The sequence below is a fragment of the Sinohyriopsis cumingii genome, chromosome 12 (assembly GCF_028554795.1).
Source record: "Sinohyriopsis cumingii isolate HCF-2022 chromosome 12, ASM2855479v2, whole genome shotgun sequence".
In the NCBI taxonomy this organism is placed as follows: Eukaryota; Metazoa; Mollusca; class Bivalvia; order Unionida; family Unionidae; genus Sinohyriopsis; species Sinohyriopsis cumingii.
This window is the reverse complement of record NC_142972.1, coordinates 2,977,975-3,266,332: the sequence shown is the minus strand read 5'-3', so window position 1 is coordinate 3,266,332 and position 288,358 is coordinate 2,977,975. Positions and strand designations below refer to the sequence as shown.

The 288,358-nt window shown below is 37.2% G+C and overlaps 3 protein-coding genes across 8 annotated transcripts in view; 1 reads left to right on the top strand and 2 right to left on the bottom strand.

Moving 5' to 3' along the window:
* LOC149785924 (uncharacterized) overlaps window positions 1-2,716 on the top strand; it is a 12,935-nt gene extending 10,219 nt beyond the window's left edge. For both annotated transcript variants that reach the window (XM_089976160.1, XM_089976161.1), the window contains one exon: window positions 1-2,716. This exon is cut by the window's left edge and continues 1,096 nt beyond it. The gene's annotated coding sequence lies outside the window, so the exon portion shown is untranslated.
* Window positions 2,717-150,868: 148,152 nt separating this feature from the next.
* LOC149785923 (uncharacterized) lies at window positions 150,869-155,937 on the bottom strand. Its single transcript, XM_089978126.1, has 2 exons — window positions 155,425-155,937; window positions 150,869-154,819 (listed from the first exon to the last, which is right to left on the bottom strand). Exons 1-2 carry the CDS (start codon window positions 155,570-155,572, stop codon window positions 154,587-154,589), a joined length of 381 nt encoding a protein of 126 aa, XP_089834252.1. The 5' UTR covers window positions 155,573-155,937; the 3' UTR covers window positions 150,869-154,586.
* A 2,942-nt stretch (window positions 155,938-158,879) lies between these two features.
* Window positions 158,880-271,027, bottom strand: LOC149785922 (uncharacterized). 5 transcript variants are annotated; one of them, XR_016424836.1, is made up of 27 exons: window positions 270,948-271,027; window positions 261,079-261,311; window positions 259,944-260,035; window positions 253,167-253,233; window positions 252,128-252,210; window positions 246,719-246,764; window positions 243,418-243,502; window positions 242,304-242,458; window positions 233,354-233,504; window positions 220,158-220,222; window positions 214,595-214,720; window positions 212,964-213,021; window positions 212,249-212,309; window positions 197,196-197,265; window positions 193,095-193,210; window positions 191,727-192,682; window positions 189,527-189,578; window positions 185,105-185,160; window positions 182,167-182,329; window positions 180,886-181,015; window positions 174,717-174,773; window positions 172,396-172,481; window positions 167,641-167,718; window positions 165,925-166,021; window positions 164,212-164,275; window positions 162,932-163,104; window positions 158,880-159,187 (listed from the first exon to the last, which is right to left on the bottom strand). XR_016424836.1 is itself a non-coding variant. In XM_089976156.1 (26 exons), exons 2-26 carry the CDS (start codon window positions 261,265-261,267, stop codon window positions 163,022-163,024), a joined length of 3,186 nt encoding a protein of 1,061 aa, XP_089832282.1. In that variant the 5' UTR covers window positions 261,268-261,311; window positions 270,948-271,027; the 3' UTR covers window positions 160,189-163,021. The 5 variants fall into 5 exon arrangements, 3 of the variants coding, with proteins under 3 accessions (XP_089832282.1, XP_089832283.1, XP_089832284.1); XM_089976156.1 differs by lacking the exon at window positions 158,880-159,187 and having other exon boundaries at window positions 160,189-163,104; XM_089976157.1 differs by lacking the exons at window positions 158,880-159,187; window positions 270,948-271,027 and adding an exon at window positions 269,099-269,177 and having other exon boundaries at window positions 160,189-163,104.
* Between the last annotated feature and the right edge of the window lie 17,331 nt (window positions 271,028-288,358).

Sequence of the window (288,358 nt, the reverse complement as noted above, 5' to 3'; positions counted from 1 at the left end):
TCCCAAACCACGCAGTTAGGTAACGAATTCCATGCGGTAGCATATCTCCTACAAAAACGTCAGAATACTTATACAAAATTTCTCAAAATATCACATGGGACGAAGGAGTGGACAAAGCTACTTAAAAGGGCTAGTTTGCTGTAATTGCATATAAAAATGTCAGATAGGATATATTTTTCATGTTAATATAGCTCAGAAGCACCTCAGAGTCAAACGAAACATTAAATTGGGTTGTGTTCGATTTGTTTCAAAACACTAAATAGACATACTTGATTAAATGTAATGCATCCTTTGTTGGTTATTTGTCATTGCATTCTCTAATTTGACATCTTTTGACTAACTTTTCAACTTATACGAAGACCTGTTACAACTGGAAAATATCAACCCTTGTTGTTCAGTTTTTTTTAACTTGATACCAAATGTCACATTATGTTTTCTGGGAAATATGTATATGGATTGGAATATGAATTTCAATTTTTTTTATCGACCTATCCTCAGCGTTATGAACTTAATGAAGCTTAAAATTCCGGTCACAAACCATTGATATTCATAAGGAATTCATTGACGATACTCGCATGCAAATTAATTTGTTGCACGGTGGAAAAATATTTGCATTGAATGTGCAATGTATGTTTTCTTTAAATGTATAATTCCTGTTTATAAATTTGGCATTGACGTTTAGACGCGTAATGAGTGAGTATTACAAGCAGAGAGATGTGTGTTATATGTGCAAGCTAGAACGTCAAATTTATTGACGTTTTCGTTACATTTTTTCAAAAAGGAAAATTGTTTTCTGGTAATGAAAAACATTATGTCCAATTTTTCAGCACTTAAATAATACACCCTAACCACATTCAATTCCCCAGTGCACGTTTCGCAAATAGTTTTATTCAAATTTAGAGTATTTTTGTCACTAAATATTAGGGATGAAGTGTATTTTCTGAACTGTTCTTATCTTGTTAGTTAATTAAAACAAAATATACAAAGCTGCCAGGCACGAGAATTTTACGCATTTTCATCTGCTATGGTTGCAATAGAACTACAACTTTAGAATTTATATGATTCAAATTTCATTTGAAACTATGAATATATTCGGCTGGAAAGGATGGTTATCGACAAATATGCCAATATTGTATGTAAACCCCTGTATGTAGTCTTAAGTACTAATGTTGAAAACTACATCTGTCTCCATTTTTTTTACCTTTATGTAGTTTTGATGTAAAATAGAGACTGTATCAAATAAGGTTCAATCATTATGAAGACAATAATCTTAGAACTCGATTTAGGTATACTGTAAACACATACTTATTGAAGCTGTAACATTTTATTCTTATATTAATATTACTGTAGTACTTTCACACGTGTTGTTGTTTATGTTGTTTTCGCTTTGTTCATTCATTTGTATACTTTCTTACGCATAAATTGTAATGATCTAATTTTCTCTTCGATTGGGACAAAGTCTGACTGCAGAGATGATGAACTTTAAAATAGCTCATTACAACGCACAGAGGGAGCTGTTATCTTCATTCAGGAATGTCTGTAATAGTTCATTACACCGCATAGAGGGAGCTGTAGTCTCCATTCAGGAATGTCTGTAATAGCTGATTACACCGCATAGAGGGAGCTCTTATCTTCATTCAGGAATGTCTGTAATAGCTCATTACACAGCATAGAGGGAGCTGTAGTCTCCATTCAGGAATGTCTGTAATAGCTCATTACACCGCATAGAGGGATATCTTCATTCAGGAATGTCTGTAATAGCTCATTACACAGCATAGAGGGAGCTGTAGTCTCCATTCAGGAATGTCTGTAATAGCTCATTACACCGCATAGAGGGAGCTCTTATCTTCATTCAGGAATGTCTGTAATAGCTCATTACACAGCATAGAGGGAGCTGTAGTCTCCATTCAGGAATGTCTGTAATAGCTCATTACACAGCATAGAGGGAGCTCTTATCTTCATTCAGGAATGTCTGTAATAGGTCATTACACAGCATAGAGGGAACTGTAGTCTCCATTCAGGAATTGCTTGGTACTAAGTTATTAGTATTTCAAGGTCACTGCCTTCATTTTAAGATTAATACCAAACGTTCCAGAAAGAGAACAAAATGCAGCCTTTTGTCACGCTTCCGTTGTAAACTGTCAGTTGTTGTTAACTTAAGCATATGACTTTTAAGAAAGAAAGAAAGAAAAAATAACACACCTTAGAAATGAAATGCGAATTGCATTTGAAAAGCAGGTCACACGACGTTAAGACGCCTTATGATGAAACTCCTCGTTTGATAAAAGCATTGAGTTTTGCCAGCTAAAAAAGAAACCCAAAGTAAAGGACGTTTTGGTTTGCTTGAAGAAAAACATTTTCAGCATATTGTTTGGTGTTAATAATAATAATAATCATAATAATAATAAATAAATAAATAAATAAATAAATAAATAACTGTCTTTACCTCTGCTAATTAACACACATCTACTGTCTAAAAAAATGATATATTTGTACATTGATTTATTTGTTTTACATGCAAGTTTTTTTTATACTCTCATATTTGTTTATTGATATATTTGCATTAAATGAATATTTTTGCTCTTATTCTCTTATTCATATTTCCAATATAAGTGTAAAATACCCTTGTAGTTCTTTTAGGGATTAAAGCATTTCATATCTGAGTCTGATTTATGTTTACTTTCTATATGTTGTCTAAATAAAAACATTTTGCACATTTGTGTTTGCTTGTAATATGATAAATCCCTATCATGCATAGAATTATTCACTGCACACGGATATAAAGTAACTGTGCAGGAATATTGTAGGTTTGTGGTTTGAGAGGTAGGGTGGGGCAATTGAAAATTTGATTTTGAATATGGCCATTATACTCCTTCTTCCAAAAAATTATTTAATTTGCCGGTCCGTCCATTCACCAGTCAATTCTTCGTCTCCTATATGTATGTATGTATGTATGCTATGTATGTATGCAACAGCCGTACGTCCGCACATATGCATATTTATTTGCACGTCTGCACATCTATGTATCTATCTTCCTACATACCTATAATCCTAATTAGTTGGTGGCAGGAATCTATCTCTATAACAAAATACCCATCAGGAAAAATATAAAATTGGCTACTTTACCTGCTGTTGTAAAAGGTGAAGTATTTCTGGAAATTTAGCTCTGTTTATTAGACGTTGGAGCATGGATTGTTGCAATCATACATTCGTAGTAAGAACGCATAAATGTCAGTATAATACAAACCTCATGCCTGCTTTTGTTTAATATTATGTGTCTCAGCAACACATTGTCTGCTCTTTTAGATTCTCATCATTTTGCACGTGGTAACCAGTAAAATATAAATTAAACAAATGTCTCTTGCAAACCACAAAGATTGTTAACTGTAGATGGTAAGAGTTCTTCAATTATTGTGCTGAAAGGAAGCTGGTATGAGACTGAAATCATCATAGCATAAAACATTATGCATTCTGGTGGAAAGTTGATAATGTTGATAAACACGAGGTTGATAATGTTGATAAACAGAAGTTGATAATGTTGATAAACACGAAGATGATAATGTTGATAAATACGAAGTTGTTAATGTTGATAAGCACGAAGTTGATAATGTGGATAAACACGAAGTTGATACATTTTGATAAATACGAAGTTGTTAATGTTGATAAACACGAAGTTGTTAATGTTGATAAGCACGAAGTTGATAATATGGATAAACACGAAGTTGATAACGTTGATAAACACGAAGTTGTTAATGTTGATAAACTCGAAGTTGATAATGTGGATAAACACGAATTTGATAATGTTGATAAACACGAAGTTTATACATTTCGATAAACACGAAGTTAATTGTTACTGACTGCTAAATAAAACGACAGAATGCACATTTATATTGAGGCCCTTACATTATCCAAATTAGCATGCTGTATTCTTTGAATTACATATTGGTCCTGATTCCTTGGGAAGGCTATTCCTGAGTATTGGGCTCTGACAGTTAAAAGAAATCTTACCGTGCTGCGTGGTCCATAAGACGTCTTCATTACATTTAATTCGCAACATCGAGTATTTTATTTAATTAGCCAGATATGGTGTTATTATGTAGTTTTTTGTATACTTTAGAATTTAACAAAATAATACGACTTAATGAGTGTGGATAAGCTGTGCATTGCTTACTAAAGATCAACTGGCAATAATAAGCAACTTATATGCGATTCAGACAAGTTGCTCTCATTAATACTGCAGGTGTCCTCTCTCTCTCTCTCTCTCTTCAATCCACTTAGAGGAATGCTTATTTATCAACTAGAAGGTAATCTATTAACATATGAAATATTTATTTGAAGACAAAAATACCTGGACGCTGGCAACAGTCAAATGTCACCCGTAAACGGTTCACTAGTCTCTAGTTTGATGTGCCATCACATATGCACTGCATTTTTTACGAGGGCTTGGCGTGTATCCGTATTCCTTTGGAATGAAGCCACTACACACAGTAATTAGGTAAGGTGGGCCTGCGTTCAAATTACATACCATCTTAAATCATGAGAAACAAAGTATACAAAAACGACGTATTAAACTGCAAGTCACGTCCTGTCACCATCCCCAATCCGAAGAAAATAACAATCTTAAAGCCAGACTATACCTTTATAGTATGTGATTACACAGTATAATGTACAGGTTTTAACACTATATGACAAGGTATTTGCCGGAACGTGTTATGTGTCATATATGATCAAATATAAGCCAACCTATTAAAGGAACAAAAACTTCATCCAACTCACTCAAGGGACCTTGTTCATACAGGATATCGTCTTACCACAAGGATAGTTAGCTCACTACATGCAAGGTTAAATTACAAGTACGTGGTTTTATTAAACTGTTCGACTGGTAAACATATTACACGAGTTACACGCCAATTTTTAGTACGTGATAGACTACACATCGCGCATATAATATTTGGTGGAGGAAGAAAACGGGAAATCCCTAGACGAGTGACCGACCCACGGGAAGCCATTGGCAAACTTTTCCACGTATTAAAATGCAGAATGAAATAGACCTAAGTCATCATGAGTATACTCGCAAATAAAACCATTTGTTTGTGACTATAGTCTGGACACGAGCTGATTGCATGACTAAAAATCTTTGAGAACAAAGTGAGTACCAGTATACGCTGAGTAAGCGAATTTGTGTATGTGTCAAAGACAAAGAGACAGACAGACAAACACACTCCAGACTAAATAGTCGCGTGTCTACGATGACCGATAGCGGCCGCCAGAATACAACATCAAAGTGACATGAATTTGTACATGTACACATTTTATACGTCATTTTATACGTCACGGATCTACATATTAAAGTAATAGAGATTTGTGCATGTACACATTTTGCTCATAATGTGAACATGTACAAATTCATGTTACTTTGTTGTTGTATTCTGTAGGCCGCTATCGGCCATCGTATGTGACTCTGATTCTGACACGCTATTATTAAGTGTAGAAAGTCGGCAAATATGGAGGATGTTATATTCACCGTCACCATATGGAACACTGGACGTAGTAAGAAAGAGACCTCTGAGCATATTGGACACTGGACATTGACCTAGAGACGTATTGCACACAGTGGTCACTAGGCTTAGACAAGACCAACACTGTGGTATAGGTTTCTCGTGTCAGAAGCTAAATGCAGATTGCGAAAAGATGGTAATGACAAAATAATACAAAGCAGTTGTTTCATACATTGGAAAATGGCCAATTTCGCCGAACGCCCAACAAAAGCACAAACGCTCGCATAAACAGAAAATGTGGGAGAACCGAGAAAATCCTCCACGCTGTCCAACGCGAAAATACCGACTATATTACAGAAATATGCCCGTTAGTACAACCTAATGCAGACTGTAACCTTTACGTTACTGCTGTTAAGCGGTATATAGATCTTGCACCTCACGCCCAGGACAAACATGGTTTAAAATGTCAATCTAATGGAGTAAATAAACTAAACTCTCTTATAAAGAGATGTCGACAAATACTGATTTATAAAATGACTTAAGGTTATTCAAACAAACCATTCCTCTAAAAGATAAATATCCAAGAACTGGAATGCTATTTCTTTCGCCATATCCAATACTGCGTACGTGCTGTATGTCCATGGTGGAATCGACACACGTTTCAGCAACGTATCTGGCGCAACAACTTCTTCAAGCTGACCATCGCTCCGGTGGCCAAGTGGTTAGAGCATCCACCTCGGATGCGGGCGGTCGTGGGTTCGAACCCCGGCCGAGTCATACCAAAGACTTATAAAATTGTACTAACAGCTACCTCGCTAGGCGCTCAGCATTAAGAGGCTAGTGTTAGGGCTGGTCGGCCTGACATCAGGATAATGTGACTGGGTGGAACATGATGTTACATGTTGCGGAATGATGCCCCAGTGCTAGACATCACTATAAACTGCCGTACTGCAGACAAACATTGCGAAATTGTTAAACTTACGTTATAAATCCAAATCACACACACACACACACTATTATGCAATTTAGAGACAAATATGCCACGTTAGTATTTTTAAAAAGTTACCCTCAGGATATGTCTCATGGTACATTTCAATAAAGCTATCAGTTTGTTTACTGAACTTGTTATCTTATTTACTACCGATGCTGAATATATAATTTTGTCTTACTATCCCGGTACTGAATATTTCTTGTCATATTACTGGTGCAAAACATATCTTGTCCTTCTTCCTGAGTTCCACTACCTGTGCTGAACGTATCGTCGTGTCCTAGAACCTTTTCAAATTCCTTATACCATATTCTATTCTTGATGTTGCCTACAGTGTAAAAAACAAACCCAGACTTTATTAATTTGATTGTGTCCTGACACGAATCATCGAATGACTACATTAATCGGTATACTATTTCATGACATAAAATATAATAGCTATTTTGGTGCAGGTAGATTTAGAATGATATCAAATTTTATGACGATGACGTCAAACTTAATGTCAGGTAATAACCCATGGGAACATTATTCTGATAATATTGTGATGATTGTACGTGGGCGATCCCTAGATCAATATTCTATTGCTGTCGCTGAATATTGCTTTTGTACCTACCTAAGTAATAAAACGATACAGTTTATAGATTCAGACATAACACTTTCTTTATCTTGCTTATATAACAAAAAAGAAAACTGGTTTCACAGTAAGGTGAATGTGGGAGGGTACTGCTGTGCTATAATTAACGATACTCATTACTCGTCTTATATACTACTGCATTAATGGATAGATAGACTTAAATAAGAGTACTAAGATAGGTAGGGTGAGTTTTAGTAACTGTAGCTCAGAATCTCAAGTCCACGAACTTTATTTTTTATTCTTAGAACTTGATTTTTGGAAGATCTTTGGATGCAAACTTCATATTATGGTAGTATATCCTCAGAATGAAAGACCTAAAACAAAGATTACTTAACACCTATTTTTAATACCTATATTTCATATGTGGATAATTGTTCTCCATTGTTTTACTTAAATATGAATATGAATCGTAATTGTGAGAAAGGTGTACTTTGTATTTCTTAATTTCGCTGTAATCTCGATTCCAGAATATAGCTCTACATAGTGCCTTCTACAAAGAACTAATTTGTAATATATATATATATATATATATATATATATATATATATATATATATATATATATATATCAACTTGGTTCTAGAGTAGTGTATATTCACCTGATCCTGTTATATTACATTATAGTGATCAATGTGACATTAGCCATTTTGTGGAGCAATTGAGGGCATCTATTAATTAATATTACGCCATAAGGTTACATGGAAATGGGAAATGTCACTTTGGAGTCAATGGGATATGTGGCGTTAAAATTATCCACATGTTTAACATTGGTATGGTATGATGCTATCAAAAGTTTTCATAGGGTCAAGCGGGAGTAGTAATTTTAAACTTTGTATTAACGATCGGGTAATATATTAGGATCTATAATGTACGCTCAAAGTTCTTAATTATGATTGTGGCTCACACAGTATTGACAAATGGGAGTATTCCTTTAGTGACTGAACAAGATTTGACATTAGTACCTCTGGCGTTTCAGATTTAGGGTTCCGGTTGGCGATTGGACCATTATGTATGAACCGATTACTTTCTTGCCTGAGCAGGACTACTAAAGACGAGTGTGTGGGTCGATTCCCACTACTGTATTAATCGAGGTATAATATTAAACAAATTTCAATACAAGCACCGGTTAAAGCACCGGATTCTCATTGGCTAGGTCGCAGGAAGTTGAAAGACACGTTGGTTTAAATTTTCAAATATTTAATGTGTCTGTTTGCCAAAGGACATATTCAGAGATAAGTGTTTCAGAAATATATGTACAAATAAAAATTAAATTAAGATCACAAGCGGTGGATGTGTTGTATGTGACAGTATTTCAGAAATATTACTATGGAAACCCGGGACGCTAGGTTTTGGAGAGCTTTGGAGAAAAAGGTATAGTAGTATTTCTTCTCGATAATATGCTATAATATTTAGCATAAAATGGTTGCAGAAAACTTAGCTATAATTTTTTTATATATCTACATAATGCCATCTAAATGATTTAAATAACTAAAAAATGTTGTTTTTCGTTTTGCTTAACTTATTTCTTGTGTTTTTATGCCTGTCAGGGAGCATATGTATAGGTATCTGTCCAATGTATTGTTATTCCAGTTTTTCAGATAACTTGCCCGAGGGACATGTTCACAGGAAAATATGAATGGTTTCTTCACAGATCGCCACAGAACAGTGTTTTGCCTTGTATAATACAGGTTTAAGTATAAGATGCCAATGGTTGAATTTGTTTATATTAAATTGCTGTTAACTGATGCATCATTTTCTTGGCAAATTCGAGCCTTAAAGTCATTGTTATAGCTAGGATATTTGTGCACCTATGCAAATCATACTGATGGGCCCCTTCCTAATCTATAGCTTGAAATAATATTTCGTGGTCCCCAGAGTTTTTAATACTCGTTTTATCGTATAGTAAAAGTCACACAGGTCATGTATAGAGACATTTAAGACCGATTATTTCAGAAATGGGGGTCATTTTAAAGAATTTGATTCTACATATCTTTAAGTGGCAAGTGTTCACTTCATTTGGATTCTTATAGACCCACATTCCTTTTGATGGTCATTATTTAGACACCACCCTTAGAAGTGCATACGGCAAAATCGTTGTTCAAGTACATGTACATTTTACGACGAAATGAACCTAAAGGTGTGATCCAGTACAATCCGGATTGAATGTCACGTGCTGTGATGTCACAATGAACACTGCGCACATTGATAAACAAATTCGTACGACCCTACATTGTGACGATTTCACCCGAAGTGCTCTTTTCGTGACCCAAGTTTAGTACATGGCCACAATTGTAAAAATCCCATAGAGATCAATCATTTTCATCAGGAAGTTTCTTGATGACACTTAAGGTACAGATAATTCTAAAACCAGTATTAAAAAGACTTTGGTTAAAGAAAAGTAGTGTTCAAAAGAAGCAGCAGAGGGGGCGAACAGACCACTTGTCTGAAACCTAATTTGCTTAAAGTATAAGCTTCTTCCAAAATAAAAAAAAATAAGGTCACTACTAACCTGACCGAGAGTTGTGTTTACATACCGGAGGTCCCGCCTCCTCTGCTGCTATCAATTAAAAATTATCGTATTAATAATGCCACCAGCTAAGGAATCTCACACTGCTAAATTAGCTCGAGAGAGACTAAAAGCAATCAAAACATTTCTTCCTGTTCGTGATTCCATTAGACAAAAATTGCAAGAACGTCAAGAAGCCCAAGTTGAATTTGCAGAAGGCACAGAACAGTTATTTAAACCCATTACAACAATTACTGAAAGAGTTGCAGAGGCTGCTGAAGGTCTACTTCCATCAGTAAAACAAACCGCTGAGCAAACTGAAAAAATAGCGGCGAGAACTAAGAAAACAAAAAAGATTTTAAAGGATCTTCCAATTGATATAGCTGCAGCTCAACCCCCACCCGTCGGTGAAGAAATTGTTGAAGGCACTGAAATCGCCGACGTGAAAAAAGAATTTGCATATAAACCAATAACAGAAAACACTGAATTAATCAAAAAATTTAATGAAGAATTTATCAGAGAAATTAGAAATACTGAAGAAGATTATTTACCTGAAAAAATATTAACTAGTATTTTTAATAAACCTAGCATTTTAAAACCGGGTTATGAAAAAGCAAAAAATGATAATTTTATTAAATGGGTATACCGTATATATTACAACATAAAACAGGTAAGGCGTAATGATTATAGATACAATACACTTTTTGATAAAATAAAAAGACCTAGAGAGAGGCTGGAACAAATAGAACAACAGCAAGAGCCTTCGTATCAGCTTCCTGCACCTCTGCAACAGATAGAACAACAACAATCTTCTTCACCGCAGCAAAGGTTGACGTCGGAGTTTAAAAAGGCTGAGGAGTTGCTAAAAAAATCAAAAGGGAAAGAAGAAAGATCACCCTTAGGATTATTTGAGGAAAGAACGGAAACAACAGAAGAAGGAGCTACTGGAAGCGGTTTGGGGAGTGGTCTTATTGCCTGTCCTAACAATGTTCTTTCTGACGTAGAACGACTAGAAATACTGATTGGAGGAAAACGAGCTGGAAACAATTCTTCAGAAACTGTTAATGAAATATCTGATATTTGTCGAAGATTATTTCAAGGCGGTATTATCGATCGCAGTATTTATTGTTCTCTTATTGATGAAATTGCTGATGATTATCACAGCGACTAAACAGTTAATTTTTCAGTATATAAAAATGATTGTACACACTGCGCAACGTGGACCAATCATGGTCAGGGTAGTAAACTCACGACTGCCAAATTACAAAACAATTTACGGAGATGGACTTGGTGATGTTGTTCAGGGTCTATTTAGAAGGATGGTTCCAAAAGCAATATCGATTGCAAAACAATTAGGGATGAAGGCTATTGAGGCTGTTCGTGATAAACTTCCTGGTGCCATTGGTAATCTTGCCAGTAAAACGTTCTCGACAGTCAAGGACAGACTAGCTCGATTAGTACGAAGAAAACAGCAGGAACCAATGAAACTGGCCAGCACTGAAGTTATGCCCGCAAATGTCAGTAAAATAATAAATCAAGCCGCAAATCAAAAACTAGAGGAATTATCTGAAGAAGCAGAAAGAAATATAACTGCAAATTTAATGGCGGGAAGTGGTCTTCGGCGATAATTTAGATCACCATTTGGAAAATTGATAATTATAATAAAATGTTCAAGCGTATGTCCGACCCAGCATTTGACATGGATGCACCGGTTCTCAAAGATGAATCAGTACGTGATTATCAATTTTATTCCTATGACGCAAGACAACCAAATCAGCGGGGGAGAATCGAATTACAGGTTCAGGATACAAGTAGATATTTCTTGCCCACTGAGGCGTTTTTTGAAGTAGAAGGTGAACTTGTAAAGGCGGATGATACTAACTACGGCGTCAATGACCGAGTTGGTTTTGTCAATAATGGGATTATGTCATTGTTTAGTAGCGCCACATACATGATTGATGGAAAAAATATCGAATCGATTCAGAATGATGTTGATGTTGCTACAACAATAATTGGTCTAGCGAGATATTCTGATGATTACACAAGATCAGCTGGTCCAACAATGATGTTTGCCAAGGATATTACCAACAACGCCGATCATGTTCAATCTAATAAAATACGGACACCACGAAATACTGCAGTTGATCCACAACCAGTTGCTGATGGTCCTGAATATGCAGTTAGACCAGCTGATGTTTTTGATGTTATAGGAAGTGTTAATGTAACTCACAACTTAGGATTTGCAATACGCCGAGCAGCGTTGTCAGGAAATAATAGACATTTTTCACGTGCGATTCCATTATCCCATATCTTTGGATTTTGCAGAAATGTTAGAAAGGTCATCTTTGGAGCTAAACACACAGTTGTGCTCGCAAGAAAAGGTGATGATAATGATGCAATCTGGCGAGGTGCTGGTGTTGCTGATGCTGGTAAAGTAAATATAACGAAGCTTTGATTGTGGATGCCAGTAATGATTCCATCTATTGCTGAAGAACAAAAATTACTCTTTTACGGATCAAGGCGGTAAATCATTGCTATCATGGTTAACAGTAACCACAGATGCTACTCAAAGTTCTGTTAATGGTTTATTTACATGGAATATAGCATCACAGCAAGGTATTTCTGCGCCACGACATATTTTTATTGCGCTGCCAAATAATGATCGGATGAATAGTCAAGAACGCTCACATATGATATTTGACAGACTTGGAGTTGATGAAATTTCCCTGCGGGTAAACGGACATCAAGAACCAGCTGAAGATATATTGTTAAATTTTGGTCAAAATCACGTAGCGCGTGCATATCATCGTTTGATGTCATTTATGGGACGTGATTAAAACGTGGATACTGGGCAGCAAATATCACAGTTAGATTTTGCAAATCTGTATCCAATTTATTACTTTTCGCTGGAGCATCTTGATTTATCCAAGCAATCTGTCGTTGATATACACTTTCGAGCTCGTGTTACTGACCCTCCTCCTGATATAGCTGGTCCACCCCTTATTCGCGGCACCTACAGAGCAATCGCAGTTATACTTAGTGACAAAGCGATGCTACTTGAAGGTGGTAGTGGTCGAATGAGGGTTATTGATGCACCAGTCGAAAATCTTTAATCATGTTATTTAAAAACACGAGTATTATTATAAAATGCCATATCATCACGTTAGTGTCAGTCTGACTCCTGGTCAGATTAAAAACCTTCAGTCAAATTCAGCAAAAAACTGCGGAATGAAATTATCACTAAAACGAAATCAGATCACGGGCGGTCAAAATAAATTATCATTATCAGAACGTCAACTTAAGCATTTCAACAGCGCTAAACAATCAAAAACAGGCGTCAGACTTAATCTGTCTGCGGGTGCGGTTAAAGACTCAATTAAAACAGGCGGTATTTTTCCACTTCTCGCGACTATTCCAGTATTAATTTCCGCAGCGGCACCTGCCGTAACAAAAGCAGCCGCATTAGGTGCTGTTGGAACCGCTGCTGAAATGGCTCTAAAGAAAGCAACAGGGCGAGGATTAAAAAAAGAGTGACTGGATTAAGATTACCGGGATCTCGTTGGGGAAGAGGTCTGAGGCTTCTAGGATCACTTCGTTAATTATTGCAGCATCAAATCTTGATTTACTTGATGCTGCTAAACAACTAAAAATAAAAAAAACTTCAGAGGTGTTTTTATGCGAGATCAATTGCCGGACCGACCAAACAGCGCTGAAACAGGTATTATTAATCTCGATGATAATTCAGGACCTGGTACTCATTGGACCGCATACGCAATTGATCCACGTGGAATCGTTTATCTCGATTCGTACGGGTTAGCTCCACCTCGAGAGTTTATCAAGTATGTCGCGCCACTTCACGCAGCGGTTTGGTATTCAACGCTACCAACACAAGCAATGACGGATCCGCCAATATGCGGCAGTGAAGTAATTAATGTACTCGACGCTATATCAAAGTCCTCCGCGGCACCTCATAAAGTCGTGCATGATTATACAAGTTACCGCTTCGTTTTGAACAGATCTTAAATTATAATGGTTGATATTTACGGAAGATCTTCTTCTACCAGTAAGAAAAAAAATCCGACGTTAATTTGTCGAAGTACGCGACTAAAGATAAACTTGCTGATATTATGAACCGGGCTGGAGTTGACCCAGATGAAGTTGTTATTTTTCAGGACCGATACGGAAAACTAAAAACTAGCAATATCAAATGGAATGATATAGTTCGACCAGTACTCGGTGCGGTCACGGATAACATTCCTGTGTTTACTGACGGCGGTAGAATCAGGGATTAAAGTATATCGTTTATAACCATCAAAGATGAAATTGCAAAAAGTGTTGCTAATCGTGTAAGAAACACCGGCGACACAATGACAGGTGAACTCAGCATGAACGGAAACAAGATAGTAGTGTTAAGAGATCCAACATCCGACGAAGATGCCGCGACGAAAAAATATGTCGACGTCAACTACAATACCGTTGACGGTAAAATATCCACGTTGCGGGCCGAGCACAGCACCGAAGATGGTATATTATCGACGTTGCGGGCCGAGTATGGTGTGCACGTGGGCGCTTTTGGAAGATTTCGAAGAATTTTAAAAAAACCGACGAATCCATAGATAAATTCTTCGGCACTCCGCACGCCGTTGACATAAAACTTTCTGATATCAAAACTAACCTAGACGCAACTAAAAAACACTAGAAGATGTCGTCCGTGGAATTCCTGATATCGTTAACAAAATTAGTCTCATTAAAATTTCTGCAGGAATAACTCCCGGGCATATTACCAATATCGTATGCACGGTGTCATCTGGATTCGCAACATGGTCACAGCAAAATAAAACTATTAAATATACCGCAACAGTCACTGGCGTTACAGGCTGTCTGTATTTAGTGCTGCAAAATTCGAGATTTTCACAAAGTACCCATGGCGTCATTTCACCGACAAGTTTTCTGGAGTTGTGTCTATCATATGAAATAGCGGAAACGAAGAAATATTTCTTCTGGAAGCAGCTGATAAGAAATTAACAGCAACATCTTTCTGGTGGTGTCTAGAATTTGTAGCTGAAACACCTCAATTGGTTAATGTATAAAATATAATGAGTACCTCAGCATCGCAACATTACAGGTACAATCAAGCACGTGAATGGCAAACGAACTTAAAAGATCGAGTCGAACAATATACGGTAAAAATAAAGAAACATCGACGACGACGACTAGTTATCGTTGACGTAATCGTTTATTCAGTTTCCGCTGTTGTTGTGTCCACCGGCGTATTATCATCAACGATAACAATGATGGCGCCAGTAGCCGTAACAATTTGTATTTCAGCTACAACATCAATTGCAGGTGTGCTCAATATCATTGCAAAAAAGATAAGTACTTGCACGAATAAAAAATTATCCGATTACATGATAAGGTTGCAAACGGCGACGGTAGCATACTCGAAGTTATCTTCGCTGTTATCAACAGGTCTTAATGATGGAATTACATCTGATTTTGAGTTTACAGAAATGATTAAAATATCCAACTATGCTGGTATTAAAGTCACAAATATATTAAATAATGACATCACTAGAGCTACTCCAGCAGATCGTGACAAACACAACTCCGCTGAAAACAGCGATGATCTCAGTAAGTTTGATTAATCCTGAATTTAACGTTAGTTTTCCAACTGCGATTCCAATAAAAGAAATCGCACTTGCACAATTACGCGTATATCACAGCTGGCCAAATATCAGATCGAAATTATTTAATAGTACACCAGCAAATAATTCGCTTGTATTTGCTAATAAAAATAGAGATGAAGGAACACCTGACTGGGTCGTTGTTGGAATACTAACTGGCAGTTATGAGATTGAAGAGATCAATGAAGAATTTGCGCTCAGAATAAAATCAATAGCGGGAAAATAAACAAAAATATCAATTAACGTTCATGAGCCAACTTTATCAGCAACGATTGAAATACATTCACCTGATTGCGCCGTTGATATTTATGAATCATCGATAAGATCAGTACTAGTTTGGCCTGAAATCCCGCCAGAATATCAAAGACCACCAGAATCACGTCGGGATGATTTTATTACAGATGAAAATAAATTTATAACAGCTCCAAAATATCGAGGCAAATACCCGTGGAGACAGACTGGAATTATCAGAATTACTGTTGCCCCTGATGGTGAACATCTTCCCAAAATAATAGAACATTTGCATACCCATGATGATAAAATGAATCCAATCATCAATGAAGTATTTATTCAGTCATATTTCGATCCTGTTAATTCTGAATTTAGACAATCAATCAATAAACTACAGAATTTCTTTTCTGACATCACAAAATACTACAGTGATGATGTGAAACAACAAATCGTTGAGACTATAAAACATCTAAATCAGGTTATATCAGATCTTAGATACGTCAATAAAACTATCATTTGGAATATGATTAGCTACGGTGATTATGTTGATACAACACAACGTACAACAATAACCCTTAAACAGTTGTTTTTCAATCATTACAAAATAACTGAACAACAATTACCAACATTTGTAATACCAGGGATTAATGCCGACAAACTAGTAAAATCACTCAGCGATATTATCAACGAAAACTTTCCTAAAATCATCGAATCATGGAGTAAAATAGCCCCACCTCCGCTTGTTCTCAAACATGACAATGATCAATACGGCGGCGGCAGACATGTTTCACCATAAATTGTTAATATAACATCGACAATCGCGGTTAATTTCGTTTGTGGCGTGATCGATGGCAGCTATCAAATAGATCTTGGAAAATCAAATCAGGCTCAACAAGGATACATTTTATACACGTTCACACCGCAAGTACCCCCTGGAGATTTGATCGTGCAAGTACCAACCAATCCTGTTTATCTGCGGTGTCATAATAATATGTTAACAAGAATAAATTTTAAACTAACTGACCACTTGGACACTTAATTGACCTGAGGGGAGAGAAGTGGATTTTGAATCTGAATGTGAAATCTTAATGATTTTTCAGAAATATTTTATTTATTCAGAAATTGATGGGGTGGTTTGATATAAAATCGATCGGTTTGTTAATTCTGATGGGGTGGTTGGTACTCAAAATCATGTAAATCAATCAGTTTGTTGATTTTGATGGGGTAAATGATACTCAAGATTGTGCAAATCAATCAGTTTGCTGATTTTGATGGGGTGGTTGGTACTTAAAATTGTGCAAAATCAGTCAGTGCTGCAATAATTATTATAATCTGAAATATTTTATTCTGAAACAATTATTATGATCTGAAATATTTTATTCAGAAATATTTTATTATTGACGGAGTAAATGGTACTTAAAATCGGACAAATCAATCAGATTGTTAATTTTGACGTGTAAAATGGTACTCAAAATCTTGTAAATCAATCAGATTGTTTGTTTTGATGGGGTAAATGGTACTTAAAATTGTGCAAATTGCAATAATTATTGTAATCTGAAATATTTTATTCAGAAATATTTTATTTATTCAGAAATTGATGGGGTAAATGATACTCAAAATCATATAAATCAATCAGATTGTCAATTTTGACGGGTAAAAAGTTACTCAGGATCGTGCAAATCAGTCAGATTGTTGATTTTGATGGGGTGGTTGGTACATAAAATTGTGCAAATTGTAATAATTATTATAATCTGAAATATGGTATTCTGAAATAATTATTATAATATATTTTATTCAGAAATATTTTATTTATTCAGAAATTGATGGGGTAAATGGTACTTAAAATCATGTAAATCAATCAGTTTGTTAATTCTGATGGGGTGGTTGTACTCAAAATCATATAAATCAATCAGTTTGTTAATTCTGACGGGGTGGTTGGTACTCAAATCATATAAATCAATCAGTTTGTTAATTCTGATGGGGTGGTTAGTACTCAAAATCATATAAATCAATCAGTTTTGCAATAATTATTATAATCTGAAATATTCTGAAAGATTTTATTTATTCAGAAATTGACTGGGGTAAATTCGCCAACATTTTTATCATCGATGATCAAAATGTTGGCGAAAGTGCATTCAGAAATATTTTGAAATATTTTTTTATTCTGATATGTAGTCTATTATTCTATTTTTTAATATCATTGATATTAACAAAACAAAATAATCCCCATATAAACTTCTAGTTTGCCATCGCATTCTAGCAAGTTCAGGGATACACACGCACAGCACAACCCAGAACTCGTAGCGTGCCATCGCATTCTACGAGTTCAGTGGGCACACGAAACACAACCCCCTATGAGAGCCCCTAACCCGTCAAACAACAGCCTAGAGGCTCAAGAGGGTGTACTTGGTGAGCAACCCAGAACTCGTAGCTTGCCACCGCATTCTATGAGTTCAAGGGCACATATAAGGACAATACAACCCAGAACTCGTAGCTTGCCACCGCATTCTACGAGATCAAGGACATAAATCCCCATATAAACTCCTAGATTATCGCATTCTAGTAAGTTTAGAGGATACGTAACCCCTAGTCTGCCACCGCAGCCTACCAAGTTTAGAGGCCGCCCCATAACTTCTAGATTGCCAACGCAGCCTAGCAAGTTTAGAGGCGGCCCCATAACTCCTAGTCTGCCACCACACACTAGCAAGCTTAGAGGCAAAAACGCAAAGTATAAGGCCATTATATATAGTGGAGGAACCCGGAAAAACCCATAATTGGGGGGAGTTTTTCTGGCGTTTTTCCGTATCATCAAAATGATTAATGTATCCGGGAAAACCCATAATGGGTGAGTTTTTCCGCATCATCAAAATGATAAATTTATCCCTGCAGCAGATCTATTATTATACAATATAACTGCAGTTATTTTTTCTGTTTGTAAGTTAGAAACCATAAATATCTTTCTACGAGTATAAATTACGACGTAGATGGTTAAAATACATCGCAAATTTGAAATAGATGTATTGCAGCAATTTTCCGCTTATGATCGTAAACACGGTCAAAGGGAAATAACTCTATTACATGAGTATGCTCAACGGAGTTATCCCCTTCTTCAGGTACGTAGTATACGAGTACACTACAGACCCAAATATTAAATGAATACTTAATAAATATAATTCGTGGTATTCCATCATTGACTTTTACACAATTGCGGCAGCGTTATCTCCGTTATCTTTATCTAACACCAATGGAATGTAAGAGAACGAAATCCAGTTTCCAAACCGGTATGAAAACGATGATTTGTAATTTTTATCTGCGACTCTTTGTACTGAATTCGTGTGAATACCGAAGTATTTATCAGCCGCGAATATTGCCTGAAATATCATCTCTTCGCCGGTCTCTACATTGACAGATTTAATCGCTCTCTTTCCAATGCTCTTGAACCGACCAGTCCCTCCTCGTCCAGAATTCTGGCTTTGCGTGAAAGCTTGAAGGTTGTGCAGGGAATAGTTCTGAGGATCTCCGTCAGTATGATCGATCACAAGACCTCTTTAATCACCCCAAAGAAACATTGGAATACGAAACGATGACAAAGATACATTTTATTTTCAGCGCTGAACCTTAGATAACCAGAATTACTAACAACACCAACTGGTTTTTTAAACCTACAATTTCTAACTACACCATTACAATTTGATTCGTAATTCTGGATGATAGGATGCTTCACAAAGTCATTCATATTTTGCTCCATTTATATAATAATAGTATTTGTTTAAATCATAATTTTTCTGAGAATTTATTTAAATAATCCTCTTCACGCTTTATAGATCTGTCACTGTCATTATTTTTTTTTATCATAATATCTTTTAAGTTCCCTGTATCGCTTACCACCACAGCGAGCACATAACTGTGTCTTCCACCGGACTCCAACACCACATCGCAGACATGGTATTGGTCCTAAACTACCATTACGAACACATTGTGAATGTTGTCCGCAGAATTCGTTTTTACAGGATTTATTACAGTGAGTTAATGAACCGATCATCAACCATTTGCATCGAGACATTATACATAATATTTTGATTTAAATACTTGTTTGAAATATAATATGAACTAGTTCGATAGATTGTCCAGAATCAAGCCTTGGAGCGCAGATAAATTTAATCTCGACAGAATATCTCCCGACCTACCGATGCGAGATCTGGTTGATCGGAAAAATAAAAGCTTGATTAATAAAATTCACGGCGCCAAGAAAGAATTTCACACAGATGGTGCATCTCATGTATGGTCAACGTTCAAGATTATACGTAACGGTGTCATCGACGCTACGATGAATGACAAACGAGCAGCAACTATCATTAACTACATTGATAATCGCAAATATCTTTTCAGAATAAAATTTGTCGTGCTAACAGAAGCAGGTAAATGTATTATCCGTGACAAATATGATCCTGTACACAAGGGTGAAAAAACTGTCGTACTAAGTAAAGATTCCAAATCAGGTCTATTGACTGGTATTGACAAACCATATTATGAGCGAGCGTATCCTGTGACCGCAGTTATTTATGGAATCTATGTAATAAATGAAAAACCCAACGTTGATAAACTGGCGCCGATGAAATTTTCAAAAATAAACTGTGTGGCTGAATGAGTAACAGAACATTTTACCGTTTCGACTCGTGGAAACGGCTTAACGGATAAAAGACGTAAAATAATAAACAGGTGGGGATAAATGGTTAAAGATACCGGGGCGTCTATCAAAGATGTGGCTGAGTTAGGAAAAAAGCTAAAGTTCCCAATAACCGTAGCGACGATAACAGGAGAAATATTGTTTGAATCAAAATATAAATCAAAAGGTGCTTCGATCGAAATTATTGATCATAACGCACACGCGTGGACCACCGCAGTAACAGTGTTTCCACGAAATCGAACTGTTAAATACTATTGCGGAGATATGTTTGATTTTATTAACGAAATAAGTAAAGACGATCCTGTGTCAGTATGGTTATTTCAGGGTTCTAACGACGAATCATGCGTGGAAGAAAAAAATAAATTTGATTTGTTTGTACGACCTAATGGCGTTATTTATCGAAAGGATCTTCTCCACGAGAAAATGAAAAATCTTGCACTACAATATACTGATGATACTGACGAACTATTGAGCAACTGTTTTACTGTTCCGTCAGTTGCGGTTCATTTTGCTAGAAAGAAAAATTCCTTGAAACCAACTAGATTTGATTTTCTCAATCACATAATATCCAGTTGTGTCGAATACGGACACGGTGGATTATGGAATACTAAATACGATCACAGAGATGTTATTTCAGTTGATATGGTCGCGTGTTATCCCGGAAGTTTTCTCTGTGTACTTTGAGCGATTCGGTCATCCGACGCATGAAATGACACGAGTATCAATAAATGGACCATTACCGGATTTTGATCTGACTGGATTCGCTCGTATCGAGTCATTCGAGTTTGCTATGTTACTTCATCCAATTTGTTATGTTTGGTTTGGAAAAGATTTTTGAGGAAAAATGTTTGCACCAATAGTACTGTTACGGTATATGCTTGATTGTACGATGTTAATATCGTTGACGATCAGCGAAGCAATTATATCATATCGGAAACAAACCGAAGTTTGGTTACCACAACAAAAACAGTATTCTGATGATGAAAACCCGGATAAAACAGATTACGAGAATAAAATTACGAAAGATCTTGGCAGAAAAATAATTGGCAAGTTCACGCAAGGAGGATCATACGATCATAAACGACATTGTGCAAGACTGATCATGGACGATGCTGAGTTAGATTTTATAATCGCTGATACAACAAAAAAAAAACACGTTTATAAGTCGAGAAATAGCTTTCTTGTCAAATGGAACTAAACTAGGTACAATCGTGAGCTACATGGACGGCGAGTCACCTCAGTACACTCATTTAAGATCATCGATGCTCGCATATGTTTCGATAAATCTATTATCAATGATAAATAAGGTTCTACACTCGCTGTCAGAGTTGCCATGGACTCCTTTTATATCAATAAAAAATATTCAGAATTGTTAGAACAACTACATATCGATACTTGTGCACAGTGGGGTTCGTGGAGAATAAAAAAAGAAAACGTACTCGATTATTCCGAATCCGCTGATGTTACCATTAAAGATATTTATTGTAAAAAATATCAAACATTAAAGCTATCTTCTGCATCAGCGGTGTACAATCCAATAACCAAAAATAAAACGGTTTATCTGAACGGACCAGGGGTTCTGGTAAGACGACTCGAGCAATCGAATTATTTCAGAATTCAGATATGATTGTTTTAACTCCTACACATAGACTCGCGCGAGAGATGAAACAACGAGGAGTACAGTCATGTACTTATCACAGCTTCTTCCGATGGAAGGCTGATGCTTGGACTTCTTCAAGAATGGGTGAGAAATATATTCCGAGAATTATTGTTTGGAATGAAATATGTACAGTACCGTTAGAAACATTAAAAACGTTTCTTGATTGGCTATTAACAAGAAATAATGCTGTGATAATGTGTGGCGATCACGGTCAACCACCACCTTTTGTTGGACCATCTCCACATGGATGGCTGAAAGATTTTGTTGACCACTTCGAAGAAGTGACTGATGATCATAGAGCACTTGATCCAGAATTAAGGGAGTTTAAAAAATTAATCAGACTGGGACCGAATAAAATTTAATGTGAAGTAATGCGTGAAGTGATTTCAGAAACACCCATGAACGACTTTTTGCGCGCGTGGAGACCAAACGATCTGATAGTTGCAAGTAGAAAGATAGTCAGAGACACACTTCAGCAGTGTTTGTTTCAGTTACAACAAGAAAAGTTTCCAACGTTGCCAGTGCCGTTATGCTATCGACCAGCAGACACGCGATGACAAAATAATTATGTTAATATACCAGGACAGACCAAGAAACAGAATTTAGTGTTGAATGATATTGTCGCAGTTGATGTCAATGTTGTTGAAGATGCGCTAAAAACAAATAAATCCCCGTGGACGCTAGGATACGCGATGACGATTCATTTGTCTCAAGGATTAACTATTACTGACACAATTGTTTGGATCGTCGATGATCGTATCGAGTGTACAAATCTGGTTTATCTCGCAGTATCTAGAGTTAGAAGAATATCTCAACTACGAAGGATTATCATGAACGAGTCAGTGATCAATGATGATGATATTGACGGTGACATAATAAGAAAAAAATTAGCTGGTTATAAACAGTGTGATAAAAAATAAACGCGACTTTGATCTTGACGTTGAATTTATTAATACGCTGAAATAGCAGCAGAATAATCACTGAACGAGTTGTAATTGTATAATGTTATGGCGGTATCTGAAAAATGATCCAAGACAATTTACCGTAGATAGGAAAGATAACCATCTTGGTCATACACGAGAAAACACAATGTTGACTTGTCTTGAGTGTAATCGACGTAGGGGTGTTAGTTAAGTGATTGCGGTGGTAATTGAGTGTCCTCGGGAATTATTTGTAGTTGTTCACGTACAAATCCACGTTGAGGAGCAGTTGAATCTAGTCTGTAGATTGCTGGTCTACCAGTGGATCTCGTTATGTTAGATATCTTGTGTGTCGTAATACTCCAAATAGGATCAGTCGCTCTTTTTTTACCACCTTCAAGTTCACCTGGTTTATATAAATATCTCACAGTGGTATTATCCAGTACTGGCTGCGCTGAAAAATCACGTCGTCGTACAGGTATATTTTTTTTCTAATTGCGTTAATAGGTTTCATTTTGGTTGTTCGAGTAATCTCAGTATTTAACGCGGCACTTGGTAATCTTGCAACCCATTCGCGAGATCTTTTATCTTGAATAAATTCCTTCCCGTATTGATATCCAAATAACCGCTCAGCAAGTGTTCGATTAAATCGTTCAACAATTGCCTGATCACGATGAATTGCAGTGTGTCCTCGTCGTATTTTGACATTATGTTGCTTCATCAACGATGATACTGGACCAAGAAATTCTTTGCCAGGATCAACCTGTAATAGTTGTGGCCATCGTAATGGTCCTCGTTGATAAATTTGTTCAAACGTATCGGCTACTTCAGATGATGTTTTCGTTGATAATGGTTCCGCTTCTTTATATCGACTTGCAACGTCAATGACAGTTAACGCGTATTTGTATGTTATTTGACGTCTGCGTACTTTAATCGTATCATAAGGTAAAAACAGAATATCTGCTTGATGAACTTCAATTAGGAACACTAACATCGAAATACGCGTACTGAATTCGTTTCGGTGATGGTAGGTAAATTTGCCATATTGCTTGTTTGGATAACCACGCTTTAGCAGTAGACTGTTTAACCGCTGCTGCATCAGCGAGTTTACTAATTGCCGCTTTACTCCTCCATTATCCCCTTGGACTATAATAAATTGATTCCATTTATAATTAATTACCAGCTCCTAATACGAGTTTACCTTTCATCGCAGATTTTACTAACCAATTAGCTAATGATTCTCTGATATTTTTATTTTTTATGGAATCTAGCGAATGAATCAACTTCACATCTGCAATATGCCTATGTTGTAGATCTTTATTTTTATAAGCCACATCATGAACGTGACATGCTTTATCAATATCATTTATGGGATACTCATCTGGTTTTGGTTGATCCTGATTGTCAAGCTTGATATCAAGTCGAGTACCAGGACCACAATAATTATATCCTGGTAGATGTTTTTTCCAGGGTATTTTGCCCATGGGGTTCCTGGGAAATTTGACATTAATTTAGCAATATCACCATCTTTTCTGGGTAAAAACGAAAACTTTTATCTGTTACATACTGCACATCTTCCACCATATGCTATTCTCGCATTTATTGTTGTAACCGTAGATAGATCATTAGTTGGAGTTTTAACTCTACAACGTAAACAATATAGATTCATATTATTTATATATGGACATAATTGGTTTCTCAGCGACACGAAAATAAGAGCCAGTTGAACTCCATCCTGCGTTGCCAAATTCGATCAAAATGATAATAATAGGTCTATCTGGATCGGGTAAGACGCAATTATTACTTAATCTGATAATGAGATGGCTAAAATGGGATAAGTTGTATTTAGTAGCACCATCAGTTGATGATCAACGATGTTATGTACTTAAAAGATTTCAATGAAAACGCAAGATTACTGGACGAAGATAAGGATGTTATAGAGTTTATAACCGATATTGATGAAGCGCCGAGCGTTGATGTTTTAGACGGATTTATTAATAATTTAGTCGTATACGATGATGTGATGCTGGACAAGCAATCAAATCCTGCCAGAATTTTTTCACGTGGCAGTCATAAAAACACTGATGTGATTTATGTTACTCAGCGATACACACAAATACCAAAAGTGATCAGAGATAACTGTAATATTTTAGTTATGTTTAATGGAGTCGATACGCACACGTTGCGAAATATTCATCAAACTTGGTGCAGCGGTGACATGGATATAATTAAATTCAGAAATTTCTTTTCACAAGCACAATCAACCCAACACGGGTTTATAACAATAAATTGACATGATCCTAGAACAAGATATGGTATTGGACTTGATAAAATTTTTGGATAAATTGACAGCAGCAGATGGGGCGGAACCCCTGGTATGTAAACACAACTCTCGGTCAGGTTAGTAGTGACCTCATTTTTTTTATTTCGGAAGAAGCTTATATTTTAAGCAAATTAGGTTTCAGACAAGTGGTCTGTTCGCCCCCTCTGCTGCTAAAGAACAAATTATATTGAATTGAAAATGATTTTAATTTTATATTTTCAAATAGCAGAATGAGGTATGTTAATAATGTGCCTTTTATTTTTGCAGGCTAAGATTTTGATGGAAACTTCAAACGATTAACCTAGCTTTGTAATGTTTAATTTTCCCAGGCCAAGCAAGTAAAGACTATGCCACAAATTAACTTTTTGGTAAGTGGTTACATTAGGATTGTATTTAATGTCATATATTTAGTGGTCTAATATATGTCAGTTAGTTAAATCATCTTTTAAAATTTGCGTGTAAAACCCAAATTTCATGACAATTTAGTTTATAAGAGTGTCATGCCTGGCATTTTTGTTTTTTTTATATTATCAGCCTGCATCTTATTGAAGGGTCACAAAGTTTAGCATCTAAATGCAACAAAATTTCTAAACGAATTGCACTGAGTAACTTTGAGTATCCCCATCCTAAAAAAGCATGCACACAAGTATGGATATATTAAATTTAATATGTGATTTAGAGTGAAAATACAAATAAGTTATAATTATTGTAAGTTTTAATGTCTGTATTGTAGTTTTTACCGTTTACATATTTTGAACACTATGTTAATAGTAATAGTACTTCTAATTTTCATAGAGGGTAAGTCATTCAGTCAAGACTCTTCATCCTTAGAGTGAGGATAATACACAGAAAGTGTACATGATATTCATTTTTGTGTTGAGATATTCTACAAAAATTATATATACATTATATTCTATGAAAAGGATAAAAATACGCATGTTTGAGGAAAACATACATTCTATTATTATTGATGCTTACATGTGAGAAATTGCGTTGGAAATAACACAAATTATTAAACTGATTTTCTTTTTTAGTTATCTAAGGTATATCTTGGGCTAAAAATACCATCATATATATCAAACAAATACCCTATCAATTGCAATCAATTCTTTTAATTATATTAGCACCAGGTTTGAAAGTATTTATTTTTAATTAAAAAACTCAACAGCATATACAGTATCCTCAGGTTCATCCAACATAATGCAGTTCATAGACGATAAAATGGTACAAAGTAAGTTTGTTGAGGCCTGCAAAAAGCCCATTGAAGTTGAAGCACCTAAAAAGCTTAAAGGAAATGTGTCTTAAATAAATACCTTTCTAACTCTAGATTCTGTGCTAGACATATTAATTATTATGCTCATTAATGAAAGATAAATACAGTGCCCCCTCCACATATTCCACGCACCATCACCAGCAGCAACCTCCTTTACAAGGCCAGTTTTCTCAGCAGTGAAGATTTTGTGTACAACAATACCCTCTGATGTAGCATGTGGCCATCATTTTAGGCACAATTTATACCTGGCAGCCAAATTATATGTCAATGTGTCCAGAACCAATACTTAATTCATTAAGTAAGGTAAGTAATTTTATTATAGTTACTGATATCTATTTACCAATTTCAGGTTCTCAATAATGAAAGAAGTGTTGGTCATACTACGTTATAAAACGTACCAGTAATGGTTATTATTGTATAATTATATCATTATCCATTAACAGATACATTTACAGGAATTGGTTTAGCAATGCTGTGATAAAATATTTGGCTTCGCACAGCTATGGAGATTTTTGCTTTGGTGATTATAGCTGGACATAATTCTCAAGATCATAACATGGTCAGCTTAGGCTATGTAGATATTGTGGGTTCACGCAAGAAGTTAAATTAACCTTGAACAAAACAGGGTACCTAAGAAAACCAAAAACATCATGTGACAGTACATGTGTCGCTTCCTTTCTTAATATGGGATATCATCCACTCTACAAAAGTTCCATGTGTATGATTAAATTGTTGTACTGTACAATTAGCAACATAGGAATAAATCATCATTAAACCCTAACATTTTATCATATAAACATAAAATATATACTTTAAGAGAAAATGCTGAAGTTATTTGCCTCTACAACAATCGAGAGAGTTTTAAAGTTTTCGTTGAAGAATTATGAACAATATTGACGTTGGAAAGATTCAAATAAACAGTATTGTACCAGATAAACAGTATTGTACAAGATAAACAGTATTGTACCAGATAAACAGTATTGTACCAGATAAGATTATTAAGCAGTAATGAGTAAATGGAAAGAAGATGATTTTAAATGCTAGCTGATGTTTGTACCAAAATTTACATGGCATTTTTGAGTGGTTTTTGCAATGCAAATAATTCTCTATTTACATATCATGCTTAAAAATTAACAGTTATTAATGTATGTATGTTGAAATAAGTTTGTTCCTAATACAGTAAGAACCTTTTGATATTTAATTTTACTTTGAAACAAAGCTATTAAATACATTGAAGTGACATATATCAATTTCACCTGTGTCTGTGTGTGTTGAAGTCTCAAACTTGGCCTACGTGAGAAAGCCTGCCAGTAGCTTCTCGTGGATCGATGGTTCTTTCCGGGATTTTTCCGGGTTCTTGCTCCAAATATTATTACATGATAGTCACATGTGCATTTGTTCATTAAGTCATATATTTTATATGCCATTCAACATGTAATCTTATGCTGCAATTTCAGACCCATTTTCACTAAAATAATAGAATAACGTATGGCTGAAGACCAGAAATGCAAATATACAGTCCACACCTGCATAATGATCACCTGCCTTAAAGATAATCCATTCATCTTCAGACAGTTTCTGATTTGCCCTTCTCTCCATTCAGACTGGAACTTCACTGACGCAGCACCTGCCTTATCCAGCTAAATAAATTTCCCCAATGTTTACATTTGTTCAGGACAGATTGTACAGTATTTACTTAATGACCAAACATGTAACCATAACAATAGCACAGTTTTGGAAAATGGCAAACATTATCGCTGATAATATTATTTTTTCAATTGTTAAAATAAGTATCCTTACAAAAAACATGTTATAAATATATTAGAAAGTATCATCTCCATCTAATTTACAAATTGTTTTCATCACCCCACTGCTCTTTTAGTGAGGGATTTTACTCATCCTGCCTGACAATGCATTCTATACTGAATTCTTTACTGAAAGTCTCTCTTTCAAAACAAAGAAACTGTACTGCACTCCTAAGTTCTAGTATGTTAAAAACATTATACCCATACATATACTAACATATTTTTAAAAAAATCCCATGCAACAACTTTTGAACAATTAAATATGTTGCAAGGTTATGGAACACTTGTCTCCACTAGTAGACATTTTCAGGAATCTGACAAGGCATGTGTGTGTGTGATCAAATATTCTCAAAAAGTGATCCTCTTCTACTTAATCGTGACTGCAGTTGAGTTTGCACACCTAATACAATTTTAACACAAAATGCAAGTAAAGTTAGCTAAGAAATCTGAAACTATTGGCTGCTCTCAAAAATTATATTTATTTTATCTGTTTATAACATTATATCTTTTTTTAAAAAAAAAAATTATATGGATAAGGGCACATAGATAACATCGTACAATGTGAAAGACTTCTGTGTTAGAATGTTTTATATCAATTATGATGAAATGGTGCAGAGCGATTTCTGAGAAGTTGTGTATGAGTAGTTAAGTGGGGCGATTCAGCGTCAATGGGAATTTGCAGTACAGACCCCCCACCCGGGCCTGTTTAGCGTCTATGCAAATATAACATGGGAAAAAATCGTGGGCCTGTTGAGCGTCAAGGGAAAATGGAACAAGGTCGGGACCCTATTTTAATACGGTCCCGACCTTATGGGTCTATGGATATGGAACAGGGGAAAGGGATAGAACACACACACACACACACACACACACACACACACACACACACACAATAGACAACAGATAATTTTTAAAAAAAAGGGGTAGGCAATGAAAGTCAAGGTCTTTTCGAGGTCTATGATGGGGCCCTGAAAAGGGCCTATGGGTTTCTTCTTCTTCTTCTTCTTCTTCTTCTTCTTCTTCTTCTATTTCCTCCACTTCTTCCACCAAGTTCTAACGTTTTCCATTATTCCTTTCTTCTTTCTCTTTTCAGTCTCTGTCATCCAGTCAGGATGACCCATCGCTCTGAATTTCTGTTGGATCTTCATCCAGTTGTTATTCAATCTTTCAAACTCTAATTTCTTCTTCTTATTCTCTTCTTCCTTTCTCTCTTTGCTCCATTTTTCTTTTATCTTCATCACTTCTACTTTCATTACCTCTCTAATTAGTTCTTCTGCTTTAATCAACTGGTTAAAACCCCACTTTACGTACCACCAGTCAGTCCAATAAAAGCCTCTGTCAGGTTCAGGTTGCTGCTGCTGCTGCTCTTGTTGCTGTTGCTGCTCTCTCTGCTGTTTCTGAAGTATGTACTTCTCTGTCAATTCTTCTTTCACCTTGTTAATTTCTTCTCTGAAGACCTCTTCTATCAGGTCTTCAGTGACTTTTAACATTCTCACATTCTCTATCTCTTCTGGCTTCGGTATCAGACTGTGTCTGACCCTATGCAAATTCAAGTAGCTTAGCTAGTCTGGAGCACATCTTCGTAGGAGGATGAGTCGATAATGGATGGTTAGACTGGAGGCTACCCCTGTTTTAAAGTCAAAGCGCGGACGTGAAGGAAAACATCCCTACAGGGTTTTCGAGCCGGAACGTTCAATGAGTGTCATGAGAGGGATAGAGAGAAGTCAAAGAGCATGAATCAGGATACCTATAGTTAAACAAACCACAAAGGCATTTTTTTCTTCTTGAAGAGATTTTCCAGGTAGGTATGATACGGGTAAGTATCCATGCTGCTGCTGACCAGTTTGTTATTCAAGTACAAGTCCACTTTGCTGAAAAAGGAATGCATGAAATTGTTGACAGGAGCTACTCTTCCATCGCCTTCTGGATTGGTGTTGTCCGTTTTGATAACTTTGACTTTCAAATACAGGTAACTGCTATTCAGATCAATGTAATCTTCGGCTGACCTTTGATATCAAACTCGATGGGAGCTGAATCGGTCAAAGAGGAGACGGGGTGAAATTCCACCCATTGGGATTCTTGCATGGTCATCATGGTGGGGGGCATGTCAAACAGATCTAGTTCCGACTTGGAAGCGCAAGATTCTCGGTGCATCATTTTTATCTGTGTCTCAATAATTGAAAACGTCAAAGTCTCGGACGGGTCTTCTTTTCTTTGCTTTTCTAGGGTGAAAGGGTGTTTTCTTCGTCGTCTCTTTCTACCTTGTCCTTGCTCTGGTGTCAGTGAAGTAGGAATGCCTGACTCGGTAGCGTGCATGGCATTTATAGGTGTTTCTCGTCGGCCCAAAATGTCTTTACCCGTTTGCAGCAAGACATTTTTGCCAGCCCTCAAGAAGGCTTCTTTGGGATTTTGTTTGTCGATGATGACATTTTGGAGAAATTCTTTGCCTTGCGTCAGTGCGGCATCTTTCAAGGCGTGCAATCCGCGTGTTACCATCGGTTTCAACACGGGAGCCACCGAACGAAAAGCCTATTTTAGCATATCTCCTTAACCGTGTCCTCGCTGTCGAGCAACCCCTCGGTACACTGGATACATGACTTATAACTCGTGAGAGAACCGTTTTCGAAAATGGAGTTTCACCGTGACTTTTCCTTTGGTGAATGGAATATTTTGTCCCAGATCTCCTTTTATAGCAATGTTTACCGTGTCCAAATAGGACTTGCTGACAGGCAAATAATGAGGATGTACAAATTCGCGGTGAACGTGATAAGTGTTTCCACCTTCCTCGTCAGCGGCCGTGGTAGAATCCACTTTGAAAGGAATGACACGCAGCAGTGGCACAGCGGTGTGTCCCACCACGTTGTACTCCACCACATCGGAGTACACAAAGATCAAATTCAGTCCTAGGTTCAGTTCTACAGGGGCACGAAAAAACGTGGCAAAAGAATCGTTGTCGGAAATGACTGGTAATTCGTCTTTTTGTTGTTTTACTTTCTTCCTCAGCTCCATGTCCCCGCCCAACATGGCAAACAATTCAGGACAAAATAAAATAGACATGCTTTTACCCCCCTCAGGAAATTTCATCAGGAAGCGACGAGCTACTTTATGGTACTTCAGGGTGACACTTTTTTGACACTCTCCAAAGCTTTAAGAAACACGACATTAAACCTGGAGGATATGGTGCTCACCAAATGTTGACCACTAAAATAATAGCCTGGGGGAATGAACAAGTGACAGGTGGTCCACTTTTGATTTTTTGTGCCAGGGGTTTTCTTATCATATTTGCTATAGGTATCCAAGTACTGTTGCAATTGCTCGTCATGAACTTCCACCGTAAAAAAATTTTGATTGGGAAGGACATTGAGCACTTGGGTCGGTGAATGATTTCCACTAAAGCCACTTCCCAATTGGTTTCGTGATCTAATTGGCTGGCCTGAGGTAATTTGGCCGTGTAACAGCACAGCGTGTTGTTGCGTAACACCTCCATGGAACTGTTACTGGGTAAGGTTAAGTAAAATTGGTTGTTATTGCTCATAATTCCAGAGTTCTGTGGCTGTCCGAGGGGTTACTGGACGTCAAAGGCGTGTCTCCACCCAAAATGGGGTTGTTGTTGTTGTTCGAGTGGTGACTGGCACTGGCACTGGACACAAGGTTCCCGTTGTTGCCGTTGGAAGAGAATTTCAGGGAGGGATTGGGAAGCAGATAACCGATGCAGCTGCTTAGCAAAATGGTTCAGAATTGTTTGTCTCCTTGTTGCAAACTTAAATTGGCGATGGCTGCACCGATGACACAATACACCACGAAGATTTGGCAGAAAAAGACGATTTGCGTTTTAGGCACACGTTCTCCACACCACACCCACAAGGGTTGTTTTTGTAAATCTTGTAGAGAAGAACTGGGTGAAGGAGTGGTCGCCTTAGCTGAGTCCGTGTGAAAGGGCATGATGGTCACTTCTTTTTATAGTCGATGACTTGCGAAGCGTCGATCCAAGAATCAAAACTGGGTGGATATCCTTTCCAACGTACTTTGACTTCTCTGACACGTCGTTTGCCCACTTTACGGGTTCTGCGTTCGAGAATGCTTTCGATGTCGTACACGTCGTCTTCTTTTTTGGTGTCACGTTGCAATTCAGGCAAATAAAACGTTCCTTTGAGTACTTCTCCTTTCATGTCTTCCAATTTATACACGGCAGGATGACGGCCATGCAATCGTTCAGTGACACGAAATAATTCGGTCGTCCAGTTAGGTAAGTATCCTTTGTCGAAAGTGCGTTTGGTTTTGCCAATGCGCACCCAATCTCCTACGGCCAACACTCCACTTTTCTTGGGGACAGCCCTCGTCGGGGACGTACCAAACAGGCCATCAGACACCAGCACTTCGTCCTCGTGAGTCAACTCTTGTGGGGCACGTCCAATGCTTCGATGGTAAGATTGGCTGTACGCTTGAAACAGGTGCGGTAAGATGTCGATGTACTTCAGAGTGTGGTGATGCGTAAAATATTTCCACATGCGTTCTTTCAAAGTGCGTTGAAAACGTTCCACGATGCTGGCTTTGGTTTCAGGATTCTCGGTGGTAAAAAAATGAATGTCACGTTTCTTTAATTCTTTTTGGAAAACTTGGTTCAGAAATTCGGTGCCTTTGTCCGTTTGCCACCGAAGAGGGTGACGGCCGCTTTGTTTCAACACCCGTTGTAGGGCTCGCACTAACTCACTGCTCGATTTGGAAGTCAAGGGCACAACCCAGGCAAATTTGGAAAAGACGTCGATGACACAAAACAAATATTTGTAGCCACGATTGTAGCTGGCCAAATGTGAGACATCGGCTAAATCGGCTTGCCATTGATGATCGATGCCTTCCACTAAGGTGCGACTTCTGGAAAACTTGCGTCGAATGGGTTTGTGTAAAGTGTAGGTAGCTTGTTCTTGTAACCATCGTTGCACTTGAGGTAAGCGGAGACTTTTCAGTCGAGTTTTGGCAGCACGATACAATTTTTGAACTCCTGCGTAACCTGCAGGATGGAAGGGATCATAATAGAAGTAAGGTGGGGCACTAGAGCCTCAATGGGAATTAGCATTACAGAGACTCCTGGGCAAATATAGCCTCAATGGAAATTTAACATGGAGAAAAATCGTGGGCAAATATAGCCTCAAGGGGAATTTAACATGGGAAATAGTCTTGGGCCACTATAGCCTCAAGGGAATTGAATATGCGAAAAAAGTCTTGGGCCACTATAGCCTCAAGGGAATTGAACATGGGATTTTTTTTTTTTTTTTAAATTTTTTTAAATTTAAATTTAAATTTAAAAAAGGGGTAGGCAATTGAAAGGCTATCTCTTTTCGAGAAATATGGCTGGCCCTGAAAAGGGCCTTTGGGTTTATGTTAATATTAATATTAACATAGATGGCATCTGTCACATCTTCTTCTTCTTCTTCTTAAACTCCTTCTAACTGCCGGTCCATACAAAAGTATCCTCTTGAGACATCCTTGTCTTTCTATGTAAACTCTCCTCATCCATTGACTAGTATCTGTCCTATCAACAACAGTCCACTTGGACCTGACATACATGAGCATGTCCATCCTAAACATCATGGAAGACACAAGGGTGGATGACTCAACTGTGGTCCACATCTTGAAGCGACGAGAATAGGTGAATCAATGCAGTGAACTGCGCTTATTTATAGGTACAGGAAGGATTGAAACGGATTGAATTCATTCACCAATCCGAACACGCGTTACAAAATTCAGTCAGCTCGCATCCAATCCGAAGAGAGCAGTCTGTGACGTCATGTGGTCTATATAGATTCGTTAGCGCTTGTGTGCAGTCAATCTATGCGACAGTGATTCAACATGACGGAAACTCAGAAAACGGTCCATTGGGGTGCACCAGCAGGGGAGACTGCCCAAGGGAACCCGGACTTACTTTCAGAAGAGGTACATTGGGATTTTGTGGATTTTCTTACCTCGCAAGAATTTGTTCCGGAACCTTCGTTACCTTCTTCATTACCGCAAGTGGAGAATTTTAGACAGAGACAGAAAGAAGAATTGGAGAAATTTATGCAACGACATAAGGAAGCGGAACAAACTTTTCTCCTACAGCAACAGCAACAGCAACAAGAAGAGGTAAGAAAAAAACAACAGCAACAACAGCAAGAAGAAGTAGCAGCAAAGAAACAAGAGGGTGAAAATCAAACGGCTACGGTACTGTTGGACATTTTAGCGAAGTTAAGAAGTCTGAAACAAATGTATCAGACTTCTTTATCACGACCGAAGAGAATACAACCTTCCCGAGCTAAACACGCCAACCCTGTGACTAAGCCTATCGTACCACCCTTAGTGATTTCAACCCAATCATCAGAAGTAGGCCTCGGCCGTGGCAAAGGCTTAAGGCAGTTAAAGTTGATTGGTTAAACTCACCCCTACACCAAAATAAAAAGGCCCTTTTCAGGGCCTCCCATTTCTCTCGAAAAGAGATAGCCTTTCAATTTGCCAATAACTCAAAAATCAACAACAAAAAAAAACAAACCATTTTACCCTTATAGTACATGTCTGTGTATGAGTGCGTGAGTGTAGCTTCTTATTTTAAAATCAAAACTCAAAGACACTTACCTTATATCATTCATGTATTCTTTTCTCCATTTTTTACAATCCAATTCACAATTCACCACAGAACACTTTAATTAAAAGTTCATTGACTTCTTCTTTCTCCTTGTTTAGTCTCTCTGTTTTTTGAATTTCTTCACCGTTTTTTCCTCATTTTCTTCCCTTCTTCTTTTCTTCTCCTGTTTCTTTGCTTCTTTTAAATAGAATTGTCTTCTTTCTTCCTCTTTTTCCTCTGAAGAATCCCTCTCTTCTTTCGAAGAATCCCTCTCTTCTTCTGAAGAATCCTTCTTTTCTTCTGACTCCTCTTGTTTCTTTTTTGGGCAATCTGGAGACCAATGTCCTTTTTCTTTACAATAATAACAGGTATCTTGACTTTTGTCTTTTTTAGCCCCTGTTTTTTTTTCTTTTCTGACGGTCTGGACACTCTGAAGACCAGTGCCCTTTCTTCTTACAGATATAGCAAGTATCTTGACTTTTATCTCGAAAGGAAGGAGAGTAGTCCGTCGGCTGGTCTGAAGAGAATTTTCTAATGACCCCTCGCAAAGCTCTGACGAAACGTTCCATCTGGGTAGTCTCTTCCATCGTTGTGCTCGGCTTGAGAGTGAAATGAATAGTGAAAGAACAAGACACACACCCTTTTATATACGCTGGTCTGCCATGACTATAAATTAGTCTATGGTGTTTACACTTGAGTCATTTGACGTTTTGCACTCAAGATGAAACGATCCCATTCATTCGAGAAGAAAGAAGAAGAAGAAAGTAAGAGGCAGAAACGTGATCTATCGCCTCGTACCAGAGCTGAAATCTTGGCACAAATTCATGCCAGTGATTTTGAAGAGGACATGAGTGAACCAGAATTTGAAACCTCTAAACCAAGTTCGTCACCCTTAGTCAACCCTGAAAAATACTATTCCATTCGAGAGACGGAAAAGCGCTCCTCTAGAAAATTTAGAACCACGGCTTACACCTACACGGTGAAGTTTAAAGATTTCAAGGCCGACGTACCCTTGGAGAAAGCAGAAGGGTTTATCACCGAGATGTGGGATTCTTTGCTCACCGCACTCAAGCGACAATGTCAAGCCAAAGAAGACGATCGCTTGACACTATCCATAGATCACGACGGTTTGAAATCCCCTGTTTGGATCGAGTTTAGCAGACCCGCAGAACTAACCCCTTCCAAAATCATGGACAAGATTCAACACGTACAACAATCTAATGACCAGTTTGACATCACCGATGGTAAAGCCACACTGAAAATGGCTCACGTCTCTCTTCCTCAAGGGACTGGACGCAAAAAGATGTTATTGGTGAACGAGCTTCGCAGCATTAAGCGTAGAATTGTCCAAATTCACAATCATCAAGACCAGATGTATTTAGCTCGAGCCATCGTGGTGGGACGAACCTATGCCAACAAGAACGACACGGCAGAACGGAAAAGAGCCTGGAAAACTATTCGACAATCGGACCGAGACAAACAACGAAACGAAGCAGAACTCCTGTTGCAACAAGCCGGACTGTCCAAAGACACACCCTGTGGCATTCCTGAGATGCAAAAATTGCAAGATGCCCTAGCTCCACGATACACCTTGAAAGTGCACCCTCAAGAAATGCGCGGACCTCTGTTGTTTCGAGGCCAAGACTTTAAGGACGGAAAATACATTCATGTCTATTATCACGATGACCATTTCGATACCATTACCAGTATCACCGGATTCCTGGGATACAGTTATTACTGTGAGAAATGTGACTATGGCCATAATAATCGAGAGCAACACAAGCATTGTGGATGGAAATGCCCAGGATGTTTGGCCTCTCCACCCTGTCTGAGCGAAGGACCAGTGCCTTGTTCGACTTGTCTGCGCACGTTTGTCAGCCCTACCTGTTACCAACAACATTTGAAAACACAAGGTTCACAGAAGAAATGTGCTTGTCAACTGCTGAGATTGTGCCCTACCTGTGGACAAGGCATACTTACCAATAATGCCAAGGCACACGTATGTCGAGGAAAGAAAAAATGTCACATTTGTCACCACATCGTGGACTTGGAACACCAATGTTACGTACAAAAATACCAACCCCAACCAGAGAAAGAGGACGGTCACAAGAAGAAAGGCAATTTCATCTTTTTCGATTTCGAATGCATGCAAGAGACTGGCATTCACATTCCTAATTTCTGCGTGGCTCATCGAGCGTGCGAGAAGTGCATTCAAGAACCTATCTTCAGTCATTGCCCTCACTGCAGCAAGATTCCTGGAGGACGTGAAAAAATCTTTCGGGGACCAAACACGTTAGCCGATTTTGCCCAATGGGTCTTAGACCCCATCGACAAGACGTGGAGCCAAGAGGACATCGAACGTTACGGAGATTGTCATCGTCATGCCACGGTGATGGCTCACAATTTCTCCGGATACGATGGACAGTTTCTTCTCAGATACTATACGGAACAAGGCACCGAACGTCCTAAAGTCACTTTGAACGGAGCCAAAATCATTTTCATGCAAGTGGGACAAGTGCAGTTTAAAGATTCGATGAGCTATTTGGCCATGCCTTTGAGTCGAATGCCTAAAACGTTTGGAATGACAGAAATGGCTAAAGGGTACTTTCCACACTTTTTCAATACGGAAGCCAATCAACACGCCGTTCTACCCCATTTGCCTGAGGCTCACTATTACGACCCCGACAACATGCATACCGAACAACGAGAAGCTTTCTACGCTTGGTACCAGGCTCACGCCTCGGACGCTTTCGACTTTCAGGAAGAAATGCTAAAGTATTGTCGTTCCGACGTGGACATTTTACGACGTTGCTGTGGAAAATTTCGAGAACTGTTCATGGAACACGGAGGGGTCGATCCTTTGAAAGAAGCTTGCACCATTGCCAAAGCGTGTTCCTTAGTGTACCGACAACGATTCATGCCTGAAAACACCGTAGCTGTCATCAGCCCTCAAACGACCCACTATGTCAAGCGTCAATACTCGGTCAAAGCCCTACAAGGAGAAGTGCACACGACGTGCAAAGTGAAAGGACTGACTCTGAATCATCGTACCAGTCGAGTGGTCAACTTTGGGGTATTGAAAGAAGCCTTGCAATCGGGAGAGGATGGAAACTTTCAAGTGACCACCTATCAACCGAACAAGATCGTACGTTTACCCACTCACCACATCGTCAGTCGACCCTTGGAAAAAGTCTATCAAATTGTATACCAGAAGCGAGTGCCACTTCCCAATCACTTTACGTTGCCGTACGGTCACGTCGGTATTGGTCTGTATATAAAAAGGAACCATAGGCCAGATCGATAGTTCATTGTTCATTGAAGTAACTTACCATGTCGTTGACGAAGAAGAAACCAGATTGGTTTGGCTTGGACCCAAGAGGTGGCCCAGTATGCACGAGAGTTATTCAAGGAAAAAAGTTACTTTTCAACCCGTGTTAGTGACGGTGCCAGAAGAACCCGTCACCCAGGACGGGACTGTCGTGGATAGGCCTGAAAGACCCTTTCGGGAGGACACTTGTGTGACCTTACCCCCTACTATAGAACTGGTTAGAACTTTACCCAAAACATGTTGTACAGACACTTGTGTTTATTCCACGTTCATGGTTATCATGTGCCTTTTATTCTTGTACTTAAGCCTTTGGCTTTTATGTATTTTTGTCTTTCGTATTCATGTTTGAAAAAAAACATTCAATAAACGTGTTCTGAAAAAGTATATAAACTCTTGTCTTGTTTGTTTTTTCGTGTCACAAGTGACATTTCTCACACAATGGCTACCTCTGCTGTCTCTGCTCCCTCTTCCTCTACTGTCAAAGTCATCGACGAACACTTAGATCGTGCCAGTTGGGAGGCTTTGTATCTTCGCCATCCCTTTAACATGCTCATTGCTGGACCTAGCGGTTCAGGCAAAACCGAATTCGTCAAACGTTTGATCAAACATAAACATCATTTGATCGATCGGCCACCTCAACGGATCGTGTGGTGTTACAAAGAGTGGCAATCGGCGTACAACCTCTTGCGAGAAAGTCAAGGCGATTCCATCGTGTTTGTGGAAGATATTCCTAAAGAAGACGACGGAATCGTCTCTGACTCCCGTCAAACCCATTTGGTCATTTTCGACGACATGTTAGGAGAAGACGAAGAAGAAATTAAACTGTGGTTCACGCGCAAAGGGCATCACCGTAATGCCAGTGTCGTTTACATCACCCAAAATTTGTTTCAACAAAGTAAAGCCCATCGCACCATCAGTCTCAATGCGCATTACGTGGTCTTGTTTAAAAGCCCTCGAGATAAATCGCAAGTGCAAGTCTTAGCCAAACAGTTAGGAACGCCTTGGCTGACTCAGGCGTACGACGATGCCACTCAAACGCCACACGCCTATTTACTCGTCGATTTGAAACCTACGACTCCCGATGATTTGCGATTTCGTACCCACTTGTTTCACCACTGGTGCCAAGACGGAGGGCCTGTCCTGTACACGTCTCCGTCCTCGACTTCATTTCACTCCCCATCAAAAAATCTATAAAAACCTCAGACCCTTTTTCGTCTGTCTCACTCTCAGTGCGAACATGACGTCCCTTCAGTCGCATCTTCCCGTCAAATTGATTCGTGCCTTGTATGGCATCAGTCGAGAAAAAGATCGACAAACACGAGCTCGTGTCTTAGAAGCTAGTCTCAAAGAAGTCTTACGATGGTTCACGGTGACGGCACGTCAATTACTCCAAGGAATCATTCAGATTCCTCATCAAACCAAACGCTTTTTCGATCGAAACAAAGTCGCTTTGGTCCAACTGGCCGATCCCCGCATCGACACTCAAATCAAAAAACAAATCATTTTGAAACCTGGAGGGAGCAATACTCTAGGAGGGGTCATCATTCGATCACTTTTAAGATGGGATCCTAACGCCCCCAAAGTTATCCCCAAGACAAAAGTCCAACGAAGTCCCAAGAAGAAGAAAAAGACCAGGTCCCAAAGAGAAGAACATCTCCAGTGGCAGGACCCTCCTCTTACCAGACACCACCACCACCCCGGAAAAAGAAAAGAAGCCCCCAGAAAAAGAAACAGAGAAAAAGTCCCCAGAAAAAGAAAAGTCCACAGAAGAAAACTAGTCGCAAGAGAGGCACTTCGGCCAGGACGCAACCTTACACTCGCAAGCCACGATCTGCCACGGCAGTGACTGCGTCTCCGGCATCCTCACGTTCATCCACTTCTCCGTTAATGACACCCAGAACTGAAGAGTACTTGGAGACGTTGATTACACCAAGAACATCTCCGTTGATGACCCCCAAAAGAACTTCCCCAGGGCAGGACCCTTCAATTTAGTGGCAGTGGCTGCTGCTCACAAAGTACCTTCTCCCAAAATCAAAGTCCAAGAAAGATCGGGCATGTTACAAAGTTTACTGGATTTGTCCAAGCAAGAACTGGCTCGATTTAGTCCGTTGCGTACCCTGCACGACGTGTCATGCCTGTCATGAAGTTGATACGACGTAAAGACAATCAGTGGCGACGCGTTCCAGTATAAAAAAGGCCTGTCAACCAAGTCGGGGTATCAGTGTTTTGGTGCTCCTGAAGACTCAGAGATATCACCCTCCAGAAAACCCCAAGGAAAGAAAAGGAAAGGACTGCCACCACGTTTAGCCAAACATGGGGACATGTTATCTGTCCTGTTCAAAGCTTCTCCACCCCTACGAAAAAAACTCATTCAAACGGCCTCCAAAGAGGTCATCGATACCGTGTGCGAATGTTGTTTGAACGTTTTGAAAGGCACGATCCCTTTGTCCAAACACCAGAAACAATGCTTAGGCAAACATCGTCACGTTCTTCGCCAAATGGTTCAAAAGAAAATTCCCATTCGTCAAAAGAAGAAGATGTTGGTCCAACGTGGAGGCATTTTGCCTCTCTTGTTAGGCCCCTTACTGAAAGGAGTCTTGGGAACCATGTTGGGAGGACTGGTGGGAGCAAGATAAAAAGGCCTTCGGAAGTCCCAAGATCTCAGAATCGACCCCTGACAACCCCATGGAAGGACGAAAACTAGCTTTAGTGCCTTACAAACGATGGATGGAATACCATCGGTGGCAAGAACAACGCACCCCGCATTTACCTCCCAATCCCCATTTGAGCGAGATGTCCCAGTTACAACACGAATTGCAGTCCTTGATGGATCGCCAATATTTGTCCGAAACAGAAAAATCGCAAAAGTACGGTCAACTCTTGCAACGACTGCAACTCTTTCACCAGAAAGCTTTAGACGAAACAGCTCTACCCACTCTGAAAGATTTTAAGAGCTTGATGAAAAGTCCAGCACCATCACCAGTACCAGTACCACCAGTACCCGTGACCAAGACAGAAAAAGAAGAAGAAGAAGAAGGGTTTCAAACTCCACCCGAAAAAGTACGCAAGTTAACAACACCACCTACCTCCAGAATTGGATGGATTAAAAAGATGATGGACACCCCTTCTTCCTCACAAGAGAAAAAGAAAGTGAAAACAGAAGTGAAGACAGAAGTGAAACAAGAACCGATATCCCCCGCTCAGACATCCTCCTCCTCTTCAACACCTATTGCCGGTCGCACACGCAAAGCATTGCAATCCAAAAAAATACCCCAAGAGAAAAAGAGTAGCCTCTTCCAAGAGTGGGTGCCTTATTAACAAACCAATCAACACAAAAAAAAATGGAAAAAGTCTTAGCCAGCATTTACTACGATCCCTCGCATCCTGCAGGTTACCAGGAGTTCAAAAATTGTATCGTGCTGCCAAAACGCGACTGAAAAGTCTCCGTTTACCTCAAGTGCAACGATGGTTACAAGAACAAGCTACCTACACTTTACACAAACCCATTCGACGCAAGTTTGCCAGAAGTCGCACCCGAGTGGAAGGCATCGATCATCAATGGCAAGCCGATTTAGCCGATGTCTCTCATTTGGCAAGCTACAATCGCGGCTACAAATATTTGTTTTGTGTCATCGACGTCTTTTCGAAATTTGCTTGGGTCGTGCCCTTGACTTCCAAATCGAGCAGCGAGTTAGTGCGAGCCCTGCAACGAGTGTTGAAACAAAGCGGTCGTCACCCTCTTCGATGGCAAACGGACAAAGGCACCGAATTTCTGAACCAAGCTTTCCAAAAAGAATTAAAGAAACGTGACATTCATTTTTTACCACCGAGAATCCTGAAACCAAAGCCAGCATCGTGTAACGTTTTCAACGCACTTTGAAAGAACGCATGTGGAAATATTTTACGCATCACCACACTCTGAAGTACATCGACATCTTACCGGACCTGGTGCAAGCGTACAACCAATCTTACCATCGAAGCATCGGACGTGCCCCGCAAGACGTGACTCCCGACAACGAAGTGGTGGTGTTCGAGCGCCTGTTTGGTACGTCCCCGACGAGGGCTGTCCCCAAGAAAAGTGGAGAGTTGGCCGTAGGAGATTGGGTGCGCATTGGCAAAACCAAACGCACTTTCGACAAAGGTTACTTACCTAACTGGACGACCGAACTGTTTCGCTTCACTGGACGAGTGCATGGCCGTCATCCTGCCGTCTATAAATTGGAAGACATGAACGGAGAAGTGCTCAAAGGAACGTTTTATTTGCCCGAGTTACAACGTGTGACCAAAAAAGAAGACGACGTGTACGACATCGAAAGCATTCTCGAACGCAGAACCCGTAAAGTGGGCAAACGACGTGTCAAAGAAGTCAAAGTACGTTGGAAAGGATATCCACCCAGTTTTGATTCTTGGATCGACGCTTCGCAAGTCATCGACTATAAAAAGAAGTGACCATCATGCCCTTTCACACATCAGACGCAGATACGTCGACCACTCCTCCTTCACCCAGTTCTTCTGTGCAACATTTTCAAAAACAATCCTTGTGGGTGTGGTGTGGAGAACGTGTGCCTAAAACGCAAATCGTCTTTTTCTGCCAAATCTTCGTGGTGTATTGTGTCATCGGGGCAGCCATCGCCAATTTGACTTTGCAACAAGGAGACAAACAATTGTGGACCATTTTATTGAGCAGTTGCATCGGTTACCTGCTTCCTAATCCCTCCCTGAAATTCACCTCGAACGGGAACCCCGGGAACCTTGTGTCCAGTGCCAGTGCCAGTCACCACTTCAACCACAACCAGAACCCCATTTTGGGCGGAGACTCGCCTCTGACGTCCACTAACCCCTCGGACAGCCACAGAACTCTGGAATTATGTGTCACCAAAACCAATTTTACTTAACCTTACCCAGTGGCAGTTCCATGGAGGTGTTTCCCAAGAACACGTTGTGCTGTTACACGGCCAAATTACCTCAAGCCATCCAGTTAGATCACGAAGCCCATTGGGAAGTGGCTTTAGTAGAAATGATTCACCCGACCCAAGTCCTCAATGTCCTTCCCAATCAAAATTTTTTTGATGTGGAAGTTCATGACGAGCAAATGCAACAGTGGATGGATAGCAATGTCAAATATGACAAGAAAACCCGTACACAAAGTACACCACCTATCACTTGTTCATTCCCCCAGGCTATTATTTTAGTGGTCAACATTTGGTCAGCACCATAGCCTCCAGGTTTAATGTCGTGTTTCTGAAAGCTTTGGAGCATGTCAACAAACGTGTCACCATGGAGTACCACAAAGCAGCTCGTCGCTTCTTGATGCAATTTGAACGAAGTAAAATCGTGTCCATTTTATTTTGCCCTGAATTGTTTGACATGTTGGGCGGAGACATGGACATGAGAAAGGCCATGCTCAAGAAAAACGAATTACCCACCGTTTACGACAACGAGTCTTTTAGCAAGTTATTTCGTGCCCCGGTAGAACTGAACCAAGGACTGAATTTGATGTTCGTGTATTCTGGTGTGGTGGAGTACAACGTGGTGGGACACACCTCCGTACCGTTACTGCGTGTCATTCCTTTCAAAGTAGATTCTGCCACGGGCGATGACGAGGAAGGTGGAAACACTTACCACGTCCACCGCGAATTTGTCCATCCTCACTATTTGCCTGTCAGCAAGTCGTATTTGGACACGGTCAACATTGCTATAAAAGGAGATATGGGACAAAATAGTCCATTCACCAAAGGAAAAGTCACGGTGAAACTCCATTTTCGAAAACGGTTCTCTCACGACTCGTAAGTAAGTCATGTATCCAGTGTACCGAGGGGTTGCTCGACAGCGAGGACACGGCTTAGGAGACATGTTAAAATCGGCCTTTCGTTCGGTGGCCCCAGTGTTGAAACCGATGGTGACACGCGGATTGCACGCCTTGAAATATGCGGCACTGACGCAAGGCAAAGAATTTCTCCAAAATGTCATCATCGACAAACAAAACCCTAAAGAAGCCTTCATGAGGGCAGGCAAAAATATCTTGCTGCAAACGGGCAAAGACATTTTAGGCCAACGAGACACACCTATAAATGCCCTGCACGCTACCGAGTCAGGCATTCAGCAAGGACAAGGCAGAAAGAGACGACGAAGAAAAGACCCTTTCACCAGACTTCAAGCGAGAAAGGCCAAGAAAAGAAGAACCGTTCGAGACTTAGACGTTTTCGATTATTGAGAAAGAACAAAAAAATGATGCACCGAGAATCTTGCGCTTGTTCCAAGTCGGAACTGGATCTGTTTGCCATGTCCCCCACGATGATGACGATGCAAGAATCCCAATGGGTGGAATTTCACCCCGTCTCCTCACTGACGGATTCCGCTCCCATCGAGTTTGAAATCAAAGGACAGCCCGAAGATTACATCGATCTGAATAGCAGTTACTTGTACCTGAAAGTCAAAATTCTAGATAAGACTGGAGGTGCTATAGACGATGAAGCAGTAGCTCCCGTCAACAATTTCATGCATTCCTTGTTCAGTGGAGTGGACTTGTACTTGAATAACAAACTGGTCAGTAACAGCATGGATACTTACCCTTATCGTGCCTACCTGGAAAATCTCTTGACGTACGGAATAGATGCCAAGAACACTCATATCAATGCCTGTGTGGTATGGGAAGCTGACGAACCTACCAAGTTTGAAATATTGGAAACTGATGAAAAGAAAGACAACAATGATGGATTTGTAGAACGAAGAAAGAGAATCACGGGAGCCGACACAAGTTTAGAACTGATGGATCGTTTGCATTTGGACATGTGGTTGCAAGAAAAGTATTTGCTGAACGGGGTGGATGTCCGCCTGAGACTGAATCGTAGCAGTACCGCTTTCCATTTATTGGCTGATAGTGATGGTTACAAAACCAAAATCCAAGAAGCCAGACTCTACGTACGCCGTGTGGAAGTGTTACCTAAAGTGGGAAACGACATCAGTCAGACGTTGAGTAGAACGACCGCCAAGTATCCCATACGACGCGTGGAAGTGAAAACCTTCACCATTCCCAAGGGACAGCGATCCATGATCGAAGATCATCTGTTCCAAGGACAGTTACCCACCTTCAACGGAGCTGCCGAAAAAAATCCTTTCTACTTTCAACACTTTGGCGTGTCCAAAATCGAAGTCAGTCGCGATGGCAAGACCTTGTGTACCCGACCTTTCGAACCTGACTTTACCAAGAAGAATTACTTGAGATCGTACTTGTCCCTGTACGAAGCCACCGGACAGTTAGGAACCAATACCAGTCACGGTATTACGTACGAGGATTATGCAGGAGGCTACGGTTTGTGGGCTTTTGATTTCACTCCAGACCAAGGCAGCGACGAGGGACATTTCCACCCTATAAAATCCGGCCAGATTCGTGTGGAAATTCAGTTTAAAGACCGAGACCCTGATGAAACGGTGAACGTCATCCTGTATGCAGAATTCGATAATACCATAGAAATCAACAGTTTGAGAGAAGTCATCCTAGATTACTAGAAACCATGGAAGACTGTTATCCCTCTTTACCTAGTGGAGAAACTTTAAAGATGGAATGTGAGGAGACTGTGGAAAAAATGTTGTGTTTTGAAAAAAATTGTTTGATGTTATCATGTTGGATTATTGTTAAAAATGTTAGAGTTGTTGTTTAGTGTTAAGTGATTTTTGAATAAAAAATGTTGTGTTTTGAAAAAAATGCCTTTGTGGTTTGTTTAGCTATAAGAATGTTGGATTGATGCTCTTTCATTTCTTACTATCCCTCTCATGACACTCACTAAACGTTGCGACTCAAAAACCGTGTGGGGGATGTTTTCCTTCACGTCCGCGCTTTGACTTTAAGAACCGGGGTTGTTTCCAGTCTAACCATCCATTGTCGACTCATCCTCCTACGAAGATGTGCTCCAAACTAGCTAAACTCAACGAAGCCTACGTGAATTTGCATAGGGTCAGACACAGTCTGATACCGAAGCCAGAAGAAATAGAGAATGTGAGAATGTTAAAAATCACTGAAGACCTGATAGAAGAGCTCTTCAGAGAAGAAATGAACAGGCAAAAAGAAGAATGGACAGAGAAGTACAGACTTCAGAGACAGCAGCAACAACAACAACAACAGCAGCAGCAACCTGAAGCTGACAGAGGCTTTGTCGATTGTCGTATCGACACGAAAGAGTTCTTCTTCTCTTTCCGAAGAAGCAGACCTATCGCCAGAAAGTCTATCCTCAGAGGACATCGCATTCTTAGAAACTAAAAAAAGAATGCCATAGCAAACAAAAAAAACCCAGCCCTTTTCAGGGCTACCCCAATACTCTAGAAAAGAAATAACGATCGATTTGCCAATGTGTGTAGGTAGAGTAGTGTGAAAATAAACACTAACTCTTTTTTTTAAAAATGTGAGGGTATGTGTTTGTGTGTTTGTGTTGTAAGTGCTTAAGTAAGTTGGTATGGATAGTATATTAAAATGATGTCTTTTTCTTTTGGTGTTTGAGGTGTAGATTTGGGGTTAGATTGGATTGCTTTGCGTATGTAAATAGTCTATTGAAGTGATTTATAAAACATTTTAAAATAGTGATGGGTAGCATAAAAAAAGTGAGTGAGTGTTTCTTTTAGGTCCGCGCGTTGTTTCTTTTGGTCATGATCTAGGTAAGATCAATTTTATGTTTCTTAGGGGGATGTTTTCCTTCACGTCCGCGCTTTCACTATAAATTGAAACTCGCTCGGCAGTCTAGCTACCCTTGTTGATTGATCAACACCAAAAATGAACACGAGACTGTCTAAACTGTTGGAACTTCATGTGCATCTGGAATATGCCAGGCGCCTGTTGATGAACTGGCCGCGGAAGCCATTGTGGAAGACGGAAGGATGAGAGAGGAGGAGGAAAGAAGAAACAAAGAAGAGGAGAGAAGATATAAAGAAGAAGAGGAAAGAAGATACAAAGAGGAGGAGAGAAGATACAAAGAAGAGGAGGAGGAAAAGGAGAGAAGAAGAAAAAATTTCAGAATCCCAGAAACCGAAAATTGGGATTCTGAAGCCACATATCCTGCCTCTGCTCTTTCCCCCAAAAAGGTAAAAAGTAACTGGGGGACAGGATGTGTATGTGGCGCCAGGCCTGGAAGGTGTCACCATTAACCAGGTGTCCATGAAGTTCAAATAAAAAAAACAGCCCTTTTCAGGGCTACCCAATACTCTAGAAAAGAAATAACGATCGATTTGCCAATGTGTGTAGGTAGAGTAGTGTGAATATAAACACTAACTCTTTATTAATAGTGGGAGTGTATGTGTTTGTGTGTTTGTGTTAGTAACTGTTCACGTAAGTTTGTGTGAATAGTAGATTATGGGTTTCTTAGAGTAGGTGGAGAGTGTAGTTTGGGTTTTATTATATGAAATGAGAAAAGTAGGGGGATGTTTTCCTTCACGTCAGCGCGTTGCTGTTTCTTTGGTCATGATCTAGGTAAGATCAATTTTATGTTTTAGGGGGATGTTTTCCTTCACGTCCGCGCTTTCACTATAAGAACCCACAGTATTCGTCGTTGAAACCATTCTACAAAGAAGATGGCTTCTAACCAAATGGACAAAATACAAACATTGCAAGTCGTTTTAGACAACTTAGGAATGATGGAACAGATGTTAATAAGTCTCGTTGAAGACCATTATTCCTATAGTCTTCATCGTGTAAAGATGGAAATTAATAACTTAAAAAAGGTAAAGGACAAGATTAGTGGTGTCATGAAAGAGATAAAGGAGGAGAAGGAGGATGAAGAGAAAAGAATAAGAATAAGCAAATGGAACGAAAAAATTGAAAAAGAAGAAGAAAATGAGAAGAGGAAGAAAGAAGAGGAGGAAGAGAAGAAAAAAGAAGAGCAGGAGAAAAAAAAGAAAGAGAAGAAGAGAAAGAGTGTAGGAGATAAAATAAGAACTTGGTGGAGAAAAAGAAGAAATTAGAAGCAGAAGAAGAAGAAGAAAACCCAAAGGCCCTTTTCAGGGCCAGCCATATTTCTCGAAAAGAGATAGCCTTTCAATTGCCTACCCCTTTTTTAAATTTAAATTTAAATTTAAACAAATTTTTAAAAAAATAAAAAAATCCCATGTTCAATTCCCTTGAGGCTATAGTGGCCCAAGACTTTTTTCCCATATTCAATTCCCCTTGAGGCTATAGTGGCCCAAGACTATTTCCCATGTTAAATTCCCCTTGAGGCTATATTTGCCCACGATTTTTCTCCATGTTAAATTTCCATTGAGGCTATATTTGCCCAGGGGTCTCTGTAATGCTAATTCCCATTGAGGCTCTAGTGTCCTACCTTACTACTCATAATAAATGCTGGCTAACACTTTTTCCATTTTTGTTTTGTTAATAAGGCACCCACTTTTGGAGGATGCTACTCTTTTTCTCTTGGGGTATTTTCTTAGATTGTAATGCTTTGCGTGTGCGACAGGCAATAGGTGTCGAGGAGGAGGATGCTTGAACAGGTGATATTTTTTCTTGTTTCACTTCTGTCTTCACCTTCTTTTTCTCTTCTGATGAAGAAGGGGTGGTCATCATCTTTTTAATCAATCCAGTTCTAGTGGTAGGTGGTGTTAACTTGCGTTCTTTTCCTGGTGGAGTTTGAAACCCTTCTTCTTCTTCTTCTTTTTCTGTCTTGGTCACTGGTAGTGGTGATGGTGATGGACTTTTCATCAAGGTCTTAAAATCTTTCAGAGTGGGAACAGCTGTTTCGTCTGAGGCTTTCTGGTGAAAGAGTTCCAGTCGTTGCACGAGTTGACTGTACCTTTGCGAATTTTTTGCTTCGGACAAATCTTGGCGATCCAAGAAGGTTTGCAATTCGTGTTGTAACTGGGACATCTCGCTCAAATTGGGATTGGGAGGTAAATGCGGGGTGCGTTGTTCTTGCCAACGATGGTATTCCATCCATCGTTTGTAAGGCACTAAAGCTAGTTTTCGTCCTTTCAAGGGAAGCCAGAGGCCGATTCTAAGATCTTGGGTCTCCAGAGGGTCTTTTTATCTTGCTCCCACCAGTCCTCCCAACACGGTTCTCAAGACACCTTTCAGTAATGGGCCTAACAAGAGGGGTAAAATTCCTCCACGTTGGACCAACATCTTCTTCTTTTGACGAATGGGGATTTTCTTTTGAACGATTTGGCGCAGAACGTAACGATGTTTGCCTAAGCATTGTCTCTGGTGTTTCGACAAAGGGATCGTGCCTTTCAAGACGTTCAAACAACATTCGCACACGATATCGATGACCTCTTTGGAGGCCGTTTGAATGAGTTTTTTTCGCCGGGGTGGAGAAGCTTTGGACAGGACAGATAACATGTCCCCATGTTTGACTAAACGTGGAGGCAGTCCTTTTCTTTTCTTTTCTTGGGGTTTAGAAGAGGAATGTTTTCTGGAAGGTGACATCTTTGCTTGTGGGTTCCGGGACATTCACAAAACATACACTAACGTCGATGACTTAACACACGCCCTTTTATCTTTTTCGGGGGACTATCGCTTTGTCATAAAGGTGACAATGTTTTTTCCAAACTCGCCAAGGAATCCTCCCCTTTGTTGACGCCTCTTTTTCTTGGAACGACTGTATCTTTTCTTAGGGTAACGTCGATGCTTGGCTAAGCGCTTTGTCGGATGACGAGTCTGCCTTTGTCTCTTTCTTTTTTGTCGATAGTGACGGTGCGCACTTCTTGGAGGTGACATCTTTTTGGAAGTTCACTGATACGTCTGCTTGGTCGCAGGCATTTTTTATACTGGAACGCGTCGCCATCGATTGTCTTTACAGCGTATCAACTTGAGGTACTTTGTGAGCAGCGGCCACTGCCGCTAAATTGGAGGCTTCTGCCACTGGGGAAGTTCTTGAGGTCATCAACGGAGAAGTTCTTGGTGTGATCAACGTCTCCAAGTACTTTTCAGTTCTTGGTGTCATCATCGGAGAAGTAAATGAACCTGAGGCTACCGGAGACGCGGTCACCGCTGTTGCAGGTCGTGGTTTGCGAGTGTAAGGCTGCGTCCTGGCCGAATTGCCTCTCTTGCGACTAGTTTTCTGTGGGCTTTTCTTTTTCTAGGGACTTTTTCTCTGCTTCTTTTTCTGGGGGCTTTTCTTTTTCCGGGGTGGTGACTGGTAAGAGGAGGGTCCCGCCACTGGAGAAGTTCATGCAGACACGGGTCTCCTTGGGGACCTGGTCTAGACACCGTGGCTCTTTTTCTTCTTCTTGGAGCTTCGTTTGACTTTTTTCTTGGGGAGAAGTTTGGGAGCATTAGGATCGCATCTTATGAGACAGCGAATGATGACCCCTCCTAGAGTACCGCTCCCCCAGGTTTCAAAATGATTTGTTTTTTTATTTGAGTGGCGATGCAGCGATCGGCCAGTTGGGTCAATGCGACTTTGTTTCGATCAGAAAAGCGTTTGGTTTGATGAGGAATCTGAATGATCCCTTGTAGTAATTGACGTGCTGTCACCGTGAACCATCGTAAGACTTCTTTGAGACTAGCTTCTAAGACACAAGCCCGTAATTGTGGATTTTTTCTCGACTGATGCCATACAAGGCACGAATCAATTTGACGGGAAGATGCGACTGAAGGGACATCATGTTCAAACTGTGTGAGACAGAAGAAAAGTGTCTGAGGTTTTTATAGATTTTTTATTAGAGTGAAATTAAGTCGAGGACGGAGACGTGTACAGGACAGGCCCCCTGTCTTGACACCAGTGGTGAAACAATTGGGTACGAAATCGCGAATCATCAGGGGTAGTAGGTTTCAAATCGACGAGCAAATAGGCGTGTGGAGATTGAGTGGCATCGTCGTACGCCTGAGTCAGCCAAGGCGTTCCTAACTGTTTGGCTAAGACTTGCACTTGCGATTTATCTCGAGGGCTTTTAAACAAGACCACGTAATGAGCATTGAGACTGATGGTGCGACGGGCTTTACTTTGTTGAAACAAATTTTGAGTGATGTAAACGACACTGGCATTACGATGATGCCCTTTGCGTGTAAACCACAGGTTAATTTCTTCTTCGTCTTCTCCTAACATGTCATCGAAAATGACCAAATGGGTTTGGCGGGAGTCAGAGACGATTCCGTCGTCTTCTTTAGGAATATCTTCCACAAACACGATGGAATCGCCTTGACTTTCTCGCAAGAGGCTGTACGCCGATTGCCACTCTTTGTAACATCACACGATTCGTTGAGGTGGTCGATCGATCAAATGATGTTTATGTTCGATCAAACGTTTGACGAATTCGGTTTTGCCTGAACCGCTAGATCCAGCAATGAGCATGTTAAAGGGATGGCGAAGATACAAAGCCTCCCAACTGGCACGATCTAAGTGTTCGTCGATGACTTTGACAGTAGAGGAAGAGGGAGCAGAGGCAGCAGAGGTAGCCATAGTGTTGGGAATGTCACTTGTGACACGAAAACAGACAAGAAAAGAGTTTATATACTTTTTTTCAGAACACGTTTATTGAGTGTTTCAAACATGAACACGAAAGAGAAAAATGCATAAAAGCCAAAAGCTTAAGAACAATGATAAAAGGCACATGAAAACCATCAACGTGGAATAAAAACAAGTGTCTATGAAACATGTTTTGGGTAATGTTCTGACCAGTTCTATAGGGGGTAAGGTCACACAAGTGTCCTCCCGAAAGGGTCTTTCAGGCATGTCCACGACAGTCCTGTCCTGAGTGACGAATTCTTCTTCTGGTACTGTCATTAACACAGGTTTTAAAGTGACTTTTTTCTTTGGACGTTGAAAGGAAGGATCACAACTCTCATGCATACTGGGCCACTTCTTGGGTCCAAGCCTCAAAATCCCATTTTTTCCAGGCACGGACATCTGTCCAATCGGGGTGTAAGTCACAAGCTACACACACATCGTCATACACGTTTTGGGTAGCTAAAAGTTGACGAATATTTATTTCCCGTAGAGGTCGAGAAGTATCCAGATGAAAACGCAAGGCCTTGAGCAAAATGAGTCTCTCGTGAACATTTAAAGGCACCACTTTCATGTTGAATGGGGTAGTAAATACTGTTCGTAAAGAGTCCACAAGGAATCGGCTGGTAAACGAAATCCCAGAAAACAAGTCACTAAGACACACACTATGCTTAGTCCCAAATTGATTGGATACAGTTCTTGTAATAATTGATGGTAATGATCCACGGTTTGAATATAGTCATTGAGTTCCTTCCACGGAGTCTGTTCAATCACTTGTGACATAAGCCGTGGCATGGATTCCTGTTTTTATAGTCTCTTTATTTCGGAAGCAATAAAGGTACTTTCTAACTAGAGATCTTCGTTCTGAACTTGGGAATCTAAATCTTGCATACTGTAACCTACACTTCAGAGTTCGTTTAGAAGCTTCCTCTTCCGCTAAGCAGATTCCACGTAAAATATGTTGATAATCCTTTAACTCGTCTTCCTCAATGCGTTGCTCTAGGTGAATCTCGAAGTAACCAAAATGATGAACATTTCGTTCATTCACTAACTCAAAGTGCTGAACAAGGTCTGACCACTGAAACAATTTCTGACGAATCAGTTCTTTCATACCATTCAGGTACCAGTGGTTAAACATCTGGTGACGTAACGGATGCAACTGTTCTTTACGTTTGACTTGCATTTTGACCAGCTCTCGGTAAATGCGTTCTCTCAACTCCACATTCAAAGCACGAATGTTCTCTTGTAAAGTATCCATGAATAGGTCAGTCAGTACAATTCACAATCTTCTCCTAGAGCAAAAGTAATCCACATAGTAAGTAATTTCTGACCACTGCCACTCAGGGTAACGTCCAAGAATCTGATTGAACTCTTTTGATGTAAACGGTCTAGAGTGATATAATAGGATGAATGCACACTTGACCCAGAGAAATCTAACACATTGATTAATTTTTTCACTTTCCTGTTGTGAATTTCTCGGCACAAAAGTTCTACAGTTACCAATTGAGATTTCACTCTGGCAAGTCCCTGCCAAACTTCCTTGCAAATTTTCTCTTGCAATTCTTTATAAAATGATTCAATATCGTTTTTGAAATGAAGTTTAAATACTGGTTTCGGTGATGTCCAACATTTGACTCCTAACCAATCTGGTTTCTTCTTCAACGACATGGTAAGTTATTTCAATGTCTCGGTCCCACTAAGGGTAAGTAATGACAGTTCGGTGACCAACGAGCATGTTCTAGGTAGGCCGAATCTTGTGGTTCCCAGTGGTGAAGTGACACACCGCAACTGAAGCATTTGACTTTATCCCCTTCGCCCAAGTAGACAAATCCGGCTCTGGCTAATTCTTCAGGGGTCGGTCCTCCCAGATACTTAGGCCATTTTCCTTTGAACGATTGAACACGATTTTCAAAGTCGCAGTATTCCGACAAACGCACAGAGAACGAATATTCGTCTTTCACAGGTTCGTTTCGATGAAGGAAGGGTGGTGACATGGACAGTAGTTTGCTCAGGGCTGGATGACATCCGTAGGGTGGTAGACGTGAAGGTTGACATCCACCTTTAAAATGAAACCCAATAAAGTGTCCACGATGACCAGGGACATCGCTTTCGCATCCCTCAGGTTTGACACGCACAGCATCACTTTCCATAATAGGGGTAGTGAGAACAAAGTTCCCATGATGCTTTACGGCATCGCTAAGGTCACAACGTACAGCATCGTTCCCATCGCAAGGCTCACAGTCGCACTCGTCTGCAAACTCCGTTACGCAATTACAATGGTAACCGCATGAACACTTGCAGTTTCCTTCCGGACATTTTCTGTCGCAATGCATGGGTCTTATCCATCCAATATTAGTCACACTAGAGGAAGGTAAAACTTTTTTACAATCCCCAAACTGAAATGTTGTCTCTTTCAAAGGATTCATCTTAGTAGCTTGGTCTTGGTAGTCACAATGAACGATCGATCTTGGACATTGTCCCTTTTTATACTAGTCGCAATGAAGTCTCAAGCTTGTACATCGTTCCTTTTATATGCCTTGTTTTGGAAGGTACCGTCTCTAAGGTGCCGTCATAATTGTACCGTAGTGTAATGGGTGGAAAGGCCATAGAAAGGTAAGGACAGTGCGGAGACCATCGAGTATGTTCCAGAATAGCTGAATCTTTATAGATACATAGATCCATTTGTAACTTCAGTCCGCAAGCGAAACGCTGTACTTCGTATCCCAATCCTGACTCAGGTCCCAAGTAGACAAATCCTGTTCTAGCTAAAACATTCGAAGAAGGTAATCCTTCCCTATCCGTAGGTCATTTTTGAAACGTGTCGAATCGACTGGCACAATCACAATAGTCAGGTAAGAAGACTTGAAAATGGTAGGGTTTGAACTTAGAGTTCTCATCGGGTTTCTCACTCGATTCTTGTTGTGGCGAAGTCATACTTCTGGTGAGTGGCTATCCACTTGCAACCAATGTTTTATACCGACATGTCCATACGTAAAGTGAAGTGATTGGGAAGTCGCACTCGCTTCTGGTACACGATTTGATAGAGTTTTTCCAAGGGTCGACTGACGATGTGGTGAGTGGGTAAACGTACAATCTTGTTCGGTTGATAGGTGGTCACTTTAAAGTGGTCATCTTTTCCAGAGTGTAAGGCTTCTTTCAATACGCTAAAGTTCATCACTCGACTGGTACGATAATTCAGAGTCAATCCTTTCACTTTACTCTCCGTGTGAACTTGTCCTTGTTTGTCCCGGTATTGGTAGCCGTAATTTTTAGGACCACCACTTGCGAAACTTAGAATCTTGTCATCGGGATGCTCGTCTGTCCAGGCTCCTAAACGGTCTCCTTCGATATCAGGGTGCTGTTGACTCGGGTGATCAATGTAAATGCAACTGTCCGTGGCAAAGTACAGGACACGTTCTCCTAACAGTTGTAAAGCTTCGTACAGTTTTAAGCGAGCATGAGCTGTCACGTAAGCCGCAATGATAACATTTGCAAAGAGGTCGTCTTGTACAAAGTCCAGATCTTCTTCGTAATTGACTAAGGACAAATCCTCACGAACGACGTCCAAGTGTTTCATGAGTTTGGTTTTGTCGTGAATCATCTGAAAGTAGCTGGAAGGTTCGGTCAAATATTCCGTCTTCGGTAAACACGGTCGTTGTGTCATTTTACCCCACAAGCAATTCAACATCACTTTGGCAAACGATCGCCTGCCTTCGTTTTTCTCGATGTGATCTAAAGTAATGCCTTCTTGTGCCCAGTATTTCTCTTTGAATATCTTTTGGTCTTCGGGAGTGTGACACCAGGAAGGATAGCCACTGGCTTCTTGCTTTAGTTTTAAAAAGGCATCCACGTAGTCTGCGAAAATGCCTTTCTGCTTGGGGTCACCCTTGTGGTATTGTTGTGTCTTCGGAAAGTGGCAAATTTCGTACACTTCTAACAGTTGGTATCCCATGTCCAGAGCTTTGAACAACTCTACGTTAACCCAGGTTCCCGTCAAGGCCCGTTCTTCCTGGGTGTGCTGACAAGGTTGGTCTTGGTTGCACGTTTCGGCACAAGTACGACACAAAGGAAACATCAATTTGTCTTGGCAATGGTGAGGTAAGAAGGGATGGTATAAGTCGGTGGGAGGCAAAACTTTGCACCTGATCAAGCCTTTGTATTGTCGAATGTTTTTCAGGTCGATGTGTTCCGTCAACAACTGCAGGAAAGCGACAATATTTGCACACGTAGGGATACAGCGAACACACGTCCAAGTATTTAATTTCTTCTCCTTTCTCTTCGTCGGCTTGGTACAGCAAACAGGTGGCACTGGTCCTTCCTCCGTACAAACTATCCCTCGGGTACAGGGGGTCCATGAACTGGTAACTTTCCACGATGCGTTTAAACTCGGGATCGGTTTTCAAACGGCGATCGTACTCGTGTTCTCACATTTCCACCACTTGGTATCCTTCCTGTTCTAACTTTAGGCATCGCTGACAAGTGTCCTGGTACAAGTCTTCCATGGTTCGTTGTAAAAACTGATTTTTAGTGCTACGATCAGGTTTACAGACAGAGCATCCGTGAAATAAGCAACCGTTAAACTCGTACACGATCTTGGGGTTTTCTAAGTCGTAGCCATCGACCGAATGCGTTACGATGGTCTTTTCGCCCCCTCCAATGCGGGCATGCTTAATCCATTTGTCTTCCTTGTCGCACAAGTAATGTAACCAGCGTAGGGCTTTGACCGAGTATTGACGTTTGACATTGTTGGTCGTTTGGGAACTGATGACAGCCACGGTATTTTCAGGCATGAATCGTTGCCGTTACACTAAGGAACACACTTTGGCAATGGTGCAAACTTCTTTCAAAGGATCGACCCCTCAGTGTTCCATGAACAGTTCTCGAAATGTTCCACATCATCGCCGTAAAATGTCCACGTCGGAACGAAAATACTTTAACATTTCTTCCTGAAAGTCGAAAGGGTCGGAGGCATGGACCTGGTACCAATCGTAGAAAGCGTCTCGTTGTTCGGTACGCATGTTGTCGGGATCGTAATAGTGAGCCTCAGGTAAATGGGGTAGAACGACATGTTGATTGGCTTCCGTATTGAAAAAGTGTGGAAAGTACCCTTTAGCCATTTTTGTCATTCCAAACGTTTAAGCCATTCGACTCAAAGGCATGGCCAAGTAACTCATCGAATCTTTAAACTGCACTTGTCCCACTTGCATGAAAATGATTTTGGCTCCGTTCAAAGTCACTTTAGGACGTTCGGTACCATGTTCTGTATAGTATCTGAGAAGAAACTGTCCATCGTATCCGGAGAAATTGTGAATCATCACCGTGGCATGACGATGACAATCTCCGTAACGTTCGATGTCCTTATGGCTCCATGTCTTGTCGATTGGGTCTAAGACCCATTGAGCGAAATCAGCTAGCGTGTTCGTTCCTCGAAAGATTTTTTCACGTCCTCCAGGAATCTTACTGCAGTTAGGGCAATGACTGAAAATAGGTTCTTGAATGCACTTCTCGCACGCTCGATGAGCCACGCAGAAATTAGGAATGTGAATGCCGGTCTCTTGCATGCATTCGAAATCGAAAAAGATGAAATTGCCTTTCTTCTTGTGAGCTGACAAGCACATTTCTTCTGTGAACCTTGCGTCTTCAGATGTTGTTGGTAACAGGCAGGGCTGACAAACGTGCGCAGACAAGCAGGACAATGCACTCATTCTTGCCCTTCGTTCAGACAGGGTTGAGAGGCCAAACATCCTGAGAATTTCAATCCGCAATGCTTGTGTTGCTCGCGATTGTTATAGCCATAGTCACATTTCTCACAGTAATATCTGTATCCTAGAATGCGGTGATACTGGTAATGGTATCGAAATGTTCATCGTGATGATAGACATGAATGTATTTTCCATCCTTAAAGTCTTGACCTCGAAACAGCAGAGGTCCGCGCACTTCTTGAGGGTGCACTTTCAATGTGTAGAGTGGAGCAAGGATATCTTGCAATTTTTGCATTTCAGGAATGCCACAGGGTTTGTCTTTGGGCAAGCCGGCTTGTTGTAACAGGAGTTCTGCTTCGTTTCTTGTCTGGCTCGGTCCGATTGTTGAATAATTTTCCAGGCTCTTTTCCATTCTGCCGTGTCGTTTTTGTCGGCATAGGTTCGTCCCACCAAGATGGCACGGGCTAAACACATCTGGTCTTGAGAATTGTGAATTAGGACGAGGCTCTTTTTGGTGCTGCGAAGGTCGTTCACCAATAACACCTTTTGCGTTGTCTGGTCCCTTGAGGAGGAGAGACGTGGGTCATGGACAGTGTGGCTTTTCCATCGGCGATGTCAAACTGGTCATTGGATTTTTGCACGTGTTGAATCTTGTCCATGACTTTGGAAGCGGTCAATTCTGCAGGTCTGCTAAGCTCGATCCAAACAGGGGATTTCAAACCGTCTTGTTGTATGGAAAGTCTCAAGAGATCGTCTTCTTTGGGTTGAAATTGTCGCTTGAGTGAGGTGAGCAAAGAATCCCACACCTCGGTGATGAACCCTTCTGCTTTCTCTAACGGTACGTCGGACTTGAAATCTTTAAACTTCACCGTGTATTTGTAAGCCGTGGTTCAAAGTTTTCTAGAGGAATGCTTTTCCGTCTCTCGAATGGAATAGTATTTTTCAGGGTTGACTTAGGGTGGTGAACTTTGTTTGGAAGAAAACTCTCTGGGTTTGGATTCTGGTTCACTCATGTCCTCTTCAAAATCACTGGCATGAATTTGTGCCAAGACTTCAGCCCTGGTACGAGGCGATAGATCACGTTTCTGCCTCTTACTTTCTTCTTCTTTCTTCTTGAATGAATTGGATCGTTTCATCTTGATAGCAAAACGTCAAATGACTAAAATTTAAACACCATGGGCTACTTTATAGTCATGGCAGACGAACGTATATAAAGGGTATGTGTCTTGTCCTTTCACTATTCATTTCACTCTCAAACCGAGCACAACCATGGACGAGACTACACAAATCGAACATTTCTTGAGAGCTTTGCGAGGGGTCATCCGAAAATTTTCTTCAGACCAGTCCAGGGACAACTCTCCTTCCTTTCGAGATGAAAGTCAAGATACTTGCTATATCTGTCAGAAGAAAGGGCATTGGTCTTCAGAGTGTCCAGACCGTCAAAAAAAGAAAAACAGGGGCTAAAAGAGACAAAAGTCAAGATACCTGTTATCATTGTCAAGAAAAAGGGCATTGGTCTCCAGATTGCCCTAAGAAACAACAGGAGCAAGAAGAGGGGAGTGATGGAGAGGAAGAAGAGGAGGAGGAAAGCAGACAGGTGAAGAAAAAGAAACAGGAGAAGAAAAGAAGTAGGGAAGAAAGTGAGGAGGAAGAGGAAGAAAAGACTGTGACGGTGAAGAAATTAAAAAAAACAGAGAGAGTGAACAATGAGACAAGAAGTCTATGAACTTTTTAAAGTGCTATGTTGTGAATTGTGAATTGGGTTGTAAACATTTATAAAAGAATAAATTAGGTATAAAAGGTAAGTGTCTTTGGTTTTTTATTTTAAAATAAGAACCTACACTCACGCACTCCTACACAGACACGTACTATAGGGTAAAATGGGGCTATTTTTAGTTTGAATGGATGTTGGCAATTGAAAGACTATCTCTTTTCGAGAGACATGGGTGGCCCTGAAAAGGGCCTTTGGGGGTAGGGGTGAGTTTAAACAATCAACTTTAACTGCCTTAAGCCTTTGCCACGGCCAAGGTCTAGTTCTGGACTGCGTACTGTTGATAACGATGATGATTTGGTTGAAATCACTAAGGGTGGTACGGTAGGCTTAGTCAAAGAGTTGGAGTGTTTAGCTCGGGAAGGTCGTATTCTCTTCGGTCGTAATAAAGAAGTCTGTTACATTAGTTTCAGACTTCTTAACTCCGCTAAAATGTCTAACAGTACCGTGACCGTTTGACTTTCACATCCTTGTTTCTTTGCTGCTTCTTCTTGTTGTTGTTTTTTTCTTACCTCTTCTTCTTGCTGCTGTTGCTGTAGGAGAAAAGCTTGTTCCGCTTACTTTTGCTGTTGCATAAATTTCTCCAATTCTTCTTTCTGTCTCTGTCTAAAATTCTCCACGTGCGATAATGAAGGAGAAGGTGGCGAAAGTTCCGGAACAAATTCTTGCGAGGTAAGAAAATCCACAAAATCCCAATTCACCTCTTCTGAAAGTAAGTCCGGGTTCCCTTGCGTAGTCTCCACGACCGGTGCACCCCAATTTATCGTTTTCTGAGTTTTCGTCATGTTGAAAACTGTTGCATGGATTGACTGCACACAGGCGCTAGCGAATCTATATAGGACATGTGACGTCACAGACTACTCTCTTCGGATTGGACGTGGGCTGACTGAATTTTGTAACGCGTATTTGGATTGGTCAATGAACTCAATCCGTTTCGATCCTTCCTCTCCCTATAAATAAGCGCAGTTCACTGCATTAGTTCACCTGTTCTCGGCACACCCAACATGTGGAACGACGTGCAATCATCAACTCTTTTGTCTTCCATGATGTTCCGGACGGACATACCGATGTATGTCCGATCCAAGTGGACAGTTGTCCACAGGACAGACACCAGCCTGTGGATAAGAAGAATATATGTGGAGAGGCAAGGATGCCTAAAGAGAGTACTAGTATATGGCCCTGCAGTCAGGCGCAGCTTGAGAAGAAGAAGATCTCACATATGCCCTTTATGTTAATATTAAGGGTATATTAACATAAGACCAAAGGCCCTTTTCAGGGCCACTCATAGGTCTCGAAAAGACCTTGACTTTCATTGCCTACCCCTTTTTTTGTAAAAAAATAGTCTTTTGACTAGTGTGTGTGTGTGTGTGTGTGTGTGTGTGTGTGTGTGTGTGTTCTATACCTCTCCCCTGTTCCATTTCCATAGACCCATAAGGTCGGGACCTTATTAAAATAGGGTCCCGACCCTGTTCCATTTCCCCTTGACGCCCAACAGACCCACCCTGTTCAATTTCCCTTGACGCTCAACAGGCCCAATATTATTTTTTTCCCATGTTAAATTCCCTTGACGCTAAACAGGCCCACGATTTTTTTCCCATGTTAAATTTACATAGACGCTGAACAGGCCCGGGTGGGGGGGGTCTGTACTGCTAATTCCCATTGACGCTGAATCGCCCCACTTAACTACTTGTATGCATTATATTTTATGTGGATGAGCATCACATTTCTTAATTTTTTTATTGCAAAATTTATATTGGGCATGTATGCCCTCAACGCCGATTATTTCAGTAATGTATATCATTTATTAGAATTTGGTTATACTTACATTTAAAGTGAAGTTATTAACTTTATTGAATCCTAAATATATCTATCTCCCTCTCAGATGTCATTATTTACATGCGCCAAGAATTACACATGGCAAAATATATGTTAAAGTATATGTGTGGACGATATCAACCTAAAGGTGTGATACAGTTCAATCCGAATTGAATGTTGTATGCTGTAATGTCACAATGAAAGCTATGCATGTGATAAAACAAATTCATACTACCCTATATTGCAATGATAAATAGAACACGCTCTATTTCTGCCACAATTGTTACAGTCGACAGCCAAAGATAAGTTTCATCTGGAAGTTTCCTTGATGACAGTTAAGGTGAAGATCAGTTAATAAGCAACTATAACTACATAAGTAGTAAATGGGGCCACATTAGGGACAATGGGACTTAACATTAAAAACACCCCTGGGCCACTTTAGGGACAATGGAAATTTAACATGGAGAAAAACGCTGGGCCACTTTAGGGACAATGGGAATTTAACATAGAGTTTGGGTCTGTCTAGGGACAAGGGAAATTAACATGGGAATAGAGTTTGGGTTTGTCTAGAGACAAGGGGAATTGAATATGGGATTTTTTTTTTTTTAAAGTTTTTTTAAATTTAAATTTAAATTTAAATTTAAAAAGGGTAGGCAATGGAAAGGCTATCTCTTTTCGAGAAATATGGCTGGCCCTGAAAAGGGCCTTTGGGTTTATGTTAATATTAATATTAACATAGATGACATCTGTCACATCTTCTTCTTCTTCTTCTTAAAGTCCTTCTAACTGCTGGTCCATACACAAGTACCCTCTTAAGACATCCTTGTCTTTCTATGTAAACTCTCCTCATCCATTGACTAGTATCTGTCCTATCAACAACAGTCCACTTGGACCTGACATACATGAGCATGTCCGTCCTAAACATCATGGAAGACACAAGGGTGGGTGACTCAACTGTGGTCCACATCTTGAAGCGACGAGAATAGGTGAATCAATGCAGTGAAATGCGCTTATTTATAGGTACAGGAAGGATTGAAACGGATTGAATTCATTCACCAATCCGAACACGCGTTACAAAATTCAGTCAGCTCGCATCCAATCCGAAGAGAGCAGTCTGTGACGTCACGTGGTCTATATAGATTCGTTAGCGCTTATGTGCAGTCAATCTATGCGACAGTGATTCAACATGACGGAAACTCAGAAAACGATCCATTGGGGTGCACCAGAAGGGGAGACTGCCCAAGGGAACCCGGACTTACTTTCAGAAGAGGTACATTGGGATTTTGTGGATTTTCTTACCTCGCAAGAATTTGTTCCGGAACCTTCGTTACCTTCTTCATTACCGCAAGTGGAGAATTTTCGACAGAGACAGAAAGAAGAATTGGAGAAATTTATGCAACGACAAAAGGAAGCGGAACAAGCTTTTCTCCTACAGCAACAGCAACAGCAACAAGAAGAGGTAAGAAAAAAACAACAGCAACAACAGCAAGAAGAAGTAGCAGCAAAGAAACAAGAGGGTGAAAATCAAACGGCTACGGTACTGTTGGACATTTTAGCGGAGTTAAGAAGTCTGAAACAAATGTATCAGACTTCTTTATCACGACCGAAGAGAATACGACCTTCCCGAGCTAAACACGATAACCCTGGGACTAAGCCTATCGTACCACCCTTAGTGATTTCAACCCAATCATCAGAAGTAGGCCTCGGCCGTGGCAAAGGCTTAAGGCAGTTAAAGTTGATTGGTTAAACTCACCCCTACACCAAAATAAAAAGGCCCTTTTCAGGGCCACCCACATTTCTCGAAAAGAAATACAATTTCAATTGCCAATAACTCAAAAAACAAAAAACAAATCAACAACCCATTTTTACCCTGATAGTACGTGTCTGTGTATGAGTGCGTGAGTGTAGCTTCTTATTTTAAAATCAAAACTCAAAGACACTTACCTTATATCATTCATGTATTCTTTTATCCATTTTTTACAATCCAATTCACAATTCACCACAGAACACTTTAATTAAAAGTTCATTGACTTCTTCTTTCTCCTTGTTTAGTCTCTCTGTTTTTTGAATTTCTTCACCGTTTTTTCCTCATTTTCTTCCCTTCTTCTTTTCTTCTCCTGTTTCTTTGCTTCTTTTAAATAGAATTGTCTTCTTTCTTCCTCTGAAGAATCCCTCTCTTCTTTCGAAGAATCCCTCTCTTCTTTCGAAGAATCCCTCTCTTCTTCTGAAGAATCCTTCTTTTCTTCTGACTCCTCTTGTTTCTTTTTTGGGCAATCTGGAGACCAATGTCCTTTTTCTTTACAATAATAACAGGTATCTTGACTTTTGTCTTTTTTAGCCCCTGTTTTTTTTTTCTTTTCTGACGGTCTGGACACTATGAAGACCAATGCCCTTTCTTCTTACAGATATAGCAAGTATCTTGACTTTTATCTCGAAAGGAAGGAGAGTAGTCCATCGGCTGGTCTGAAAAGAATTTTCTAATGACCCCTCGCAAAGCTCTGACGAAACGTTCCATCTGGGTAGTCTCTTCCATCGTTGTGCTCGGCTTGAGAGTGAAATGAATAGTGAAAGGACAAGACACACACCCTTTTATATACGCTGGTCTGCCATGACTATAAATTAGTCTATGGTGTTTAAACTTGAGTCATTTGACGTTTTGCACTCAAGATGAAACGATCCCATTCATTCGAGAAGAAAGAAGAAGAAGAAGAAAGTAAGAGGCAGAAACGTGATCTATCGCCTCGTACCAGGGCTGAAATCTTGGCACAAATTCATGCCAGTGATTTTGAAGAGGACATGAGTGAACCAGAATCCGAACCCTCTAAACCAAGTTCACCACCCTTAGTCAACCCTGAAAAGTACTATTCCATTCAAGAGACGGAAAAGCGCTCCTCTAGAAAATTTAGAACCACGGCTTACACCTACACGGTGAAGATTAAAGACTTCAAGGCCGACGTACCCTTGGAGAAAGCAGAAGGGTTTATCACCGAGATGTGGGATTCTTTGCTCACCTCACTCAAGCGACAATGTCAACCCAAAGAAGACGATCGCTTGACACTATCCATAGATCACGACGGTTTGAAATCCCCTGTTTGGATCGAGTTTAGCAGACCCGCAGAACTAACCGCTTCCAAAGTCATGGACAAGATTCAACACGTACAACAATCTAATGACCAGTTTGACATCACCGATGGTAAAGCCACACTGAAAATGGCTCACGTCTCTCTTCCTCAAGGGACAGGACGCAAAAGATGTTATTGGTGGACGACCTTCGCAACACCAAAAAGAGTCTCGTCCGAATTAACAACCCTCAAGACCAGATGTGCTTAGCCCGTGCCATCGTGGTGGGACGAACCTATGCCAACAAGAACGACACGGTAGAATGGAAAAGAGCCTGGGAGAACATTCGAAAATCGAACCGAACCAAACAACGAAACGAAGCAGAACTCCTGTTGCAACAAGCTGGCCTGTCCAAAGACACACCCTGTGGCATTTCTGAGATGCAAAAATTGCAAGATGCCCTAGCTCCACGCTACACCTTGAAAGTGCACCCTCAAGAAATGCGCGGACCTCTGTTGTTTCGAGGCCAAGACTTTAAGGACGGAAAATACATTCATGTTTATTATCACGATGACCATTTCGATACCATTACCACTATCACCGGATTCCTGGGATACAGATATTACTGTGAGAAATGTGATTATGGTTATAACAATCGAGAGCAACACAAGCATTGTGGATGGAAATGCCCAGGATGTTTGGCCTCTCCACCCTGTCTGAGCGAAGAACCAGTGCCTTGTTCGACTTGTCTGCGCACGTTTGTCAGCCCTACCTGTTACCAACAACATCTGAAAACACAAGGTTCACAGAAGAAATGTGCTTGTCAACTCCTGAGATTGTGCCCTACGTGTAGACAAAGCATACGTACCAACAGTACCAAGGCAAACGTATGTCGAGGAAAGAAAAAATGTCACATTTGTCACCATATCGTCGACTTGGAACACCAATGCTACGTGCAAAAATACCAACCCCCACCAGAGAAAGAGGACGGTCACAAGAAGAAAAGCAATTTCATCTTTTTCGATTTCGAATGCATGCAAGAGACCGGCATTCACATTCCTAATTTCTGCGTGGCTCATCGAGCGTGCGAGAAGTGCATTCAAGAACCTATCTTCAGTCATTGCCCTCACTGCAGCAAGATTCCTGGAGGACGTGAAAAAATCTTTCGGGGACCGAACACGATAGCCGATTTCGCTCGATGGGTCTTAGACCCCATCGACAAGACGTGGAGCCAAGAGGACATCGAACGTTACGGAGATTGTCATCGTCATGCCACGGTGATGGCTCACAATTTCTCCGGATACGATGGACAGTTTCTTCTCAGATACTATACGGAACAAGGCACCGAACGTCCTAAAGTCACTTTGAACGGAGCCAAAATCATTTTCATGCAAGTGGGACAAGTGCAGTTTAAAGATTCGATGAGTTACTTGGCCATGCCTTTGAGCCGAATGCCTAAAACGTTTGGAATGACAGAAATGGCTAAAGGGTACTTTCCACACTTTTTCAATACGGAAGCCAATCAACATGCCGTTCTACCCCATTTGCCTGAGGTTCACTATTACGACCCCGACAACATGCGTACCGAACAACGAGAAGCTTTCTACGCTTGCTACCAGGCTCATGCCTCTGACCCCTTCGACTTTCAGGAAGAAATGTTAAAGTATTGTCGTTCCGACGTGGACATTTTACGACGTTGCTGTGGAAAATTTCGAGAACTGTTCATGGAACACGGAGGGGTCGATCCTTTGAAAGAAGCTTGCACCATTGCCAAAGCGTGTTCCTTAGTGTACCGACAACGATTCATGCCTGAAAACACCGTGGCTGTCATCAGTCCTCAAACGACCCACTTTGTCAAACGTCAATACTCGGTCAAAGCCCTACGCTGGTTACATTACTTGTGCGACAAGGAAGACAAATGGATTCAGCATGCCCGCAACGGAGGAGGCGAAAAGACCATCGGAACGTATTCGGTCGATGGCTGGGACTTAGAAAACCCCAAGATCGTGTACGAGTTTAACGGTTGCTTATTTCATGGATGTCCCGTCTGTTACCCTGTCCGTGACACTAAAAATCAGTTTTTGCAACGAACCATGGAAGACTTGTACCAGGACACTTGTCAGCGACGCCTAAAGTTAGAACAGGAAGGATACCAAGTGGTGGAAATGTGGGAACACGAGTACGATCACCGTTTGAAAACTGATCCCGAGTTTAAACGCCTCGTGGAAAGTTACCAGTTCATGGACCCGTTGAACCCGAGGGATAGTTTGTACGGAGGAAGGACCAATGCCACCTGTTTGCTGTACCAAGCCTACGAAGAGAAAGGAGAAGAAATCAAATACTTGGACGTGTGTTCGCTGTATGCCTACGTGTGCAAATATTGTCGCTTTCCCGTAGGGCACCCGCAATTGCTGACGGAACACATCGACCTGAAAAACATTCGACAATACGAAGGCTTGATCAAGTGTAAAGTTTTGCCTCCCACGAACCTATACCATCCCGTCTTACCTCACCATTGTCAAGGCAAACTGATGTTTCCCTTGTGCCGTACTTGTGCCGAAACGTGCAGCCAGGACCAACCTTGCCATCACAGAAAGGAAGAACGTGCCTTGACGGGAACCTGGGTCAGCGTGGAATTGTTCAAAGCTCTGGACATGGGATACCAACTGTTAGAAGTGTACGAAATTTGCCACTTTCCCAAGACACAACAGTACCACAAGGGTGACCCTACTCAGAAAGGCATTTTCGCCGACTACGTGGATGCCTTTTTGAAACTGAAACAAGAAGCCAGCGGCTATCCTTCCTGGTGTCACACTCCCGAAGACCAAATACAATTCAAAGAGAAGTACTACGAACAAGAAGGCATCTCTTTAGACCACATCGAAAAAAACGAAGGCAGGCGATCGTTTGCCAAAGTGATGTTAAATTGCTTGTGGGGTAAAATGGCACAACGACCGTGTTTACCCAAGACGGAATATTTGACAGAACCTTCCCGCTATTTCCAGATGATTCACGACAAAACCAAAGACATGAAACACGTGGACGTCGTTCGCGAGGATTTCATCTTGGTCAATTACGAAGAAGATCTGGACTTTGTACAAGACGACCCTTTTGGAAATGTCATCATTGCGGCTTACGTGACAGCTCATGCTCGTTTAAAATTGTACGAAGCTTTAGAACTGTTAGAAGAACGCGTCCTGTACTTTGACACGGACAGTTGCATTTACATCCATCACTCGATTCAACATCACCCTGACATCGAAGGAGACCGTTTAGGAGCCTGGACAGACGAGCATCCCGACGACAAGATTCTAAGTTTCGTCAGTGGTGGTCCCAAAAATTACGGCTACGAATACCGGGACAAACAAGGAGAAGTGCACACGACGTTCAAAGTGAAAGGACTGACTCTGAATCATCGTACCAGTCGAGTGGTCAACTTTGGGGTATTGAAAGAAGCCTTGCAATCGGGAGAGGATGGAAACTTTAAAGTGACCACCTATCAACCGAACAAGATTGTACGTTTACCCACTCACCACATCGTCAGTCGACCCTTGGAAAAAGTCTATCAAATTGTATACCAGAAGCGAGTGCGACTTCCCAATCACTTTACGTTACCGTACGGTCACGTCGGTATTGGTCTGTATATAAAAAGGAACCCTAGGCAAGATCGATAGTTCATTGTTCATTGAAGTAACTTACCATGTCGTTGACGAAGAAGAAACCAGATTGGTTTGGCTTGGACCCAAGAGGTGGCCCAGTATGCACGAGAGTTATTCAAGGAAAAAAGTTACTTTTCAACCGTGTTAGTGACGGTGCCAGAAGAACCCGTCACCCAGGACGGGACTGTCGTGGACAGGCCTGAAAGACCCTTTCGGGAGGACACTTATGTGACCTTACCCCCTATTATAGAACTGGTTAGAACTTTACCCAAAACATGTTGTACAGACACTTGTGTTTATTCCACGTTCATGGTTATCATGTGCCTTTTAATCTTGTACTTAAGCCTTTGGCTTTTATGTATTTTTGTCTTTCGTATTCATGTTTGAAAAAAAACATTCAATAAACGTGTTCTGAGAAAAGTATATAAACTCTTGTCTTGTTTGTTTTCGTGTCACAAGTGACATTTCTCACACTATGGCTACCTCTGCTGTCTCTGCTCCCTCTTCCTCTACTGTCAAAGTCATCGACGAACACTTAGATCGTGCCAGTTGGGAGGCTTTGTATCTTCGCCATCCCTTTAACATGCTCATTGCTGGACCTAGCGGTTCAGGCAAAACAGAATTCGTCAAACGTTTGATCGAACATAAACATCATTTGATCGATCGACCCCCTCAACGAATCGTTTGGTCATTTTTGACGACATGTTAGGAGAAGACGAAGAAGAAATTAAACTGTGGTTGACGCGCAAAGGGCATCACCGTAATGCCAGTGTCGTTTACATCACCCAAACTTTGTTTCAACAAAGTAAAGCCCATCGCACCATCAGTCTCAATGCGCATTACGTGGTCTTGTTTAAAAGCCCTAGAGATAAATCGCAAGTGCAAGTCTTAGCCAAACAGTTAGGAACGCCTTGGCTGACTCAGGCGTACGACGATGCCACTCAAACTCCACACGCCTATTTACTCGTCGATTTGAAACCTACGATTCCCGAGGATTTGCGATTTCGTACCCACTTGTTTCACCACTGGTGCCAAGACGGAGGGCCTGTCCTGTACACGTCTCCGTCCTCGACTTCATTTCACTCCCCATCAAAAAATCTATAAAAACCTCAGACCCTTTTTCGTCTGTCTCACTCTCAGTGCGAACATGACGTCCCTTCAGTCGCATCTTCCCGTCAAATTGATTCGTGCCTTGTATGGCATCAGTCGAGAAAAAGATCCACAAACACGAGCTCGTGTCTTAGAAGCTAGTCTCAAAGAAGTCTTACGATGGTTCACGGTGACGGCACGTCAATTACTCCAAGGAATCATTCAGATTCCTCATCAAACCAAACGCTTTTTTGATCGAAACAAAGTCGCTTTGGTCCAACTGGCCGATCCCCGCATCGACACTCAAACCAAAAAACAAATCATTTTGAAACCTGGAGGGAGCGGTACTCTAGGAGGGGTCATCATTCGCTCACTCTTAAGATGGGATCCTAATGCCCCCAAAGTTATACCCAAGACAAAAGTCCAGCGAAGCTCTAAGAAGAAAAAGACCAGGTCCCCAAGGAGAACTTCTCCAGTGGCAGAACCCTCCTCTGACCAGACACCACCACCCCGGAAAAAGAAACGAAGCCCCCAGAAAAAGAAACAGAGAAAAAGTCCCCAGAAAAAGAAAAGTCCACAGAAAACTAGTCGCAAGAGAGGCACTTCGGCCAGGACGCAACCTTACACTCGCAAACCACGACCTGCCACGGCGGTGACTGCGTCTCCGGCAGCCTCACGTTTGTCTACTTCTCCGTTAATGACACCCAGAACTGAAGAGTACTTGGAGACGTTGATCACACCAAGATCTTCTCCGTTGATGACCCCCAAAAGAACTTCCCCAGTGGCAGGACCTTCCAATTTAGTGGCAGTGGCTGCTGCTCACAAAGTACCTTCTCCCAAAATCAAAGTTCAAGAAAGATCGGGCATGTTACAAAGTTTACTGGATTTGTCCAAGCAAGAACTGGCTCGATTTAGTCCGTTACGTACCCCTGCACGACGTGTCATGCCTGTCCTCAAACTAATACGACGTCAAGACAATCAGTGGCGACGCGTTCCAGTATAAAAAAGGCCTGTGACCAAGTCGGGGTATCAGTGTTTTTTGGTGCTTCTGAAGACTCAAAGATGTCACCCTCCAGAAAACCCCAAGGAAAGAAAAGGAAAGGACTGCCACCACGTTTAGCCAAACATGGGGACATGTTATCTGTCCTGTCCAAAGCTTCTCCACCCCTACGAAAAAAACTCATTCAAACAGCCTCCAAAGAGGTCATCGATACCGTGTGCGAATGTTGTTTGAACGTTTTGAAAGGCACGATCCCTTTGTCCAAACACCAGAAACAATGCTTAGGCAAACATCGTCACGTTCTTCGCCAAATGGTTCAAAAGAAAATTCCCATTCGTCAAAAAAAGATGTTAGTGCAACGTGGAGGTATTTTACCTCTCTTGTTAGGCCCCATACTGAAAGGAGTCTTGGGAACCATGTTGGGAGGACTGGTGGGAGCAAGATAAAAAGGCCTCGGAAGTTCCAAGATCTCAGAATCGACCCCTGACATCCCCATGGAAGGACGAAAACTAGCTTTAGTGCCTTACAAACGATGGATGGAATACCATCGGTGGCAAGAACAACACACCCCGCATTTACCTCCCAATCCCAATTTGAGCGAGATGTCCCAGTTACAACACGAATTGCAGTCCTTGATGGATCGACAAGATTTGTCCGAAACAGAAAAATCGCAAAAGTACGGTCAACTCTTGCAACGACTGCAACTCTTTCACCAGAAAGCTTTAGACGAAACAGCTCTACCCACTCTGAAAGATTTTAAGAGCTTGATGAAAAGTCCAGCACCATCACCAGTACCAGTACCAGTACCAGTGACCAAGACAGAAAAAGGAAAAGAAGAAGAAGAAGAAGGGTTTCAAACTCCACCAGAAAAAGTACGCAAGTTAACAACACCACCTACCTCCAGAATTGGATGGATTAAAAAGATGATGGCCACCCCTTCTTCCTCACAAGAGAAAAAGAAAGTGAAGACAGAAGTGAAGACAGAAGTGAAACAAGAACCGATATCCCCCGCTCAGACATCCTCCTCCTCTTCAACACCTATTGCCGGTCGCACACGCAAAGCATTGCAATCCAAGAAAATACCCCAAGAGAAAAAGAGTAGCATCCTCCAAGAGTGGGTGCCTTATTAACACACCAACCAACACAAAAAATGGAAAAAGTCTTAGCCAGCATTTACTACGATCCCTCCCATCCTGCAGGTTATGCAGGAGTTCAAAAATTGTATCGTGCTGCCAAAACGCGACTGAAAAGTCTCCGTTTACCTCAAGTGCAACGATGGTTACAAGAACAAGCTACCTACACTTTACACAAACCCATTCGACGCAAGTTTGCCAGAAGTCGCACCTTAGTGGAAGGCATCGATCATCAATGGCAAGCCGATTTAGCCGATGTCTCTCATTTGGCCAGCTACAATCATTGCTACAAATATTTGTTTTGTGTCATCGACGTCTTTTCCAAATTTGCCTGGGTCGTGCCCTTGACTTCCAAATCGAGCAGCGAGTTAGTGCGAGCCCTGCAACGAGTGTTGAAACAAAGCGGTCGTCACCCTCTTCGATGGCAAACGGACAAAGGCACCGAATTTCTGAACCAAGCTTTCCAAAAAGAATTAAAGAAACGTGACATTCATTTTTTTTACCACCGAGAATCCCGAAACCAAAGCCAGCATCGTGGAACGTTTTCAACGCACTTTGAAAGAACGCATGTGGAAATATTTTACGCATCACCACACTCTGAAGTACATCGACATCTTACCGCACCTGGTGCAAGCGTACAACCAATCTTACCATCGAAGCATTGGACGTGCCCCGCAAGACGTGACTCCCGACAACGAAGTGTTGGTGTTTCAGCGCCTGTTTGGTACGTCCCCGACGAGGACTGTCCCCAAGAAAAGTGGAATGTTCGCCGTAGGAGATTGGGTGCGCATTGGCAAAACCAAACGCACTTTCGACAAAGGTTACTTACCTAACTGGACGACCGAATTGTTTCGCGTCACTGGACGAGTGCATGGCCGTCATCCTGCCGTCTATAAATTGGAAGACATGAACGGAGAAGTGCTCAAAGGAACGTTTTATTTACCCGAGTTACAACGTGTCACCAAAAAAGAAGACGACGTGTACGACATCGAAAGCATTCTCGAACGCAGAACCCGTAAAGTGGGCAAACGACGTGTCAAAGAAGTCAAAGTACGTTGGAAAGGATATCCACCCAGTTTTGATTCTTGGATCGACGCTTCGCAAGTCATCGACTATAAAAAGAAGTGACCATCATGCCCTTTCACACATCAGACGCAGATACGTCGACCACTCCTCCTTCACCCAGTTCTTCTGTGCAAGATTTACAAAAACAACCCTTGTGGGTGTGGTGTGGAGAACGTGTGCCTAAAACGCAAATCGTCTTTTTCTGCCAAATCTTCGTGGTGTATTGTGTCATCGGGGCAGCCATCGCCAATTTGAGTTTGCAACAAGGAGACAAACAATTGTGGACCATTTTATTGAGCAGTTGCATCGGTTACCTGCTTCCTAATCCCTCCCTGAAATTCACCTCGAACGGGATCCCCGGGAACCTTGTGTCCAGTGCCAGTGCCAGTCACCACTTCAACCACAACCAGAACCCCATTTTAGACGGAGACACGCCTCTGACGTCCACTAACCCCTCGGACAGCCACAGAACTCTGGAATTATGAGTCACCAAAGCCAATTTTACTTAACTTTACCCAGTGACAGTTCCATGGAGGTGTTTCCCAAGAACACGTTGTGCTGTTACACGGCCAAATTATCTCAGGCCATCCAGTTAGATCACGAAGCCCATTGGGAAGTGGCTTTAGTAGAAATGATTCACCCGACCCAAGTCCTCAATGTCCTTCCCAATCAAAATTTTTTTGATGTGGAAGTTCATGACGAGCAAATGCAACAGTGGATGGATAGCAATGTCAAATATGACAAGAAAACCCGTACACAAAAGTACACCACCTATCACTTGTTCATTTCCCCAGGCTATTATTTTAGTGGTCAACATTTGGTCAGCACCATAGCCTCCAGGTTTAATGCCGTGTTTCTGAAAGCTTTGGAGCATGTTAACAAAAGTGTCACCATGGAGTACCACAAAACAACTCGTCGCTTCTTGATGAAATTTGAACGGAGTAAAATCCTGTCCATTTTATTTTGTCCTGAATTGTTTGACATGTTGGGCGGAGACATGAACCTGAGAATGAGCATGATGAAGAAAAACGAATTACCCATCGTTTACGACAACGAGTCTTTTAGCAAGTTATTTCGTGCCCCGGTAGAACTGAACCAAGGACTGAATTTGATGTTTGTGTACTCCGATGTGGTGGAGTATAACGTGGTGGGACACACCTCCGTACCGTTACTGCGTGTCATTCCTTTCAAAGTGGATTCTGCCACGAACACTGACGAGGAAGGTGGAAACACTTACCACGTCCACCGCGAATTTGTCCATCCTCACTATTTGCCTGTCAGCAAGTCGTGTTTGGACACGGTCAACATTACTATAAAAGGAGATTTGGGACAAAATATTTCATTCACCAAAGGAAAAGTCACGGTGAAACTCCATTTTCGAAAACGGTTTTCTCACGATTCGTAAGTCATGTATCCAGTGTACCGAGGGGTTGCTCGACAGCGAGGACACGGCTTACTAGATATGTTAAAATCGGCCTTTCGTTCGGTGGCCCCGGTGTTGAAACCGATGGTGACACGCGGATTGCACGCCTTGAAAGATGCGGCACTGACGCAAGGCAAAGAATTTCTCCAAAATGTCATCATCGACAAACAAAACCCTAAAGAAGCCTTCATGAGGGCAGGCAAAAATGTCTTGCTGCAAACGGGCAAAGACATTTTAGGCCAACGAGAAACACCTATAAATGCCCTGCACGCTACCGAGTCAGGCATTCAGCAAGGACAAGGCAGAAAGAGACGACGAAGAAAACACCCTTTCACCAGACTTCAAGCGAGAAAGGCCAAGAAAAGAAGAACCGTTCGAGACTTAGACGTTTTCGATTATTGAGAAAAGAGATAAAAAAATGATGCACCGAGAATCTTGCGCTTGTTCCAAGACGGAACTGGATCTGTTTGCCATGCCCCCCACGATGATGACGATGCAAGAATCCCAGTGGGTGGAATTTCACCCCGTCTCCTCACTGACCGATTCCGCTCCCATCGAGTTTGAAATCAAAGGACAGCCCGAAGATTACATCGATCTGAATAGCAGTTACTTGTACCTGAAAGTCAAAATTCTAGATAAGACTGGAGGTGCTATAGACGATGAAGCAGTAGCTCCCGTCAACAATTTCATGCATTCCTTGTTCAGTGGAGTGGACTTGTACTTGAATAACAAACTGGTCAGTAACAGCATGGATACTTACCCTTATCGTGCCTACCTGGAAAATCTCTTGACGTACGGAATAGATGCCAAGAACACTCATATCAATGCCTGTGTGGTATGGGAAGCTGACGAACCTACCAAGTTTGAAATATTGGAAACTGATGAAAAGAAAGACAACAATGATGGATTTGTAGAACGAAGAAAGAGAATCACGGGAGCCGACACAAGTTTAGAACTGATGGATCGTTTGCATTTGGACATGTGGTTGCAAGAAAAGTATTTGCTGAACGGGGTGGATGTCCGCCTGAGACTGAATCGTAGCAGTACCGCTTTCCATTTATTGGCTGATAGTGATGGTTACAAAACCAAAATCCAAGAAGCCAGACTCTACGTACGCCGTGTGGAAGTGTTACCTAAAGTGGGAAACGACATCAGTCAGACGTTGAGTAGAACGACCGCCAAGTATCCCATACGACGCGTGGAAGTGAAAACCTTCACCATTCCCAAGGGACAGCGATCCATGATCGAAGATCATCTGTTCCAAGGACAGTTACCCACCTTCAACGGAGCTGCCGAAAAAAATCCTTTCTACTTTCAACACTTTGGCGTGTCCAAAATCGAAGTCAGTCGCGATGGCAAGACCTTGTGTACCCGACCTTTCGAACCTGACTTTACCAAGAAGAATTACTTGAGATCGTACTTGTCCCTGTACGAAGCCACCGGACAGTTAGGAACCAATACCAGTCACGGTATTACGTACGAGGATTATGCAGGAGGCTACGGTTTGTGGGCTTTTGATTTCACTCCAGACCAAGGCAGCGACGAGGGACATTTCCACCCTATAAAATCCGGCCAGATTCGTGTGGAAATTCAGTTTAAAGACCGAGACCCTGATGAAACGGTGAACGTCATCCTGTATGCAGAATTCGATAATACCATAGAAATCAACAGTTTGAGAGAAGTCATCCTAGATTACTAGAAACCATGGAAGACTGTTATCCCTCTTTACCTAGTGGAGAAACGTTTAGTGTTGGATTATTGTTAAAAAATGTTAGAGTTGTTGTTGTTTAGTGTTAAGTGATTTTTGAATAAAAAATGTTGTGTTTTGAAAAAATTGTTTGATGTTATATTGTTGGATTATTGTTAAAAAATGTTAGAGTTGTTGTTTAGTGTTAAGTGATTTTTGAATAAAAAATGTTGTGTTTTGAAAAAAATGCCTTTGTCTTTTGTTTAGCTATAAGAATGTTGGATTGATGCTCTTTCATTTCTTACTATCCCTCTCATGACACTCACTAAACGTTGCGACTCAAAAACCGTGTGGGGGATGTTTTCCTTCACGTCCGCGCTTTGACTTTAAGAACCGGGGTTGTTTCCAGTCTAACCATCCATTGTCGACTCATCCTCCTACGAAGATGTGCTCCAAACTAGCTAAGCTCAACGAAGCCTACGTGAATTTGCATAGGGTCAGACACAGTCTGATACCGAAGCCAGAAGAAATAGAGAATGTGAGAATGTTAAAAATCACTGAAGACCTGATAGAAGAGCTCTTCAGAGAAGAAATGAACAGGGAAAAAGAAGAATGGACAGAGAAGTACAGACTTCAGAGACAGCAGCAACAGCAGCAACAACAACAACAGCAGCAGCAACCTGAAGCTGACAGAGGCTTTGTCGATTGTCGTATCGACACCAAAGAGTTCTTCTTCTCTTTTCGAAGAAGCAGACCTATCGCCAGAAAGTCTATCCTCAGAGGACATCGCATTCTTAGAAACTAAAAAAGAATGCCATAGCAAACAAAAAAAACCAGCCCTTTTCAGGGCTACCCAATACTCTAGAAAAGAAATAACAATCCATTTGCCAATGTGTGTAGGTAGAGTAGTGTGAAAATAAACACTAACTCTTTTCTAAAAAATGTGAGGGTATGTGTTTGTGAGTTTGTGTGTTTGTAAGTGATCAAGTACGTTGGTGTGGATAGTAGATTAAAATGATGTCTTTATTTGGTGTTTGAGGTGTAAATTTGGGGTTAGATTGGATTGCTTTGCGTATGTAAATAGTCTATTGAAGTGATTTATAAAAAATTTTAAAATAGTGATGGGTAGCATAAAAAGTGAGTGTTTCTTTTAGGTCCGCGCGTTGTTGTTGTTTGGTCATGATGTAGGTAAGATCAATTTTATGTTTTTAGGGGATGTTTTCCTTCACGTCCGCGCTTTCACTATAAATTGAAACTCGTTCGGCAGTCCAACTACCCTTGTTGATTGATCAACACCAAAAATGAACACGAGACTGGAGAAACTGTTGGAACTTCATGTGCATCTGGAATATGCCAGGCGCATATTAAATGAACTGGCCGCGGAAGCCATTGTGGAGGAGGGAAGGATAAGAGAGGAGGAGGAAAGAAGAAACAAAGAAGAGGAGGAGAGAAGATATAAAGAAGAAGAGGAAAGAAGATACAAAGAGGAGGAGAGAAGATACAAAGAAGAGGAGGAGGGGGAGGAAAAGGAGAGAAGAAGAAGAAATTTCAGAATCCCAGAAACCGAAAATTGGGATTCTGAAGCCACATATCCTGCCTCTGCTCTCTCCCCCCAAAAGGTAAAAAGTAACTGGGGGATAAGATGTGTATGCGGCGCCAGGCCTGGAAGGTGCCACCATTAACCAGGTGTCCATGAAGTTCCAAAAAAACAGCCCTTTTCAGGGCTACCCAATACTCTAGAAAAGAAATAACCATCAATTTGCCAATGTGTAGGTAGAGTAGTGTGAATATAAACACTAACTCTTTTCTAAGATAGTGTGAGGATATGTGTTTGTGTGTTGGTGCTTGTAAGAGCTAAGGTATGTTTGTGTGAATAGTAGATTATGGGTTTCTTTATTGTTTCTTAGCGTATGTGAAGAGTATAGTTAGAGTTTTGTAACCGCTCACGTACGATTGTGTGGATAGTAGATTATGGATTTTGTTTATTGTTTCTTAGCGTATGTGGAGAGTATAGTTTGGGTTTTGTAACCGCTCACGTACGATTGTGTGGATAGTAGATTATGGATTTTGTTTATTGTTTCTTAGCGTATGTGGAGAGTATAGTTTGGGTTTTGTAACCGCTCACGTACGATTGTGTGGATAGTAGATTATGGATTTTGTTTATTGTTTCTTAGCGTATGTGGAGAGTATAGTTTGGGTTTTATAATATGAAATGAGAAAAGTAGGGGGATGTTTACCTTCACGTCCGCGCTTTCACTATAAGAACCCACAGTATTCGTCGTTCAAACCATTCTACAAAGAAGATGGCTTCTAACCAAATGGACAAAATACAAACATTGCAAGACGTTTTAGACAACTTAGGAATGATGGAACAGATGTTAATAAGACTCAATGAAGACCATTATTCCTATAGTCCCCATCGTGTAAAGATGGAAATTAATAACTTAAAAAAGGTAAAGGACAAGATTAGTGGTGTCATGAAAGAGATAAAGGAGGAGAAGGAGGATGAAGAGGAAAGAATAAGAATAAGCAAATGGAACGAAAAAATTGAAAAAGAAGAAGAAAATGAGAAGAGGAAGAAAGAAGAGGAGGAAGAGAAGAAGAAAGAAGAGCAGGAGAAAAAAAAGAAAGAGAAGAAGAGAAAGAGTGTAGGAGATAAAATAAGAACTTGGTGGAGAAAAAGAAGAAATTAGAAGCAGAAGAAGAAGAAGAAGAAAACCCAAAGGCCCTTTTCAGGGCCAGCCATATTTCTCGAAAAGAGATAGCCTTTCAATTGCCTACCCTTTTTTAAATTTAAATTTAAATTTAAATTTAAAAAAACTTTTTAAAAAAAAAAATTCCCATATTCAATTCCCCTTGTCCCTAGACAAACCCAAACTCTATTCCCATGTTAATTTTCCTTGTCCCTAGACAGACCCAAACTCTATGTTAAATTCCCATTGTCCCTAAAGTGGCCCAGCGTTTTTCTCCATGTTAAATTTCCATTGTCCCTAAAGTGGCCCAGGGGTGTTTTTAATGCTAAGTCCCATTGTCCCTATTGTGGCCCCATTTACTACTTACATAACGTAACGAAACGTAAACAGTCGTTATCTGATTCATTCTTTCATTCATTCATTCGTTCAGCTATCCATCCATCCATCCGTCCATCCATCTATTCATTAATTAATTCATTCTTCATTCATTCATTCCTTCATTCATTCATTCAGTCAGTCTGTCAGTCAATCAGACACCATCCGTCTAGTCATCGACATCCGACCGCGTTTTCTTTGGTTGGAGGAAGTGGGCGACATGTGATAGTTACACGACCTGCCACAGTAAGCAAATTATCAGCCCACTACTTCAGTATCAGTAAGTCACGGGCGTAGCTGCGTATACATCGTAGTTAGTCACAGAAGAATGCCCACCTACCAGACTACTTCAGTCGTGGAATACTAACGACAGGATCAGTTTACTGGGGGAACCATCGGAAAGTACATAGACTCAGTAGACTCCAGTCTAAGAGCATAGAAGACTATGAACGAAAAGCCGAAAGGAAGTTTCCTGGACATGCGAGAAACAGAACAAATGCCTGTAGCGGAATATAAAAGAAGTTTGATGTCAAGGTGAAATTAAGTTTCCGGGGATTGAAACACACATGCCGACTGGAATTGGACCAGCCTGCAAAAGGAACTTCCTCGAGAAGATAATCAGGTGGACTTCTCCAGTGGCAGAATGGTCAAATTTGTCTGACTGTATAGGGTTTTCATTTCAATTTTTTTTAAATCCTTGTACATTATTCTCTCTTAAATCACACATTTGACAATTTTAGGGATAACGTTTAAAAAATAGCCATATACTATTTAAAATATGCGTGATACTAAATTTAAAATAGTAACTTTTATTCACAGATTGGGTTATATTTTGGAAACTGATATACAATATGTACAAAAAATTCAAACTTAAATATTATATATTAATGAAATTTGCAACGTGTTTGATTGTCTTAATTTAATATGTTTCTAACAAATTATTGTTTCTTCGGAATCATCCCATTTATTTACAACTCAGTAGAATTTGATTAATAGCACATATATGGCGTTTCAGTAAGATTCCGCTGACGTTTGGGGACTCTAACAGGTCTTCTCCATTTTCACTAGCAGATAAATTAAGTAGCAGGCGGTGCATACGTTAAAACGTCACCTGTATACATGTTAACCATTCCATGAGCAATTAAATAGTGCGATGTGCGCACAATAAAACCACAAACGTTCTCTGCACTCATTTCAGAGTATATTCGAACCTGCCCGAATGACTGACAAATGTCTTTAATTTAAATCAGTCAGTCAGTCTTTGTCTCGTGACTTGGAACTGAGTGCTTTTACCGGGCTTGGAAACATATACTAGGTATCATACTAGCATAATCGTTGGCACAATCCTTGTATGCTCTCGAGCCCGTGGAAATCACCGCAATATTTGTTGGCACCAAGAGCACTGGGGCTTCGCTAATAAAGGTGTACCATGGCAGAACCCTCACATTCGCTTCAAATTTCAATTATGAAATACATTATTTCATTTCTCATCAAACAACGGTTTCGCGATATTCCCTAATCCTCTAGCGTAGTAAAACATTTACTTCAACACTTTGTTTTTGTTGTTCGCTGTAGCCTACGATCCAAAATGAAAAAACTTAAAATGTTAGAAAGGAGACAATGTCTGAAACCTTAAATAGATCTCCCCAACATATACATACATAGGCGCAATTTAATTAGTTCCGAAACAAAATGTTAGAAAAACCATCGTCAGATCTGATACCAACCTACCGTTTTCAGATAGACACGAAGCAGAATCACCAATAATTCAATTTCATGTAAATTAAGTAAAAAGTGAAATAAAACAAAATATTTGGGAGGAAACGCTTCCTATGGCGCACCTTCACCCCAATTTTATTCTACCCCAACTTTACACCCCGACCCATACATCAAAATCAAAAGACTCAAGTTTGAATTTCATTTAGTCAGTTTCATCGACCTAAATTAAACAATCCAAAACAATGTTAAGCTGGTAGGGGCAAATATTATCCCAAATAAGGGGGGGGGGGGAACGGTTGGCCCAGACTCCATAACTTATGCCAATATATTACAAAGATCTTCAGGAAAACGTCAACAAGAGATAAAAGATAGCATAAAACTACACTGTCTACATGAAATCACTCAACGCAACAACGCACGAGAACCTCAGGTAAATCAAGCCACTCAAGATGTAGTAGTAAAGGGGAAACAACCCAGGAAATTCAAGGCTCGAGTGTAAAGCTCCGAAACCACAGCTTCCCGTAATAATACCCGAACCAATAAAAACAGACCCAAAACAACTCGCCCCCATCTGGAGCAACCGATAGGGAAAACATGAAACAAAAGAAAATTGTATCGCCAATCTTCGATAACTCACATGAAAAAGCAGTAACTACAAAACAGCAACAAAACCTGACACCAAAATGTAAACCAGCATGCAACACCCACGTGATTTGACCGTCTTCATTCAATCCCTAATATAAACATATATGTGATTAGCAACACAAGCATCATCAGCCAGCTTCTCAGAAATCAGGGAGCGCGTTCAAAATAATTGACACAAAACAAAATTATTTAATAATAAGATTCACATTCCCAAAGCAGGTAAAAAAAATGGTGGAAGTCCTCAAAAATGGGCAACGCCGAGTATCAGTTACTCGACACAATAATACAATTCAACCTCCCCACTTAATGAACAACTTAGGGTACTCAAAACACACGGGGAAAAATCCATTGCCCAAAACATCAGAAAATTTGGCCAGGATGTAGACAATCTGTAGCGTCTCAAAATATGGCACGATCTTCAGGTCAGTTCACCTATTCTTAAATTAAACCCCACCAAATGTAGCCCTCTTTGGAAGGCTAGGTACGTTCCACACACAAGAAGAATGCCGGAACAAACCACGCACCTGAAATAAAGGACAATGATGGGGCCACTTCTTCATCAATTTTTAATTCATACACTTATTCTATAAGTGTTTTGGACGAGAGGAGAATACAAATTTGATAGGCAGAAGTGCGAAACTTATAGAAACTCTTGTCCCCAATTCAAATCACACTACTGTTATTTCCATATTGGGAAACAACAAATCCTGAACTGTATGTTGCATAACCAAGTAACATACCAAGTCGCTAGACGTCCAAACAAGGAATATAAATCCAAAATCCTTTAAAGATAACCAAAACGAAGGACAAAACATTAATGATAATACAACTCCTCAGACAGAAATCATAACCATAGTAACTTAATAAAACTATCAAAGAAACTCCCCCCATTCACTAAATTCTTCATCAAGCCGAATCAAGGCACCAAATGAATTGTACCGATCAGCAAAAACTGTATACGGATTTAATCCCTGGTAGAAACTGTGCGAAATCACGTTACCGCTCATACATCCAATATGTGTGCAAGTCGAATGTTATTTCTGACTGGTTGAGCATAAAATATTTACAGAAGTAAAATTCACACGATACTAACGCAAACATTGACGCAATAGCGACGTTTTGATTCCTACACTTGTACTAAACCATATTTTAGGCTTTAACTAAAAAATGTTTCCCAAATGTAATAGAATGGGGACATACTGTTTCGACTCTATGGTCTTAAACTAAGTAACACAAGAGTAAAACCAACAAGTTTAGTAAAATTCAACAAATACCTTATTTCCCTCTAATACTAGGTGCATTCAAAAGGAACAGAGATTATTGTGAATTAAATCCAGAATAATCCAAAAAGTCCTTTGACAGATTCAAAATAAAGATTTCCCCAATTACAATTGTTGAATGTGCTGATGTGCCAATAGTCTTTAATGAAACGATGTGCTAAAAGTCATAATATATCACAATGAAATAATACAGGATGCGCTTGAACGAATTCAGAATAGTCCCAAAACAGTGAATTTGTCCTAAATTTGAATAAGCAATTTATAATTCATACGAATAATTTTTAAAAAAATGATTCATCTCAAATTATTTCTGAAAACAACTAAAAATAATATTAGAGCTGAACTAAAAGTAGGAATGAAATATTTTTTGGTTGCTTCAGACTTGCATACAGACTTGTCACCTAACTTATGATCAAAACAAATGCCCAGGATCTACGTCATTTACAAATGGTTTTGTCAACACATTCGTAAATAAGGTTGGGCCTGTTTACTTAACGTTTTAGCAAATAACCTAAAATTACAGGTAGTAAACCAAGTTGCATGCGAACTTCAGCAATGAAAATCATTTCCATGCCCGATATGTCCTAGACGTATGGATACATTCTTGGGTGAAATTTAACAGTGAAGCTTAAAGTTTGCTTCATTTTCTGCTGGCGTTTCTATTACAATGATATAATAAAATCAAAATTAGTAAAGACGTACAAAGCAATAGTTGCTGCAGAAATATAAAAAGGTGATTGCTTAAGCTTTTTTCATTCGCTGTAGGGTGTATAAATCGTTGCTTTAGAGAAAGGTAATGGTGATGATTCAAACAAGTGAACCCAGCTTGTTTGGAGAGTTGTTATTAATGAGGAAAAATCTTTATTGCATATTAGCCTGTCGGCCTTTTGAAAATATACAAAATAAATTAATACCAAAGTGTAGTACTATCGGACACATAGTGAACTAGATGGCTAAACCTTTAACTGGTATTTGAAATTTCTTGTTGAAGGGTACCAAGGTTCGCCGAAATTAACAATCGGTGAGTACCTTTGTTTTAATGTGATTAATTCCTAATTGCGTAGTCCAGGTGTCTCACCATAATTTAGCTTGTGCTCATCGATGTCACTGAACACCAATTATATGGACTTTTTCTTCAAAGAAATAATTTATTTGAATATCATAATACATGTAAAGAATTTATTTTGCTCGTCTCCTACTGCGATTCGAATCCTGTTCTGTTCTTTACGGCACATATCGAATTGCCCGCACACACAAACCATTGTACCCTTTCAACAATTTTGAAGAGAAATTGTATAAGGAGGTAGAATAGTAGCCTATAGGATAGATTTTCTCCCTCTACTTAGTGAGTGTGTGGGATTGTTTCTCTTTAAGGGGTTTATGGATTGATGAGTGCAGACAAGGCAGTGAATGATGTAAACCCACATATCCACCACTGACCGCTCGTCTACAAGTATTCTGCAGGCCTTGTTTTTCCACCATCCTTAACTGTCCTAATTTGTCTGTCGTTCTCTTGCTTCTTTTGAAAGTATGAACAATTCAAGGAATCAATATATGTGGGTAATTCATTCAATTCTTCATAGCGGTACTGTAAGTTTAAAAATGTTGATATTAATTACAATTTAAAAATGTCGTGTGTAAAGGAGTATCGATGAAAATTTGACCTGTCCAGATTAAAGGTTTAGTTATAATTTGGATCTACGATGTGTTTAATAGTTACTGTTTGGAACAACAGATTTGCAAAAATATGAAATGTCGTAAAAAGCCTAACTCGTCTATAGTAGGGTCTATATACCTCTGTCATGTCTCCGTGACCCGTCAATTCGAGATAAGAGTCAGGTAGTTCTATAGAAATGTGGGTGTTGTACTGTCTCTGAAACCCAAACCCATAAAACTCCTAGATTCCATTAATGTTTTCAACCTGAAACAGTTAACCACCCCTCCCATAAACATGGTCACATTTTAGAGTGCATTCTTCAAACACCTGATGATAATATTCTACGTTCCTCCATGGTATCCAAAGAGCTTGCAACAGATCACCTCTGCGTTATATGCTATCTTGACGTATCAGACCCTAAACTTCCATTTTTATTTGCTACTAAGAGAAACCTCCGTATGATAAATAGAATAAAACTTATGCAATTCATCCAAACAAACCTAACAACTTGCCTACCTCCTACAGCAGAACAACTCGATAACTGCCTGCGTTCATTGTTCGACAAACATGCCCCAGCCACCAAGTACAGAGTATCAATTCAAAAGTGTTCTCCATGGTATAGCAGTGTTAGGGACCAGCTTCGCACTGCTTAAAGAGACCACCGTATAGCTGAGAGTCTTTGGCTTTCCAAAAAACTCACTATTCATAGCAAATGTATGAAGCCGCTAAGAAGAACGTCACTGACATAGTATATGCAGTGAAATCAGCCCACTACAGTACTAAGATCATGGAAAGTTTCAGCTGCAAAGAGCTCTTCGAAATTACTAACAAGCTAATGTCAAGGAACAAATGTGCACCACTTCCAACTACCTTCTCTTTTGTCAACCTTCCGGACCTGTTCGCAAAGTTCTTCCGTGACAAAGTACAAACCATTAGAGATAAGCTTGACAACACAATTTCAATTGACTCGTCGTCACCATACAGCTGGGATACAGAATTTCAACAGCAACCATGAACATCATTTGAACCTGTCTCTATGGATTTAGTACGCACAATCGTGATGAATAGTGCACCAAAGTCGTATGAACGTAATCTAATTCCAACATCACTGCTGCTTGAGTGCTTAGATCTAGTATTGCCTTCACTAACTGACGTTATTAATACCTCTCTCTCAACCGGGAAATTCCCATCATTTTTCAAAACCGCCATTGTAAAGCATCTGCTGAAGAAACCAACACTCGACTACAAACATTTAAAGAAATACCTCCCAGTTTCTAATCTACCATTCATTTAAAAAATCTTAGAAAAGGTTGCTCTATCCCAACTTGTATCATATCTGATTATAAACAGTGTTTTTAGCAATGTACAATCTGCATATCGCCCTTGCCACAGTACTGAAACTACTCTTCTAAAAGTAGTTAATGACATTCTCTCTGCGTTGGATAGCGGAATGAGTAAACAGTCTTGACCCTCCTTGATTTGTCTGCAGCTTTGACACAATAGATCATAATATATTACTTCACTGTCTCCAGCATGTATTTGGCATTCATGATACAGCCTTACTGTGGTTCAAGTCCTACTTGGTCAACAGGACACAAATTGTGTCTGCAAAGGGAATATACTCCAGCCCAGTTAATCTGTTGTGGTGTTAGACAGGGGTCTGCTCTTGGTCCTGTTCTTTTCATTCTGTACACTCAGCCGCTGTCAAGTGTTATAGCTCGTCATCCAGTGTCTCACCAATTGTACGCTGACGACACCTACATGTACAAATCTAGCCACACAACTGAAGCTGATGCTACCATCTAAGGTGTAGAGAGGTGCATTTCTGATTTGAAATCATGGATGTCATGTAACAAGCTACAGATGAATGATGATAAAACTGAGGCCATTCTGATCACAACACAAATACTTTCTCATTCACATCCTTCACCTCAAACAAATATCAGCAACGCCAACTTTAAATTCACACAATCAGTACTAAACATAGGTGTCACTCTGGACAGTACTCTCACGTTGCACCAACGTGTCGTGAACATATGCAAGGCTGCATATTTTGAGCCGAGACGCATCAGCTCCATTCGCAAACATCTTTCAGGTTATGTCACTAAAAGACTTGACTATTGTAACTCAGTTCTGTCTGATTCATCTCAATAGCTACTTCAGAAGCTTCAAAAAGTTCCAAACACAGCTGCTCGGATCATACTTAGAGTACCACGACCAGAGCACACCTCTCCGCTGCTCTGTACCTTACATTGGCTATCCATTCGATCTAGAATCAAACATAAAATGTGTTCACTGTGCTACGTTTCACTGACGGACTCCAGTCCAACATACCTATCCGACCTCACCCATGTGTACACACCAGCAAGATACTTACGCTCCTCTTCTGACAATCGTATACTCATTATTCCCACTATGAAAACGAAGTCATATGGACAACGTTCTTTTGCATACCATGGCCCAGCAACGTGGAATGAATTGCCCACTGAACTTAGATACAAAGACACAGTGATCCCATTCAAGAGTGTTCTTACAACTCACTTATTTCGGCTGCAAGAACACACTTAAAGACCTAATACTGTCCCCTACCTTAAATATTTACAGCATGTGTTTATGTTTTCTAATGGCATGGTGTTTGTTTTCTGTAATAATAGCATTATATATGTTTTTTATGTTATAGGTGTTGTCTATTGTTGTAAAGCGCATAGAGCTTCTAAAGATTAGGTCCTATACAAAGTCCTCATTATTATTATTATTATTATTATACATCTATTAGTAAATTAGGAGATATTTGATAACGACTAATGCATATCATTTCCGCCCCGAGACTATTCTGAATCCTCATATCAGTTGATGAATAGGTGACTTCACCAACCTCTCAGTGAAACATTAATAGATTGCAAATAACAATGTCCGCTAACAAATGATATTACCATAGCAACAAGACAGATAGCGTGCCTTGTCAAAATAGTTCCTGAACCATGAAGACTCCCACGATATAGCATATATATTTCAAAATGCCAGAACACAAATGTATCATCCACTGTGCGTGAAATATTCAGTATAAAAACGACATTTCGTTGTAATTTGCACGTTTAGTGCAAGATTTTGCCGAATGAAATTATTGATTTTTTTAAAGATATTTCTTTCATAATGAGGACGATCTGTCACTTATTAACAGCAATTAACAATGATGGCGTAATCTGCTAATTAAAATGTTTCTTCTGTAGCAAAGATCCCAACTATATACATATAATTTTTCCTCTTAATTAACATGCATTTCTTAACCTGAGCTTAACGTAATCATGCATGAACAATATAGGAATCATGTGTGCATTTATTTCCCAGTAATATTCATGATACTTTGCTTCTGATGTTACATTGATCCCTTTAGAAAATGAGTCTTAAAAGAGGATACAAACATATATGAAACACAAATTTACGGTTAATTAGGGAAAATTATTTTTCTCTTCTTCATTTGGCTACTGTCACCGTTCCATAAACTGAATTATCAATCGTCGAATTGTACAAAAGTCGATAGAACGATCTACGCTATAGATTGAATGTGAAAGTGGTGTTTGTGTTGCTAAACGAAGTTCATGGTGATGCTGACTGATATTTGTTTCCGCGACTCATCGTGTGGCCGATCTTTTAAGTTAAAGAGCAATTTATGTTGGTCAGCCTTTAAATCCAGGCTGAAAATGATCTTACCTAATCGAATTTTCACACTTTCATCCAGTTACATAGGAAAATATGAAAAGCATCGAATCGATGGCATTAGCATGAAGCTTATGTTGATATTTAAACTTACTTTGTTACTTCCAATGAATTTTTCTTGCTTCTACTGCACTCTGTATGAAACAAGATTTTATTTAACTAGCCCGTGCCAAGACCATAAGATATGAAGAAAAAGATTTATTCTTATATCCTCTTCGTATGATGATAATATGTTAAACTGAATTTTCCATGGTTACATTTGTATATTGTGTGATAGGTTATGCTAACCAGATGACTTTATCATATGCTTATATAATTTAGAGAAACGTATTTTTGTCTGCAATAAACACGTTATACTTCTATATGTAGCACACGAGCGTACATATTAATGTTAAACTAACAACATATTATCGTAATATGTGGGAAAGTTACAAAAACGTTAGTTCATATGCTTTGAAGAAAGTCAAATAAATGGTTGGCATAACCTTGACCTTCATTCAGGCTGAAAGTTCGTTAATGTTATATTAACATTTTATATTTTATAGCAAGGAAAGTAATAAGTAAAAGTATATGAGCAAGCTTTTCTAGCTTTTTTAAGAGCAAGCTTTTTCTCCAGGTTAACAGTATGGCGTATAACGTAAGTAGTGCAGTAAACGTTGCAGATCAGAACTTCGAATGGAAATTCTTCTCGCCTCTGTCCATATATTGAATCCTTGCAGGGTTGCTATTCGTAGCCGTGGTTGTTGGTTCCCTGGGTAATATTCTGGTAGCAGCCACCATTTTGAAGCCAAAATGTTTCGTAAACCGGTTTATGCAATGTTGCTGCAAGTCGTGGGCTGATTTCGCTGCATGATCTATATTTGTGACATTCTTCTTAGCGACTTCATATATTTGCTTATGAATAGTGAGTCTGGTGGGAAACCAAAGTCTCTCAACTTTACGGTGGTCTCTTTTAGCAGTGCAAAGCTGGTCCCTAACGCTGCTATACCATGGATAACACTCTTGAATTGATACTCTGCACTTGGTAGCTGGTGCATGTTTGTCAAGCAATGAACGCAGGCAATTATCGAGTTGTTCTGCGGTAGGAGGTAAGCAAGTTGTTAGGTTAGCTTGGATGTCATGCATTGGTTTGGTTCTATTTATCATACGGAGGTTTCTGTTAGTAGCAAATAAAGGTGGAGGGTTAGGGACTGATGGCATATAATGCAGAGGTAATCTGATGCAAGTTCGTGGAATAGTAGTTTACAAGGCCTAACGATCTCGTATGAAAAACACGTTTGGATCATCATTCATCTTATTTAGCATATATTGTCCTGTTGAATACAGATACTGCAGGATCGTTTTGGTAGACTCCTAGAACGTACTTGCACCATCGCTGCCTAATAAATGACACAAAAGTCAAAATAGTTCAACTTGGATAATATTGATAGCAAAACAAGGCCATGAACCCGTCAACGTCGTGTCAACATGCCTTGAAATGTAATTGCGGAAGAGATGCTGCAGTGTTATCGTGATAATACCCTCTACCTCTTTCACCTGCAATTCCCCACGGGGAAAACACGTTTGGGCCCTGTTGTTAGGTGACAAATCGTTGATGCGCTGTTGCAACTGGTCACTTGCAACAACCGTGGCCACATTAGAGGTCCTCGAACGTTGTTGTTGTTGTTCTAGGATTTAACGCCATTTTTCAGCACAAGATAGGCTATACATGACAGTCAGTATGATTGGTGGAGCAAGAACCCTGGAAAACCCAGGGAAGAACCACCGACCCTCGAGAAGCTACTGGTAAGCTTTCCCACGTATCCACGCTAGCCGAGCCTTGGACTCGAACTCACGCAGAGAGAGGTTAGGTGGCATTGATCCGGAACGGTGAGCTCTTTAGGCCACTCGACCACTTGGGGACGCTCCTGGTACGTAGATACACGCAAATGTTCTTTTGCCTCACTGGCTGAATCTCGGGACGTCCACGGCTCTGCTACATTGTATCGACTGGCGATATCGACAACTCTCAAAACGGACCGTTATGTATGACCGCGTACCAAGTCGTTGAGTAAAAAAAATCTCAGCCTGACAAGCTTCGTTGGGTATTCTAACGTTAAATCATTATCGTGAGATTATATTTAGTGACCGTAAATAAATTTGCCATAATACTTTTCCTGCTAGCCACTGACAAGCATCTTATTTCTAGACGTGAGCCACATTCGATAATTTACTGATGCCGCGCAGAGCTCTAATAACCATTTCTGCTGAAATAAACATAGTCCATGTTGTTTTATAACCATGCTCTTGTCATTTCACCTCCAACCAAAATTAAACCTTTCATGGTGGCGATCAATATAACAATTTGTTCTCAGACGATGATATCCTCTATCGCACCAAATTCATGTGTCAGCCGCACGTGAGACAATGCCTGATAAGTTGATAACATTATCAGCAGACGATCATCAATGTTACAATTCGTTGAAAGATTTCAATCAGGGCTGCGAACCACACACCCGCTACAGTTCACCAGTGGCATCAGTGACACATCCGCCATCGATGCCATAGACACATCTGTGAACAACTAAGTGTAGTATGACGAGGTGATACCAGAGAATAAGAAATATACCTCCAGAATGTTCTCTCTCGTCATAACAAGAACGATGTCATCTACATAATATATGCAGATCGCGAAAATGATCCAGACAACGCTAACAGGTCGGTACGATAACATAATCGCAAAGTGATTGCGGCCAGCGGGCATTTCTGAATTTGACAAATGCGTGCACGAATATAAATAAAATGTGCAAACGTGTATTTTATCCTGCATTTGACAACGGATGAGCCGGGGGATTAAACTCACGTTTCAAACAACCGTGCGAGAATAGAACTGCAGACATAAGCAGATACTTTCACCGGAAACGTCCATTGAAGTTGAAAGGGACTTACGTGAAAGACGGTTTTACCAATAACGGAATAATCGATGGCCCTTTTCAACAGCTCAACAAACATCATCTATGGGAAAGTAGTTGATGCCTGCCTGGACAAGGTTGATATGGCCAAAACAATACTCAGAATAGCACGATACAGAGATTATTATTCTCGTAGTGTTGTCCGTCATTGATGTTTACAATGGATACCACAAATAATGTTACCAATCGTCAGTATAACATGGAGATGTACATGTGCCCCTGTGTCAGTGTTTTCTATCACGAGCGGCTTAAAGATGCCACTTGGCGTTCAGTTACGAGATATCTTATCCAAATTACATCCTGGATTTTGCAGCACGTTGACCACAAATTAACGCCCACGGTCAAATCTTCATGTGTGACTCCACTGTCGCATATCTTTGGATTTTGCAGGAGCATTAGAAAATATATTTTCGGCGCTAAACAACAGTTATTTTGACTCGAAGTGACACTTGCGACGAAGCAATTTGGTATGCTGAACGAGTAAATTAAGCTGTAAACGCAGCTGTCTTTCGTGATGTAGATGCCTGTGTTATTGCCCACTCTGATATCGTCGCTCGTTGAAGAACAAACGATTAGTCACATTCATGTTATCAGGTGGTCACTCGACACTGTCGTGACTTACAATGTCGACCCACCCAATTCAGAGCATAGGGATAGGATTGATTACATGGCAGATCAGTGCCCAATAAGTAGTTTTGGTTTCTTTTCCTGTCAGTTGAAGAATCAGATAGGAAATCAGATGGTTTTCGAGTGCATTAAATGTCTCTGAAGTATCACTGCAACTGAACAATCTTCAAGAAACATGCAAAAAAGCTTTCGTGGATTTTCAACTGATTCACGCGGCACAAGCGTATCACAGGCCGATGAGATCAAACTATTGAAAATGGACGACAGATTTCTCATAGATACTATGCATCAATATACCCGATTTATTACGTTTCACTGGAACACAATATTTATTCAGACAACCAGTTGTGAATATGCGTTTTCGAGCCAACATGAGTTCCCTGCTGGGTGTATTGCCGAGACAAAGCACTAATAACCCTGGAGATCATTGGACCAGTGAATGTCATTGACTCTACATTGTAAACAGGAAACATATCACTTATGACTTGTTATTCACATCCGTAGACTAATAAAACATGTTATATACAGACATCGTATTAATACTGCTTCATAGTTAATTTGGAACATTCAGATCTGCCTCAAAACAAAACTCCGTGGTATCTTTGAGACTGTCCAGAGCTTCTGCCATGTGCGGGACACATAAATGCCGTCAATGACCACATAAATGCCCCTGTTCCGTTCGCCCTAGAAAGTTAAATGTATGGTCACAATAGCGTTATCAGCGGTTGAAATTACTACAATGTCTGAAAAAAACGCCCTTGCCAAAGCTGTCGCGTTGAGTGTCGTAGGAACTTCCGCCGAAATGGCACTAAAAAAGACAACTGGCTGCCGATGGTGCGTAACTTGTAGAGCCTGGAGATTGTATTAGTTCAATGATAATGTTCACAGGGATACAAAAATTTCTCAAGATGACGGCACATCAAATGGCACAAACTGTCTGGGTTTCGATTAATCCTCAAGAGATGAGCGGGACGCAGACTATGTTGGGGGTGTTAGTTTAATGAAATTGCTGTTGTCAAACTTTGATTTGATAACGTTAAGAAAAAAGGACAAAATTAAACACTCCTGCCGGGTTGTCATGAGCGTTCAAATAATCGCCACAAAACCATACACAGAATCACCAACTTAGATTGATTTGACGTGCCACGCATGTACCGTGTCGGATTCGTGATAATACCGAGAGAAACATTTATTTGCTTTATATATTCAGTGAATTTCTCGAGTATGTTGGCGTTGCAACACTGTGTATTGAATGATGCGGACACAAACGCGTAATAATATGCGTGATGGGGGGGGGGGGGGCATTAAAGTACTTGAAGTACTTGAACTGATAATCCCACTGACAGATCTCACATGATTTAATCAAAATTATCTTGTCCGATTTGAGAATCGGTTCCGCCAACTAAACACCAACAACATAAAATGGACACATCTAGTCAAACGCATGGTGCTGAGTGGATGGTTGGTGTATTTTAGTGTGAACAATCTTATGGAACTTTAATAGGGTGGAACACTTACAGTTTTTGGGGTGTCTCCGGTTTGGGTTTTTAGGATTATATACTGAAAAATTTCGTTGTAAAATCTTGTGACACAATGATGGATCGACTGATCTCTAATCACCACAGCATTGTATTTGTACGCGTCGTCACCAATGATGATGACACGGCCAGGAACCGATACATAGACGGCAATGAAGCACAAATTGTTTCACTCAGAACCGAATATGACGATCACGTAACACGTTTAACCAAAATAAGTAATAACTTTACTCTAATTGATAAAGTCGCAGTTGATAGTTTTTCAAATTCCATTTTGGCCTGTCGTAAACTTGCCGATAATGCCGCGTTGCTGATACCCGACAGTTTAGAGATCCCACAATAACCTGTTGGCGGTGAACGATTTTAAATGGATTAACTTTCAAATTAATACTTTGCGGCGAAAGCACACAAGCGGTAGCGAACGTAAAATCTTCACAGCCGTGGAAAACAGTTTGTCAAGGACAACTAAATTATATTTGGACTGGTTTGGATGACAGTGCCATCACTACGGACTAATTATGTCTCTTCTTTACAGAGATCGAAAACTTTAATGCTATCAAAAACCAGATCAAGATAACCGAAATATATCATCGCAGTAAACGACTTGTCACAAAAATATTTCAAGTACGAGTATTATTGTCTTTGTCGTCGTCGCCATCGTCACTGACACATTTCACCTTGAGGCCGATGAGGTAGGTTAGTTGCTTGATCTAATAATCGGTGACCTCCTTGCAATTCGAAAGCAGTTTCAACCTTTTGCTGCTTCGACTAAACATTTAATTGTTGAAATCGTCGTCTGTCATTTCGTTATTTGTATTGTTATATCAGTGCAGCTCTGACATCTTCAATCATTCACGCGAGTAGCCATAACGCTTTCAAATCAAATATGGCGACCGTCGTCGAGTTGTAACTTGAAATCATCAAACTTCTCATGTTGTCGACTTTCAATCGCGAATAAAGTGTATTATTACTGATTTGCAAATTTCTATTTCACGAATAATCAACTTGATAGTGTCCATGTTGATATTTATAGATTTTATTTATCTTTAAAGTGACTTAATTTTCGTAGTTTTCATATTTTCATTACAATGATACAGGACCTATAAAGAAGTTCTGCAAGCAGTATTTCTGTCGGATTGGGCACTCCGCTATTTGAAGCTGCTGCACATATTTTCTTACGTTCAACAGACGTGTGCTTCAGTCAGTGTTAATTACAATCCAAATTTACAAATCGGGTGCAAATGACATTCTAGAAGTTCATATCCTATTTCTAACCTGAGTACTTCTTAAAGAATCTTGAATGCCTCATACGTAAATAGCACTGACCGTCAACGTCAAATCTGAATTTCATATTATGTGCAACCAATAGTGTCCTCACGTATTAAGGAATTTATCGCGAGCGTGATTCGAAACTGAAATGTGGAGATCAACATTATAGCGCATAGCTCTACCCAATCAAGCCAAAACACAACTATATAGTATGGCTTGCGCACTTAATAGCAGTTTTAATTGTTTATTTATTTTTGTATTTAACAAAAATTATTCCCTCTTAGAAACTCAAAAAGAGACACAGGAACAATAGCTTTCTTGAAATGAGTTGTATGAATTTCTTTGTCCTGTGGTCGATATTTTAAATTAAACGATGATACTCTGTTTATACCTAAACTCGTGAGTTATTTTCCTTAGTTTTGTTTTAAACATATCATATTCAGTTTCAGGGGTTAACTAAATCATCTATGTCATTTTCAAGTCTAAATAAATCGCCGCAAGGATGACATTCACTTTACAAAACATGGGAATATCTGAAAACCGTCCGACTTTCGAATGTGAAGGTCATAACATTTATAAATAAATCAAACGAAACATGTAAGCACATGATACTGTTCTACAGTCAAAATGCTTCCGAAATAAATGTAGTCATACTTTACTAATGCTGGGTCACTGAGAACGGAAATGATGCTTAAAATTGTTGATTGGTTCTAGTTTTGAAGTTGTTCTACTGGGTCAGTATATACGACCCTTGACTTGGGAATGGCGGAGGATAAATGAGTTATAAACGGAAGGGATCTTCATTTAAACGAGAAATGATTAAAATACATCTTTGATTGGATCTATGAATAAATCTATGACTGGGTTTGAACAGTACTTGCTATTTAGGCAACACAATGCATGGTGTAATCTAAAGCTGGTAATGCGTCATACATGATATGAATTGCATGTTGCTCCTAGAAGTCATGAATGATGCAATCATAACTAAGATTACATAACTCTACTGAACACATTGCTCTATATCAGCTCTAGAAATCATACAGTGTCGTGCTTCTTATTAGTCAGTATTTGATTTTGCAAAGGAACACATTTATATTTAGCCAAAGTGAGCATAGATGCCTCGTACTTGTGTGAACAATGCAGGAAACTTCTGTTATGTCTGTGGCAAAGTGACTTTTGCATCACAAAAGTAGAGTATAACAACTATGGTTAAGAAAGCCTATCACCTTTATTTTGGCTGCAAAATTGGAAATCAGGACTATAGGTGAGCACCATACATATGTTGCAACATTTGTGCAATAAATCTTTGCCAGTGATTGAAAAGGAAATGGAAATCTAAACATTTTGCAGTGCCGATGATTTGGTGAGAGCCAACAGATTATGCCAGAAATTGTTACTTCTGCATGGTGCCTCCAGTTGTGAAAGTTGTGTAAAAGAATATAAAGTGGACTGTGTTTGTTCTAAACATTCCATCTTTTATACGCCCAGTACCCCAGTTATAACCGCTAACGGTTCCTGATGCAACATAATCATCCTCACTTGAATCGGACGAGGAAGAGGAAGAAGATGAAACTTCTAGTCCTGAACCATCAATGTCACATGACTCATATTTTCTCCCATCCTTATCCTCTAAACCACACCTCATATCACGAGGAGAACTATTTGACATTGCCGGGGATTTCGAACTATCCAAGAGGAAGGCAGAACTGTTTGTCTCCAGACTAGATCAGTAGAAGTTCCTGAAAGGTAATGTTAAGGTTTCCATGTTCCGTGACTGTCAAAAGGATTCTGTCCCATTCTTCTTCGTTGAAGGTGATCTAGTAGCTTGCAACAACATCCATGGTATGATGGCAACCCTCAACATTGTACATGACCCAGGCGAGTATTAAATCTGTTTTGCTGTATAATGGCAATGTTTTGCCTTCATTTCCAGTTGGTCATGCAGTCCATATGAAGGTAACCTATGTAAACACGAAATAACTTTTGAGATGCATACGCTATGACCAACATCAGTGGCAGCTTTGTGGAGATCTGAAGGTTCATGCTCTCCTGCTTGTTCTGCAGACTGGATACACAACGTAGTACTGTTTTCTCTGCGAATTTGATAGTCGTGTTAGAGATTCCCACTAAATCAAGAGAGATTGAACGCTCCGACAGTCGTTGGAGCCTGAGAGGAAAAGTGTTCAGTATCCACCACTTGTTGAATCATGGAATATTGCGTTACCACCCTTGCTGAAGAACTTTGTCAAGGTCATGGACAAAACACAAGCAGCTTTCAAGTACCTCCGTGGAAACGTTTTAAGGTTAAGTGAAGCTAAGATCAAGGAAAATGTCTTTCTTGGTTCTGAGATTCATGAAATTCTTCGAGGTGATGCATTTGACCGTGCACTGTGTAGCAAGGAAAATACGGCATGGAAAGCCTTCCAGTTAGTGCCTATGAATTTTCTCGGAACCAACATGGCAGACAACCACATGTAGAAACACCATCAGGGCAAATGGAACCCATCAATGCCTGTAGACTACTGATGGACAGTGACCAAGAGATACTCCACTTAATGAACACAAGAGACAAGCTAAGAAAACCTGAGAAGACACTGAATGAGGACTAAACTATGTACTGTTATATACATAATAGTTTTTTGCCGTTTGTTTCATAATTTATTTATATAACTATTTTGCTGTTTTTAAAGTGCTACATAAACAGGACAGGAGAAATAATATCATGTAAAGTTACCATAAGCACACGTAAAGATCTCGGCTTACAGTTTATGATTAAAACTCTACTATACACACAATATACATAGATATAAAATGTAAAATCTTAAATATCTTGGAAACAGTAGCCAATCAGGTGTTTTATTTGTCATATTTTGAATTCAGCACGTAATAATCCATAATAAATAACACAGTTTATCTCTGAAGCAGGCAACGTCTAAAAAAATTGTAGACCAGTGTAATTAAGTAAACGAGCAGTTAATAGCATATTTTCATTACACATAAATATGACTTTGTCACATTCATAAATCTACATCTTGATAATTTAAAACTATTATTATGGATAATGCTGACTTAGAATGCAATTTAGGCATAATTTATGGAATATTCTTTGCCAAGAAACATTAAGTCGGCGATTTAGAAATATGACATCACACAGAAAACTAGAAGAATAATTAGGTTGGACCTGTAGCTGAACCCAAATAGGTCATCATAACATTTATTATGTGCTCATTGGTATGTTAGTATCGCAAACCATTACAGAATATATATATATATATATATATATATATATATATATATATATATATATATATATATATATATATATATATATATATATATATATATATATATATTATAGAAACATGTATACAATGAACGCGTAGTGTGCAGAAACTGGCAGAAACTGCAACAGTGAAAAATATATTCTTTAACAAATGACAGTGTCTGCGGACGTGATGATCCGAGTTGGAAGTTTTGAAATTAGAAGACGTGGGTAGAAGCTTGCACATAAATGACATTATTATCACTGACCAATAGAGAAGATCATCATGATCAACAACAATATTTACAAGAAATCTGTATTATTCTACGTCTGCCCGAATTCTGTGAAAAGCGTACGAGAGCTGGGTGCCAATAATCAATATCCTGGTCGTTTTGTTTCGGGTTTGGAAACGAACCTTTATTTATCGTTGACAAACTCTTAATCACACATTGGATATAGTCATTACACTAGTATACCTCAGTATCAGTAAATTGGACTGTATTGTGTCGGTGTCCAAACGATGTACTCGTTTCACTTTGAAACAAACAGACGGAAAGAAGGACAGACGGAAGAGAGAGAGACAAATATGATGGCGTGCCTTAAGTGTAAGTTGTGACCAGAGGGAAAATTGATTTAATACATCCAATGACTATAAGGCAAGGAGCACTAAAATCGGGAAGAATAATTATTAAAAAAGTTAATTCCTTTCACAAAGTGTCATTAACGTTTAATATTGTAACTTTTAATATTGTACACTTTAGTTATCAAATACCTTTCTTATAAAAAACTACTCTGCTCATAAAGATTAAAAATTATGTCCAATATCGGTGAATATTTTTCATGGTAATCAAACGCGGCTACCTGTCAACTGTCTAAGAATCTGTTCGCAATATTTTTGAACACCATTCCAATGACCTGTAATGAGTGATCTCTATCGTTTAGCTTAATTTATTCTGATACACGAATACCTAGTTGTTATGGTTTGTTCGTGCACTTTGAAGTTCTTTTAAGTTTGTGTTATAAACAGGATAATTATTTCAGTGATATTCGTATTAGTTCTAGCGTCCATTGACCTTAACTGGCGCTCATTAAACTAACTGTTGAAACAAAAGTCTGATCTGCGCAACAGATTCTTCATATATATATATATATATATATATATATATATATATATATATATATATATATATATATATAATTTTACAACATTTAGCAAACACTATTGATAGAAAACTTTCTGTACCTGAATTTTGGTAAGAAAGAAATTCTATTAGCTATGGAATAAATTGAAACAAGACTATGTTCATTGTTGTCTGCATTCAGTTTCAATACATTGAAACTCTTTCCATATTTGTTTAAACGCTTATCTAATTTAAATCTACAATTTTTATATCTATTTTACTATTAAATCTCCTTGAGAATAGTTCTTTAACCGTTGTGGGCACTTTTTAATATTTACGTTTATTGTTTTGATATGATATAACTGAAAAACGTAGGATAACAGATGAATAAAATACATTAAAGCTGAGAAAATACAAAACAACAACAACAACAATAAAAACATGAGCTTTATTTTCACCACTGTTTTCAATTGATAATGGCAGCATGGAACTCAGTGAGAAGGGTATCTTTTTGCACAGGATGTTTATCTTAAATTTATGTTAATAGATTTTTTGTTTGCCATAACATTTGCAAAAGGTAGACATTCACAGACATCGAAAAAAAGCGTTCACACTTGATCTACGCGCGTGCGTGTGTATGTACGTGTGATTTAGATTTTTAACGTAACTTTAACAATTTTTCAGTCATATCGCTACGATATCTGCAGTGTGGTAGTTTAACAGTGGAACACAATAATGCAGACATGTAGCGTCATGTCCCACTCAGATACATTATCCTGACCCCAGGCCGACCAGTCCTAACACTATCCTCTTCAAACCCGCAACCTCCCGCATCTAAGGCGGACGCTCTAACCACTTAGACCACATGAGTGGCCAAGGTTTAAAACCATGGAAGAAACTGTAGCACTTTGGTGACGTAAACCAAATTTAGATATTATTTCCGTTACGAGATATTTTATCCAAATTACATCCTGGATTTTGCCCCACGTTGACCACAGATTAACGCCTACGGTATATTACCTTCCTTTATTCAGAAATTCGATTTGTATTCGTTTCTCGCAACAGTCCTTGGACATTTTTGAATCAAATTTTAAGGCAAAATAATTCACAAAAATTTCGTCCTGCTTCTTGAAGATGTTCCTGAAGCTGATTCTGGGCTTTAGTATGATAAGATTATAAACATGCTATAAAAATAGTGCCTCCAATTTAAATGTTCTACTGGAACATTATGATTGTAGATAACTGTACAGCAAACCCTTTAATATCATTGTAAATTCATCCTCTACACTTGTAAACAAAACGTGTAATTATAACGGTTTTGAAGAAAAACTAGTAAAATAGAGACGGACAGATATACATGCAGACGGAAGGTAGTACAAAAATATATGCTAAATTGTTTGCACAAAACGCTGTCCGTAGACATAGTCTAATTGGTAATACGTAATATAAGAGAAACAATGAAATATATTATAATGGTGGTGTTGTAGTTATTGATGATTATGATGATGATGATGCAGATTATAATTATTACTATTATTATTATTATTATTGCTACAGCTGGTGACGTATATGCTTCTATGTCCTTTAGAAAATGATGGCGACAATGCGTGTTTCCTCTTAGATATATGGTAGACATATATACAGGCCCCGGGAATATCTAATCCTGTTTAAGACAGAACACATTTGTTAATACATACTTGCATACTGTTTCGTTAATTAGAGATGATTAATTTATATCTATAATAATTGGTCGCCTATATAAATATTAATGTTTGATGGTGGACAATACTGCTATAATATTGTAATATTCAACTTACAAAACACGTTTGATTTTAAAAAAATTAATAGCCAATGTGCCAAAGCATATGAAAATGTGAACTCGATATCAATTGCGCCAACGTAGTGGCTTCTGATTGGTGGAATGCCTCTAATTGAATATGTATGTCTTTGAAACAATAATTCTTATTTAAATCAAAAGCATGTCATACTGGATAACAAACTGTTTTCCAAGCACTAAATCGTTTATCACATATTCTGCTAATTACCGTACTGGATTCTTTACTCCTTCGTGTATCTTGCATCCACAACAACTTTTACGGCAACGGTAGTCATATCGATAGCCTGAACTTGCAATGAGGCGATACATTAAGTTCTACTACATGTCAGACGCAATCCTTATACCGATTATGTATGGACTTTGTTGACCACTCAGCCATAATTGTCAGGTACACCAGGGTGACCACATCCTCTGAAAGTGCAAAATGTTCACTATATATGCAGATTTACTATAAAATTGAAAATTTTACAAATGTTTCTCGCCATTTTGAAATTTGCAGAATTTCTTTATAATTTCTAGTTTTCTCTGCTTCGTATGTGAATAAATAAAAAAATTCAGATCTTGGTGGTTTGATATGCATTTCATATATATTACAATCATCAAATACATTTAGATAATATCAGATTTCATGTACAATTAGGCAATTTAAAATTGCCTTGGAGTTCTGGTTTTGAAAAATTGGAAATTATTTGTAGCTACGTTATTGCTTCTGCTTTTTAATTTTCAGATTTTTGGGTGAAGTGTTTTGAATTGATCCTAAAGATAGTATTATTACCTTATAACACAGCCAAGAAAGCTTATAGATTTTAGTAGGACAAAATAATTGTGTATTACACGCGACAGACGTCGGCAACCAATCAGGCATCTCAAACTGCCAAGTGAATTCACTGCATTAGATCAGTTGCGTCTAGCTTGCGAAGAAGAGGATTATATGCTTGAATGAAGTTGGTAATAAATGGTACGACCTAGCTGCCTGGTTCGTCAAATATAACAATACATACGTAGGATTTCTCCGGAGTAAAGGAGGTGCATACAAGGAGACGAAGTTGGCAAAACCTGGATCAAAAGTCGTTTTCATCGGCAAACTTCCGCAGATAGAGTCGGTCGGAATAAAAATTCACCATGAAGACTGTTCGACTTAAATTTCACTGAAATTACATTCGTAAATACTGTTATGAGTTGAAAACACACTTGTTACATTTTTGTTTCAGGTGACTATGTGGTCGGAATTTTACAATGAATATGCATAACATCTCAGAGAAGAAAAGAAGCCATTGACGTCATTCATAATGAAGTTCCTGCATTCTTGATGATAATCTTCAGATGTTCAAATGAGTCTCATGACAAGAGCAGTCGATGAAAACGTACAGGAGATAAACAAGATTGATGTTTAAAAGGTACGTTTCCTTAATCATTTTATTTATTTATTTTTTATTTGTTTATTTATTTATTCGAAACTCGTCACTTGAGCTCATGCTATTTGGAATATTATTTTAGTATAATTTTTATATTAAGGACGCACAAAAACACATAATGACAACAAAATACTATAATGACGTCACTTAAAGCAGAGACGCGTTGACAAAGGCATGTGCATATGTGTTTCAAAGTCGTTTCACTTTACTATTCGGACGTTTTGACAGAGCTGTATTTTCCTCTTGTAATAAACAGAATCTGATGTTGGTGTTCATTGTGAATGAACTTTATGAAAATAGTCGAAGAATTTTGATACTTTGCTCATCAAGGCTCCTAATGAATATAAAATTAAATTAAATTAAATCACTTAATAGTTATTTCAAATGAACACTTTGTTAGATTCTCTGTATATCAATATATTAATAGATAATATATGAGTCATGGAGCCAAATCGGAGGTGTGGGGGGGGGGAGGGAGGACTTTGGTACAATGTATCTATTGATCTTGTACAGTTAATCTCTATATATGTCTTATCATCAAAGGAAGAGAAACCCCCAAATAAAAACAAATAAAAACCTGATTAACTGTAGTCAGCTTCTGACCCAGTTAGATCCTACCTCATCAGCAATCTCTTATAATAATTACCTGGCACCAGTATGACAGATTTATTTAATTCCTTACCTTACCTTCATACCTTACAAATATTTACAAATTTCAAACCATACCTTCTTTACTGATTTAATTGTCACTGATGAATCACAATAATACAGTCGTACTAAATAAATTTGCGTCAGATTTCATCCTTTCTGTCTCACTCTCGGAACTGGGTTGATGTGATGTAAGTCCACTCAACACGTCACCCATCCTTGGTGTGATGAGAAACATTCCATCAAAATGCTAAAAAAAACACCTCCATCCTCAAAAGGAAAAACAACATCAACAAAACCAAGTACATTTGTTACAAGTATTCTGACCACTAAAAGATAAGCATAGTATAGTCTTATTTGCCTCGATAAGTACCAATGCATGCATTATTTACTTTTTATATTTATGAGAGTCATATCTTTGACTGTTCTGCCACATGTACAGATGGAAATACAATGGTATTTTATTGGTCTACGAATAACATATTCTTATTTATACGTGCATTTAATTTACATATTTGTTAGATATTTATATAACTATTTATAATTACTGGAATTAAAAATAGAAACTAATATAATTCAGTCGACAAATGAAACAATAGTCCAAAATTAAAGCCCGGTTCTGTGAACAGATTCACTGTTACTTGTGTCTTTGAAGTCTTTATGAATGTGTTGCACCGTATTTTTTGTTTGATGATAATGTTTGTTTCCATGACCGCAATGTGACGCTTTATCGTGTCCAAAGATTTACAGAATAGTACAGAACTGAACACAAACGTTGTATTTAGAATTAAATTACCAACCAAATGTATAGCTAAGAGGTGAGGATGCAAAACATTCATACGTAACATAATTATGTTGAGTATTACATAAAACATTCATACGTAACATAGTTCTGTTGAGTTTTACATAAAACATTCATACGTAACATAATTATTTTGAGTTTTACATAAAACATTCGTACATAACATAATTATGTTGAGTGGTACATAAAACATTCATACGTAACATAATTATGTTGAGTTTTACATAAAACATTCGTACATAACATAATTATGTTGAGTTTTACATAAAAAATTCATACGTAACATAGTTCTGTTGAGTTTTACATAAAACATTCATACGTAACATAATTATGTTGAGTTTTACATAAAACATTCATACGTAACATAATTATGTTAAGTTTTACATAAAACTTTCATACATTACATAATTATGTTGAGTGCTACATAAAACATTCATACGTAATATAATTATGTTGAGTTTTACATAAAACATTCATACGTAACATAGTTCTGTTGAGTTTTACATAAAACATTCATACGTAACATAGTTCTGTTGAGTTTTACATAAAACATTCATACGTAACATAATTATGCTGAGTATTACATAAAACATTCATACGTAACATAGCTCTGTTGAGTTTTACATAAAACTTTCATACGTAACATAGTTCTGTTGAGTTTTACATAAAACATTCATACATTACATAATTATGTTGAGTGGTACATAAAACATTCATACGTAACATAATTATGTTGAGTTTTACATAAAACATTCATACGTAACATAATTATGTTAAGTTTTACATAAAACATTCATACATTACATAATTATGTTGAGTGCTACATAAAACATTCATACGTAACATAATTCTGTTGAGTTTTACATAAAACATTCATACGTAACATAGTTCTGTTGAGTTTTACATAAAACATTCATACGTAACATAATTAAGTTGAGTTTTACATAAAACATTCGTACATAACATAATTATGTTGAGTTTTACATAAAAAATTCATACGTAACATAGTTCTGTTGAGTTTTACATAAAACATTCATACGTAACATAATTATGTTGAGTTTTACATAAAACATTCATACGTAACATAATTATGTTAAGTTTTACATAAAACATTCATACATTACATAATTATGTTGCGTGCTACATAAAACATTCATACGTAACATAATTCTGTTGAGTTTTACATAAAACATTCATACGTAACATAGTTCTGTTGAGTTTTACATAAAACATTCATACGTAACATAATTAAGTTGAGTTTTACATAAAACATTCATACGTAACATAGTTCTGTTGAGTTTTACATAAAACATTCATACGTAACATAGTTCTGTTGAGTTTTACATAAAACATTCATACGTAACATAATTATGTTGAGTTTTACATAAAACATTCATACGTAACATAGTTCTGTTGAGTTTTACATAAAACATTCATACGTAACATAATTATGCTGAGTATTACATAAAACATTCATACGTAACATAGTTCTGTTGAGTTTTACATAAAACATCCATACATTACATAATTATGTTGAGTTTTACATAAAACATTCATACGTAACATAGTTCTGTTGAGTTTTACATAAAACATTCATACGTAACATAAATATGTTGAGTTGTACATAAAACATTCATATGTAACATAATTATGTTGAGTTTTACGTAAAACATTCATACGTAACATAGTTCTGTTGAGTTTTACATAAAACATTCATACGTAACATAGTTCTGTTGAGTTTTGCATAAAACATTCATACGTAACATAGTTCTGTTGAGTTTTACATAAAACATTCATACGTAACATAATTATGCTGAGTATTACATAAAACATTCATACGTAACATAGTTCTGTTGAGTTTTACATAAAACTTTCATACGTAACATAATTATGTTGAGTTTTACATAAAACGTAACATAGTTCTGTTGAGTTTTACATAAAACATTCATACGTAACATAGTTCTGTTGAGTTTTACATAAAACATTCATACGTAACATAGTTCTGTTGAGTTTTACATAAAACATTCATACGTAACATAGTTCTGTTGAGTTTTACATAAAACATTCATACGTAACATAATTATGCTGAGTTTTACATAAAACATTCATACGTAACATAGTTCTGTTGAGTTTTACATAAAACTTTCATACGTAACATAATTCTGTTGAGTTTTACATAAAACATTTATACGTAACATAGTTCTGTTGAGTTTTACATAAAACATTCATACGTAACATAGTTCTGTTGAGTTTTACATAAAACATTCATACGTAACATAATTATGCTGAGTATTACATAAAACATTCGTACGTAACATAGTTCTGTTGAGTTTTACATAAAACATTCATACGTAACATAATTCTGTTGAGTTGTACATAAAACATTCATATGTAACATAATTATGTTGAGTTTTACGTAAAACATTCATACGTAACATAGTTCTGTTGAGTTTTACATAAAACATTCATACGTAACATAATTATGTTGAGTTGTACATAAAACATTCATATGTAACATAATTATGTTGAGTTTTACGTAAAACATTCATACGTAACATAGTTCTGTTGAGTTTTACATAAAACATTCATACGTAACATAGTTCTGTTGAGTTTTACATAAAACATTCATACGTAACATAGTTCTGTTGAGTTTTACATAAAACATTCATACGTAACATAATTATGCTGAGTATTACATAAAACATTCATACGTAACATAGTTCTGTTGAGTTTTACATAAAACTTTCATACGTAACATAATTATGTTGAGTTTTACATAAAGCGTAACATAGTTCTGTTGAGTTTTACATAAAACATTCATACGTAACATAGTTCTGTTGAGTTTTACATAAAACATTCATACGTAACATAGTTCTGTTGAGTTTTACATAAAACATTCATACGTAACATAGTTCTGTTGAGTTTTACATAAAACATTCATACGTAACATAGTTCTGTTGAGTTTTACATAAAACATTCATACGTAACATAATTATGCTGAGTTTTACATAAAACATTCATACGTAACATAGTTCTGTTGAGTTTTACATAAAACTTTCATACGTAACATAATTCTGTTGAGTTTTACATAAAACATTTATACGTAACATAGTTCTGTTGAGTTTTACATAAAACATTCATACGTAACATAGTTCTGTTGAGTTTTACATAAAACATTCATACGTAACATAATTATGCTGAGTATTACATAAAACATTCATACGTAACATAGTTCTGTTGAGTTTTACATAAAACATTCATACGTAACATAGTTCTGTTGAGTTTTACATAAAACATTCATACGTAACATAGTTCTGTTGAGTTTTACATAAAACATTCATACGTAACATAATTATGCTGAGTATTACATAAAACATTCATACGTAACATAGTTCTGTTGAGTTTTACATAAAACTTTCATACGTAACATAATTATGTTGAGTTTTACATAAAACATTCATACGTAACATAGTTCTGTTGAGTTTTACATAAAACATTCATACGTAACATAATTATGCTGAGTATTACATAAAACATTCATACGTAACATAGTTCTGTTGAGTTTTACATAAAACTTTCATACGTAACATAATTATGTTGAGTTTTACATAAAACATTCATACGTAACATAGTTCTGTTGAGTTTTACATAAAACTTTCATACGTAACATAATTCTGTTGAGTTTTACATAAAACATTCATACGTAACATAGTTCTGTTGAGTTTTACATAAAACATTCATACGTAACATAGTTCTGTTGAGTTTTACATAAAACATTCATACGTAACATAGTTCTGTTGAGTTTTACATAAAATATTCGTACATAACATAATTATGTTGAGTTTTACATAAAACTTTCGTACGTAACAGAATTATGTTGAGTTTTACATAAAACATTCATACGTAACATTATTCTGTTGGGTTTTACATAAAACATTCAGAGTTACGTGACGTCGTATTTTGAAAGAAATAGACATGAAACATAAATCAATGTATTTTATATAAAACTACTGTAAGGTACAGACAATATTGTCTTCTAAATGAGTAGGAGGGACTGGCATATTGTTTTCCTGGAAGAAATGGTTGATCCCAATATATGAACAATTTAATGATATTAATATAATAAACGGTAACCCAACAAAATAGAAATAAACATATTTTCAAATAAATCAAGACGAAGATGAGATTTGCCACTGTTTAATGCAGAATACTAAATCCAAATATATTTAGTTTGACTTTGAAGTACCAAATCGCATTTCTGAGTACTGTAATATTTTCTTCCCTCATAAATTGGAATAATTCTAACGGTATATATTATTTGGGGAGTGGGGAATAGGTTTATACTATAGTATTATTAACAGCATCGAAGTATTGAGGACTCTGATTCACCGAAATCTTTAATGTTAGCTACAACGTGTGTTGATAATAAATAACATGTCACCCTTCCATTAAAGTGATCCAAACTTAAAATAATAAGTGTCTTAACTCTTGAACTTGAAATCCAAACGAACCACCGTTTCATCCACGCACGTGAAACACGGTGCATTGTAATTTATAAGTTCCCATCCCACTGTTCGTCACTGGTTAGTATGGCAAGTTCCATTAGAGATCTTTTTGATTTTACTGGCACTTTCCTTGTAACGGGCGTGATGACGGATGTAATTACCTGATGTGTATGATCGTTTACGTGGATGTTCAGTCTCCTTGTTGGGGACATACGGACAAGTGTAGATAACTCATCTAACGAACATACAATATTCACATTGCTACAGTCGCTAATCACGAACAATTAAAATGGGGATGAAACAACGGTGACAAATTGTTCTATAAGTAGATTCTACCTTTTATCTTTTTATTTTGTCTCCCCCTCCCTCAACGTTCCGCAATAATAAATCCTAAAAAGAAGCGGCTTTACACAAAACTGTATTTGATTCTTTTGATTTATATTTATTTAAGATGTCAGCTATTTGACTAAAATTTAAAAAGTACATATTTAGACATAATAATAATAATAATAATAATAATAATAATAATAATAAGTAGTAGTAGTAGTAGTATTGAAATACAACAAAAATAACATAAAAATGTTTTAAAGAACAATTCAAGAATATATAACTAATATATAAAATGTATTTTTATCAATATTATTATTATTATTATTATTATTATTATTATTATTATTATTTAAATAATAAAATGCTAGCTATCGGTTTTACTTAATAAATTTTATTAACTTGTTAATAGTTATTTTCGTTAAATAATAATAATAATAATAATAATAATAATAATAATAATAATCTTTTAATGTAGCCAAAGAGCTGACATTTACGCACTGCCAAAATACAAATTGAATAAACTGTAAACCATATGTATTCAGACTTCATTATGCTGACTATTTGGCATATACTAAAACATAATGCCTAAGTTTGTGGACCTGCAAGGTACGTTTTAAATTGTTAAGTTATGGAGAGATTAAATAGGTCTGTGATATATTGTACTTGTACCATATCGTTGCATTATGAGACTGAAACCTCTCCGGTGGCCTAGTGGTTAGAGCGTCTACCTCGGATGCGGGAGGTCGTGGGTTCGATCCCTTGCCGAGTCATACCAAAGACTTACAAAAATGGTACTAACAGCTTCCTCGCTTGGCGTTTAGAATTACGAGGTTAGTGTTAGGACTGGTCGGCCTGGTGTCAGGATAATGTAACTGGGTGGGACATCACGCTACATGTCTGCGACACGATGCCCCAGTGCTAGACATCACTGTCAACTCCCACACTGCAGACATCGTTGCGATATGACAGAAAATTGTTAACGCTACGTTAAAAATCAAAATCACACACACACACACAAACACACACACACACGATACTGAAAACTGGCACGATTCAGAATTGATCGGAAACTGAGTATAAGTAACAGAAACTAACAAACCAACTCAACGGCTACATAGATACTCAGCTAAATATATTTTTAAAGTTTTACGTGTGGTTTCATGGTATGCATATTGCTGGAAATTCATCTCCTTCCACCCAATAATTTGGTGCCTCTCTTACAAAATCAATACGCATTTTCGCTCTTTATGAATTTAAAAGCTATTTCGCGATTCTGTGCAACATTACAACTGTAGCGTGAGATGTCATTATGAACTCCAATGTGCCATCACTTCTAAAGCTGTGGAGTCTATCCAACGGAAACTGTCTTGGTAGTCTTCGTTTAGACAGAGATGATTGTAATTTTGTGAGATATTCGTATGCGTTTGATGAAAATGCGTACGCAATCGTTACTGACCCATGCATTATTATCCACCCTCTAAAGTCCATAATCAAATGATTTTCATCTGAAAATTGATACAAATACTTTCCACACCTGGGGACAGAGGTCGTGGTTCTGTGATTTGCGTACCCGGAATTACGACGACCATAAGCGTGTGGATTCGACTCATATCGTCAGATTAGACTGTATCGGCTACCGTTGTATATATCTGGTCTTATGTCACGTGTTTAGGCTCGAATAAACAGTAACACAAGAAAGAGTGAAAACAACAAGCTTTGAAAAAATACAATAATTTATTTCCCTGGACAAATTCTGTATAACTGAAAAAAATATGAACTTACGGTTTTATAGAATCCATCCAAAAAAAAATTCAAGAATAATCCAAAAATAAAATTTTAGTAGTCCTAATAACAAAATGTTCTACTTATTTCAAGCTTGAATCCCGATAAAGAATCCAAGATGGAAGACGATTACCTATGGTGAAATATGTAGTGCTAAATTCTACAGTTCCTTGTAGAAACAAAAATTATCACTCCGGTTTGTGGTAGCTGAATAAATTTCTTATAAGAACTGTCTTTGATTAAGAATTTCACATGAGCACGTATTTTCCAGAAGAAAAAACACAGAATTAATCCTTTTGAATCCAAGTAATTTTAAATAACTCCAAACAGCACAACATACAAATTCCACGTTAACAGCCCAGCTTCTACTGAGAATAATTCTCCAAAACAGAGCTTATATCGTATTCTAGACGTAAACAAGGGGTCACGTAATCATCTTCTAGAAGCTTATAGAAACTACGTACTTGCTAAAGGTCACGTACACCCAGTGGACCCTAACGAAAACCAATCGTTTTAATCTAAGAAAATCTTAAGCACGAAGTCCATTCATGACCTCGACAACAACCAATCATTTTAAATTAAAATAGAACTTGTTTACGTGCTTGCTACAAATGTTGAAACAATGTCATGATTTAAATCAACACCTGGCGTTTATAAACTAACAGTCAAGGTCAAACTATTTTCTGAAAAAAAGTATCACCTCTAGTGATTAAAGTTAAAAATATCATTTAATGAAATATAAAATATAAATAAAACTGAAAAACAATTAAATTGAAATAAATATATATTAAGTCAGATATAATTAAATCAAAAATTCATAACACTGTACATGGATTTTATTTTTTCATTGTCATCCCACAAAATATCCTTCACGTGCTCATGTACCGTAAAAAAGTCCGTCCCACCCGAAGCTAAACCAAAACCAGCCCTTTAAGGTACATGCTATGCATTTTGACACGACTGAGCATATAAAGGTCAGGCAAGTCAATATATATATATATATATATATATATATATATATATATATATATATATATATATATATATATATATATATATATATATATATCTTAGTGAAAAAGGAAACCTAGGTGTCAGCGTCTCTATTACGTGCGCTATGACAATCAATTGATGAAGATGTGATGATGTGATGTCGCAAAGGTCTGCGCGAATCTAGCCATGACATTATTTTGAGGGTGATAATACCATTATGGAAATTATCTTTAGTGTATATTTGTTTAATACGTGCGTTTTCAAGAAATGTATTCCTTGTGTTTAAAGAGCTAGTGATGCTAATTTTAGGATTAAACTAAAAGTGAAAACATTGTTTTAAAAAGCTAATATATTTTAATATCTTTAGAAAAACGATCTTTGTCCTGAATTCAACGTTTAGTTGTTGAATGTTTAGTTTTTTACACTTGCTTTGTTGAAGCTCAATGACAGTATTACTGTACTTATATCGCCCTGTTTTCTGTGCACAATACGAAAAAGGCAGATTTCCCATAACATGTTCAAAATATGAACGACATTTTTATAGTCATTTGTCAATCAGAAGACCTTCGTATATACTGTATTATTTTATGGTGGGAAATTCTAATCATGGCGCCAGACTTTATCAGTTTTTCCTTAATAAAAACGAATACAAATTTTTCAGGGTAAATTATTAATAAATAATGCAAAATTTTACTTTTACTGTGTCCTACGCCAACAAATTATGTCAGTGGACTAATCATGACTCTTGTTTATGTGAATTTCCAAACAATATTCGTGACAATTTGCTTTCTACTCAATCTCAGATTCCGTAAGAGATATGGTAGTGTAATGGACACAACATTATATCTAGCACAAATTTATTTTTTATCGCACAATCCATGCACAAGGATAATTATGTTGTATTCTAGGTCGTTATTTTTCCCCAGGAAACTAATAATTATGGGTCAAAATTGATGTAAGATTATTCCATTTGCTCGTCTTTCAATTAGTGATAGTCAGCGTTCCATAAATGGAATTATCAGCTAAACTAATAGTCTAGGACGTACTGAGCTGCGCCTTCAGTGTTGGTGGTGATGAGTAGTACTTTCGTGCCATGATCAGCTAAATAAATAGTCTAGGACATACTGAGCTGCGCCTTCAGTGTTAGTGGTGGTGAGTAGTACTTACTTGCCATGATGAAGCAAGTCATTCGCGCTCTGGCCCAGTAGATGGACTTTATAATTAAATGCAATATTTGTTAGCCTGCTTGAATATTTCTTTTGAAAATTATAGTTTGCGAAGTGTCTCTTCTTATAAATTTGATGAAAGCATAAAATAGCTAAACGCACGAGACGTAAAATGGTGGTAATGAGGCGGAAACTTACGCTGTCGCATCCACTCGAGATTTGTTTATCTCTACGTCAAGTAAGCCTCCCAACATTAGTTTTACGCAATTTCTCTTAAAATGTTAAAGTTTTGTTAATGTCACCTGCATATGATTATCCTTATGTACAAAGAGTTGTCTAAATTTGTATATAGTGTTTTCACTAATCAAGACGATGCATAAGGCATATTGTAATAAGTGAGCGAATGCGAGAGACCGACCGCTGAAGACACATTTACTGAGCCAAACAACAACGTTCGGATGTTAATTTGCGATGGAAAGATCGCCAAACGTAGGAGCTCCCTGTAGGATAGAAAGAAACTATATCAGCATCTTTCCATAGTGCGCAAGTGGCTCGTCTCCATATTAAACATGCCAGTGTGTTAATGGAACATTTTAGAAGTAATTATTACTTTAATTCATGTGATGTACTCCAATTCAAAGATGTGCATATGCAACTGAGCTGCTTGCATGTCTTTAGTCTGCTTTCGGCTGAAAGTTGCGCAACATGATATCACATTATATATATATATATATATATATATATATATATATATATATATATATATATATATATATATATATATATTCATTTATTTATTTGCAGGTTGACACAATGATGTCGTGTAATGGAAGTGGTGCAATAAACCTCACATACAACAATGAGGACGGGGAATTAACTACGCCTTTGTCCATGAATCAAACCATTGCCGGACTCCTAATCGTCGGTGTTGTTTTTGGTTTCCTCGGAAATTTACTCGTAGCAGTCACTATTTGGAAGAACAAACGGTTTCGTGTGCCAGTGTATGCATTATTGCTGCAGGTTGCAACACACGATGCTCTTTTCCAGGTGACTGTCGTACCCGTCAATATTTATTCCTTATTTCACACTGTATGGATACCAAGCACCTCACTTTGTTACATGATAGTATATGTGACATTCCTGCTTCTTTGCACAACAGGCCTTTTGCTCATGCTCGTTTCAGTTTATCGTTGTATTCTTGTGTGCTACACCAATCTCTACACGAGAATCAAAGACCCAAGGGTTGTTACTGCTTTCTGCGTATTTTTTTGGGTCGAAACCGTTGTAATAATTTGTGCCCTAGGAGAGAAAGTTCATTTTTCTCAGGAATATATGTCCTGTGTATTGGAAGGCGGAAATCTACGGATTGTTCTTTCGATCTTTATGTACCTTCCGATGTCTCTTATTCCGATTGTCATGTATATTAGGATCGCCGTATTTGTCAAGAAGGCAAAACATCGTGTACTGCCACAAGGATGTACATCATCACAAAACTATGCCGAATCAAATAAGTTGACAAGAATGACGGCTTTAATTTCGCTGAATCACATCGTGACAGGGCTGTTACCTGGGATCTTTCTCACAGTGGATCCAAGCCATTTCACAATGAGGAGGATACTTGTTGCCATCGCTCACCTACTTTTCCGACTTACAGCAGCTTTGGACTTTCTTATATTTTTTCTCACTCACGAAACCATTCGATCCATGATCATAAAAATGTTTACGTCCTTGAGACCCGCAGTCACTCCACAAGACATGCATCTTGAACAAGGAGCTGTTAACAGAAGCAGGAAATAGTATATTAGGCGTACAGCTAGCTCACTCAACGCTGTTAGACCCATATTTTCGTAAGTGTTAATCTGCTATATGAACAGAATTAATGATTCACCTTGGTGACAGTGATACTGAAATAGTTTTCCACGTTTTAGTTATGTCTTAACGCAATGACATCCTTTTCTAAAATACATTTACTTGTTTGAAGTGTCAGATTTAAGGACGATATAAATGCTCAAGGCTATTTTGAACAGACTATCGTTTGCTAACAATATGAAATAAAATCGATCAAATGTCGTGCTTAAATATTATTTTCTATTGAACAGAACAATGCATCTTCGTTGTAATATGGCAATGACAATCTCTTTAATTTTGAGTTGCCTGTAAATTATATAGTTACATCATGACCTATTATTGGCATTATATCCAAGGTAAAAAATAAACAAAATACATGTTGCCCGAACTTAAATTTTGTTTTAATGCTTTCTAAACTGTATATATTTAAGTGCGGTTGTTGCTGTTTCAACTGGCCTATGTATGAATCAGAAGGCATGTAAAATACAGGCATGTATTTGACTAAAAGTAAACTTAACCGTGGAACGGTTCTATGCATTCGGGGTAAACGAACTGTGACTTATTATTTGCCTTATAATTATCCATTCGTTTAATTACAATAAGTGTAACAAGCCAAATAAAAATATTCATCGATCTTTACTAACTGTAAACGTCAAAAACATTTATACAAATTAAAGTTACGTGACAAACCACTTCAACAGAAAAAGACAGTATAACATTTTTATCAAGATATAGTATATAATTTAATAACCCTTTGGGTGTCCCTTCCTAATAATTTTAATTTTAAATAAAGCATATATTAGCAAAATCAAGAAAATCTGTTTTTATATCTCTCTATCAATATTTAATTGATATGCATGACATAACTGCTATATTAGGTCAGTTATGTCACATGGAGCTTTGGTTTTACCTACAAAAACTAATGTGCATAAGATTATGTAAACAAAAAAAATTCCTAAATTGTATCAACTCATCGCAAATTAAAATGTTAAAGAGCTGGAGTATAATCACAACTTTAAATAAGTTAGTGCCGCCTTAACTTCAATAATAGTATTCACATCTTGTCCACATGGGCCGTGAGGATTTTAAATAAAGATGTTTCACTAAATGGAATATGTACAACAGTAATGCAGTTCTAAGATTTAAAAAGAAGAAGAAAAATAAAGCCATTAAAGCGAAGCGTTTCTAATATATTCTGATTTATGATTATGCATTACAGTTGCTTTATTCGAGCTTATTACCTCTAACATATTCGTCCAATATTACACATGTTACATAACACCAAGTGACGTCATACCCGGTTATGGCGTTAATAATGCGTTGGTTATGTCCACATTCAAATGTACTTTAAAGTCGTGTCTTTAAGTGATTTTGCGATTTCATTCGATAAACTGAGTTTTATATCATGTGATTGACATAATATTAGATTGCTTTTCGTTTCAAATAACATTTACGATACTTGGTGAAACATTTAGTTTAAACAAGTTTCATTACTGTAGGTGGTTAAAAGTGTACATAGCAAAATGATTGGAGCAAAGTTATACGGTCTGTTTGTTTGTTCCTCTCTAGTATACGAAATGCAAATATATAGGCAAGATGCACGCATGCTGTATTTTCGATCCTATTTTCTACGTAAACCCATTAACTGCAGAAACAGAACGACAGACGGACTAATTCAGGGCCCAGCTACCATGAACAAATTGTCTCTTGTACTTAGCTACCATGGCACCATGATCTCATTCAAGAGCGTTCTAAAATAATCACCCCTTTCAGCTGCATTATTATTGCTAGTTAGTTATAGTTATTGCGGAAAGAAACTATTTCTCGTTTATGACTGGAACTTCGTGTACAATTTCAAAGAATGTGCCTTCAAGTGTGCCTTTTTATAATCTATTTTCCAAGCAAACTTCAAACCTATTCATTACAGAGATAAGCATAGTATATGCACAAATAGTGCGTTATGACCGTTGGGTAAGTATTAGTGAGTCGGCAGTGAGTTCTATGAATGATGGACTCACCGCTCAGATTCTTTTTCAAAATGTATCACTCTCGTAATGCCGCTATGACGTCTGATAAATGAGCTAACTTCTAATACTATCGGCCCTGATACTAACGAATTCCAGGACTTAAACAAAATCTTAAGATTCTATAATAAAAAATAAGAATACAGATCAGAGTAAATAATTCTGAATTAAGTGTAGTAACGTTGTCAAAGAGTACGGTTTTCTGCAGGCTGCAATTGACCACGAGGATCTCAACATTCTGGTACCTATATTATCCTACACAGAGGAGGTAACTTAGAGTCGATGGCAACGTCTATATTACTGTGAGACAAAATCATATCTCAGATGTATATCGGTGACATAATTTACAGAAACAATCATGCGTTTTGTTCGCCGGATATTTCTCCACAAAAAGGAAAACCCTGAATTATCTAACCACCTCGGTTATTGTGTACGCAAACCGTGCTTGTGCTGTACGAATGACTGAGAAGTTACTAATGAACAAATAGGTCGATGTGTTCCCAGCTTCTAGGTGGATCCTTGTTTGGTATATAACCAGTATAACCATACATTCTAGATATGATCCCTATGATCGATATCGAAGGTTGTACAATGTAAACACCTGTCTTTTCTAAAAACAAACTCCATCTCTGAAATACTTCCAGGGTGAGATACAGAGTAAAGAAGGGAGAACTCACTGGAAAATAGCGGAGAACTCAATCACGTACCGGGGTATAATAATATAATAAGCAAAATAGAACCTTATCAAAATCATTGTGAAATGTTTATGGACTTTTTTGTACAAGTTTGCCCAACTAAAGATCGCTAGACAGTTAGGACTTGAAAAAAAAAAGCTTTGTAATATTTCTGCCAAACATAATTCATCTCATTTGAATTGCCTGCAATGTACTCTTTGTTCGTGTGATGTGCACATGACCAAATTTGTAAACAAAGTACATGAACATACAATGGCGGCGGCTGCAGCATTTGAAGATTTTCTTTCAAACAATCGAGGATAGGCCTGAGCGTGATCTGAATGGTGTGTAGCATAAGTCTTTCGAGCAACCTCAACTTTCATCGCTATTTCATGGAATGTCACAACCAGTGCTTGAGGAAGCAGGCTGTGAGCATTGCCCAAGGAATTATAGATTAATAATGTAAAAAAAAGCATGCCAAGATACACATTTGAAGTAAACAAACACATATCAGTCAGAGGAATGTTGTACGATAATGTTTGTTAGAGAAATATCATGTAATAAGCATTACGGCTTTATAATAATGATTACCTGTTAACATCTGCTGAATAGTATTTTTACATGAATCATCATCGTTACTGAGGTTTCAATGAATCCATAGGCATATACATTGAACTATAGCAAAATATATTAGTCCAGCATACATGCCATTTTTAAAACCACCAAACCGTTTTTGGTTGAGAACTTCCAAGTATTAATCTAAAGAATCTTAGTTGTTAACTTAATTCTTATTGTATTTCCTTTCCTTTGAAGGCGGTTAATTGAGCGGAAAGTTGTCTCAAACAACAACCACTCAGTAGATTTCACAGGAAGAACCAAACAAATATGTGAAAGGCTGATGATTCATCTTAAAATTTGAAATTTTATATCTGTTTATAAACTTGCTAGCTATCTCGGATGCTGAAGGCAATAAATTTCTACAATAATGGATAGTATTGAGACACAATAACAGCAAGTGTTGCTTGAAATCCCCATGCAATAGGCAAACAAATACGACTTTATGGGGCTATTTTAGATTTTAGATATTTGACGATAATGGCGTTGTCCATCTTATATAACTCAGCGTAATTTGCCAGCAAATAGATGTAATATTAACGTAAATTACAGAAATACATTAGGGCAGGGATAATATTTCAGCAAAAATCAGTTATCAAAATTCACATGGTTAATAACAATCGATAATCAAGTATCAAGGATTCGTGACATGATAATCGTCCTCGAGCGAGAACTGTGGACAAGGTTTTTGTATCTGTTCTTACTCTAACCTTATTCGAAAACCGTATGAAACCTCGTTTTCGGGTTTAGAACTCAAAACACCTCAGAAGCGGGTGTATATAAGATTAAAAAAGTTGGGGACAATGCCAAGAGTTGATCATTCAGGAGTTTTATTAAGCGATGAACTCCAGTTGTTAGAGCGAGAACAATCGGGAACAAGTGAAAATATATCACAACATGTACATGGTCCTTTAACGATATCCAAGAACTAATCTAACAAAATACAAAACGAAGTCAGCTCATGACTAACATGAGACTGAATGAACTCAAGACAAGTTTCCGCATTCACAAGAAAGAAAGACAAGGAATTTGGCCAGGACGCCTTAATAATCCTCATTGATCGTGCACTTTTACAATCATTGACCACAAAAAAGCCAGGTCAATAGCCATTTTAAAGGGAGAGAAATAAATGCCATAAAAGATATATGTTTCCTTTGTTGCATAAATCGCTATGATAAGTAACAAAATTATTAATTTTACCACAGCACCGTTGATGTAAAATGAAAACAAAATTAACAGACGTCCATAGTACTGCAACCAATAATGAATGACCATTTCGCTATATATTATCCAGTTATACGTTTACTCATATTGTATTTTAGTAGTTTCAAGCAGGATATCATTATATCTGTTAGACGCTCTTCATAGTGTTTCCTCCCACTAAGTATAGCTGTGTATTGAATCTTTTTAGGTAGATTGTATTGTTGGCGATGCGAAATAAGGGATAATTATTTACCGAGTTATGTGGCAATCGATTAATGTAGAAAATAAAACAAAATTGAGCGCAAATATGAAAGCAAAGTTTATAATATGCGCGTTATCGACCCTGTTGCTACACTGATTTATTTAGTTCGAATTTTCTAAGCTTAATGACAGTTGATAAATGCGCAGTTTGTTTTCTGGCTCACCTTTTGGAGAAGATTTTGCAAAATATGTCAAACAATATGGTAGTTGAAACACCACATGTCAAGAGTAATTTCGGCTTTGCTACTCCTCTTACACCGCTTGGAGAATTTATTTCGGTAAATGAAGATTTGATTAGTGGCAGAATGAAATAAGTAATTAAGTTATTTATTTAGCTCATTTTGGGGCAATCCTTAAAGATGGACACTTAAATTGGAGTTTTTTAAAGCCATGTGTCAAACAGAAGCTTATATTTCCATACGTTTTGGGGGATTATATTGAGCACTTGATCTTGTTGCAGCGGGTTTTACAACATTTTTCCAATGACTAATTTTAGAGAACATTTCTGGAAAATTGCAATAAATGTGCTTTGGAGAATATCATATTAGGAAGAAGCTTGTCATCACATCGAAAATGATATTTGTTTATTATCTCTTTGCCTGGATTAATTGTTTGAATCTTTAAGAATTAAGTTGTATAAGGAGGACCAAAATGTTTTATACGGGTTTTTTTTTTCTGCCACAAGTACTGGGATATGTTTACATGTTTTACATATATATCTAACCTGTGTGCTGAAAATGTTTCCCTGTAATTGCCGTGTGTGTTTACCTTACCTTTGTCAAGTTTCTAAGATGTTTACTTGAATTTGTTGGAATGACCTGATCTTGTTTGTGATATAATGGTTTTCTGTAGGAAACTTCTTGTGTTACGGATCAAGTGATAGTTGTATATAAAGGGGATTCGGAAAGCGATTGTTCGTTTTTGTTTTACATCAGTGTTTGGGATTCTAAGATTAGAGTTTGCAGTTATTTTCAGACAACATTTGAGAGTAATTACTTATTTAAATTATTCATTGATTTACATAGTGCTCATTGTCATTTGGACTTGCACATTACTGTTAAATTATTGTAAACACGTCCAAGACTATTGGTACGTCAGGATAGTAAAGGCTATTGGAATTCATTCAGAGCATTCTATACTTTTGCACTGGTTATAGGATATTTAGGCTAATTTGGGATTTAAGTCATGATATAAAAAGTGTCTCTTAAAATGTCACTTTGTAACTTAGATCAATAAATTGTTTGTTGAATTTTACTTAAAGTGTTGGTTTCGCTTCTTTTCTGTTACATAGTTTAAGACCTTAGAGTCTGAACATGTGTGTATTTTTTTTGTTGTTTTCGTAATGAAGTTTGTTCAACTGTTAAGGTGGATACATTTTCCTAAGATTTTTCTTAAGTAATCAACTTCACGATGGTGAAATATTATAGCACAATATACGTTTTCATTTCACATATTTACGATTGTTTTCTCACCGAGTTGAAACAAACGTTTTTATAATACGATCGTTACAAATTCAGTTTCTTTTCTTTCAACAAAATATTGCTAGGTATATGAATAGACAATAATCAAGACTAAAAACAACCCAGTATTCCTTATAGGGCTGAGCTATATAAAAGTGAATGATAATCAAGGTGAAACTATTCACACAAAAACAAAGTATTTTTCTTTCTATCTGTCTTTCTTTTTATTGTTTAGTTGATAATTTTAAGGATGTCAGATGAGGGAAAGTTGCGAACATGTTGTCAAATTGTGAAAATCAATCCTTGACTAGAGATACAGATTTTCTACCCAAGTATTTCGTGGTATCGCAGCGATATTGTTACACAGCTTGTACGTACGTATGTACCTCACTGAATAGGGAACTGTTGAAATTCGTATCAGTTATCATCCTATGTGTGTAAATTGTAATATGACCATAGAATTTTGATATTTCTCCATGGGGTATAGTGTGGTTTACATGCGATTCAAAGAAAAAAGATTAATAATTGTTACTTGACCAAAAATAGACATATGTTAATATGTGACTTTTCGTGTATCAAAATGATTAGCGAATTAGACCACTGCGTCTGATACCAAGGCCCATCCTACCATACTTAGCCTCTGGGTCACACTAAAAGCAGCAATCGAATCGTCTGAGGAAAGCGAGGAAGAAAATTGAAATTGGAAAAGATTTTGGGAGCATTTCTGTCCAAACAAATAGAAGAAGTTACTGACAAACAAATTAGCTCTCTTACGAGTTCGTGGAAAAGGATGCTAAAACAGAAATTGACGGTAGGTGGAGCTATATATATTCTAGTACGCTGAGTATCTTTTGTAATTATCAATTGTTGAAAAAATTTTTTTTTACAAACACAAATATATATACAATTTAGAAGGTGTAATAGCTGTTGATAGGTTGTGCAAATGATTTGTATTGAAATGTTTCCGAAGTTGGACTTTGTTATGGCTGCACAGTGACACAAGTTGCCGCTTGAAAGGCTTTGCTGCTGTGCTCTCTTTCTTTATTCTCTTCGATTTGTGCAGTTGAATTTTGTAATGACTCCAGCTTATATACGAGAAAACCGACAATGCTCATCGGAAAGGTGGATATAAATAATATCCCATATAACTGTTTTTTTCTTTGTTAGTTCTTTCGCTTTCTCTGCCTTACCATGTCTTCCTGAGTTTCTAAGATATTTGTATATTTGCTCTTACCATGTCTTCCTGAGTTTCTAAGATATTTGTATATTTGCTTCAACAAATTGTAGTCAGTCCGTCTTGAAAAACTTAATGCGTTTAATCGTGATTTTATGTCTTGAATTTATTAAATTTACTTTGGAACAGATCTTACATCACTTTAGAACAGGCTGTCATTTTTTTCTCTTATGATTTCTTTGGAACAGACACACGTATACACATACACGAACACATACAATCACCATAGATATTTTAAATTTTGCTGTAATTTGTTAATGGTTATATATCTATTAAATCACTAGTTTTTAACACAGCGAATTAAATAAATTACAATTTTTACTAGTTTCAATTTTGTTTAGTGTTTGTTTTTATTGAATTTGCAGGACCCTTTCAACACACTATTATATACATCATGCCCACGAAATGGTATCCTTTCCCAAGGAAACACAACGGGGCAGCAGATATAGCCCAGTAGGGCCATTAAAGTGACGTATTCTGCTAGTTGTAGACTCGGAGGCATTGTTTGTTTTAAATATAGAAACTGATCGAACTTGAGTAGACGGGTACCCACGAAATGTGTGTCAATCCGGTATAGTGATCTAACGGGGTGGCCAGACAACTAGGCGTTCCTACAGCTAGATATATATGAAAAGAAAAATACACATTTACAATATTAAAACGTTTATCCCTGGACTAAGCCATATCACATAATGGCTTTTATAGCTTCCATACATGAAAATTTCATGTTGTCAATTAGCATTTACATTGACCTATCAGTAAGGCCAGGTAACGGGTCAATATAATTATTGCGTGTCAAAAATGTTATCCAGAAGATGTTAATTTCGTACAGATAATTAAATAAAATGTTTAACTCTGTAAAATCATAGATTGAGGGTGCATCTTGTACGTACCATGTGTGTCAATAACATGATGATGTCAGTAAGATCAAATTCACACGTGCAGCTTACTGCCATTTTGTATTAGGACTGTAAACCTTGTGACAATTAAGGTACTATAAATAAACTTATGTTTACATCATAAGATCTGAATACATCATTTAGTGCTCATGGTATTTTCCATCAAGGTTACGATCATAGTTTATTGGTTTTATTTTTGTGTCAGTTTCCACTAAGCAACATTGAAATTTGTCAACAAGTTTAGGAATTTCCAAGTAAAAAATTATTGTCTAGATTCAAATAAACATTATTACCTCCAATAATAGTAATCTGAGTATTTAATCTATAATCACAGAGAAATTTAGCTACGTATTCTGTTGTTTACAAATTAAATGTTACTACTCAGGTACACCATTAACAAGATTATTGACTAAGGTCAGTTACAAAATATAGATATAAACAACATATAATCATTGATAAAAGCCAATAAACAATACAAATGAAAAGTTAAATACTTTTGTAGCTTTAACTCTAACCATTTTAAGTCCTATAGTTTCAGAATTAGGGCCGCCACTGATTCGGCTAGACAAGGGTTCAGTGACAATCAAATAAGGGAATTAGACTGCTGGAGATCACATGCATTTAAGAAATACGTATGGTTCGGCAAAAGGGTCTCGGCTTTGTAACACTTCATTAACTTTTTCTAAGATCGCCATTCAGCCGTATGTGTTAATGTCTCTTTCAGGTGTCGTGGGTTTCGCAGACCTAGGTCCCTGGTCATTGACCGCTTTGCTGGGATGAGATACACTCGACCCGGACTAATCTGTGTCTGTCGACCATTTCGACCGTCAGGAGCGTATGAAGGTATTCTAACAGCTCAGGAAGACCAACAGCGCCGTTAGGAAGTACGCGGATCCGTTTTAAAGTTTCATCCCAATCCCTCAAACAGGCTAGATAAATCATAACTACAGGGGCGTAGAATGCTCTACCGCCGAGCACTACAGAATTCATCGGTTTAGTATTGGTTAACATTGATATTTTCTTTTCTTTGACCCTGGACATTTTTGTTGTTTCCCCTACCTTTTTGTGGCTTCCAGAAATGCAGCAAGCTCTATTTGCTGTATTTCTGTTTATGGCGGTTGTAGCCTCAAAAAAATCTGTATTATATCGTATGTCTTATTCTTGAATTTCGTAGCATGTTTACTCTTTAAACTTTATCCAAATAGTTATGTTATGCTGTAAATATATAGCAACTTTTTGGTTCAATACAAAGTCAGGAAAGTGGTCAGCATCAAACACAGCGTTTGTCTCGGTTTTAGTTATGTACCCATATAATTTGACTTTGCAACATTTGCACGACTGACCTAGCGAATTCTGTCGTTTCACTCTCTGATTTCCTTTCGACTCTATCGATGTCCTAAAGAATAAGCTGGTGCATTTAATTTTACAATCTCATCAAATTCGTTAGTAATAGAGAACCCTGTTTTTTCATTTACTTTTTACAATACCTTGCACACCTCTTCTACATGCGTAAGAACACACACACACACACACACACACACACACACACATACAGAGAACTCTTAATGTTTAAAATTGGTACTTGAATGTTGTTAGCCATACATATAATTATTATATAATAATGGTGAGTTCTTGTCATTCAATAGCTGAGGTAAATATGGATAAATATTTTAATGACCTTTAGGAGATCTTTTTATTCTAATAGGAAACTACCAGTCGACTGAAAACAAGCAATCAACATGAATATAAATATTCATATTTAATACAGTTACAATGTTGGCATTATGAGATATGTGTCATCTTTAATTAAAAATGAAAACGGAAGAAGAAATTTGCAGTGAAATTTTAATGATAAATTTCACTGTGTTATATAAAACATTTAGTGCATTTTGCAAACAGTTCACCATTTAGGGTAGAGTACAATCGAAATGATAAGATGAATAACACATATTACACATAAGTTTAAGCATTTGTATCCATTGTAGTTAATGTGATTGATTTTATTATTATTATTATTATTATTTAATTAAGAGGCAACTATTTGTCTACAATAAGACCCAGAGATTCACTGAGGACACTGTACCATTTAGTGACATACAGAACAATATCCTCTCTCTTACATGGATTGAAATAAGACAAGAATTGTTGTACACACGGAAATGAAAGTAAACCCTCTGATAGTTGTATTTATTTGTAATACATTCATTAGCTTGGAACTATCAGGCTGTTGTATGGCACGTTATTACTTGTGCAACATTGTTTTCTAAAACAAAGGCAGATTTAAGGTGAGTTGTTGACTCTGCTTTTGGAAAATTGTTCATTTTTTTCTGGCTTCTCTACAGATGACAATAAACATAACTGGAACTGACTATACAGTGGGCAATCATAATATATCGCCAACGCACGGGCAACGAAAACTAACGGCAGAAAATGTACCTACCGAACATTATTTGTGTTCTATTCTTTAATTATTTTAAGGAAAGTAATTCTTAAATAAGGAATGCCTGAAACATTATTCTGTTGGCACCTACATTCTATAATAACGAATTCCTTACAGTTTAAACGTAAACGTGATTGCCGTTTGACTAGCCGTCTTTACATTTTTCATTTTCGCAAAGCTTTTCCTCTCTTGGAAATTATGTTGGGACCGATGGCAAATTGTTTTACTCGCTATGATAGAACAAAGGACTAAAATATAATATGAGTAATTTTAGGAAATGACGGACTTGTCTTTCTTGTTTTATTGTTGTGATTTCATTACAGATCACAATACAACGATATTTCTTCAATTCATCCTCTTATTATGTGTAGAATATAGATCATTGCGCACTCCTTTTCCTCTTACTTAAAGTAATCACCAAAAAGACCGATGTGATATGCTTTCTATGGGTGTAAGGGTTGCTTTGAGAGAATATAGTCAATGGACAATGGGGATATGTAGACATTTAATAGTATGGGACACATGGGATGTATTGAATTTTAACATAGATGGGTCACTATGGAGTGTACGGAAAATTGAACACAAATGGGCCATAGTTGCTATCTGTGGATATTGTACACGTATTGTTCGGCATGAATTTTATAGAAGTGTGACATGGTCCCTATGGAAAGTAAATGTATGGTTATCAATCGTCCTCTGAACTATGATAGAGATTTAACATCATATCTTTTAGCCAACACTGGTACATGAGGTTATTTTCTCTGGAACTTTGAACAAGTTTTGTGCATTAAAACTGAACCTACGATACAATTTGTTATGGAAAGACAGCAAGATCAGTCTTACACAGTATTACTGGTAGAGTAATACTTGACTTAAAAGGTTCTTATTTAATTCTTTTTCTTTGGCTTGTCATTTCCATTTTTATTCGAACGTATAAACAATATATATATATATATATATATATATATATATATAAGATTTCGCTAAGACCTACTTATTCTGCAATTATCTATCTTTTCTTTTATCAGATTCAAAACGATTTTTCTCGCATTACAGTTGTCCATGAAATAAGAGGGAAAAATCACGTAACAATAACAAAACCCTCAGTTCAGATGTGGTTGTACAAATATATATTCGAAAATAAAAAGGATAGGCACGTAATGTTGGTGTTAAAGGAATATAATTCTCAACACATTTAGTTTCAGAACAACGAAAAGAAAACTTTTGATGCCATTGCCACCTGGAAAAAAACAGATTCGTCAAGCAGAGAGCTATGTTGACGTCAACGCTCTTATATCTTTATTGAAAAGATCTTTGATCATGAACTGCTTGTTCTCGGGACCTTTTTCGTTCTAATGAATACAGTTTTTCCGAACCCCTTTTCCAATCAAAACATAACTTAATAATGCCATAACTATTGTATTTGAAATCCGAACTAAGCAGCAGGCACGTCTAAATTCACATAGGTTTCTGATGCTAGTTAAGTGAAATATGCATGCCTCCATCACATTGCCAGTGAATGCAGCACGTGCACCAAATACTTTACTTGGTTTCCGTGGCCAATTTTATTAGAGATCTTTTGTGACGTATGGAGCAATCAAATTGTGTTGATCGTTCTGTTAATATTTTTGAAACGATGATTATGATGATGATGGTGATGATGATGTCAAAATACTTGTTTTGAATGCAGACAAAGCGATGATGTTTTAAGTACTACCAAAATAAAAGATAAAAGACTATACTGAACATTTAAAAGTATTAGATAAGTGTGAGACAGGATTTAGTTATGCCGCGTAAATAGTTTCTGAGTTATAACTAAAATGCAATTCAGAAGAAAATGAATCGAACTGTAAGTAACAGAGTCTAAGTGACAAATTAACAAACTCACTTGCTAATTGGCAGGCTAAATGGCTACATAATTAATTGTCTTTGAAGTTGTATGCATGGTTTCATGGCATAAGCATCGCTGGATAATCAACTGCTTTCCACACAATAATGTCATGTTTCTAGTCCTAAATTAATATGATTTTTAAATAATTTATTTGAAATTAAATCCCAATTCCACCGTTACATGCAAAAGTCGTATATGCCAAATCATCTGAATAATACTGAATCTTGAAAGCTGTTGGTCTTAAAAATAGCTGAGTTCTATTCAAAACAAACAATATGAAAATGTCATCACATTACAAACCATGTAATTTCTCCCATGAACAAAGATACCACGCTAAATTCAACATATACGAATTATCTGATGTTGATCGGCAATATCCGTTGGTGAACCGATTTCCGTCGAAAGCTGGAGCACATAATTCATTATGTCGCCTTTGTGAACAGAAGACGCTTATACCACGCTACGTTGGATTTTCTTCAGCCCATATTCGCCCTTCACTGTATATTCCAGCGCCACAGCTGATCACCGATAATCACCCGAGCTTTACTTTTATTCAATGCACATTTTATCTTCTCAGATTCGCTTTAAAATGCGAGACCGCCTCTCTTCATTCACTCTCGAATCAGTTTATGTGCCTTGTGCAAATGTTGCTAGTATCAGATTTGTCACTAACAGAAGTGGTCGAATGTATCACATCATTAATTTTGGAGCACTCCGGAGACAGATCGGAATTACGAAAGACTCCGTTGATTGAACTTAGGTGGCACATCTTATTATTCCTAACCTGAACAACTTAATATTTGAACGTTGATTAAACGTAGCATCTTGATTATTTCACAAAATGCTTAATGCCAAATGCCTTTTTTAGAAATCATTTCCTTCCTTCCAAACTTTGGTCAGATTGGAAGAATGATGAAATTTTTTATAATATCGGTACTGTAGCTTTAAAAAAGACTATTGTAATCGATGAGTCTGAACAGAAAGAAAAGTATTTCTTTGAATATGATGATACGCTCTAATGTACCTTCATTTATATAGTTATCAAGCAAATTGTGTATCTCAATACAAGTATGTTTGTGCTTTAATGCATATAAAATGGACTAGTGATAAATTCGATTTTTTTTCCTCTACATTCTAAAGTCCATAAAATCAAATGTTATTCATCAGAATATTGACACAAATACCTTACGAGACTTTTAAGGGAGCCCAGATGTTAGAGTGCCGGAATAGCCATCAAAAGTTTTTGAACCCAAGTATCGGATCAGGCTATTTCAGCTACAGTTGTGTGTCCTTGGGCAAGGTACAATATATTTATTCGTTAAAGACTAAATAACCTTAAGTACAGTGATGCCCTAAGATCAAATCCAGACTAAATCATTACCGCCCCTTAAAATATATTCTGTACAATTTAACAAAAGCATAAACTGCTAACTACATAATGACATATATAAAAAGCGAGATTGAAAAGCTTTGTCCTCAACAGAACCAAAAAACAATTAAAGTTAATTAATTTCATGAATAATGGATAAAACAACTTAATTTTACTCAACGCCAAGAAAATGAGTCAGATGTAGATATGAATCTCCACAGTATCTTCATGATAATTTCATTTTGACCCCACTTCAAATCCCTTGAGAGATATAGCAGAATACGAGACAAAACTCAGAAACGTTATTTTAAATCAGATAACCTGTGCAAAAAGGTGATTGCATTAACTTCTAATTCATAATTGTTTCCTCAAGAAACTGGTAATTATGGATCAAAGCATTTTCTTAGTGGCAGTCGAATATCCCTGAATAGAATTATTAGCTAATCAAACAGTCTTGGAAAATCTGAGATGCAGATGATATAGAAAAATGCAGAATTAGTGGTGATGATTGTACTTTTCTTTCCCTGATCAAAGAGTAACTCTCACTGACACAGTTGATAAACTTAGCAATTAAAGGCAACATATGCTGATCTATTTTAAAGTTCCATTTGAGGATTATATTGTAGGTTGTCTTCCTTTTAATGAAACAGGAAAGTAACATGAAGAAAGGTCGATGATGATGATTATGAGGCATGGTACTAATGTGTCGGAAAATTACAGCCACGTCCACTCAAGCTGCTGATACTTCGAAATTATTGGATGCAGGATATTATCGAAAATGTATGTTAATTCCAGGTAAAGTTCCCACTTGACTCCATTTACTATCGTAGTATGTATCAAGTTCTGTCATATTCCTATGGTTATATACAACATCGTCCATGTCTAAATTTAGTATATTGTGCGATACATTGATACAGACGATATCTAAGAGATATTATTAACGAGGGAAGGTTTCGCGAGATGCTACAAAAGATATTTCATCTTCAAACAAAAATGGTACGATGTTGTTTTGAGAGGTTAAGACGAACCAAAGTAGGAATTATGGACGCTGCCTGCTGACAAGACAAATTAAGCACACGTCCTGATATAGAACATCACAAATGCCATTGTGTTGATGGAACAATGTGGCTGCTGATGGGTACTATAATTCACGTGATATACTTAATCTCGAACCTTTTCAAAGTCATCTGAATGGCTTGCGTTATCTTATTCTCCTTTCGGTTAAAAGTATTAATCTTTATAACAAGAGTGTGATTTTTTCAATGTGGTGCATAATTCATATCTACTGACATTATGGAACATAGATTTAAATACAGCGAGGAATTTGCCGCTTTCTGTCCATGAATGAAATCATTGTCGGACTGCTAATCGTTGCTGTAATAGCTGGCTTCCTAGGAAATTGCCTAGTGGCAGTAAAAATTTGAAGAACAAACGGTTTATATATAACTGTTGCAGGTTGCCGTACATGATGCTCTTTCTAGTATGTTTCCTACCCGTCCATATGTATTCCTTGTTTTACACTCCTTCGGACTCCAAGGACGGCGCTCTGCCACCGATTGTGCATGCGACATACATGCTTCTTTGCACATGAGGTGTTATGCTAATTCTCGTTTCGTTTTATAGGTGCATTTTTTTATGCTACAGCGATATCTACATGAGAATTAAATATCCGTAGATGGTCACTGCTTTCAAAAATTATGTGTACCATAATGAATGACCCAAAGGTGTTTAGAGCTTTTAGGGTAGGTTTTCGTTAGATGTCGTTAAAATAATATCTGCAGTAGGGAAGAATTCTACTTTTGTGGTGAATAGATGCCCTGTAGAGTGAAAGGTGCCCATCTATGCATGTTTCGTTCTATTGCTGTGTACATTCCGATGGCTCTTATTCACAATATATTAGGATTGCTGCATTAGTCAGGAATGCAAATAGTCGTGTACTATCACAAGTATGCACCCCATCAATAAATTACATCGAATCAAATAAATTGACTAAAATGTCATTTTAATTTTGGTAAGTTACTTCGTGATGGGGCGGTTGCCTCCGATCTTTTTCATACTTATTTCAAATGATCCTACAATCAGGAAGAAATTCGTTACTATTGATCACTTTTTTCCTACCAACATCAGTGCTTGACTCTTTGTATTTTATTTGACATTCACAAAACAAACCTAACCATGAATATGAATTTGTTTTGTCCTCGAGAATTCGTGTCACTCCAGGGACATCCATCACCAACAAGGAATGGTTAACATATGTGAGACATAATATTAAATATGTAAATAGTTCAGCAATGCTATTAAACCTATAAGTTTTTGATTATCAATTATTCTACTCCAGATACCATCATACATAGGCATTACTAAATTTATATTTAAGTAATTATATACATGCTAGTTTTATTTTCACGTTGCAATATCAGCTCCTAAAATGCATTAACTTCGATAGCGTATAACACGTCTTAGAAGACAATCACTTCTATCGAACATTATCAGTTTCCAAAGAAAGGCGGCTTCCCGTGATGGGTCCTACTAACCACTACTAAGACATGCAAAGACCTGAACAGAAATACAAAGACACTCAAAAGACTTTAAAGAGACACACAGTTCAAACATAGGCAACATAATATAAGGCACTGATATCATTCTGGTTAATATATTTTGTAATATGATTATTTTTCTCATGCTAATCTTTGTGTCTTTGTTCATTTTTGCCGGACATTATGCATGCAACAACACAGGAAGACATACACATACACAGACGTATGCATAGAAACAAATACATACAACGGAAAACATTATGACACACATACTTTTTATATCTTTTAATTTATTTTAATGTCATGTTTGAAGTGATGGTTTTGCATGTTTTTGTTCATCTTTGCGGGACCTTCTACACAGTTGCAGGTCTTTCTTGTTTCAGCCGAAATACAGCTGCGAACACATGCAGAGCCAAGATTTAAAAAATTTCCGACTCAATATTATTGAGTTTGTCCATGAGTAATAAAATTCAGGTCGACAAAAGCTACATTAAGTCAATGCATTCAATATATGATCTTTATTTTGAGTTTGTTGTGTTTTAGAAATGTATCCGTGTTCTGGCTGTGTTCTATTTCTTTGTAGCTCATCAAGATGGTAATGCTAAGTTTTTAAGGAAGTACAAGGTGTGCTCAGTGTTATCTTTCACGCGGTGGTATATCTAATTTTGTAAAGTAGTACAGTGTATTTTCTGGCGTGGTCATGTTCCTACACAAAATGATAATAATTTTGCGAATTAGTATGAAAACACTCGTACACGTATGCTACTGTACCATCCATCTTAAACTTCCCTATTCCGCCATAACACATCAGTCCCTCTTCTCCATTTCTGCCATATGGTTCCATATATTCCTCCATAGTACATCAACTTTTTTAACGTTCACTCCATAGTCATACAACGCTTCTTCATACTGCCCAATTAAACAACATATTCATTTTGCAAGGTTTATCAAATTATCTTTCATAACTTTAGCGGTTAGAGCATCCGCCTCGGATGCGGGAGGTCGCACGTTCGAACCCTAGCCAAGTCATACCAGAGACCTATAAAAATGGCATTATCAGCTGCCTCGCTTGGCGCTCAGCATAAAGAGGTTAGTGTTAGGACTTATCGGCCTGGTGTCAGGATGATGTGCATTGGTGGAACATGACGCTACATATCTGCAGCATGATGCCCAGTGCTAGACACCACAATAGACTGTAGCACAGCAGACATCGTAGCGATATGACTGAAAAATTGTTACGGCTACGTTAACAATCCAGATCGCACACACACACACACACACACACACACAAACACACGCACACACACTTAACTTTAACCACTGTTCAAAAAATGATTAATGATTTACATTTCATCATTGTTCCAAAACTTCCATAGCACTTCAAGTTTCCGCATTTTATGTTTTGTGTATTCTTGTATTTAATTTTCCCTGTGGTGTCATAGTGTTGATCATAAGCTTTTAAACTGCTCTCGTGATTCACCAACATTCCTAATAGAGAACATGCTTCTTGGTTTAAGTGAGCGCAATCGTTATGAACAAACAAACTGGGATGCTTTGCAGCATTTGGTTTGATAAACTTCTCAAACTAATGACAGAATCTCGGACCAGGTAGGTACGCGGTAGTGTTGATTTACTGATGAAAAACAGAAATGTCTTATTATACAGTGACTATGTAAAATTTTAGGAGCTAATAAAAGTAAAATTCCATGCTGATGTTACAAAATATCGTCTGATCTCAAAATGTTAAGTACGGGATCCAATGTTTTCTCACACTTCCCTGTCAGGACTGTACGATTCCTGCAGGCTGGTGGTCATGTTCACTGTGAAGAAACCCACTGGTACCACTGGTTCCACTGGTCTCTCACGTCAAAATTAAATGCTAAATGATTGTACTAAGCATGACATCTAGTGACGTAGAAGTGCTCCACATTTCCATTTCACACTAGCTTATGAATTACCAGACATTAGTGTTACGAATTCATTGTCTTTAAGTAACAATAAAGAACTAAAACCAACAAACTTCATTCAATTCAAAGAAACGATTTACTTCCCTAGAATACAAAAAGAACATTCAAAATGAAATTACCACATTATGAAGTAAATCCCAAACAGTCCCAAATGTTCTATCGCAAATCCAAACGTATGAAGTTCCAATTGAATTACAGTGGTGTTCCAAATAAATTCAAATATTGGACGTGTTGACATGTGCCTGGAATGTGGCGATGTGTTAAAAAGACTGTGATGTATCACAATATAATACGAAATATCCTTCGCTGAATTTACTATAATTCCAAAATAATGATTCAGTCCAAGAATATTATTGAGCACTATGTTATCAAAGTGAATAATAATTTAAATAAATAAATCAACCCAGCTTAAACATTGAACGAATAAATAATCCTGATTCGGCTTTGGATATTAAGGCGAGAATAAGTAATCCTTAAGTAAACACGTTTATATACACTATACTTGACTTAGGCCGCAATTACCTTTTTCTGGAAATAATCTGTCGATTTATTGAAGAAAATTTTGTATAGAACTTCAATGGTCAGAATCAGGATTGTATCTTTAACTCAGTTGGAAGTAAGTATGTTTAAAATCATTACTAATCTAATAATATAAGGTATGTATTATGTTGTTTGCAAAATTGATATAACTGGTCAGGTAGACAATTAACTTGATTCTGGACAAAGTTGATTTATAAAATACAGTTATACATAACATAACCATTGAGAAAGGCAAACAAAAAGAACGCAAATTAAAATTACATAACGTTAGGAAAAGGTACTTAAAGAGTTCTCATCATCTGAAAGAGTACTGTTAGCCAACACTGTTCAAAATAGATCTAGACACTTCTACAAAGAGATGTAAATGACCATTTGATACATAACTAGTTCAGACTCATTTAAACATTCGATCCTAGGTCATATGCTAACAACAAAATGAACTAAAGTGTAACTTCAGAAACTATAAAATCCTCCCAACTGTAACATGCCTGCATTTTTAGAATTCGAACACAATTGTTTAGTTTCCTGCACTAGAGCCATTATATTGCCTGAGTTTCTTTAACGTTTGTCGAAGGATGATGGGCACAAAGTCACTTTCAAAGTAGGGCATTCAGATAGGTGGATGAATAACCTTTCGTTAAACCCTTCAAAGCATTGTGTTATTTAGTAAATAATCAACGACACAGCTTGTTAAAAAAATGTTATAGGAATCTTAAAACTATTTGGCTCAGAGAAACAGACATGAACCCTGATATACATATGTACATATGTAAAATATATTCGTTAACAATTAACACAATTCATGTTTGCAATCGAAATTGTGTATGTTAAAATATGCATTTCTGTTCATTTGATCACCACCGGTTTATCAAATGTGATAAAATGTTGAACTTTATATACTGTTTCAATACAATTGATAAAATTTAGTGGACATATCGTTCCCTTGATCTCAAACTTTCAACCAATAAAATGTACTGGTCGTTTATGATTGATCTCAATAAAACGCAACTGATTCGATCTGAATAAAGATGTGAGACTCAGACAAATAAAATGATAAGGTCCGTAGATACTAAATCACCTTTCATGCTCATGTGCTTTAATTATTCTTTGAATTCTGACTCCTTGAAATAGAAATGCATCGATTTGGAAAATTTATGCATAACCTTGTAATTCAAATAAATCGATGCTAAGCCGTTGTGTTGGATCTCATTGTTCTCTCCAAAAAAGAAGCACACACACACACACACACTCGATACAAAAATTAAAAACTTTTCGAGCTTATTGTTTTTTAAAGTAGTTTGATTTAAATAGTTAATTGCAAGAGCGCTATTTCATGACTACAGCTAAATCTAAATCTATGAACTATACACACACTCTTAGAGCGCCAGATAGAAATTTTTCATAAAAGTCAATGCCAAGACAAAGTAATCAAATTAGGTTCCCTCAAAGTCGAACGTAGCATGCATAAAGTGGTGCTTGACAAGTTGTTCGATTAGTATTCCCGCTAAACTATTCAAGAACTGAATACCGACGTCTAGGAAGGTTCATTTAATACTGTGTTAAAACAGAATTACAGGAATTAGCGTGAACTGCAACATGTTCTCTTTAATTATCATAAAGAACAATACCTATAAGAATGTGTTATCTTAATGATAAATGTCTATTTTTCTCCTTACGTCTGAACAGAATTGACCAAGCAAAATTGTATAGTACCTTGAGTTCATATTGAAGCAATTACATTTAATATGAATCTTCTATTAAAATAAGTATTATTGTCGAACGAACTACATAGAAAGTCATATAATGTAAAGAGAGGTAACCAATCTAGCCAAGGTTTTGCAACATGATCAAAGGGCAAACTAAAGGTAATTATCATTCAGCGGGTGTGATATTAGGACTGCATAATATCTTGCTAGTTTACGACAAACCATTCGCTGTGTGAAATGAAAACGACTCTTAAAGTTTTCTCTTTTTTGCGTGGTCTCTATCCATATTTCATGGCACTTCATCATTTGTTCAAGGATACTTTCTTTGTAAGTTGGTCAAACTGAATTATATACTAATTTTAGTAAATGTGGTCGTCCTTGATGGTGGGTGGAATGATTTGTACATATCGGAAGGACCTTGAACCTAGGAGACTTTTCTGTTGCATTTTGTCATTGTGTTGTGTGGCTTTTAGAAGCAAATAAAGTTATTTTGTTACTGTAATAACAGCAATAATATTTAACATTGGGTCAGCATAACGGTGTTTTCTGTCAACATTGGTCAACCCAAACTATGTGGCGTTTAAGAGTCATTGAATGAATTTTGTTTTGCAGGTATTACATTCTATAGGTCTAATGTCATTTTCCCGTGTAAGCTCATTTCGTTTCTTCTATTCATCCCAGTGTCGTGCCTCATCTTTCCACTATACACCCCTTTAGCCCACCTGAATTTGCCTACAAACTGTATACTAGGATATTACGTACAAAACTGCAGCCAGTTTGACTTATTTCCTAGCTAAATATATCAGCGAATTTCTTGCTTAAATGGATGGGCCGTTGCACATCCTACGACAACCTATAATGATTATCAAAGCACATGCAGTATCAGTTTGCAATTGTCATGTATCCTTTCATACATTCAACCAGAACAAGACATTTTTATTATTACGCAATATTATTTATTTTTGATGCTACGGATCTTCTGACTACATTCTTCTGGGTGTATTTAGTTGTATGGGAACTTCTGGAATCAAACGTCATTGACTAATGTAGTCCTCTTAATTCCAATTTATACTTTTTTTAAACATTATAGGGTGCATTTAAAATAGTGATAGACCCTAAGACTCTTTGCAACATTGTTTCAAAGGCTAGGAATTAACATATTCCCCCTCCCATCCCATTCACACCCCTGAATATTATATAGCGTGCAAAGTTTGGCTATCTTTCCTAAAACTTCTTATTGCTAAAAATCAGGTAATGTTAATAGTGTATCGAATAGTTCAGTGAATAAATCACAATGTCCTTAAATGCGAATTCATACCGTAAATCTTTGCTAAATTAATACGGAAAATGTTCATTAAAAAAATTAGAAAAAATAAATTTATTTATATTTTCCAGTATGTGAGAATAATGCATGAGCTGACATTCCAATTTGTTTTGGAGACGAGCTTAATTTGATAGAACATTTCAGAATCTGAAATAAAGAACCACATTTCGTAATATTGCAGGGAAAATTCAGAAACAATAGCAACGACAAATATGCACACCAATATCATAAAGATCATTATTTACCTATTAATCGTTTGGTCTAAGACGTCAACTGTTTTACTCTCTTGGGAATACAGTCGGTTAGAACTGGAATGGTATGTTGGCGAAACATATCCCTTCGCTGCTTCACTCTTATGGCCTAATACTCTAATATTTTGTCGCTTGGGTAGGTCCCTTTTGGTAAAGATTGGCCCAAGAAGACATATTATTTGGGTATATACATCTATCTTAATATGCCCAGCAAGTTTGTACATGCTTATCGGGCAAGAAAAGCCATTACAACTCCATGGTCCTAAACTAAGTAACACAAGAGTGAAAACGAAAAATGTTTGTAAACTTCAACGAGTAATTTAGTTCCCTTGACTAGAAAGGGAAAGTTTAAAATTGAAATTAGAGTATTGTGAATTAAATCCCGAATAATCCTAAAGGTTATATCACAAATCCAAAAGTATAGAGTATTCCTAATGAATTTCAGTAGTGTTCAGAATGTTGAGTGTGCTAATGTATCAAAAACTTGATATGTGCAGATGTGCCAACAGTCATGATGTATCACAATGATATCCAAAATATTCGTGAATTCAGAATAATTCCAAGTATTGATTCAGTCCTAGCATGTATAAAAAAAATCTCTGTGCGATTACAGTGAATAATTTTAAAAAATAAATACCCGAAAATTATAACGCACATGATTCCTCCAACAGTTCTCATATATATATATATATATATATATATATATATATATATATATATATATATATATATATATATATATATATATGTTAAGCTATGGAATAAAAAAATTTTGTCAATATTTAAGCTTATATTAAAATCTAGTACAACAGAACCAGTACGAGGGTCAAAAGTTCATTTTTCCATCAAATCCATACAGACCATTATTATTTATTTATTATTATTTATTATTTCTAGAACATTCCTAATTATACAATAAAAACTATACCTTGAACGCAACATTTACATAAACAGTTTACATCCAAGTAATCCCTATCTTAAAATATTATCTAAAACAATGGACAAAAATTAGATATATAAGATGTTGTTTAAAAACAAATACGCGAGCAGTCAGGTGGGCCTCTGCCTTCAACTACGGACCAAGGTCAACCACACAATATAGTGGGTAGAAATGAACTTCAGGGTCCATGTCAGTTGCATTGGTAACATGTTTTCCAAAGCTTGGCACTGGGGCTAACCCGAGAGGGAGTAGGTAAGGATAGAGATGGAGGTCAACGTCATTTGTAGTATAATTTTTTCCACATCCTGTAAGTATATACTTATATCGTCTGGATATGAATGCATCTGGATCTCGGTCGCTATCAAACATGTCCAAAATGTGATAAAAGCCCAAATTCCAAGTCTGAGTAACCAATGATCAGAAAGATGGCATCTGCTGTGCTGACAAAAACGAACGACAGTAGACCGATCATAGACTGAGTAAACTCTGATCAGAAAGATGGCATCCACAGTGGTAAGAAGCAATTGCTGATGGACAGATGACCGATCCTGGACGGACACAGAGTCATAACATAAACCCAAATGGCCTTAAGACAAAGTTCCAAACAATGACTGACTCCCAGATTTCCATGACGTGCGTTTGCACGAAATAGATCGAGTTGGGGTTCTTAAGGTAGAGCTTTTAGTTTGAAAACTTTTGAGACTATGGGAATTGTTAGCCAAATATTATATAATAGGAGTGGATATAAATAGATCGTAATGCAAGCCAAACAGCAATACTGTAAATTAGGTGGCGCTTTAAAATGACCGTAGAACCTACTTTAGCACACATATTCACCTATCGAACACCTGCTCATGAAGGACAACGGTCATGGATTCCTTCTTATATATATATATATATATATATATATATATATATATATATATATATATATATATATATATATATATATATATATATATATTATATTATATGTATGTTTGTATGTGTATATATATGTGTATATATGTGTGTGGGGGGGTGTCTAACTTAGCATGTTTAGCGTCTTTTAATGAATGTTTTCCAACTGCCATTTTTGTAGGATGTACACCTGTCATATTTCTACCTTTATGATTCTTGTCTTTTAATGTCTTAACCTTTAATATTTTATTATGAATATATAATTTGAATATGTAGCTATTTCCTAAAAATAAAGAAAATATAAGGTTATTTCAGGCTTGCTTGTGCTTTTCTTTTGTATATTCAATGCTGTTACGTTACAGTGTACAAGGTATATGTATTTATATTTCATCCACCAGAGCAATTGTATTTTCTTTTTACTTCAGCGCATTATTACGATAAACCAATAAGTAATTATTCAGTTTGCCAAAAAATATAAGATCAGTTACCTTGTCTAATTTCATTTGATGTTAACAAATATCTGTAGGCAGAATTCTGTGAAGAACGTTCAGTTGAAACCATTTATGAGTATTGTTTTTCAAGTTTATGTATCGATATTTATTTTCCACTCAAGTCTCTACCTTTCCTCAGCTTTTGAATATTAAGAAGTGCATTAAAAGCAGTAAATATATTTATACCATTTCCTTGAGTGGGTCAGTTGTAGCGGGAATTGCAAAGATGATCTTTGTACGTTCAATATATACTGCAACTAATCTGTGTACAGTCAACAACTCTTTGATATCGCCTATAATGCCATCATATTGTACATGTTTATTTTATATGGATGACTTGTGAAAAGAAATGTTCTTATTTAGAGTTTTTAAGCTCCGTGACTTCTGATCTTAATATTATAATTGAATAACACCGATTTATCAAAACTGTTGCCATGATTCGTAATATGTATTACCTGTAGTTTTAACTAACGAAATAAAACATCCTTTAAAACACTGTTCTTGAAACCTCAAGAACTATTCGTTTAATTTTAAGACCAACAATATGAAAAATATTAAATAATTATGGAGATGTTTGAAGTAATACATGTAGCACTTAGCTGTATCCAAAAATAAATTTACGTGTCCACGTTGCTTATGCAATAATAAATATTTGAATGCTTATCGTTTTTTTTTTCTAATCCTCTGTGATATAATTGTCGAGTGCAGATCAATATTTTCTTATTATTATATGCTCATTTTTTCTCCGTTAACTATACATTTTCAGAATAGTTCACGTGCATAGAGGACCTACTTTCTATTGTAAACAAACAATGGACGCAGACGCTAGCACTTTTGATATGTAAACAATTAATGTACACTCGCGTAGTAGGCGCTTTACGTTTTGTTTGATTAAATTTGTTTCTGAATGAAGTAAAGCAGATGTTTCGTGAACTGCCACATACCAGCTAGCCTTGGCACATTCCGCGCTAACTTTGTTGATACAGTGTTTCGGATTTAGTCTAGCTATACAGTAGATACGAGAAAGGATCCTTACAAATAACATGCAAGTTGATCAAAAATAGTAGACTTTATAACCCAATCGATGACCGGTGTCCATCACTATGAGCAGTTTTTCTGATTTTAGTATGGGGTAAATCTCTTGAACTTGTATTTCTGATCTATGAATGGTGTCAATCACAGTGACCCGTACTTTTGATCTTTAGACGGTTTAAATCATCGTGACCGATATTTCTGATCTAGGGATGTTGCTACGATTGTATGGGAACACACAGGCAAAGTTCATTGGTGTATAATATCCAAGAAAAAATAAAATCTTGTCTGCTTAAGTGGATTTTTGATTCTTCGTGTAAATATTTTTTCTTGTCCGTATTTAAATCTCTCTAGATATTGACTAAATTTAGTTCATGTGAAATATCAATCACTTTATTTCTAGTATCAGGATTTTTATAGGAACATAATTTTGAATACCGTTAACAGCGTTCATAGCTATGTTTAAATCGCCTGTCAAAATTGTATAAGCGTATTGTTGCATCTTTAAAATTTACTTATATTGTACTTATTATTTCATTCAATATCAGTTTGTGTGTGTGTGTGTGTGTGTGTGTGTGTGTGTGTGTGTGATTTGGATTTGTAACGTAGCTTTAACAATTTTGCAGTCATGTCGCTACGATGTCTGCAGTGTGGCAGTGTATAGCGATGTCTAAAATTCCGTAAATCAGTATTAGTACCGTTCATTTATCGTAACATGTAAAAACGTTTTTCCTTCAGTTAGTTCATCTAAATTTGCCTAGTTTCATTTGCATATTTTTTTCTTCAAATTGCTGAACTTCTATTCATTTTGATTGTTGAATAAAATTACAACATTACAAGACGGGGTTTTAAATGGCCTAAAAAATTATATTCACAAATGGCTTAAATAATCTTCTCTCTTTTTGATAGAAAAGTTGCAACCACTCTACGGTTTTAAACAAAGTAACAAAAAAAGCAAATCCAATTAGTTTTGTGCAGCTTGACAACAAATTTAATTCTCTAAGTTATAAGAATTTTAAGCGGAATTTACAGTATTATGAAGTAAATCCAAAGTTATCACAATAGTTCTATCACAACTCCTAAATAATAGATTGTTCCTAATGTGTTAACTTAACAACAATATTGATGCATCAGTATGGCATTGTCCAACACGTCCTTGAATGAATTCACAATAATTCCAAAATAATGATTGTTTCCATACCGTTATATGAGCATTTTGTAATTCCATTAAATAATTTAAAAGAATAGTTCATCTAGAAACTAAACCCAATCACAACATTAAAAACATCTGCAGGCTGAAATTAAAACAAGAACGTAGTAAATATGAATGAATTCATTGTCCACGTATTCACTTTATATACACCCTATGACTACGTCGTAGTATTTTACTACTCGATATATGTGACAATTCCTCCTGTGTGATATATTTCACAATACATCCCCACATTGCAACATAACCCAACTGACTGAATTGTCTACTGGGAATTTGCCGTAAAATTGCAAACAAGTTCATTCTTAAGACTAAAATTATGAAATATACAGTCATGCACAAAAAGTAAGACAATACTGACATTCATAACAGTGGATCCTTTGATATACAGAAATACTCGCACGCACACCTGTCTATATAGATACTCGCACGCACGCACACGTGTCTATAGAGATGCGCGTATGCACACACACACACAAACACACGCACACACACACACATCTCTGTAGAGCCGCGCACAAATATCTCTATATACGCACGCGAACTACACATATTTCTGATTTAATGCTCTTTCTTTATTGCCAGTGCATTTCTGTATTACTTCCGCTATCTTGAATTTCTTTGCTGGTTTTGGCCATTTCGACGGTGCTTACCTGGTCTGGTATTGGGAGCAACATGATAGGCCAGTGAACCAGGTTTAGGTACAGGCCTGCTACATGATACAGTAATGAATGAACGTGGTTCTTTATTCAGGACTGAATAGTTAACCTAAAAGAACCGTTGCAAATTGATCTGAGTGTGTATCAGTTTTTAACAGATATAACTAGCTTTTAACAGCCGTTGGGTTCAGTTTTTAAAATTGAATTTTCTTTGGGCCATCTTTTTAATGGGGGTCCAAATTCAGTCTTACACCAGCATTCTGAAGTTCATACCGCGGATAAATACATTGAAGCGAGAAGCATAATATTAGCGCGTCTTTGGACCAAATTACACGCATTTGTACTCAACTATATGCCAATTACACGCATTTGTACTCAACTATATGCCAATTACACGCATTTGTACTCAACTATATGCCAATTACACGCATTTGTACTCAACTATATGCTATAATACTGTGATTTAAAGTAATTTTTTTTATATAATTTATATATTCTCAAAACATCTTTTAAAATATATCACAAACAAATAATACTCCTTTTTAGACAATTGTGTAACATTTAAAGGTCCTATAGAACAAAACCTATGAAAACTGATATAATTATGAGCGTCATTTTCTTCTTTCTTCTTTTCTTTTACCCTAGTTATATTCATTATCTCACCCACCATTTTGTGGCCGATGAAACCGATGTATCTATTCTACCACCAGTTTGATTCTGTCTGATTAGAAAATCATTGTTTCTTGGGAGGAGTGTCTAAGAGTACTTAGATTTTCGTGGTTGAAGTTTGAGGAGTTTTCAAAATTTGAAAGAAAAATCAATGTTCATAAGTACCATAAGTAAATGCAATAATATACAGTGATATACAATGATATGCAATAATATAAAATGATATGCAATGATATACAATGATATACATGCTTATCGTTCTGACATTCTGAGCTGCTCATTTTTTTGTTTCGATTATTATTAATATAAAACATGGTTTTTGTAAGAAATTATGATCATGGGCAAATTGTGGAAGGGTGTGCGTTAAAAAAGTGTTCATATAAGGTTAGGTATTTTTCGGCGGTGTGAAAGTTACGAAAGCTAGTAATAATTTTTAAGACAAACAAAAACGTAATGAAATATGCTGCACTCAATGTTCAGTACTTTTAAATACAACATTTGGGTTTTCGCAAGAAATTACGATTTAGATTCGAAATTATACTATCCCATGTATCCAAGTAAGTATCTAGGAATATTGTCATAAAATTAGATAATAATATTGAATGAATGTAAATAGTGTTGTTGTCTTGGGTGTTTAGCAATTTTTCATGCTATGATATATTTATTATACATGACATAACAATCTCTCTCTTGCGGTAAAGTGGTCATATTCAGAGAGACGATGCCACTTTCCTCCTATTCCTTCCGTGACTCAAATTGAAACATGGCCACTAAAATGTTCATCGAAAACAAAAAAATTCCAGAAGACGGGATTAAAAAAAGCTTTCCAAGATCGCATCCAATCATTAAAGATAATACTGCACAATAATGTAATCGACTAATTCGGAACAATCAGAAGCACATAAAGTGATATCTTCACATGTTATAACATCAAAAATATGAAACTGCACAACCATTGGATAACTTTGACAACTTTTATAACTTTGATAATGAAATTATTTAAGTTTTGCAAAAAGTTGTTGATTTATCTTTTCTCTGTTAATTAGTGTCTTATCATAGAGTCGTAACAGTTCAGATCAGACTGGTGTCAGAAGAAGAAAAGAAAAAAAGTAAATGCCAAGGAATACATTTTTTTACAAAACAAAAGAAAGTTCAATCCTGGGATCAATATAAAAAGTGCACTATGACTACATACAAGCTTTTGGAAGCGATTATAACCTTTATCGTGCCACCCCCCAATGATTTTGTTCCCCAAACAACTAGCAACTGGAACAGATTTCAATATGAAATTTTATGTTATTGCTGTGTGTGTCTCTCTCTCTGTCTCTCCTTCCGTCTCTTTCTCTCTCTCTCTATGTCTCTCTCTCCCTTTCTCTCCCCCTTCGTCTCTCTCCCGTCTCTCTCCCTTTCTCTCTCCCTTCGTCTCCGTGTCTCTCTCCATCTCTCTCTCTCTACCTATGTCTCTCTCCCTATGTGTCTCTCCCTCTCTCAATCTCTCCATCTGTCTCTATCCCTCTCTTTCTATGTCGTTCTCTCTCTCTCTCCCTCTGTCTTTCTCTCTCTCCCTATGTCTTTCTCTCTCTCTCTCTCTTTCTCTCTCTATGTCTTTCTCCTTCTCAGTTTCTCTCCCTGTCTTTCTCTCTCTCTCCGTCTCCGTCTCCCTCTCTCTGTCTCCCTCTCCGTCTCCCTCTCTCTGTCTCGATATGTCCCTCTCTCTCTGTCTCTCTCTCTGTCCCTCTCTCTCTCTTTCCCTCCCTCCCTCTCTCAATCTCGATTTCGATACGTCCCTCTCTCAGTTCCCGTCTCTCTCTCTCTCTCTCTCTCTCTCTCTCTCTCTCTCTCTGTTCATCTCTTACAGACGGATTTGATTTGCAAATTACACCTCTTTGAATACTCTTTCGGGTTATTCCAAATTATATTATTTCAAAGGCTCTATGTATCAAAGGAAATGTATAGTGCCAATAGTTATTACATTATTCACGCTATCAGTTCTACATTGTCCAAACAAAAGGAATTGAAATCAATAGATGCTTATTCATAGCTTATGGAATGTAGTATCTATTGACATACGGAACTAGTGGTTAGAGCGTCCGCCCCGAATGCGGGAGGTCGTGGGTTCAAACCTCTGCCGAGTCATACCAAAAACTTCTAAAAATGGTACTGACAGCTGCCTCGCTAGGAGCTCAGCAATAAGACATTAGTGTTAGGACTGGTCGGCCTGGAGTCAGGATAATATGACTGGGTGGGACATCATCCTACATGTCTCCGGCATGATGCCACAGTGCTAGACATCATTTTAGACTGCCACACTGCAGACATCGTAGCGATATGACTGAAAAATTGTTAAAGCTACGTTAGAAATCTGAATAACACACACACACACACACACACACACACTGAGTTAAGCTTGAAAACGGGTTGGCTTGTTTGGTGAGAGCCTGTCAAAGTTAGACTAGCGTTGGCGGTCAAATACGTAACTTTGTCTGCAAATGAGCAGCCGACTTGGCTTACGTTTTTACATGAGATATCACGGTACCAGTTATTTTTTCCATAGACCTCAATGCTAATGTTTTGTGAAACAAATACAATTTCCATCCTACCTCAGCATGCATGTCACAACTGTCATTGATTGTCAATTTGAAAAGGTCAGAACCAGGTACTATATTGCATTTAAGAGATGTAACTATTCTGGAACTAGACAGAGGTAAGAGTTATATAGTCACAACAGACATTTTCAGTCACGTGCACCACATTTTAAAACAAATCATAAAAAATACAAAATATGATCTAGATAGGAAATAACATAATCTCACATGTTGCCAAGACAACTTTTTTTAAAGCCTAACAGAAGGTACAACTCGTACATAATGCACCAATCATAGCTAGTGTTATTTCTGAATACAGTATTCCTTACACCAGTGCGGTCCAACCTGCGGCCCGCGTGCTGATTTTAAATGGCCCGCCAAAGCTCGAGCAGCTATACAGTAGTTGCTTTTCAGTTTTCTGCTGCAGCCCTCGGCTTCAAGAAAAATATTTTTCAGTGGCTCATTGTGACAAAAAGGTTGGACAGCACTGCCATACACCTTAAACTCCGCTCACCTGGGGTTGTAAAATTGATACCGTGATACTGTGTGTCTGCTACAGAAGTAAATATCTAAAAATCGAGATTGTTGAAGGGTGATGAAAAGCAGTAAACTTTAATCACGAACAAGGCACATAATTATTCCTTGTCGCAGGAAAATTTTCAAAATAGCTCACTGTTGTCAAAAATGAACGTAGAAAAGAGCGGTTGGTGGTAGAATCGGTTATGTATAAAATCCAGCCGATTCATAAGGTATTAACTTGAATACCTCAGTCAGAATCTTACAAGCATTGCTTTCTACAAACATCGTTACTTAATTTTTATTTGTATCTTTCATGCTTAGCTGGGTTTGTTTTAGACGATGTGTACCTGATACCTGAGATTGGAACATAATGTGGAATCAGTATCATGCTATATTGGTACGTACATATACAGAACAAATTCTATCCAAAACATGGAACCATGTACAAACGTTGAAGTTTATAAAATAGATGACGTGTTTGAAAATTCACGGTCAAAGCCATTCTTCATTTATTTAAACCTTTTATGTTGGGCTATATCCCAATCTTTAGCAATGAAAGAATTAGGATGGGTAAATGAACATGAAATGTTTAAAAATATTAATGTATAAACTGATCATAACAAAACAATATGCATTTTAGAAGTTGACATTGAGGGCATTTTATATCTGCATGAACATTTAAAGCATTATTCTTTAGTTCAAAAGAAATTAATTCCTTGTAAAAATGATTGATTTCAATTGCAAAAGAAACTGATAAATGTTTACAAGGGAAAATAAGTATCAATCAACGTTTAAACGATCTCGATGTTTTTCATGTCAAAATGATATATCATTCACCAGGATAACAATTATTGACAAAGCCTTGGTGACAGTCTGCTTGAAACACAAAACAAAACTATCCAAACTGACCTATTGTGGTTTTTCTTTGCTAGAGCTATCCAAATACTTTTTGTACGAATTATATTACAACAAGTTCAAAACGTAATACCGTAAAAGACTTAAATTTGTCAAGATGGAACAAATTCATTGTAAATCTATGTCGAAACAAAACACTTTTTCAGCGGCATGGACGTTGACATCAAGTCACCATGGACAGCGTATTTGGTTTACCACAGATGAATAAAAAAAATCGTTGACTTGTCGAGGATGAGTTATATGGTAATAGCACACAGATTAGAGACTTGTCGGTTGATGTCCAGCTTGAATTCAATGAAGACGATGAAGACATTGCAATTTTGTCGCGGACTAAAGAACTTGTGATAAACAAATTTAAAATTTGGAATGCGTTTCATCAGGTTATATAACCATTATATGAAAAGCAAACAAATGAACAATATAGCAGCGACATCTTATGACAATGAAAAATTATTTCTTGGAAACATTTTTTGTTGGAAAAAGTAAATATTGTAGCTGAAGGACATGGCAGTATCTTATAATGAAAAGGAAATACAAGTCCGCTTAAAAGATTATTTCTTTTGTTCTGTTTCAAAGGACCTTCAATATGTTTTGTGCTTAATTTGTGATTCAATCATTTACAGTGAAGGTAGCTTTCATTGCCTTTTCTTGTTCTTGCTGTAAAAGACGACAAACCACCAACCCAACTACATCCACCAAAAAAAATCTTGGATATTATCTCCACCGTCGTTAACAACGCCCATATCGATATTTCAGAATGTCTACCACTAAAAGCATATGTAGATAGGTTAGTTGCACTCTTATTTATGGAGTAATGATTCGCGATTTATGGAGTAATGATACGCCATTGATGGAGTAATAATTCGCGCAGTTATCAGAAGCGAAATATTCGTTCCTTGGCAGATGGCAATTAGTAACTCTAACAATCCATCTAATTTATCGTCGAAATCTATCACGATAGTTTTAATATATGTGAATAACCTTTTTATATCTTATTGTGCTCAAAAGTTGGATTGAGTAAATATTTTTCTGTTTCAAGTTGTTTTGTGCCCAAATGTTGGATATATAATATTGTAATCTGTAAATTTAATATTTATTAAATTTAGTGCTAAACTATATTTTGCCACAATTAGTTACTGCACATTTTATCATGGCGTCAGGTTCCTACATAACAGATTTTTTAATGCTTGGCTGACCATTTCAAATGAAATAATTACACATTTGTTGTCATCTACATTTTCTTTTAAATTAATATTTGACAGACCATATGCTGTCCCTGAACTATTATCTTATTTCTGGAATTGTAACACTTTTTATGAACATTTCTCACATTATTTCTTTAGTTTCAAACGATCAATCGAGATCATTGTTTGAGAATGAAACGTAAGGTTCATTAAACATGTACTCTCGTAGTGTAATCGTAGACGAAAGCAATTAAATTTATGTGCTTTTCATTAATCGAAATAGTTAGATTCAAACTTAATTGTATTGTTCTGCAAACAAATAATTTGAAAGTCATGATCATGAGTGTTACCTTCTATTACGTAAGCTCCTTTGTCAAGAATGATGTTAAGTCGGAAACACAGAGAAACATGACTACAAGGGACAAAAATGTGCATCATTCAGGAAATCAAGTTGTGCTATAATCATCTTCCCATAAATCACAAACTGTACAGCTTCTGTACAAATTCTGAACGTATTCATCATTATAACTTGTGCAGTCCTGCTTGTTCTATCCAATACAGGTATCCACATATTTGTATGTAATGAAACTGTTCGAGGCTTTTAACTTCAGAACTGTACAGACTCCCATGGTCCGTAGTAAGCATACAGCTCAAGTCGTTTATTAATGCGTTGCTAGCATCTCCTTTCACTTCAGATCAAACGACACGAAAAAACAACCAGATACAATCCCAATATGCGGGCTTAGTTTAGGTATATTAACATGCACATTTTGTTATATTTAATATTTATAGGGAAATGTAATGCAATGATGTTTGAACTGGAGTTTTAACTTCTTGCGGCGACGTTTTCATTGGTTAGGAGTTTTATTAATGAGTCATGTATTATTGTACGACGACATTATGCCATGTATCGAGAAGTATATAATAGAGGAACTGGACATCGGCAGACATTGCTGTTCCCTATCGACGAGACTTGGCTTACTAAGGTGGCGACATTCATTCATTACAAAAGCAGCTGATTATAACATGTCATAAACATTTTCGTTGGCCCGAACGACAGGCCTTGTTATGAAGGAACAAACTCACTACTGGTGACAAGGTCCGAGCTTCTATTACACCACCAGTGTACCTCTCTCTAGTAGACTAAGTATTACTGAGAATGATTAAATAAACTTATAAGCTACACACATAGCAACACCCATGACAAGTACAGAGGATATGTAGTCATACTTTTCTTGATCGTTAGAAAGTTGATGTAGATCTTTTGTTTCGGTGGACTTTTGATTTTCAATCAGCGCAAAAAGTAGGCACAGAAAAACAACAATTATCAGGATGGTTAGGTAATGCAACTCAAAACCTTGTTCTGTGTTTTCGTTTAAATAGTATTTGCTTACATATAATATTCGAGATTGTATTTTGTCTAATCACTTCGGGTTAAATAACTTGAAGAGAAGACAACTTTAAATGATTTACCGTATTTAAAGTGCGTTCTCTTTCTTACAGTAAGTACGTGTTTCATTTTAACAGTAAATACCATCCGTGTTCTCTCTTTTATGCACTAAAGAGCAAGGAACACGGCAGCTGTTAACGACGAATTTCAAATTTAAAAACCCCAATACGTTCGTCCCTAAAACGTATTGGATAAACTTGAAAAAATATTGTGTGAAAAGATTATCCTACTGTAATGACTTCAGGCAATTGTGTGTAATTTGTATTTAGCTTGAGTAAAACATGACGGAGGATATTTAAGTTAACGATTTTTATCTAATTTTTACGTTAAGTCATTGAGCGAGCCTTCTATTTGAGGAGAATTTCCATCCACATTGGAAATGAAAAACTTATAACAATTCGAAGATTAAACGAATCCTATTAGGTTTCCCACCACTCGGTACAATGTGAGAATCAAAGAAATCTGCCTCCTGTGATTAGCCTACCTTATCCACAAAATCTTGTATGTGTTTATCGATTTCCTTTCTGCGTTCTAATTATATCAATCAAATCAATATAATGTAAACCATTCCCCATGCTCGATTTAGTTTACTAGGTGTTCCATAATGGTACCTTCTAATGCATAACACTTAACACTTATCCCATTGACTCTTCATGGGATCTGTATATGTTGTAATCTTTTGTTCAAACTCATTTAAATATTGTCTCATTTGTTTCATCATTTTTGTCACGGAATTCGGTACGAGTAATATCAATAATATCAATATGTATATGTTGTCAAAAATGTACTCTGGTTTCGTTGCCGCGTACAGCGTCGCCAGAGGGTGGTATATTTTTTCGGCTTAGTTATTTCGAAATCCTGAGCGAAATTCAGACCATGCTGCACGAACAAATTGCTTGTAGCGGGGAAACTAAGTACCTAGCTGCACATATGTCACAGCTAGTGTACTTATAGATCAAATTCTCGATAAACAAATGACATTACGCCAAGTCTTGTCAGGACGCTCACCCCTTTACAGGAGCAAATCTCCAGCTGTAGAGCTGCCTAAATGCCATGCCGTGTACATCGGTTGATGTGGAGTCGCCAGCTGTAAAGCTGCTTTATACATGCCTGCCATGCCTTGTACATCGTTTTCATGTGGAGTCACAGAACTCTGTGGGGGTTACTGTGACGTATGCGCTGTGTTTGGTGACGTTGGATCGGAAGAGGGGACTGGTTTTCTCGGTGCGAGGGACCAGGTCTTAGCGACCAACGGGTCTGTGATGTGAGGGATCCTTCAATAGACCGAGAGGAGCGGACCATGCGTGGGTGCTTCTCTGACCATTTACTAGAGCGAGTGGAACCGGAGTTAACATCTTGGTCGTCGAATGGGCGCCACGATGGTTGTAGTGTTCCATGTTATTTCCACAATTGCATTTATGTCATTCATCCCTATTGCTATGTCGTTATATGAACGATCGATAGGTTCATAATGTCATTCATCCCTCTTGCTATGTCGTTATTTGAACGATCGATAGGTTCATCATTCCATTCATTACTATGGTTATATGAACGATCGATAGGTTCATAATGTCATTCATCCCTATTAAGTTGTTATATGTAAGATCGATACCTTCATAATTACACGAAGTGTTATATCGTTATATGAACGATCGATAGGCGAATAATTACACGTATTGCTATATCGTTATGTGAACGATCAATAGGCGAGTAATTACACGTATTGCTATATCGTTATGTGAACGATCGATAGGCGAGTAATTACACGTATTGCTATATCATTATGTGAATGATCGATAGGCGAATCATTACACGTATTGCTATATCGTTATGTGAACGATTGATAGGAATAATATTCATTCGTATTGCAATGCCGTTGTGTGAACGATCGATAGGTTTATGTTCATTCCTATTGCAATGCCGTTGTGTGAAAGATAGATGGGTTTATAATGTTATTCATTCGTATTGCAATGCCGTTGTGTTAACGATTGATAGGTTTCATCATTTCATTCATTCCTATTTCAATATCTGGTTACGATCCATAGGTTCGTAATTTGCACTGCTTTTCAATATCGTTTTATGAACGATAGGTTAGTAATTTACAATGCTTTTCTAAACCGTTATTTGAACGATACATGATTAGATTCTTTTCTAAATCGTTATTTGAACGATACATGATTAGATTCTTTTCTGAATCGTTATTTGAACGATTCATAATTACATTCTTTTCTGAATCGTTATTTGAACGATACCTTTAAGACTTTTTATATTGAGGTGTAGGTCACTTTTATTTTGTTGATCAGTGATAGGAATTCACGTTTGTTTTGAAATTCCATTCGTTAAATTAATGTGGAGTTTTGTTTTCTTCGTCGAGTTAATTGTTGATAGTTTCATGTTAGGAACTTTATAATTTTCCTTATCTTTTGATTATTATGGTGTCAGATTTGTTATATTTAAATTGCGTTTATAAATAAATATCTTGTAAACGCAGTTGCTTTTGGTGTCTTCCCTAATCCAGTCCCAACCCGGCTTCATCCTGTGACAATTTTATCTCTTATAACAACACTACCGTACTCTAGCCTCAGTTCTGCATCTATCAGTTATTTCTTATGTTTAGAGTACTGCAACTTGATATAAAACATTTATTAATGGGGGCCTACTGAAGAATTTTACCTGTGGCCCAAAACTTCTGTCTGCGGCCCTCTACAGCTGGGTCTGGTATTAAGACAAAACGATGTTGGAAGTATTTGAATTTAATATCATATAACAATACAAGATGCCATGCATTGAATTTGGACTGGGTTCGTCACAAGGCCAACATTAACAATTTCCAAGAGTATGCAAGCAAAAAACCACCTCAACTTGTAATTAGGCTTCAGCCATACTGATTACATGGAGCACAGATAAACTGAGACTAACAAAAAAGCACATATAAAACATATTACGAAAGTAAAACAATAAATTACTGCCTTAAAGTTTGTACACTCGGTGAAGACGAAATTAAACTAGGATGGATGGTTTATTGGTCCACGGCTTGGTATTTCTAGAACTTCATTACCTGGTATATTTATGTTCAAATGTTGCCAGGGATTCGCAGTAAAGGTATTAAAAACTAATTAGCGACCTCGTTTAAGCCAGGAATAATGCATCTTTTAGAAAATTAAATAGCCTCTTAAAAATTTATAAATTAAAAAATATGAAATAGAAGATATTTATAACAATCATAGACATGATGATAATGAATATTTTGATTCATTTGCCACGGGTCACATTATATTATTAAAAAGTATACGATACAAAGCAAAACACCAATTTATAATAATACGAATATACTAACTGTTGATCATGATGGATCGCAGTCAGCAGCCTCCATTTAATTCGAAAGTTGGCAGCAGTTTAGCACTGCTTCCGGTCTACTTCCTGCATCTTTATCTTCCTTCAAAACATGTTTCAGTCTTATTGATAAAGGATGTTACTGTCGCTCAGAGAGGAAATTAAACCAGAGGAACTTAGTTATCTGGACGAAATAAGGAGTTAATTGATCGGCATAATCGTTGTCGAAAATGTGAAATCATATTCTGATATCTGCATTAAAAACAGAACACGCTTTACTGGCACATACCTTTGCGTTTTGTTTTTCTCAAACGCATTTCTTTTTTTATTATATAACCCAAGCACGTCTATTAATACTTTAAAATGTTATTTGAGACCACCCACCCCAGGAATACAGATTTAATATTTTCTGTGAGCCCAAATAATGATAATAATGATATTGATCTGTTCACTTAAGAATCCATGCATGCATTTCTTTTTCAACATTTAATATTTGTTATTAAGGTTAATATATATGAAACCCGTATCAAGCTATATAACAATTTATTTACATTTCGTCAACCTAATCCTTTATTCTAACACAAATTTCAGTTTATTTCATACATTTATCTGAACTCTTTTTGTCCAGATTGAGGAAAGACTCAATACTAAGTTGCAGGAAATCCACTTGCAACTTGCTATTCTTTAATAAAATGCATACAGTAAAATACAGGTTTTGTTTCAAGATATTTACTGGTTGGAGAACGATGAACAAGCAAAAATCATTTGATTAGTATTTTTATACTAACCGCTCTTTTTCGTCTTTTTTTCTTCCCATGATATGTTGACCATTGTATTGGAGAACCATCCCAAGGCCGCCTTACAATCAAAGAATATAGGAGCAACGAATGTAATGTAAAAAATATACTCGCACACAAACACACACACGTGAACACATGCATATAATACGCTATATGCTTTATGATGGACAATTTCGATAGAAAAATACAGATAAACAGAGTCTAGGTGACAGACTTAGTTCTGTTATAGTCTGTCTGATTTGTACGCAGGCGTATATTCCGCAACAAAGGTGAGTTTCAAGTGAAGAGCTCGTGCTTATTTGGAAACTTATTAATCAATCGACATTTTCTGTCAAAGGACTTTATGTTTTTCCTCTTCTTTCAATATAGAAGAGTGTTTCTAAATTAGTGGTCTCAATTAGTGGACCTAAAGTTTTAAACTGAATTATAATATATTCATATTTTCAATTTTTTATATAGCTTTGAAGTTGTGAAAACTTGTTTCCTGATTTGTCATAGTAAAATATTGAGGACTATTTCTCTAAACATATAATTAATGCTTGTTACCGATTTCCTAGCAACGAATTTGACGATAGATGCGAACCGCAGGCTACATCTACTCTAGTAATTCTCCGGTTGTATCAATTGTTTCGAAACATCAGCAAAGTTCTGATGCGGCTGAATTGGGTTCAACAAATTGCTTATTTCAAGAGTTTGTTCCCAAATGAAAAAAAGTAAAATAATTTTCTTTCTCAAGAACGAAATTAGACGATTCGAGCAATTGTAGGTCATGTCAAGCGTGGAGGAGTACATGCTTATTGCAGCTATTTGCACTTTTGACAAATCAAGTGTACTTTACGACGTCGTGTGCGATTTTGACGTTTGGTAATAGGGTGATGATGAAGACACTCCTATTTCGCAATAACAGAACATTTTAACGACGAATAACCGTTACGCAGATACTCAAGAATGGGGTCCCTTGTCCCGTAGTCCCCCGAACGCGAGTATGTACTATATGCAGGTGAAGCAATTTTGTGTAATACATTGCTTTCTCGTTTTATTTTGTTAATAATAACTAACTCGATGATTATTACTTTATAGTCCATAGGGTCAATTTGTTTCCGAATGCCAAATATTTAGTAAATTGTTAAACCATTAGCAAATTTGAATGTTTTCGTTGGGGGAGAATTAAGAATACCCGTGGGTTTCTTCTCATCTTTTGGAATTCTGCGAGCCCTTTGTACAAGTTTTCACAATCTTATTTGCACCAATAATAAGACCGTGGTTCGATTGAAAACAATATCCATGATCATGGTATTAGCCAGTGAATAATGCTGTGCGACAGTCACCCTAAAAATTACCATGTTACAATTTTATTTCATAATTTACGACAATCAGCACATCAAGATACCGGTGATATAAAATCTTGCCAGTTTTCACCACTTAAGTTAATTGAAGATGGCAGACTTGCAACAGGGTAACCTTTCATCGAAAATAGACCGCAGTTAACAGATACAGTTCCTGAGATGGCGTATATTTACATCCCGCTGCCATTAACAAGCCAGTGTGGACCGAAATAAGCTCCTTCATTATTAGAAGACATTCAGATTTCAAGGTATTAGAAGGATTCAGTCTCTAAAATTAGAAAGTGCGTCTGACTTATTGATATTAGGACAAATAATAACGATGGATAATGTGTCAGATATATAATTGTGTACGATCCATAAACGTTTTGAAAGACTTGGTAAACATCATGAAAAGCTTAGCAATAAATCAAAGATTTATAGTGAGAAAGAAAATCGTCTATTTTGTCCTCTGGTGTTGATCGGTGTATTTCGATAATACAACACCAGTAATGGTTTCTCCAGTCACTGTCTAAAGGAAATCGAGATATTTTGAATTTAAAAGATAAACAGTTTGCAAAAGAACCGAACATTTCTATATAAAAAAAAAAACTTCCATTGCCATTGTTTAGCTAACCTGCTAAACTACTTTTTACTCTTAGTCACATTGTTATCAGGTGAGCCAACCGGATGAATTTAAATCAAGGCTACATCGTTACTTAGAGAATTAAAAAATAATAATAAAAGGCTCTTAAATTTACAACTGCACGAAAGGTCAAGACCTTGAAAGCAATTTATTGGTCACTGATGTCATACAATTTCTAAATAGCATAAGATACAAGACATACGTTGAAAGATACAAAATTACCCGACCTAAAATGAATAACCAGAGGTAAGAACAAGGGTTATGCAGAATGCTGCATCTAACCTCTCTGGCTTATGCTGTATACATTTCTGAAAATGTTCTAAAAATAGTATTGTGATGACACGGAGGAAGCATTTACTGTCGCCATTAGAACTTTGTATCTTTGTGTCCCCATTAGCTAGCTCAAGCAAGACAAAACTGATTTAACAGAGCAAAACAAATTCTGCATGTCATTTCTTGTGGAGTCAGTCTCACGCGACACCCAGCCATAACAGGTTGTGATGCGACTAGGTAAATTAACATGATTTGAAAAATTGGGTCTGTTCTCTAGACTGGACTGAGCCAATTCTCCCACTGGACAGGTATGTATATTGTTGGATATCTCCTTTAAGCTCACTCTATGCAGCCTCTCTAAAATGTGCAAAACATACACCATACTTTTAAAATGTTATCACAGAAATTATTTTAAATGCTCCTACTATGTTATACTGACAAGACTTTCCATAATGTGAAATTTTAATGTACCACGTGTCTATATCTACACTAGCTATGTTGATATGCACGGCTTTTGCACTCAAGGTAAATCGGTTTTCCCAACGTGAGCACTTCGCTCGTGCAGCATTGTTGGACTGAACCGAACTCATTACATCGAAATAATGTATGATATAGATAAACCACCCTCAGGAAAAGCTGTACAACAGAAACAAAACCCGAGTGCATTATATTCCAAATAGTAATTAAAAATAAATATACATAATTCCGTGACGATCACATATATTGAACATATATGACTAAAAATCTTCAAAAAGGCACATTACAGTTGCTAATGACATCAACCGCCCAAAACGATGTATGTTGAATATGACCTTTTTTAATATCTTTGAATCAATTCGTTTTTGACAATTATTTTTACAAAACTCACTATTCCTGGGCAAGAAAATAAATGGCAAGTAAATGCTTTTAATATCATTGGGTGGATTTTTATGGTTTTAACATCTTAAAATCATAATACTTACCCAAGTTTTCGGCATTTTTCTGTAAAGATTCCGCAGCTGCCATTTCGTTTTGCACAGGCACACACACATCGTCTCGGCAGGCATCCTGTTTATCTGCGAATCTGGTGCAAACCCTTTTCTTGTCTGAAAATACTGGCACAGACAGCATGCCATTTTCCGTGCTGTCTAATGCTCTATATGACTCGACGTGCGCAGTACACGATCCAGACCTGTAGAAGGAATGCTGCTCAGACGCTGTCTGTGCTGTTTCTGATGAATAATTCAAACTACTCAAAGGCCTAGGGGCATTCGCCCTGGCTCCATCAGCGTTTTGTTTAGTATCATCCCCAATAATTTCCAGAAAATTATGTCCAGAGGATGACCTATTTGCTGCATTGTCCGATGTTTTGAGTCCCTGGTCTTGTGCAATACTTGATCCACAACTGTGGAAGGACTGCTCTTTATTTTTTGCCTGTATGGGATGTGAAGTATCATACAAGTCGGCAGCTGACCTAGCGACACTAATTCTTGATTCTTAGGCCTCTTGTTCATCTGCAAATACATTATTATCTCCATTACTTTCCAGACATATTTGTCCATGTGATGGGTCAGTTTCTCTTATGCCAAATTCTTGAGTCAACTTGACTTGCTCATCACTCGTTGAATGTGCGAGTTCTCTATATTTTAATCCACGGATTGACATGACAATGTTAAATACACTATCATTTTGTTACTTTACATTAATGTTTGTGTGGGTAAGGGTTCATTTTGTGTAATGCTAAATTCATTAGTAATCTTAACTTTCTCTACACTCGTTGTCTGTGCAGATTCTGATGAATCATTTAAAACTCTATCTGACATGTCAGCTTAAATGCATTATCATCTTTGTTACTTTGAATTAGTTTTGCGTGGGCATTCGTTCCATTTCTCTAGGCAAGTGGTCTCATATGACAGGTCATTACAGTGTAGAGTCAATAAATCCATGCATTGAGAACTTAGTCTCTCAATTCATGTGACCTCTCAATACAGTGACCTCTCAATACAGGTTATACTGTAATAGCTATATTTATTTATGTACAGGAAGTTTTATAAACAACAAATATAGTGTTTTTCTTCTTATTCCATGATGTCTTGTCTGTATGTGCAACACACTAACGCACATAACATATGTCTAAAACACCAGTTTGTACAACGTCTTGCAAACTATACACATTTACTGTAAACAAAAATAGTTGTTGTTGTTGTTGTTGTAGGGTTTAACGCCATTTTTCAGCACACGATAGGCTATACATGGCGGCCAGTATTAATGGTGGAGGAAGAACCCGGGAAAACCCCGGAAAGAACCACCGACCCACGAGAAGCTACTGGCAAGCTTTCTCACATACCCACATTAGCCGAATCCGAGACACGAACCCACGCAGACAGAGGTGAGATGGCAGTGATCCGTAACGGAGAGCGCTTTAGACCACTCGACCACTCGGGGCCCCCAACAAAAATAGTACTTTCTTCATCAACCCATTTTATCAGATTTGATAACTTATCCGAACCATGTCTGGAACCCAGTCCATCAAACAATATCTCTTACATTTAACCAAATGACAAGTGAAGAAGTTGATCAGAGGACAATTAGACAATAATATGATATGAATTCTTCGAACACAATCCAAACAACAAATTTACGCCAATAACTTATTCCACACTGTAACCAAAGACTTTCTGGACTATATACGATTCTGCAGGGCAAATTCAATGTAAAAGCAAGCTTATGAAGTAATATGCAAGAACAGAAACTGGTTCAAAGGTACATTAACTAGGAGACGAAATAACTTTAAAATTTGAAAAGTTACGACAAAGCAAGGCGAAAACAATTTAACACGAGACTGTTGTAATTGTAAATTTTCCATTTAATAATGGTTTTCTTTTTGAAATGTTAATTGTGACTTGAGGTCAAGTACAGGAATATATAATCTTGTTGTTTGTTTTAAACATTATGTATTCGTACTGTACAATCCTAGCATAATCAGTTGTATTATTACTGTGCCCAGTATTTCATTTTGGCTGGCATATATGTATTCAAATAATGTATTCACTGGAAATACAAAGTGCTCTTCAAAATTAACATTCGTTGAAATAGAGACTTGAATTTATAGTGAAATTTAAAATAAAGATATAGTGTAGATTTGTATTATTGTGATCCAACAAACAATATATGGACACCACAAACACATCAACACTTCCAGTGTTAGATCTAATTTGGATTTCTATTAAAGTTTGTTCAGAACTTTACTCACTATTAATTGTACCTGTAATTATGTGATTATTTGGGATTTAACTCGCAGTATAATCAGTTTGGTTCACATTTTCACTTCGTATCAGAAGGAAAAAAATTATTTGTACAATTTTATAAAGCGTGTTGCTTCTAAATGTTTTCTATTATTACTTATATTAAGAGCATAGAGTCATAATAGATAATTGGGGGCACCTCTGGAGAGATACGAATTTCTCTATCATATTTTAGAAAACTTCGTTTTGAAATTTAAATTAACTTTGTTTTAATACTTTCTAAGACTTTCAGAAACCTTTAGTGAAGCCAACAAGCTTTTACAATGCCATCTAAAGTGTGGAACTTAATTTTAAATAATACATAAAAAAGGTTAGACTCCTTGAAAAAGGATAAATTGTTCCAGCTTGCCAGAAACAATTTGGTCCAATATTTGACTGTAAAGAATGTTTTGGATAAAAGTGATTTTTAATTGATTAGTAAGCCTCCTGACCGCTCCAATAGCCTAGTGGTTAGAGCATCCGCCTCAGATGGGGTAGGTCGCGGGTTCGAATTCCAGACAAGTCATACCAAAGGCTTATAAAACTGACACTAGCAACGGCCTCGCTTTGCGCTTAGCATTAGGTGGTTAGTGTTAGGACAGGTAGGCCTTGTATCAGGTTAATGTGACTAGGTGGGACATGTTGTATGGGGCCTGATGACCCAGTGCTATACATCAATGTCACACTGCAGATATGACTGAAAAATGCAACTGCGATATGAAAGGAAGAAAGAGAAACGCAGAGAAAAAAGGAAGAAATTACAATTTAGATTAAAATAATTAAAGTTGGCAAGTGGAAAATTTTCCCCCATTTTACAGACAAATTCGTGTTTTGATGTTACTAAAAATATTAGATTAATACCTCCTTTTAGGAAATACGAAGTAGATTTTAAAAAATCCTCTTTTTGAAAACAATTGCTGAAAATCTGAAATGGCCAAGAGAGCATTGGACTCTGTCATTACGAAGTGCACGTTTTGGCAAAGCTCGTGACATCTACACATCCCTCTCAGTCCAACCAAATGCTAATTATAATATGGTTAAGGAATGCAACTTGAAGAGTTGTCAGTTGGTACCTGAGGCTTATAGACAAAAGTCTAGGAACTATAAAAAAAGGAACTGAACACACTCGTGTCGAACATTCAAGAGAAAAGGAGCATTTTTTATAAGCATTTATTAGCCAAGAATGTTGGTCAAGATTACGAAAACCTATGACAACTCATATTAGTTGAAGAGTTTAAGAATTGCTTAGTGACATAAAGACTTACAAAATCGAAACTTTTCAAAACTCTGCTCGTACAGCTGACAATAATTCCTTAGCTCAAAAAGTTTCCTTTGTTGGTACATTTCAATTCAGCAGTCTATTGGTAACCAACTATTTCAGTCTCATCTCAATCTGCACAACTTTTAGAAATCAGGTTTCTGATAAGATTGATCAGAAATCCTTATCTCTTCCTACGTGTACCTATTGCAAAAAGAAAGGATGTGTTATTTCTGACCGATACAAATTGAAAATAAACAACAGAATCAAGACAGAGTGAATGCAGTATATTGTTAGGAATGTTTAAATCTTATACAGAGTGAATGCAGTATATTGATAGGATTGTTTCAGTCATATACAGATTGAATGTAGTACATTGTTAGGACTGTTTCAGTCATATACAGTGAATGCAGTATATTGTTAGGACTGTTTCAGTCATATACAGACTGAATGCAGTATATTGATAGGACTGTTTCAGTCATATACAGACTGAATGCAGTATATTGATAGGACTGTTGCAGTCATATACAGTGAATGCAGTATATTGATAGGACTGTTGCAGTCATATACAGTGAATGCAGTATATTGTTAGGACTGTTTCAGTCATATACAGACTGAATGCAGTATATTGATAGGACTGTTTCAGTCATATACAGACTGAATGCAGTATATTGATAGGACTGTTTCAGTCATATTCAGACTGAATGCAGTATATTGATAGGACTGTTGCAGTCATATACAGACTGAATGCAGTATATTGATAGGACTGTTGCAGTCATATACAGTGAATGCAGTATATTGATAGGACTGTTTCAGTCATATACAGACTGAATGCAGTATATTGTTAGGACTGTTTCAGTCATATACAGACTGAATGCAGTATATTGATAGGACTGTTTCAGTCATATACAGACTGAATGTAGTATATTGATAGGACTGTTGCAGTCATATACAGAGTGAATGCAGTATATTGATAGGACTGTTTCAGTCATATACAGAGTGAACGTAGAATATTGTTAGGACTGTTTCAGTCATAACATATTCTAGGTTAGCCTGGTACTGGCTTAAGGTGAAATAAGCATAGAAATATGCTGGGAGTGTTGGTGCTCTTATTTCTGTACAATAAAGTTTAGAAAGACAAAAAAGATTACAGAGAAGAAAGAAGAAATGTGTGCCATTTATGACATAAATAAATACAGAACAAATTATGTTATATTTTTTTAAATTATATTCTCTCTTATTTTCCTGATATTCATATTATCACAATTACACTTACATACCACAATATGGATTTCAATTCAATTCAATCCATTTACTGTAAAGCCTCATAAACAACAGGGTTTCATAATACATCACAATTTCATATGTACTTTAATAAACAACAGTTTTATCATAAATATTATTTAAACAAAATTTTATAAAATGAATGATCTGTTTGATAACACAATGTTATAATTGTATTGGTGGAGACTTGTAATGCCTTATTTAGTCCTATAAAATAAAACTTCAAATGTAAATCTGGGCAAATCCAAGTTCTGAATACATCAAAAGCTCGGCATATTGTAAATTAGTCAAACCTGAAATTAGGATAATTCAAAATCTGGGCATGTCCAAAATTTGGATAAATCAAAATCTGGGCAAATCCAAAATTTGGCATTCTAATAAAATAAAAATTTCAGAGATGGTTTACCTGAATACAATTAGTCATGGTTGTTAACTTTTCAAATGAGTAAAAACTTTAATTCCAAAGTTTGGAATTTACATATGAATGTTTAATTCGAAAGGAGACAGACAACTCTGTACGTAAATGCTGCCTGTCTGACATCTGGAATGAATAGGCCCTATTTATACTCTCTGTACTCTTGGGGAACCTAGTATGTTTACAAAAACTAAAGGGGAGCAACCAAGGTTCTCTGATTCAGGTGTCAGAAATGGGAACGCTATAACCTCACACTCAGTAACATGGAATGCTGGGAACAATGGCACAATTACAAACTTAGTGGAACACATTCTGGGGGGCAGTATTTGACTAAAATATACCTTAAACAAATAAGGAACATAAAATATCATCATTCGGCAAGAAATAATTATCTAAAAGTTACTCACAACACAGTGATGAGTTAAAATAATTAGTACAATTAATTAAATGAGTGTTGATTGATCTTGTCCAAAACAGCCATGTATTTTCGACAAGAGACTGTTTCAAGACAATGTAATAAATGCAAATAAGGTACATGTACAAATTATTTATGATAAAACATATAAATATGATACAATTTTGAGACCGGAATAGCATTCTGTATCTTTATATCACAAACAGTAGCAAATTTTTTCCTAACACGAGTACCCTGAATATCACACTATATGCTTTGCTCGCTTGAAATAGTCCTCAATGTACATAACTACAATATTTACACAAAAAGCATCATTCTTCTTTCAGTCTGAGTAACCTTGAACTTTGACCCTGAAATCAACAGGCTTCTTCCTTACTCCAGCGCATGCCATCCACAAAGTTGGACCAGGTCTGTTGTATAGAACTGAAACTGTTGTGTGGAAATAATGTTTCTTCTTTCAATCATAGTCACCTTGACCTTTGACTCAAAACTGATATGTTTCTTAATTACCCCAAAATGCAAGCTATGTACAAAGATTGGTAAATGTAGATTGTGGAGAACTTGACTTAGTGTGCAGAAACGTTTTTCCTACTTTCATTCACAGTGAACTTGACCTTTTAAAACTTGCAATAAAAAACTAAAGGTTCTTTCCTTAACCGAAGTAAAAGCTATCCACAAGGTCTGGTAACTGTAGATGCTGGATAAATGAAGTTATTGTACCTAAATCACTTTGGTACAGACAGACAGACACACACCATCAAAATAAAATATACTCCACTCTATGGCATGTGTATACAATGTCATATTTTCAATGAATAATTTTGATTCCAAAATTATCAATAAAACAGAGACAAAGAGAATAAAATGGATGAGAAGATAAATGTTTGACATTAAAGAAATTAAAAAATTTCATAACAGACTCAGGACAAATAGAATATGTTCATTATAAAAAAATAAAGTGCAAAACAATAAGCAAAGTTTATAATTATTACGTCTAAAATCAATATTCTTTTGCAAGTGGAAATTATCTACATATGAAGCTATTAAACAGTTTCTAGAGCATCTGAAACTAACAATTAACTGAAAAACATTTAAATATGTAAAGACAATACATATCCTATTATAATTTACACAAAGTTTGTTTCATGCATTCTGGAAATCTACTGCAAAGTCATATTTAAAAAGACACATAACAATATGCAACAATTTCTGGATCATGAGTGTATTATGATTGGTGATACAACCATAATGATAATTTTCTAACAAGAAAAAAAAATCCATGGGTAATACATTGTAATCATTAGTAAAATACTTGGATATGACAAATGTCTTCTTACAACAAAATATATTTTGAAGTCCAAAAGATTCTGCACTGCAAAGTTTTTGAAAATTAAATTTATGGAAAAATTAATGTTGAACAAATAGATCTGGAATTGCTTAGTCACCAGGTTAATGATACACGAGTCTAGAGAAGTCTCGGTACAATATAAAAATACATCTGATTACTCTTCCTTTCAATTGATATCATTCTGCATAAGATTCAAACCTTGAACACGATAATAATTTTAGTATGATGTGCCACTTTTACCCATATCTCTTTCATGGAATAAGGCAAACACGTCCCCAAAAATGTTTGATAAAATGGGGGAAAATGTATAGTAATGTCAAAAAATGTTTTAAAAAATGCTTCATACCATCATAAAAGTAAACAAATCAAAAAAATATAAAAAGGTACACAAACTTTATTCATTATTTCCCAAATTTATATCATATTTTGACATCAGAACTCAAGAATGTTTTAATTTAAATGAAAAAGATCTTCTCTTGACCATACCATATCTCTTAAAAAGAAAGCTAAGGATTGTTATGCTTTTGATCCTTCCTTATTTTACAGATATGTTGGCAGTCATTTCATGGTTAAATATCAAGCCAATGATTCCTTCTGGACGATCACTCTGAACACTTGGTTGGACTGGTATGGCACCATCAAAGGAAAGCTTGGTTTTCCTAAAAGTAATAAAAAATAACGTTATTATGTAAAACATTTTAAACTTGTGTTATTTTGTGTAAATTTACAAGTACAGTTAGTTATTTAATCCTATTTAAGATTTATGAGAAACAAAATACAGTATAGGCATACCTTTTTGAGGCTTGTAAAACATAATACAATTTTGTGTGCATCTGAAAATATTGATTTTACAATGCGGCAACTCAAGGATGATTTTAAATACAACACTGAAAATTATAAACTAAATAATTATCAGGAATCTGTTCTAAAACATTAAGAATCAATATAAATGTAAAATTCTATAGATTATCTGATGTCCATGTACCTTATTATCAAATGATATTATCACTAAAATAGTCGATAAATCCATTTCATACGTTTTATAAAATATCATGACTTCAAATTTAATATCTTGACATTATCAAAGATTATGACGTAATCTAAAATCTGGGCATTAAAATTCCAATTTGCAGTTCATTTATACAATCAGTGACTTTACCAAAACCAATTTGCAGTTCATTATACATTCAGGTTCTGTAATACAATCTTTCATACATACTTATAATAATTTACACGATTTGCATGGCAAGGTTAGCACAATATAGAAATTGCAAAACTCGTAAGTTCATGAAAGCACTCTATATCAAATATGAAGCTCACCACAAAGTGATAAACATAGCTGCTCATAATACAAAATAAGTCTACATCTACTATTTATAGGAATAATGTGGGCACATTATTTCTTATAGATATCAATTTGTATGGTTTTGCAAAAAGTTTTGTCAATACTTAAATTTGTGGACAAGGAAATGGATCCTATTGTCTTCAGAGATGAATTAGATTTGCTGTGTTTCTAAATTCTTGGTTTATAGCATGCCCAAAATCCGCAAAAGTTCTACCCCATGAATTAAAATCAGTACACAAGTTACAACAGCTTGGTGGCAGGTGATATCATGCATATTAACCAGGTTACGATACCCTATCTGTATCTGACAGAACTGTGGCTCTAAAGCGACTGCCCCCACCTGCCAATGCCACTTAAAACTCACCATTAACCAGTACAGACTAAACTTTTCCCCTCCCATATATACATACAAGTTTTGTACCTTGATGTTGTTCATTTCTAAGGTCCTGTTCTAACAGCTGCATGTGAATCACTTGTGACAAGAACTGAAACCAGCAAAATAAGGAATATGTTATTAAACTGTGATGAACTTTTGGAACTAAGCAGGAAAAATTGTTTCGCCCTTTGGACAAAATGGTAGCGCTGATTACTGGCAGGTAGATATACTACTTAGAAAATATATCCAAAAGGACATCCATCGGAATAATCCAAGATCTCCCTTGAACAATGGAAAATTTCATAACTGCATGAAATCAAATGTTTTTGATGCAGAAAAAAAAGAGAGTCTCTGTATCAGTTTGTTTGCATGACATTAGTGGTTCCTGAATAGGCATGATGTGGTAACAGTACATCATAGTATACATGCAGTGGTCACTCCGAAACAAAGCTACAAGGTCTAAATATATTTATAATGACTTTCAGAATTAAAGAAACACAAAACTGGTTGAAACCTACAATTGACATCTTACTGCATTCAAGTCCAAGAATTTACAATCGGTGTTTGAAAATAATGTTCAAAATGTGTTCGACTTTCCATGAGTATCTAACCAAACAAAATGCAAAATCATTTGAAAATGAGGTCTGCACTGAAAATTGTGGGTTTGGGATCATCAGGCAGGAGGTAATTTTGAAAACTGAGTATGATTGGCAAATAATCTCTCTGCTAATAAATCCACTAGGCTAGTCAAGTAACTTGGTTACAATGTAAAAGGTCGGGTTGAATAATAAAATATACACTGTATTGCTTGTACAGTTATGTAGCTTGGTATATAGATTCATCATGATGAATACTACATCCATCTTCAGGATTAAGTCACTGTGAATTACATCCATCAGTCAGGATTAAGTCACTGAATTACATCCATCAGTCAGGATTAAGTCACTTAATTACATCCATCAGTCAGAATTAAGTCACTTTTAATTACATCCATCAGTCAGAATTAAGTCACTGTGAATTACATCCATCAGTCAGAATTAAGTCACTGTGAATTACATCCATCAGTCAGAATTAAGTCACTGTGAATTACATTCATCATTCAGAATTAAGTCACTGTGAATTACATTCATCAGTCAGAATTAAGTCACTGTGAATTACATCCATCAGTCAGAATTAAGTCACTGTGAATTACATTCATCAGTCAGAATTAAGTCACTGTGAATTACATTCATCAGTCAGAATTAAGTCACTTTTAATTACATCCATCAGTCAGAATTAAGTCACTTTTAATTACATCCATCAGTCAGAATTAAGTCACTGTGAATTACATCCATCAGTCAGAATTAAGTCACTGTGAATTACATTCATCAGTCAGAATTAAGTCACTGTGAATTACATCCATCAGTCAGAATTAAGTCACTGTGAATTACATTCATCAGTCAGAATTAAGTCACTGTGAATTACATCCATCAGTCAGAATTAAGTCACTGTGAATTACATTCATCAGTCAGAATTAAGTCACTGTGAATTACATCCATCAGCCTGGATTAAATCACTGTGAAATATATTTCATGCTACAGTAATTTGTATTAACCTCAGCATTTAACTCAGTTTCCCTGACACCATTTGCACACAGTGATATAACCCTATATAAAGGCTGCATCATGAGAAGTATTATACCATTCTAACATAACAAAGTTTTCCAATCTGGTCACGTGATACTGGTGGCCTTCTTCTTTAGGATAAACTGTTGTTTACCTTAACTATCAGGATATCAGAATGAAAAATATTCTGCTTATTCAGGTAAGTGGTACAGGCATCTTTGACTTTCTCACTTCTCTGCAGATAATTCCCACTGAAACAATAAAACAAGTCTATCAAAGCTTCTTTAAATGCTTAATGACTTGCACAACCATCTTCAAACAGTATAGACCCTTATCTGCCAGTGAATTATATATAGCAAGATCAGACTCAATGTTATCATTCCATCCATGATTTCAAGTAAACAATTAACATGACCTGCCAGTACATTATTCTAATGTATATGATTTGAAGTAAACAGTTAAGACCCTGACCTGCCAGTGCATTATGCTATGGTAAGTGATTTAAAATTAACATTTTAAAACGATGACCTGCCAGTGCATTATGCTATGGTAAGTGATTTAAAATTAACATTTTTAAAACCACGACTGCCAGTGCATTATTCCATGGTATATGATTTCAAGTTAACAGTTAAAACCCAGACCTGCCATTGCATTATGATATGGCATAGTTCAAATTACCAGTTAAATCCCTGACCTACCAGTGCATTATTCCATGGCATCCCGTTAAGACCATGACCTGCCAGTGCATTATTCCATGGCATATGATTTCAAGATACCCGTTAAGACCGTGACCTGCCAGTGCATTATTTCATGGCATATGATTTCAAGTTGCCATTTAATACCCTGACCTGCCAGTGCATTATTTCATGGCATATGATTTCAAGTTGCCATTTAATACCCTGACCTGCCAGTGCATTATTCCATGGTATATGATTGCAAGTTGCCATTTAAGACTGTGACCTGCCAGTGCATTATTCCATGGTATATGATTTCAAGTTGCCATTTAATACCCTGACCTGCCAGTGCATTATGCTATTGCAGGGTCTACACAGTTAACTGTCATGCATGTTATACATGTATAAATATGATGGCCAGTATCGTAGAAATGGACATATATTTACTGTGTAACTCATACAAGTGCTCCAAGGAACAGTCTTGCCCAGAAACTTCAAAATAATGAACAACCCTTTTTATGAATCAAGAAAGACTTGATGAGAGATTTCTATTTCAGTATATAAATATATGTAAATCTTTTATGCAGTTCAACAGTTGAGGACTTCATAGTAATATAAAATTTGCATAAGTCTGCTGTAATGTTTTAAAGCCAGCATTTTGAAACAAACTGTGGTCACAATTCAATACAGTGTGAACTGCAAGATTACATGAGGAATTGCAATGTGGACATGCTTGACTGCATTGAGGAGTACAAGACTGCATAAGAACTGCAACATGGACATGCTTGACTGCATTGAGGATTACAAGACTGCATAAGAACTGCAATGGGGACATTCTTGACTACATTAGGGATTTCAAGATTACACGAAGAACTGCAATGTTGGCACACTTGGTGACATTGAGAAGTCGATAAGAGCCACAGCTAGAAAACAATTTTATTTTACGGATGTATGCCCTAAAACACACACATAGTATTTATAAATCTAGGCAAATGATACAACATTTACCTGTTAAAAACAAATTTCAACTTGTCCCTGGCTGCCAGAGAAAGGAGTTTTCAAGCCATGAAGTAAACACGACAATTAAATATATACCTAGTATGGTCTAAAAGTATATAAATAAAGAACGGACATTTGTCTTACATCAAGTATAACAAATAAAACGCACAATATGCATCTGTCTGTCAACAAATTACCTGCTCCACTGCTTTTGTTCCTGGTGAAAGAAACAGTGGAAGAACAGGAAAGCTCTAGAAGATATGTGAATCAGCTTCCTGCAAAACAGACATGGTAAAACTGAATTAGTACCAACAAGTACTACCAATTATCAAAACTTATCTGGAGAAGAAACAAAATCATACAAGTATGTAATACTGGTGTACTGAAGAAACAGTAATGGCAGCTATATCAGACAGATGACCGATATCAAATGGGTTTTTTTATTGTAAAGGTACCTCAAAATTGGTGAAAAAGTATCTGACGAAGTTTTGTTCTAAACTGATCTTTTCCCATTACAGCTGTAACTGATTCTGGATCAGCATCAGTCAATAACTTTAACTGGCCTTGATTGCAGGATATTACCTGTGAAATTCAATTTAAAAAAACCTGTAATATTTATCGAGGAAATTTTTTCTTATTTTTTTTATTTTTAGTCCTTACATGTGTATCAGGTGGGAAATCAGCAATGTAAAAACCTGAAAGGTCCAAATGTTGAATACACCATGCTGAATCTAAAAATTAATAAAACAGCTTTGACAGAAGTTACAGTGGTGTTTATTCATAACCATGAATCTCCTTGTCAAAATAAGCACATACAAAATAAGTGACAATATATAGACTAATATGAAGAAATCATGTCGAGGAAATGAGTGTTAAGTAACTTGAAAAGATATATATATATATGAAAGTTAACTTAGGCTGGTCAGGCCAAAATCTGAACCAGCAACCATATATACTAGCTTAGAAGTTTGCTTTATATTTAAAATTTGATTCACACAGAATAGGGGACATCTTATAAGCATGATAAATCTAGGCATAATATTAGGAACTCATGTGTTTGCAGCGTGAACAAAGTACTGTCAATTTAAATCAAATATTTTTAAATGTCATGCACCAGATACATTACTCAGTGCAAAGTGAAGTTTCCATCAATGTTGTTCATCTTGAGTGCTTACTATTACCACAAGTTTATTGCTTCCATTTTTATATAAGTCTGAACAACCTATATTTGCATTATATTTTGTATTTTGTGTTCGAGGCATTAAATGTTCTGATTTTATTTATCTATACTTTTATCGTAAGTCAGATCTAATTCCCAAGTGCATTTGGGCAAATAAACCCTTACCTTGTAAAGGCAGCAGCCATTTTATTTTCCCTGTTGACAACCCTTTAATTGAGACATGAATCTAATACCAGCTCAGCACCATGTAGAGTCCTATGTTACGTTAACAGAGGAAGCTTGGTTGAACTCCCTGTGATAATTCCACACAACTGACACCTGTTCAGTTGTGGCATATCCTTTGATAGGTATCACAGACTGTATGCTCAAAGTGTCAGAGCCTGAGCTCAGTCAGCTGACCTTTCAATTCACCAATAAAATGACAACTTGCCAAAAAAAATGATCTTGGATATACTAAAACATCACTGTTAAAGATTAATATAGAACAGTTTGCAGCAGTGTGCAAATGGAATGGATCAAACAAGATAGTTATAACCGCATGTTTGTACCCTGATTTGAATGACAAGGTTTCTGAATGGATTTCACCATGCATGATGTGAACATTCCAATTACTATCTGAATGATTGGAGAAAAAAGCAACCCTTTCTGAGTTGAAATGAGATATGATATCTTAACTGCAAACAGCAGGTGGTTACATGGGGTATGATGACTTTACTGCAAATAAGGGGTGGTTACATGGGATATGCTGACTTTACCACAATGAGTGGCTGCTTGGGATATGATGACATTACTGCAAATAAGGGGTGGTTACATGGGATATGCTGACTTTACTGCAAATAAGGGGTGGTTACATGGGATATTACGACTTAGCCATAAGTAATGAGTGGTTACAGAAATTTCAAGCCTGAAAAAATAACAAATATCCTCTCCTCAGCATCACCAACAACTACATGAGGCAGCACTTTAATGAATAAATACCAATATGTTTTTTTTTTTTAATGAAGTGAAATGCATGTAAAATTATATATCTCTGAGTTAGGTTTAAGTGTAATGATCATAAATACATTGTGCACTGTTGTATTCAAACATGAAATATGTCAATTACCACATTAATTATGTCCTTTGTGTCAAATAAAGTGGGTGGACTAATAGAAAAGTTAAAAGGCATGTAAATTCAACCTGTGAAAAAGCTAGCGGCCCAAGTCAAGTGTCAGATCAATTTATTTCAAGCAATCAATCAAACACAGTTACATTTTTGGGGGAGAGTGTAATATAATTAAACTACTTAAGTTAGCATGCTCATTCGCAAATCTGATCAAGGATAGCAAGACAACAAATCAAAATGAATACTTGATGATGTAACTTTGTTTCAGATATACATTTTATTAATGAAAAGCTAGTTTCAGAGTTTGTGTTAATGTATAATTCCTGAATTGGCACTTGCAGATTTCCAAATGGATGAGAAGTTTCACTATTACTTTCAATGAAATCAAAGCATCAATATTTTATTAAGGAACATTACAAAAAATTGACATTCAATGATAATGGCTGTTTCGTGAACTAAATGTCCTGTTTTTTTTCTTCTTAAATAAAAGGAATCTTGGTTGATTGTGAATTTGAATCAATAACTAGCCTGGTTCCCTGCTTACTGTGCTCTTTGAGTTGCATTCCACAAGAGTAGACTGAAAAGTAGGGAGCATAAGGATCAGGGAACCAGGCTACTCAACAACAACAACATTAAGCAGTGATCTAATACACAATGTTTTTGCATACTCGTAAAGGTTGTTTTAATGATCTCTCATTGGCTGGACATCTTGAAAATAAAGGTCATTTTTACATTTAAAAAAAATAACTTTGTTAGAAAAAGCTCTTTACTGATAATTATTCCCAAATTGATTTTAGTATTTGGCCATGAAACAGACCAGTTCACTCATGGTATCATTTCATATTGTTATGCAGGTCTCTTGATAACTTGCGCTCTTGCTTATAGTGTGGTCTAAGTATTTGGACCCCGTTGTGTGTGAGTTATCAAGAGGGAGGTGTACTTGCATTAGGAATGTGATGATTTTTTGATATAAATGAGCAACCAAAGCATTACAATCTGTCTGATCACATAGGATTGTGATATTGGCAGTGACACTGCTTGTAATATGAATGCCAAAGCATTACAAACTGTCTGATCACACAGGATTGTGACACTGGCAGTGACACTGCTTGTAATATGAACAAGCAGCCAAAGCATTACAAACTGTCTGATCACACAGGATTGTGACAGTGGTAGTAATAGAGTTTGTAATGATGAACAACCAGTCAACTGTGCATTACATCGCAAACTGCATGGTCACATAGTATTATGTGTGATACTGAATTACCTTGTGATGATGAACACAATGCACCACACTGCAAACTGTACGGTCACATAGTATTATGTGTGATACTGAATTACCTTGTGATGATGAACACAATGCACCACACTGCAAACTGTACGGTTACATAGTATTATGTGTGATACTGAATTACCTTGTGATGATGAACACAATGCACCACACTGCAAACTGCATGGTTACATAGTATTATGTGTGATACTGAATTACCTTGTGATGATGAACACAATGCACCACACTGCAAACTGCATGGTCACATAGTATTATGTGTGATACTGAATTACCTTGTGATGATGAACACAATGCACCACACTGCAAACTGTACGGTCACAATTGACAGAATTAATGGATACGACATTTATACAAATAACAATGAGCTTCATGACATCATCACCAAAGCTCAAGACATTCTCAAGAAGGACACAAGAAATAAAAATGCTGTGCAAAAGCATGAGACAGGCAAAATTGGATAAATTTCATGCTTAAGGATTCTTAAGGACTACTGTGTTCAAATTTCCAACCAGTGACTGACAAATGTAAAACAGTTGTAACAACAAAATAATGAATGACTGTAATGATTTTAGGAGTCATTAATGGAAGGTTTGACATCAATTACATTACAGGCACAATATTTTAAATAAGACATGAATATTGCGAAATAATTATACCTTTATTACTTCATACTGTATGTAATTATTACTAACATCTGGGTCATCCTTCTTCAGAAAAGTCACCACTTTTACAATACCACTTTCCTGCTGCAGAAGATGTACTCTAATAATGGGGGTGGTGGGGGGCAACTGGTAATTTTAGCTATAATACTTATCTGCTATTATTAAGTCATTACATCTTTTTCTGGTGCTAGTCCCCAATCAAAGACAAAAATTCCCTCCTCCAATTATTAATATTAGCAGTCTAGAACAAAAATAAACAGTCCTATTCCAATGTTTTAGTCACTTCTGCAATTCTGAATATTGTCATTCTTCTACTCTGACCATGACTTGACAAGATAATAGCATGGAGGGAGGAGGGAAGTTAGTAATAATAGTAGGCATTTATTATATAATTAAAATGAGTTTTAATGCCACAAATTACATTTTACTACTAATCATACATTACTGCTACTTAAAAAAACATTAACAGAAACAAACTTGATATGCTTTCCAAGTAATAAGGTCAGAAGAGCTATGTGCTACACTATTCTTGTAAAGAAGCCACGTGCAGCATTATCTGTGTTAAGTAACCATCTCTAGGATGTGGAAAATGTGGTCTCTCAAAACTGGTGTCTTCTTAATGGAGGTTATGTTTTTCTTTGATTTGGGTGTAACAAATCTGGCCACTCAAGAAGATGATTTTTTCAATGGCAGTTGACTGTACAATGAACTTACATTTGAATGAATGTCAATACAGCTTCCTCTGATTTGAAAGAACTTTTCTTGCTGAATATGGCAGGGAGGAAACTAAGAAAATCCCCCTGGTAAAAAAGGAAATACAGGGCTTTATAAGAAATATATGTGGCATTGGTATACTGTTGAAACATGCTTAGCATGCTAAAAACTTTAAAAAATTGCAATGCTACAGGAATAAAATACAGAAGCCAAAACTGTTGTAAAAGAATTAATGACACATGGAACTGAAGAAGTATAAAAAAATTAAATTGAAATTTTGTAAAGGATAATTTACAGAGTTGCATACATAAGAAATTCTCCAATTAAAATAAATAAATATTTGTTAGAAAATAATATATGAACTGGCTGCCAAACAAAACTGTTGACAATCAATTACAGATGGACAGATGTATATAGATGGATAGAAAGGACAGATAGGTGATTGGGTGAAAGCTGACAGATCACAGCTCAAGCATTTGGATCCAAGATTGTCATACTGTATTATTTGACTAAGTATTTGAGGTCTTTAGCCCATACTGCAATAAAACATTGTGCTTAGATGTACATAATTATGTCAAAAGATTTATATGGTACATAATGATCACACAACCTATTTTTGAAGCCGCACTGGATTAAAATATTATCCTTGTGTAACTCAAGTTATTTAAAAAAACTCCACATCTTCCTTCATTTTACATCTTGGAACAAGCACAGTTTAATTTCAATAGTAAACAGTTTATTTACAAACTGGCGATTTTTTTCTCTGAGCATAAAAGATGCCAAAAATGCAAGCATGTGTGAGAAATTAACATAAGGGCATAATCATCTCAAATGGGATAGAACAAATCCAAGTTTCACAAAACATCCCATACCTTCTTTCTCAAATTAAAATTTTTAGTACCATTTTTATTGCTTGGTTTGGAACTATGAGTTTTCACAGAATAAAATGGCAGACAGTAATGATTGATATAAGAAATTAGCCTTCTTGCATCTCCAGGAAAATAAGAGGATTTTCTCTCATCTACAGAATTTATTTTGTCATTTTTCAAGAATAAAGGAACCCAGGTTGTACAGTTGTATTTTTCTTCTTCTTCATTCCCTTCTGCTCTTAAGAAAATCCCCAAACTGTGACAAGTATATACCAATAAAGATAATGTAAAATCCCAACATTGTCAGAAGTATATACCAATAAAGATAATGTAAAATCCCAATATTGTCAGAAGTATATACCGATAAAGATAATGTAAAATCCCAATATTGTCAGAAGTATATACCAATAAAGATAATGTAAAATCCCAATATTGTCAGAAGTATATACCAATAAAGATAATGTAAAATCCCAATATTGTCAGAAGTATATACCAATAAAGATAATGTAAAATCCCAATATTGTCAGAAGTATATACCAATAAAGATAATGTAAAATTCCAATATTGTCAGAAGTATATACCAATAAAGATAATGTAAAATCCCAATATTGTCAGAAGTATATACCAATAAAGATAATGTAAAATCCCAATATTGTCAGAAGTATATACCAATAAAGATAATGTAAAATCCCAATATTGTCAGAAGTATATACCAATAAAGATAATGTAAAATCCCAATATTGTCAGAAGTATATACCAATAAAGATAATGTAAAATTCCAATATTGTCAGAAGTATATACCAATAAAGATAATGTAAAATCCCAATATTGTCAGAAGTATATACCAATAAAGATAATGTAAAATCCCAATATTGTCAGAAGTATATACCAATAAAGATAATGTAAAATCCCAATATTGTCAGAAGTATATACCAGTAAAGATAATGTAAAATCCCAATATTGTCAGAAGTATATACCAATAAAGATAATGTAAAATCCCAATATTGTCAGAAGTATATACCAATAAAGATAATGTAAAATCCCAATATTGTCAGAAGTATATACCAATAAAGATAATGTAAAATCCCAATATTGTCAGAAGTATATACCAATAAAGATAATGTAAAATCCCAATATTGTCAGAAGTATATACCAATAAAGATAATGTAAAATCCCAATATTGTCAGAAGTATATACCAATAAAGATAATGTAAAATCCCAATTTGAGCTTAAATTTTGATAAATTCTGTAAAACTGTGGCATGGAATATAATGATTACTATTCCTTGTTTTTATTTATATATCACAGATTGTTAGTAAACTACACAATTGTTCTGTTTTTTATTAAAATTCAGCATTATGCATAAAAATAAATACCTGGTTTTAAAAAAACATTTGGAAAAACTACATTTGAATTTTTTAATCCAAATTTGTCAGGATCAAAAAGCCAAACCTGGTATGGAAGTGATTCTATCAGCAATCTGTCCACATCAAATAAGGTGATGTATCTCTGAAAAAAAAATAAAAAAATCATAAGACTATTATCTTAATTATGCTTTAATCTTCATGTTGAGCATATACACCTGTTAGTGCAAGAAGGAAAATACATGGGGGACTCCTGACACCCCTAAGATGCTCACCTCTCTGCCTTTGATGTGTGTTCATCTGCCCCTTCAGTATACCCCTCTACCTTCTTGAACTGCAGAAATAGCATCTTTCTAAACACTACCTGTATGTCATTTTCCATATACCTCACTAGTTAAAATAAAATATAAATACACTACACCAACAGCCATATGATGTGTACAGCATAAATATACTACACACACAGCCCTCTGCTGTATATATCTTAAACACACAACACAAACAGCCTCTGTTGTATATAACAAATACACACTAAACAACCTCCTGCTATATGCAGCATGAGCACACTACTCATAGTAGTAGTGCACAAATACTGTAGTATCATTTATTTTTGTTGGGCTCAATTTTTGTGGTTTTGTAAAAAAGGCATTTTTGTGGGTACATAAATTTGTGGTTTTGTAAAAAAAAAAGGCATTTTTGTGAGTATTTAAATTTGTGATTTTGCCTGTCAAAGTTTGCATATTAGTAGCAATTTAATTTCATGGTTTAACTGCAACAAATACCCAAAATAAAGAATACAATAGAATAAAACTATGCTGACACAAAATGGCAGTCACTTTAATGTTTAAAGCAATACTACCACTTGTGTGAGAACAAATCAAAGACCTGGCAAGTTCAATACTTACACCGTGTTTTCAACCAAGTGAATAACATCAGTCAAAGCAGATGCAGCCAACAACACTAAAACAATACTTCCATCTCTATGAGCACAAATAAAACACCTGTCAAGATTAATCAATTTCGCCATGTTTTTATTTAGTACTCAACATCAAAGGAAGCCAACGCAGCCAACAACACTAGGCCAATCGGTTATTAAAAAAGAATCAAGGTCACACTTCCATGAGTGGTATGCTAAACAGGTAATGGACGCCATTATGGAAAAAGATGTTACTGGTGACAATCAGTGCATATTATTAATAAACCCTACAACCTCATTAATCAAGCCAATTCATGCTGAATGGATAATTGCAGCTCACGCAACAATGAGCGATAGATTGGAGCTAATTAACAGTGGTTTTGAGAAAGCTGTGCTTTTTTAATTCAGCAAATTGGGGATTATTTACCTGAGAAGCATTTATGAGTATCATGTGACTTGACTGTCATGATGTTGATACAGTGGCTTTGTCCAAAATCTGTGAAGTGTGAGCTTTAATACTCTGCTGTAATTAGTGTATCTACATAGTGTTTCATTAATAATAGTGTTTAAAGTTTTAGTTATAGTATTTTACAGGATTGTTGTTCTTTTGGATTAAAAATGCATGGATAAAATGGAATGTGCTTTCAGAAGGATTTAAATGTTTCAACAACAGTTGTACTCAAATAAAGGATCGGTATGAATAAGTATTAAATTTAAATTTCATATATTTTTATTTTGTATTATTTTTTCTTTCATTTTTAGTATTACTATTGTTTGAATACCTTATGCTTTTCCTCTATTTTCTCTCTATCCTTACTTACCTCACATATTGATTTAAGGCAGTGACTGTAAAATTACAACTATCAAATACTGTGTGCATTGAAAAAATATAAAATGATTTATAATTCTTGTTACAAAAGGTTAAAACAAAAAATGAAACAAATATATGTAAAAGCTAATATTTAATTACCAGATTACAGTATTGACCTTGATTTATCAAATACTAGTAGCTGTGTTAATCTCAAGGAATGAAACACTGTACGAAAATGTGGGCAGGGCATCATCCTACGTGGCTCATTTTTCATTGGGGATTGAAATTTGTGGTTCAGGGCAACAACGAAAACCATGAAAATAGGTCCCCCACGAAAACTGATGATACTACAGTATACCTATATCTAAGTCAAAACAGGATCGGTTATTAAAATGTGCTTGAGAGAATTAATTTAATACACTAGTCAGCAATACAAAGTCTTGCTTCTTAGTTTTTTTTTGCAGTGTATCCTGTATACAGCAGGAAGCTGTAAACTCTGTAGTAGTACTTTGTAGTGTGTTCATACTGTATACAGCAGGAGGCTGTAAACTCTGTAGTAGTACTTTGTAGTGTGTTCATACTGTATACAGCAGGAGGCTGTAAACTCTGTATTAGTACTTTGTAGTGTGTTCATACTGTATACAGCAGGAGGCTGTAAACTCTGTATTAGTACTTTGTAGTGTGTTCATACTGTATACAGCAGGAGGCTGTAAACTCTGTAGTAGTACTTTGTAGTGTGTTCATACTGTATACAGCAGGAGGCTGTAAACTCTGTATTAGTACTTTGTAGTGTGTTCATACTGTATACAGCAGGAAGCTGTAAACTCTGTAGTAGTACTTTGTAGTGTGTTCATACTGTATACAGCAGGAGGCTGTAAACTCTGTAGTAGTACTTTGTAGTGTGTTCATACTGTATACAGCAGGAGGCTGTAAACTCTGTAGTAGTACTTTGTAGTGTGTTCATACTGTATACAGCAGGAGGCTGTAAACTCTGTAGTAGTACTTTGTAGTGTGTTCATACTGTATACAGCAGGAGGCTGTAAACTCTGTAGTAGTACTCTGAAGTGTGTTCATACTGTATACAGCAGGAGGCTGTGTCTTGTGTTTATGTTTACTATGTCACAAAAAGAATTAAAGTTTACAATGTGAATATATATGTTTAGTTGTTGTTTTTATTTCAGTAAAGAATTATGATAAAAAGGAACAAGTTCACAACTTACATTTTGTCCAGTGGACTGGTTACTGTCCACCTTTAAATGATAACATTTCAGTACCTTATGTACTCAGTTATAAGTTGGATCCAACAGAAGCTGTATAGACCCACATCTGCAGTCACATAATGCAACTGTGTGTTTACTGAGAATTTTGTCATTCAGACAATAGTGGTCATGTGACATCTGGCTCGGATCAGCTGATTAGTGCTGATTCATCTGATACAGCATGGTAGTGTCATTTGCTTCTATGATGAAAACAACTGATACTCCGGCCAATAATGTGAATTGGTTCTGCAGCCCAAATAACTTAGCACACATCATTAGTAGCAATGGAAAGTGTTTCCTTGCAGTCATTACCATATGTCAAGACTGTAACACACAACATCAGACAGCAAATTCTGACTGATAAGAATGGGAATCTAGCATCGTAACTTCTTCCAAATGCTGAAACTAGACATGTGAGAACCATTCAATCAAATCGACCAGAAGTTCAGTTTCAGAACACTGACTGGACCTATCTTGACACTGATTTGAGGAGAATTCCTCACTGCATTCTCCAAATATTGAACCATTATGAGTGAGGTATACTCAATTCAAAGAAAATAACTTTAAAGTACAAGAGAGAGAGAGATAATTTTCACTGCTGTGAAAATCTGGAGGAAGTGTTTTCTATGACTACCATCATGCTTTCTTTGCTAGAGCTCAGCATATGAAAAAATTACATTTTCTCATATGTGACAGCTGGGAGAAATATTATTTCATGCAATTACTGTAATATCTTGGACCACTTCACCCCACGATGCCCATCTAACATATGTAAAAAGGATGGCCATCTAACATGTGTAAAAAGGATGCCCATCTAACGTGTTGTTGTTGTTCTAGGGTTTAACGCCATTTTTCAGCACAAGATAGGCTATACATGGTGGCCAGTATAACTGGTGGAGGAAGAACCCTGGAAAACCCAGGGAAGAACCACCGACCCACGAGAAGCTACTGGCAGGCTTTCCCACTTACCCACGCTAGCCCATCTAACGTGTAAAAGGATGCCCATCTAACATGTGTAAAAAGGATGCCCATCTAACATGTGTAAAAAGGATACCCATCTAACGTGTGTAAAAGGATGCCCATCTAACATGTGTAAAAAGGATGCCCATCTAACATGTGTAAAAGGATGCCCATCTAACATGTGTAAAAAGGATGCCCATCTAACATGTGTAAAAGGATGCCCATCTAACATGTGTAAAAAGGATGCCCATCTAACATGTGTAAAAAGGATGCCCATCTAACATGTGTAAAAAGGATGCCCATCTAACGTGTGTAAAAAGGATACCCATCTAACATGTGTAAAAAGGATGCCCATCTAACATGTGTAAAAAGGATGCCCATCTAACGTGTGTAAAAGGATGCCCATCTAACACGTGTAAAAAGGATGCCCATCTAACATGTGTAAAAAGGATGGCCATCTAACATGTGTAAAATGGATGGCAATCTAACATGTGTAAAAAGGATGCCCATCTAACATGTGTAAAAAGGATGGCCATCTAACATGTGTAAAAAGGGATGCCCATCTAACATGTGTAAAAAGGATGCCCATCTAACATGTGTAAAAAGGATGCCCATCTAACGTGTGTAAAAAGGATGGCCATCTAACATGTGTAAAAAGGATGGCCATCTAACATGTGTAAAAAGGACGCCCATCTAACGTGTAAAAAGGACGCCCATCTAACATGTGTAAAAAGGATGCCCATCTAGCATGTGTAAAAAGGATGGCCATCTAACATGTGTGAAAAGGATGGCCATCTAACATGTGTAAAAAGGATGGCCATCTAACATGTGTAAAAAGGATGGCCATCTAACGTGTGTAAAAAGGATGCCCATCTAACGTGTAAAAAGGATGCCCATCTAACATGTGTAAAAAGGATGGCCATCTAACATGTGTAAAAAGGATTTGGAAACACATAAGTTCCCTCGGGACAGAAATTCTGACAAATGTGGAAGTCCACGACTTTTTCATCAAGGCAAGGCAAATATGCAACAATATTAATTGAGAAACTGGATGCAAACATGAAAATGCTCTCAAAGAAGCATCTCAAAGTGCAATGTGGCAAATGGCTACTTGGCTCAGGGCTTCCTTTGCAGGTTTCCACTCCCATGAACATTATGCAGCTTGCACTATTACAAAAAATTTCCTGACAAGAAATTGGTCAAAATTTTAATGGTAGGTTTGCAAGAGTTGTCTTTTTAATTTTATTTTTTTTTATTTAATTCAAAGCAGAGTTTTAATACAATAGTTAATTCCTTTTATCAAAGATGAAATATCTTGACTCAAAGATGAAATCCCAGTGAGAAAAAAAATGAAAGCAAAATCAGAATGCATTTTTGAGACTGAATGAAAAACGATGAAATGCTAGATGAAATGCAAAATTGGTAAAATGACCCATTTTTAGGGTCTGTAGTACATCTGCTGCTGCAGCATATTAAGTGTCATGTAATTTAGTATAATTTTGTTGGGATATGGTTACCATGACAATTTAGTATAACTTGTTTGGATATTAGTATGGTTACCCAGACAATTTAGTTTAATGTGTCTGGATATTAGTATGGTTACCAAGACAATTTAGTTTAATGTGTCTGGATATTAGTATGGTTACCATGACAATCTAGCATAACTGGTTTGGATACCAGTATGGTTACCCAGACAATTTAGTTTAATTTGTTTAGATAAAATTATGGTTACCCAGACAATTTAGTGCAATTAGTTTGGATACCAGTAAGGCTACTCAGTTAATGTATTTTAATTGGTTTGGATACTAGTATGGTTACCCAGACAATTTAGTATATTTGTTTAGGATACTAGTATGGTTTAACAGTCAATTTGGTATAATTTGTTAGGATACTAGTATGGTTACACAGGCAATTTGTGATACAATTTAGTTAAATCTTTGCTCATCTAATAGTGAGATAATCCCTTTGTAAGTGTGATTCAGTTTAGTGCAATTTCTGCTAGGAATGCGGGTTTGTGTGACTGTTGCAAGACAATGTTAAATTTACCTTAATTAAGAATAGCACAGATTGGTGTGACTGTTGATGGGAAAAACATCAGTTTATCCTTATGTGACAGTCAGATATAATGGTTAATAGGATATAGGCGAAATTGCCCAGATAGATTGTAAAAGAATTTGTCACAAATGTTCCGAAGATACTGCCCCAACGCTACCTTGATGAAACGTGGAATGGGTTGGCATGACTGTTGCTTTGATCTTAGTATGGTTACTTGAGCAAAAAGTAATTGTTACTAGAATTATGATATATTTACCCTGATGAACTGTGGAACAATGTAGTCTAGTGGCTTCTTCTCACCCCTGATAACACCCACCAGGGAAAATCTCAATATATCACACAGCTTAAACTGCTTTATTTGGCAGAACAGGGACACTTCGTCACAACTGAAAAGTCAGTTAGAAATAAATTCAGCTCCATAATATGACTTGCTACTCTTGCTAATTCTAAGATTAATTGGTATAATATAATATTACAATTTTGGGAATTAACATATATGTATTACTGCAATGACTGCAAAATATAAATACTAAATAAAAATACCCCAAAAATTTAGAAATGACATTTTTGTATATTTTACCTTTAAACTTCCTTGAAACTCAGGTGAGTTGGTAAAACATTATACCTCTCTTCCACAAGGTAAGCATATGAACAATTAATATAATAAGTTTGGTTAATGTTTACAGTGGTTTAAAAGACTCAGTTACGGACAGTTGGATGGATGGATGGAGGGACTGACAGATACATCACAAAATCTAATGTCCAAGCATGGTAATTACAGTCACAGAGGGAGTGATGATTATGAAAATGTACATTTGAATCACATTTCAGTTTTCATTCTCATCAAGGTGACTACTGTGAAATTTAACTCCAAGTCCTGAGATATTTCAAACATCCAATCAGGCATTCTATTGTGCATACCAGTGACACTTCCATATTTGTTCTTGTGATACCCAAGCTAGTAATATAATCAATAAGGCAAATTCTTGCTTGATTATGATAACAATGAATGTCTAAGCATCTTTAGGCAGTTTAATAGAAATCTGAAGCAGATTTTATATTGGAAGATATTTATGTAGACATTTTAGGCAGCCTTTTTTTAGATGGACACCTCAGATGGATTTTTATTTCAGTTGGAAATTTCAGGCAGGATTTTTTTTCAGGTAGAATTTAATTTCAGGTGTAAATCTTAGATTTTGTTTGTTTAAGTGGAATCTTAGGGCAGCTAATCTGCATATTTTGCCAAAAATTCCACCAGAAATCCACATAAAGTCCGCTTGAAATTTGCATAAGCATCTTTCAGTTTACGGTTAGGCAGAAAATACTTAAGAAATCCATCTGAAATCTGCCTGGAAAATTTTGTACATGATTTAAGGTGGATTTTTATTTCAGGTGGAAATCAAGGACGGATTCTTTTTATTTAAGCAGAATATTAGGACAACTAATTTACTAATGGTCATATAAAAAATTTCTAGTTAATTAGAAATGTAACAGAACACTGAAAGATGTGGAAAAGGCATGTCAAAAGTTTACATACCCTGACCTATAAGGTACAAAGACTCTCAAAGCTTCTGTAATGTCTTTGATCTGTTTTTCTGATTTTTTGGTTCCAATGACAACCACTGGTCTTCCTGTCAGCAGGCTGTAGACAAGATAATGAAGATTGCTGTACATGGATAAAATCTTCAGAAGACCATATCCTGAAATAAAAAAACATATCCTGAATGCATTTTCCATGTTATGGGGTGGGTGAAAATATAACTTTGCTAGTTCACACATGTATCTGTCCATTCATCCATTAACTCAGACAAGACCATTTCCATTAATCCTGATTTACGTTAAGCACCAACCATTTTACCATTTTGCTGGGAAGGGCAGCTGTGTAGGGATTTTTGAGCCAGGAAATTTTTTTCTTCCCTTATTTAAATTTTTTCTGAACAAATATTATTTGATTTCTGAACAGACCTGGGAAGCAAATTTCTTCTTCATGTTGCTGTTGCTGTTGTAGGGTTTAACGCCATTTTTCAGCACATTATAGGCTATCATGGCGGCCAGTATAATTGGTGGAGGAAGAACCCTGGAAAACGCTGGGAAGAACCACCGACCCATGAGAAGCTACCGTCAGGCTTTCTCACGTACCAACATTAGCCAAGGCTGAGTCGAACTCACACAGACAGAGGTGAGATGGCAGTGATCCATAACGGAGAGTGCTTTAGACCACTTGGCCACTCGGGGCCCCTTCTTCTTCATGATATGGGTCCTTGTTACTGTTACATACATGACATCTGTAATTGTGGTGTCAAAATTTGCTTCTTAGACAGGTTTCATTTTGAGTAATTAAAGTTTTCTCTTTATAATTTCAAGTAATCTGACTGATCATGTCCTTTTGAGTTTCTTTTGTTTCACACCTGTATGAATTGAAATTTTTTAATTTCATTTGGCCCTGCCCAATAGTTCTACGATTTAGAGCAGAGACACAGAATCATGGGCAAAATAAACTGAAATCTAATGCTTTGCTTGTATCATATATAAATCCAGTATATTGCTGCTCCTGTTTAAAGTGTAAACAAAAACTGATGTGAATGACAACACTTAATTCAAAATAAAAACTTCAAAACGTCAAGCTTGAAGTTCGTCTGATTAAAACTTTACAAATATTATACAAAAAAACAAAAAGAATAAGACTAAAGGGAGACAAGGTGGGCAGGAGACAAAACATTCCACTTTAGTCCCTAGTAAGTAACATATAAAGAAGCAGAACTACATTTTAACATTTTAAAATAAAGATCCGGCAAGGTCAAGATAAACTTATTACTGAAGTAGTAAGAAATAGGTGACTTCACCTCACATTTAGACAAATCACATTTTTTTGTTTTCCATTAAATTGTGCCCAAAAGAAAAACTGATAAAAAGGTGGTTAGAATAAATATATTTAATTGATCATTTGAGATAATTCCAGTCATTTTGTCATTTATAGGTGTAAACTTTAACCAGTTTAGTGAAGTATGAACCCCAAAAACGTCGTGTGAACCTTGGCATAATCCATGAAGAAGGGTAGATCATATTCAAGTCCGTATAGCATTTTTCCAGTTCATTCTTCACAAACAAAACTATTAAACTATTCTTTCTTGTCTCAATTCTAGTCTCAAGAGCAAACCAGCCAAAAAGGCTGCCAAGCATGCAAGCTAACAATGATGTTAGATTGGATATATGGAACAGCAGTGACTTTTCTTTGAATAAATGCGACCATAACCATTAACCTTTGAATTAGAAATCAATAGGTGTCATTCTTGTCTCAAATGCAAGCCATCCTCAAAGGTTGGTCTAAGTAAAGGGTGTCATTCTTGTCTCAAATGCAAGCCATCCTCAAAGGTTGGTCTAGGTAAAGGGTGTCATTCTTGTCTCAAATGCAAGCCATCCTCAAAAGTTGGTCTAGGTAAAGGGTGTCATTCTTGTCTCAAATGCAAGCCATCCTCAAAGGTTGGTCTAGGTAAAGGGTGTCATTCTTGTCTCAAATGCAAGCTATCCTCAAAGGTTGGTCTAGGTAAAGGGTGTCATTCTTGTCTCAAATGCAAGCCATCCTCAAAGGTTGGTCTAGGTAAAGGGTGTCATTCTTGTCTCAAATGCAAGCTATCCTCAAAGGTTGGTCTAGGTAAAGGGTGTCATTCTTGTCTCAAATGCAAGCCATCCTCAAAGGTTGGTCTAGGTAAAGGGTGTCATTCTTGTCTCAAATGCAAGCCATCCTCAAAGGTTGGTCTAGGTAAAGGACATTGGCTACAAGTTATTCTGCAGAAACCATTTTCCTTCTTTCAGTCTAAGTGACATTGACCTTTGAATTACTGACCCCAAAATTGTCATGTTCCTTCTTGTCTCAAATACAATCTATGCAAAAAATTTGGTAATGATTTGTATCATTGGACTTTAGTAATTGTTTTTCTTCTTGAAGTACCGGAAATGACCTTTGACCTTTTGACTTACAAATCAGTAGGTGTCTTTCTCATTACAAACGCAGGTTATTTACAAAGTTTGGTCGCAGCATCTGTGATACAAATCAAGTCACTGCATGGAAGTGAATTTTCCTTCTTTCAGTTCCTGTGACCTTTTAAACCAAAAATCAACTGATTGCTTCCTTGCCCCAGACACAAGCTACATAATTTGGTAACACTACATGATGAATAACTTTAATTATTCTGCAGAAATGATGTTGTTGTTGTTGTAGGATTTAACGCCATTTTTCAGCACACGATAGGTTATACATGGCGGCTAGTATTAATGGTGGAGGAAGAACCCGGAAAACCCTGGAAAGAACCACTGACCTACGAAAAGCTACTGGCAAGCTTTCTCACATACCCACATTAGCCAAATCTGCAGAAATGAAATAGAAAACAAAGACATATGGACAAACATCAAAACATCATACATACCACCTCATATCAGGTGTATTAAAAAATAAAAAAGAATGTTTGTCAACTTACCATGTTTCTCAACTGAATCTGAGATGAAAATATCCTTGTAGATCTTCATCTTTTTTCTGTAAGACACAAAAACTTCTATGTGCAAAGCATGTTCAATGTTCCTCCAATTTTTGTTACACTTTTCATACATGTTGCAAAATAACAGCAAATTTTTGGTGGCAGAATATTGCAGACTAATACTGACAAAAAAAGTGGGACATGAAATTTCTCTGGTGAGTAGGTGAAGTGCAGGAGTAAACAAGTATAGATGGATGAAAAATCTGAAAGCACCACATCAATAACTAATGCATAATGGGGTCCAATAACAAATATGAAACTATAAAGGAGAGCATCACTTCCTGAGGGATCTAACAAAATTCAGAAGGGATATCCCTTCTGGACATTGTAAAAACCTGGGGTGGGGTGGGTAACAGGACTATCTAATGGCTGAATATTCATGTTATAATCACATGGTTTTAAATGTCAATAATGAGGTTTCTCTAATGAAGCTGACTTCTTTTTTTGTATAAATTACCTTTATTTTCAAGATACCCAACCTATTAAAGATCATTAACAACATAACTCCAAAGTTTCAAAAACAATCATGAGTATGTGAAAACATGTATTGTGTCACTGCTTTCAAGATGCTGATTCAAATTTCCAGGTATTTACCACTGGTACCTCTTATAGAAGTAGGATATGTGTGCCTTTGAACTTTTCTTTTTTCCTACCACCCTTTAATTCTTTATTTGATTTGATACACAAGATGTAATTGGTGTGACAACAATAAGAAGGTCTGCTTTTGAGTGTAACAATGTGACAAATACTTTTGCAAACTGGAGATCAAAAGAGGGTCGTAACATACTTAGGTTACCACAGAAATTCTTGTAGAAATAGCTATAGACATATCTGTTGAATATATCGCATTTATGATGGTTACACTGAAAATGAATTAAAAGATTGAAAACATCAATTTTGCAAAATAACTTCAACTGGTATATTCAGGAATTTTCACTGATTGGAATTTCTTAGTATATAGTTTATATAGTTATTTACAGTGTACTCAAAAATTTGTTGTTTGGAAAGAAAATAAAAAAATATAACTTCCTATCAAAAGTTGAGAATGTCATGAAGCTGATTTAAATTTCTGGGTACTAACACCTGTCCATTTACCAATTTTTATCATGATTTTACTCATGTAAAACACATATGGGCTTATTTCTGGGGGTACTTTCTAGCTTAAAAAAAATGGGATCCATGCCTGCCCCTGCATTATCAACAGCATCATGAGTTATCAAAAGAGGCATGTGGAGACAAAACATTTAATACAGACCAGCCAAGAGAGGCATGCGGAGACAAAACATTCAATACAGACCAACCAAGAGAGGCATGTGGAGACAAAACATTCAATACAGACCAACCAAGAGAGGCATGTGGAGACAAAACATTCAATACAGACCAACCAAGAGAGGCATGTGGAGATAAAACATTCAATACAGACCAACCAAGAGAGGCATGTGGAGACAAAACATTCAATACAGACCAGCCAAGAGAGGCATGCGGAGACAAAACATTCAATACAGACCAACCAAGAGAGGCATGTGGAGACAAAACATTCAATACAGACCAACCAAGAGAGGCATGTGGAGACAAAACATTCAATACAGACCAACCAAGAGAGGCATGTGGAGATAAAACATTCAATACAGACCAACCAAGAGAGGCATGTGGAGACAAAACATTCAATACAGACCAACCAAAAGAGGCATGTGGAGACAAAACATTCAATACAGACCAACCAAGAGAGGCATGCGGAGACAAAACATTCAATACAGACAAACCAAGAGAGGCAAGTGGATACAAAACATTCAATACTGACCAACCAAGAGAGGCATGTGGAGACAAAACATTTAATACAGACCAACCAAGAGACGCATGTGGAGACAAAACATTCAATACAGACCAACCAAGAGAGGCATGCGGAGACAAAACATTCAATACAGACCAACCAAGAGAGGTATGCGGAGACAAAACATTCATCATTATATGCTCATTTTTTTTCCTATTAACTTTACATTGTCAGGATCGTTCAATATTCCACGATACTGAACGCATGCGACAATACACATATAGCATTCACGTGAATAAAGGAACTACTTTCTTTTGTAAACAAACAATGGACTCAGATACCAGCACTTTTGATTTGTAAACAAATCATGTACACTCGCGTAAGAGGCTCTTTACATTGTGGTTGTTTAAATTTGTTTCTGAATGAACTAAAACATGTTTCGTGGACTGCAAAAAACCCCAGCTGTTTTGGCACATTCCGCATTGATACAATGTTTCAAATTTAGGCTACCTACATTATAAAAATGATGGAAGATTAGGTCCTTACAATAACATACAAGTGACAAGTCATATACTCTCTTCTTTAGTTGGTGATAAGAATAGCAAAATAAAATATACTTACAGTTTTACATCCTGAATTTCCTCAAAATGTATTTTCTTAATTCTGCAAATCTGAATTACATGAGCCATGTCATCGGTTTTCAATCTGGATTACACATTTCGAAATTGTGCTGTAATTTTGATGATAAGTGCAACTGCATCCTCCTTATTGCACTCAAAATGAAATAAGCATTAAATTCCATAGTGTCTTTTTGATAATTGCAATCGAAAGACTTCATATTTTTCCCACATTATGATTTCGAACATTCAATGACAGAAACAGACACATTTGCAGATGTAAACACGCTTCTCCCGCGTCACTTCAATCCGATGTATTTCATGTATAATTTGCACAGATGAATCCAGTCCAAAATCACAAACTTTCATCGAATCAAAACAAAATACCAAAATATATTCATTCCAGATCAAATGGAACAGTTGTTGCAATGCGAATTCATTCACAATATGACAGCAAATTTCAATTTTAACTAGACACGCCATTTTCTTTTGAAAGTTATGTAGAGTGTGCGACTAAGTTCAAATTTATCTGGGCGGAGTTATGTGCACATTAATAATGATGTCATTGTGTAATGAAAAATCTGCGCTTGTGTATTTAGTTTGGAATATGGCATTCATTCATTTACATTGTTTCTTGTAGTGTATTTTGTTTATATAATTAAACATTAGGTAGAATAAAAAAATGAGCATATAATAAAAAGGTTACTGCATTTGTATGGGAAAATATGAACTTGTTTTGTCGGAAGGATATACTGCACTCACAAGTTGAGACAAAACATTCAATACAGACCAACCAAGAGAGGCATGCGGAGATAAAACATTTAATACAGACCAACCAAGAGAGGCATGCGGAGACAAAACATTCAATACAGACCAACCAAGCAGCATAATATACTATGCTACTTGTAATGAAATGTCTTCCTAATGAAATTCAAATTCAACCTGAACACACACCTTTCCATAGTTATTCAGATGTTTAAATCATTTACTAATGTAATCTTCCAGATATCAGAGTAATTAAATTTAGCTGAGATATTTTAATGTGTCACATAAGTAACTTGTCCACACAGACTCAATCCATATCAATTAATGGCTTTGTCACACATTCAATTTTCCCATATAACTTCAACAATTATTTAAAGAAAAATTTAAATTACATGATTTTATTCACAGCAATTGAAACCAACAAGCAGTATGTACTAATCTGTACAAGTAAGTAGTTCCCAAATCTACATCATGAGATTCCTTAAGATTAATATTTTCTACACTCACCCTTGAAAATCAATTAATTCTATGAAATTTTCATGGGTCTGAGACTGCATACTTTAATTATTTTCAACCAAAAAGCCAAGGCCACACTTTTCTTCTCTAGAGTAATATTACTTTTATTTTTAAAAGTTCATCACATCCATATTGTGGGTGTACCATCTTGACAATTTTTAACAGATTTAATTGTCTCTGAAAAGGCAATGTCAAAACAAGATATTAAAAAAAATGAAAACAGCAAGATGGATAAGGCACAAAAAAATTGTTTCCTGTTGCACTGGTTTGAAAATTAGGGTAGGTATTCTTTTTTCTTAAACATTAAATATATTATAATGATTAGTATATATAATGTACCAAGCACTTCAGGTACTGGGCTAAATGGGCTCAATTAAATGCACAAATCAATATCTGGAACATATTTTCATTTTTTTTAAATAAACATTACATATATTATAATGATTAGGGTATAAAATGTACTAAGCACTTAGCCTCACCCACCCCATCCTCCAGTGGAATGGAATTTACTTTGATTATAAATGCAATCTCCACACCATAACTATAATGTGTATCAAGTTCAATCAAATTCCCACCAGTAGTTTCAGAGTTATGTGCTTATGAAAATATTTTAACAATGACTTGATGCTGCCAAAAAAAAAGGACAGATGACTTGCAGTTTTATACGAAAAAAAGTAAGGTAAATAGGAGAATCACCTGTGTTTGATTGATGCCTGCCTGCATGTACTCTTCTCCTTAGTGAAGTTATCTATGAAAAATAAATAATAATGCACACAAATTTACAAATAATATCTGCATGTAATTGTCTAATGAACTATATCAGATCCAACTGCAAACAGCACACACCATGTTCTGAAATGACATAATGTTCTTGTAGATCAGGATCTATACTGTTTGTTTTACTGATTAATCCTAACAAACTGAAAAGGCCCAAATCTGCGTTATGCAATGGCGGATCTGGATCTGTACAGTTTGCAGTTGGATCTGGCTTATAAGTGAGTATATACTGTATGCAATGAGTTTAATTTGCTTCAACTTTGTAAAATATTGTACAATGGAAAGAAATTCTTTATGTTTGAAACAGTTTATTTCTGTTTACCAAGAAAAAAACAACTCAAGAACAACCTGCACTAAATCTGAACATTCTGCAGAAAAAGTTGTCTCAGTTGTGAAGAATGATGAACAACAATATAATATGACTTTAATATTTAAAAAAAACAACTTTGTCTTGTCATTTGCTAAAGTGAGGCTAAACACCCTATATAATAAAAGCTGACAAACTATTCTGAGCTTGAACTCTTGCACGGCAGCCCTGGGCAAGACCATTTTTTATTTTACTTTATGATCTCCAAAACTTTTTTTGTGGTGTGAAATCAAAAGATCTGAATCTGTTACCATGTCAAAGATGCACACTTGTGTGAACAAAAATAGGGCAATGATAAACTGTTTGTGCACTGCATTCCTACAAACTGGAATACAGAACTAGGTGCATGAGTATTCCAAGGAAAAAAGGTATCTTCCCTTCATTTATGTGTGTATCTGGTGTTGGCATGAAATAATCTGGTGTCTGACCTGCATCAGTGTGTGTATCTGGTGTTGGCATGAAATAATCTGGTGTCTGACCTGCATCAGTGTGTGTATCTGGTGTTGGCATGAAATAATCTGGTGTCTGACCTGCATCAATGTGTGTATCTGGTGTTGGCATGAAATAATCTGGTGTCTGACCTGCATCAATGTGTGTATCTGGTGTTGGCATGAAATAATCTGGTGTCTGACCTGAATCAATGTGTTGTATCATGTATCTGGTGCTGCCATGGAACATGGTGTCCCCATCAATCTGTGTGTTGATATGTGTACCTGGAGTTTCATGAAATATGTGTATCTGGCATCTCCCCTGCATCAATGTGCTGATATATTAATCTGGCGATGCTATGAAACCTGGTGTCTTACATATACATCCATGTGTTCATATATCATGTATGTATCTGGTGTTGCCATGGAATGTGATGTATCCCCTACACCCATATGTTGATATATATCATGGATGTATTGATGTTCCATGGACCCTGGTGTATCCAATACACCCCTATATGCATGAGTTGCTATATCATGTACGTATCTGAGGTTCCATGAAAATTGTTGTATCAACTACATTCATGAATTAATGTATCATGAGTATCTATTGTTCCTTGGAACCTGGTGTATCCCTACATTCATGTGTTGATAAAATATGTGTATCTAGTGTTCTTTGGAAATTGGTGTAACCCCTACATTCATGTGTTGATAAAATATGTGAATCTAGTGTTTCTTGGAAATTGGTGTGTCCCCTACATTCATGTGTTGATATACCATGAGTGTATCTTGTGTTCCTCGAAACCTGGTGTATCCCTACAATCATGTGTGGATTAAATAAGTTTGTCTGGTGTTCCTTGGAAATTGGTGTAACACCTACATTCATGTGTTGATAAAATATGTGTATCTGGTGTTCTTTGAAAACTTGTGTCCCCTATATTTGTGTTGATGCATAACGAGTGCATCAAGTGTTCCTTGGAACCTGGTGTATCCCCTACATCTATGTGCTATTGTATCATATGTTGTATCTGGTGTTCCATGAAAACTGGTGTATCACCTACATCTACATTTTGATGTATCATGCATGGATCTGGTGAATCCCCTACATCCATGTGATGTATCATGTGTGTATCTAGTGTTCTTTGCAACTTGGTGTATCCCTACATCCATGTGACAATGTATCTTCTATGTATCTGGCTTACAAACACTTTAAAACAAGACTTCATACTAATAACATTGCTGACCCCCCCAAAAAAACCCACAGCGATAGCTATGTTTCACTATGCTTATGCACAAGAGAGATAAAGAATTTAAATCTACTAACCTGCATCAGTGCAGCATTTATTCTCTCCTTGCACTGAGGGCAGTTCTGAATTGTTCTTAGCAAAACTGAACTCTGATTGAACAATCCCACTTAATGGTACAACCTCATGCTCTAATGATTTCCTCTCCAATCTGCCTGTGCCATTAGAATCTTCAAATGACATGTTCATACAGTCACATGCTCCATTCTCTCCTGTCCATATATATGCTCTCTTTTCTTCATGTTTTGGTACAGAACTGTCAGTAGAATCAACTTTACTGTCAGAATCACTGGTTTGACAGGCAGTGAAGGTCTTACATGAATCCATGCTGATAGGAGCAATATCAAGACTATCAGCATTGACAATATTTGCAGCCACTAAAGAGACACCACTTAGTTCTACTTCACATCTGACAGGACTCCCCAGAGTGGTAAAGTAATTACTGCTACCCTTGGTGGTAGGACTATCACTGCTATCCTTGGTGGCAGGACTATCACAGCTCCCACTTGAGGGAGGACTACCACAGCTCCCCCTGGTGGCCAAAGCATCACTGACTGTTATGGTGGCAAGACTGCCAGAACCCAGCCTATTGTAAACATCATTGCTCTTGCTGGTGGCAGCATTTTCATTGTTCTCTTTGGTTGCTACTGCATCGGAGTTACTACTGTTGGAATTACTATCACAGCTTTCTCTGGTGGCAAAATCAGTACAGCTCTGGTGGATGGCATAATTATCACTGATAGCAGGGTTATCACAACTTCCCCCAGTAACAGGAGTATTGCAGCTCCCCCTGGTGGTTTGATTATCACAGCTAGCACTAGTGCCTGGACTCTGAAAACTCCCAATGGTGGCTGGAAGATCACAGCTCCTCCTGGGGCCAGTGCCATCACCATCAGGCACCAGTGGAGCAGACTGTTTGTTGATGTCCTGTTTTTCAATGACACAGAATCCAGAACCACTTGTATCCGATAATTGTCTGTAAATGAAAACAAGAAACCAATATAAAAGATGCAAGGCTGATTAACACTTTTCATATTTGAATACAAGAGGGAAAATCACATCTATGATGATTATACTGAAACTAAATTTTAAAAAATGCAACTGAAACATGAACTTTCAAGAGAGCAGTTAGATGAAAAACATATGAAGCAAAGAGTGAAGTACAGTCTATAGTATAAATCTTAAAGTAGTCATTCGATTATTGGTTTATTCAGGTCAATAAATTATTAAGCTTTCAGAAAACTCCATTGTGTTGTGCTTTGTGACTGTGGAGTGTTTAAACAACCAGGAAATGGGCACCTTTATGTACAATGACTGGTTATGCCAATTTTTGGAGCTATGACTGAAAACAACAACCTAAATTTGATATGTAATATGACTGATCAAACCTGATGAAAAAGTGGCCTCCTTCTAGACTGGACTTGGCTGACATGAGTGAACTCCCCTCCTCCAGCACAGACTTGTATGAACTGGAAACAGACTTGAAACTGTCTAGACTGGTGTACTGAAAGTTGCCAAGAAGGCATATATTATAAAATATGTTCCTCTTCTTTTGTCCATGTATAACAAGCTGAGCTGTGTGAAGATACAGGTGTATTACATTTCTGTTAACAATGTAAGTGTCAAACCTCAGATTTGGTGCTTTTTATAAAGTTTCTCCAAGTTTCAAATCAGAAGGATAAAATGATTACCCACTGCAGGCATGATATACTGATAAGAATTCATAAGACCACTTCTAAAATTCATAATGTCAAACAATATTAAATGCAAAGAGGCCATTTTACAATAACTAACCTGGCTTTAAAGAAATACAGATCCCAATTTAAATTTTTGTCTGATTTTTTTTCATTTAAAAAAAAAACAGGCATATTTGTTTTTCCTTTATATGATAGTAAAATCCCTTGGCAAAATTTTGTGTCTTCTAACATTTTAAAACAGAATCCATAATTTATTCAAGCAGTTCCATCAATTATGATAAGGAAAAAGAGTTAAGTACAAAAAAAGAATTGTGGTACCCTGAATATCTTTTGTAGACTGGTTCACAACAGATGAAACTTTTATCTTAATGCATGTAACACTCCAAATTGCCTCTTTATTCTCCATTACAAAATTAAGAAAATTGTTTCAGGGCCATGTTGTAAGATTATATCACACTGATTGAAACTTTCTCATTTAATTTTCAACTTAAAGTAAAACCAGGGTTCTGCTGAACATAGTGCCTTGCCAGTGAACACCATCACGAGTCATAGATTTGATATCAAAACACAAAAACTTCTGACACTTTGCAAGATTCTATGAAAGTTTCATTTGAATATAGGAGCTGATAAAGAAAGCACCAGACTGCTAAAAATTAAACATTTTGGTCACTAATATCACCACCAGAAAAGTGACAGTATCCTAATTAACAGATAAGACAAAACTCCTGATCATCTATGTGGTCCATGCTTCATCATTCTTTCAAAGAGTAAACCAATAAGTACAGAATATTTTCTTTTCTTTTCTTGCATTATTACTGGATATATTTCATCACATGGTACAACAACAGAGAACAAGACATTTTAACAAGTACCAGAGTATAACATTTCATGCTCCTGAAATGATGCTTAGCTGAACTCCTCAACCCTTCCCTTCATGACCCTTTCATCCTCAACCCCTTCATGGCCCACCCCAACCATCCGCTTTCATTATCCTTTCATCCTCAAACCACTTCATGGCCCACCCCAACCATCAGCTTTCATTACCCTTTCATCCTCATCCCCCTTCATGACTCCCTCTTCATGACCCTTTCATCCTCAATTTACTTCATGACCAACCCCAACCCTATTCATAAGTTCACCTCTACTTGAATTGTTTTAATAACCCTTATCATAAAAAAGAAGTGATTTCAGAGAACATTAGGTTTGGGATGGCCAACTCTGCAAAAACATTACACCGTTGACATATTATAAAAATATTGAACATATTGACCTATACAACAGAGTAAGGTAACAGCATTTCACATTTTTGACAAGAAACTTGCTAAAGAGGAAAGGACTTGTACTTTGAAAAAAGTAATTTTCTTGCTAAAAACGTAATTCCAATCTCTTTTGTTGCTTTATTAAATCAAAAAAGGTCATTTTTTGCTACAAGTATAACTTCCACATGAATATATTTTCAAGTGTTACACCATATATGAGGGTCAATCTGTATTTTCACATGTAATAACTATTTTATTGTTGTTTCCATACTGCCATGTCAATTCTGTTAATCCTGACATGTCTATTATGTTAATCTTGATATATCTATTTTGTTAATTGTGTAGCATGTCTAGTCTATTAATTGTTACATGTCTATTATGTTAATTGTCTGACATTTTCATGAAAATGTACAACAAATGTTTAGATATCAGAAGGGGAACAACAGATTTTTGTGTAAAGCATTCACTGTATAATTTTGTTTGGCAAGATGGCAAAAAACAGGATAGTAACTAAACCAATGCCTCTTTTCATCTCTATCATTACCATTATCTGTTTAGTCCAGTAACTAGCAGTTAGCCATGTACATTTAAAATCTTGTCATGTTTTTTTCAATACAAATGCAAAAACATTTCCTGAATTTCTTGTTGAACCATTTCAACATAAAACCATAACATAAATGTGAAAAGGATGAAGATGAAGCCTTTAAATTTACTTTCTGTGTACTGCCTACTTGTACAATGTCTGTCATGAACAAGTACTGTAAATGAATCATGTGACCAGTTAAATTCAAAATAATAGGGGTATTAAAAAAGTTCTGAATATCGGTGTGATGTACAAGAATGTTCTTTATTACAAATAAATGTCCACAAGCAGAGCACTTGGATAACTGGGTCTTTTAGTGTTTAAATTTTACAGGATGCTCTTCACTCAGCACCAGAACTGTTCTTCTACATTTTTATGCCACAGTCATTACCTATGTTACATCACATGCATTTATCTGCAGGTGTCTGGAATGCTGCATGTACAGCTGCAGATCATTTTATTTATGTCATGTTATTTTGTTTATCAGTTGACATTAAATTTATTGACAGGTTCAAAAATACAAAAGTTATAGCATAATATTTGTATCTTAACTACAAATCTTCATAAATTACTCTTTATCAGTACTGTATAATCTAGTTTTCTGTGTCTCATATTTCTGGACATTTAATTTTATTTTAAAATTCTCAAAAAGTGTCTGCTATGATAACGTTACTTATGGTTGAATCCCATTGGCACTAAAATGCTCCCTTATTAAGAAACATTTAATTATGTGTTTCCTTATTTTGTGGTTCTTGATTTTTAAACATATGCTATAATGAGATCTCTTATATACCAAGATGGTCTCTCTTTATAAAGTACCACTGTATAACATGGTCCTTTATGTAATATGATGGTCCCTCTTCATAAAAAAACTTCAGTATAGTGTGGTCTCTCATAATTTATTGTGGTCCACTGATAAAGAACACATCAGGATAATGTGGGTCTGCATGTAATACAGCAGTTCCCTCTAACCAAACACCTCTTACTAACATGGTCTTTACATGACGCGATCACTTTCTGAAACACCTTAGCATACTATGATCCATTATTTAACACTGCGGTAACTTGTTATAAAACACTTGAATATGGTACTTTTGCCAAATGATGGTCACACTTAATAAAACATGTATAATGGGTTCCTTGTGTAACACGGCAGTCACTCATATTAAATACTTCAGTACAATGTGGTCTTTCATGTAATACTGGGTTATTTTTATTGCTGCTCTTAACCGAGTTCTTGACCTACCATGACCCATTATAATTGTCAATCAATTTTCAATCAAACCAAGTCATAATGTAATTCAAAAACAACATGCCCCTATTACATAGCCTATAGTATTACATATTCCAGTACAGTAAGCCTTACCTACAATACTGTACTCATAGAACTAATTAATGGCAGTATTTAGTGTTCATGTAGTTTATAAATAAAATAGAATTGCACTATTTAGTGTTACATGTAGTTTATAAATAAAATAGAATTGCACTATTTAGGGTTACATGTAGTTTATAAATAAAAGGAGTCGTAGTATTCATTGTTACATGTAGTTTATAAACAAAAGAAGTCGTAGTATTCATTGTTACATGTAATTTATAAATAAAAGGAGTCGTAGTATTCATTGTTACATGTAATTTATAAATAAAAGGAGTCGTAGTATTCATTGTTACATGAAGTTTATAAATAGTTTGTAAATAAAAGGAGTCGTAGTGTTAATTGTTACATGTAGTTTATAAATAAAAGGAGTCGTAGTATTCATTGTTACATGTAGTTTATAAATAGTTTGTAAATAAAAGGAGTCGTAGTGTTAATTGTTACATGTAGTTTATAACTAAAAGAATGGTAGTGTTAACTGTTACCTGTAGTTTATAATTAAAAGAATGGTAGTGTTAACTGTTACCTGTAGTTAATAACTAAACTGATGGATTTATTTTAAGCAACATATTACTCACAGACTTCCAGTGCAGCAAACTGTCACTTGCCAGGAATGATTGATGATCACAGAATTTTTTTCTGTCATCTCTGCAAGAATAATCAATCAATATAAAATGCACAATACAGGTGCCACTACTTTTAACATTCTAGTAAGGGTCTATAACTGTCAATCATTTTATGTACTGGAATGCAGGACAGCATGAAAGCTCATAGATGAATATGTGCATGTGTTGTCTAAACCCTGAAATGGGTTGTTGTTGTTGTTGTTTTAGGGTTTAACGCCAGTTTTCAGCACATGATAGGCTATACATGGCGGCCAGAATTAATGGTAGAGGAAGAACCCGGGAAAACCTCATAAAGAACCACCAACCCACGAAAAGCTACTGGCAAGCTTGCTCACATACCCACATTGGCTGAATCTGAGACTGAAACCCACGCAGACAGAGGTGAGATGGCAATGTTCTGAAACGGAGGGCACTTTAGACCACTTGGCCACTCGGGCCCCCCCTGCAATGGGTAATGTTATCATCAAACAAAAACAAAATGGATGATGACCATAGATTAACCAGGTTTCATGGTAATGCAATGAAAATTGTGAGACTAGAGTTGTTGACAAGACTGAGTTTTACCATGCATCCAGTTGTAACAAAATAATGGCAAAAAACCTAATAAAACTTGTAGGAACAAAGTGATTGTCAATTTATTGTAATTTAATTGATTAAATATAGTTTGAGTAACACAGTTTCTCTGGCCCCTTATTGGGCACTTCTTTGTCTACTATGGATGCTCTGCTAGACATTATGTCATTGCAGCCAGTATATGTTCATAAGCTAGTAACTAAATTTAGATATGTTGTCATGTTGAACCAATCAGATGACTAAGTTGGAGCATGTGATCATTATGTCAGTTTGAGGCATTAATTCAGCAATTGGGATGCCTGTATAGATGCATGTTTTTCAGTGTCGACGCTGCATTTAACTTAATATTATCTGCTGAAATAATTCATCTGTTTCCTGATACCACACGTTACTTTCCGTCTTTTGGGGATCATATGTTTATTCAACTCACAATGGTTTCTCATAGATTAAGATGTACGGTTAATCATTTGACCAGGTTTCGCAATACAAAACTTAACCAGGGCACCATCACTGTGACAAATTCAACCTGGGTGGACATTCCAGAAAATTGGACTGCATCAAAATTGGTCCAACAGTTAGCTGAGAAGAACATCAAGGTCTCAGTTTCAATTGGAAAGAGGCATCTTCTTCAACTGTACAGAGATTATGTGCAGCAGATGGGTGATTCTTCTTTGTGTTCAAGAGCATCATCACGTGACCAGCCGGGTGTTTCATATGTCTTCAACAGCATCGTCATGTGACCTGCAAGCAGCTAATATACCACGTGATCTCTACATGTTGGACATAGCAGCTATCAATCAACAGTAGCCGAATTACAAGCATTTATTGCCGCATTGACACAATCTTCCACAACAACTACCATATCACCATGACGTACAACAGCTTCACAATCTTCAATGAATCCGAATGCCGAGGATACATGTTGTATATCACATAGTGACTTTAACTTTCGATCGGCCCTTGCTATGCATGGGGGATGACAACATGAGATTCTCCCAAACATTGCATTATGCTGTGCCTGTTGACAAACTCCTGTCGGTGGACATTGTGCCCAGCAATAAACGTAAGGACATAATCACGGATAAGCATGTTAATCTTGCCTACTGCTGATACCGGAAATGGACTCTAGCTCAGAGACTAAAAATTTATAGATCAGGGTGGCAACCAAATTGTAGTAGGCTTTCTCTAAATACAAAAACATTCTCTGTGAGGTCTATCTGTTTAGGAGGCCTGAGTTAGACTATTACGCAGACTTGATTGATGAACTGCATCAGAAATACAGTGGAACTAGTTTTTATGAGTATCATAATGCATTTTCTTGCAAGGCTGCCCAGTATTTAATACAACACAATGTTGTTGTGGATTGGTCTTCCTGGGATATTGAGTTGTTTCTAGCTCTCTGACAGAAAGACTGAGGTTTGCATTCATTGCAACAGTACTCTGCACTCAAGTGGCTTCTGTCCAGCTAACCTCACAATGCCTTTGAACACTCAACAATCTAAGAGAAATACCAAATATTTGAATTTCAACTCGGCCAGTCATATTCCAATGGATTGGCATGGCCATCCAGTAGTTCTGTCTGGCTTAGCGATCTACTTTCCACCATATGTGAGGTCATCTAGAGTAATGGTGGCTGTTTTCACCTCGGCAGTCGTAACTATGCATTGAAAATGCCTGGATATGAAAAAGTATCAGATTTCTGACTCAGCCTATGCAGAAGAAATCCCAGAACTACTGACATTAACAGACAGAGTAATATTGTTTAATTTTACTATAAAGTGCTCATTATATGTTCGATAGAAGCTTACAGGTACAGCTGGATAACTACATTGATTTAACCACATTAAAACTCCACAGCACCTTCTCTGTTTCAAGTACCAGCTTGGTACTTTTCATTTTGTATCTTTTAGCAAAGCAACATGCACTATCTACCATATATACCTATGTCTTTGATAATGGCTATGTGCACAAACTGAACAATATCCCTGATCCAACCAATTCCTTTCTTATTCCAAACTTGTGCAATTGCTTCATGAACTTTTATCACACACAGTTGCCAGACAACTAATTAATGCATGTAAAAAAAAAAAATTAAAATGGGACATTTCTTGCATAGCGTACTTTTCCAGCTCTGTTCTGGGGGACATGTCGAATCGGTGAATGTTTATTATCATGGCAATCCTCAAGATCGGACTTATCAAGTTTTGCTTATCAGTGTCCCTATATACCTTGTATCAGCCCCTTGCAGCTCCACATACTGGTGTCGGACATTCTTCACAACCCTAAAAACTCCAAAAGTCTCTCTTCCTGAGGTATTGCCATTGTCAACTTTCATGCATTCACAACTTTGCTTTTGACCCCCAATTTGTGTCAGTACTTAAATCTACTCAACTATTTTGCCCATACATGACCCCCAATTTGTGTCAGTACTTAAATCTACTCAACTATTTTGCCCATATACTTCATACCCGCTTCCTACAGTGCATGTAAGGAGTATCGGCTGATGTTAGTTATCATAGCAATCCTCAGGATCAGACTTATTGAGTTTTGGTTATCAGTGTCCCTATATACCTTGTATCAGCCCCTCGTGGCTCCACAAACAGGTGTCAGACACACTTCACAACCCTACAAACTCCCCTAAGTCTCTCTTCCTGAGGTATTGCTATGGAAACAATTTAGTTCTTGGCAATCTGGTTGCAGAAACCCAAACTTAACTTCAGTTCTCTCAGGTTCAGATCAGTGACAATGATTTAGTTGTCAAGTTTATGCATTACAACATTCCAAGGGTACCCTTTATTGCCTTGAACATCATGCATGCACCCTCTCCCAATTTACAAGACCAGTGCCCTGCCCATGCGCTGTGTCAATATTCATAACTGCTGGGTTGTCATTTGGATGGGTTGCTCATAACTATGCAGGAGTTCAACCAATCCTTGCCCACATTGCTCTTGCTGTGTGGTTTTAATCCTCAATTATTCAAGACTCATAGTTTTAGAATCGGGGCAGCAACAGAGGGTGCTAAGCAGGGTCTATCAGACAGTCTTGTTCGGGTCTTAGGTGGGTGGCAGTCAGATGTCTTTAAGAAATAAATCCACCTATTAAGTGATAGAATTTCTAGTTTGTAATTCAGAGCTGACTTTGATATTTCTACACATTAACATGGCACTTTCTACTGCCTGGTTCATCTTTCCAATTTTGTCTGCTTTCAGGTTTCATTGGTGCACAGATCGATATAGCCTTCCAAATCATATGGGCACATCACTTCATATGGGTTCCTTAGAGAGCACTTCACTTCATATGGGTTCCTTGGAGAGCACTTCACTTCATATGGGTTCATTGAAGACATGACCATCTTATAACACATTCTTCCACTGATGTGGTGGCAGCAGTGCTGTGGGGTCACAAATGGCAGCAAAAGAAAATACTTTTCCACTGTGACAATGAGGCTACAGTTGCAATAATAATAACAAAAAAAAAAGAAGCAGATCTAAGAGTCCTGACATTCTGAAACTAATGCCCCCCTGACTTTGACAGCTGCTACTGATGGCTTTGTCATATATGCTGAACATATACCAGAGACAAAAATGCTAAAGCTGATGCTTTATCTCATTTACAGATTACACCATTCTGGCAGCTAGCACCCACAGCAGAGCAACAACCATGTGAGTGCCCTCCTCCAGCAAGAATACTGCTCACCTAGAACCTACCAAATATTTCTTGTGGGACTCATCTTTGACCATGGCACCAGATGTGCTTTTTCAACAGACTTCCAAATCTTCAGGTCTTTCTTGCTAACGTAGGATGGTCCTCTAATACACATTGTAGATATATTCAGGTGCACCCAGACATAATTAACTTTGCACAGAGACAGATGCCACACCGTGTGTTTCACTAGTTGGTTCACGCTTGTGTCAATCAATGCACTCTTCATTTCTTTACTGTAGCATCTATTAGTGTGGACATATGAATTCCTAACTGGCTATCTAATACATATATCTAACATTTCTATGTTTAAGCACATCAGGCTTATCACGCAGTTCAAAACTTATTTCATGCATTTTCAATCATTATTATCCGTATATATCCTATTATTTGCTTTAAATTGGGGGCCTTCGTTACAGTCACACTGTTCGATAGTCACAGCACTACCTTCACTTCGTTGGATGATTGCCAAGTTTCATGCATTCACAACTTTGCTTTTGAACCCAAATTTGTGTCAGTACTTAAATGTATTCAATTATTATGCCCATATATACTTCATACCTGCTTCCTAAGGTGCATGTATGGAGTATCGGCTGATGTTTGTTATCATGACATCCTCAGGATCAGACTTATTGAGTTTCGGTCATTGAAATTTTACAATATAATGCTGAAGAACTGACGGAAATTAGTACCAATCCCTCGATCCAAGCGGAAATCACTATCATCATATTTTCACCTTGACAAGCTATAGACTTTTAGCATTTCTGTTGCAAAAGCAAACCTGTTAGGGCTGGATTTGCAAGTTAATAGATGAAATCCTAAATGTATTATGATTGTGTAACATCTTGAAATATAAAATGCAAAACTGTAGGCATTTAAAAAAATATTTATTTCATGAAATGCTGCAATGTATTAGTAGGATACAGCTACAGTGGCAATATCACTTTTATAGCTACTTTCCAGTCACATCCAGGAAATACTTCTGCCGGTACATACATATTCAAAATTTGTATTTCTGTATTTTAGGCTTATTTTTTATTTCTCTTCTTCTGTTCCTACTTTCTCTCTCCCCTGTTCCTCTCTCTCCATCAATGAAGAGAAACCATCAGCAAATGAATTTTAAAAAATGCCAAAAAAGTAAAACAAAAAGTAGTTTTCAAGTATTCATGCTTTTAGAACTGTTTTCCACATGAATTATGCAAATTGTCAGTTTCTATTAGATATTCAGTGTCACCCAAGCATTATCATACAGTATACCTGTTAAAGGTTTTAAAAATGGTAAAAAATTTTATGGAAAAATATAGTACTGTAATAAAGCTGTTTATGTAGTAATCTGATTTTAACCATGTAAACAATGCATAGATCATAAACAGATAGGTCTAGATTGTAAACCGTAATTAAAATGACAATAATAATCTGGGCACAGTGCCTCTTACAGACCCAGAGGAAAGCTTGCCAAGGCACCACAATTCACGTTTGAATGCAAAAGTAGAACCAAAATGTTTAAAAGGTAAACTCATAATCAATATAATATTTTGTTTCAAGATTCTACACTCTTAAGTCTGATGGATACAATCAATATGTGATGTTTCTACAGTACACCCACTCTCTCAATGCTCATCAAATTAATCTATGCAAGAAACCAATTTTTGAGTAAAAAGTGTTTTGTTGATAATATTTATCAAGTTATAAGACCTTAGGAGTACTACCACTTGTACACTAATCCAGCTTTCCCAGGCTTAAATCTTAATTATGGCAGCTATAAGTTGTTGGCCCACATCTCTTGGCATCCGTCTGTCTACGAGAGACGATGGCATAGCTCCAAAGTACGCTTTTGCTTATCCTTCTTTTTAGCTCTCTTTTCAGCTTGCTTTATTCTTCTCTTTTCCTCTGCGTTTTGAACTCCCTGCCTGACAGCTAGACGCCAGCTGGAACGGTTGTTTGCACAGCTCTCCCAGTCGTTGACATTGATGTTTGCTGTCTTCATATCCTTCTTGCAAACATCTTTGTAGCGCAGATGTGGTCGTCCAGTTGGTCGTGCACCTTCTGCTAACTCCCCATATAACAGGTCCTTGGGAATGCGACCTGGGTCCATTCTCTTGACATGGCCGAGCCAGTGAAGGCGCCTCTCGCTGAGTATGGAGAACATGCTGTTCATGTTGGCGCGTTCTAGAACCTCTGTGTTGGGTACTTTGTCCTGCCACTGGATGTGCAGAATGCGCTGCAGACATCTCAGGTGGAAGCTGTTGAGTTTCCTCTCGTGTCTTGCATAGGTGGTCCATGTTTCGCTGCTGTAGAGAAGTGAGCTGAGCACGCACGCTTGGTAGACACGCAGTTTGGTCTTCTCTGTGAGGTTGGGGTTGTTCCAGACCCTCTGGTTAAGTCTGGCCATCACTGCTGCTGCCTTGGCAATCCTGCCGCCCACCTCAGAATCAATGGAGAGTGAGCTGGAGATGTTAGACCCGAGGTATGTGAAGTTCTCGACAACTTCCAAATTGTACCCATCGATGGAGACAGAGGGAGGGGAGTCTGTGTCCTGTGCCATGACATTCGTTTTCTTCAAACTGATGGTCAGTCCAAATTCCTTACATGCATGGGAGAGGCAGCATACCAGCTGCTGAAGTCCATCTTCCGTGTGTGATGTCAAGGCTGCATCGTCGGCAAAGAGCAATTCACGGATGAGCACCTCTGTGACTTTAGTCTTAGCACGGAGACGGGCGATGTTGAACAGCTTGCCGTCAGCCCTGGTATGGATGTACACTCCCTCGCTGCAGTCCTTGAATGCGTACTGGAGAAGCATGGAGAAGAAGATGGCAAAGAGCGTCGGTGCAAGGACACAGCCTTGTTTGACTCCGCTAATGACTGGGAATGCTTCAGATGTTGCGCCATTGAAGCACACTATGCTGTGCATGTTCTCATGGAACAACATAATGACAGCAAGCAGACGTGGGCGGCAGCCGATCTTCTGCAGGAGTCTGAAGAGTCCACTCTGACTAACCATGTCAAACGCCTTCGTCAGGTCTATGAAGGCAATGTAGAGGGGCATCCGCTGCTCGCGACACTTCTCCTGCAGCTGATGTAGTGAGAAGATCATGTCTACAGTTGACCTGCCGGCTCGAAATCCACACCGGGATTCTGGGTAGACGCGGGAGGCTAGGATCTGCAAGCGTGCCAAGGCAACACGGGTGAAGGCCTTTCCGACGATGCTGAGGAGGGAGATGCCCCGATAGTTGTTGCAGTCGCTACGGTCTCCTTTGTTTTTGTACAAAGTGACGATGTTGGCGTCACGCATGTCCTGTGGGATGTATCCCTGTTCCCAGCAAAGGCAGAGGAGTGTGTGTAGGGGCTGGAGCAGTGCTGGTTTTCCGCTCTTGAGGACTTCAGGCGGAATGCCGTCGCTTCCAGGAGCCTTCCCACAGGCAAGGCAATCGATGGCTTTTCCGAGCTCTTCCAGGGTGGGCTGTGTGTCTAGCTCCTCCATGACAGGCAGGTCTGGAATGGCGTCCAGGGCAGTTCCAGTGACATTGTTTTGGGTTGCATATAGCTTGAGATAGTGCTCAACCCTACGGTGCAGTTGTTTCCCCTGGTCTGTGATGACTTTGCCCGTCTTGGACTTGAGGGGGGCGGTCTTGTAGCTGGGGGGCCCTGTCGCCTTTTTGATACCCTCATACATTCCTCTTGTATCCCCGGTGTCAGCAGCTGTCTGTATACTGTTGCAAAGGTTCAGCCAGTAGGTGTTGGCACAGCGGCGGGCGGTCTTCTGGGCATTATTCCTTGCAATCCTGAGGGCTTGTAGTGTTCTGGGGCTAGGTGCAGCCTTGTATGCCAGGAGGGCTTTCCTCTTTGCCTCAGTCACGGGCTCCATCTCCTCCCAGTTTGCCTCATACCAGTCGACATTCTTTCGCTCCCTCTTCCCGTAAGCTGTGATGGCTGAATTGTACACAGAGTCACGGATATGGGACCACTTGGAATCAATGGTGTCATCAGGTGTCACTTTGGTGAGGGCTTCCTTCAGTTTGCTGATGAACTGCTGTGTTTTTTTCTGGGTTGCTTGCACAGCAGGTGTTGATACGTGGGTGACCCTTCTTCTTGGCATGGTGCAGCTTCTTGGGTAATATTCGCACCTTGCTGGCCACGAGGGAATGGTCCGTGTCACAATCTGCACTGTGGTAGCTGCGGGTAAGGAGGACACTGGCCAGTTCTGCACGCCTGGTGATGACGAGGTCTAGCTGGTGCCAGTGGCGTGAACGTGGGTGTCTCCACGACACCTGGTGGATCTCCTTGCATTTGAAGAAAGTGTTTGTCACACATAGGCTGTGGGAGCAGCACATCTCCAGCAGTCGCTGACCATTCTCGTTGATCTTGCCCCTTCCGTAAAAGCCGAGACAGGTGGACCAGGCCTCATGGTCAGCTCCCACTCTAGCGTTGAAGTCTCCTAGTAAGTAAAGGCTTTCATTGTTGGGGATACTGGATATTGCCTGATCCAGAGCCTCATAAAACTTGTCTTTCTCCTCGTAGGTGGAGTAGAGGGTTGGGGCGTACACACTGAAGATGTTGACCGGGCCTAAGGATGTTGACAGCCGGAGGGCAAGGATTCTCTCAGTACCTGATGATGGAGGTTCAATGAAGGCGATTAGCGTGTTCTTGATGGCAAAGCCTACACCATGCTGCCTATGTTCATCCAAGGGCTTCCCCTGCCAAAAGAATGTGTAATTGGCTTCCCTGATGGTGCCGCTGTCAGCCAGTCGGGTCTCCTGGAGGCAGGCAATGTCGATGTTCAGTCGGGAGAGTTCTCTGTCAATGACGGCAGTCTTCCGTGCATCGTCGATCTGCTGTAGGTCAGTGGTCAATCCAGGACACATGGTCCTGATGTTCCAGGTTGCAAAACGAAGAGTTGGAGTCTTTTTATTTCTTCTTTTAGTCTTTCCTGGTGCAGAGTTTTGTGGCCCACTTGTCGAGATGGTTCTCTAAGCTCCACAAACCCAGTGAAGCAGGCAGGCCATGGCGGGCAGCACCTTACTGACTGGGGGCTGCCCAGCTTGAGGCGGGCTGTAGCTGTCCAGTGAGACCTGATGATCTCTCCCACCGTCAGAAGTAACCCCTGGCGCCAAGCTCTACACCAATCGAGCTTTGACTTAGAACCGGTAAACTGCTACTTCTCGTGTTGTGCCGACGCCGTACAACGATGCTGGAGTGTCCTCTCCAGTGGAGCTATGAAGCCTGGGCAGGGTGGTATGGAGAATCAGCTGTTGCCCATGCAGCAGATCCCCCCTCTCCACGCAGCTGGTGTGCCAAGGGAACAATGAATGCCGATACAGCTTGGCACCAACGGCGTCGCAGGAGTTGCCGGAATGACGTTGAAGTCAATGTCATACCGCCTTAGGGACTCCATCTCCGGATTTTCTGTCGGGGTTTACTCCCTTAACTTTCCCATGATTGGGTATAGCCACAAGGCAGCAGAGGTTTGGAATCGGAGTTTTCCTTCTCCTAGATGAGCTACCATCCAAGGTTTACGAGTCCCATCTACGCGAAGCAACTGGTTTTAAGGCGCCAGTGGGCCACCTTCACCCCTTCTCCTGTTAGTAGAAAACATGGTCTGCCGGGCTTCAAATCTAAGCCACTCGCGAAGGCCAGGAGCTGGATTTTAGTTGACAGAGGCAGTAAGAGACGCATGCCGTATGGGGCATTTTGGAGGATTGGGGCGCTTGTCTCCCACTCCCACCCCGGGCAATGTCAACCTTAGACCACATACAAGCAGTCCAAAAGAATGATCTCCTTTGATATAGGGATTGGTGCCAAATGCTATGTGTACTTCAGCATTTCTAGAGCACAATGCACACTCTCATAGCTGGATACAACTGCAGAGAGGTTGGAACAGTCTCCAGTATGTCAGTCATGAATGGTCATCTGGGATATCTATTTTTGAAGAAACCCTGTATAACGGAGCAGGAGCATTGAATAATGAGATGGATGACCTCTGAAAAAACTTGCAGAGTCTATGATCATCATGGCAAATTCTTCCTCATTTGACAGAAGAATAGGAGTCTTCCACCCCAACCCCCCACCCCGATAAAGGGAGTGAGGCAATATTGCTTCTTCTTTCTAGAAGGAGGCTGTCATGGAGAGAAACTGAGGCAAAATTATCCCCTTGTATCTGCTTCTTACTCATATTAATTTTGTTGTCAAGAACTGTGGCATTCCATGTGCAAAGGACAAGTAGGGTTGCTTTCCTGTCTGAAGTGTCCTAAGGATGTCCTTTCTAGTGCTTTGGTCTCTCTTTTGAAACAAGAGTCCCAGATGCTATACTGGCTGAAAAGACCTTCCAGAATTAAGACAGGACCATTACTTTCTTTTAGAAGTTGAGTGTTGAAACAATCTCTGATATTCTTCAGCAATTTCAAATTGCATGCTGTGGTTGTCAGATTGGTACCATTTTCATTTAGGACAAACAAGAAATTTTTTATGACTAACAAGATATAAAACTTACAGTGGAAACATCTTGTTTATATGACTTTGAATTTTGTAGAAGTAATAATAACAAGACTTTCAAGATGGCTGCCCTAGTGACTAGATATCAGATTGGAACCATTTCTATTTAGGTCCAACTACACATTACAATAAGTCTTTGATGAAAGCAAAGTATCGATATGATAAGCCATCTAGGAGATCTAGCTGTGACAAGATTTTCAAGTTAGCCCTTGTGGTGGTCATATTGGAAGTCAGATCAGCACCATTTTCGTTTACAACAAGCTAGATATCATAAAAAGTCTTTCAGTTAAAACACATGCTGATATGACAATTCATCAGGAGTAATGATAACAAGATATTCAAGATGGCAACTGTGATGGCCATATTGGAAAAATGGGCAGACAATATTCATTGAGGACCAATCAGACATCATAAAAAGCCATTTATTAAAAAAAACCTGTTGACATGACCATCCATTCAGACATAGCAGAAACTACATAATGAAAATGGTTGATATGTTGGCCATACTGGGCATCAGATTGGTATGATTTTCATTGAAAATCAACTAGACATCATAAGAAGTCTTCTGGCATGACCCCATCTCAGTGTGACTTTCCATTCAGGAGTAATGATAAAAAAAACTTTCAAAATCGCTGCCATGGTGGCCATATTGGGCAGTCGAGACACTATCTATATTTGGAACCAACTATACAAATGAAGTAGCAATTACAATATTTTCAAGACAGCAGCTGTTTTTGTTATTTTGGATGTCAGATTGGGACATTTTCATTTAAGATCAACTAGACATCATCATGGTGAAAACCCCCATATTAATATGACTTTCCATTCAGAAGCAGTGATAACAAGTCTTTCAAGGTGGCTGCTATGATGGCCATATTAGACATCAGACTGGCACAATTTTCATTTAGGACCAAGTAGACATCATAAGAAATCTTGTCATGAAAATTCCATGCCCATCCATTCAGCAAGTAGTGAAAACAGGGTTTTCATGATGACTCTGTGACAGTTATATTGGATGTCCAAGTGGCACCAGTTTACCAATCAGACCATGGAATGAATGTGTATGTAAAGTTTCATAGCAATCCTTTATGTAGTTTAGGAAGAGTAGTGATAACAAACTTGTGCTACCAGTCAGATAGAAGACGGACCAACACATAAGCTCCTTCTGGCATATGACCAGTAAAACTAAAAATCTCCTTTGATTAGAATATTAACAGATGCTGAAATATTGGACCAAGCTGCTGATGGAACAGGAGGAGGTGGACAACATTCTGATAGTAACAAGCAAAACATCATCTTTTGGTCAATGCTTGGAAAGCAGTCTTCTCTTGTCATTGTAATGTCTAGAAAGGACAATAGCTCTTATAAGTGTAATTTGTCATCTCTAGAAGAATATGGTGATGTCAACTCTTATTGTATGGAGCTGGTCAAAATTGTCAAAAGTGATAGCTAACCAGACTAGAAATTTGTCCTGACTGAAATAAGGTAACTTCCACATGATTGTTAAGCATGTCCTCCATCTGAATGGCATAGGCATCTGATAGAACTGACACATTATCATGTGGGTACTGAAGCATTAAACTGGGCCCAGAGTGCTTTGAATAATGGGCATTCCATAGGAGTGTGAGTGGTCTGACACACTATCATGTGGGTATTGAAGCATTAAACTTGGTCCAGAGTGCTTTGAATAATGGGCATGCTGATCCAAAAGAGTGTGAGTGGTCTGACACACTATCATGTGGGTACTGAAGCATATAGTACTTTGAATAATGGGCATGCTGATCCATAAGAGTGTGAGTGGTCTGACACACTATCATGTGGGTACTGAAGCATAGAGTACTTTGAATAATGGGCATGCTGATCCATAAGAGTGTGAGTGGTCTGACACACTATCATGTGGGTACTGAAGCATTAAACTGGGCCCAGAGTGCTTTGAATAATGGGCATGCTGATCCATAAGAGTGTGAGTGGTCTGACACACTATCATGTGGGTACTGAAGCATTAAACTGGGCCCAGAGTGCTTTGAATAATGGGCATGCTGATCCATAAGAGTGTGAGTGGTCTGACACACTATCATGTGGGTACTGAAGCATTAAACTGGGCCCAGAGTGCTTTGAATAATGGGCATGCTGATCCATAAGTGTGTGAGTGGTCTGATATCAGTCAGATCAGCATACTAGGCAAACGTTGGAGCAGGGGCTGTAGCTGTTGCCTAATGCAATCCCCGATTCACTTACTGGCTAGTGAGCCCCCTTGTTTGCATAACTGGAAATTATTGACCAAGGTGATGTCAGCATCAATGCAAATAGCCTTTCATCAATGAAGATGAAATTCTCCACTTTCCCGTTGTGTTAAGACTGTGCACTCAAATAAGTCTCCATACATACAGAGCTTTTCTGACATGTATTTCCAGCATCCCATATATGCTAAATATTTATTATTATCGGTTATCATCTGTGCCCTCTGGGCATTTACACTGTTATATTTATTATTATTGGTTATCATCCATGCCCTATGGGCATTTACAGTTATATTTATTATTATTGGTTATCATCCATGCCCTATGGGCATTTACACTGTTATATTTATTATTATTGGTTATCATCCAAGCCCTCTGGGCATTTACACTGTTATATTTATTATTATTGGTTATCATCCATTCCCTCTGGGCATTTACACTGTTATATTTATTATTATTGGTTATCATCCATGCCCTATGGGCATTTACACTGTTATATTTATTATTATTGGTTATCATCCAAGCCCTCTGGGCATTTACACTGTTTATTATTATTGGTTATCATCCATGCCCTCTGGGCATTTACAGTTATATTTATTATTATTGGTTATCATCCAAGCCCTCTGGGCATTTACACTGTTATATTTATTGTTATTGGTTATCATCCAAGCCCTCTGGGCATTTACACTGTTATATTTAATCCTGCTCATATTCTAGGCTCTATAAACAGAAATAGCACTGACAATACTTACATACGTGTAGCCAGCCACGCATTGCTTTATAAACTCATGCAGTGGATGTCACCGAGTGATAACACTATATTGTTAAGAACTACTTGTAAAAATGGGCTTAAGGGACAACCAATACAAGTAAAGGATTTAATAATTTCATTGTAACTACAAAGTGGATGATATGACTATAAACTATCTACAGAAAACTAATAATGTATCCAAACATAAGAAGAATTTCTTACAGAGAAAAGCAAAAAATCATTTAAACTTACTGAGGTCAACATCACAAAACAATTATAGTTTTCTACAGACAAAAAAAATTATTTACACAATTTAATAAGTCTATAGTTAATACTTAAGTCAAGAATACATTGCTGAATGCACATACTAGCAGCCTCTGTAAGTAAGTCAAAAAGGGCTCCTAACGTATATTTACAAGAAAGCTTTAATTCTACAATAGATCGATACACTTCCTCTCATACAGAAAAGAGCAAGAAATAGCTGAAAATATGGCCGGAGTATCCTTTCCCAGAATGAGAAACTCTTCCAAATAGAGTCAAATACCAGAACTATTGACATCGAGGCCTCTCATAGACAGCATGCTACTCAACATGAGTAAAAGTAGGAACTGGAGTAAACAGATGATCTGATGCCAATTTCTATATCAAGGGGAGGTCACTCTCTAATTGCCAACTATATAGGCAGACAACTTTTAGATATAGGCAGACAACTTTTAGATATTAATTACAAAATACAACTTTTGTTGCTTTATTTTATTTTATTTTTAGCATACTGGAAAAGCATAATCCATAAACATTCAAGTGTATGATGTAATATGGTGAAAGAAAGTGTCATGATTATGCCAAAAGTTTAATGGTTGGCATGTATGTGTGTGTCTACTTCACTCATGAAATATTTTCTTATATCTACTCAAAATACCTACATATCCTCTATTCAGAACTGAACAAATATCAACATGAAAATGTCTATCCAAAACATTATTCTTATAAAACCAGACAAAATTATGTTCATGAAATGTTGCATATTTGTATGGAAATGATTGATACTACTCGTGGCAAACTCAGATTTACATAACTATGCAAGTTTGATTTCTATTAAAAACTCCACACACTTTAATAATGAAACATGTATGATTCAACAGAAAAAAGTTTCAAGAGAAAACACAGTTTAAAACATAACACTCCAAGAAGCCAACAAAATCACAACTACAGATGATAGTTTCTGAAAGAAGCTAATGCAATGATCTTACCTATGTAAAAAGTTTGCACCAATGATATCTGGACCAAAGGACAGTAGGCCTTCGTTTGGACCTGTAATTATAGTCATCACATTTATATCAATCATACAAGCCTATAACAAGCACAAACACTGGAACAAATTCTGTGCAAATTACATATAGTGTATAAGCTACAACATTTATCTGTAAGTCTGGATATAGCCCTGTAACTTTTATGTACTGTCAGTAAATACATGGTATGATGTCAATGATTTATGTCTAACAAATATAATTAAACTGAATGATCTGACACGCCTTTAGTTGCCGTGCCTGTAAAATGAAGCAAATATTTCAGCCTGCTGATGAGATTGTCTCTTAGTCCAAATATGAAGCCGATAACTATCTGCACCTCTAAAGATCAAGAATAAATTTTGAACACATCTTAAATGAGGAACTGTAAACAATATTTTAATTTGCATCCTTCATGTATTTATTTTCTGGGGGGTTTACAGGTGGATGATAAGTACAAAATTAAGTGGCCTCTATTCATACATTTTTTGAAATTATGACATAAATGAAAGAGTTGTTAAATCCTAGTTATCTGACATCAGGAAGTCACAAATCACAGATTTTAAAGCGACATTTACAATCTTGATCTTTAAGGAAATACCTGCAGAGTCTTTGAGATATCACTAAAGAATTAAATAGCCAATATCTACCCAAAATTAGTTCTGCAAACTTTACTTACTCATCACTTGCTGATCAAGGTCTTCAAATGCTAATGTTGCATTGTCTCTTTTGAAGTACTGGAGAAAAAAAATTATGATGTCAACAACATAATCACTTTAAACTCTGGAAGTTCTAAGTTATAGGTCAGAACATCATCTTTCAAGTGATAAGAACATAAATGTGACAGAACCAGGATCTCGAAACAGTAGATTTACAAATTTTGATCAGCTGATTGGCTTAAAGATGACCTCATTAACATGAGTGGATCCTGCTCATCATCAAACTCTTCTGAGATCCAAGATAATACATGCCCACATTCCAAGTTTAATCACAATCAGATCAAAATGACAGCTTTACGTAAGGCAAGGATCTCAACCTATAATATGCAAGATACCTCATTAATATGTGTGGATACTGCTAAGTAGCAAAATCACGCATGATCTCAACAATACAAGTACTGAGTCTGATAAAAAAACAGGTTAGAAATAAGGTTTCCAGCATGGTAGCAAGCTGTTAAAATCAGATGCAAAATCACCATATTAATTATGATTGGATCTTGCTGAATATCAAAATTATCCAAGATCTTGATGATACAAACTCATATTTAAGTTTTATTAAAGCCTGACTACAGTCTTCAGCATGGCAACAAGCTCAGTCAATCAGATAAAAGACCACCTTGCCTGCAGCTAAAGCAATAGAAAATTCAAAGAACAAAAGAACTCTTTCCTTAATAATAAGAACTCAATAATAATACCACATCAACAAGAAGATCCGTTTGCTCAAGTCCTAGGAATGATCGTAATAAGACGGTTTTAGTGTAGTTGAAAAGAATGTCACTACTGTTACCAATGCTGGAAGAAAAATAAATTACAGCAAAATGTCCTTCAGTGACCACCTGCAAGTTTGACTGTTATTTTTGTGTACACTGTAAAAATAAACTAACTCAAAGTGGAAAGTAAATGCTGATTCCTGTTGTCTTATACACTCTAGTCTTTAGTCAAAGCATACTGAATTATTAAATACTATTTGAACCTAAAATAGAACCAAAGTAATTATCCAATCTTGTTTAAAAGGTGTAAACTACGATATAATTAAAAACTTTAAGACTTTAGGAATAACAGTTCAAATTCTACTGTAGCAATTCATCAAGAGTAAGGAAAATACTATGAATTCATCAACAGCAAGAATAGTATTGCGAATTCATCCATTGCAAGTACACTGTTGTGAATTCATCAATAATAGGAAAATACTGTGAATTCATCAATAATAAGAAAATACTGTGAATTTATCAATAATAGGAAAATACTGTGAATTTATCAATGAAAGGAAAATACTGTGAATTTATCAATAACAGGAAAATAGTCTGAATTCTTCAAAACAAGTATAATACTGTGAATTCAACAACAGCACATACAATATTGTGAAGCAATCAATAGTACGACTAAATACAATACTGTTTTTTTAATATGGAAATCCATTTTTACATTTTTGTTGGTACATATATCTATGGATTGGAGAGGAGTCTTTGACTTCCATATAAGAATCTTTGAGAAATGCATCTTCTTTTCGTAGCAACAATGAAATCCATAACAACTGGTACAATATGAAAAAAGTGAATTATTGAATATTTTCTGTCCATTAACTGGTTACCTCTCGAATAGCTCTAAGTCGCTTCAACCCCTCTCTGGCACCCCAGGAACACAATTCATGCAGTCCTCTCAGATTGCAATCAAACATACTTCTTCCACCCAATGTCTTTATGTCTAGTAACTTAGGCTGAAATAATTTAAAAAAATGTGATGACAAAACAAATTTTTAGTTTGATTTAGAGAAAAAGATATATGTCTGGGGGGCCCTGAGTGGCCAACTGGTCTAAAGTGCTGTCCGTTAAGGATCACTGCCATCTCACCTCTGTGTGCGTGGGTTCGAGACAAACCTGACCCATAAACATTTCAATCTAAAAAGTATGTTTTATTTAAATGAAACAAAATACCTGATGTTAGAGTCAAAGAAGTTTTACTGTAATTTGGTATAAAACAAGAAATGTGCTCAACGAATATGAATGCCCTATCAAAGATCCTGAGAAATTGACTTAAATTTAATATTTAACTCACAAGATGAAAAGAGTAATGCTGTTATCCCAACTATATTTGTGCCAAGGCATAACAAAATTCTAAGTACAGAACTTTGGTTTGTCTTCAAAAACAAGAAATGTGTTTAAGGAACATGGACACATCCCACCCCTATCCAGTCTGAAAATTCCCCTAAATACAAAACCTAAACAATGTGCAACAGATGGGCTAAAAAGGGTAAACCTGTATGCGCTTGATGATGTCATGGTGGGGCAAAAGAAATAAAAACTGATGTTTAAAATGAAAGTACATTTAGTTGCAAATTATTTTTTTCCCATGATATTTATCTAATCACATTACACTAGGATAACAGTCTTTGCTACCTCTGAATCCACCCCTACCCAAATGCCTACATGTGGTATAGATGAAGGGAAGCAACTCTCACAGGTTAACTCCCCTATCTATGCACTCGGTGGCTACTATTTTACCCAGATTAAACCTTTACACCTTAAAGGATGCATTGTGGGGAAGGATGGGAGGGATTATTTGTAATGTGATCAAGTAGGTATTATAGAAAAATATAATTTACCAAAATATATGCTTGCTGCATCAAATATGTTACCTGATCACATTACATTAGGAGAATAAGTAAATGGAGGAGGAGAGGCTGAACATCCTACCTATACCTATGTCACCCAAGAGAAACATGACTGCTCTACAAATGGATGAAATTCTTCTAATGTTAGTTTAGCACAACAGGATACCTTAGTTTATACACATGTGAGCGAGATCACGGTGTGATTGTGAACTTGATATTAGTCTCACCCATAAAGCTTTACCAAGCAAATCCTGCACAAGTGGCTAATACTGCAAGGTTCTGAGGTTATACTGTCATAAATGGTGATTGGTTACCATCTGCACTGCCCCCTCTGGCCCAGTGAAGTTCAGTTCTCTTTTTTGTGAGGTCATGTCCCACAGATACAAGGTGGAGAAAGTGGTCTAAGCATGCCATCCAACTCAATGAACTATGTCTTAAATGGAGACAGTATGGTCGAAGCCATACTTGCGAACATTGCATGTACTTCATGAGCTGATATTTTCATGAGGTATGCCTGTTCCTGAGAGAGGTCAGTGTATACAGATTTTAGAACTCTGACAAATAAGATAAGGACCTTAAATTTGCACACACATTCTGCACAAGTGTTGAAAGCACTGAAAATGACGTTCATTTCCATTTTGTCTGATGTGAAGAATATCTTGTGAAGTGTCCACTTGCCACTGACCATCATAAAGTCCAGTAGCACATATGCTCCCCAACCAACAAGTATCATTACAAATCATTAATTCCAACTGTGGGTTTTCAAAAAGAATATTCCTGTAATGAGTGACTTCCTGTCTTACCATCGAGAAGGAAGTTTCTGATGTGGGTCAAGATCATGAAGTTCTAATCTAGATTGCCCTGAAAAGTTGCCATTGGGCTTGAAGGGCTATTTGTATTGGGTGCATGTAAAGGCAACCATGGGGTAACAAATTTGCTGCAGCACTGCATAGGCTGTGGAGTAGAAGAAACTCCCTCACCAAGAAAAGTGTTTTGTTTGAAATCCTCTTTGATGCATGAACAATGTTTTCAATGCATTTGAGAGGTAGACATATGAGACTGAGGTATGTGAAAAACTCCATAGTAGATGGAGAAAATGTTAACAGAGGATAAGGTCTGATTTCTCAAGGTTTATTTTTCAACCTTGAATGCAAACTTACCCAATGCTTTTGAAGAATGCTGTCCAGGTATGCTACTGTCACTGTGGAGGAGGTCAACCCGAACCAAAAGATTACAGTCTAAAGTTTTCATCAAGGCCCAAGGGCTTAGGCTGAGGATGAAAGCAAGAGTATGCAGTTGATATACCTTGCCCCAACAGATGGAGCAAAGATAACTGCATGATGTCTTTGGACCTGAATTTGAAAATGTGTCAGACAGGTCTAGACTGATCACACAGTCATCATTTCACACCGAAAGACAGGTGGACTCTGCCATCATCATCTTGAATTTTGGGGCCAAAATGAATCAGTTAAGCCTGCTGAACTGATGACACATCTCAATTTGCCACTGGATATCACCACCAGAAACAGTCTGGAGTAGAAAACTTAAATGTACAGCTTCTGAAAAATCTCCACTGGACCGAAACAGTCTGGAGTAGAAGACTTAAGTGTACAGCTTTTGTAAATCTTAACCGGATATCACCACTGGACAGAAACAATCTGGAGTAGAAGACTTAAGTGTACAGCTTTTGTAAAATCACTGTTTGTGAGTAAATGATGTATCTCCTGTCAGATGCCCACCTTCAAGGTGTCCCTTGGGGTTTCCATCATGACGAGAGGCAGGAAAAGTTGAAGAGGCCTGATAATTAAGATTCTGAGGCCCTCCAACATGACTTGGATCACCTGCTCTTCTTGCAAAAACAGGTAAATCTAAGCCTGACAAAAAGGAGTCTGGTGCCTGCAGGTGGGTTGCCAGCACACCAAAACCGAAAGTCACTAAAGTGGCAGGTTGCTTGGTGAAGAAGAAATTTTCTATCTCCCCTCCTTGCTTGATGTTGATAAGTGGTCCTTCTCTGGAATGTTTCTTGAGCAAGCCCTGACCGAGGTAAGGGCAACTTTTGTGCTGCCTATTTCCTGACCTCCTCAATTTGACCAGATCTGAAGAGAGCCAAATGAAAGGGTGTGCATGGCTCTGAATGGTGTGATTTTAGTGAAAAGTACAGGAGTACATCCCTTCTAAGTCCATGTTGTAGAAGGTCAACAGGGCATTAGCCAAGGTGTGGTGTGGTGATAAGCCCTATTCACAACCTTCATGATATGGCTCACCAAATCCTACATATAATCATTTCTAGCCTTATAAGTGAGGCAAAAAATCACTAACGAAGCTAAGTCAAGAAATGAGGAAGTTAATATAATATTCCTTGCTAGTTTAGAGGTGGCACTAAAGACTTACCAATCCATCTTATAACAAAGTAAGGCAGTCATGCCAAAAGCTGAAACATTTTTGTCAGCATTAGGTGTTTCTGAACAGTATGCATCCGAGTGCAACTGAAACCAGCAAGTCAAGAAGCTAGCTTGCAACTGACTCATGGAAAAGAAGGCTTCTGCATTGCTGGGCTTGCAAATTGTTTCTGAGAGATATTCTGTGATTTCTGCAACTTTTGACAACTGAGGTAAAGTTCTAAATGATGGACTATTATTGTGATCATCTACATCTACAGAGTCTTTAACCCTGTAGGTAAGGATGATGGCAGATGGAGGACATTTATGCGAATGCAGGATATGACAAATTACTTCTATTGCCACCTTAAAGTTGAATTCTGTCCTTTCCATTGCCAGACTGGGTGATTCAGGCTTTTCCATTTCATCCCTTCATTAATCTGGGGACTATCTGTCTCTTGTACTCCTTGGATTCATGGGAAGAGCTTCTGATATGGCAATGATAAAGCTATATTGTTGGCATGCATCATTCTGCTTATAGAATATGCTATTAAAAGTGGTGGTATAGAAGAATGCTGGTTTGGCTGGATCGTTCTATGAATAAAGGCAGTTTACTATGAAAAGGTATAGTAATGTTCCATCTGCCAGGTCAGTTTCACTGTGAGGTATGTTTGGCATACAATTCTGTAGCTGTCAGAATACATGGATGGATGGATGGGCAGCTGACTGACCAGTCCAAGATAAGCGAATTGTCACTTCTATATCAAATGTTTCTATTGCTGGACTGGTGGGTCAACAATTGGAAAGATATATGGTGGACAATAAATGCCATGATGGGTGGGTAGTACAGCCAGATATATCTCTGTTCAAGTCAAACTGCAGCTTGTTCAGTCCATCCATCATATGAGTCAAATAATATGCCCTAATATCTGGCAAGAATGTTGTTGTGCATGGACAGTGGAGGGGGTATTGCATAGTCACTCCTCATAGGTGCAGATATGTATGACTCTGTACCATCATACTTCAAAGGTGGGGTGATATTTGACTTAGGATTGTCACGTCTCATGGGCACAGCAAATAGTTTATACCCACAGGAATCCCCCGAAATTGCTTCCAGCTCTGTTCTTTACAATCTTGTTTACAAAGCAATATTGACAAAAGACAGCATGCATGATTCCAACTCCTGGCGCTGTCTTCTGTAGCTTCAAGAGGGGTGGAAGGGGCATTTCAACAACACCCATGAGACTTGTGAGCAATCCTGATGTAACTTCAGTAATTCATGCTGAGAAGAAATTTGATAGTGCTCTCTTTTTGCAGACCTTGAGCTGCTACTTAAGGACATCAGACCATGTATTTTCTGTCCACACAACACACACTTTACAGGTGTGTAATGATGAGCAGGCATGATTCATGGATGTTCTCCTCAACTCTGAATTGCTTGCATTTATTGTGTCATGTTGTCTCTGTAAAGAACAACAGACTAAACAAAAATGTACATACAAGCCTCATTTCCTTTTGATGAAAAATGTAATACATCTCGTGGAATATCACTGATACAGTGTACATACTATATATATATATATATATATATATATATATATATATATATATATATATATATATATATATATATATATATATATAATCTTAAATAAATTCCAACCGCATTATAACAAAAAAATTCTAATTCTTTAAATGCCTAAAAACAGTGCCCTGGAAGGTCTACCAATGAAAATATATGTTGGCATTGTAAGCTAATTATTACGAAAATGTATGGTACAGTCATTTTAAAAATATAAATAAATTCACAGGATTTTTACAAAATTAATGTTTGCACCATATAAAACATTGTGACTTACTGTACCACTGAAAATGAAAAGTTGATAAATAAATTTAAATTATTGAAGTTATTGAATTTAACCAGACTGTCTGGAGGAATTCATTTAAACCATAATGTAATGGTAGGCACTTAGTGGGAATAACGGAGTCAACCTATAAGAGTTCTTCCATTTACTTCTATATAACATATGGGCGAAATACATTCTTCTGTATTTCCTGTAATGCTGGATTTGAAGGCAGCAAAAAAAGTTATCCTGATGTAATCTGATCAGGTTAGGTATTTCAAAGAGAAATGAAATTTGGCAATTTCTGACATTTTGGCTTACCTTATAACCATGATGTGCATACACATTATCTCTGTAGCTGCATAATGGATCTGAGAAGGATGCATCTAAAAGAAATTGAAACCAAATATGAATGATTGAACAAATACAATCAACTTGGACAAATTAGTGTATCAAGCAGACTATATTGGCATTATAAATTAGTCTACTGACATCAAGCAAACTGTCAGAAATCATTTTGGATTATACAGAAATTTTTCAGAATGAGGTTTGTTGGAAAACGGTGTTCTGTACCTACTCATGTTATAAATGGTTTATATCACTCAGCATGTTAAAACAATGTGCTTTATACCTACCCATGTTATAATGCAGTTCATTCGAATGCATCATTCTTATGCATGTCAAAACAAGCACTTAATCATGATGTACACTACAACAAAGTGCTTAATAATGATGTACACCAAAACTAAGTGCTTAATCATGATGTACACTAAAACTAAGTGCTAATCAAGATGTACACTAAAACAAAGTGCTAATCAAGATGTACACTAAAACTAAGTGCTTAATCAAGATGTACACTAAAACTAAGTGCTTGATAATGATGTACACTAAAACTAAGTGCTTAATCCTGATGTACACTAAAACTAAGTGCTTAATCCTGATGTACACTAAAACTAAGTGCTTAATAGTGATGTACACTAAAACTAAGTGCTTGATAATGATGTACACTAAAACTAAGTGCTTAATCAAGATGTACACTAAAACTAAGTGCTTAATAGTGATGTACACTAAAACTAAGTGCTTGATAATGATGTACACTAAAACTAAGTGCTTGATAATGATGTACACTAAAACTAAGTGCTTAATCCTGATGTACACTAAAACTAAGTGCTTAATCCTGATGTACACTAAAACTAAGTGCTTAATCCTGATGTACACTAAAACTAAGTGCTTAATAGTGATGTACACTAAAACTAAGTGCTTGATAATGATGTACACTAAAACAAAGTGCTTAATCAAGATGTACACTAAAACTAAGTGCTTAATAGTGATGTACACTAAAACTAAGTGCTTGATAATGATGTACACTAAAACTAAGTGCTTAATCAAGATGTACACTAAAACTAAGTGCTTGATCATGATGTACACTAAAACAAAGTGCTTGATAGTGATGTACACTAAAACTAAGTGCTTAATCATGATGTACACTAAAACTAAGTACTTAATCATGATGTACACTAAAACAAAGTGCTAATCATGATGTACACTAAAACTAAGTGCTTGATAGTGATGTACACTAAAACTAAGTGCTTGATAATGATGTACACTAAAACAAAGTGCTTAATCAAGATGTACACTAAAACAAAGTGCTTAGTCATGATGTACACTAAAACTAAGTGCTTAATCATGATGTACACTAAAACTAAGTGCTTGATAGTGATGTACACTAAAACTAAGTGCTTGATAATGATGTACACTAAAACTAAGTGCTTAATCATGATGTACACTAAAATTAAGTGCTTAATCATGATGTACACTAAAACTAAGTGCTTAATCATGATGTACACTAAAACAAAGTGCTTAATCAAGATGTACACTAAAACAAAGTGCTTAGTCATGATGTACACTAAAACTAAGTGCTTAATCATGATGTACACTAAAACTAAGTGCTTAGTCATGATGTACACTAAAACAAAGTGCTTGATAGTGATGTACACTAAAACTAAGTGCTTAATCATGATGTACACTAAAACAAAATGCTTGATAGTGATGTACACTAAAACTAAGTGCTTGATCATGATGTACACTAAAACAAAGTGCTTAATCCTGATGTACACTAAAACAAAGTGCTTAATCAAGATGTACACTAAAACAAAGTGCTTAGTCATGATGCACACTAAAACAAAGTGCTTGATAGTGATGTACACTAAAACTAAGTGCTTGATCATGATGTACACTAAAACAAAGTGCTTGATAGTGATGTACACTAAAATTAAGTACTTAATCATGATGTACACTAAAACTAAGTGCTTGATAGTGATGTACACTAAAACTAAGTGCTTGATAATGATGTACACTAAAACAAAGTGCTTAATCAAGATGTACACTAAAACAAAGTGCTTAGTCATGATGTACACTAAAACTAAGTGCTTAATCATGATGTACACTAAAACTAAGTGTTTGATAGTGATGTACACTAAAACTAAGTGCTTGATAATGATGTACACTAAAACTAAGTGCTTAGTCATGATGTACACTAAAATTAAGTGCTTAATCATGATGTACACTAAAACTAAGTGCTTAATCATGATGTACACTAAAACAAAGTGCTTAATCAAGAGGTACACTAAAACAAAGTGCTTAGTCATGATGTACACTAAAACTAAGTGCTTAATCATGATGTACACTAAAACTAAGTGCTTAGTCATGATGTACACTTAAACAAAGTGCTTGATAGTGATGTACACTAAAACTAAGTGCTTAATCATGATGTACACTAAAACAAAATGCTTGATAGTGATGTACACTAAAACTAAGTGCTTGATCATGATGTACACTAAAACAAAGTGCTTAATCATGATGTACACTAAAACTAAGTGCTTAATCATGATGTACACTAAAACAAAGTGCTTAATCAAGATGTACACTAAAACAAAGTGCTTAGTCATGATGCACACTAAAACTAAGTGCTTGATAGTGATGTACACTAAAACTAAGTGCTTGATCATGATGTACACTAAAACAAAGTGCTTGATAGTGATGTACACTAAAACTAAGTGCTTAATCATGATGTACACTAAAACAAAGTGCTTGATAGTGATGTACACTAAAACTAAGTGCTTGATAGTGATGTACACTAAAACTAAGTGCTTGATAGTGATGTACACTAAAACAAAGTGCTTAATCATGATGTACACTAAAACAAAGTGCTTAGTCATGATGTACACTAAAACAAAGTGCTTGATAGTGATGTACACTAAAACTAAGTGCTTAATCATGATGTACACTAAAACAAAGTGCTTAATCATGATGTACGCTAAAACAAAGTGCTTAATCATGATGTACACTAAAACAAAGTGCTTAATCATGATGTACACTAAAACAAAGTGCTTAATAGTGATGTACACTAAAACAAAGTGCTTAATCATGATGTACACTAAAACAAAGTGCTTAATAGTGATGTACACTAAAACAAAGTGCTTAATCATGATGTACACTAAAACAAAGTGCTTAATCATGATGTACACTAAAACAAAGTGCTTAATAGTGATGTACACTAAAACAAAGTGCTTAATCATGATGTACACTAAAACTAAGTGCTTAATCATGATGTACACTAAAACAAAGTGCTTAATCAAGATGTACACTAAAACAAAGTGCTTAGTCATGATGCACACTAAAACTAAGTGCTTGATAGTGATGTACACTAAAACTAAGTGCTTGATCATGATGTACACTAAAACAAAGTGCTTGATAGTGATGTACACTAAAACTAAGTGCTTGATAGTGATGTACACTAAAACTAAGTGCTTGATAGTGATGTACACTAAAACTAAGTGCTTAATCATGATGTACACTAAAACTAAGTGCTTAGTCATGATGTACACTAAAACAAAGTGCTTGATAGTGATGTACACTAAAACTAAGTGCTTAATCATGATGTACACTAAAACAAAGTGCTTAATCATGATGTACACTAAAACAAAGTGCTTAATCATGATGTACACTAAAACAAAGTGCTTAATCATGATGTACACTAAAACAAAGTGCTTAATAGTGATGTACACTAAAACAAAGTGCTTAATCATGATGTACACTAAAACAAAGTGCTTAATAGTGATGTACACTAAAACAAAGTGCTTAATCATGATGTACACTAAAACAAAGTGCTTAATCATGATGTACACTAAAACAAAGTGCTTGATAGTGATGTACACTAAAACAAAGTGCTTAATCATGATGTACACTAAAACAAAGTGCTTAATCATGATGTACACTAAAACTAAGTGCTTAATCATGATGTACACTAAAAGTAAGTGCTTAATCATCATGTACGCTAAAACAAAGTGCTTAATAGTGATGTACACTAAAACAAAGTGTTTAATCATGATGTACACTAAAACAAAGTTCTTAATAGTGATGTACACTAAAACAAAGTGCTTAATCATGATGTACACTAAAACAAAGTGCTTAATCATGATGTACACTAAAACAAAGTGCTTGATAGTGATGTACACTAAAACTAAGTGCTTGATAGTGATGTACACTAAAACTAAGTGCTTGATAGTGATGTACACTAAAACAAAGTGCTTAATCATGATGTACACTAAAACAAAGTGCTTAGTCATGATGTACACTAAAACAAAGTGCTTGATAGTGATGTACACTAAAACTAAGTGCTTAATCATGATGTACACTAAAACAAAGTGCTTAATCATGATGTACACTAAAACAAAGTGCTTAATCATGATGTACACTAAAACAAAGTGCTTAATCATGATGTACACTAAAACAAAGTGCTTAATCATGATGTACACTAAAACAAAGTGCTTAATCATGATGTACACTAAAACAAAGTGCTTAATCATGATGTACACTAAAACAAAGTGCTTAATAGTGATGTACACTAAAACAAAGTGCTTAATCATGATGTACACTAAAACAAAGTGCTTAATAGTGATGTACACTAAAACAAAGTGCTTAATCATGATGTACACTAAAACAAAGTGCTTAATCATGATGTACACTAAAACAAAGTGCTTGATAGTGATGTACACTAAAACAAAGTGCTTAATCATGATGTACACTAAAACAAAGTGCTTAATCATGATGTACACTAAAACTAAGTGCTTAATCATGATGTACACTAAAACTAAGTGCTTAATCATCATGTACGCTAAAACAAAGTGCTTAATAGTGATGTACACTAAAACAAAGTGTTTAATCATGATGTACACTAAAACAAAGTTCTTAATAGTGATGTACACTAAAACAAAGTGCTTAATCATGATGTACACTAAAACAAAGTGCTTAATAGTGATGTACACTAAAACAAAGTGCTTAATCATGATGTACACTAAAACAAAGTGCTTAATCATGATGTACACTAAAACAAAGTGCTTAATAGTGATGTACACTAAAACAAAGTGCTTAATAGTGATGTACACTAAAACAAAGTTCTTTATCCCTATGTGAAAACAGAGCTTGAGGCCACGTATATAAAACCAGTATTCCTAAGCATATTCAAACAATGTGCTTTACCCCTATGTATGTTAAAGCAGAGTCAATGTATTCCAAGTAGAACTGTTAAAGTTAAATCATCAGAACTGACATAGATGACAATGGTAATGAAAAGGTCAATACGGAAACATAAATGAGCCTATCAAAAAGCCAAGCAATCTAACTTATCATCCATTGGACTAATCTAGATGCCTGTAGAACAAAACAAGCTCTATGATTCAAGAAGCCAAACAGACACATACTGACAAATTAGAACAAAAGCTGAAATTAAGCACTATATCATCCAAAGACTGGTGGCCAGTCCTTTGGTATTCATCAGTTGTCACCATACACATTCTATTCCATACCTTCAACATAAAGGCTCATTAATAATAAATGAAATCGACCAAACTGAATTATTTAATGATTTTGTTTATAGAGCAAACTCTACTAGAGAAAACAGATGTCAAACATACAGACAGACCTTTACATATGGAAATAAGATTAAGTTGTAAAGAAGTAACACCTGATGAAGTAGAAACTTAAGTTCTATAGAAGTAATGCCTGATGAAGTATAAACTTAAGTTCTATAGAAGTAATGCCTGATGAAGTAGAAACTCAAGTTCAATAGAAGTAATGCCTGATGAAGTACAAAAAACTCAAGTTCTATAGAAGTAATGCCTGATGAAGTACAAACTCAAGATCTATAGAAGTAATGCCCGATGAAGTATAAACTCAAGTTCTACAGAAGTAATGCCTGATGAAGTATAAACTCAAGTTCTATAGAAGTAATGCCTTATGAAGTACAAACTCAAGTTCTATAGAAGTAATGCCTGATGAAGTAGAAACTTAAGTTCTATAGAAGTAATGCCTTATGAAGTAGAAACTTAAGTTCTATAGAAGTAATGCCTTATGAAGTAGAAACTCAAGTTCTATAGAAGTAATGCCTGATGAAGTACAAACTCAAGATCTATAGAAGTAATGCCCAATGAAGTATAAACTCAAGTTCTACAGAAGTAATGCCTGATGAAGTATAAACTCAAGTTCAATAGAAGTAATGCCTTATGAAGTAGAAACTCAAGTTCTATAGAAGTAATGCCTGATGAAGTAGAAACTTAAGTTCTATAGAAGTAATGCCTTATGAAGTAGAAACTCAAGTTCTAAAGAAGTAATGCTTGGTGAAGTACAAATTTAAGGTCTAAAAAGTAATGCCTGATGAAGTACAAACTCAAGCTCTATAGAAGTAATGGCCGATGAAGTATAAACTCAAGTTCTACAGAAGTAATACCTGATGAAGTATAAACTCAAGTTCTACAGAAGTAATGCCTGATGAAGTAGAAACTTAAGTTCTATAGAAGTAATGCCTAATGAAGTAGAAACTTAAGTTCTATAGAAGTAATGCCTTATGAAGTAGAAACTCAAGTTCTATAGAAGTAATGCCTGATGAAGTATAAACTCAAGTTCTACAGAAGTAATGCCTGATGAAGTATAAAATTCAGTCCTATAGAAGTAATGCCTTATGAAGTAGAAACTCAAGTTCTACAGAAGTAATACCTGATGAAGTATAAACTCAAGTTCTACAGAAGTAATGCCTAATGAAGTAGAAACTTAAGTTCTATAGAAGTAATGCCTTATGAAGTAGAAACTCAAGTTCTATAGAAGTAATGCCTAATGAAGTATAAACTTAAGGTCTAAAAGGTAACTTACGTTCCATAGAAGTAATGCCTGATGAAGTATAAACTCAAGTTCTGTAGAAGTAATGCCTGATGAAGTATAAACTCAAGTTCTACAGAAGTAATGCCTAATGAAGTAGAAACTTAAGTTCTGTAGAAGTAATGCCTGATGAAGTATAAACTCAAGTTCTACAGAAGTAATGCCTGATGAAGTATAAACTTAAGTTCTATAGAAGCAATGCCTGATGAAGTATAAACTCAAGTTCTATAGAAGTAATGCCTTATGAAGTATAAACTTAAGTTCCATAGAAGTAATGCCTTATGAAGTAGAAACTCAAGATCTGTAGAAGTATTGCCTGATGAAGTAGAAACTCAAGATCTGTAGAAGTACTGCCTGATGAAGTAAAAACTTAAGTTCTATAGAAGTACTGCCTGATGAAGTACAAACTCAAGTTCTATAGAAGTAATGCCTGATGAAGTACAAACTTAAGGTCTAAAAAGTAATACCTGATGAAGTATAAAATTCAGTCCTATAGAAGTAATGCCTGATGAAGTAGAAACTCAAGTTCTATAGAAGTAATGCCTGATGAAGTAGAAACTTAAGTTCTATAGAAGTAATGCCTGATGAAGTATAAACTCAAGTTCTATAGAAGTAATGCCTGATGAAGTACAAACTCAAGTTCTATAGAAGTAATGCCTGATGAAGTACAAACTGTTCTCAAAAGCCTTCCTAATGGTAAGACTTCTGATCCCAATGATCTAAATAACTGTATTCTGTGTGAGCTTTGTAATGAATCCTCACATCCACTTTGTTCACATTTTAACCAGTCTCTTTGAGAATCAACCTTTTCAGACATCTGTAAAAAGGAAATGTTTGTCCAATTTTAAAATATGGTGACCCATCCAACATACCTAATTACAGACCAATATTGCTTCTTAATACTGTTGGCAAAGTTTTATAAAGACTGATTTTATACACATATTTAATTATTTCCATGAAAACAACATCCCAGCACCTTTCAAGTCTGGTTTTATTCCCAGTGATTTTAAAGCTAATCAATTCACATACCTCTGCAAAGCAAAAGATTCCTGTAAGTAAAATAGAGCTGTATTTTCTGACACAAGGAAAGTTTTGACCAAGCGTGGCATAAAGGACTCATTCACAAACTAAAAACTACTGGTATCACAGGAAGCCTTTTCAAAATAGTTCTCAAGCTATCTTAAAAGCAGCAGAATGATAGTTCCAGGTGTTTTCAGAGTAAAGGTGTATTACAGCTGATATCCCCCAAGGACCTGTTTAAGGTCTCTTATTATTCTTTACATGTATACACAAAAATCATCTTGAATATAATATACACTCAAAAATAAGTTTATCTGCAGATGATATGAGTCTCTTTCTAATCATGCAACCATTCATAACCTCAACTCTGACTACGAGTCTCATTCTAATCAGGCAACCATTCATAACCTCAACTCTGACTACGAGTCTCTTTCTAATCAGGCAACCATTCATAACCTCAACTCTGACTACGAGTCTCTTTCTAATCAGGCAACCATTCATAACCTCAACTCTGACTACGAGTCTCTTTCTAACCAGGCAACCATTCATAACCTCAACTCTGACTACGAGTCTCTTTCTAATCAGGCAACCATTCATAACCTCAACTCTGACTACGAGTCTCTTTCTAATCAGGCAACCATTCATAACCTCAACTCTGACTACGAGTCTCATTCTAATCAGGCAAACATTCATAACCTCAACTCTGACTATGAGTCTCATTCTAATCAGGCAACCATTCGTAACCTCAACTCTGACTACGAGTCTCATTCTAATCATGCAACCATTCATAACCTCAACTCTGACTACGAGTCTCATTCTAATCAGGCAACCATTCATAACCTCAACTCTGACTACGAGTCTCATTCTAATCAGGCAACCATTCATAACCTCAACTCTGACTACAAGTCTCATTCTAATCAGGCAACCATTCATAACCTCAACTCTGACTACGAGTCTCTTTCTAATCAGGCAACCATTCATAACCTCAACTCTGACTACGAGTCTCATTCTAATCAGGCAACCATTCATAACCTCAACTCTGACTTGGAAAAAGTTCTCAGAAGGCAAATATTTGGCACGTATCTTTCAAATCTTCTAAAACAAAATCCCTGACAATATCTAGGAAAATTAATAAACCCTTCCATCCAATACTATATATGTTCAACCAAAGTATTAAGGCAGTTGATGTGCACAAACATCTTGAAGTTTTTCTCACAAATGACTGCTCATGGCATAAAGAAATACATGTATACTAAATACAGGAAAAAGCAATTTCAAGAATTGATGTCATGCCTGAACTCAAATTCTAACTTGACAGGAAATCTTTATAAATTATAATACATCTCTAATACAACCCATTCTGGAGTATGGTAATATTGTTTGGGACAACTGCAGATTACTTGAGAAAAGAGAACAAAAACAAATACAGAATGAGATGGCCAGAACTGTGACTGGTGCAACAAAATTAGTAACTGTTGAAGCACCATACCTGGATGGGAAAGTCTTGAATCCTGATGACAAATACACAAACTTCCTTGTATACAATGATAACTGGTTCAAGCCTTTCCTATCTTACATATCTGATTCCACTAGCTGTTAGTGAAATTACTTACAATGACTTACATAAACAATTTCCAATTAGTACAGGCTAGAACATGTCTTTATTACAACTTGTTTCTTCCTTCAACCATTCAAGAGTGGAATACATTATCTATTGCGACTCTTCAAACAGACTCCACTGACAACTTCAAAAGCACATTAAATACTCACAACAGTTAATGTTCCAGGACATTTTTATTGGCAAAGAAGGAAATTTCAAATTCTTCATTCTCAACTTACAACAAACTGTAGTTCACTTGATCAACATTTATTTTAGAATATAATCAGATCATCACTTTGTAAATGTGGATCTGTATAAAGAACACAACACTTCTTTTCTTGCATTTATTACCAAGAACACTGCATCAAAACTGTTTCAATCCCTTACACCATGTGGTAATTTAACTTTAAATACCTTCCTGTGTTGTGATGCAATGCTTCAGTCGGAATCGTTCAAATTTTATACGCATTTCATAAATTTAGTGTAAAGTGAAAAATATTAACTTAAGCATACATTAAAATCACTCATGCACTTCCATCAACAGCTGCAAACAGCAATTTCTACTACTTTTCCAAATCGTTCACCACTGCCGCAGCAACTATTCACTCAAAAACGAATCACCAATCACTTTTAATCTAAATTTTTGTTATTTTTAATTTATTCATTTATTAATTTATTTACTGTCCCTTACTATCTTTCCTGCTTATTTTCTCACCTTTCTACAGAATGTTTGACATGTTTTGATTAACAATTTCTCCTTTCAACTTCTTTTTTTTTTATCCACATCTTTCCTCATTCTTCATGCTCTTGCTTTATATGCTTTTGCTATATGATAAGGTTTAACCAAGAGACTGTTGTCATTAAAACTTAATATCATTCACCATATATTCATATTCATACATATTTATAGTTTTGTATTGTACAAGATGAACCTTATAATCCATCACTTTGTGTTCTAATCCATGACCTTTTGTCTTGTACCACTTGCATGTTTAAAGAAAGTGCTTATCTCTATGCCTGTGACAACAGAGTGATTTATCTTATACTACAACAGTCATTATGCATGCATCTTGTCCCTATGTATGTTAAAATGGTGCTTTATCCTTAAGTATGTTACAAGAGTGCTGTATATGTATGTTACAAGAGTGCTGTATATGTATGTTACAACGGTCCCTATACATGTTAAAACATGTGCCTTATCCCTAGGGCTTTAGCTCTATGCTGCAACCAAGTCCCTATTGATGTTTTAACAATGTGTTTCATTGCTATGTTTGTTAAAACATGTGCCTTATCCCAAGGGCTTTAGCTCTATGTTGCAGCCAAGTCCCTATTGATGTTTTAACAATGTGTTTCATTGCTGTTTGTTAAAACAAAGTGCCTGATACCTCTGTATGTTACAATTGAATGCTTTACTCCTTTGTTACTACAGAGTTCCTATGCATGCTAAAACAATGTGCTTATCCCTATCTATGCTAAAAGAGAGTGCTGTATAAAGATGCCAATAGGTACCCACCCGTTAATAATAACCTGGGTAATAAAATGAACAACCAGGTACCCATTAAAAAAGTATTCCAAGTTCAGATCAAGACACAGAATAACGATTGCAGTTCAAGGCTCGATTCATCATCACAGGGGCTCGTATGGCTACTTACAATTTACTTGTCATACAAGTACTATATAATAATAAAAGGGAGGACAGTTCTCTCCTTTCTCACACGATCTATTTAAGAATCAACGCTAATATTTAAAGCTAGTCCTAACTTCATTCCTATCTATGGCTTGTGTACCATTTTTCCTGCGACTTAAATGCACTTGTTTTGAGATCCTGATGACATTATCTAGGTCAGTATCTTTCGTTGACAGTGACAGTAAGTACTGATTAAGAAACATTTGACAAAATAAAATTTAAATATGTACTACAATTCAAACAAAAGAAAGCACAATATAAATGTCCAGTTTAACTAATGCCATTTTTGGCTCAAGTTTGTGGCCCTGGAGTGAGTATTAGCTGTTCAAGTCAGGGCTGCTGTTCACAGTTTTGTTTACTGGCCTCTTTTTTTATTAGCAGATAATTCTGTCATGGCAAAGGCAACACAAAAACTTCGTTACCATTACAAGAGCTTCTTATACCATGCCAGGAAAAATTGAATCATATTAGGGAAATCTTTGTTATTTAATAACACTGAAATAAAATCTAATAAAAATTGACCATGTTTGTAAATAAGAAATAATTGCATTAATTTTACTTGAAGCAGTTGCAAGAAAACAGACAGGATTCTTGAATGTGAAACCACCTGTCATAGATTCATTCCATTTTGATACTACATGAAAATAAATGGCACCAGATATCATAAAAAAACAGGCTGTATCGAAGCGACTGCTCAAGATGTTATATGACTAAAAAATGTTAGAGGAGAGGGATTTTGTTACATTTAAAATCAGTTGCACCAGACCGTCCTTAAGGGACAAACCATGATGGGTCAAGGATACTACAACAGTCATCATTTGTGGACTTTACGACTATTCGAGAAAGTTACTGTAGACATGTAGACAAGTTAAAGTGAGTGTTATGCATAAATAATTTATCCATTTCTTTTGTGTCTTATCTCTTGTATCAACTACTAATCCACATGGATTTAGCCAATTTGTAACAAAAAATTTAAATGCAGATCCAGGTAAGTAGCAAAAATAAATGTACATTAAATACAATAAATATGTACATTTTTCATACAGTTTTCTGTAATTATGGCATGTAATATATAGATTGCTCTTTTTATGCTCAGATTATGCTTTTAGCCACTTGTATTAGAAATAAATTATGTTTATACCTCTTTTGTGGATTGCATGTGTGAACCTACAACAAAGTAGTTCATGTTCACATTTAATACAATTTCCCTTTGATCAGGTACCCAATCGTTAGGAATGATGGGTATCCGGCAGAAATTTCCGAAAATTTTGACATCTCTAGTGCTGTATAATTATGTTACAACCCAGTCTCTATTAAAACAGTCTGCTTTATTGCGATATATGTTAAAATAACAGTCCCTATGAATGTTACAAAGTGCCTTATCCCTATGTATCTAAGAAGAGTGCTTTATTTCCATGTTACAACCAATACACAATGCATGTTTAAACAAAATTGATGTGCTTTATCACTATGGATGTTAAAACAAAATTGATGTGCTTTATCACTATGGATGTTAAAACAAAATTGATGTGCTTTATCACTACGGATGTTAAAACAAAATTGATGTGCTTTATCACTATGGATGTTAAAACAAAGTGCCTGATCCCTGTGTGTGTTACAATATAATGCTTTATCCTTATGTTACGACAGACTCCCTGCGTATGATAAAACAATGAGCTGTATCAATGCGTATGTTAAAAGAGTATGCTATATCACAATGAATGCTAAACAGAATGGTTTATCCCTAAGCATCTTGAAAAAGGAAATATATGTTAATTATGGACCTGTTGGTTAGTACTTGCTAAGAAAGAATCTTCTCAAAAAATCTGAGAAGGTGTGTTCCCTGTAAAGTAAAGTTTACAATTTACAAGTTAAGTTTATGGCAGTAACTTACTTATTGGTTTGCTTGGTCAATTAAGCCAAGGAATTATTTTGTATTATTAATAATAAATGTATGCAAAGATCTGACTTAATGGCTATAAATATTGTGTGACTCACATGTTGAACCTTGAACATCTTTGTTTTCAATGTCTTTGCAGCTTATATCTTCAAGGGTGAAGCATTCATTATTGTCTGTTGTTTCTTGTGACTGCTGACTCCAGAACTGCCTCTCTAAATGTGCAAACTTCTCTGCTAGCTGCTTGTCCTCCTAAATATGTAAAAGTGCATTGATTAGTAATTTACCAGAATGACAACTTAACCACAATGAATTCAATATTTTCCTTATGTAATCATTTGTGTGCTTTTTCTGGAATGCTATAAAGTTTATACCAAAGATATAAATACCCAATGAATGACAATTCTCCTGTGGAAATAACAGGGCCCATTCCACAGTAAATGAATTCAAGCACCAGTGATAATGTCACACAAGAAACACAGTACTGATATTCAAAAATCAATTCACTTGAATATTCGTATCGCTGACAAAAAGACTTTCCTGACTTAAAAGTTAAATTCTTCATAAAATAATAATCATACAAGTTTCTACTTTAAACAGTGTTATTTACTCAGAAAATTGAACCAGTCTGACTAATAATTATGTATAGTTTAAACTGTTTTTCGAATATTGGTATATCACAGGACTAATCTGAACAAAGGAGAATTCTCAGTTAGTGTAGTAAATTTGGAAATTTCAATAAGAAATTGTACCTATCATAAGACTGTCATTAAAAAATTATTTTCTAAATGAACAGAACCATATACAACAAAATTACTATTAATGAAACTGGTGGGAAATGGCTACTGGTACAAATACTGTAAACAACAAATAATGAAATAAGTCATATCAAGCAAAACTCATGCCAATATTATTAAATGTTGATTTTATTTTAATAATTATAAATATGACATGTCTTCTTTTATTCAGATGTGAAAAGAGTTAACTGACTGTCTTGGCAATGCCGACATCCACTTTGTGAGAACCAAATGAACTGCTTACTCGGACATGAACCTAGATTTATTTGTGACAATGCTGAAAACTAAATGGTCTTTTGGCCAGTTAACACAAGCAAATTAATAGACTTTATTGTCTTTGCAAATTACAATACATTAAAAGTATCAACAAAAGAACAGTGACATCCATATGCAGCAGTAGACGTCTTTCTTACTAAAATCACACAACACAGACAACTTTTCTAGATTGCTTATTTTATTGAGGATTATTCCTCAAATTTTGCAGTGATACATTCATAAATAAACTCGCAAGTTCTAATATGACAGCACTTTTTATTTTTTCTCTTTTTTCATGGTTGTTTTTTGTTTCTTTTCTCAATCTGGATGAAGTGATCTGGAACCTAGCAAATGTCATGTACCAACTGTTTTTATAAACACACTGTCGGTTTGTAAAGTCACTGCCACTTGCTGTTAATGAAGTGACATTTAAAATCAACATTTTCATGAATAAATCTGTGCAAACATATCAATTTGGTGAATTATGAGTATAATTCTAACTATGAAGCAGTTCATTCATGTTTACTTTCAATGAAATTTAATGTGGTCTAATTATAAAATGGGAAGTAACTCCAACTTTACTGATATATGAATTTCTGAGTAATGCATGTAAACTGATTTATAGTAATAGTCTATCATCAGTTATTTACTTTAATGATATGCCTGTCTAGTGATCTTTTTCCTACTAATGGCCCTGACCTCTGAGAGTGGATCTGATTACAGTATGATAAGGTGTGGAGATAGGCAAACTTTTATCAAAATATATATAGGCCTAAAAAGTGACAAAATGGGCATTACAAATAAGGTTGCTTTGTGTTAACTTGTAAAAGCTAGCAGATGTATATAAGGTTTTCATCTTTTACTGACAAAAATAAGTATGTGTGCCTGCAATATCTATCTCGGACAAATTCTCAATTTAAATAATAAAAAGATAAACATCAGTTAATTATTTATGACTGTTAAATATTTTAGGTAAATTATATAAGGTAATTATGATTTTCTATTGATTCTCTGTAAATGTACTGGTATATCATATCACAAATAGTAAAAGTACTGGTATATCATGTCACAAATAGTAAAAGTACTGGTATATCATGTCACAAATAGTAAAAGTACTGGTATATCATGTCACAAATAGTAAAAGTACTGGTATATCATGTCACAAATAGTAGAAGTACATCAAAGAATGAAGCATCACAACAAGTCAATTTTGTCAGTAAAGGCTTGGGATGAACTTTACCAAATATGAGATGTAAGCGATATTTTGCGAGAGAATAAACATCTTTCACAGGGGTTGACACAGGTAAATAAATATGACATATATATATATATATATATATATATATATATATATATATATATATATATATATATATTATATATATATATATATATATATATATATATATATATATATATATACACACACATACACACATGTTGTAGTTTGCTCCTGAGACTAGACCCAGATCCATAGCTCAGAAACTGTTCATAGCCCAACCCTTAAAATATATACTTACTTGGAATAACAAGGGGAGCTAATCTGTACAGTTAACATGGATTTCAGGGTCTTTCTCCACCACCCAACCTGCCTGGGCTCTGTCCATCTCAGTTTTAACTTGAAAGCATCAATATTCTCAACTGAATCAACGACAGCTGCTCAATGGTTATGACACTGGACCCATCATTAGAAGATTGTGGGTTCTATTCCCACCATCTGATCAGATTGGAGGTGCTACAATATTTTTCTGGATTTTAAGGTTATGGATTTCTCTGCTCAAAGTAATACAATTTGGAACTGTTTTGGGACAAAAGAATATTATTTTTTTTTAAAATGTTTATTTAGAGGGAAAACTACAAAATATGCATTTTAAATAATTTTGAGTAATGACACTGAATATATGAAATGCCTTCAAATAATGCACAATTCATGTGATATCACCTAAGCAAGAAATGTTTCAGGCACTTTCATTCGGCAATACAAGCAACTGTCACATTCTGTTTTAGAAAACATATCAAATTTTGTTTTCAAAACATTCAAGAATTTTAAATGTGATCAAGGCTTTACAAATAAATGTCTGCAAATAAATTAACAAAGTTGGACATGGTGTTTAGAAGAAACATATTTTTAAAGTAAATTATTTTTGCAAATAAATACATAAAGAAATTTTAACACTTCAATATATTTATTAGTGTGCCTCAAAGTTAAATTTAGCTGTTCAATCTAGAGGCTACAATGCATTATTAGTAAATTTCCACACAAATTATTTTCATTGTAAAACTCACTTATCCATAACAGTGTAATATGTATGCATGTATGTGTGTGTGTGTGTGTGTGTGTATGTACATACGTATATGTGTGTGTATGTATGTGTGTATCTATGTATGCATGCATGCATGCATGTGTGTGTATGTGCATGTGTGTGTGTGTGATATTCAAATTTTTAATGTAGCTTTAACAATTTTTCAGCCATATCGCTATGATGTCTGCAATGTGTCAGTTAATAGTGATGTCTAGCACTGGGACATCATGCTGCAGACATGTAGCATATGTCCCACCCTGTCACATTATCTTGACACCAGGCTGACCAGTCTTAACACTAACCTCTTAATGCTGAGCACCAAGCGAGGCAGCTGTTAGTACCATTTTCGTAAGTCTATGTATGACTCGGCCGGGGATCGAACCCACGACCTCCTGCATCAGAGGCAGATGATCTAACCACTAGGCCACTGGAGTGTTGTGTATATATGTATGTATGCATGTATCTATGTATGCATGTATGTATGTATATGTGTGTGCATGTGTGTGATTTGGATTTTTAACATAGTTTTAACAATTTTTCAGTCATATTGCTATGATGTCTGCAGTGTGACAGCTTATAATGATATCTAGCACTGGGGCATCATGCCGCAGACATGTAGCATGATGTCCCACCCATTCACATTATCCTGACACCAGGCCGAACAGTCCTAACACTAACCTCTTAATGCTGAGTGCCAAGCGAGGCAGCTGTCAGCACCATTTTGCAAGTCTTTGTTATTACTCGGCTGGGAATCAAACCCATGACCTCCCGCATTTGTATATGTATATGTGTGTGCATGCATGCATGTATGTATGTATGGCTGTGAACGTACATGCATGTGTGCATGTATGTATGTATGCATGCACAATTGTGCCTATATAGACCAAGTAAGTTTACATATCTCCAAAAAGATGCACAAAACAAAAATAAAGCCAAACAGTGTAAAATGGTTCAAAGTCCATTTTTTATATTAACTGCACTATTTAGAAAGTTAAGAACCTTTTCAGCTATATCATACAGGACACATCCAAGAGTGGTCTATATCATACAGGACACATCCAAGAGTGGTCTATAGCATACAGGACACATCCAAGAGTGGTCTATAGCACACAGGACACATCCAAGAGTGGTCTATAGCATACAGGACACATCCAAGAGTGGTCTATAGCACACAGGACACATCCAAGAGTGGTCTATAGCATACAGGACACATCCAAGAGTGGTCTATAGCACACAGGACACATCCAAGAGTGGTCTATAGCATACAGGACACATCCAAGAGTGGTCTATAACATACAGGACACATCCAAGAGTGGTCTATAGCATACAGGACACATCCAAGAGTGGTCTATAGCATACAGGACACATCCAAGAGTGGTCTATATCATACAGGACACATCCAAGAGTGGTCTATAGCATACAGGACACATCCAAGAGTGGTCTATAGCACACAGGACACATCCAAGAGTGGTCTATAGCATACAGGACACATCCAAGAGTGGTCTATAGCATACAGGACACATCCAAGAGTGGTCTATATCATACAGGACACATCCAAGAGTGGTCTATAGCATACAGGACACATCCAAGAGTGGTCTATAGCACACAGGACACATCCAAGAGTGGTCTATAGCATACAGGACACATCCAAGAGTGGTCTATAGCACACAGGACACATCCAAGAGTGGTCTATAGCATACAGGACACATCCAAGAGTGGTCTATAGCATACAGGACACATCCAAGAGTGGTCTATAGCATACAGGACATATTCAAGAGTGGTCTATAGCATACAGGACACATCCAAGAGTGGTCTATAGCATACAGGACATATCCAAGAGTGGTCTATAGCACACAGGACACATCCAAGAGCAGCCTATATCTTACAGGACACATCCAAGTGTGGCCTATAGCATACAGGACACATCCAAGAGCAGCCTATATCTTACAGGACACATCCAAGTGTAGCCTATAGCATACAGGACACATCCAAGAGTGGTCTATAGTATACAGGACACATCCAAGAGTGGCCTATAGCATACAGGACACATTCATGGGTGGTCTATAGAATACACAACACATCCAAGAGTAGTCTATAGCATACAGGACACATTCAAGAGTGGCCTATAGCATACAGGACAGATCCAAGAGCGGTCTCCTGCATACACGACACATCCAAGAGTAGTCTCTAGCAAACAGGACACATCCAAGAGCAGTCTATAGCCTACAGGACACATCCAAGAGTGGTCTATAGCATACAGAACACATCCAAGAGTGGTCTTTAGCACACAGGACACATCCAAGAGCAGTCTATAGCATACAGGACACATCCAAGAGCAGTCAATAGCATACAGGTCACATCCAAGAGTGGTCTGTAGCATACAGGACACATCCAAGAGCAGTCTATAGCCTACAGGACACATCCAAGAGTGGTCTATAGCATATAGAACACATCCAAGAGTGGTCTATAGCACACAGGACACATCCAAGAGCAGTCTATAGCATACAGGACACATCCAAGAGCAGTCTATAGCATACAGGTCACATCCAAGAGTGGCCTACAGCATACAGGACACATCCAAGAGTGGTCTATAGCATATAGAACACATCCAAGAGTGGTCTATAGCACACAGGACACATCCAAGAGCAGTCTATATCATACAGGACACATTCAAGAGCAGTCTATAGCATACAGGTCACATCCAAGAGTGGTCTATAGCATACAGGACACATCCAAGAGCAGTCTATATCATACAGGACACATCCAAGAGTGGTCTATAGCATATAGAACACATCCAAGAGTGGTCTATAGCACACAGGACACATCCAAGAGCAGTCTATATCATACAGGACACATCCAAGAGCAGTCTATAGCATACAGGTCACATCCAAGAGTGGTCTATAGCACACAGGACACATCCAAGAGCAGTCTATAGCATACAGGACACATCCAAGAGCAGTCAGTAGCATACAGGTCACATCCAAGAGTGGTCTGTAGCATACAGGACACATCCAAGAGCAGTCTATAGCTAACAGAACACATCCAAGAGTGGTCTGTAGCATACAGGACACATCCAAGAGCAGTCTATAGCATACAGGTCACATCCAAGAGTGGCCTACAGCATACAGGACACATCCAAGAGTGGTCTATAGCATATAGAACACATCCAAGAGTGGTCTATAGCACACAGGACACATCCAAGAGCAGTCTATATCATACAGGACACATCCAAGAGCAGTCTATAGCATACAGGTCACATCCAAGAGTGGTCTATAGCATACAGGACACATCCAAGAGCAGTCTGTATCATACAGGACACATCCAAGAGTGGTCTATAGCATATAGAACACATCCAAGAGTGGTCTATAGCACACAGGACACATCCAAGAGCAGTCTATATCATACAGGACACATCCAAGAGCAGTCTATAGCATACAGGTCACATCCAAGAGTGGTCTATAGCACACAGGACACATCCAAGAGCAGTCTATATCATACAGGACACATCCAAGAGCAGTCTATAGCATACAGGTCACATCCAAGAGTGGTCTGTAGCATACAGGACACATCCAAGAGCAGTCTATAGCATACAGGTCACATCCAAGAGTGGCCTACAGCATACAGGACACATCCAGGAGTGGCCTATAGCAAACAGGATACATCAGAGCAAAAACCTTGCCTCCATTAATTACCTCTTATTAATTGTTGGAGGGTGCATATTCTACATCTCCAAGCCTGCAGAGGTTTTCCTCAAAAAGCAGTATTGTAAACAGAACAATGCACACTTGCCCCATGTTTAAAAGCTTTTAATTAGATAACTGAAATTTTTCTGCTGAAAATATTTTTTCTTCTTTCAGTCACAGTGACCTTGAATTAAACCACCTGACCTACAAATCAATTACCCCAAGTGCATGCCATTCACTGGTCCAGGTCTGGGATGTAGAACTCAGACACAGCGACCATGGCCTTTGAACCCCAAATCATTAGAATTCTTCCTTACACCAAGTGCAAACCATCCATTAAGCACGATAACCAAAGATGATGGATGCATCAAGTTATTAAGCATAAACTGTTCATCTTTCAATCTGACACTTACCTTTGACCTTTGAAACCCAAAATTGATATTATTCTTCCTTACCTTGGTAAATGATGGAAAACTCAAATTAATGGACATCATAATATCCTCTGCAGTATGGCATGCATACAAAAACTCAAATTGGCAGGTAACTGTATGCACTGCAACCTGATTTTGATGATATAAGCTTATATACAAAATGAATTAAATTTTTTAGCGGATATAATTACCTATAGTGTGGTAACAAGCTCAATGAATCAAATGTAAGAACACCTAATTAATATGTGTGAATATTGCTCACATCTGAACTGATCCAAGATCTTGATAACAGTAGCATCAAAAGCAAAGCTGATAAAAATATGCTCAGAAATGTGGTCTCTACAGGGTTCACAAGCTCAACCAATCAGATAAAAGATCACCTCATTCTTATGCACAAATATCAGCCATAGTCAATCTTATCTGAGATCCTGATGATACAAGCTTATAAAGCAAGTATGATTGAAATCTGTTCAGAAATATGGTTGTTAGAATGTTAACAAGTTCAGCTAAACAGATACATTACCACTGCATTAATATGCAAGGGTGTTACTCATCACTGATCCTGGTGATACAACTTATAACAGGTCTGATCAAATCTGATCAGGCCTTTAGAGTTTTCACAGTCTCAGCCAATCAGATGCAAGAACACTTCATTGAATGTGAATATTGCTCATGATGAGACTAACAGGAGATCTAGTTCATTTTAATTCTCAAACCAAGTATGATCTAAATCTCATCAGAAAAGAAGTCTCTAAAAAGTGTTTATAACAAGTGTTGAAGACAGGATAAACAAAGCATGATACTCAATGTACAAGGAACAAGAAGCTGTTATACATGTTGGTCAGGTGAGTCCGAGTGTGTGTGTTTGTGTGTGTGTGTGTGTGTGTGTGTGTGTATTATTTGAATTTGTAATGCAGCTTTAACAATTTTTCAGGCATATCACTAAGATGTCTGCAGTGTGGCAGTTTATAGTGATGTCAAGCTCTGGGGCATCATGCAGCAGACATGTAGCACAATGTCCCACCCAGTCACATTATCCTGACACCAAACCGACCAGTCCTAACACTAAGCTCTTAATCCTGAGCGACAAGCAAGGCAGCTGTTAGTACCATTTTTATAAGTCTATGATATGAATCGGCCGTAGTTCGAACCCACAACCTCCTGTATCTGCGGCAGATGCTCTAACCACTTAAGCCACCAGAGCAATGTGAATCACATTTCTGCCTATGATGCACAGGATACATGGTTATGACTTTCTGATCCAGCTATATTTACCAAGAAAAACTTGGTTCCTGACATACATGGACTGAGCCATGAGCACTTTTGTGCAAATTTTGACCAAGAGGAGGTGTGCATGCTTCTTAATGCATCTAAGATAATTTATCAAATTACTGAGTCTAATCTGCTCTAAGTATACTAATCATAATTTAAGTTCACTTAATAAACATGGATAAATCTAATGCTGAAATGTAATAAATAAACACAAAAGCACCAACTTCAATTTATTATACAACAGACAACCAATTATTAAAAGTTACCTCAGAAGTTTAAATTGAATAAGATGCAAAAATTTAATTATTACCACTATTGACCTCATCACACATAAAATTTCATCTACTTCTTCCTTGACATGTCTAATCAAGTTGAGTGATGCCAAAAGGTTGCTGTCTGAAGGTGAAAGGTCACTTCCTGTGTCATGTCCATCTGCTTCATGACCATGTTCTTTAAGAAGAGTTTCTGAAATTAAAATATAATGTTATATGTACACCTTATATCTTTCTCATTTTTATTTTTTTATTTTTTTTTATCATTTAGGGTGCATCTAGTAAGTGGCATGTGATTGTGTGAAATCAGCCCATTTCAAACAATTAAATTAATTCCCCTAAGAAATAGGCAGTCTTTATACCAGTAACCCAAACTGATCAGAGCAGCTTTCTGTGCTTCAAAAGGGGTAATCAAATCAACTTCTCCCACTGCTATGTTAAAAACTTCTGCACTGCTGTAGGATTAGTTCAACTTCAGTTTCAATTAATAATTTTTATAATTTCTTACATTTGTAGTATCAAAAAATACTCAATTTTACTGAAAAGTAAAAAGATGTTGGTGTTCATTAAAGAGTGAATCCTCTAAACATAATATTGCCAAAATAAGGAGTGCTGGATTAGGTCACATTGAAACAAATAAACGGAATGTAACAAGTTCTTGGCAAAGGATGCAGAATATCTCTCTCTGCACCTTTCAGAAAGCTCAATTACTAGCTTAAAAGTTGAACAATAATTATTAATGGAAAACAAATTATCAAACATTTAATAATGCATTTTACTTTTTTTTTAAAGAACATCTTATCGATTGTAGTTATGTTTGAAAAGCCAATTACACCTATTTATTTAATCAATGTACACAAAAGTGACATCAATTTGTCTTCCAATTTATTTTGCCCATGACGCTTTCCAATGGGGACCAATAAGGTCCATTGAGGATAGCTTTATGCAATATGCAAAGGGGAAACAGGAATCATAAATTTGGCAGAAAAGGTTGAAAATCAAACATGACCTATGAATATGAATATTTGTACCAAATAAGGTTCCAATCCATCAAATCCTTCAAAAGATACTAAAAGAAATGCATGGCATATGGGACTTGAAGTAATATAACGCTATATGTCCTTCCACAGAATAAGGAACCAAAACTAATACCTTTTGTCAGTCTGAGGTCCTCTAAGTGTTGTTCTAAATCTCTCATAAAAACAAGTCTATTTCCATACTTCATATACCGAGCTACCTGAAATTACAGGCAAAGTTAAGCTACAACTTATTATACACAAAAATACATATACTGAAAGTGCTGTCACTATTAAATTTAGAATTACCACAGAAAAATAAAAGTTGATAGTGAGGAGAAAACAACAGAAATTTTAATAGAGAGAGCAATATAAATTTTAACACTGTGTACCTTAACAAAATACTGGACATCTAATATAACAAGATGATGTTGCATTAATGCACTCATAATTAGACAATAGGGGAATATATGTTATCCTGTAATCTGCTCAGAATCTACACTTAAATATTAGTTTCTATAGATAGCCAATGTCTGAAGAGAAACTGCATTATGGCTTGGTCTGAATGTCATAGCTGTCTACTTTCATATCTTAAAAAAACAAAAAACAAAGGTAGGCAATGTCACAATGGGAAATGTGATGTAAAGTTTAGATGAGTAAACAAATATGTTATTGTCACCAAAAACTGTTCAGCCTGCAATGTAATAAAGAAATTCTGAAGTAAGTTGAATTTCTCAAAAAAAAAACTTAGCAAGCAAACCCAATCATGTTACCATTTGGAATTACCCTGTGAAAAACCCAATTCCAGTCCTCCTTGAAAGATAAAAAATCTTTCCGTCTACATGTCATATAGATTAGAGGAAGTATCTCTTGAAAATTAACTCACCTTGTTCATGCTTGGCAGCCACCTGTATCCCATATGTTTATTTTTTAAGTATGAGAAAAACCTGTAACAGGTTCTGCTCAAAAGTTTGGCACGCTGCATATGTTTGATAGTTTAAAAAAAATAAGTTATAAAGTCTTCTCACTGGTTTTCCTGGTTATTTAAAAAGGCTTGGCTTTAGTTCAAATGTCTCAAAAGACTTTTAACTCAACTTGGTCATTTTCACTTCCAATACTTTAAAGGTAAATTGGAAGAACAAAAACCAAGCCACTAACTTTCTTTAACTTTTTATATATTTATAACTCATTTATTTCACTTTCAGAAGCTGGCATCGTCTAATCTGGCAAAATTACATTTACCAAATTTTAATAACTGCTAGAATCAGTGTACTTTGGACTAATTTAAACTCATTTTTCAAGTACATGGAAGCAGCCATTTTGACAGCCGTCTGCTTTAGATAGTGCATAGTTACCACATGTACCACATGTAAAGAAATGTCAGTCAAAGTACACGAAAGTAGCATATAGGTATACCAATATTCTCTCCAATTTGCATGTTGCCATAAGTACATGATATACAGCAGAAATGGGTGCTTGTATTTGCAAGAAGTGTGGGAGAGATCAACAGTAATGTTATCTTGCAAGTAATTTTGGTGAAATATAATTTATTTTAAAAAATTCCCTTTTCCATCAAATACATTACTCAAACACATTTACGGCAGGAGAACAGACAAGAGGAACATGAAATGCTTGAGCAAGCACCCTCTGTGTATCTCAACTCACCATTTTGGAGCATGATGACTGCTCCACTGAAAGAATTAAACGCTAACATTAAGTTAGCACAACCAAAGATTGCACATTTATACACATGTAAGGGTGATCACGTGGAATACTACAACTGGCTATTGCTTTGCATTCAAAGGTTTTTCTGGGACTGTTTGGGAGTTCAATCATGAAAGGAGACTATGAAAGTGGCTGAGCTGGATGAATAAGAGCTAAAATCCCTTGAAATGACTCGGATGACCAAATCATTTATTAAAAATAGGCTGATCTAAGTCTGGTGGAACTGAAAACGTCTGGTGCACACAGAAGAGTTGCTGACACACAGGGAGGACAGCAAGTCACTTACATTTGGCAGAAAGCTTGAGGAGGAGAAATCTTGTTTTCTCTCACTACTATCAGCTTGCATGTTGAAGTTAGGTGCATAAAAGGCCACTTACAACTCACTTGGCCATGGAAAGGTTGCCATTGTTGTCCTACAGAATTTCTATCGACGATCATCTCTTCTCTGGTATGCCCCCTGAAGGATTCATACATAGTGGCTTGCATGGCGAGTTAAAGACTAACTCAAGCGCTACCTGCTTTCTCACCTTCTCAATTTGACCCCCAAAACAGGTAAGGGAAATGAATGGGAGGGAGCACAGGGTTGTCACATGGTGGGATTTTTGAGGAGATAACAGGAATGTCTATCTTCTTCTGAAGTCAAGGTTACAAGAGGCAGTCAGGATATTTACCATTATGTGGTGAACAGCCCTACTGACTACCTTGGTAATATGGCATACTGATTTTCAGGCATGGCCACTTCCAGCCATTTTGGCTTGGCAAAAGACTGCAAGATATGCCAGGCACAGTTGGAGAAAGTTAACATGATATACTTGACAACCTATATGTGGCTTTAAATTAATATCTATGTCCAAGCTTAGTACATCTGAATGATAAATGTCAGTATGTGATTTGTACCAGTGTGGTAAGTTATAGGCACCTGACTCACCAAAAAGACCTTGAATTACCCCAGTGGAAAAATTCTGTTTAAGATTGCAAGGACAATAACGATCAGTAAAAAGATGCATAAACATGAATAAGTAAATATTACATACAGCAGGTATATTAACCTTTGACTTGTTGTACCTCTGCAAATAAATGTTGGATGGTCAAACCTGATCATAAATGGAAATGGGTTGTGAGACAATGTTTACAGTTGCAAGCAAATGTTTGAACTAGTAAACGTTCAGGATATGGATGGGAACCATGGTAGAAGCAATATAGTTCGTCTATAAGAGTATCTTCTATTTGTCTATATGATACCTAAATCGGAATAAATTTTCCAGGGCCCCGAGTGGTCTAAAGTTCTCATCGTTATGGATCTTAGCCATCTCACCTCTGTCTGCGTCAGTTTGAGTCTTGGATTTAGCTAATTCAGGTATGTGAAAAAGCTTGCCAGTAGCTTCTCGTGGGTTGGTGGTTCTTTCTGGGCCTTTCCCGGGTTCTTCCTCCACAATTAATAATGGTTGCCATGTATAGCCTATCGTGTGCTGAAAAATGGCGTTAAACTCCACAACAACAACAACAACAACAAATAAGTTTTCCAGTTTTCAGAGCAGGCTGTATATGGAGGTAGCAGAGAGTAATTTCCTAATGTCAATGTGATTTGGGTAATGTATTTGACTAATAGACAGTAAGTTTTTATTATCATCACATTTACTTTATGGTTTCAACTTCAATTTTTTTAAACTTTTAATCAAATATTTAACTAACAATTCAAAAACTGTACTTACCTTATTCATTTGCTGAGACAAATCTGTATAACAGTTCATTATTTTCCTGATGAAATAAAAAATACAAAGCATCTATAGAACATGGCAAATTTTCAAAAACATTTTTATGAACAATGGTGACACATACTCATCAAAACATCAAACATGGACTAATTTTTTAGAATATTTATGAACTTTCAAGCCTTGAATCTGTTTTTTATTCTGTTCACAAATAATAAATAAGGACAAGTTTTCAAACTAGAGTAGCTTCACTGATTCCCCATTTCTAATTCATGAGCCATTTTCTTACATATGCCTAAACCCTGGGCCTATGCAAGGCAATACTGCACTCTGGCAAAACAAACATTTATTAGCCCCACCTCATCTTTAAAATATTTTTGCTCATAAGAAAGCTTGCAAGAAATTGATATACATTGTGACCAAACAAAAGGATTTTTATAGGAAGAAAAAACAAAGGTTTTGTTTCCTTTTATGTTCCTTGTCTGAATTTTGCACCCCTCTTCTTATGCAATTTAGTGCCCATCTAAAAACTGCAACATGAGCAAAAGCACTGTTTGCACACAGTTGGTGCTGGCCCTGCCCTAACCTGACACAGCAGAATTTTATACACCCTCCTTTCACCACTGACTATGAGAATGAGTCATGTCCTAAAATCTGAATAAAGTAACTTAGAAAAAGAAAACTGATTCAGTGGTATTTCAGACTTCCTAAGAAAACTGAGAAAAAAAAGTGAATGCATCTTGTCTTATATTTTAGGTCCTAATAGGAAAATTGACAATCTAGGTGAGAAAAAGGAACGTCCATCAATGGACACAAAATCATTACATTCAAACCAATAAAACTTTATCATATTCTATGTTATCAACCATCTTTTACCATCAATCTGTACAAACAGCTTGTAATTTCATTTGTGTTTTCACTTCATCTTATTCATTTTTTGTAAGAAATCTTTATTGCCGTTAATGTTATTATCTTTTCTATCGCTATGGTGACCTAATTGGTTAGAGTGTCTGACTTGGATGAGGGAGGTCACAGGTTTGAACCCTGGCTGAGTCTAACCCAAGACATAAAAATGGTATTAGCAACTGCCTCGCTTGGCACTCAGTATTAAGTGGTTAGTGTTAGGATTGGTTGGCCTGGTGTCAGGATAATATGACTGGGTGGGACAAGATGCTACATGTCTGTGACATGACACCCCAGTGCTAGACATCACCATAAACTACAACACTGCAGGCATCGTAGCGATGTGATTAAAATTGTTAAAGCTATGCTAAAAATCTAAATCACACATAATTATCGTTTTGTTAAGGAAAAAATATTCCCAGAATTCAGTTTCAGAAAAAGGACAGTGATGGGTTTGTAAATGATGGCAATGATGGGATGAACAGCCTCTGATCACTGAGGGTCCAGAACTACTTTTAATGTCCATGTTGCATTAGAAGCACTTAGAGAAAACTCATCAATATTTTCAAGATATTTTAATGTTCCTAACATCATATCCTAACAATGACAGAGTGGTATTTTTAAAACAAACTTATCACACTACTGATGTCAAGTTCATGTTTGGTGATAAGGCTCCCACTCATCCATTTTCACAAAATGTTTGCAAATTGCTCCTAATGATGTCTCCATTTGACAATAAGCCCACCCTTTTTAGCCAGTTTATACTGCTGGCTTCCTGGTCTTATTATTGGAGAAATAATGGAAAGCTAAACACATGACATGAATAACAGAATCTTTAAATACATGAAAATTCGTCATATTAAAAACCACTCTTAGATTGAAAAACATTTAAGTAAGTACTTTACAGATGACTTAAATAGAGAACATATAAATTGGTCCCCTTCCTGAATGGTCCCTCTCCTGAATGGCCCCCCTCCTGAATGGTCACCCTCCTTAATGGCCCCCTGACCAGCAGCCACCCGTTTCTTGTGGCCAGAATCTCTTGGCACCAACAAATTTGTGTTCAAAAGTACCATCAAGAGCAGCCACACCTATAATGCGACCAGCAGCCAACATATTAGTGCAAAAATGTTAATACAGCCATCATAAGCAGCCATATTTTATTTGAATGTGTCCTGAACCAATATTTAATTCGTATGATACAGTTGTTGTTGTTGTTGTCATATGGTTCACTTCCTTTATCAATAAGGCATTTGGTCTACTCTACAAGTTTCATCTGCATAATTAAATTACAGTACTATACAATTAGCAACATAGGAATAAGTCATTACAAAGCTTTAATATGTCAGCATGTAAATGGAGAATTATTAATTTAGAAGACAACGTATAAGTTACTCAACTCAATGGCAATGGCAGGAGTTCAAAAGTTCTTGCAGAAAAAATTTCATGTCAGAAAGACTCAAATAAACAAAATCATAACGGATAAGAAGAATATTCAGCAGCTGTGGAAAAATGGAATAAATGGAAAGATAATTATTAGAAATGCCAAGCCATTTATGTACAGAGATTTAAATGACGTTTACTTGAAATAAGTCAGTTCTTAAGACAAGAACTGTTTAATAATTAATGTCACTTTTAAAAGAAGATATTGAATGCTATGAAGCTATATGTAGCTTTCTTACTAAATACATACTTCTCACAAATTATAGCCCCCCTCTGGAAAGGCCAATTGTCTTACAAAGCTACTTTCCTGGTGCAGAAGAGTGGCCATATAAGAGGGCGATTACTATATGATGTTCGGTGTGTGAAATTACCACTGCCAGCTAATCCTAGGCCAAAAATTTTCACAGAGGAGCAATAGGAAGATCAAAAGACCAGCAACTCTGTACAGTCAGCTGAATTTTGAGCTGCAAATATTGATTGATTGTTGTTGTTGTTCTTGTTGTTGTTGTGTGCTTAATGCCATATATCAGCACATGGTAGGCTATACATGACAGCTAGTATAACTGGTGGAAGAAGAGCCTGAAAACACCCTGAAAAGAACCACCAACCCACGGGAAGCTAGTGGCAAACTTTCTCACATACCCATATTGGTCAAGCCCAAGACTCGAACCAAAATGGACAGAGCTGAGATGGCAGTAAAGGTGAATACTTTAGACCACTCCGCCACCAACATATATTGATAAAATTATTGTAACTACTTTCACATTTTATTGCCCGTATTTTCAAACACTAATTTTTATGTCATGTTTTACACTATTTATTTTTGACTTTGTACATCCATTTGTCAAAAGACATGAAAGGTAACAGTGCACTGTTGATATAATGAAGTTACATATTGTTGTATAAACTCAAATCATTAACTGTTTCTTTTATTTAATACATATAATGTAAGAAATATTCAGTTATAATAATAATTTATCTGAAGTACAAACATACATGTTGTTAATTTCAATATGTTGAAAGACAAGTTGAGCTAATTATAGACAGAACCAGTTGCTTTTCAAAGTTACAGACATACTGATAGCAACGTTTTGGTCAGTTTTGCACACAAATGAGACTATTAATTTAAGCTCTATTATCACTCTGTGCACATACCCATCTAATTTAAAAAGCACATTTGTTTAGGTTGAAAGGAGTCATTTTTGGGTGGGTCATAACAACAGTCATATTAGATTAAAAAAATATATTTTTGTTTAGGATATCTGTTATGTGTAAAAATTTTAAAAAAGCAGCCTCCAAAATTGTTTATAGTGTTGTAACATCATTTTTGCTAACCAAGGATTGTCAATTCACTTCATCCCGCAACAAATATTGGCATATTAATATAGGTGAAACTGTTTTGAACAAGTGCAGTGAAGTCGATAAGAGTACCTGGCCTTGGCAAGCAAAACAAGCTAAACAATGACAGAGCTCATTTAATGAATTGTAAGGTATTCAATAACGCCATGAACACAATGTCCACAGGCACTGACTCCAAATTAAAAGCTGCTTACAATGTTTAACTTGGAAAAACACACGACATGTGTCATTCTGTGTGGAGGACAATATGATTATTCCAAACTATATCCCATTTTAATGTGACAAGGTATTTGATTTTATCACTTTCTTTTAGATGCATACATTGCTGCCAACCCCTGAGTACAAAATTACTGACTGCTTATGGCAAAAATACTGATTTTCAGGAACAAATACTGATGTTTAAAACTTTAATGCATTTGTAACTACTTGCACCTTCTGAGTAGGCACCAGGTGCCCATTCAGAAGGTGCAGACACAGGCTGTTTATAGGAGCCTTTTCTACGCCTTGTTTTCTCAATCATTATCAATTCCAATGTACCATCCTTCATTGATGATCTGAATTCTGTTTCATTTTTTTTACAGAACTGTTTTCATTCTAGCACACGAGTAATCCTTTGCGATTTTACTGTCTGGAAAAAGTGCAAAATATATCACCAGTAACAATAGTAACTGAAAGAGGAAGGTTCATTTCTAAAAGGAATTTAGTCAAACGAACTTCCTAGCAAATTACATCAAGGTTCTCTCTGGCATTTATACATACTGTATGTTCAGGATATGTTGTTGATGTTGAAGAAGCAAGCTGATTTTTATTAGCTTTTTCATGCTGTTTTATGTCATGGGTGCCTCGATGACCAATGGCGAAATCACATTTACATAATTTGCAAAATGCAAAGTTTTCTCCTTTACTTGATGGTTTCACAAATTTAAACATGACAGCATAAGTGTCCTTCCAGTTCTGTTTTCTTTTTTTGCCAGGAAAAATTCTGAATCCTACAAAGATAAGTGATAGTGGCAACTCCTTGGCACAATCCAATATACTGCTTAAAGACTGGCATTGTAGCCTCAATTTCAAATGAACCAATCATATTCTAGAACTCAATATCCCTATACATATGCAATACATATACTCTCAAAATCGAACTGGGTGCCTGTTCTAAAAAGAAAATTGCAAACAAAATTTAATTTTTTAATAAAAACTTTTAATAAAAAGAGGACTTTTAACAAGAAAAACATACACATACATTCAGGTCCAAAATATAGGACAAATATGGGAATAACAGGACACTTGGCAGCTATGTGCATCCAACCAGATACTGAAGCAGCAGATTCTGTTTTAGCTAGCCAATTATGCGAAGAGATGATGTGGAACAAAATGACTAGATGGCCCTTGGCAAACAAAGATGCTGCAACATTGGTTGCATCAATAATAATGGAAACCATCCCAATAGTGGCTGTTAAATACAGGATCATTACAATCGATACCACAGAGCAGGCATTTTTTGTAACATAAAATTAAAAACTTTGTTTTAAAAAAAACCCAGATTTTTGGCACTTATAATTTAGTGATTGCAGATTTGTAGAGATTATACTATTTAAAGGGGTAGTTATGAAGATTTATTGTCACCACTCAATCTATTACTGCTAAATTGCTAAGTTTTCTTCACTACTAAAATTATACAGTATTGTATATGCATTTGATTCATACCTTGAATCCTTTGTGATATAGCTAATACAAAATGGTCTCACATAGCCTCTGGCAAGGAAATCATTCAGTACCAAGTGATGAACCTGTAAAGCAAATAAAATGCCATCAATCTGTAAAAAATCACTGAGTTTTGGAGCCTTTACATCTTTTATATATAGAGAACTTGCATTTTTTGTGCTTTTTCAATAAAATTGAAAGAGTCAGCATTATTTTTATCAAAAAATAAATACACCAATCTCATCAGATACATACTCAAAAAGACAGATCTGTAATCTGCCATATTGGCCCTAGAGGTGTGGAGGAGTTCATTTCTGATACAGAACTAAATGGTTATGGAGTTTCACATGCTACATGTAAAAGAACGCTGTCATCATCATCTACTTTTCACTAAACTGTCTTAAATTTCTACTTAATGTCTGTTCATGATGTGATTTGTCAAATTATTAGATGATGTATATTTACCTGTGGCATGCAACAGCTGCACAAAGTGCATAGTCATGTATCATAAGCGAACTCTTCCATAGCTCCATTACCAGCATGGCAGATTACACAGATCATTCTTTCAGCATGTATCGAATGAGTGGCATTGAAATCATTCATTCACAAAATTAATCAATAATTTTACTTACATTTCCAGAAAACTCACTGATCGAATGAGTGGCATTGAAATCATTCATTCACAAAATTAATCAATAATTTTACTTACATTTCCAGAAAACTCACTGAGTTATAGATGCAGATATCATTCATAATATTCTTAAAAAACTATAACTAAGAAAAGATTTTTTAAATTCTTTAAATTGACTTTAGAAGCACATTTTTATGTTTCATACTTTTATCTATGAAGGTACGCTGATGTGGAGTTATTCTTAGGACCAAGATAATGATAGTCACAAAGACACAATGCTTAATATAAATAGGCAGCCACAAAAAATTCATGTGGCAATATGTGAGATATAGCCCACGAGTCTAGATTTGAAATAAGTGTATAAACAATTATTAAATCTGGCATTCTTTCAAAATGCCATGTATAACTTACAAATGTATAAATTTCATTTTCAGAATCCTCCATCACCACTTGATTATCTTCTGTTAGATGGAAACCACTGTAAAAAAGGTGAAAAAAGACTGTGACAGTGACTCAATATTAAACCCACTGCAAGAATGAGAAATTATCAAGATATCAAGACAACCAGCCTATACTATGCCTAACAGCCAAATGAAGAAAAGTTGGTTGGAATATATGGGTCAATAGGATAGTCTAGAAATGTTATCGAATGCTGTTCATTGTAAAAGTACCTATTGGTACAGTCTAGAAATGTTATCCAATGCTGTTGATTGCAAATATCCCTATTGGTACAGTCTAGAAATGTTATCCATTGCAGTTGTTTTCAAATGTACCTATTGGGTTTAACAGTAAGTCAGCTTAATGCCAGCTAGATAATGCTGATTAAAACTTAAGTCTAAAAATGTTACATACAAATTTGAAATTATTTTAGGAAGATAAACTCATTCCATCAAATAAATGTGAACATGCAGTCCTACAAGCTAAAAAATAAAAAGTAAAGATGTTAAAATTCTCTAAAAGGTATATAAAAATAACATTAATAAAAAAGTCCATAATATATATGGTCAAAATTTGTAACATAAAAGTGCATTCTTTTATAAAGTCCATGATTGTCTCTGGTGGTACCTCACTGATGGATGCAAAATGAATGAAGGATGTGAGGACAATGGCCTTATGGCCAGGTGTGCTAAACAAAATCAATACATTTCTTACACTTCAGTCTTTTTATGCACAAGATATCACTCTGAAGTTGGATCTTACTGAAAGAACTATTTCTTTAAATTATTATTATTATTATTATTATTATTATTATTATCAATATTATTATTAAATTACCTTATTAAATTCTAAATTAAATAAAATTATCATCATGTCATAACTTTTGCCAGGCAATTTTATTTTCTGATTTAGGTATGTGTTCAGGTTGTTCCAATCTAAGGATAGGGTGTCAACTACCTATGTTTTTGGATCCAGGATGGGAGAGACAAAGGTTGGGAGTTTGGTATTTAACCTTGTCACAAATAGGTCCACTTATGGTCAACCCCATCGGGTACAATTCTGGTTGAAAACTGAGGGATGAAGTGACCATTCAGTCTGAATCAGTTCTTTGTTCTGTGATGAGTCATCCCGTTATATGGTGAACCTGTACGTGGATTTGTTGTTGAAAGCACCACTTTAGAGAGCCCTGCACCATGATGCAAATGTCTGGGGACTTGGTTCTTCCCTGTTGTTTGAGACAAGTCACTAAGGTAGAGACTTGCCAGACAGAATCAAGACTCCCTTGCCAGAAAGGCATTCCTGCCACCAGTGAAAGGCTTTCATAATGACTATCATGTCCAGAAGATTGATGTGCAGAAGTTGTTCACAGAGAGACCATGCACCGCTGGCTTTCCCAAATGATGGTAGAAGGTGGGCTCCCCAGCCCTCTGTACTGGCCATCGGTACAAATGGAAATCTCAGGAGGTGGTAGGTGCAGAGGTATACCTGCTGTGAGCCAAGAAAGGTTGCCCCAAGGCTGCAGATGGTTAGAGTTGATCCAGTGGGCAAACTTGGGTCTCCATTGAGATAGAAGAAGCATTTGTAATGAGCGCATAGAAAGGCGACCTAGGACAAGAAAGTCCACTGCCGCATTGAGTAAACCTAGGAGGCGAAGGAATAACCATGCTGATAGGGTTCTCCTTAAAAGTAAAGAAGTCACCATTTTGCGAATTCAATGTCCAATCCTGAGGGAGACAAACCATGTTCTACTGTGTATTGAACTCCATACCTAGATGAGCAAATTGTTGAGATGGTACTAGGTTGGATTTGTCCTCGTTGATGAGAAAGCCCAGACTGGTAAGTACTGTGACAAAGGTTATCATGTCGTGATGTAAAACAGGACTCACCTGATGATTTTGTATGATGTCATCCAGGTAACTTGATGTTGCCAACATAGAAATGGTCCAGACATGCACGATGACTTGATTCATGAGATGATTGAAGACCCTGATATTGAGGCCAAATGGCAGTGCCTTGAATTGGTATACCACGCTGTTGTAAGTGCCTTGAATTGGTATACCACACTGTTGTAAGTGCCTTGAATTGGTATACCACGCTGTTGTAAGTGCCTTGAATTGGTATACCACACTGTTGTAAGTGCCTTGAATTGGTATACCACACTGTTGTAAGTGCCTTGAATTGGTATACCACGCTGTTGTAAGTGCCTTGAATTGGTATACCACGCTGTTGTAAGTGCCTTGAATTGGTATACCACGTTGTTGTAAGTGCCTTGAATTCGTATACCACGCTGTTGTAAGTGCCTTGAATTGGTATACCACGCTGTTGTAAGTGCCTTGAATTGGTATACCATGTTGTTGTAAGTGAACTGCAGGAACTTCCTGGAAGCCTGCTGAATAGGGACATGGAGGTATGCGTCTTTTAAGTCTCCCTCTTGGATGGCATTTAAAAGTGTGCTGTGGTATTTCCATTGTTTACCAAGGAGTGAAGGAAGCGATTGAGGGCACTTAGAGAGAGAGTGTTTTGTATAAGTTCTACCACCCTTTCCTGAGGAAGGCTGTCTATTTCCTGCTGAAATGATGTGACCTTGAGTGGATCTGATGGAACACTGGTGAATGTTAGAACTCTGGATGGCCGTGGAGGAATGTGAAACATAATGCAGAGTCCCTCATAAACCACTTGTCGAGTCCAGGTATTGTTGTAGCAAATTATGTCCCATTTGGAAGTGAAGAAAAGAAGCCTTTCTGCTACTGAGATGTCTGGAAATGGCAGATTGGAGATGGAGTTATTTGATGGGGAGAGGGATATCATGTAGAGAAACGCCGAGACGAATGAAAGGCTCCCCTCTGTTTAGTCAGCTTGGTTTGTGATTGCTGTGGCTTACGCTGAGGGAATCTCTGGTAGGATTGTTTTCATAAGTTTGTGTCCCACTAGTGGTTCTCGGTGGTGACATCATTGGCCAAGGTGTGTTGAGCTGCCCTATTATAATATGGACATGATACAGACTCCCATGCATGTCCTGTAGAAGTTGAAGTGGTAGGAGAGAGGATGTGTTCCACTTGTTGGAAAATTGCCATGGAAACAAAGTCCAGTAGAGTGACCACGGAGATGACATTACACACTAACTGTTGAGTATCTTCTAAGCAAACTCAATCCATACATAAGGAGTGGTTTTAGATATCCCCAAAGTGGTGATATCCCGGTCGATTGCTGGGGTTTCCAAGTGAAAGACTCGAGTGTGACAGAAGTAGAAACACTGATGGATGTGAGATGGAAGGTGCTTTTGTGTAAAGAAAGAGCAGATGACTTCCTCAGTGGAGGGCTGAATCTTCACCTGACATCATCAAGCCCAGAATCGATGATATTCCTTGAGAACAAGCATCATCGTCATTAGGGGTATGAGGTGAGTCTGAAGAGTGACGAGATCTGTAGCCCATGAAACTCGTAGTTCGTCCCGAAATAGAAAACATGACCTCCAGACGGTCAATGAATAGGAAGGCTCTTCCCATGGCAGTGTCGGGAAGCTGGTCGGTAGAAGTCTGAGGGGCTAAATGAGGCACTGTACTGGAAGGGAGTCCTGAGGAGGAATATGAGTTGGAGCAGTCCCTGGGTATGTCAACATGAAGCTTTTTCCCTCATTGCTTTGCAAGAGAAATTGAGTAAAGTCTGATAGGAATCGCCAGTAACATTGGGTCTGGAGGAAGTGACTTGGGTGCTGGGGCACTTTGTGATCTTGATGTTTTCCTGTGCTTTGGCTGAAGAGAGAGAGGTTGAGTTGTCCCCATTTCCTGCCAAAAATTCCTGTATGGATATAAGGTCAGCTCATCAAGATGTCATCATCTTTTGTTTTAATTCCACTTCTGTGCTTTGCCCATAGTTCAAACCTGTAAGTACAATGAGCTGAAAAAATAAATGAGGGGCCTAGCTCTATCACCTTGTATGTACTATTGACACGAGCTAAAATTTAGCATTGGCCCAGTAAGTGATAACAGGCAGTCTAATGTCAACAAAACATATGGAGAGTATAATGCTAATAAATGTACCACAACTTACCTGCACCTGTCTTGTTTGGCTATCAATATAGCGCTGAGCTGACCAAAAGAAAAACTGATCTGGAAAAATATGTGCTAGCAGAAGAATTCAGCCAATACTACCTATCAATGACATACCATTTTATAAGTCAAAGTACTAAATTCGAGAAAAAAATACAACTGACGGTGCTAGAAGAAAAGTAAGAGCCACAGAGCCAACAAGCCAAGACAACAAAGAATTCTTCTTTCCACTGGCGGAAAAGACTGTCACAAAGCAGCTGGTTTGCAATTTTCCACATCAACTTTTTCGATACAATTCTTCTTACTGCACTCAAAATGAAATGAACATGATATTCCATGTCCTTTTGATAATTTCCATTGAAAGAATTCATATATTTCCCACATGATTCCAAACAATCACTGAGAGAACAGAAACACACATGCAGCTGATTCAAGGCTGATCCCTCCAGTGGTGGATCCACTGCTCAAATCATATGTACATCAAACAGAATTTACACAGCAAGCAGACAAGCAGAACTAAGTAGAATTGACAAAAACAAAAGCCTTCACGACTGGAAAAGTTGTTTCAATATGTTTTCATTTACAATATATATGTAAATTTCAATTTTAAGTTGACCAAACAAAAATTATTTTTTAAACTAACAACAATCAAGTTCAAAGGTCGCTGGGCAGTGATATGTATGCATTAATATTGTTACAGTGTATTGATGAATCTACAATGTGTATTTATTTTGAAATACATCATAAACTCAATTATTTTGTTTCTTGTAGTATGTTTTTTATTATTAAGCCTTAGGTAGAAAAACAAAATGAGCATATAATAAAAAGGTTATTGCATTTGTATGAGAAAATAGGAACTTGTTTTTTTTGAGTAATACTGCACTCCCAAGGTCTTGCAGTATTACTGAGAAAAACTAGTTCATATTTTCCCAAACAAATGCAGTAACCTATAATTCTTGTACAAAGGCCATTATCATAATATAACACCAATAGTTTAGAATGTTTATGGGGAAATTACATATTTAAAAACTCTATTTTTAGTAATACAATAAGAATCATATACAGAAGGAATCACAATCTGATTTAAATCAAGATCTCCAACACAATGGAAATCCAACAGACACTGATATAAGCTCAGTTTTTGCTGGCTTTTGGAATTCAGTAAAGCACGGTATTTTGTTTTCAGTGTCTGTGAGATATGTACTGATAAGTAGATCTCAGTTTTAATCAAACTAAAGTCCCAGCCAATATATGTAACATGAAGTACAGAGTCTGCATATGTGAAGACCATGTGCAAAGCATTATTGTACAATATGTGACCCTGACCCCAAGGTCAAAAGCTAAGTGAGCATGACTTAATCTCTTTGCTGTAAAATAATTTATCTAATATAAGAGCAAAATCCATCAAGGGATTTCCAAAACCTTAATACAAATTCTCTATGACAGACCTTGACCCCTTAATCAAAGGTGTAAGCAAGTTTGTTACACAATGAATTGCATAAGAAGAAACTCCATCATGGAGTTTAGGAAATAAATTTTCTATCAGTAGCATTGACCAAAGGTCACAGTATAAGAGAGCATGTGACAGAATGAATTTTCTTAGCTTCATTTCAATATGTTGAGCATGATGACATTCCTTCAGTGCAATATAGAAAATAGTAGTAAAGTTAAAATTGTAACCAAAACCTTAATTGCATATTTTCCATGACTGAGACACTGAGTCCAATGCAACAGGGTGCAGAATTAAGTTTATGATTTATGCCATGTAATGAGACTCTGTGAAAGGGTAGAAGAAATGCAAATGAAAAGTTTGAATTAAAACCCTAACAAAGTGTTGATGATGATAACAATGCTACTGCTGCTCTCATCAGACTGTTTTCTCACTTTCCACTAACACAGACTCAACAAAAATCTTGTAAGTATGACCTTTCTTAATATTATCATACAGAAATAACATATATATTTTTTAAATAAACAGAAATTATGTTTCCCCTAAACAAAAAATATTTTTTATATTCTGTTATTTTATATTTACTCTTTCTTCTCTGACCCCATTTTCTGTTTACTGGTTCTCAGTGAACATGTATTGAAATACTAATCAAAGTTTTATCTCTATTTATGCAGTTGCAACATGAGTAACCTCCCTTTAATTATATATATATATATATATATATATATATATATATATATATATATATATATATATATATATACACACACATACTTAAAATGAATGTCAAATAATGGTAAAAACAGTGCATAAACTTTCAGTTCACCAAACATCTATCTCTCAATCATCTCTCTCAATAGATAGTAAAGAAAACAGTATTTGTTTCTTCTGTTTTTCAGACTGTGCTTTAAGTTATGTGGAAAGGTCACAATGCAATCTGGGTTGAATTTATTTATCCCTTTGTTCAGGTTTCTTCTTGTGAATTGCTGCATATTCATCAAACTGGGAAAGAATCATTTACATTTCTCAAAGAGAACCAGAAATACTACTTTATTTGTTCATTTAATTATGTTAATACCAATAAAATACTGGGTCACCTGCCTTTTGCTGACAGATAAGGTATAATCATGTGTATTTGTCCCGAGAGATACCTGTTACAATCAACACACTGTACACAGTATTAACTGGTCAGTGTAAATAACTATCTCGCTATTATGGAGCCACTGGCCTGGGGATAACACTGAAACCTACTCTGTTACTGAGGAGTGGTGGTCCACAGCCAAAATCCTCACACTGAATTCATTTTGATCAAGGCCCTGACCCCCATCTTTGGGAATGACAAGCTGTAAGAATGGTAAAAAAATAAAGACATTAAATTAATGGAATATCACTTGCAGATTTCAAGCAGTGAAATAAAGATTACAATATAATAATCTCAATTTAGTTTATGATGATTGTTCAATAAATTCTGACAATTAAATACAGTAGTTTCCCTCTTAGAAGGCTCTCTCAATCGATGCTCTCCCCCTGATATGGGGATTTAATATCCTGCATCAAACAGGGTTAGAAATAACACTCTAGCAAGTCCTTACAGTTGGCTTCCTGTGCTCTGCTTTTGCTACCAAGAATACAAATCAATGAGAATTTTGGACGATGACATGTCTGATATTTACAGATTGAAAAGTGTATTTTCAAAAGGTTGATAGCTTGATATTGATGTGTTACATATGATAGTGGTCTACTGATTCTTTTGCAATTTGAGGAATTCTGGCTGAGATGCTCTCAGACTAATGACAATGAAGGTATACCAAATCTCAAATGGGTAAAAAATATTTGTTACTTGTTATAGCTTCTTTAATTCCAAGTCTACCAAGGTAGAACAGTAACTTGATTAAATCATGTAGCATTTGGTACAGTCCCTCTAATGTACAGTAACTTGATTCAATCATGTAGCATTTGGTACAGTCCCTCTAATGTACAGTAACTTGATTCAATCATGTAGCATTTAGTACAGTCCCTCTAATGTAAAGTAACTTGATTCAATCATGTAGCATTTGGCACAGTCCCTCTAATGTACAGTAACTTGATTCAATCATGTTGCATTTGGTACAGTGCCTCTAATATACAGCAACCTGATTCAATCACCTGTCATTTATTGCAGTCCCTATAATGTACAGTTACTTGATTCAATCATGACATTTGGTACGGTCCATAAAATGTACAATAGCTTGATTTAATCATGTGGCTTATGGTATGGTCCCAAAGATGTACAATAACTTGACTCAATCATGTAGTATTAGATATAGTCTTTCAAATTTTACTTAATCATGACATATGGTACAGTTCCTATAATGTATAGTAATTTTATTCAGTATTTCAATATTACCACAGGTTTCGGTCCCTCACGCTCTGAAAATTCAGCAATAAGGATGAAGTCTTCCAAGTTGCTGCTATCATGTGACAACCAAGGGTTGGATTGTCTATATTTGGGGAATGAATGGTTCAGTGACTCAAGCCTCATTCTCCTATCCCCAGTTAGTACTTCCATCTCTGCCATACCTGCTCCAAACATCATCAGAATATAAAGTGCCCTACGACACTGTCAGCCATTGGAAGATTCTGTAAAAAAAATATTTTCTTTATTTCAATGTCATCATTCTGTCCTGCACAGCAAATTCTATGACAAGCAAATTACTGGTGAGACTGTTTAGTTATGTATGAGTGGGACCTAGAATGCTGAGGAAATAATTTTGATGTCCAATTGTGAGCTCTCTCTCTCTCTATACCCACTGCATTTCTAAAATCTAAGAATATTATCCGACCTTTTCATAACTTTTTCTGTTGTCATCCTTAAAACATATATATATATATATATATATATATATATATATATATATATATATATATATATATATATATATATATATGTGTGTGTGTGTGTGTGTGTGTATCAGTTAACTACCATATTTACCATATATATTGGGACACGAATTAATGGTGAAACTTTTTTCACCTAACTCATATGTTCCAAGACTTAAGAAACAAAATAAATTTGTACTGAATTTGTGCAGCCCAACTGCATGTTGCAATATAATAGATAAACAAAATGCTCATTTTATAATAAAACGAAAGAACCAACCGAGTAGTGTTATTATTTATTCCTTTTTTTCATCATGAACATTAAAGAATAAAATATAACCACAAACTCCATATGTGTAGCATTGCCTTACATACTGTAGCATGTATTGCTTATGTCCAATAACACATGACACATTGTTCAATGGCACGAACATTGAGAAACAAATCGTGTTTAGTTGTGCTTAAAGGTTTGAATATGTTATCTGACTGAAAACTAGATCCAACAACATCACAAACAAGTAGGAAATAATCAACCGATATCTTGAAAACAACTGTCATTCACACATGACACGGTGTTTGGTGCAAAATAACCAAGACTGAATTATATCCACCTCTAATGTATGACAATATCTCACAAATAAAAATTATTATTTGAAAACACATTCACTTGAGTGCAAGTGACAATCTTTTTGCTAGCACAGGTTAAAAAAGTATCATTAAAGCAAGTTATTCCTGTGTACACTATTTACCTGCAAACATCAATGCCTGTTTGTATTAATTATAACTACAGATGTCAAGCACATAGAAGCCCAGGTGGTGAATAAACACAACTGGCAGCAAGCAGTAAACTCATTATTTGAACTTACTGACAGGACATCAAAGACAAAGTTTATTTTTATCCTAAAGCAAGCTGACCTTGGAAGCTGACTTTGGATTCTTTAAAGTGTGCTGATTTTCTTTTTTTAATATACAAAGACAGCCGAGATATGGAAGCAAACTTTTCACTGATAATTATGGGAATTTTCATAATAAATTGAAACCATGAAACAATTTTGAAAGTGACAGAGTATAGTGCTTCATGCAAGGACATTGATCACCCAGAGTTGCCCAGAAGATTTGGAGAAAATAAAAACATTTGATGAATTCATGAGGGCCAGAAGAGAATCAGATGATTTCGCCAACAATATGATCATTAAAATGGATAAAATTCTAGTGTACTTTGATCTCATTCCTGGATGGACTAATGATAAGATGGTAGTCAAAAGTGTGAGAATTAGCACAACTGGTGCAGATTTGAAAAAATCTGACTTTAGTCCTTGCAGTTTTTGCTTCAGGTGATGTGTTGTCTTTAATGATAATTTTTCACGATATGAGAAAGCTAACAAAATATTCATGCATCAAAAGAATGGAGAAGAAAGGATGTGTTGATGAGATAATGCTACAGTGGATAAAGAGCTTTATCTCAATTACACAGTTTTATATTTTTTTAATAAAATTTCAGTTGGAGTGCATTTTCCGACATGTAATTTTCAAATGATTTAAAAGGTATCCCATAACTTACAACTTGAAACAATGATGTGTCCCAGAACATACAGAGCACACAAAAATTACTTTTGAAATTAATTTATGGTGTCCCAACATATATGGTAAATACAGTATGCACATACTCAGACTTTACCTGCAACATCAGTAAAAAAAATCCAACTCTGAAAATTTTTGTGCAAATAAGACAAGACAAACTGCCTGAATCATACTGTTACATTTTCAAAACTTGTTCAATACACCAATCCACTAGAGTTACATTATTTTCACAACTCATGCACGTTTACATTTTATCCCATGGGTCATTGCAAATATCACGTTCATTCATGTGCTTGTTTGAAAGTTTTGTTTCTGACTCAATGAACTTGTCCACATCGTTAAATTTACAATCTATACTTTTAAAAGGACAAATTCCTTCTCATTGGCATGTTGCAATTTATGTTTATTATAATACCTGCATGCTACCATACCTAAGTTAAGCAAATACTGCAATAATATAGTTATTCCTCCATGGTACATTAATCTGGGTTAGCCACCATATGCTGTTTTATTTACATTTACTCTCTTCGACTGACAAAGATTTTTTTAAAGGAACTGAAAGAGGGAAAGTCAAAGGAACTTTACAAATTATAAGCAGCAAAAGAGTTTTGTTATGAAGTGATAAAAACATTAAGTACTGTGATCATACAGCGTCCTTGTTTTCATCCATAATCTCTTGACCATTTTTAGCATTTCTCTGATCATTAATTCTTTGATCATTACTGGATTATACAGGTGGGAGTCCTGATCATTGTCGATCCTAGCAATTAGGAGATGTTACATTTCCTCAACAATCTGCCTGAATTTTAGTCAGAATGGACAATGTTCTTTTTAGTGTTTGCAGTGGAATGTGGCAATGTCAGTACAACTCTGCTGATTCCGCCAAGAAGTTTAAAATGTTTCCAGCCTGAGGTCAGATTCAGATTGACGGCTGCCTGCCAGAACTGCTCAAGATTGGCATTGTCTGGGTCGAGTTCCAATACTGTTTTAATGTCAGCAAGATTCTCTACATCGAGCACTAACACATACATTATACCATCACACCCTTTGTAATTTTAAATCGAATTTGCAGACACCTTTATTGATATTATTATCAGCACTATTACCACTCTTGATGTCCATAAAATCCAGAAAATGATTATCACATACTAATGCGGTTTATAATCTGAGTCAATGACCCCATTAATCCCTGGTGTTATGGATTAAAATGGCAATTAGTGACATATACTTTAGCTTGGTTTACATTCTTGTTTACAAAGGATAAAGTCAAGTTCCATGGTGTTTATATCAGTTTTTGTAATGCAATCATTCATAGTGCTAGCACATATTTTGCCTAAAACTCACTGGTTGCATTCTCCAGATAGTCACTCACGAGAGATCATGTTAAGCTCAAAGTTGGCAAATAGTGTCATAACATGTCAAACTTTAATGACATTCAATGCAGATTTCGCAAACATGGATTTTAGCAATATGGTAATTGTTTTTGCAGATAATGTTTTATGAGATTGGAATTCTGTATGACAAATGATATCAGTATTACAGGAACAGCAGAATGTATATTCTTGTCTGTCTGAACAAGACTGCAACCACTGAACTTCCTATTTCCAACCATCAATGGATTTTGTGATATTCTGGTTGCTTGGATTTTGGTGTTTTGACATGAGCACACTTGGATGTCTTGACAAACACTGAGTCAAACAGCCCCAATTTTATGTCACTTGAGTTCATGAGTAATCTAACCACAATTAATTAAAACATTTAATCCTCTACAAATTACATAGTACAGACTCTCAATCCATTTTGACAACTTTAAGCACTGAAGGAGAACATATCCTGATGTGAGATTCAAAGTAGTGTTTAATGTTTTATGACAAGTAATCATGATTACTGTAAATATACCACATTGCAATCAAAATATGAAAAAATGGGGTAATTTTTTTTCTCACTAATCATTTTAAGTATGCAGGAGATTTCAGGAAGTGATGGGAGACATTGCTAAACTTGGATGAAAAACCCTCCCATGTAGTAGGTTCATATGTATATATTCAGTTCTTTTGTTTTTAAAATGTGAATGCTAGAACCTAAGCTTGCTATCTTTGATGTATTAAGTGAAAGGTTATTCTCCACCAATTTTGATTATCTTTGGCAATTCTTGTTGTGCCATGTCCGAAAATAATACACACTGGTAAAGAAAAACTTGCTGGTGAAGTGTTTAGTTTTGAGAAATCTGCCTAGTGAAAGGAATGCAAAATAACTTTTTTCAGCATGACATGATTTATACAAATCTGTGGTGATACTGATTAGACATATCCCTCATTTAATAAACTGCTGGGTTAACATTTGTCTCTAATTGAATTTTTTTCTCTGCCAGAATACTGTGAAGCAGTGTTAGGAGTGCAAATAGGTCCAAACTTACAATGTTAAAAACAGTCATTTATAATTTCGGTTTTAATAAACCTTTGAACCAAATAATATAAAAAAAGAAGAAACACCCATTAAACTTTGCAAATTTTTTTACCATTGTTCCCAGTTGCTTCATTCAGCAAAAGTTTTGTTTTACTACTGTTATGAATGTTGATACTGTGTTCAACTTTTGCCAGTGATTGTACATTGTACTTTAATGGTCATTTGTTTACATAACTATCTCTTGTCCATGACTTTAAACTGTAAATAAGATCTTGACATAGCATTTTGAGTTCAGAATATTCTAGAAACAGACTTGCTTATAGTTTGAATGGAAGTTTCCATTAGAATGACTCACATCTAGGTCAAGTGAAAAAGAGTATAACTTGGGGCTTGGTAAATAAATAATTCATATCTTAAGACCATCGCTGGTATATATTTGCTATCAGAGTTTACAGTTGTGTTCCAATATAAATCAAGAGGAATTATTTAAATTATTCATTAAAATTATGAAGTGCTCACTGACTTTGATTAACACATAATTTATTTTAAAATCATTGTGAACTCATTCAAAGATATTCTGAATTGCATCAATGTGGTACATCAAGGTATTCAAGACTAATGGAATTAATTTGGGACACTCTATACTTTTGGACCTCAGAAAGAACATTTAGGATTATTTGGACTTTATTCACAAAACTTAAATTTAAAATTTACAATTTATACTTAAATTTAAAATGTTAAATTTAAATGTCTCTTAAATTTAAACTTTGTAACTTAGATAAATAAATTGTTTATTGATTATACTTAAATTGCTGGTTTCACTTCTTTCTGTGACTTAATTTAAAACCAAGAGTCATAACACTGCTTTTGCAAAAGAGCACAACCTCGAAAATAGGTGATGTATACTGCACTCTAGGACAAAAATTCCCTCTTCTTACTGTATTTTCACAGGTTGAAATAAGAAATGTTTTATAACTTATCAATCTTTTGGTACAAAATTTGCAACAACTGGACAAATAACACTTTGTCAGTCCAATATATATATATATATATATATATATATATATATATATATATATATATATATATATATATATATATATATATATAATATGTATGTTTCATTATTTATATACCATGAGATGAAGCTTGCCCAGTTTCCTTTTAATTAAGCATTTATACAATAAGTGGTATATCAGAGATACAATCTACATACTATACATATACTGTATTCATATCACATACAAATACACATACTTGCATTTCCAACACAGTTACAACTGATTATATGCAACTGTGTATTGATGGAATGAATGAAATCTGCACAGCCTGTCCAGTGTGTCCACTAGAAAATGTAGAACAATTGCAATGTCTTTTTCAAATTGAGAAGTTGCTTCTTTTCATTTTTGAACTTCTATTTTCATTCACATTGATTAAATAAGAAAACTGGTTTAAATGAAGAAAGTAGAGCACTATGAACATAGCATGTTTAAAATCTACTTGAAATATTGAATGTGCTGGCTATCACATACCAGCTAGCATATTTAAACAAGTTGGAAATATAAACTAAGTGAAATGAGGAACCAGCAAGAGGTTATTCAAAACATTTAAACATATTTACAGTTCATCTAAATCATTATTATGATTATAATTAACATTGCTACCAACCACACTATTGTTTCTATCTCCCATTTCTAACTTTCCCCTTTTTCGTTGTTTCATGTCACTACATTTGTCCATCTTTCATAGGTCTAGAGATATCGTCGCATGACATCGACGAAAATCTGCCATACTGATTTTTTAACGGATTTTCACTGGTATCATTCTATGAAGGTTGAGAGAGAAACTGTGGTAAAACATGATGACAGACTGATCAAGAGAGAGAGAGAGATATGTGGTGGTGGGGTTAGACAGACTTACCATAAAAGCATTTATTCACTGATGTTCAATGTTTCTTTATTGGTTGATTAGCCTGCTGCTTTACCAAACCCAGCCCAAACAATGTTAGAGAACGGTTGAAGGCAGTTAAAATATGTTTTAGACCTTTATTAATGTTTTATAAAACACAATTTTTAAAAAAAAAATAAACAAAAGATTAAATAGATTACAGTATGTTTATTCCTTCTTACAAATAAATACACCATACAAGTCTTGACAGGCTATTGCAAATTTGTATCATTGGTACTGTGAACACTATATTAAAATCCAATGGAACATTTACACCTAACCATTACAAACATTCAGGTTCCTGTAGGTTACTTGGTGCAAGTTTAGTTTTCTTTTTTGCTCTCACTCCACAGCCCATATTATCTCCCTTATGCTTGAGAGTGGATTTCAATGAAATTCTGCACCATGTTTAATCATTTAGAAGACAGTGATTATTATTTGTTGTTACAACACTAATGATTAATCGTTGGAATTTCATCACATAGTTAGAGACTATCCAAGTGACAGCCTACTGTCGAAACATAACCAAATGTTGAAACTTTAATTATATGTGTATTAATGCACCATGGGCAGATCAAAATTTGATACACCAAAAGTACTAGTATATCAAATTGCTTTATACCAACACTTTAAAAGCCATGTTATTTTTAATATATGTGGTATAACTATATGGAAAGTAAACTAATGGCCCGTCAAACATAGACCTGTAATAATAGCGCCTTTTGGACTTAATAACAATTTACGATTCTTCAAACTCCATCCTTTAATCTAATGAGCAGAAAAATACAGAAAAAGAGATGGAGAGCACTTTGATGGTTTACTAAGTAGCTTTCTGTTAAAATAAACCAAAAATGGGGGCAACTTATCACCACCAAGACATCCCAAGACACTCTCACCTACCCAGTATACACATATACAATTAAATGAAGTCAAATAAAAAAAGTGATCAGTATAATTATGCATTGTATAATTACAGAGTAAGATCAGTTGAGTCTATTTTTGTCCCTGTTAGTACTCGCCAAAGGAAAACCCAAAGACACCCCAATACACCACCAGACTGTCCCAGAACACTCTCCCCTACCCAGTATACATGTATACAATTAAATGAAGTCAAATAAAAAAAGTGATCAGTATAATCATGCAATGTATAATTACAGAGTAATCAGTTGAGTCTGTTTTTTCCCTTGTTGGTAATCGCCAAAGGAAAAAAAAACCAAGACACCCCAATACACCACCAGACTGTCCCAGAACACTCTTAACTACCCAGGATACATCTATACAGTGACTTATCACCACCAAGACATCCCAATACTATCCGAAAACACTCTCACCTACCCAGTATACATATATACAATTAAATGAAGTCAAATAAAAAAAGTGACCAGTATAATTATGCAATATATAATTACAGAGTAAGATCAGTTGAGTCTGTTTTTTCCCCTGTTGGCAATCGCCAAAGGAAAACCCAAAGACACCCCAATACACCACCAGACTGTCCCAGAACACTCTTAATTACCCAGGATACATATATACAGTAAAATAAAGTCAAATAAAAAGTGATCAGGATAATTATGCATTGCATAATTATCGAGTAACATCAGTAGAGCTTTTACCTTTGTTGGTAATCACCAAAGAAATGACCCCAAGGCTACCCCAAGAGACATCAAGACTGTCCCAAAACACTTCCACCTACCCAGAACAGATATATACAATTAAATAACGTCAAATAAAAAAAGTGATCAGTATAATTATGCATTGTATAATTATTGATTAACATCAGTAAAGTTTTTTTCCTTTGTCAGTAATCATCAAGGGAAAGACCCCAAGACATCCCAATATTAAAACAAAACACCATCAGACTGTCCCAAAACACCCTCACCTACTCAGGTTACATATATAGAATTAGAGAAATCAAATAAAAAAGTGAAAAATATAATTATTTCAGAAATTCTTTTCAAGCTTTTGTTAAAATCTTTTTCTTTGACAAAGAGGGGTATGATGAAGTACCAATGTAGATTTCTGATGCATTGGGCATTTTAAAGGAATACCATACGTACAAACTGTGATACACAACTAATTACAAGTGCCATTAGTTATCTACTCAGGAACAAATAAAGGAACCGAAGCACTTTCTGACAAACACAAAGAATCAACCAATTGGCATTGACCGAACAATCGGCCTTGGAAACTTTTATGTGACATTGTTGGGAAAAAAAAAAAATCAGATTTATGAGGAAAAATACAAATGACCATCCTATCTTTCTTGGTCCTCTATTTCTGCACAAAGAAGTGTCATATAAAATGTACAAAGCATTCCTGGAACATGTGGCAAAAGAAATTGATAGTGATGTGGAGACTATTGAAATGCGAATATTAGAGGATATGGAATTTGGTATGGACAACGAGAAAGCTCTGACCATGGCTACTGAACATGGGTTCCTTCTGTATGATGATATTTGTACACAAAACATCTAAAAGACAATATTAAGTTTCAATTATAAAACAAGGTAGGAATGGAAAAGGTCGAGCACGATACAGTTATAAGGTCTCTCTTTGGAAGCAAAGGTATTGTGGATTCCAATACAGCTATGGAGTTTGATTAAGCCGCACTTTAAAACAATACATTGAAGTGAATAATCTAAAACCAAGACTTAGAAACTTTGTGTTTGAACTGAATCAGCAGAACAATGAAAATAAACACTGAACCAATAACAACACAGAGTTCATCATGAACAGTTTAAAAATTTCGACTGAATGTCTGGAATCCTAGACAAACTGATGATAATAAACACGAACGATAACACTTCACCACTGTGGTTCAAGAGATAGTCATATTAAATTTCTTGGATTTTTTTTTTCTTCAATTTTGGGGTATGTAAGATTAAATAAAACGATATATTGTGGGGTATGTAAGAATAAATAAAACGATATATTGTGGGGTATGTAAGATTAAATAAAACGATATATTGTGGGGTATGTAAGATTAAATAAAACGATATACTGTGATCAAGTGATAACAGAATCTTAGCTATAAAACATAATTTGAGGTTGTCTTCGGATGTTTCCAAGAGTCTTGCAATGTCTGGGGTCTTTCTTTTGACAATGACCATCATGGGGAGAATTAGAAAAAAAAAAAACACCTACTGATGTTAATACTCCATAAATATAAAATGCATAATTATACTAATCACTTTTTATTTTATTTAATTGTATATGTGTATTATGAGTAGGTGAGTGTTTTGGGACAGTCCTTCGGTATCTTGGGGTCCTTAGTCGGACCGACCGAAAACTATTGACAACACCCACTAGGCCTATCCTTCTCTCAACTGTTATCAATTTATCGTTTTCCATTTTTTACTTATAGATATTAATGCCCGTTGTTAATTATTTATGTGCATTTACCATGAATGACATATTAAAAGCGTCGTACAATGTATCCATTCATGTAAAAAAAAGGTATACCTAAATTTCCATTTTCACAGCAACACCAAATATAGGAATAAACATCAATCCTCAGACATGGTACGGTAAGTATCTTAAGATTTACAGACAGAACGAAACTTGCTTCGTAAGTAGTAAAGTGGGACGGTATAGGGTCTATGGGAATTAGCATTAAAAACGCCTCTGGGCCACTATAGGGTCTATGTAAATTTAACATGGACAAAACCCCTGGGCCGATATAGGGTCTATGGGAATTAACATGGACACAAATCTTGGGCTGGTATAGGGTCTATGTAAATTTAACATTAATCACCCTGGGCCTGTCTAGGGACTAGGGGAAATGGAACAGGGTCGGGACCCTATTTTAATACGGTCCCGACCTGATGGGTTTATGGAAATGGAACATACGAAAATTGAAACAAGGAGGGGTCTCTATTTTTTTTTTAAACAAAAAAATAAAAATAAAAAAAGGGGTAGGCAATTGAAAGTCTATCTCTTTTCGAGAGATTGGAGTGGCCCTGAAAAGGGCCTTTGGGTTTCTTCTTCTTCTTCTGACTCCTTAACTTCTTTATCCATCCCCTTATTTTTTCCATCATTCCTTTCTTCTTCTTTTCTGTTTCCGGTATCCAGTCTGGGTGACCCATGGCTCGGAACTTCTGTTGGATTTTCATCCAGTTAGCGTTTAGTTTCTCTAGTTCTTCCTTTTTCTTTCTATTTTCTTCTTCTTTTCTATCTTTTGCCCACCTGTCCTTTATTTTCTCCACGTCTTCATCTATCACCTTTCTCATCTTTTCATCCCCTTTTTTCAATTGTTCAACACTCCTTTTGACAAAGGGCCACTCTGACCTTTTGTTCTATCTCTTCCAAGAACCTTCTTACTTCTTTTACCTTCTCCATGGCCTCTTTTATTGTCTCCACTCTGACATAAGGGGGATTTATCAGCCCTCTCAATAACTTCACTTCTTCTTCAATTAATCCCTCTATCATCTCCCTGGCTAATTTTAGTTCGTTCACTTAGTGCAGACTTGTTCTTAACCTCCAATCTCTTTCAATCCTTTCAACTCCATATTCACCATCCACCATCCAAAAATAAACATGCCTTAAATCATTGAACAGTTGGGACACTTCCATCTTCGTTTTTTATTCCTTAGAATGGTGCGAACGACGAACTTTATGGGTTCTTATAGTTAAAGTGCGGACGTGAAGGAAAACATCCCCCTAAAACAAAATTGATATTACCTAGATTATCACTTAAAACGCGCGGACGTGAAGGAAAACATCCCCTACTTTTCTCATCTCATATTATATACTATCCACATATGTGAAGCAGCAATAAACAAACCCCCAAATCTACTATTCACACGCAAGGCATTAAAATTAAACCCAATAATCTACTATCCACACAAACGTACGTGAGCGCTTACACACACACACACACACACACACACACACACACACACACACACACACACACACACAAGAAAAAAGAGTCAGTGTTTATATTCACACTACTCTACATACACACATTGGCAAATCGATTGTTATTTCTTTTCTAAAGGTTTGGGTAGCCCTGAAAAGGGCTGTTTGTTTTTGAACTCCAGTGACACCTGGTTAATGATGGCACCTTCTAGGCCTGGCACCACACACACATCTTCTTCCCCAGTCTCCTTTTACTTTTTTTCTTGAGAACGCAGAGGGAGGATGATTGGCTTAAGCACCCCAATCCTCTGTCTCTGGTATCTTGTAAGTCATCCTCTCTCCTATTTTCTTTTCCTCCTCTTCCCTCTGTCTTCTCTCCCCCTCTTCCTTCTTTATTCTTCCCTCTTCTACTATGGCCTCCGCTGCCAGTTCATTTAACAGGCGCCTGACATATTCCAGATGTATCTGGAGTTCAAGAAGTTTGCTTATTCTGGTATTCATTGTCTCGTTAAAGAATGAACAGGGTAGCTAGACTGCCAAGCGATTTTCAATTTATACTAAAAGCGCGGACGTGAAGGAAAACATCCCCTAAAACAAAATTTATCTTGCCTAGATCATAACCAAACAACGCGCGGACCTTAAAGAAACACTCACTCACTTTTTTATACTACCCATCACTATTCTAAAAAAATTTATTAAACAAATAATCTACTATCCACATACTTAAATCAGTTAAATCAAACCCAAATTTACTATTCCCACACTTCAAACAACAAAAAAACATTATCATTATCTACTATCCACACAAACGTACTTGAATGCTTACAAACACAAACACAAACACATACAATCACACCAGAAAAGAGTCAGTGTTTATATTCACACTACTCTACATTGGCAAATCTATTTGTTATTTCTTTTCTAGAGTATTGGTTAGCCCTGAAAAGGTTTGTTTTTTTGTGTGCGAAGTTGAAGCTCGGGCGATCTTTTAGTTTCTAAGAATGGGACGTCCTCTGACGATAGACTTTCTGACGATAGGTCTGCTTCTTCGGAAAGACAAGAAGAACTCTTTGGTGTCGATACGACAGTCGATAAAGCCTCTGTCAGGTTCAGGTTTCTGTTGCTGCTGTTGTTGCTGCTGTTGCTGCTCTCTCTGCTGTTTCTGAAGTCTGTACTTCTCTGTCCATACTTCTTTCTCCCTGTTCACTTCTTCTCTGAAGAACTCTTCTATCAGGTCTTCTGTGACTTTTAACATTCTCACATTCTCTGTCTCTTCTGGCTTCGGTATCAGACTATGTCTGACCCTATGCAAATTCACGTAGGCTTCGTTTAGCTTAGCTAGTTTGGAGCACATCTTCGTTGGAGGATGAGTCGGCAATGGATGGTTAGACTGGAAACTGCTCCGGTTTTTAAAGTCAAAGCGCGGACGTGAAGGAAAACATCCCCACACGGTTTTCGAGTCGGACCGTTCAATGAGTGTCATGAGAGGGATAGTAAGAAGTCAAAGATCATGGATCAGGATACCTATAGCCAAACAAACCACAAAGGCATTTCTTTTCAAAACACATTTTTTTAATTCAAAATCACTTAACACAGACAAACAACTCTAACATTTTTAACAATAATCGAACAATATAACATCAAACATTTTTTCAAATTACAAATATTTTTTCAACTCACACTTTCTTTTGGACAGGGTTGACAACTTTGTGAATGAAATTGTGATTTTCACTGTTGGAAGTCATTAGGCCATTGATGGAGACTACGTTTCCTAGCTTGAGACAAAAGATAAGCATAATGGACACAGAACGATTGATTTACTTTCGTTTCTAGAACAAGAACGAGGATCAAAATGAGTCACTAAATGTTCTAAGGAATAACCCAGGCTGCGATGATGCAGAAAATACACACAGTACTGTCCACACACCAAGGAATATGTGCCTTGTAATTTCACATTATTGAATCGGGTGGTCTGAGCATTTCTTCTCATAAAGTCAATGATATCGTCTTCCAAAGGAGGCAATCCATAGGAATCAAAATATTCCACACATCCTTCTTGAGGAAAGTAGACGGCTACCCAGTGGGTTCCTAGGAGGTGACTGTCGTCCGTGTTGATCACATAAGCTTGATGGTCTTGAGGTTTGCGATGAGGGAGTTCATCTTTAGCACAGACGACAGGATTCCAAGAAGCCGTGTACGAGCTGTGGTTCAAAAGGCAATAAAGTTCCCAGGTATCCATTGATTTGTGTGTTTTTTTTCTTCACAGGTAATGATAAGTGATCAATTCGTTCCTGACTTTTTGCTTGAAAATGTCTGACAAGTAAAAGGCGTTTAGGTCCGACTTCTTACTCTGGTCCAAGAGAGATTCGATGCGACGGCACTCCAAGTAAAAGGCGTTTAGGTCCGACTTCTTACTCTGGTCCAAGAGAGATTCGATGCGACGGCACTCCAGAGACGTTAATGGAGGAAAAGAATGTTTATCCAGGCCTTTATAAAACTCGTTCAACACGAATTCTATCTCGATGTGATCCCAAGCTTTGTCCAGATATTCGACAAATTTTTCTTCTTGACTCAACATCAGACATTTTTGTCGTGTTGAATTTGACTGGGATGATCGTTTTGAGATCCATAGCACTCTTCCTTGATCAATTCTTTCATTATATCTGCAGGATTGTAGCAAAACAGGAGACTAAATGGGCTTCTTGTTCTGGCCATCTTGACTTCATCATGATAACTTCTTCGTCTTGGGCTTCTTCTTCTTCTTCTTCCACAGTCTCCTCACATTCCATCTCCAAAGTTTCTCCACTTTGTAAAGAGGGATAACAGCCTTCCATAGCTTCTAATAATCTAGAATGACTTTTCTTAAACTGTTGATTTCAATCGTATTGTCGAATTCGGCATACAGGATGACGTTCACCGTATTATCTGGGCGTAAAGCTTCTGCAAACTGAATTTCCACACGAATCTTGCCGGATTTTATAGGGTGGAAATGTCCCTCGTCGCTGCCTTGGTCTGGAGTGAAATCAAAAGCCCACAAAGCGTAGCCTCCTGCATAATCGTCGTACGAAATGCCGTGACTGGTGTTGGTTCCTAACTGTCCCGTGGCTTCGTACAGCGACAAGTACGATCTCAAGTAATTCTTCTCGGGCTCAAATTTAGCCTCGAAAGGTCGGGTACACAAGGTCTTGCCATCGCGACTGACTTCGATCTTGGACACTTTGTAATGATGAAAGTTGAAAGGATTTTCATGGTAGGCTCCGTTAAAGGCTGAATTCTTGACGATACCAACGATCAAACGTTTGGGTAACTGTCCTTGAAAAAGATGATCTTCGATCATGGATCGCTGTCCAGCAGGAATGGTGAAGGTTTTCACTTCCACTCGTCGGATCGGATACTTCGCGGTCGTTCTGCTCAACGTCTGACTGATGTCGTTTCCCACTTTAGGCAACACTTCCACACGACGCACTTAGAGTCTGGCTTCTTGAATGATAGTTTTGTAAGTGGCATTAGCAGCAGCCATCAAATGGAAAGCGGCACTGCTACGGTTCAGTCTCAGGCTGATATCCACTCCGTTCAGCAAATACTTTTCTTGCAACCACATGTCCAAATGCAAGCGATCCATCAGTTCTAAACTACGACTTAGTGCAATTTTCGTTCGTCGTTCTACAAATCCCGCTGAATTTGAATCATTCCCAGCAATTGCAATGCTGTCGAACTTAGTCGGTCTGTCAGGTTTCCATACCACGCAAGCATCCAGATGAGTGTTCTTGGTTTCTTTTCCGTACGTCAAGAGATTTTCCAAGTACGCTCGGTAAGGGTAAGTATCCATGTTGCTGCTGACCAGTTTGTTATTCAAGTACAAATCCACTTCACTAAACAAGGAATGCATGAAATTATTGACGGGAGCTACTGCCTCATCAACGTCTAGATTAGCGTTGGGTGGTTCGATCACTTTCACTTTCAAGTACAGGTAACTGCTATTCAGATCGATGTAATCTTCGGGTTGTCCTTTGATTTCAAACTCGATGGGAGCAGAATGCGTCAAAGAGGAGACGGGATGAAATTCCACCCACTGGGATTCTTGCATCGTCATCATGGTGGGTGGCATGGCAAACAGATCTAGTTCCGACTTGGAACAAGCGCAAGACTCTCGGTGCATCATTTTTGTCTCTTTCTCAATAATCGAAAACGTCTAAGTCTCGAACGGTTCTTCTTTTCTTTGCCTTTCTAGCTTTAGAAGTGTGAAGTCTGGTGAAAGGGTGTTTTCTTCGTCGTCTCTTTCTACCTTGTCCTTGCTGAATGCCTGACTCGGTAGAGTGCAGGGCATTTATAGGTGTGTCTCGTCGGCCCAAAAGGTCTTTACCCCTTTGCAACAAGACACTTTTGCCTGCCTTCAAGAAAGCTTCTTTGGGGTTTTGTTTGTCGATGATGACATTTTGAGGAAATTCTTTACCGTGTGTCAGTGCCGCATCTTTCAAGGCGTGCAATCCACGTGTCACCATCGGTTTCAACACGGGGGCCACCGAACGAAAAGCCGATTTCAACATATCTCCTAAACCGTGTCCACGATGTCGAGCAACCCCTCTGTACACTGGATACATGACTTACGAGTCGTGAGAGAACCGTTTTCGAAAATGGAGTTTCACCGTGACTTTTCCTTTGGTGAATGGAATATTTTGTCCCAAATCTCCTTTCATAGCAATGTTGACCGTGTCCAAATACGACTTGCTGACAGGCAAATAGTGAGGATGTACAAATTCGCGGTGGACGTGATAGGTGTTTCCACCTTCCTCGTCAGCTAACGTGGTAGAATCCACTTTGAAAGGAATCACACGCAGTAATGGCACAGAGGTGTGTCCCACCACGTTGTACTCCACCACATCGGAATATACAAAGATCAAATTCAGTCCGTGGTTCAGTTCTACCGGGTTTCCAAAAGCTCTGTAAAAATCCATATTACTGTTGATCTTGGGGCTCCAGTTGTTTGCGACCATTCCTGCACGTCCACCCAAAATTACAAACAAACTACCATTGAACCTGAGGGACAACGTGTCCGTATCCTGAAATTTCATCAGTAAGCGACGAGCCACTCTATGGTACTCCAGGGTGACACTTTTTTTGATTCTGTTCAGGGCTTTGCCAAAGGCTAACTCGAACCTGTAAGCAATGGTATCCACCAAATGTTGGCCACTAAAATAAAACCCTGATGAAATTTTCAAGGTGTAGATACTGAAGAGTGGATTGTTGGCTGGTTTTACGTCGCCTGAAAATCCGATCTCATTCATGGTTAGTTGCAATTGTTCGTTCAGGATTTCGACCTGAAAAGTGTTTTGAGTTTCAGTGATGTTTTTGATTTGTGTTGGGTGAATCATTTCCACCAAAGCCACTTCCCAATGGGCTTCGTGATCTAATGGGATGGCTTGAGGCAATTTGGCCTTGTAACAGCACTAGGTGTTGTTGGGAAACACCTCCATGGAACTTTCACTGGGTAAGGTTGAGTAAAATTGGTTAGTGTGACTCATAATTCCAGAGTTCTGTGGTTGTCCGAGGGGTTATTGGACGTCAGAGGCGTGTCTCCGCCCAAAACAGGCTTGTTGTTGTTGGAGTGGTGACTGACTCTGGCACTGGACACAAGGTTCCCGTTGTTCCCGTTCGAGGGGAATTTCAGGGAGGGATTGGAAAGCAGGTAACCGATGAAACTGCTCAATAAAATGGTCCACAATTGTTTGTCTCCTTGTTGCAAACTTAAATTGGCAATGGCTGCCCCGATGACACAATACACCACGAAGATTTGGCAGAAAAAAACGATATGTGTTTTAGGCACACGTTCTCCACACCACACCCACAAGGGTTGTTTCTGTAAATCTTGCAGAGAAGAACTGGGTGAAGGAGTGGTCGACGTAGCTGCGTCTGTTTGAAAGGGCATGATGGTCACTTCTTTTTATAGTCGATGACTTGCGAAGCGTCCATCCAAGAATCAAAACTGGGCGAATATCATTTCCAACGTCCTTTGACTTCTTTGACACGTCGTTAGCCCACTTTACGGGTTCTGCGTTCGAGAATGCTTTCGATGTCGTACACGTCGTCTTCTTTTTTGGTCACACGTTGTAACTCGGGCAAATAAAACGTTCCTTTGAGCACTTCTCCGTTCATGTCTTCTAATTTATAGACGGCAGGATGACGGCCATGCACTCGTCCAGTGACACGAAACAATTCGGTGGTCCAGTTAGGTAAGTAACCTTTGTCGAAAGTGCGTTTAGTTTTGCCAATGCGCACCCAATCTCCTACGGCCATCACTCCGCTTTTCTTGGGGACAGCCGTCGTCGGGGACGTACTAAACAGGCGCTCAAACACTAGCTCTTCGTTCTCGGGAGTCACCTCTTGCGGGGCACGTCCGATGCTTCGATGGTAAGATTGGTTGTACGCTTGCACCAGGTGCAGTAAGATGTCGATGTACTTCAGACTGTGGTGATGCGTAAAATATTTCCACATGCGTTCTTTCAAAGTGCGTAGAAAACGCTCCACGATGCTGGCTTTGGTTTCAGGATTCTCGGTGGTAAAAAAATGAATGTCACTTTTCTTTAATTCTTTTTGGAAAGCTTGGTTCAGAAATTCGGTACCTTTGTCCGTTTGCCATCGAAGACGGTGACGACCGCTTTGTTTCAACACTCGTTGCAGGGCTCGCACTAACACATTGCTCGATTTGGAAGTCAAGGGTACGACCCAGGCAAATTTGGAAAAGACGTCGATGACACAAAACAAATATTTGTAGCCGATATTGTAGTTGGCCAAATGAGAGACATTGGCTAAACCGGCTTGCCATTGATGATCGATGCCTTCCACTAGGGTGTGACTTCTGGAAAACTTGCGTCGAATGGGTTTGTGTAAAGTGTAAGTAGCTTGTTCTTGTAACCATCGTTGCACTTGAGGTAAGCGGAGACTTTTCAGTCGAGTTTTGGCAGCACGATACAATTTTTGAACTCCAGCGTAACCTGCAGGATGGGAGGGATCGTAGAAAATGCTGGCTAAGACTTTTTCCATTTTTTGTTTGTGTGTTAATAAGGCACCCACTCTTGGAAGATGCTACTCTTTTTCTCTTGGGGTACTTTCTTGGATTGTAATGCTTTGCGTGTGCCATCGGCAATAGGTGTCGAGGAGGAGAAGGAGGATGTCTGAATAGGGGATATTTTTTCTTGTTTCATTTCTGTCTTCACCTTCTTTTTCTCTTCTGATGAAGAAGGGGTGGTCATCATCTTTTTAATCCATCCAATTCTGGAGGTAGGTGGTGTTGTTAACTTGCGTACTTTTTCTGATGGAGTTTGAAACCCTTCCTCTTCTTCTCCTTTTTCTGTCTTAGTCACTGGTAGTGGCGGTAGTGGTACTGGTTATGGTGCTGGACTTTTCATCAAGGTCTTAAAATCTTTCAGAGTTTGAAGAGCTGTTTCGTCTAAAGCTTTCTGGTGAAAGAGTTGCAGTCATTGCAAGACTTGACCGTACTTTTGCGATTTTTCTGTTTCGGACAAATCTTGGCGATCCATCAAGGACTGCAATTCGTGTTGTAACTGGGACATCTCGCTCAAATGGGGATTGGGAGGTAAATGCGGGGTGCGTTGTTCTTGTCAACGATGGCATTCCATTCATCGTTTGTAAGGCACTAAAGCTAGTTTTCGTCCTTCCATGGGATGTCAGGGGTCGATTCTGAGATATTGGGACTCCAGAGGTCCTTTTTATCTTGCTCCCATCAGTCCTCCCAACATGGTTCCCAAGACTCCTTTCAGTAATGGGCCTAACAAGAGGGGTAAAATTCCTCCACGTTGGACCAACACCTTCTTCTTTTTGCGAAGGGGGATTTTCTTTTGAACCATTTGGCGCAGAACGTGACGATGTTTGCCTAAGCATTGTTTCTGGTGTTTGGACAAAGGGATCGTGCCTTTCAAGACGTTCAAACAACATTCGCACACGGTATCGATGACCTCTTTGGAGGCTGTTTGAATGAGTTTTTTTCGTAGATGTGGAGAAGACTTGGACAGGACAGATAACATGTCCCCATGTTTGACTAAACGAAGAGGTAGTCCTTTCCTTTTCTTTCCTTGGGGCTGTTTTCTGGAGGTTGACATCTTCAGGAGCACCAAAACACTGATACCCCTACTTGGTCACAGAGCTTTTTTATACTGGAACGCGTCGCCACTGATTGTCTTTACGTCGTATCAACTTCAGGACAGGCATGACACGTCGTGCAGGGGTACGCAACGGACTAAATGGAGCCAGTTCTTGCTTGGACAAATCCAGTAAACTTTGTAACATGCCCGATCTTTCTTGAACTTTGATTTTAGGAGCAGGTACTTTGTGAGCAGGGGCCACTGTCACTAAATTGGAGGGTTCTGCCACTGCGGAAGTTCTTGGGGTTATCAACGGAGAAGTTCTTGGTGTGATCAACGTCTCCAAGTACTCTTCAGTTCTTGGTGACATCAACGGGGAAGTGAATGAACCTGAGGCTACCGGACACGCGGTCACCGCCGTTGCAGGTCGTGGTTTGCGAGTGTAAGGTTGCGTCCTGGCCGAAGTACCTCTCTTGCGACTAGTTTTCTTCTGTGGACTTTTCTTTTTCTGGGGACTTTTTCTCTGCTTCTTTTTCTGGGGGCTTCTTTTCTTTTTCCGGGGTGGTGTCTGGTACGAGGAGGGCCCCGCCACTGGAGAAGTTCTTGGAGACACGGGTCTCCTTGGGGACCTGGTCTTTTTCTTCTTCTTGGAGCTTCGTTTGACTTTTTTCTTGGTGAGAACTTTGGGGGCATTAGGATCCCATCTTAAGAGAGAGCGAATGATGACCCCTCCTAGAGTACCGTTCCCTCCAGGTTTCAAAATGATTTGTTTTTTGGTTTGAGTGTCGATGCGAGGATCGGCCAGTTGGGTCAAAGCGACTTTGTTTCGATCGAAAAAGCGTTTGGTTTGATGAGGAATCTGAATGATCCCTTGTAGTAACTGACGTGCTGTCACGGTGAACCATCGTAAGACTTCTTTGAGACTAGCTTCTAAGACACGAGCCCGTATTTGTGGATTTTTTTCTCGACTGATGCCGTACAAGGCACGAATCAATTTGACGGGAAGATGTGATTGAAGGGAAGTCATGTTGATGCTGTGTAAGACAGACAAAAAGTGTCTGAGGTTTTTATAGATTTTTTTGTTGAGTGAAGTTAAGTCGAGGACGGAGACGTGTACAGGACAGGCCCTCCGTCTTGGCCCCAGTGGTGAAACAATTGGGTACAAAATCGCAAATCATCGGGGGTCGTAGGTTTCAAATCGACGAGTAAATAGGCGTGTGGAGTTTGAGTGGCATCGTCGTACGCCTGAGTCAGCCAAGGCGTCCCTAACTGTTTGGCTAAGACTTGCACTTGCGATTTATCTCGAGGGCTTTTAAACAAGACCACGTAATGCGCATTGAGACTGATGGTGCGATGGGCTTTACTTTGTTGAAACAAATTTTGGGTAATGTAAACGACACTGGCATTACGATGATGCCATTTGCGCGTAAACCACAGTTTAATTTCTTCTTCGTCTTCTCCTAACATTTCGTCGAAAATGACCAAATGGTTTTGACGGGAGTCAGAGACGATGCCATCGTCTTCTTTAGGAATGCCTTCCGCAAACACGATGGAATCGCCTTGACTTTCTCGCAAGAGGCTGTTCGCCGATTGCCACTCTTTGTAACACCACACGATGCGCTGAGGTGGTCGATCGATCAAATGATGTTTATGTTCGATCAAACGTTTGACGAATTCGGTTTTGCCTGAACCGCTAGGTCCAGCAATGAGCATGTTAAAGGGATGGCGAAGATACAAAACCTCCCAACTGGCACGATCTAAGTGTTCGTCGATGACTTTGACAGTAGAGGAAGAGGGAGCAGGGACAGCAGTAGACATAGTGTTAGGAATGTCACTTGTGACACGAGAACAGACAAGACAAGAGTTTATATACTTTTTTCAGAACACGTTTATTGAATGTTTTAAACATGAACACGAAAGACAAAAATACATAAAAGCCAAAGGCTTAAGTACAACGATAAAAGGCACATCGAAAATATCAACGTGGAACAGAAACAAGTGTCTGTACAACATGTTTTGGGTGATGTTCTGACCAGTTCTATAGGGGGTAAGGTCACACAAGTGTCCTCCCGAAGGGGTCTTTCAGGCATGTCCACGACAGTCCTGTCCTGGGTGAAGGGTTCTTCTGGTACTGTCACGTGACGAGTTCTTCTGGTATCGTCACTAACACAGGTTGAAAGTAACTTTTTTATTTGGACGTTGAAATGAAGGATCACAACTCTCGAGCATACTGGGCCACTTCTTGGGTCCAAGCCTCAAAATCCCATTTTTTTCAGGCACGGACATCTGTCCAATGGGGGTGTAAGTCACAAGTCACAAGCTACACACACATCGTCATACACGTCTTGGGTAGCTAAAAGTTGACGAATCTTTTTTTCCGGTAGAGGTCGAGAAGTATCCAGATGAAAACGTAAGGCTTTGAGCAAAATGAGTCTCTAGTGAACATTTAAAGGCACCACTTTCATGTTGAATGGGATGGTAAATACTGTTCGTAAAAAGTCCACAAGGAATCGGCTGGTAAACGAAATCCCAGAAAACAAGTCACTAAGACACACACTATGCGTCGTCCCAAACTGAATGGATACAGTTCTTGTAATAATTGATGGTAATGATCCACGGTTTGAATATGGTCATTGAGTTCCTTCCACGGAATGTGTTCTGTCACATGTGATAAAAACCTCGGCATGACAGCCTGTTTTTATACTCTCTTTTTTTCGGATGAAATACAAGTACCTTCTACCCAGACATCTTCGTTCTCCAGTAGGAAATGTAAATCTTGCATACTGTAACCTACACTTCAGAGTTCGTTTAGGAGTTTCCTTTTCCGCTAAGTAGATTCCACGTAAACTATGTTGGTAATCCTTTAACTTGTCTTCCTCAATGCGTTGCTCTAGGTGAATCTCGAAGTAACCAAAATTATGAACATGTCTATCATTGGCGACCTCAAAGTTTTGAACAATGTCTGACCACTGAAACAATTTCTGACGAATCAGTTCTTTTATATCATTCAGGTACCAGTGGTTCAAAAACCGGTGACCTAACGGATGGAACTGTTCTTTACGTTTGACTTGTATTTTGACCAGCTCTCGGTAAATGCGTTCTCTCAACTCCACAGGCAACCCCACAATGTTCTCTTGTAAAGTATCCATAAGTATATACACTGTTTTTGTAATCCTTGGGTGGTGGCCAATAGCCTCGTTTACCTTTGTGCCTGATGTAATATCCACTCATAATCAGTCTTCTTATACTTTGGAACAGAGCATAATTTAAAAACGGATGAATAACTTTGCGTTTGCGTTTCACTTGTATTTTGATCAGTTCTCGGTAAATGCGTTCTCTCAACTCCACAGGAAAAGCAGGAATGTTCTCTTGTAAAGTATCCATTTAAATATATTGTCCTACTAAGGGTAAGTAATGACAACTGGGAGACCATCGAGCATGTTCCAGGTAGGCCGAATCTTGCGGTTCCCAGTGGTGAAGTGACACACCGCAACTGAAGCACTTGACTTTATTCCCTTCGCCCAAGTAGTAAAATCCGGCTCTGGCTAATTCTTCGGGGGTCGGTCCTCCCAGATACTTAGGCCATTTTTCTTTGAACGATTGAAAACGATTTTCAAAGTTGCAGTATTCCGACAAACGCACAGGGAACGAATATTCGTCTTTCACAGGTTAGTTTCGATGAGGGGTGGGTTACATGGACAGGAGTTTGCTCAGGGCTGGATGACATCCGTAGGGAGGTAGACGTGAAGGTGGACATCCACCTTTAAAACGAAACCCAGTAAAGTGTCCAAGAGGACGAGTGGCATCGCTTTCGCATCCCTCAGGTTTGACACGCACAACATCACTTCCCATGATAGGAGTAGTGAGAACAAAGTTCCCATGATGCTTTACGGTATCGCTAAGGTCACAGCGTACAGCATCGTTCCCATCGCAAGGCTCACAATCACATTCCACTTCAGAAGCCCCAAGCTTGAATTGTGCCTTTCTGAACGTGTTTTGTGTTTCTCTCAAAGCATTCATCTTGCTCGCTTGGTCTTGGTAGTCACAATGAACTATCGATCTTGACCATAACCCCTTTTTATACTAGTCGCAATGCAGTTTCAAGCTTGTACATCGTTCCTTTTTGTGTCTAGTTTTGGAAGGTACCGTCTCTAAGGTACCATCATAATTTTACAGTAGTGTGATGGGTGGAAAGGCCATAGAAAGGTAAGGGCAGTGCGGAGACCATCGAGTATGTTCCAGAATAGCTGAGTCTTTATAGATGCATAGATCCATTCGTAACTTCAGTCCGCAAGCGAAACACTGTAATTCTTATCCCAATCCAGTCTCTGGTCCCAAGTAGACAAATCCTGTTCTAGCTAAAACATGCGAAGAAGGTAATCCTTCCCTATCCATAGGCCATTTTTGAAACGTGTCCAATCGACGGGCACAATCACAATAGTCAGGTAAGAAGACCGGAAAATGGTAGGGTTTGAACTTGGAGTTCTCACTGGATTCTTGCTGTGGTGAAGTCATCCTTCTGGTGACTATCCTCTTACAGCCAATGTTTTCTACCGACATGTCAATACGGTAAGGTAAAATGATTGGGAAGTCGCACTCGCTTCTGGTACACGATTTGATAGACTTTTTCCAAGGGTCGACTGACGATGTCGTGAGTGGGTAAACGTACAATCTTGTTGGTTTGGTAGGTGATCACTTTAAAGTGTTCATCTTCTCTAGACTGCAAGGCTTCTTTCAATACCACAAAGTTGACCACACGACTGGTACGATAATTCAGAGTCAGTCCTTTCACTTTACACGTTGTGTGCACTTCTCCTTGTTTGTCCCGGTATTCGTAGCCGTAATTTTTGGGGCCGCCACTGACGAAACTTAGAATCTTGTCGTCGGGGTGCTCGTCTGTCCAGGCTCCTAAACGGTCTCCTTCGATGTCAGGGTGCTGTTGACTCGGGTGGTGGATGTAAATGCAACTGTCCGTGTCAAAGTACAGGACACGTTCCCCTAACAGTTCTAAAGCTTCGTACAATTTTAAGCGAGCATGAGCTGTCACGTAAGCCGCAATGATGACATTTCCAAAGGGGTCGTCTTGTACAAAGTCCAGATCTTCTTCGTAATTGACCAAGATCAAATTCTCGCGAACGACGTCCACGTGTTTCATGAATTTGGTTCTGTCGTGAATCATCTGGAAAGAGCGGGAAGGTTGGGTCAAATATTCCGTCTTGGGTAAACACGGTCGTTGTGCCATTTTACCCCACAAACAATTTAACATCACTTTGGCAAACGATCGCCTGCCTTCGTTTTTCTCGATGTCATCTAAAGTAATGCCTTCTTGTGCCCAGTATTTCTCTTTGAATGTATTTTGGTCTTCGGGAGTGTGACACCAGGACGGATAGCCGCTGGCTTCTTGTTTCAGTTTCAAAAAGGCATCCACGTAGTCTGCGAAAATGCCTTTCTGACTGGGGTCACCCTTGTGGTATTGTTGTGTCTTGGGAAAGTGACAAATTTCGTACACTTCTAACAGTTGGTATCCCATGTCCAGAGCTTTGAACAATTCTACGCTGACCCAGCTTCCCGTCAAGGCCCGTTCTTCCTGGTTGTGCTGACAAGTCTGGTCTTGGTTGCACGTTTCTGCACAAGTACGGCACAAAGGAAACATCAGTTTGCCTTGGCAATGGTGAGGTAAAACGGGATGGTACAAGTCCGTGGGAGGCAAAACTTTACACTTGATCAGACCTTCGTATTGTCGAATGTTTTTCAGGTCGATGTGTTCGTCAACAATTGTGGGTGCCCTGCAGGAAAGCGACAATATTTGCACACGTAAGGATACAGCGAACACACGTCCAAGTATTTCATTTCTTCTCCTTTCTCTTCGTCGGCTTGGTACAACAAACAGGTGGCATTGGTCCTTCCTCCGTACAAAGTATCCTTCGGGTTCAGCGGGTCCATGAACTGGTAACTTTCCACGAGACGTTTAAACTCGGGATCGGTTTTCAAACGGTGATCGTACTCGTGTTCCCACAGTTCCACCACATGGTATCCTTCCTGTTCTAACTTTAGACGTCGCTGACAAGTGGCCTGGTACAAGTCTTCCATGGTTCGTTGTAAAAACTGATTTTTAGTGCCGCGGTCAGGGTAACAGACGTGGCATCCGTGAAATAAGCAACCGTTAAATTCGTACACGATCTTGGGGTTTTCTAAGTCCCAGCCATCGACCGAATGCGTTCCGATTCTTTTCGCCCCCTCCGTTGCGGGCATGCTGAATCCATTTGTCTTCCTTGTCGCACAAGTAATGTAACCAGCGTAGGGCTTTGACCGAGTATTGACGTTTGACATAGTTGGTCGTTTGAGGACTGATGACAGCCACGGCGTTTTCAGGCACGAATTTTTGCCGGTACACTAAGGAACACGCTTTGGCAGTGGTGCAAACTTCTTTCAAAGGATCGACCCCTCCGTGTTCCATGAACAGTTCTCGAAATTTTCCACAGCAACGCCGTAAAATGTCCACGTCGGAACGACAATACTTTAGCATTTCTTCCTGAAATTCGAAAGGGTCCGAGGCGTGAGCCTGGTACCAAGCGTAGAAAGCTTCTCATTGTTCGGTACGCATGTTGTCGGGGTCGTAATAGTGAGCCTCAGGCAAATGGGGTAGAACGGCGTGTTGGTTGGCTTCCGTATTGAAAAAGTGAGGAAAGTACCCTTTAGCCATTTCTGTCATTCCAAACGTTTTAGGCATTCGACTCAAAGGCATGGCCAAGTAACTCATCGAATCTTTAAACTGCACTTGTCCCACTTGCATGAAAATGATTTTGGCTCCGTTCAAAGTGACTTTAGGACGTTCGGTGCCTTGTTCCGTATAGTACCTCAATAGAAACTGTCCATCGTATCCGGAGAAATTGTGAGCCATCACCGTGGCATGGCGATGCCAATCTCCGTAACGTTCGATGTCCTCTTAGCTCCACGTCTTGTCGATGGGGTCTAAGACCCATGGGGCGAAATCGGCTAGCGTGTTCGGCCCTCGAAAGATTTTTTCACGTCCTCCAGGAATTTTACTGCAGTGAAGGCAATAACTCAAGATAGGTTCTTGAATGCACTTTTCGCACGCTCGATGAGCCACGCAGAAATTAGGAATGTGAATACCGGTCTCTTGCACGCATTCGAAATCGAAAAAGATGAAATTGCCTTTCTTGTTCTGTCCATCCTCTTTCTCTGGTTGGAATTGGTATTTTTGCACGTAGCATTGGTGTTCCAAGTCCACGATGTGGTGACAAATGTGACATTTTTTCTTTCCTCGACATACGTGTGCCTTGGCATTATTGGTATGCATGCCTTGTCCAGAGGTAGGGCACAATCTCAGGAGTTGACAAGCACATTTCTTCTGTGAACCTTGCGTCTTCAAATGTTGTTGGTAACAGGCAGGGCTGACAAACGTGCGCTGACAAGTTGAACAATGCGCTGGTTCTTGCCCTTCGCTCAGACAGGGTGGAGAGGCCAAACATCCTGAGCATTTCGATCAGCAATTCTTGTGTTGCTCTCGATTGTTATAGCCATAGTCACATTTCTCACAGTAATATCTGTATCCCAGGAATCCGGTGATAGTGGTAATGGTATCGAAATGGTCATCGTGATGATAGACATGAATGTATTTTCCATCCTTAAAGTCTTTCCCTCGAAACAGCAGAGGCCCACGCATTTCTTGAGGGTGCACTTTCAAGGTGTAACGTGGAGCTAAAATATCTTGCAATGTTTGCATCTCAGGAATGCCACAGGGTGTGTCTGTTGACAGGCCGGCTTGTTGTAACAGGAGTTCTGCTTCACTTCGTTGTTTGGCTCGGTCCGATTGTCGAATGTTCTCCCAGTCTCTTTTCCATTCTACCGTGTCGTTCTTGTTGACATCGGTTCGTCCCACCACGATAGCCC

What these genes read in the sequence shown, in the direction of transcription:
- LOC149785923 (XM_089978126.1), bottom strand. Translation starts at nt 155,572, where the DNA reads ATGCTGTCTGTGCCAGTATTTTCAGACAAGAAAAGGGTTTGCACCAGA. An exon ending in GAAAAATGCCGAAAACTTGG is followed by an intron (nt 154,820 to 155,424) that starts GTAAGTATTATG and finishes TGCACATTTTAG; the next exon opens with AGAGGCTGCATAGAGTGAGC.
- LOC149785922 (XM_089976156.1), bottom strand. Translation starts at nt 261,267, where the DNA reads ATGATGTTTGGAGCAGGTATGGCAGAGATGGAAGTACTAACTGGGGAT. An exon ending in AAAATGAAATTTATACATTT is followed by an intron (nt 252,211 to 253,166) that starts GTAAGTTATACA and finishes TTTGCTTTACAG; the next exon opens with GTTCATCACTTGGTACTGAA. An exon ending in GAACAAAAGCAGTGGAGCAG is followed by an intron (nt 166,022 to 167,640) that starts GTAATTTGTTGA and finishes TTATTGTTTCAG; the next exon opens with TGGGAATTATCTGCAGAGAA.